At 46.3% G+C, this 231,517-nt stretch overlaps 9 protein-coding genes and 2 long non-coding RNA genes across 18 annotated transcripts; 5 read left to right on the top strand and 6 right to left on the bottom strand.

The window, feature by feature from the left end:
• The first annotated feature begins 2,025 nt into the window (after nt 1-2,025).
• On the top strand, nt 2,026-5,870 carry LOC309519189. Its single transcript, XR_014213737.1, has 3 exons — nt 2,026-3,310; nt 3,480-3,573; nt 5,681-5,870. It is a non-coding gene; the product is annotated as an uncharacterized lncRNA (long non-coding RNA).
• Nucleotides 5,871-37,727: 31,857 nt separating this feature from the next.
• ATP5MF (ATP synthase membrane subunit f) lies at nt 37,728-41,573 on the top strand. Its single transcript, XM_082199974.1, has 4 exons — nt 37,728-37,873; nt 39,146-39,253; nt 40,389-40,505; nt 41,404-41,573. The coding sequence occupies exons 1-4, from the start codon at nt 37,858-37,860 to the stop codon at nt 41,430-41,432; spliced, it is 270 nt and encodes an 89-aa protein (XP_082056100.1). The 5' UTR covers nt 37,728-37,857; the 3' UTR covers nt 41,433-41,573.
• A 2,138-nt stretch (nt 41,574-43,711) lies between these two features.
• CPSF4 (cleavage and polyadenylation specific factor 4) lies at nt 43,712-53,246 on the bottom strand. The gene is made up of 8 exons (XM_082199918.1): nt 53,119-53,246; nt 49,917-49,967; nt 49,168-49,320; nt 47,176-47,271; nt 46,715-46,808; nt 45,573-45,645; nt 45,026-45,196; nt 43,712-44,066 (listed from the first exon to the last, which is right to left on the bottom strand). The coding sequence occupies exons 1-8, from the start codon at nt 53,219-53,221 to the stop codon at nt 43,998-44,000; spliced, it is 810 nt and encodes a 269-aa protein (XP_082056044.1). The 5' UTR covers nt 53,222-53,246; the 3' UTR covers nt 43,712-43,997.
• Nucleotides 53,238-65,554, top strand: PTCD1 (pentatricopeptide repeat domain 1). Of its 2 annotated transcripts, none has more exons than XM_082199729.1 (9): nt 53,238-53,336; nt 55,521-56,039; nt 56,674-56,814; nt 58,875-59,093; nt 60,783-60,884; nt 61,788-62,558; nt 62,962-63,078; nt 63,359-63,541; nt 65,344-65,554. In XM_082199729.1, the coding sequence occupies exons 2-9, from the start codon at nt 55,569-55,571 to the stop codon at nt 65,527-65,529; spliced, it is 2,190 nt and encodes a 729-aa protein (XP_082055855.1). In that variant the 5' UTR covers nt 53,238-53,336; nt 55,521-55,568; the 3' UTR covers nt 65,530-65,554. The 2 variants fall into 2 exon arrangements, with proteins under 2 accessions (XP_082055855.1, XP_082055856.1); XM_082199730.1 differs by lacking the exon at nt 53,238-53,336 and adding an exon at nt 53,664-53,919.
• Nucleotides 65,555-66,585: 1,031 nt separating this feature from the next.
• BUD31 (BUD31 homolog) lies at nt 66,586-70,997 on the bottom strand. Its single transcript, XM_082199961.1, has 5 exons — nt 70,884-70,997; nt 69,736-69,854; nt 68,403-68,525; nt 67,658-67,824; nt 66,586-66,849 (listed from the first exon to the last, which is right to left on the bottom strand). The coding sequence occupies exons 2-5, from the start codon at nt 69,827-69,829 to the stop codon at nt 66,799-66,801; spliced, it is 435 nt and encodes a 144-aa protein (XP_082056087.1). The 5' UTR covers nt 69,830-69,854; nt 70,884-70,997; the 3' UTR covers nt 66,586-66,798.
• Nucleotides 70,998-71,234: 237 nt separating this feature from the next.
• Nucleotides 71,235-87,898, top strand: PDAP1 (PDGFA associated protein 1). The gene is made up of 6 exons (XM_082199948.1): nt 71,235-71,391; nt 78,059-78,150; nt 79,276-79,392; nt 81,082-81,203; nt 83,439-83,590; nt 86,994-87,898. The coding sequence occupies exons 1-6, from the start codon at nt 71,379-71,381 to the stop codon at nt 87,050-87,052; spliced, it is 555 nt and encodes a 184-aa protein (XP_082056074.1). The 5' UTR covers nt 71,235-71,378; the 3' UTR covers nt 87,053-87,898.
• Nucleotides 87,899-88,925: 1,027 nt separating this feature from the next.
• On the bottom strand, nt 88,926-113,034 carry ARPC1B (actin related protein 2/3 complex subunit 1B). 7 transcript variants are annotated; one of them, XM_082199864.1, is made up of 11 exons: nt 112,122-112,172; nt 111,140-111,217; nt 100,411-100,485; nt 98,486-98,590; nt 97,464-97,686; nt 96,982-97,089; nt 96,585-96,791; nt 95,027-95,102; nt 93,797-93,996; nt 91,458-91,548; nt 88,926-89,214 (listed from the first exon to the last, which is right to left on the bottom strand). In XM_082199864.1, exons 3-11 carry the CDS (start codon nt 100,472-100,474, stop codon nt 89,176-89,178), a joined length of 1,113 nt encoding a protein of 370 aa, XP_082055990.1. In that variant the 5' UTR covers nt 100,475-100,485; nt 111,140-111,217; nt 112,122-112,172; the 3' UTR covers nt 88,926-89,175. The 7 variants fall into 7 exon arrangements, with proteins under 7 accessions (XP_082055990.1, XP_082055992.1, XP_082055988.1 ...); XM_082199866.1 differs by lacking the exons at nt 111,140-111,217; nt 112,122-112,172 and adding an exon at nt 112,900-113,034; XM_082199862.1 differs by lacking the exon at nt 111,140-111,217 and having other exon boundaries at nt 112,122-112,247.
• Nucleotides 113,035-115,411: 2,377 nt separating this feature from the next.
• ARPC1A (actin related protein 2/3 complex subunit 1A) lies at nt 115,412-132,252 on the bottom strand. Its single transcript, XM_082199861.1, has 10 exons — nt 132,097-132,252; nt 127,392-127,496; nt 126,699-126,803; nt 122,454-122,676; nt 121,666-121,773; nt 120,555-120,767; nt 119,977-120,052; nt 118,783-118,976; nt 117,612-117,702; nt 115,412-115,807 (listed from the first exon to the last, which is right to left on the bottom strand). Exons 2-10 carry the CDS (start codon nt 127,453-127,455, stop codon nt 115,769-115,771), a joined length of 1,113 nt encoding a protein of 370 aa, XP_082055987.1. The 5' UTR covers nt 127,456-127,496; nt 132,097-132,252; the 3' UTR covers nt 115,412-115,768.
• Nucleotides 132,253-136,007: 3,755 nt separating this feature from the next.
• MYH16 (myosin heavy chain 16) lies at nt 136,008-198,535 on the bottom strand. Its single transcript, XM_082199605.1, has 44 exons — nt 198,483-198,535; nt 196,605-196,886; nt 194,739-194,882; nt 192,925-193,081; nt 191,417-191,444; nt 190,144-190,240; nt 188,993-189,085; nt 187,726-187,789; nt 186,812-186,910; nt 185,858-185,961; nt 182,971-183,109; nt 181,541-181,809; nt 180,037-180,207; nt 178,786-178,965; nt 177,928-178,054; nt 176,912-176,973; nt 175,160-175,247; nt 173,817-173,934; nt 171,807-171,927; nt 170,918-171,054; nt 168,878-168,959; nt 164,721-164,894; nt 163,624-163,851; nt 163,208-163,312; nt 162,553-162,639; nt 161,575-161,720; nt 159,879-159,969; nt 159,702-159,758; nt 156,947-157,033; nt 156,607-156,852; nt 156,382-156,499; nt 154,124-154,251; nt 152,038-152,234; nt 150,941-151,073; nt 150,001-150,217; nt 148,518-148,654; nt 146,391-146,494; nt 144,880-145,072; nt 143,391-143,594; nt 142,139-142,264; nt 141,413-141,583; nt 139,928-140,128; nt 138,183-138,415; nt 136,008-136,398 (listed from the first exon to the last, which is right to left on the bottom strand). Exons 2-43 carry the CDS (start codon nt 196,812-196,814, stop codon nt 138,209-138,211), a joined length of 5,847 nt encoding a protein of 1,948 aa, XP_082055731.1. The 5' UTR covers nt 196,815-196,886; nt 198,483-198,535; the 3' UTR covers nt 136,008-136,398; nt 138,183-138,208.
• A 6,848-nt stretch (nt 198,536-205,383) lies between these two features.
• On the bottom strand, nt 205,384-206,705 carry LOC309519197. The gene is made up of 3 exons (XR_014213745.1): nt 206,499-206,705; nt 205,651-205,767; nt 205,384-205,562 (listed from the first exon to the last, which is right to left on the bottom strand). It is a non-coding gene; the product is annotated as an uncharacterized lncRNA (long non-coding RNA).
• KPNA7 (karyopherin subunit alpha 7) lies at nt 206,361-225,323 on the top strand. Its single transcript, XM_082199785.1, has 10 exons — nt 206,361-206,478; nt 206,884-207,009; nt 210,509-210,594; nt 212,052-212,320; nt 213,698-213,780; nt 215,208-215,471; nt 218,398-218,631; nt 221,365-221,547; nt 222,430-222,579; nt 225,115-225,323. Exons 1-10 carry the CDS (start codon nt 206,413-206,415, stop codon nt 225,199-225,201), a joined length of 1,548 nt encoding a protein of 515 aa, XP_082055911.1. The 5' UTR covers nt 206,361-206,412; the 3' UTR covers nt 225,202-225,323.
• Nucleotides 225,324-231,517: the final 6,194 nt, after the last annotated feature.

A 231,517-nucleotide genomic window follows, 5' to 3' on the forward strand; every position in this document is an offset into this window, starting at 1 on the left:
CCGCCCCCAAACTTTCCCCCCAAGGAGGCTGAAAGTTCTCTGCAGACAACTCTCGGCCCAGCATGTACCAAGCCAGGAAGCAGAGAGGAACTGGACTGATTTCAGCAGCTGGCTATGGAGGGCATCTGGCTGTTCCAAGAAGCAGAGTTCTCTGTCCATGGTACTGGCTTCAGAGCCAGCTGATGATGGAAATATCACCCAAGCAAATATGCAACGGGAGAAGCACAGGGGGCTTCTCCAGATGACCTGCTTAGTGAGGAGTCATCCTGATTTCCGGTCACAAAGGTTATGTGGAGGATGTGGTCTTCACTGGGCATTTGTTCTGATTTGTTTGCAGGGATGTTACATGGCAATAATCACTCGCCCTGATTTGTTTATATGTTTTCCAATTAATCATTCGTTCACCCCATGCTTTTCAGCGTATATCCCTGTTGCTTTCATAACTGCAAATAACCTGCTTTTTTAATTTAAAAAAATGGATGTGTTGCACCATGATGATAGAGCACTTCTGGACCCTTTGCTGTCACTTGAGGCTCAGGTGACTTCCGTGGCACAGAGTGCCTTCCGTCAGCTTTGGCTGGTGGCCCAGCTACACCCCTATCTGGACAAAGATAGCCCAACTTCTGTTGTCTATGCTCTGGTAGCATTTAGGTTAGATTGCGGGTGGTGCTGTGGGTTAAACCACAGAGCCTAGGGCTTGCCGATCAGAAGGTTGGCGGTTCGAATCCCCACGACGGGGGTGAGCTCCCGTTGCTCGGTCCCTGCTCCTGCCAACCTAGCAGTTCGAAAGCACCTCAAAGTGCAAGTAGATAAATAGGTACCGCTCCGGCGGGAAGGTAAAAGGCGTTTCCGTGCGCTGCTCTGGTTCACCAGAAGCGGCTTAGTCATGCTGGCCACATGACCTGGAAGCTGTATGCCGGCTCCCTCGGCCAATAAAGCGAGATGAGCACCGCAACCCCAGAGTCGGACACGACTGGACCTAATGGTCAGGGGTCCCTTTACCTTTACCTTATTGCAACATGTTATATGTGGGGCTGCCTCTGAAGAAGGTTCAGAAATTTCAGCTGGTGCAGAATTCAGTGGACTAGTTGCTCTACTCTAGATCCTTTTCACATGTACCACTGGCAAGCCAGGGGTCTCCCAACTTATATTTGTGCAGCTGGTTCTTCCTGCCTGAGTGTAGAATCTTACATTTGTCCCTATTGAAATTAATTCTGTTAGTTTGGCCCCTGTTCTTCAACCTGATAAGGTCATATTGAGTCCCGATTCTGTCTTCAGTGGCATTGGCTACCCCTCCCAGTTTAGTGAGTAAATTTGATGAGTAAATTTCTTTGTCCAAGTCGCTCATAAACATGTTGAATAACAACAGGCCCAGGACAGAACCCTGTGGCTTGTCACTTTTTTTCCAGGATAACAAGGAACCATTAGTGAGCATTCTTTGGTTTCGGTCAGCCAGCCAGCTACAAATCCACCTAACAGTTTCCTCATCCAGCCCACATTTTATCAACTTCTCTGCAAGAATATCATGGGGGACTTTGTCAAAAGCCTTACTGAAATCGATATACACTATGTCCATAGCATTCCCCTGATACAGCAAGCTTGTAACTCTATCAAAGAGAGAAAGAGAGAGAGATTTGTCTGGCATGACTTGTTTTTGAGAAAGCCAGGCTGCCTCTTAGTAATCACAACATCCTTTTCTAAGTGCTCACAGAGTGACTGTCTAATCATCTTTTCTAGGACCTTTCCTGGTATCGACGTCAGACTGACCGGTCAGTAGTTCCCTGGGTCTCATATTTTTCCTTGACAGATATATTTCAAATCTTTATTTTCTGAACAGCTCTTGTTTCTAAGTCTATTGCGTTTTTGACATATAACATTCAGTTTTGTAATTATAAATATATTTAAATTATATCTTTTCCTGATATCCTAGCTGGCATCACTTGTTTGCCAACTGCTTGGAAGTTGTGCGGTGTGGGATCAGCCAGCTAAATAGCTGAAAAGGGAACCCCTAATAAATATTGAAAGTCACACGGGGTGGGATGGGACACAATATTTGCAAGTGGGATCTGCACATGCCCTCTCTTAGGACACTCCATTTCATTTGGTGTTATGTACTGAGTTGAATAGGATCCAAAAGGCAGCAGTCTGATTGGTCCTAGAACAATAGGATTCAGAATGCAGCAGTCTGATTGGTCCTAGAACAATAGGGTCCAGAATGCAGCAGTCTGATTGGTCCACAGGAGCCACCCAATCCAGCTCCAGGTGGAAGTGAATCCGCAACCTGATTGGCCTACAGGTGAATCCAGGAATTAGCCAATCATGTGGGGCCCATTGTGTAAGTAATGTATATAAAGCAGACATTCTGGGGGAACTTTCATTCCTCCTCACCACTATGAGCTGAATAAAGAGCATGAAATCCACTCTGGACTCTGGGTATATTTCATCCTCCTCCTTGTTTTCCCCATTCCAAGAGTCATTCAGCTTTCCACGATCAGTGAGCATGCTCTGTCTCCGTTGGGCTGTGTCTGAGGTTTGTAGAGACCCCGTCTGCACGGTACATTTAAAGCACTATCATACCACTTTAAACAGTCCTGGCTTTCCCCAAAGGATCCTGGGAATGGTAGTTTGTGAAGGGAACTGAGAGCTGTTAGGAGGACCCTCGTCCCTTCCCTGGGCTACAATTCTCAGAGTCGTTTAACAATAAATCCCTCTTCCCAGTGAACTCTGGGATTTGCAGTTCTGTGAGGGGAATAACAACTCTCAACACCCTTGGATTGAGTATAATACACAGCAGCAATTGATATTTAGAGGAAACCATGGAAGGGAAGTCAATGGTTAACATACTGTTTATTATTAATATGTGAACAATTGTATTGTTGGGAAATTATAAATATTAAAAAAGAAAAGAAATCACACACACACACACGGCTCTCAACACCTTTTACAGATCCCAGGAGAAAGGCGTAACTGTTTTAAAGTGCTATGATACCGCTTCAAATGTACAGTGCAGATGGGGACTAAAGTAAGATTCAGTTATGGTGAGAACAACATCTTGTCCTTAGCCTCAGGCAACAAAATGTCTTGGGCTGGCCCTGACCACGTTCACTTCCGAGCATCAGACACAGAGGGAACGATAGTCAATTTGACTCTGGGGATTATAGTACTCCAGACTGACCAGCCTCCAATTTTTTTATTTATTTTTAAAAATCAGAATATCTGCACCGGAAATCCAGCTCAGAGACAAACCAATCATGCAGACCATCTGCTTGGTCCAGACAGATAATGCCACTTTCATTGTTCCCATAAGCTGGTAAGCAGCTTTTTTTAACAAGACGAAACCTTTAGGCTGGGAAATTTTGATGTAGGAGGCCTGCATATCCTGTTCCGGCTGGCTAGATGTTGATTTACGCATTATACAGAGCTGAGACTGCTGAATTATGAAATAAGCCATTTTATATTTTGCGTATGTGCGTTTTCAGGGGCAGTGGGCGGACACGAAGTGTTGTGTTTTTCGGATCAGAACAGATCGGCTTTTACAATACCGGACAGCAAAGAATGACTCGAGCGAATTAGGTCAGTTCAATGCCATCATTATTTATTTTATTATAATAACATTTATGAGTCACCTCCCACAAAATATTAGGGCACTGTGCAGCAACATACAAAAAACCCCTCCAAAACGATACAGAACAATCATTGAATTGACCTGCTGCTCAAAGGACCTTTTAGACAATGGCACAGCCCATCCTATACTTTTAAACCACATTGGAAGCACACACGCCCCACAAGAATCCTGGGAACTGTAGTTTGTTAAGGGTGCTGGAAAGCGTAGCTCTGTGACAGGTATATTACAGTTCCCAGAATTCTTTGGGGGAAGCTATGCAGTTTCAAACGATGGGTGGGTGTAGCATATAAACACGTGAAGATGCTCCCAGAATCACATGCTTAACACAAAATCCAGCCAGCCCTCAGGGCAGTGGGTGTTAGAGGACTCTGTGCAGGAGATAGGCCTGGAAGAGTGCCAGCCTAGTGTTGTCTTCGCCTGCCTCTTGTTGGAAGTGCAACAGCAGGGATCATTCAGTTTGTAACCTAAGGGGTTAAATCTGTTCTCAGTGTTAGTCTATTACCCAAGCCTTGTGTGTCATGGCGTTGCTTAGCAACCTGCCAAAGTGGCATGATATTTGCTGAGGTAGCATGGGCTCTGATTGGCTGTGTAGTTCTGAGAAGATTTTTGTAGCTCTATGATGTGTAGAATGTTTCCCTGCTATGTACAAGGCCCAAAGGAAGAAAGACAAAGCCTGTCTCCTCAAATTATATAGGTTTTTTTCTAGTTTTGCTCAGTAATGTGTTATCAGGATTTTTCTCACTGGACTCTGCCTGCATTATGTAAACTGGGTTTGCTAACATGTTCAAGGGGCATGTTCTGTGTAGGAGAGGCATTCCAGCCAGATGGGCAGTGTATAAATAATAAAATTATTTTCTGAGCAGTTATGTACCGAGACTCTTCATGGCTGCCAAAGGAAGCTCTGGCGGTCCTTTGGCATCTGTGGGCACCATGTTGGGAACCCCTGGGGGAAGAGATGGCAATGTGTTCAAGGTCAACCAGTGAGCTCAACGGCCAAGCAGGGATACCCAAATCTCTCCACTCCCAGCCCAGAATTAGAATAACTACGCCACACTGGCTTTCATCGGTCACCAGCTTTATTGAGCGCAGTGCAGGGGTAGTTTTGATGAAGCCCGTTGATTTCCGTGCTGAATGGCGACCTCTCGTTTTCCCTCCACCCATCAGAGATTCCTCTTGTCTATCAGCAGGAAGCAATCCGGTTTTAATTTCCCAGTAGGATTGTGGTGACGAGAGATAATTTTGGAGCCAATAAAGTCCTAAGAATCTACAGGCGTTTCAACAAGGCTTGTCCCTGCCAGGAATCCCAAGCCCTTCCTGTGCCCTTGGCAGGGCGCCAGAGTCCAGGCAGCAAGCCCAGGCCTTCTAACAAAGAGTGGGAAGTTCTTTAGGCATTTAAACTGAGCTTCTTTAGATGCAGGTTTGCACTTCAATCAAAAGGGACGCGGGTGGTGCTGTGAGTTAAACCACAGAGCCTAGGACTTGCTGATCAGAAGGTCGGTGGTTCGAATCCCCGCGACTGGATGAGCTCCTGTTGCTCAGTCCCTGGTCCTGCCAACCTAGCAGTTCGAAAGCACGTCAAGTGCAAGTAGATAAATAGGTACCGCTCCGGCGGGAAGGTAAACGGTGTTTCCGTGCACTGCTCTGGTTCACCAGAAGCGGCTTAGTCATGCTGGCCACATGACCCGGAAGCTGTACACCGGCTCCCTCGGCCAATAAAGCGAGATGAGCGCCACAACCCCAGAGTCGGCCACGACTGGACCTAATGGTCAGGGGTACCTTTACATTTACCTTTGCACTTCGATCACAATGCCAGCAGCAATGTAAGGGCATCAGATTCCATAAGTGTGTGCATAAGAAGCTTTCACCAACCTACTGCCTTTCAGATATTTTGGACTACAATTCCCATCAGCCTCCAGCTGAAGGGAGTTGTCCAAAACTTCTAGAGGACAGCAGGTTAGCAATGGCTGGTGTGCAGGATTGCATAGGAAGATGACTTATCTAAATCAAACTATAGCTCTGTTTAGTTCAGGATTTTCTTCACTGGTTGCTTTCCAGGGGTTTCATACCAGAATGTGCAATTCATCCAGCCCAGACACTGGGGTCCAGCGCCGAGGGCCTTCTGGCGGTTCCCTCGGTGCAAGAAGTGAGGTTACAGGGAAACAGGGAGAGGGCCTTCTTGGTGGTGGCGCCTGCCCTGTGGAACGCCCTCCCAGCAGATGTCAAGGCAATAAACAACTATTTTTCTTTTAAAAGACAACTGAAGGCAGCCCTGTTTAGGGAAGTTTTTAATGTCTGATGCTGTATTGTTTTTGATATTCTGTTGGAAGCTGCCCAAAGTGGCTGGGGAAACCCAGCCAGATGGGTGGGGTATAAATAATAAATTATTATATTATTATTATAATTCATTCATTCTCTCCCCGATTCTCATTTTTCCAGGCTTAACCTCAGGCCTCCACATTTCTGCATCCGTGTGTGCTAAATATTTTTCAAATGGTCCATAGCTCAGTGGTAGAACATCTGTCTCCCAGGTTCATTCCCTCGCATCTTCAGGTAGGAGTGGGGGAGATTCCTGCACAAAACCCTGTAGAAACAGTGAGCTAATCATAGGATCATAGAGTTGGTAAGGGACCCTGAGGATCATCTAGTCCAACCCCCTGCAATGCTGGAATATGCAGCTGTCCCATGCAAGGATCGAACCTGCAACCTTGGCATTATCAGCACCATGCCGTAACCAGCTGAGCTATCCATGCACTAATGGTCTGATTCAGCATAAAGCAAGCTTCGTATGTCCCCATCACAAAATTTGGACAATTGCAAATTTTTAAAGGTGGCTGCATTTTGGTGTGCATATCGTTTGAGAAAGTGCAGGTGAGGTTGACCCTCATTGAAAGCTGAACCAACCCAATGCACCCTCTATCCCTAGCGGGGAGGGGGGGAGCAGGGTCAGGAGGAAATGCCAGCTTTGCCAGGCACCTGTTGAAGTATCCAACGACCCTTGGATATGCAAAACTGGAGCAGGTGAACATTTCCTGGCATGGAGATTTTGGAATTGGGGGCTGCTAAAGGCACAGACGCGGGTGGCGCTGTGCGTTAAACCACAGAGCCTAGGACTTGCCAATCAGAAGGTCGGCGGTTCAAATCCCCGCGATGGGGTGAGCTCCCATTGCTCGGTCCCTGCTCCTGCCAACCTAGCAGCTCGAAAGCATATCTACAGTGGTGCTCCGCAAGATGAATGCCTCGCAAGATGGAAAACCCGCTAGACGAAAGGGTTTTCCGTTTTGGAGGTGCTTCGCAAAACGAATTTCCTATGAGCTTGCTTCGCAAGACAAGAATGTCTTGCGAGTTCCTGCGGGGTTTTTTCCCTCCCCCCCTTTTTTCCCAAGCCGCTAAGCCGCTTATCAGCTGATCCTAAGCCGCTAAGCCGCTTAACAGCTGATCCGCTAAGCCGCTAAGCCGCTTATCAGCTGATCCGCTAAGCCCGCTAAGCCGCTAATAGCGCTAATCCGCTAATCCGCTAATGGGCTTGCTTCGCAAGACGAAAAAACCGCAAGACGAAGAGACTCGCGGAACGGATTCTTTTCGTCTTGCGAGGCACCACTGTAAGTGCAAGTAGATAAATAGCTACCGCTCCAGCGGGAAGGTAAACAGTGTTTCTGTGCTGCTCTGGTTCGCCAGAAGTGGCTTAGTCATGCTGGTCACATGACCCGGAAGCTGTACGCCGGCTCCCTCAGCCTATAGAGCGAGATGAGCGCCGCAACCCCAGAGTCGGCCACGACTTGACCTAATGATCAGGGGTCCCTTTACCTTTACCTTAAAGGCACAGAGGGCAGTCGGGAGAATAGGCAAAGCAGGACGAGATGGGCAGAAAAGCCTGACGTAATGCAAGGCAGCTTTCAGTGAACTCAGAATGCTCCATCGCTCCTTGGCCTCTTTCCTATTCCCTTCCACACCCACAGGAAACTGGCGCGTTCTCAGAGCATCTGTTTCTAGCCATGTCTTTGCTTTAGGGACTATCAAAAAATGCTGAGTCTACGGAAGGCCTCACTCTCAGAGCCTCTTTCCAAAGCGCCTTTCATGCTACATTACCCTGCCTTGAAGCTGGTTCCAATAAGGTCCGGAAGGAGGTGTGACGAGGGAGGGGCTTTGCATCACATGGACAACAGCCTGACTTCCAGAGCCCAAATGGAGAGGGCAGGGGCGTCACCTGTCTGAACAATTTAACTGCTGCCTGCTCATCTTGCCAAATAAGGAGGCATCTGATGAACATTTTGACGTGGTGAGGAAACCTTGCCTTTCTTACAGAATGCCTGCGACCATTAATTCCCAAGTCTGCAGGGAAATCTCAAATTGTCGTATAACGGCCAATCAAGCACTGGAAAATACATGATTCTGTTACAAAATTCTGGGTGCTCCCCCCCTCTCTCTGCCAAGGGGTAGCAAGATTCCTGGGGGTTCCAGGCACTTCCTCCAGGTCTGTGTTCCTTTGGAGAATTGAGACACCATGGAGACAGCCATAGCTTTAAGAAATAGGATTTAGTCACAGATCTACACCTGACTGCATATCTTACAGCATGGTTATTTCAAGAGGGGCTCGTCCCCCACCCTGGAGTCCAAGGCATCTCTCCCAGCCAGCCAGCCTGCAGCCAACCTGCCCAAGATGGATCCCAGCCTTTTTTCCCCTTCCCCCTTCTTCTTCTTCCCAGCACACCCTGCTCTAAGGACTCTCTTTTCCTGTCACTTTTAACCCACCCCCGTCACTATGGCAACCTCTGTCTGCCCAGGCCAAAGAGTTCTCTTAGATGGGCTATCAGCCCCTTTTGTCATGTTAACACCTCTATCCCAGGTGAGGCACTGGCTTGGAAAGGAAGCCTAACCTGTACTTTTCCACTAACCTCCAGTCTTCCCTTCAATACTCCAAATAATCAAAATCCTACCATTTATTAATTTCTAGGGTTTAGGGCTCCCCAAATCATTCATTCATTCATTTATTCATTTATTCATTTTTTTCCAGCCTTCCTTTCTTCCTTGTTGCACAGGAAATCAACCTTACTTTAAGCTGTTCAATTGTATGAAGGTGTTTGTTGTTATTTTGATTTTCATCAAATAATTGTTTATTTAAAGTTATTTAAAGAATTTACCGTACGTCCCACCTTTTCCCCAAAGGATAGCTCAGTCAGGAGAGCACAAGACTCTTAATCGTAGGGTCCTGGGTTCAAGCCCCACGTTGGGCAAAGGATTCCTGCGTTGCTGGGGGTTGGACTAGATGACCCTCGTGGTCCCTTCCAACTCTAAAATTTGCTTCTAAACTGGGATTCAAGGCAGGAAACAACTTTTTAAAAGACATCATAATAAACCACAAAATAAACACAAGCTAGTTATAAACAGGGCAGCAGCGGTACTGAGAGACTGGCATGGAAAGAAGACAGATACTGGATCTCATCATACCTGCTTCCAATGCAGCCACAAATTCTGGAGTGAACTAGAGAACAATCTCCACTGCAACCAGCGCTTTTCCATTACTCTCCTGTACAAAATTCCCTCTTTCTCTCAAGCCACTTCATAATGAAGCACTCCACCCGCTGCTGTTCTTACTTTACGGGAGGGAACTTGTATCTGAAGGAGTGTCTCCACCCCCATCGTTCATCCTGAACACTGAAGTCCAGCTCCGAGGGCCTTCTGGTAGTCCCCTCACTGCAAAAAGTGAGGTTACAGGGAACCAGGCAAAGGGCCTTCTCGGTAGTGGCACCCACCCTGTGGAACACCCTCCCATCAGATGTCAAGGAAATAAACATCTATCTGACTTTTAGAAGACATCTGTAGGCCACCCTATTTAGGGAAGTTTTTAATGTTTGATGCATTACTGTACAGTATTTTAATATTTTGTTGGAAGCTGCCTAGAGTGGCTGGGGAAGCCCAGATGGGCGGGGTATAAATAATATATTATTATTATTATTATTATTATTATTATTATTATTATTATTATTAAACAGCCCCCTCAACCTTTTCCACCGGTAACAGTGGCATCTGGGACACAGCCTCAGTGTGTGAGAGAGCGGTCATTCTGGGTGGGCTTCATTCCCTGCCAAACCGGTTGCAAGAAAAGTTAGGAAGCGATCATCGTTTTGTAGCATGCGTGGGCCTGAATGTGGAGTCACAGAGGCCAAGTAGCTGGAATCCAGTTTTCTCTTGGAGAGAGGCCCTGCTGATGGACCAAACCCAAATGTAGCCATAGCTATGAAGGACGGTACAAAGAGCATAAACAGCCCTGCTGTCCTAGAAGTCAGGCTCCAACTGAAAGGGCGGAACACACGCATTATTTTCCCTCTGCTCTCTGCTTCCCACTTTGTGGGAGACAGACACACAATGGGGTTCGTCAGTTTAGTTTCTTTGGTCTACCGTTTAGGGTTATCGAGACAAACACAGCAGGGAAGTGGAAAGCCACAGTATTTAGGCACACAAATTGTGACTTAAAAAATAATAATAATAGTACCACAAAATCCAGAAATGGTCAGAAATAGTTAAAAATGAAGGCTTATTGGATCTGCTGTCCAGAATGTCTGGAGAGCACCTGGTTAAAGGTAGCTGACTTAGATATTCCACAAGTTTTTTATTTAAATGTTTTGATAGCACATCTTGAGGATTCAGTGGGTGGAAAGAAATATACAAGTTTCTCAGGCCTCAAAAATACTTTTCTTCCCCCATCACTTGAAGTCCAAATTACATGAAGGAAATGGACTTTTAATTATTCATTCTCTTGGCAGGATCTATTAAGAAATAATAAGATCAAATGGAAACTCCAATGCCTTTAAAAATATCTGCCTGTAATTGATGAAGGCTCTGAGAGGAGAGGTGGGGGAAAGGCAGCTCTGAAATTCAATTACAGATCACAAGTTAATGAGCAGAAAGATGTCCGTTATTCAGCCATGTCAATTAATAAAGTGGGGGCACAGACAATCAACTGCTGTCCTCTTGGCTTTCGATTGAGGAAGGTTCAGTTCAGGGCTGTTGTCAGGACTCCAAGGTATAGACTGTGTATACATAGCCCCATATAGTTGTACCTCAGAAGTCGAACGTAATCCGTTCCAGCAGTCCGTTTGACTTCCAAAATGTTCGGAAACCAAGGAAGCTCCTGCAGCCAATCGGAAGCCACGCTGGACATTTGGGTTCCAAAGAACGTTCGCAAACTGGAACACTCACTTCCGGGTTTGCTGCATTCAGGAGCCAAAACGATACGATACAATAAACTTTATTGTCATTGTCCCATACAGAACAACGAAATTGAAAATCTACATCAGACATTCAGAAACCAACAAGCCTGCTATCCCAGCTATCCCAGCCTAGTTAGCCCCCTAAAAACTCTGATACCCCATAATTAAATACACTATACTCCCATAGAGACTACCTTACACTGCGCTTAAAACCAAAATCGCATTTGAATAGAAACTGTTTTTCAGGCTGCTTGTCTTTATAACCCTGTACCTTCTTCCAGAAGGCAGAAGCTGAAAGAGATCATCTCCAGGGTGTGTACTATCCTGCACTATCTCTGCAGCTTTCTTATGGCACCTGGAAGCATAGATTTGATCCAAGGTGGGAAGAGTGCAACCAATTATTCTCTCCGCAGTCTTTACAACCCTGGACAACATTGTTTTTCCCCTGACAGTGCAGCTCCCAAACCACACACAGAGATGATAAGTTAATACACTCAACTCGCAAGGCGTTTGGGTTCCAAGGTACGACTGTACGTTTAAAGCACATGACACCTCCTAAAGAATCCTTGGAACTGCATTGACAGAGGCATCATGCCTCTGAATACCAGTGGCTGGGATACCCAGGTGGGCGGAAGAGCTGTTGAGCTCACGTCCAGCTTGCAGGCTTCTCTCAGGCATCTGGTAGGCAACTGTGAGAACAGGATGCTGGGCTAGACAGGCCATGGGCCTGATCCAGCAAGCTCCTCTTACATTCTTATGTTAACACTAATTCACACTTCCTAAAACGCTGGTTGGACTAGTTGGACACAAAGGAACAGGGAGAGGAAGCAGCTGGGGAACCACCATCGGAAGAAGGCTCAGAGCCAGGGCGTGGTGGTGGGACAACGATGAGTGGTCAGAGGGAGAAGACTGGGGGGGGTGTCAGAAGCTGAAGAGGTAGCAGGGCTTGGTGAGATGGAGGAGTCTGTGGCAGAGAGCAGTCCAGAATCAGGGGCAGAAGCTGAAGCAGGAGAGTGAGATGAGGGAGGCCGAGAGGCCGAGATGAGTCTGGCAGGGGAAGAGGCATCGGTGTCTCACCCCTCCTGCTGCAAAAAGTTTCCCTTCCCTCTGATTTCCCAGTACAGTGGTACCTCGGGTTACAGACGCTTCAGGTTACAGACTCCGCTAACCCAGAAATAGTACCTCAGGTTAAGAACTTTGCTTCATAATTAGAACAGAAATCGCGTGGCAGCAGTGGGAGGCCCCATTAGCTAAAGTGGTACCTCAGGTTAAGAACAGTTTCAGGTTAAGAACGGACCTCCAGAATGAATTAAGTTCTTAACCAGAGGTACCACTGTACCAGAAGAGGCGTAGAAAGGGCGGAGGAGAGATTGGCAATGTCATAATATGTGCTCCATCCTCTCTTGCCTGTGAAACCTTCCGTGAATGTTTCCTGCCTTTGTGCTTCTGACAGTTATCCCCCATGTTGAGACGAGCCCCCTGGCCACTTTGCCATCAAATGCTCACTTTAGATCCCTCCTGGTCTCTGGCAGGTTTCTGAAGGCTTTGCTGAGACCAGCAACGCCTGGAGGCAGAAGCGGAAGAAAGGCTGCCTTTCGAGTCGAGAGTCTGCTTCGATTTCCGAAGGCATGTCACATCCTCTGGATGGTTTCAGCCTGTCATAGCCAATAGGAACTCTGACAAAACATCTCTTTTCCTTGGCAGTGGCAGACAATGAATATATACCGTCTTTGCAGGGTGGCTGTGTGTCCTACTTTACAGAGGACAGGCTTGTATTTGAAGGTGTACCCTATTCGATGAGCTTTCTGGTACAGGTACAGAGTAAAAATAAAGGACCTTGACCTGGGTGTGCAGCAGAGGCCTTGAAGTTGCCCATCAACACCTGGACAGTAGACTGAGCAGGCAAACAGCTCACCTGGTCACAGTCCTTCCTACTGTGGCTGCCATAGGTCCCATGGCACCAACTGGGGCTGGCAGGCAGATCTGTCAGAGAAGAGGATCCAGGAGTTGCTGTTGTTCCTTTCAGTTGGCAAACAATACATAGTTATTACTCCCTCTGCCTTTGCATTGTGTTTCCTTTGCTCTGCAATGAGCGGGGTGGAATAACGTAATGACAATGCGAAAATTCAGCACCATGGACAGCAGGGAAAATTATGTCATTTTCAGTGGAAGGTGAACTGCAGCAGAAGAGAAACGCTGCTGAGTGTGCAACGTACAGGGAGAAACTATGCCTTCTTGTATCTCTGTCCCACCCATTGCAATGTATTTCGACAACACTTTCAAAACCACAAGAAGTCCATTTTAAAAAATGGAATTGTTGCAATGGGGCGACAGACCCCTTTTGTCCACTTTAAATGCAGACACGTAATGTTTGCGCTTGAATCCCTCCTGCAAAATAGTCTGGAGGCACCCACAGCTGCATTCTACAAGGAAAGATGCATTTGCATCTGGTTGCTAATGGAGATCCACACAATATAAAGTGCTTGTGTAACCTTCTCTGTGGGTAAGGTATTGTCCAGAGCGCCTGCCAAGCTGTGCCAGCCATATCCTTTGTTGGGGAAATTGCAGGCCAATGGCTGTAGATGGGGAACTGTTGTGTCCACATTAGGATCTAATGGTCAGGAGATGTGCAGAATTTAGCAATGCACCACTACACACAGCACAATGCAAAAGTTAAATTGTGTGTGTGGCATTGGCAAGACAGAAAACATTTATCCCTTGCAAAAAGGCACAATTTATTTATTGTGTTATTATTTCATTACATTTGCATGCTGTTTGATTGTAAAAAAACCAACCAACCTTCAAAGCGGTTTAGAAAAAGAACAGCACAATAACACTGTCAGTAAAAGGAGTTAAACAGAGCTATTTAAAACATTCAAAGAATAATTAAAATCAAAAACAAGCTAAAACATATGTCATCATTCTACATATCTGGGGAGGCTGGCCTAAACAAACATGTTTTTAGCAGATGTCAAAAAATTCTTTTGACACGTGCCAGATTCTCCTTCCTCACTCATCCCACTTAGCGGAGGCAGCTGAGACGGTGATATTTGCAAACCTGATTACATTTCAGAGTAGGGGAACTTGACTCCGTCATGTACCTGGCAGCTGGCAGACCATGCATGCCCTCGATGCTCCTCAAACCGAAAAGCCAGGCTGGAAGCGAACGGAGTCTCTTTGTCAGAAAGAGTCTTTCTTGTGCAGGCGGGGGTGGGCAGGTGAAGATGGAGGGCAAAGACGACATTTTTTCCATTACGAAGGCCAGGTCAGTCCCAGCTGGTATCTGCTGGCAAGGCTCCCTTAATGAAAAAGCGTAAACAACATGTGTGAGGTAGCAAACAGCTGCAACATTCCAGTGATGCGTTCTGGGTTTCCTGATAGAACAACAGCAAGTGCCGTTTGGTTCTTGGAAGGAGAAGACACCTCCCCACACATACTTTTGTGTTTCTTTTTTAAAAATCATTTTTCTTTTTTCTGTCAAATCTTTTTTTTATTAAGTTTTACACTGCCAATTTACATTCAAACATTAAACATCATCATTTAGAATTCCCTGAATCCTTCAACTCCCCTCCACCCTTCCATGGTTACCACTAGCAATCTTTTTTCAACTGCTTCTCTTATTTTCTCTATTTTTCTTAACTAATCCATTTTTACCATAATTTTTAGTACATTACAAGCATGACTCAAATCCTGCCAAAGTTTTTAGTTGTTTACGGTGTTCTCTTCGATACATTGTAATTTCCCCCCATTCCTTCTTAAAGTTCTTCTCTTCCTGGTTTCTGATTTTCCCTTTCAATTTCACCATTTCAGCACAGTCCATTCTTTTTTATTATTTTTAATTACGTCTTCCCCTTAAATACACACACACACACACACACACACACACACACACACACAGTAAAGAAAGTTCAAAATATTAAAACAAAACACACACACACAATATTTATTTAATGGTTTCCTGAGCATCAACCTCAAAGAGAATCACAATATATCTGTTGTAATAATATTCACTGTGATGTTCAGTAGATTAACCTAAAGAGATTCTTCACAGATCTCCATGGGTTGACGGAGAACTTAAAATGCAACTGGATCTGTTAACATATGAAATAAAGCCAAACCAAACTATGCCATAGCCATCATTTTAACCTTTCATAGTCTTAAACCTTTCTGTTAACTTTTCAGCTGAAACAATTTGCCAGAGGTTTGTGTACTACCTGGGCAATGTTAATCCTAGACCAGTTTTCCAGTGCTTACATCTTCTTCTTTCAAATTGTATTATTTTATATTTATCATCATGCATATTGCATCTCCAACCATAATACAGCTTGTATCTGATTGAACAAGAAGCTTCAGCAAACAGGAAACAGAATGAAAACAAATTATTACCCTGCTTATAACTAATTGAGCTGTACGTATCGTGTGCAGCCCTGCTTCTGTTCTGCTGCAGTTCATCTCCTAGCAAAACCTACATTATTTGTTGCACCATCTACTATGGCAAAATTACGTAAGCTACTTAATTGACTGTGTGAATTACATAAGTTGCGTTGCTATTACATTTGTTGTTGTTTAGTTGTTTAGTCGTGTCCGACTCTTCGTGACCCCATGGACCAGAGCACGCCAGGAACTCCTGTCTTCCACTGCCTCCCGCAGTTTGGTCAGACTCATGTTTGTAGCTTCGAGAACAGTGTCCAACCATCTCGTCCTCTGTCGTCCCCTTCTCCTTGTGCCCTCCATCTTTCCCAACATCAGGGTCTTTTCCAGGGAGTCTTCTCTTCTCATGAGGTGGCCAAAGTATTGGAGCCTCAGCTTCAGGATCTGTCCTTCCAGTGAGCACTCAGGGCTGATTTCCTTCAGAATGGATAGGTTTGATCTTCTTGCAGTCCATGGGACTCTTAAGAGTCTCCTCCACCATACCGGTAATTCAAAAGCATTAATTCTTTGGCGATCAGCCTTCTTTATGGTCCAGCTCTCACTTCCATACATCACTACTGGGAAAACCATAGCTTTAACTATACGGACCTTTGTCGGCAAGGCTATGACTTTACTCCACCCTATTCATTTTGATGCAAAGGAAACAGTGCAAATTGGGGCAGAGCGAGGTAGGCGACAAACTACCCTAATTTCGTATGTCGTCTCCCCCACTCCACCCCAATCTGCACTGTGTTTCCTTTGCATCAAGACTTGGGTTGAATCCCATGTCTTGCATCCCTTCCAGACTTGGGACAGATAAGTGAACATCAGCAATATCCATTTCTGCTTTCGTCTGATTTCTCTGACATCCTAAGATGTAACAGCTTTGTCCCTGAAAAGCAACTGTGAATTGAATGATCCAGTGGTTGCTGCTACTGGTGCAAAGGAAGAGACGAGCCAGAGGCTGTGGGGCATTTTGATGTGCTGCTGATCACGGGAGCCCAATGGGCTGCAGTACAGCTTCATGACACATGCCTCCAACATAATACCGCTGTTCCTTAGCCCTCAAGCATCTTCCTCCCAAGGCAACTGGCTGCCTCATTCCACCTCAGGGTTCTGCACAGCTGTAGCTTGGAGCACTTCTTCAGAGCAATCTTGGTTTTTTTTTCTTTCAGAGCTCCTGAGCAGTGGAAAGCAAACTGTTCTGCCTAGTGCCTTTCTCCAGAGGAGTCGAGTCAGGATGAGTCACTCAGAACCCACCGCCCTTTCCCCAGAGGTACACACATGCAGATGAGGCCCTGACAAGCTCAGCTGCTGTTTTTATTGACACTCCGAGACAAAAGCATCAATCATGAAGCTGGCAGAAAGTGGGTTCCAAAGAACCGAGGCACCTCAGCACACTCCAGCCACTCCAGAAGAGCACGGAAATGCTGCAAAAACAATGATCTCTGAGCGTCTTGTCAGTGTAAAGGGATTGACGAAGGTGTCTACAGCCGTCATTGTGGCATCAACTCAGTGAATGCAGCGCCACTCATCAGGTGCCTCCATCAATGCATAGAGAAACATGGCCCTTCGTTGGCCTCCTTTTGGGGACAACATCCACATGAGGCAAAATGGCACACAAAAATCTACAGAGGAGAAATTTGCACTAAAATGATGGTGAATTTTCAGGAGGACTTTAAAAAAAAAACTACTGAAAACAATTCAAACAAAAATAGACAGACCTGAACTGTCTTGGAAAAATGAGGAACTTACAATTAAATTGACAGTGGGGAGCAGAAATGAGGGAGAGAAGAAACAAGGATATACAGTGGTACCTCGGGTTAAGAACTTAATTTGTTCTGGAGGTCCGTTCTTAACCTGAAACTGTTCTTAACCTGAGGTACCACTTTAGCTAATGGGGCCTCCCGCTCCCGCCGCCGCGCGATTTCTGTTCTCACCCTGAAGCAAAGTTCTTAACCCGAGGTACTATTTCTGGGTTAGCGGAGTCTGTAACCTGAAGCGTCTGTAACCTGAAGCGTCTGTAACCCGAGGTACCACTGTATACACGAATGGAATTACATGTGGGTCATAGACTATTGGTCCACCTAGTTCTGTATTGTCTATGCCATGGGTTCCCAAACTTATTTGGCCTACTGCCCCCTTTTCAGAAAAAATAATTACTCAGTGCCTCCTGGAAATCTACCTTCTTTAAGTGAAAGGGCAGGGCCGGTGCCACAGTCCGCCTGCCATTGGCCAAATAGGCAGGCAAGCTGTGATGCCCTTCTTGGACCTGGGTGAAGCCAGTATCACCCACTTTGGGAAACACTGCTCTGTGCTGACCTGCAGTAACTCTCAAGGGATACCAAGAACTGGACTTGGGATATTCTACATGCAAGGTCTATGATCTGCACTGAGCTGGAGCCTTTCCTCAAAGGCTCAACTCCGGGCCAAGGTTCAAACCAGATGTTGCCTAACTACAACTCCCATCATCCCTCACTGCTGGCCATGGTGAGTGGATGTGTCTAACAACATCTGGAGGGCTGCAGGTTCTCCACCTCTGACATAGATGTCCCAGAGGGAGTTCCTGCCATTTTCGAAGCCCTTTAGGCTCGTTGGAGATGTTTGCATGCCAGTGCTGCTGACTTCTGTTGTTCTCTTTGCTTTGCCTCCTGGCGAATGTGCCAAGCTTCTCTCAGCTCTCCTGGCAAGGCAGAGAAGGATTGGCAGGTCCCACATGTGTGACTCTGAGTCACCCGACGTTACTGATCTCCATTGTTGCAAATGACTCGGAGCTGCCTACAGACAAATCGCTCAGGATCGTAGAACAAAGAACAGGAGCCCGCAAGGCTTCGGAGTTCTTCTCGCATTGCTATCGTTACCAGCAACAGCTAATGATAATTAAGTCAATCTCAGAGCTTCACCTCCTACAACCTGAGGAGTTGCATAATGAGAATGATAGGAGCTGGAAGCAGAATGAGAGAAGCGTGCTGGAATGAGTGCAGTAAGGGTGGGGGGAATCTGTAGCCCTCCAGATGTGATTTGGACTCCAAATCCCAACAGCCCCAGCTGGCATGGTGATGTACTTTAACACCATTTAGAGAGCCATGAATTCCCCACGCTGGGGCCTCAAATCATTGCGATGAATTTGTTTTATTTTCGGGCTATTTATTAGCTTATTTGTTTTTCGTTTTTCTTTTTAAAAAATATTTTATTTTGACAAAGTAATAATCATACATAAATAAGAATAAAAATGTGCACCCCATCATCGAGACCATTCCATTGTAACTTTCCAACCTCCCAAATTTTCAACACCTCTTGTGATGGTTTGACCCCTTTCCATTTTAACAGTACAAATTCTACAAATGCCCTCCATATCTCCTCAAAATCATTCCTCCTGCATATTCTCCATCTTATCTTAATGGCTCATGTTAATTTATCATTAATAACTACAGTGGTACCTCAGGTTAAGAACTTAATTCGTTCTGGAGGTCCATTCTTAACCTGAAACTGCTCTTAACCTGAGGTACCACTTTAGCTAATGGGACCTCCCACTGTTGCTGCGCCGCCGCCGCCATGCGATTTCTGTTCTCATCCTGAAGCAAAGTTCTTAACCCGAGGTACTATTTCTGGGTTAGTGGAGTCTGTAACCTGAAGCATCTGTAGCCCGAGGTACCACTGATATCCCACACCTCTTTATACCATTCTTCCATTTTATATTCTTCTTGCCCTTTCCACTTCCTAGCTATCATAATTCATGCAGCTGTCAATAAATATATGAGCCAGTCCTTCATAGCCTGCGAACCTTCTACCCCATTGTAAATGGGTAATAATGCTACCTCTGGACTTTGGGTCAGCTTTAACTCAGTGATTTCTGTTATCTCTTTAAACACCCTTTGCCAGGAAACAAAAATGTACATGCTTACACCCCCATCACATGTGAACATAATTCCTGGTTTCCTGGCATCCTTATTAGCTTATTTAAAGGTCTGCCCTGCTTTTTCTGCAACAGAACCCAGAGTAGCTAGCTGCGAAAATAATTTAGAACAGTCAGAATAACCACACAGAAGCCATTTAAAAGCAACATAATAAGAACAACTGGCTGGGTCAGGCCGGAGGCTTCAGCATCCTACTGCCTCTGACAGTGGAGGGAGAACGTAGACATTTTGGCTAGTAGCCATTTTGGCTAGTAGCCTCCATGGAAATGCCTATTGATGCAATGTCACCTAAGGACAATCATCCAGCCGCCATAACATCGTGCTCTGTGGGCTTATCCTCACTTACCTTTCTTTTCAAAGCATGGTCCATGGTTTAAAGCTCTGTGTCTGGGCACCCGTTCTTTCACCCTGAGCATCCCGCCAAAAACCCCGTTCTTTACAGCTCAATCGGAGCAAACATCAATCTGCGGGAAACCCAAATTGACGTTTGCTCCAATTCAGATTTGAAGAGCGGGTGGCTGGGGCAACCCAGCCAAATGGGCAGGGAATAAATAATAAAATCATCATCATCATTTTTGTGGGGAAAGCTAAGGGGGAAAAGAAAAGAAAAAAAGCTCTAACACAGAGCGTTAAAATGGACCACTGCCTGGAAAGAGCAGGGCAAAAAGTAAGTATGGATGAGCCCTATGTATTAATCAACAGACTGATAGGTCCCAACAGCAAATTCAGTTTATATTTTCCAGTCACCAGGGGCTGGAAACCTCAATCCCAGGGGCCAAACATGGCCCTTGAGACCTCTTTGTCTGGGCTTCAGGGTTCGCCTCAGGGTGCACCCCTCTCCCCTGGCCACAGTCCTCACCAGCACTGCTCTGTGCCATTGTCAGATGGTTTTGCCTAGTTATAATGCAACCCTGAACACAATAATGACTTTTGCTTGATGGAAATGATGTGGGTATGGGTGTGTAAAGAGAGAGAGAGAGAGACTTGGTTTCTGTGTAGCTGGAGTGTGCCCTATTGTACAAATCACACCAATTGCCCCACACACTTTTGCATTTGCCCCCCCCCCCTCCACTGGCCTGCAGCCCCTGGAAGTTTGCCCACAGGAGAATGTGGCCCCTGGGCTGAAAATGGTCTCTCACACGCACCTGCCAGAGGTTGTCTATCGTTCAAAGAGCAAAGGAGGCGACCGGGTCTTTCTTTGAAAGAGTGTTATTGACGTTGTGCTGCTTACCCGACTGTACAGGGTGCAATTGAACTCTTGGAGTGGGTAATTATGTGCTGTGTCCTTCAGAGCGGTTGCTCCTCTGCCCTGGGGTGTGTGAGGCTGTAGCCAAGTATTATAGGGAAATGATGGGCTGTTGTTAAACTCCCACTCTCAATCTTATACAGTACAAAGCATTCACCATGTGCTGTTACTGCTTCAGCGTGTTCAGAGAGAAGGACGCATTTCTGCTGTGTTGTTGTTAATTTCATTTCTATATCGCTTTTTTAAGGGAAAAAATCTCAGAGTGGTTTACAACGCCTTAAAACAGGCATCCCCAATCTGCGGCCCTCCAGATGTTTTGGCCTACAACTCCCATGATCCCTAGCGAACAGGACCCGTGGTCAGGGATGATGGGAATTGTAGTCTCAAAAACATCTGGAGGGCCGAAAGTTGGGGATGCCTGCCTTAAAACACCCAAAAATAAATAAATAAATTCCAGAATAAAACATTACTGAAGAAAGTATAAAGGATACATCCAGAGCAACATCATTCACAGGAAGCTGAAATATTACCTCAGAGTTTTCAAAATGAAACATTATAAAAGAGCTCAACTACAACAGAATGAATGTTTAACGCAGCAAAGTGAACCCAGAAAATAAACTGAAACTTTCCCAAAGAAAACATTGCTAAAGAAGCCGAGTATAAAATGCACATTGAAACAGCATAATTGACAAGAGAATAAAATGTTACCATAAGCAAGGAACATATATGCTGCTGTTGCCGCCATTCCTGCCAATGGTGGTTCAGGGCAGGAAGAGGCTGTGGAAGCCCAGGCTCCATGACCTGGGTCTGCAAAAATGGTCTCTGGCCTCCTTGGCAGCCTCAGTTTTTGTAGCTGGAGTCGGTCAGGGCCCTGACTCTGAGGCTGGAGGAGGGGTAGGGGGGAGACCTGCAAGGAAGGGAGCATGTCGTCTGGGACTCACAAGCCAGTTATACCCCCATCCTGGTTTAGTAGTGGAATAGGAGAACTGAAAAAAATGCCAATATATTTCATATCTGGCAACCAATGCACCCCCTTTGGTTTCAGATAGTACATAGGTGAAGGTAAAGGGACCCCTGACCATTAGGTCCAGTCGTGGCCGACTCTGGGGTTGTGGCGTTCATCTCACTTTATTGGCCAAGGGAGCCGGCGTACAGCTTCCGGGTCATGTGGCCAGCATGACTAAGCCTCTTCTGGCGAACCAGAGCAGCGCACGGAAATGCCATTTACCTTCCCGCCAGAGCAGTACCTATTTATCTACTTGCACTTTGACGTGCTTTCGAACTGCTAGGTTGGCAGGAGCAGGGACCGAGCAACGGGAGCTCACCCCGTTGCAGGGATTCGAACCGCCGACCTTCTGATCAGCAAGTCCTAGGCTCTGTGGTTTAACCCACAGTGCCACCTGCATCCCTTTAGTACATGCGTAGGTAGACACATCTAAAAAGCCTGGGATACCAATTTTCATGACCCTCTGGCAGCTGTGGTAGCTCATTTACCAGAAGTAATTGTCAGGGAACTGACATCAGAGCAGAGGGGGGAGGCGAGGCTTCCCGATTCTGCAGAAGAGGGAACGAGTAAGGGTAGAGAGAGAACGTCATCTGGGGAAGAAAGTCCAGGTGACACCAGGAAGAAGGGAGAGGGAGAGAGCATCTCGGAGGTGAGGCTCCGAGACTCTAGCAGTGAAGTCAGTGAAGAGGGTGGAGGACCACCACTGGGCACGCCCACTCTGCGCAGGAGGCTTCCGCGCAGAGAGGCGAGGCGAAGGTTGTCCGTTAAGGAATTCTTATGCTGGAGGAAATTTAGGAGACGCCCACTCACGGATTCGTCGAGCGACTGAACAGCAGCACCCAAGCTGCTCAGTCAGGGAAAGACACAACCGCCCCTAAGCAGTTTGGAACAGCTAGAGGTTTACACACAAGCAACCCCAATTCCCGTGACAGTAATGTATTTAGCAATAACTCTGGAAGTGCCTACTCGATTCTGACCAAACTAAGCCTCCTAGGGCAAAATATACATGGCGGACTCCCCTTCCTTGTAGGTTTTTGTTCGGAGGCTGGATGGCCATCTGTCAAGGATGCTTCAGTTGAGGTTCCTGCACTGCAAGGGGGTTGGACTAGATGACTCTTGGGGTACCTTCCAACTGTACGATTCTGTGATTCTATGCTCAGCCCAATTCCTTTAGGGCACACAACTCTACCTTCCCTCTTGCAAGAACACGACTCTCTCTTAGCCCACTTCTCATAGGTGAGTCACAGCAGTGAGTTAAAACTCTCATCCATCCCTCCTATATCCTGAAGGGAGAAACCTTAGGATTGTTTCCACTGTTACGAGATAAAAATACAAGCTGCAGCTCTCGTTGTCAGCTTTGTGGATGCCATGCCTGTGTGGTATCGCTTTCAGATAATGCCTGGATGGTGGTGTGTGACATTCGAGTGAAAAACGCGGCAGGCATCCTGCTTGGGGGTGTTACTGTTTTGTCGTTTTCGTGTTAACTATTTACTTGTTCTTTTACCTTGCGCTTTAGTCTGTGAACCTCCCTGAGGTCTTGTGATGATGGGCAGTATGCAAATTTAATAAATGCACAAAACAGAAAACAAATATTCAATGCAGGGTGAGAGTGGGGACAGGGAACGTTATCGCCAAGGTCTCCTTCCTTTATGGAAACAGACAGCAAACTCTCTAGGGCAGGGTGGGGAACCTGTCAACCTCTGGATGGTGATGGTGATGATGATGATGATACTCTGCCCATCCAGCTTGGTTGCCCCAGCCACTCTGGGTGGTTTCCAACAGAATGTAAAAAGCACACCCACAATAAAACGTAGAACATTAATAATAACAGTCTGAACCAATGCAAAGAAAAGTCACAATAACTTTAAAATAAACAACTTACATCAAATAAAGCAATATTCAATCATGCATGAGAATCTAATAGTAAACAGTAAAATTAAATATCAAGAAATAGTAATTAATCAGGTTACACTTATAAAAAATTACTAAACTACAGTGGATGCTTGGGTTGCGAATGTGATCCGTGCGGGATGCATGTTCGCAACCCACAGCGTTCGCAACACGCGTCTGTGCACGTGCGGGTTGTGTTTTGGCGCTTCTGTGCATGCGCAAAGCATGATTTAGTGCTTCTGTGCATGCGCGACCGCCGAAACCCCGAAGTAACCCCTTCCAGTACTTCTGGGTTTCGGTGGTCCATAACCCCAAAAAAATGCAACCTGAAGCGGCTGTAACCCGAGGTATGACTGTACAATCAAAAAAAGTAACGTCAAGCCACAATGCGTAAAATACCGCAGAACATACAAAAAACATGTATAAGGATCAAATTGAGAAACAAGGACACAACACACACATACCTGAAATCCTCACAGAAAGCGGGCTTATAGCACTCAACCCAGAGAAGTTTGAATGCTTATTTACATTCCATGACATGGATGGATTGTGCCCAAGGCTGTCACAAGACAGCCGTAGTGTTGGCTTAGGATCTAGTGATTCCAGGGCCAGCCCAGCCCCTCCTTTCCCCTGGAATGTCCCATTTTGGGATACCTCTGTCCGCTTGTTAGGTGGGCAGAAAGGAGAGTGCACTAGGGGAAGATTGCTCTGTTACAATACTATACACACTTCACCTGTAGTCTGTATTACATTAGTTCTGATCCAGTGGTCCTCAAACTTCTTTCTCTGGACCACACTCAGAATGAAAATTTGCTCACGCCAATTTTAAAAAAAAATACATTGGGAAAAAAAAGGAACAACTCCTAACAGTGCTTGATTTATAACATAGAACACAACTACTTTTTAATATGATTGTGTGACAGCCAGAAAGTTTAAAACAATGCAGGTACATAAGAACGTGAATCACCCCCAAAATATACCATAATTCCAAACGAGCCTCTGACACATGTACCTTAAGTGGCTATACAAACTCAATGAGAGGCGTGAGCTTGCTTTTGCCAGGTAATCTCATTTATATTAGACCTATTTTGAGACAAACAATCAACTCCTCATCAACACAAAGAAATTTGCTACTGGTGTTGAATCAAACAAATTATGCGCCGCATTCTGTTCGAATAGGATTGTCCTCAGTACCACTTGATGCTCTTGCTAGCATTTTGAAAAGATATCTATCCATATTCTGCAATAAAAAAATATTCTGATACTGTACTATACTACACTGAAATGTTTAAATGTTTCTTTGATTGCCCTTGAACATTCCTGCCACGCTTGCCATCCTCATCTGCCAGCATATTTTTCAACATTTCCAATGCAAAATTGAGGAGCGCATCTTCCCATGACACACTCCTTGGTTAGTCACGTGACACATGCCTCGCTCTCATCCCAAAAAAAGCACTGGGGGGGGGGAGATCTCATGCGGCCCTGAGAAAAGCACTTTTTCGGGGCTAGAGCATAGCCCAAGAGCACATAAGATCGCAACACCCAAAATGGCCACCAAGTTATCGCGAGAAAAAACAGGGTGTCTCCTTTTTTCTGGGACATCTTGGAAGGTATGGACCACTGTGGCAGGCCACACCCTTTGAGAACCACCCCTCTCGTCCTTTGTTTATGAAGACCATTGTCAGTCAATCCGATGGATTTGCTGAAAGCCGTTGGTCATCACAAAACCACAAACCATCAAGTTTAGAGATACATTGCTGGTCCTGAGCATATCGGACCTCATTATGCTCAATGATTTTTAAAAACCTGATCCATCCGGCTGGTAGAGCAAACATAGAAACCGTATATATAACAAATTTATCCCTATCCCAGCACGTAACAGATTCTCTCCATCCTGTACGAAAAGGAACCTGTCTGAAGCCCCTCTTCCAAAAACCTGTCTCCCAGGGGAATTATGCAGGAAACAACACATCGTGGACAATACCTTTCGCTTCTCTCTGGGCCTCCCAAGTGACAATTTACAGGAATTCTGCTGCAGCTCTCCTCTAAATATACTCTGGGCATTTTGGAATCTCTGAGCGGAAAATGCTTTCCTCATTGCACCAACAGATAATTCAAAGCCCACTGGTTGCGCTCCGCCATTAGCCTGTCTGAACGGAGGGTGCGACCTCAGCTGCACCCATCCTGCTCAACGTGGTGGCACACTGCAGCAGAAGGGGAACAGTGTGGGGCTAGCTGCCTTTCACAAAAGCTTGTCCTCTATTCTCGATTTCCTCCTGAAGAAAATCCATTAATAACCTTCTAATAACCCTGCAGGACGCAGGTGGCAGGTGGTGCTGTGGGTTAAACTACAGAGCCTAGGGCTTGCCGATCAGAAGGTCGGCGGTTCAAATCCCCGTGACGGGATGAGCTCCCATTGCTCAGTCCCGGCTCCTGCCAACCTAGCAGTTCAAAAGCACGTCAAAGTGCAAGTAGATAAATAGGTACCGCTCCGGCGGGAAGGTAAATGGCGTTTCCGTGCGCTGCTCTGGTTCACCAGAAGTGGCTTAGTCATGCTGGCCACATGACCCAGAAGCTGTAAGCCGGCTCCTTCAGCCAATAAAGCGAGATGAGCACCGCAACCCCAGAGTCGGCCACAACTGGACCTAATGGTCAGGGGTCCCTTTACCTTTAATAACCCTGCAACTTCACTTCTCGCAGTGAGGGGAAATACTGGAGTTGTCACAAGCTTGCAAACTGGCCAGGCCAGTCATCTTCTGTACAAGGAATGTGGGGGTCAGTATCTTGTCCTTTTCATCTCAAGCAGTAAAATATTTTGGGTCTGGTCAAGCGTCTCCTTCCTCCCCGATGTTCATCGCTGTTGAAATAATGTTAACTGGGGACCTGCTGTTGGTGAAGTCTCTCCGTTGAGCTTCCCAGTGGCTTCTGAAGTTGGGAATTTCTTGCCGACATGTGCCTGCAGGGCAGCAGATGGGAAGGGGGCAAAACAGAGGGGAGGGAAGAGAGAAAGTGAGTGCAAGGGAAGGATGGGAAAGGGCCCAATGGTGAATGATTAGGGATTAAAATAGCTCTCGCCTTGGCTGCCATTGAATATGAAGCTCCTGGAATGATACAGCAGATGTTTAAAACAGATTGAAATGTCACAGTCTGCATGGAGGGTGGAACACAGTGTTATCAAAGTCTTCCCTCCTCTCTAATCAGACTGTTCCATTTGCCCGACTCACGGAGCGATGAGGATGGCACTTGCGAAGGCCCCAAGTTGAGGAGAGCAAAGCTCGCGGGGTCAGGATGTTGGAGAACGGTGATGAAAACAGGGAAGGAATTGGAAATTGCTGCAATCTGTGTGTTTCTCTGTGGTCAGGAATTGAAATCAGCCACCCAGCACAATCCATATATATTCCCATTGGTGTGCGTGTGTGTTTTAAGCTTGGAAATAATATGCAGTTGATGACTTTTTAATCGTTACTATTGGATTTCCTTTACATTGATAGGAAGGCAAAGTGTGTAAATAGTTGCATAACTTGCACAGTGGCCAGAGAAACAAATAGCATAGTATTTGGCAGAAACCAAACCGCAAGGGAATGCAAGCAGTGCTGATATTGATGAATTGGATGATATTGGAAAGGAAATCACTGCCTTCTTACTGTCAGGCTCCCATTCTAGAAAACAACAATGGCAACACTTATTTCAGAGTAAGGAAGATATCTTTATTCAGGCCAAAAGCAGTACAGCCTCAGTAGCAAGCACATATTCCCAAGTCAAGGACACATGGGGAAGGCTACATCTGGCGCCCCAGACCTGAGCTTCCCCATCCCAGATATAAAGTAAACGTAAAGGGACCCCTGACCATTAGGTCCAGTCGTGACTGACTCTGGGGTTGCGGCGCTCATCTTGCTTTATTGGCTGAGGGAGCCGGTGTACAGCTTCCAGGTCATGTGGCCAGCATGACTAAGCTGCTTCTGGCGAACCAGAGCAGCGCACGGAAACGCCGTTTACCTTCCCGCTGGAGCGGTACCTATTTATCTACTTGCACTTTGACGTGCTTTTGAACTGCTAGGTTGGCAGGAGCAGGGACCAAGCAACGGGAGCTCACCCCGTCGCGGGGATTCAAACCCTTGACCATCTGATCAGCAAGTTAACCCACAGTAGATTGTCACTATTACACATATAAAGTTTTTTTTTATTTTTTAAAATAAACTGTGTAGAAAGACCAGCCATTGTGGAAATTGGAGGCATGTACATGAAACTGAAAACAAAATCCGAAAAGCCTGTTGGTAAGGCTTCAGATGTGATAATGCACAGGGATTATCTTGTTCATGCTGCTCTCTTTTTGTGTGGGTCATTCGTAACAGGTGAAGTGGGCCAGAGCATGCTGCTGATCCCCAGCAATGATTGCCCTGCCCTCTCTCATAAGAAAACGGGAAGAAAGTGTTTATCGGAGGATGAGAATTAACTTCAAGGGGTATATGACTGGGAACAGCTCATGCTGTGAAGCCCTTTCAGATGCTTGAGAGTGAGGCATCCATGAAAAACGTTAAGAATATGTATATATTACTCATGATGGGTGCACGACCCAGCCAAAGTGAAGCAATTTTAAGCCCTGCTGATTGCAGCAGGAGATGAGATTTCAGCACCTGCTTAACTTCATAAAAAACTGAACTGAAAAGTGCTTTCTTTTGCAGCATCGTTTGGACTCGTTTCAAAACGTGGCAAGTGGGAAGATTTTGCAGAGCAGAATTCTCACATTCAGGGTCCCATTCTTTCTTTCAGGATAGTCCATTCCTCTTCCCTGTGTTATAATCTGCCTCATATAACCAACATGTTTAAGTCTAATTAATGCATGAAGGGGTTAACACCATGCCAGGCGTAGCTAGGTCACTCCCCCTTACCTTGGGAGGAAGGTAGTCAGGCCTTTGTTCCCCTCTCAGTCTACCGGAAAAGCTCTGCATGTGAAGAGGTTCTGAGCTGGCTACTGCAGCTCAGACCTTATCGTTTCTTACAAGCCATTCTTGCATTCCTGTACCAATTATTTAGGAACTTTCACCACTGTAACTAAATCAAATTTTACTGCTTGTGATTTCTGACTGATGTATGGAAAAGCACATGAACCTGTCCTTTGGAGAGTTTGTAAGTAAACCATTTTAAACTTACCAAATGTGTGGTCTTTCCTATGCAAGGGGATGCGGGCCATATTTTATAGGACTAACAGCTAGAATGACCAAGTTTAAAAACTGAAAACTGGGAGATCTCATCCTGGAGTTCCCATGTCTGCTGTGGCCCTAAGCTAATAACTGAAATAAAGATCAGAAGAACTAGTTATACCCTGCCCCGCAAGACCAGTGGAAATTGTGGATTGTATCCAACAATCCGGTTGTTGGATGGATGGCGGCAAACAGATTGAGATTGAATCCTGACAAGACAGAAGTACTGTTTCTGGGGGACAGGAGGCGGGCAGGTGTGGAGGATTACCTGGTCCTGAATGGGGTAACTGTGCCCCTGAAGGACCAGGTGCGCAGCCTGGGAGTCATTTTGGACTCACAGCTGTCCATGGAGGCACAGGTTAAATCCATGTCCAGGGCAGCTGTGTACCAGCTCCATCTGGTACACAGGCTGAGACCCTATCTGCCTGTGGACTGCCTCGCCAGAGTGGTGCATGCTCTGGTTATCTCCCGCTTGGACTACTGCAATGCGCTCTACGTGGGGCTACCTTTGAAGGTGACCCGGAAACTACAACGAATCCAGAATGCAGCAGCCAGACTGGTGACTGGGAGCGGCCGCCGAGACCATATAACACCGGTCTTGAAAGACCTACATTGGCTCCCAGTATGTTTCCGAGCACAATTCAAAGTGTTGGTGCTGACCTTTAAAGCCCTAAACGGCCTCAGTCCAGTATACCTGAAGGAACGTCTCCACCTCCATCGTTCCGCCCGGACACTGAGGTCCAGCGCCGAGGGCCTTCTGGCGGTTCCCTCACTGCGAGAAGCCAAGTTACAAGGAACCAGGCAGAGGGCCTTCTCGGTAGTGGCGCCCTCCCTGTGGAACGCCCTCCCACCAGATGTCAAAGAGAACAACAACTACCAGATTTTTAGAAGACATCTGAAGGCAGCCCTGTTTAGGGAAGCTTTTAATGTTTGATGTATCACAGTATTTTAATATTCTTTTGGAAGCTGCCCAGAGTGGCTGGGGAAACCCAGCCAGATGGGCGGGGTATAAAAAATAAATTATTATTATTATTATTATTATTATTATTACTCATAGTAGACCCACTAAAATTAATGTACTTGAGTTATGATCCACTCATTTCAATGAGAAGGACTAGCATTGTGTTTTCAAGATACCAAAGTGTCACAGATGTGGTCAGATGTAGCAAGGCCTAGTTTAGAAAAAGATTTCTCTTTTTTTCTTTAGCAACCTCTTGACTGATGGAGACGTTTCCTTGGCAGTGGCGCTGAGCTTCGGCTTTCTCAAAGGTAGCTTCCCAGCAAAACATCTGGATGCGATGCTCCGTCCAAGAGGCCTGATATGAAACAGGGTTTCGGATTGCATCCCCAGAGAGGCTGTCCGCTGGGGAAAGGCTAGCCTGGATGGGGCGTGTCCGAGATGCTAGATGGGAAAGGGCAATCCAGGAGCGAGAAGCAGATTTGGCAGAGTCAAGGCTAGCTCTGTCCTGGCTTCCAAAGGCTGACCACCCTCGCTGCCGTACAAATTCCGCTGCAATCCTAGCAGTTTCTAATCAATGCATGCAGTAGTTCTTATGTATGAACAGCCAGCCCACAACATTTTCTTCCCTGAGGCACAGCAGCAAATGTATCTTCCTCCTTCCAGTTCAAGGAGAGTAGAACTCAAGGCCAGTCAAGCTATTCTGGCACCTGAGCCAGAAAAATTATTCAGGTACCTCCCCCCCCATCCTTGCAGTAGTATTAGTAGTAACAGATGTTTCATTACTGAGCCACACCCCTTTCTAACAACCCATTTGCCTGCTGAGATAATTCGGGAAGTTTTCCAGTGTGTTAACAAACCCTCTAAGTGCCCCTATTTTCCAGGGACAGTCCCAGATTTACAGAAGCCATCCTAGTCTCTAATTTTATCCCAGAATATCCCGCTTTTCCTTAGGACACCCCTATTTTCATTGGAGAAATGTTGGAGGGTATGGAGTTATTTGACCCCTGAGCCAAGGAGATAAGTAACTATACAGCCTTTAGAAGACATCTGAAGGCAGCCCTGTATAGGGAGGTTTTTTAATGTTTAATGTTTTATAAGGTTTTTTTATATGTTGGAAGCTGCTGGGGCAACCCAGTCAGATGGACAGGGTATAAATAACAAAATTATTATTACAGTCGTACCTTGGAAGTCGAACGGAATCCATTCCAGAAGTTCGTTCAACTTTCAAAACGTTCAGAAACCAAGGCGCAGCTTCCCATTGGCTGAAGGGAGCTCCTGCAGCCAATCAGAAGCCGTGGAAGCCCCATCAGACGTTCGGGTTCCAAAGAATGTTTGCAAACTGGAACACTCACTTCTGGGTTTGCGGCATTCAGGAGCCAAAACTTTCGACTCGCAAGGCGTTCGGGATCCAAGGTAAAACTGTGTTATGGAACAGGGCATCCTTATTTTCATTGCAGAAAAGCCACTGTGGCTCGTGACATCTGAGTCGTATGGCTAGGAGGGGCATATTTTAAAGAAAGTTGAATGGCAGGAGTAAGTGCCATGTTTTGGAATACACTGAAAGCAAATATGGGTCCCTTCAGGAAAACTTCATTTACTAATGGAACCTGCTGAGAAAGGAGCACTCCGTAAGGCTTCCGCCTCCATCATTAGCCTTTGCTTGGCTTGCTGCTTTTTGTACACTTCCCTCAGGCTACTAATATGCGCCACAAGGGATAGCTCATTGTCAGACAAGGAGCAGCTACCAGCGCTGGAGTGAGGGGAAGGCTGTGGGTTTTTAGAAACAAAGACGCCCCCCCTTTCACCAAACAGAATTTGCTAAAAATAGCAGCTCCTCGAGAACAGGCCTGCCTGAAAATAGCTGTTTTCTCAGGGAGCAGAGATTGCTTCTTCTGAAAGGAGTTGCTATTAATGTAGAACTGTCCCTCAGGCCATCTTCTGAAGAAAAAGACAGAGGTGGGGGTAAACTTGCTGTGTACACTAAATTCCACGAAAAGCCATGTTCAAATATGGACACCTCTCAGTTGTCAAGCTGTCCAGTAACCTCTCTAGAGATGACTTGTTCATGGTAGCCATTAAAAAAATCCTAGTTTCATCAGGAAGCATTTCCTGCATCTTAAGCAACAGAGGACCAGAATTCTCACGCATACCCTGTGACGTCTGACAGCCCACAACAAATTGGTGATGGCTAAGCCAGTAGCTTTCAAGCTTTTCTGCCTTCAGAGAAACCCTGTTCCACTGAGTATCAACTTGTCTACTAAGAAACCTCCATCTGCAGGTCTTTACTGGGGGATATGATGTTCTAAGGCAGTGGTTCCCAAAATCTGACCTGCCATGGGTTACTAGAAAATTGCTGAGGTTCTTGGCAAACCACAATTTTTTCCTGCCTCTTGCAGCAACTGCAATTCACTGTGTTAGGCACTGTATGATTTTTAATTGTCTTTTCACAGACATGCCACAGGCCTTCTTAATGAAGAAATCCCTATTCTAGGGAGCACAAAATCTCCCGTGGGGTCCAGCCCTTCGGATCTCACCATTGGCCTGCTTGAATGGAAGCTTTGGCTTAGAGTGGCCCCAGTGTTTTCTGGAAGTTTCATACTGCGGGGGGGGGGGGTTAAAATAGCAGGAATTTTTTCCTTCATGGAATTTTGACCACTATTGCTTGTTTGGAAACAATTGTGTGGTGTGAATGTACATTAAGCCAACTGAGAGGTGTTGTTGTCTATTTATTTATTTATTTATTTATTTATTTATTTTTATTGGTGGGGGACCCCTCAAAAGAATAAAAAATAACATTACATGTAAAACAGTTAAAGACAACTATTGAAAACATTTCAAAAATAAAATAAAATTAGTGATAAACTAAACACAGATGAGAACAGACATCGGCACTCTACATATTTGGATAGGCTTCTCTAAACAAAAATGTTTTTTAGCAGGCACTCAAAACAGTGCAGTAAAGGTACCCGCCTGGTGTCAATAGGCAGGGAGTTCCAAAGGGCGACCACACTAAATGGTTGATTTCTTACAAATGTGGAACAAGCATTATATGGCACCTGTAACAGTGCTAGTTCTTGTTGTTTATGTTGTTGTTCCTACTACTCCTATTATTGTCTTATTAACACACCACCCTTTCTTAAACAGATTACAGGGTAGTACACAACATGAAAACTGTGATACAGCCATTATAATTTTTTAAAAAAACAGTTAGTTATAACACCTAAACTATCAGCAAGACCCAGAATCTTTAACTGGTTGGTTTATTGTTTCTAATTGCAGGAAATATTGCAATACTTGCCTTCCTCCGCCACGTAGCACAGCCTCCTTCGGATGTAAATTTATTTAGTGACCTATCCCTTTGCAGCAACCTCTAGCTCAATTTTAAGAAATAAGTAAATAGTAAAAAGATCCATATTTCGCAAGCCTTTCCAGAGCCTCTTAGCAGCTGGAGAAACTGAACAGCTTTTTCTGAACAGGCTGTTTTTTTCTAAGCAAGGCTGACACCTGCTGGGCTGCTCTGAAATGGCTATTTGTCAAATAGTGCAGATTCACTCACTATTAGGTCCCTGTATGACCCTAAATTTCTTTATGTGTGAATTATCAAGCATGGCTCTGCGCTCAGAATGGCCAGATCTTGGCCCTGAGGAGGATATACGTGTGCCAAGAGAACAAGATCATGCATTCAGGATGGTTGCATCAGAATGTAAAGGGAGCCTTCTGGATTAAGCCAATGGTCCATTTAGTCCAGCATCCGTTTCTCACAAGGGCCAACTAGATGCCTCAATGAGAAGCCACAATGGGATCTGACCTGTGGTTTCCAGCAACTGGTGTTTAAGAGCATTGCTGCCACCAACTGTGGAGGCAGACCATAATCACCATGGCTAGTAGCCATAAAGAAGGCTGATTGCCGAAGAATTGATGCTTTGAATTATGGTGTTGGAGGAGACTCTTGAGAGTCCCATGGACTGCAAGGAGATCAAACCTATCCATTCTGAAGGAAATCAGCCCTGAGTGCTCCCTGGAAGGACAGATCCTGAAGCTGAGGCTCCAATACTTTGGCCACCTCATGAGAAGAGAAGACTCCCTGGAAAAGACCCTGATGTTGGGAAAGATTGAGGGCACAAGGAGAAGGGGACGACAGAGGACGAGATGGTTGGACAGTGTTCTCGAAGCTACAAACATGAGTTTGACCAAACTGCGGGAGGCAGTGGAAGACAGGAGTGCCTGGCGTGCTCTGGTCCATGGGGTCACAAAGAGTCAGACACGACTAAACGACTAAACAACAACCACAACAAGTAGTCACCAAAAGCCCTGGAGGAAAGGAAACTCAGGAAAGGTGCAGTCAGTAGAACCCTCCCCACAATCCCGCTTAGACCTCCAGCGAGGCCAAGTTATGAGGGGCGCTCATTAAAGATTTCCCATGATGTACTTCCTGTGGACTGAGACTTCTCCCATTGCTTTATGCAGATGTGGAGACCTCGTCTGTAGAAGTCAGCAGGTTGCGTCAGAAGCCACGGCTTGACCCCAGAAATCAGCATTTCATCGTCTGGAAAAAGCTTGCCCTTCAGAAAGAACTTTATGGTTGGAAAGAGGTGGAAGTTCGATGGTGCGAGGTTGGGAGAATAAGGGGGGTGAGGAAGGATTTCATAGCCGCAGGACCATGCTTCCGTCTGTGCAACATGTGAGTTGTGAACCGGGGCATTATCCTGCAGGAGGCAGACACCTTTGTTCATCACACCACACCTCTCGATTCTGATGGCCTTCCGCAGCAGTGAAGCGTAGTATGTCCCTGAAACTGTGGTACCCATTGCCAGGAAATCCATCATCAGTACTCCATGCTGGTCCCAGAAGACCGTGAGCAGGACCTTGCCCACTGATGGTTGGACACGTGCCTACTTTGGAGGTGGTAAGGCAGAATGCGTCCATTGTTTGGATGGACCCATGTTTCTTCCTGAGTAACTAGTCTGGCGAAGAAGTCATCAAGGTTTTTGTGACACTTGGCCAAAAGAGCCAGTGAGCATGGGACTCGTTCCTGCTTCTGGAAAGGCATCAGCAGCCGGGGAACCCACTGTACGGACACTGTTGCAACAGGGTCCTCTCTGTATCCACAGGCAGGCAAAAGAGAGAAAACCCCGAACTGAGATAAGCCCCAAGCTCATATCCCCTTTCACTAGGGCAGTTCATAAAAAACTTTTTTTAAAAAATGCCTGCTCCAAAGGTCTTATTTTTAACTGGGGATTATATAGCTATACAGTGGTACCTTGGGTTAAGTACTTAATTCGTTCTGGAGGTCCGTTCTTAACCTGAAACTGTTCTTAACCTGAAGCACCGCTTTAGCTAATGGGGCCTCCTGCTGCTGCCGTGCCGCTGGTTCACGATTTCTGTTCTCAACCTGTAGCAAAGTTCTTAAACTGAGGTACTATTTCTGGGTTAGCGGAGTCTGTAACCTGAAGTGTCTGTAACCTGAAGCGTATGTAACCCGAGGTACTACTGTATCTAAAATTTCATGCATATCAGTTAATGTCTTGACCCTCCTCCACGAAAATAGCTGTTTACTTGGCCGTTTTCCTATGTCGTGAAGGCTGAAATTTCAATTCAGTGGAGCAGGGTCAAGATATTAACTGATACGCATGAAATTTCAGATACATATAGCTATATAATCCCTAGTGTAGTAATATAAGAGCTTTGGAGCAGGCATTTTCAAAAAAAATTTTTTTACGAACTGCCCTACCTTTCACGCTCCCCACTCCCTCGTGCCAAACATAGATTAGGTACATGTGAGACAGGTGAGTCATACCTGATTCAGTGATGACATGAGGCAACAAGATTTTGTGCTCATCTTTGGCTTTTCCATCCCCGCCTGACGGGGTGATTTACAAAATACAATCACAAACTCACAGACTAATTTTTACAGGAATCATAAAGACATTAGCAAGAGCAAAAGGATTTAACAAACAAAAGATGGAAATGGTTTATTGAATATTTACAAACAAACTGTAAATGGATAAGAACATTGGCAGGATTGTTGTAATAACTGTTTTATAAGAGTACACATTTAAAGTAGATGAATAAATGATTAAGTTAATTTGGAATATGCAGAAAAAATATATATAAAAAACAAATTTTAGGAACTGCAGAAAGAGGGGGAAGGAAGTCGAGTTTCAGAATGTTAAAATGATTGTAAAATTATTGAAAGGTATACAATTGAAAATCATAAATAAAAATTTTATATATATAAATAATAACAAACAAACAAAAGATGGTTGCATAGATTTCAAGTGTAAGCTGCAAACTGTTTTGAAAGCTTTAAGACGATCAGTTGTTACAAAGCACTTAATATAAAAATGTTGCAAAACAAACTGTTACATGTCTTTATAGTTGCAAGGGGTTTGACTCATGGGGATACATTTTATATCAAGATGCATTTTATTTCAAGGCCTCACAGTGGAGAGAAAAGAAACATGGCTATACCCTTTATTAGTTCAATATGCCTTTATGTAATTGAGGGAGCATTTATTTTCTTATCACCTCCTTGAATTTGTCTAGTCCTCTTTGAAAGCCACTCAAGTTGGTGGCCACCTCCTCATTGCCTCCTGTGGCAGTGAGTTCCATAGTTTAACTGTGTGCTGTATGAAGAAGTGCTTTATCTGTCTTGAATCCAACATTCAGGATGCCCATGAGTTCTGGAGAAAAACATGCTGTAGCCTCTTTCTCTATGCCATGCATATTTTTGCAAACCTCTATTATCCTCTTACTCGCCTTTTCTCTAAACCGAAAAGCCCCAAATGCTGTGACCTTTGCTCGTAAGAGAATTGCTACATCCCCTTCATCGTTCTGGATTACTTTAAATATCAATTTTTAAATGTTAACATCCTGCCTTTCAATCTGTTCATCAGGGTTGAACAAAAAAAAACCCAACATCCAAGACTAATAAAAACAATAAAAATAAAAGCAGAAGCCAGCGTTTATACAGAACAAATCAATCAGCAATAAAATAACGGAATTGTCTAATCATTAGAAGATTATGTTTCAAAATCATTTCTCTTTAAAAGGTATGCCTTTGTATTCTTTTTCTCTTTTTTTGGAGGTGAGGTGCCTTTGTATTGCTTTTATATTTTGGATTAGTGGTTGTTTTAGAATGCATCGTGTTGTATGCAACAACAGCAGCAAGAATACTCATCGCAAAGTATTGGAAGACACAAGACCTACCCACCTTGGAAGAATGGCAGATGAAAGTGATGGAATACATGACATTGGCTGAGATGACTGGCAGAATCCGTGATCAGGAAAGAGAGACTGCAGAAGAAGAATGGAAGAAATTTAAAATTTATCTAAAGGACTATTATAAACTTGATGAATGTTAAAATGTCAAGGTTTTTAGGAAGAAAGGGTTACAGTGATATAAGATTGGAGTAAAGAGAAGATTAACAGGACAGAGGTTTGAAAGAAATATATATAAGTTGCTAAATAACTTTGGACATGGGGATGCAGAAAGGGGAGGTATGGGGGAGTCCGAGAAAAGAAGGTTTGAAAAAATATTGTGAAATATTATATATGTTTGTGTGTCCTTTTATGTGTTTGTTTGTTTGTTAAAAAACTTGTAAAACTAATAAAAATTCTTTAAAAAAAAATAGAATGCATCGTGTTACGATGTTTGCAGTTTTATGCTACACAACTTGAGAGATTTATATTAAAAGGAGAAATATAGAACAGCAATATTATTTTAATATATTCTCCCATCCTTTGCTGTAATTTGCCGCACTAAGGGTGGCTTTTGAAAGGTTAAAACACAACAAAAGTCAGCAGAAATTAAGCAACCAGTAACGAAAAATAGTTGTCAAAACCTTTATTTGTGTGGGGGATCAGTTTCAAAAGCAAATTTCATTAATTCATTGTGGCCTTGACAAACATTTCGTCTAAGTCATTTATTAAGAGAGTATTTTCTATGCAAGAGCTTATTGTTTCTGGGCGTGTTTTGTTGTTGTTTTGCTTTTGTGTGTGTTTTTCTTTGACTGGGGTATTTTTCAGCTGAAAAGCCGTTCTGGCTGGAAAGAAAAAAAGCGGAATATGAAAGCCCTATGGCTGTTTACTCAGGAAGCAAATCCCACTGCCTTCAGTGGATCTCGCCCCTCAAGTGCGCGCGCTCTAAGGATGGTCGCCAAAGACACCCGTGAGGAGAACGTCCCGCTCTTATCCAATCCCTTGGCTTCTCTTTCCCGCCCAAACTAGCTCCGCCCAGCCCCTCCCCTCCCCTCCCCTCGCCAGGCCCGCCCCTTACACCGCCCAAGGAGAGGGCGACCTTCTTTTCCCACGAGCCCCCGCGCGCGCAACCTTCTCCCGGCAGCCCTTGCGAGCCGAGCGGAGGAGCAGGGAGGCGTTGCGGCAGCTTCAAGATGGCGGACCGACCCGGTAAGCGCTTTTTGAGGGAGGGAGACGCCAAGGTGACCTGGCTCCTGTCAGGGCTAGGGTGGTGTTGGGATTAACTTGCTCCCATTTCCCGGAGAAGAAGCGCCCCGCTGTTCTGTGGAAGGAGAAAGACGCGCCTTCTGAGAAAGAGACGCCCTTCTCAATGTAGCCCTGGGTACAAGCGCCAGGCCGCTGCTCTTCATTGCTGAGGTTCGCCCTTAAGGCCCCCGTTTCTCACCCCAACCTTCCTCTTTGTTGCCTCCCAACAGCTTTTCCTTTGCATTTGTGTGTCAGTGTCAGGCAGAAGTTCGGCAGACAAAGCTTCGAACGCCCTTTCCCCCCCACCCCTTAAGAATAACCTAATGCAAGCACGTTCAACTCCCAAGAGACTGCTATCTACTCCCAATATTTAAAAAATCTGGCAGCTTTTTAATACTGGGACTGTAAAACCCATTGTCATTGGAGGAAGGAGGAGCGTGCGTGGGGTGGGTGGAAAGAGGAGTTGATCTTTTTAGGGGGAGGGTTGCCCAGAGATGTTGAGCTTTTGGGGGGGGGGAGTTGTTGAGTGTTTTTTTAAGGAGGAATAAATAAAATTCCTTCCAGTAGCACCTTAAAGACCAACTAAGTTAGTTCTTGGTATAAGAACTAACTTAGTTGGTCTTTAAGGTGCTACTGGAAGGAATTTTTTTATTTTGACTATGGCAGACCAACATGGCTACCTATCTGTAACTTTTTAAGGAGGGTTACAGGAAATCGCTGACAGTCACACGCAGCGATAAAGCCACCTATCGGCTGCCCACCTTCTTCCCCCACCCCACTGGCTTGGAGAAAATAAATGTCAACGCGACGCCCACGGAAATAGGTCCTGTAGATCACGGCCGGCCGGTTGGAGATGTCTGATCTAACGGATCAATGCCCACCTAGGCCAGCATCCTGTTCTCACAGTGGCCAACCAGATGCCTCTATTGGGGAACCTGCAAGCAGGACCTGAGCACAGAAACAACTCTCCCTCCCTGCAGTTTCCAGTAACTGGTATTGGGAAGTATTTATAGCCTCCAACCGAAGAGGCTGTGCCATAGCTGTGATGGCTAAAAGCCACCAATAGCTTTCTTCTCCATGAATTTGCCTATTCATCTTTTGAAGATGTCGGAAGTCGGTGGTCGCCTCCGAGGGGAGGTGTGGGGGAGAACCTTATGTTACCACTTGTTCCTCCTCCTTGGAATAGGGATGGGTAAGTCATAGCAGATACCCACCCTCACATTCTTTTTTTCTTAGTTCCAGTAAAAGATATGAGGCTGCTGGATGTAAAAGTGGGGCAGTTGCCAAACTGGTTAGCAACTCGAGATTACACCCCAGCTGGGCTTGTTACGAGTATCCGGGGAGGTGAGTGTCTGGGAAACATCTGATGTGGAGCATATGTTTGTGGCAGGAATTGTATGCATGTGATTGTCTTGCTGAATATTTAATCTGTTCAACACCAACATTTTGTGTGCAGATAACCAGGGTTTCAGAAGTCTCCTATTAGGTTTATGCCAATAGTGTTATACCTGAGAAACACTGGCAGGATTCAGTGTACAACAGATCACACTGTCCATTGAAATACTCTTTAATTTGCCAATGAAATAAAGGCTTCATGGGGTTTGAAAATCTAGTTGTGATCCACCTTCAGATTTTTAATCCTACTTGATGCATTCACAGTGTGATCCAAATACATACTTGGGAGTATATTTCTATTGAATTTGGTAGCATAAGAGTAAAAATACATAGGATTGAGCCACAAGTCTCCTCAGTCTTGCAGCCAGATCCTTTGCATTTCTACTCTTGACTAACTTCCACTGAGCTCATTGGCACACTCAAATAAATGCACCCAGAACTACAACCCTGAACAGGCAGTTTTTGGCCTTCCTTCCTACTTATTTAAAGGACTTGTACACCACCCTTCAGTTTAAAACAAACAAAAAACAAGCATATACTAAATCAACAGGAGTGGCATAAAAACATACAGAGGCAGTGGCTGCTTATGAATAAAAAACCAGAGGGCTGTTACCCCATGTAGAGCTGGCAGTAGTTCTACAACATCTCAAGCAGGTTTTTATTTCCGAGCCCAGCTACTTGGACAGGAAGGCATTGAACACAAGGCCTCTTGCAAAACATTTGTTCTTCTCCAGAGCTGCAGCTTTAACCTGGGTTCTCAATCCCTTTCCCTCTGTTCTTAAGCATATGTCTTAATGTAGCCATTTTAAAGTGTTTAGATAAACTAAATGGTACAGCCTTGTAAAATCCTGATTTTTGATAAATTTCCTACTTGGGCTATAAGCCTAAGTACACTAGCTAGAAAGGTAGGTCTCATTGAGGCCACTGAGTTCAATGGAACTAAACAACAGGATGCAAAAGTAGTGATCTTGGGCTGAAGACTTCATTTCCTTATTCTGTTAGCTTTTTAGTGTAGCTGTCACTTATCACTACTAGGTGTTCCTCTGCTATCTGTATGGCTAAGACTACACTCCTTTTTCACTAGGCTATGACAGATTTGTCAAAAAGTACATTGATGTGAAGAAACCAGGCATTGGTGGCCTCGCCATGATGCTAACTGCCTATGTGGTTCTCAGCTACGCGTGGAGCTTCGACCATATAAGTGAGTAAAACTTTCATTGTGTATACCTAAAAAGCAGCAGTAAATACAGTACAGTCGCATCTTTCGCACATTTATCTTGCACGATTTCAACTTTACGTGATAAATGCATGCAAAGCAGAGATCTTTTAACCTCCCTCCCTTGCTTACTGGGCAAGCCCAGCTCAGCAGGCAGGCTCTGGGGGTGCTCTTGCAAGATACTGTGGGGCCGTCCCAGGTTCCCGCAAGAACTTGCATGACCACCCTTAGGCTTCCAGAGCCAACATGATGTGATGGCCTTGCTTGGACGACAAGGCCCACTCAGTGCTATGGCTCTGGAAATGTAAGGACACTAATGGGTGGTTCAAGTATAGCAGTTTTTGCATTTATGTACCTTCCCTGCGTAAGATGCGATTGTATTGCAAGTCCTCTGAGAGAATTCCTAATGCTTTTAGGGAAAGGCATGTGTGCTGTTGATTTTCTGTTCGTGCTTCATGCCCCGACCTATGGTGGATTGCATCAGTTGCACTCTCTCTCTCTTCCTTTTGGAACTACTAAAGTTTCTTGGGATACCTAAATTAAACTTACATGGCCAAAGTATAGCTCTGAGTACTTGTCCTGGAGAAATGGGGAGGTTGTGTTCATGGGAAATTTGTAAATTTCCCAGATGCATATAGCTGCTTACTGTTGGGAACCTGAATGTTTAATTGGATGCCATGTTGTTGTCAGGCGTTAGGTAAAACCCATTTTCCCCAGGTATTTGGTTAATGATCGTATACAGTATGTCATTGTTTAGCTTTGTCATGGTAATTAGAAGCTGTTTTGAACACACATGGAAATATGGGATAAACCTTTTAAATGAAGGATGCACTTCCATATACTAATATCCAAAAGACTGCAACTGTTTGTTTTGGCTATTCAGAGCATGATCGCTGGAGGAAGTATCACTGAAGCTTGATGGACCAGAAGAATACAAGCTGCCATACTGCGACTCGTAGTGAGTTTGCTTCAACTGAATGCAGATTGGCTCTTACCTTCTAGACTCAACAGTGTATTCTGTGACCAATAATAAAATATCTACTTTCCTTGTGACTGATGGAACTAATTTGATCACTGCAAGGTAACAAACAAACTGATCCCACAGCGGGCACGGAGGGGGGGTTTACATTAAGTTGGTGCTTGAAGGGATTGGTGACCACAGCCCATGAGTGAATACCGTATTTTTCGTACTATTGGACGCACCGGTCCATAGGACGCACCTAGATTTGGGGGGGGGGGGGGAATAAAGGCAAAAAAAAATTATTCCCCCCCCCAGGCGCGGGGCTGGGGCGGGGGAAGCCCGAGCTTCCCCTCCCCCAGAACGGGACCCAGAGCCATGCCGAAGCTGCGCGCAGCTTTGGCATCGCTCTGGGAGCTTGCGGGGCTGGGGGAGGAGGAAGCCCTCCGCCAGCCTCCAAACCATGTCGGGAGACAGCGGGATGGCGCGCTGCGCCCCTGCCACTGTCCCGAGTTTGCGGGGCTGGTGACGGGGAGGAGCAGGCTTCTCCCCCCGCCAGTCTTCTAGCCAAGTCAGGGGACAGCGGGAAGGGCACGCTGCGCCCCTGCCACTGTCTCCCGAGTTTGCAGGGCTGGTGACGGGGAGGAGCAGGCTTCTCCCCCCGCCAGTCTTCTAGCCAAGTCGGGGGACAGCGGGAAGGGCACGCTGCGCCCCTGCCGCTGTCTCCCCAGTTTGCGGGGCTGGCGACGGGGAGGAGCAGGCTTCTCCCCCCGCCAGCCTTCTAGCCAAGTCGGGGGACAGTGGGAAGGGCACGCTGCGCCCCTGCCGCTGTCTCCCCAGTTTGCGGGGCTGGCGACGGGGAGGAGCAGGCTTCTCCCCCCACCAGCCTTCTAACCAAGTCGGGGGACAGCGGGAAGGGCGCGCTGCGCCCCTGCCGCTGGCTCCCGAGTTTGCGGGGCTGGCGACGGGGAGGAGCAGGCTCCCCCCCGCCAGCCTTCTAACCAAGTCGGGGGACAGCGGGAAGGGCGCGCTGCGCCTCTCCCGCTGTCCCCCGAGCTTGTGGGGCTCTCCTAAAGTCTGGAGAGCGAGAGGGGTCGGTGCGCACCGACCCCTCTCGCTCTCCAGGCTTCAGCGAAAGCCTGCATTCGCACCATAGGACGCACACACATTTCCCCTTCATTTTTGGGGGGGGAAAAGTGCGTCCTATAGTGCGAAAAATACGGTAATTGCCTGAAGTTGTAAGGAGAAGGCGTAAAGAGCATTAGACATAGTCAGTGCTATTAACAAAATCTAGAGACTATAGGACATCCTTAGAACTTACTCAAGTCTGCAGAGTAATTTAGTTCAGGTGACTGAAGCTGTGTGCATTTTAGAGGTAGGCTCAGTCTGGCCCTAGCAACAAAACCAAAGTGAAATAGTATAGCTTCTTTCCTTTGGTTTCTCTAATAAGGGACATTTAATGCTCTTGTTTTGCAGCAGGAAGATTCCTTAGTAACTCCTTAGTAAAATTGAAACCACTGTTCCTGCTATATAATTGCTCAATCTACACGATAACATTATGCACTTGGCAGTTTTTAAAAATCAATATCCTGATTTATGTTGTGATGCAGGACCTCAGTTAGTTCTTCCCAAGCATGTGCTCCTTTTCTGTCCCCCAAAGTCACACTAAATAAATTAACATCAAAGTATCTCCCTTTAAAATAGGAAATAAATGCTTAAAGATAGTTTGGGCAACTTTTGATAATGTGCCAGAATTGTATGACAAATTTCAGAAAGTGCAGATTCTACCATCAAAAATCGAGTATAGTTCTGTGGTAGGATTGTGGAAAGGTGCTTATGAAAAGGTACATATAATCTTCATGTAACATGAGTTTAAACACACACGTGTCCCTCTACTTCCAACTATGAATGCATAATAAACTTAAATACCTTTGCTTTTCAACTCTGACTAATCAGTTAAAGAGACATGAGCTGTGTAGCTTTGTGACTTCATCTTGGCTAGAGAGGCAAGGACATTCTGCTGGACTTCAACATAACGCCAACTCCTCCCCCCTCCCCGTGACATACCAATAACCCTTGGACCAAACACTTTACAGGGAAGGCACTGATGTAGATTTTAAGCATGTGCAGAACACAGCACAGCTGTGCAACTCATGACATCTCATGAGCTAATTCCCACCTTCTACCCATAGCCAAGGACTGCTGAAAAAATGAAAGACTTCCAAGCCAAGGATACTGGAACAAGGAGTGCCTATTCCAAATATTCTATTTCAGAAGAAGGCTTGTGTATTAAGCTTTTCTTCAGCCTGCTTCCCAGCTGGGCAGTCTGAATAAAGGCAGGCACCACTTATGTTCTAAGACGTAAAAGAAATGAAATACAAAAAAAGAGGTGGTGGGTAAGCAGTCCTCAGTAGGCTGTCCTTTTCCTTTAGTCACTGGGGGAAAAAGATGGCTCAACAAGTTCAAGGTTGTTTCAGGCAAAACTCAGCCCTCATATTTAAAAAGGTGCTGCTGCTGGCTCACTGTCCGCTAAGGAATGCCAAATGTCCTTTGGTGCATCTGTTGGCATAATGTCCTTTTTCACCACACTGGAGAGAAGACAAAATAAAAATAAAAATGAAGCTATTAAAATGCAGGAAGTTAAAAGCTTCAAATAAAAACATTAGCATGAATGCAAATGATAAGCACGAAACCTATCTTCCTAAAGTACTCCCAAGGTTGGAAGTCAATAGTTTATATATGACTGAAACTTTGAAGTGGTGCCTTTCCCAGTGGTGCTGCTTTTGGAAGTGGTTGGTATCCCTGTTGAAAGCAGTGACAACAGAGTAAGATGCCAAATGTTAAACAGCACCAAATTTAATCTATGGCTGTAAGTAATGTTCATTTGCAACCTCAGCTTGAATTTGGTACTGTTCAAAGCCACATCAGGTGACAAGTGGGCATGCCTTGGTCCAATCAGCCTGGCAAGGCAAATTAGGACCATCGGCTAGAGATTTGTCATTGTTAAAATAGATAGAGGAGAATTCTTTACCCATCCTGTCACACACACTTTGGGAGACAGATAATTTTGTATCTGGGTAAGTTTTTTACTTGAGTTTTGCATATATGTACCTTCCCTGCGTAAGATGCCTTCCATTGCAACAACTTCCAGAGGTGTACCCATATTAACAAAGGTGTTTTCACAAAGGTGTAAGCAGGTACCCAAGACAGAGATGAGTTTCCTTATTCAATACCTATCCCTTGCTTTGCTGCTTCATACTCTTACATATTCCTTTTTAGATTATCCCTGCAATTAAAGGACTGTCTTATTAAACATTACAATAGAGTGCTTGGAGGTTTTAGATGCTTATATGCAATAATGCAAAGTAGTGCAAGTCCCTAAATCCCACTATTTTTCAAAGTTGGTTGAGACAGCACTCTCCGCTTGGATGTATGAAAATAAAATGCAACTATGTTTATTTCACTTTCAAAACTTAGGATTTGGGATGCAGAGTTTTAAGATTCCCCAGACAATCCTTTCCCCTACAACCTGTAGGCTTCAGCTTACCTTGTAACAGGTGACCTGTTCCAATGGCCGAGGACCCCTGTTCCCCATGCTGTTGTTTTGAGACTGCATAACTCCAATGACCTGTGGGGTCCTCTGTTGGTTGGGAGAAGAGTTCTGACTCGTTAATTGGATGAGGGATGATGACCTCTGTAGTGGTGGATTGTTATTTTGCTGAGAGGGGGAAAAGCAGCCCACACATTGATCAATTCAGAAAAAAAGTACCATAGCCCTGAACCATGATTGAAATGCAACTACCCCCAAGTATGTTTCTTTTTGCCAAGGCTTCTACAAATGCAGTGTGTAATATCCAACCTTCAGACAGCAAGAAATTCCCACAGTACCTGACTAGAGAATAGAACACCAATGGTGTATAAAAATATATACCCTTCAAATAAAAAAAGAAGTTCCTCACAATGGTACTTTGCGATTTCTATTCTCTGAAGGATATAAACTGTATGCTTGGTGTTCAACTATTTCAACAACCTTAACTCTCTTGCATTCAGAAGATGCCGCAGAAGTCTGTAGATGTAACTGGGGTACTGCATACCTTTTGTTGTGGCTGTGTTGGTGGAGGCAGTGGTGGTTGCTCTGTGGTTCCCATGGGAAGTTCAAATCGAGGGCTAATTTAAAAAGAAAGTGTACATAAGGAAACATACAAAGATTAAATTGACCCTCAAACCACTGACATCTCCCCCTTACAGCTTCAGAGTTCATACCTGTCCTGAGCAACAGAAAATAATTCCTATCCATGTTACATTTTGCTGCTTGAATACAGAAACTACAGCAATGAGAAAGTATTTTCTACATACAGTGCTAGTACAGGAAGGAGAAACAAATTCTCCCCAACCAAACCATTCAGAGGCTAGTAACCAACAACCAGAGCAGCTTGAGGAAGAGCCCACCCTCAAGGCTAAAGAAGCATGAGGTACTTTCTCCTCCAGCCAAATTTTTGGGAACAAGCCATACCCCATGCTGCTAGGGAAAGTCAAAACTCTGGGATACTGTCAACCTGACAATATCTTCCCGTTTTCAAGTATGATAGCAAAACACCCTGAGCAAAACCTGAACTCTGTGCAACCCTGCCTTACTGGGAAGCCACAAGCCTCAGTAGGTTAAGAAATATATTTGTGAAATGCAATAATCATTTCCCAAGACCATTTCACTTCCATGTGTTTTCTGACAGTGAAGGAGGGCCTCATCCTACACTGGATCTCCTCCCAGCTGCTCCAGAAGGCAGGGCCAAGCTTTGAGACCTTCAAGTGTCTAAGAGGCCCTTCCCATATGGATCGCATCTTAGCTCCAGAAAGCAGGGCATTGACGGGGCTCTGCAGAACTTTCTTTCCTCAACCTTTCCTAACTTTCTGGCTTCTAAATCTCCCATGTCTTTCTTACTACTATGGAGCTTATTCAGAAATGGGTTTAAAACGTTTTCTTCAACCCGAAAAAGAAGAGTCCAGCACTTTCTCATCACTCATTTGAGGAATATTCTGACCATAGAACCAGCCTAAAAGATTTCCAGGATACATCTGAATGGCAGAGGGCATGGTGGATGAGCCTGTGACACTTGTGAACGAGCCTGGGGCAACTTTCAAAGAAATAAATATATACCAGTGTATGATATAGAAGTTATGATGTATAAGGTTAAAGGGGAAACATAAAACAGCAGAAATAATCCTGGAGCATACTCACTGCATGAATTTGCAAGTGGGGCCCTCTGGACAGAAGCCCACCAGATAATTCACACATATAACACGTCGGGTATGTCTGTGCCTACAGAGGGGGCCTGCAATAAGAGATTTTATGGTTATATCTGTTACATGCAAACACAGGAAACATTCAGGATACACAAGGCTTGCTGTATACACACAAAGCCGAGCCAACCAAGGCTACCTGTGATTTCTGACCATTCAAGCTGCAAGGATTGTGCATTTTCAGAGACTTTCTCACTATCCCAAATAGAAATTTCCTAGAAATGAAGACAAATTCTTAAGCAGCCAACTCTCATGCCAGACATCAGGGATAGGACTCTCCCAAGGTGCAAGGTGTTGCAGCTTGACATTATGGTTGCAAAGCAAATCTATGTTGGAAGTCAACACAGATGCAGGCTAGCAAGCTACACAGCCATCGGCAGAAATATGAGGTATACATACCGTGTTTACAAAAACCTCTGTCATACCAAGGGCAATCTTTGATCTTAGATTCTGGGTCAATGTGCAAAAATGGGCATTCCTTGTTGCTGCATTCCCCTGCAGTAGACAAACACTCACTTTACTGGACCAACCAAGAGAGAAAGAGCATTGTGCATCAGCATCAGGATAAAACAGTTTTCCCAGAACAATGTTACAGCATCAGAAAAAACTTGAATGCATATCTTTTGCTATTCACAAGAATCTTGGCTTTCTTCTGGTAGTGTAAACCTTCTCTAGCCAGATAAATATTCTAAAAAGTTAAGCATAAAGAGTCATATTCAGAATGAAGACAATTTAAGGTTTTTACTTATACTAAATCACCTCCTGCCAACCTAGCAGTTCGAAAGCATGTCAAAGTGCAAGTAGATAAATAGATACCGCTCGGGCGGGAAGGTAAACAGCGTTTCCGTGCACTGCTCTGGTTCGCCAGAAGCGGCTTAGTCATGCTGGCCACATGACCCGGAAGCTGTACAGCGGCTCCCTCGGCCAATAAAGCAAGATGAGTGCCACAACCCCAGAGTTGGCCACGACTAGACCTAATGGTCAGTGGTCCCTTTACCTTTACTAAATCACCACAAAGTTGGTGTCACTTAGATATTTTTTCACTTCAAGTGCAACCCAAAACAAATAAGGCATATAAAAATTATGAAATTCACAGTACGTTATGGACAGCACAGCACATCATGAAACAATGATAACAACTAAAAGTGCAAATTTTCAAACAGAACTACTCAATGTATGACCATATGCCCACACTCAAGGGTTATACACACATTTGATTATTTTGTCCTAGAAACACTTGGGAAGAGAAATTCTAAATTGCACCAGACAGCATAATAAAGTACAGAATTTAATGTCCACTGCAAGTAAGTTTAGCTCAAAAACCAGCTCCTATTGGAGAGAACTGCAAGGTAACTTATCTCATTCCCTTGTGTTACTGCCAATCCTAATACATGGCCCCAAAATGTGTAAAGCAGTATGATTTCACATGACCCAAACCACAACTCAAGGCTGATGTGTCTATGGAGACCTAGGACAGTACAGTATAGCAACCAAAATATGGAATTACAAATATAGTAAGAATTTACTTCTAAACCACTGGTTCTTGCCCAGGTGACGGAACCAACCTTTAAATAAAAAACAATAGAAAAGCTATTGCTCAATAGGACAGGCCCACTAACCATTGGTTAGCAATGAACTGCCAGTTAGAAAGATTGCTCTGATTGAACAGTAGAGCAAAGCTTTTATAGAATTCTACACACATAGCCATACATCATAAAACATCAAAGGATGTAAAATGTCAGGCTCCACTGTGTTAGCAACTTCCCCTCATTCAGCTTTAGCACTTATCACACAGTTGCCTTGACAACCAGGCCTTCAGAAAGGAACTATGACATTCCATTCCCACATGGCCTAGGAAAGCTTCAAGGAGATGCTAGTTTAACACTCCAGTGCTAACTTAAAACTGTCCTAGCAAAACATTCTGACTAGCTGGGAAAAAATATTCCAGGGTCAGATAAGCATGGAATGCAGTGATTCAGTGGTTTACACAATGTGGGAGATACGCATGAGTGTTACACAATGCAGGAACACCAGAATCGAATTATTCATTGGTACATTCTATATAGAGAATAAGTGCTATTGGATAAATAGATAAAACAGCTACAGCAAAATCTGTATCAAGAATCTAATATCAAAATTTATACATCACAAAGTTGCAAATTTCTGTCATCAGTGGGTGGTGTTAGGCAAGCATCTCCTCGTGAAATTGTAATACAGTATTGACCTTACTTTATGGAGTTATTGTAAGGATTGCTGAGACAATATATGTGAAGTGCCCTCAACATTTTAAAGTGCTTCATAAATGTCTATTTGTATTGAGTGACTTCCTCTGTACAAGGCAAGCCTTCACAGTACCAGTAAAGCTCACACAGATACCATATTTCCTCTTACCATATTTTGAGTAAAAATAACACTCTGGCATCTTAGTCATGTCATATTCATGCAAGAATTCACACTGGTCACCCTTCTTGCACAGCCCTCGTAGCCAGTGTTTGCAAACCACTGTCTTTTCGCCACTGATGTGCCGGAAGGGACACATTCCTCCTATTGTGCAGAAAACAAGAGATAAAAGAAATGCTCTTTAACACACACCCCATCTGAATTATGGGTAGAAAGCATCAAGGCAGGTCTTACATTTTTCCTTTAGGTCAAAGAAACATGTTTGGCTCACAGAGCATATTTGTTCATAGATAATATATGCAGAACTAACATGGTAGAAACAACTTCTCCCCTCATAGTCTTCTAGGCAGATAGGATGACTAAGAGATGTCAAAATGAAAGGAGGGTCCATGAATAGAAAATCATGTCTTCTCAAAAAATCATAAGAGTTTGGAAACCACGAGATCCTAATGTATTACTTTTATTCTGATACCTGTTTGTAAGTCAATGGGGTCAAAAAAGTAGCTTTGTTGTACCAGGGACTGATAGTCTGCTTGGAGGCCCTTTAGTTCTACAAAGTTTTGTACATCTTATGTCCACATACCTAACAAGACTTCCTTGTTTCTCTGTCAAGTGCTACATACACTGATGCAGTATATAAACAATAAAGACTAACTACTGATTCACAATAAAGGACTGTGGTTTATTAATTGGCTTTGCTTCATCTTTTTCTAGCACAGCAATTTGCAGGTGTGGCTTACCTTTTCCACAGGCCGCTTTTAAAAAAAAGTCACAGACAGCTGCACCCGATTCTGTGGAAAAAGAGATTCACAATGAAGCTCCCTATATCCCACACCTCTGTAGTTTCAACAGTTGCATTAAAATGAAGACTGCTATACAAATTAATCACTCAAGTCTTCAGATGGAAATTTACCCAGTATCATCTAATGAATTTATGGCTGAGCACACATTTCATATTCTTTTTTTAAAGTCCATATTCAGACTGTCACAGCACTGACAGGAACTGCTGGGGCAACATACACAGTGTTCCTGAGCCTCTCATAGCTATGTAACAAGTAGGAGTCCAGAAAATGTTTTCCTAGCATTTCTTCCCTTATCCTGAGAATGTTTTGGATAACTTGAAAGCCCACATGCACCATGAAGAGAAGTTTGTACTAAGCTGGCTTCCTATTTTGTTCACCCAAAGCTTGCCTGTTTTGAATTCTCTAAAGTGTTATATGAATGCTAGCCATTATTATTATGCTTCCTACTGTGGCTTTGGGGGCAAGTAAATAAGTTGTTATTTTTGAAGGCATTTTTTGGTGCAATTTTATGGAAAGTTTACAGCTGTTGACTATTTGACTTCTCAAATATCGTTTCAATCCTACAAAGCTGCATCTTTGCTTTTACTCGCTAGTCTACCACCATCATCAATTTATCAGTCAACAGGCCAAAATTAAAACCATACAATGCATCCTTTTATTAAGTACAGAGTAAAACACAAAGTATGACATAAGTGTGATTGATGGAGGGCACTATCAACAGCAACTAGTCATTTATTGATTGATTAAAAGATTTATATACAGCTATAGCATTAAAATAGTAAAGTGGTTTATATAATTTATATACATAATAACACACAAAAATTAGAATCGGAGACTCATCCACTAATTATGGAAATATATAGTCTTAATTGCCTACGTAAGCCTGGTGGAACATTCTCAGCTGGTGTTTAAAAGTTGAAACAGAAAGCACCTGCTGAAGCTCTACTGGCAGAGTATTTCACAAGACCAATGACACTAAAGACCATAATTTGAAGGCAGTAAAGGTCCTGTGTGAGTGCCTGGAGGCGGTTGGAGGTTGGATGGCGACTAACAGATTGAGGTTGAATCCTGACAAGACAGAAGTACTGTTTTGGGGGACAGGAGGCGGGCAGGTGTGGAGGATTCCCTGGTCCTGAATGGGGTAACTGTGCCCCTGAAGGACCAGGTGCGCAGCCTGGGAGTCATTTTGGACTCACAGCTGTCCATGGAGGCACAGGTCAAATCTGTATCCAGGGCAGCTGTTTACCAGCTCCATCTGGTACGCAGGCTGAGACCCTATCTGCCTGCAGACTGCCTCGCCAGAGTGGTGCATGCTCTGGTTATCTCCCGCTTGGATTACTGCAATGCGCTCTACGTGGGGCTACCTTTGAAGGTGACCCGGAAACTACAACTAATCCAGAACGCGGCAGCTAGACTGGTGACTGGGAGCGGCCGCAGAGACCACATAACACCGGTCTTGAAAGACCTACATTGGCTCCCAGTACGTTTCCGAGCACAATTCAAAGTGTTGGTGCTGACCTTTAAAGCCCTAAACGGCCTTGGTCCAGTATATCTGAAGGAGCGTCTCCACCCCCATCGTTCTACCCGGAGACTGAGGTCCAGCACCGAGGGCCTTCTGGCAGTTCCCTCACTGCGAGAACCCAAGTTACAGGGAACCAGGCAGAGGGCCTTCTCGGTAGTGGCACCTTCCCTGTGGAACACCCTCCCACCAGATGTCAAAGAGAACAACAACTACCAGGCTTTTAGAAGACATCTGAAGGCAGCCCTGTTTCGGGAAGCTTTTAATGTTTGATGTATTATAGTATTTTAATATTCTTTTGGAAGCTGCCCAGAGTGGCTGGGGAAGCCCAGCCAGATGGGTGGGGTATAAATAAATTATTATTATTATTATTATTATTATTATTATTATTATTATTATTATGTCAATGTCAAATGAGCCTCACCAACTCAAGGGTAGGGCAGGCAGCTAACAACACTCCTGCAGATGATCAGAAGGAATGAGCTGGGATATAAGTGCTCAGGCAGGCCTGAAGGCACTCTGGACCTCAGTTCTTCAGGGCTTTGTAAATGTACACAAGGACAATGAACCTGGCTCAGTAGTAGATGGGCAGCCAGCACAGATTTTTTAAATAATGATGTTGCATGTTGTTGGCCAGGTGGTCCTGTCAGCTGTCTGGCCATTCTATTCTGCATCAGCTGGAGCTTCTGGACAGACCCCTCAAAAATACACTGCAGTAATCCAGTCTTGAGAGTACCGTCACATAGTTATGATGGCTACATGGAACCTCTGGAATCAAGAGTCAGCGTATCCCAGAGTTCTTTTCTACAGAACAATAGGAAGAGAAAGCTGTTGCCTTCATGCGCTACTGGAGGGTTTTCCAGTGGAATCTGGGTGGCTGCTATGGGAAGCAAGAAACCAGACTACAACAGGGCTATTGCTACATTAGGGTTATAAGTAGGTTCAATTTCCCCCCTTTTAAATAAATTTGATTCATATTTTAATCCATCCGTCTTCTCTTCAGTGACTCACAGGGCAAACCTACACGGCCTTCCTCAAAAATAAGCCCTGCCAAATTCAACAGGACCTACCCCTTAAAGTAGAAGTTTCTTCTGGGGAGGGGGGTTATTCCAAAATGTGTTTTTGTGGCATCGTAAACCACCGGCTCCCGGCCTCTTGAGCGAGATGAGCGCGCAACCCTAGAATCGGTCACGACTGGCCTGTACGGGCAGGGGTACCTTTACCTTTTAAACCACACAACTGATACAATTTATTGAGATAACACTTAAATCCCACTGAGACTCTGAAAGAAGCTTAAAAAACAAAACAAAACCCCTCAAAACCCAGGTGCAGCAGCAAAAATTACACGACATCCGAATGGAACGAGGATTGCTCTGTCTCCCTTCCGTGACGTGTCCTGCAAGTTAGCACCTCCCTCGAAGGCCCCTATTCAGTATATTGGGAATAATAATAATAATAATAATAATAATAATAATAATAATAATAATAATGTGCCTCTGCTTCCCTCTCCCTCCCATCTTCAATTCCACCGCGCAGAGCAGATGGGGGGGTGGGGTCTGGGTCTGCCTCTTCCTGCGCGGCCCTCCCTGACCTCCCTCCCTCCGCCGCCCCCTCGCGTACTGTCCATGCCCGGGAAGGGCAGCGGCTGCGCCCCGAGCTGCTGCTCCACCGCGATCTCCAGGTCGAACTTGATGTGATCCACGCTGGCGATAAGTTCCTGCATGGCGGCGGCGGCGGCGGCGGCGGCGGCGACTGTGCGTTCGAGGAAAGCAAACTGGGCAAGGAAGCGAAGTATCTCCGCTCCCCTCGAGGCGCTTCGGCTCTGAGGGAAAACTGAGGTAAAACCAAAAGGGCGGGGCGAGTGAGGAACCTAACGCTTGTGTGCGCGCGCGAGTATGAGGGACACCAGCTCCCTCCAATCCGAACGCGACGGGCCTTCGCGAGGGATGCTGGGAGCTGCGGGGCTTGCGCGCGCGCACCCGCACGGCCCGCCTCCGCTCTCCGGCTCAGCCAATAGGACTAGGCCCCGCCCCTTCAGTTGGGTTGGGCGAGGTTAAAGTCCCTCGCGCCGCCTCGCGGTGCGTGTCTCTCTCGCTTTCCTCTTTCCGGCCCCCGCCGCCTCCCCTCGCTTAAAGAGTCGGAAGCATTGTTTTATGGGGAGGGAAGAAGAAGAAGGCGGAGGAAGAGCGTCAACCAATCGGCTCTCGCGCCGAGGTGGGCCTATCGCCTCAGCCCGAACGAGAAGCTCCGCCTACCACTTTCGGAGGCCGAGTCGTGCGGGGAAGTCGGGAGTCGCGAGCGGGAGTTCTGGCCTCGCGCGTGGCGGGTGAGTGGCGGCCCGTGTGCGCGTGCGCGCAATATAATGGGGAAGAGGAGGAGGTGGTCGTGGCGCCTCATGGAGGCTCCTTCTGCCTCGGTCGTGTAAGAGGGTCCCAGAGTCGGCCTCAGCCAGCGCAGCACATTGGCCAGGGGTGACGGGAATTGGAGTCCAGCAAAACTCATGGAGGGCCTCAGCTTTCCCATCCGAACCTCTTGAGAAGAGTAGTAGTAGTAATAATAATAATAATAGTTTTATGATTTTTATTTTATTTCTTTACCGCCTTATGATTTTAAGAAAAATCTCAAAGCGCTTTACAGCATATTACATCAATAAAACATAAATAAAACAATCTGAAGAAAGTCAAATAAAGAGTATACAGTCAAATAAACATAACCTAAAATATTATCTTAAAGATCATACTTATAGTCCGAACATTTGACTGGGTTGCCCCCATATAAAACATAGTAAAACATAAAATACTGTATTTAAAACCTCCCCAATACAGGGCTGCCTTCAGAGGTCTTCTAAAGGCTGTGTAGTTCTTCATTTCCTTGACATCTGATGGAAGACACCACTGCCTAGAAGTATCGAATGGGGGGCTTCTTCCCTCAGCCCTGAGAAGCTTCGTTCATTTGTTTTGTAAAATTTACGTAGCGCCTGATTGTAAAAAAAAATGACAACACCCTTGGAGCGGTTTACAAAAAGAGAAAACAGTAAAATGGAGGGGGGTAATGCAACCCTACTTTCAAAGTTTAAATGCTAGAACTAGAATTCCTGACGTTTTGCCCCCGGCGCCATTTTTTACACCCAAAAACAAGGACATGTCAGGAATTTTCCTGACATATGGCAAGCTTATTTCTAAGCACCTGGGTAGGCTTCTCTAAACAGGAATATTCTTTTCAGCAGGCGATGAAAAGAGCACAATGAAGACGCCTGCTTGATCTCCATAGGCAAGGAGTTCCTAAGTGCAGGTACTGCCACACTAAAATATCAAGTTGTTACAGATATGGAATGGGTATTATGGTGGAACCTGCAGTATTGCCAATTCCACCCGTCAAAAGAGTCAAGAGGATGCATTTAAAATAAGAAGCTTTGTTTGAAATGTTTCCACACAACCTTTCACCAAAACAGATTTCAGAGCAGCATATAATAGTATAGGTAAAGTGTTGAATGCAGTTGAGTTTTACTCAAAACAGACCCATTTAAATTAATGGGCCTCGGTTTATTTATTTATTTTTTTACAATCAATATAATGCAAAGTACGGATTGAAAAATCAACCTAAAAGCAGGAGCAAGCTAACATGCAAAATACAATAAACTCAAAATTATAAATTACTTAAAGTGTCTAACTAAGGCTGCAGTCCTGTACCTATGGCTAACTTACCCGTTGAACTCAAGAGGCCCATTGGGAACCTGTGGTCCTCCAGACGTTACTGGACTGCAAACTCCCAACATTCCTAGCAGTAGGCCTTGCTGGCTGATGGGAGTTTGGAGTCCAACAACATCTAGGGAGCCCCAGGCTCTCCATCTCTGATGTGATACAACAATTTGATCGGTGCTGTGTTTACTTTTTATGATCTTGTTTTAATTTTGATGTATCATTGTTTTAATGTTTAACAGAAGCCACTGCAGGCTTGTTTATTTTTTATTTTTGAAAAAATTAAGGATATAGATATATAAATGTTTTGGATTTGGATTCTAGGAGATGGCCGTCTAATTGGAGAACCAGGTGACAAAAGCGGGTACCACAATGGCTTTGCAGCTGATATACCGTTGCTTCCCTGCAGGACTTTTCACTGTGAGAGGTTCTTTCTATCCTTGGCTGTGTTCTACTTCCAGATTGAGGTCCATTTCAAAGAAACATTTGGCAGGGCCTAGAAATGCACATCATCTCAGATTTCTGGCCTTGAGACCTTTTAGTTCATCCCCAGTGGTCTACAAGTTACACAGGAGAGATCCGAAAGAGACACTCTCTGCCACCACCCCTGAAGCAGCCAGCAATGAAGAAGAGAAATTTGATGACGACGAAGGCTTTGGGTTGTTGTCTCAAAAATTTTCTTCTAGACAATTTTTTCACAAAGCTTCTGAAGAATTTCACGATTTGCAACTCAAAAGCCAAGTGGAGGAAGAGGAAGAATTGGAACCAAAACCCAGACAATGTCCCAGGAACACTCCGTATTGGTATTTCTTGAAGTGCAAGGCATTGATAAAAGAAGGCAAGGTCATTATCTCAGCTGTCTTCATTGCAAGAGTATTGAATAGACTTGCATAGCTAGTGAAAGGCCATTGCCCAGTGCTAGAATAGAGCACCTGCCAGGGACTCTGGGATGCCACTGCTAGTCAGTGTAGTAGACAATATTGGGCTGGATCAGGGTTAAGGAGCCTTCAGTCCGCAGTCCTAATATTGGCCAAGCCCATACCCAACACCATATCATTGACATCAGCAAAACCCTGTGCACAGTGCTTTGCAAGCCTCAACGAGCAGCTGATCCTCAGGGCTTGTGAAGCAAGGTGTCAAACCATACTGACAAAAATGGGTCCTCCAATGCCACTGTGATGCCCACCTGTCACACATGGCCCGTAGAGGTGGGGTCAGTAGACAAGGCTTCTGCCTGCACCTCCCAATTCCTGAGCTAGATGAGCAGTGTGATCTTGTGCAGCCGTCTTCAACCTATTCCGACCTGGAACCTGCCCATGTTTAATCCAAAGATACACATTAAAATGCCAATGGGGACTGTTCCCGTGGAAGGGTTGCCCATAAGGGAATTTGGTCTTTGGGCTGAGAAAGGTTCCTCAGGCCCTGCCGTAGCAACAATTCCTGCTGTGTCCTCACAGTTGTCCTCTCTTAACTGTAGCTGGCAGAGGCTTTGAACCTGTTTGAGGTACAAATGCTGAAGGAGGAACGTGTTTGGCCAGAAGAAAGCAACTACACTGTCCTGATCGGTGGTTGTGGCAGAGCTGGCTATGTGAAGAAGGCATTCAAGCTCTATAACGATGTAAGTACTCAGGTTTCGTTCACATAAGGAAGAGAGCTGCTGTCAAAAAACCAAGCTGGGGTAGTTTTTGTAAAACCACCCAGTGTGGCTGGTGCTGATGGGCGTAGGCATCCGATGCCATCTGGAGGTCTCTCTCCAGGTTCCCCATCTCTGAACTAGGGAACTCTTGTTGCCAGAGAAGAAATGGAAGACAAATGTTCCTGCAAAGTGCTTTTGAGAAGGTTTTGGTTTGTTTTTTTAAAATATATTTATTAAATTTTCACAAATTATAAAATCAAACACAATACAAACAAACACAAAGACAAACAAGTATAATTTCAAATCCTTATTCTCTTAAAACCTACTTCACCGACCTCCTCATACCTCCCCTTTCTGCATTCCAATTTCAAATATTTAGTTCAGCAAATCCTCACCCTTAATTTAATCTAATTGTAATCCTTTCTTTTCCTTTAGCCTAATCTTTACAGCTGTAATCCGCTTACTTCTATAGCCGCAACATTTTAACACCCATTAATTTTACAGTAGGGACGCGGGTGGCGCTGTGGGTTAAAGCCCCAGCGCCTAGGGCTTGCCGATCGAAAGGTCGGCAGTTCGAATCCCCGCGGCGGGGTGCGCTCCCGTCGTTCGGTCCCAGCGCCTGCCAACCTAGCAGTTCGAAAGCACCCCCGGGTGCAAGTAGATAAATAGGTACCGCTTACCAGCGGGAAGGTAAACGGCGTTCCGTGTGCTGCGCTGGCTCGCCAGATGCAGCTTTGTCACGCTGGCCACGTGACCCGGAAGTGTTTCCGGACAGCGCTGGCCCCCGGCCAATAGATGTGAGATGGGCGCACAAACCCCAGAGTCTGTCAAGACTGGCCCGTTCGGGCAGGGGTACCTTTACCTTTACTAATTTTACAATGTCTCTTAAGATAGATCTTAAATTTCTTCCAATCTTCTTCCGCCGTCTCTTTTCCCTGATCTCGGATTCTGCCAGTCATTTCAGCTAGTCCCATGTAATCTATCACCTTCATCTGCCATTCTTCCAGAGTGGGTAGATCTTGTGTCTTCCAATACTTTGCGATGAGTATTCTTGCTGCTGTTGTAGCATACATAAAAAAAGTTCTATCTTTCTTTGACACCAATTGGCCAACAATGTCCAAGAGAAAGGCTTCTGGTTTCTTAAGCTATTGAGAAGGTTTTGGGGCATCTTTCATTCAGGTGGAGAAAGGTGCATCCATCTCACCTGCTGCTTTTGAGCTGTGTCGTGTCATCCCTCCACCACACCCCTTGTGGCCCTGTGGATGTTGTTGGACTCCAACTCCCATCAGTCCCAGCCAGCATGACAAGTATGATAAGGAATGATGGGAGTTGGAGTCCAGCAACAGAGGGAGAGTCACAGGTTCCCCAGCCTTGTTCTAGTGAGCTAAGTCAAAAGCAGATCTCGCCTTCCATTTGTTCATTCAACAGGCATCCCATTAGCCAGCATCCTGGTATGTGTTTTTGTGCAAAGTTTCTAAACTGACAAGAAAACGCAAATTCATGGCCTACGATGCATCAAATTAAAAAAAAATCAGCAAGTTTGCCTGGGATTTCCCTCTGATTCTTTGCAGTAGGAATCACATAGCCATGTGGAATTTTCATTTAATTTTAATTCTATAGCACGATGAACGGCATAAGGCCGAGGAAACACAAGGACTGTGAAGGTATTCGCAGTGACTCTTGCAATTAGTTAATATGACGGGTGGGCCGACATACCTTGCAGAGTTTATTACTTTATTTTCTTAATTTAAATCCCCATCATCGAATCCCCCTTACATCCTCCCATCTTAATAGCGACTCTGGCATCGATTGCTTGGAAGTATGGCTCTCAGCGCTTCCTGCTGGAAGTCTGTGACACCTGCAATATTTTCTTTAAAAGTTTTCCATTCAATATACAAGTCCTCTCTTGTCTAATTGGGATTTGCATAATTGACTCCTGTGCATTACGATACTTTCGCAGAGTATCTGTTCTATTCCTGATACCGCATAATTGTTTGAGTATTTTTATGAAGCGTATCTATTGCTGTTTTCTGGGGAGGCAGATGAAGAAGCGAGCCTTGACTCCAAATGACGCCACGTACACAGCCCTGTTTAACGCCTGTGCAGAGTCACCCTGGAAGGACTCAGGCCTGCAACATGCACTTAAGCTACGGCAGCAACTACTGAACAAAAACATTGAGCTCAACATAGTCACGTACCATTCTCTGTTGAAAGTGTGTTCCCGCTGTGCAGATCTCCGGTTGTGCTTTGACATATTGAAGGTAAAGAAGCTTCTGGTATAAAATTTGGGTTGTTTTAATCTGTGTGTGTGGTTTTCTATGCAAGTTCCTTTTGGAACTGTGTAGCAGAAAGTGGCATATATTATACTCAAGGAAATAAACTGCATGAGCTTGTAGTAAAGGCCCACTCAACGCTTTCAAACAAACAACATGGGGTGGGGAGACTGCAAAATGTAAACAGTGCACAGGATTGTGAAATGTTGCAGGGTGTGGGAATGAGAGTGTTGGCTTAAGACAAAGTTGTTATTTTGTTTCCAGGTTTTCAGAATGCTTTCCAAATACTTAAAATGATTTGCATAGAATCATAGAATTGTAGAGCTGGAAGGGACCCAAGGGCCATCTAGTTCAATCTCTTGCAATGCGGGAATCACAGCTGAATAATCCCTGGCAGGTGGCCATCTAACCTCTGCTTAAAAACCTCCAATGAAAGGAGTACTGTCCATTCTACCATCAAACAGCTGAAATATGCTTAGTCAGAATCTCATTTTTTGGTCATTTGAATCCATTGGTCCGGGTCCTACCCTCTGGAGCAGCAGAGAAAGCTCCACCATCCATTTGACAGCCCTTGAAATAGATAGCTATTTTATCTCCTCTCAGTTTCCTCATTACCATACTAAACATACCCAAGTCCCTCAACCGTTCCTCATGGGGCTTGCTTTCCAGGTCCTTGACAATATTGGTTACCCTCCTCTGCACATGTTCCACCATCAATATCCTTCTTAAACTGTGGTGCCCAGAACTGGACACAGTACTCCAGGAGGGGTCTGACCCAAGCAGAATAGCATGATACTGTTATTTCCTGTGTATTAGCTTTTTTTTTTGCTGGTGCATCACACTGTTGACTCCTGTTAAACTTGTGGTCTGCTAAAACTCCTAGATCCTTTTCACATGTACAACTGGCAAGCCAGGTGTCTCCCATCTTATATTTGTGCATCTGGTTATTTGTGCCTAAGTGCAGAATCTTATGTGTATCTCTGTTGAAATCTATTTTGTTAGTTTTGGGCCAGTTCTCCAATCTATTAGAATCAGGATTCAAGGTGACTTTATCGTCTGAGGTATTAGCTAACCCTCCTGGTTTGGTGTCATCTGCAAACCATCATTTTAACCAAGAGACGCTATCTGAACATTAGTTTTTGTAACAAATTTCTGATTTCCCATAAAATTCCACCCCCACTCCTCACAAATTGTTAAATCGGCAGAGATTCTGTTGCTTTTAGTGGGTTCCTTTTTTGTAAACAGGTCCATCTCCTGCTGATTTTTGGTCTGGTTTGGAACAGAGAGGCATCTAAATCCAGCTAAAAACTCCTGTTTGCCAACAAGTTAGAATGTGGAATAATGAAAGTATTGTTTCTAATCTTAAAGATAATTAGACAGTGCATGACATTTAGTTTCTTGCAGCACAAGGTTGAAATTAGCTTTCTCAGCTGACATCAGCAATAGTATTTGTGAACCCAGTATTGATGGACATTTGTACCTTGGTTAATTTAATCTGAAAGTGTCACTTTTGGCCTTCTTAGACTTTCCTGAATCTTTTTATTATTATTATCTGAGAGAGAGAGAGAGATGTTTTCCATTTGAGCTACAAAAGAGCAAATGTTTCATTAGAGATTTCTATTGTGGAATAAGTGTGAAATTACTGTATTCACCCCCCCCCCTTTTTTTTTAATTAAGGAAATCGTCCACAAAGGCCATACGGTCACCACAGAGACTTTCAACTTCCTGCTCATGGGGTGCATAAAAGACAAAGAGAATGGGTTTCGCTATGCCTTGCAGGTCCGTATGTTCCTTTCCTCTTTACAGCCGAACAAACCAACAAAGAGCTTAAAGCTTGCATTCACTCTGACCGGTTTTCTTAAGCGATTGATTCTTCTGGTTGTGATCCTTAAATTTCCATGTCTCTTATAGAACTAGGGAGCTATATACATCGTAGATTAATTTTATTGCTAAATTTGTATCCCACCCATCCTCCCAAAGGAACCCACGGCAGTAGACAGTAAAATGTTAAAACCATATAATTTAAAATCAAATAAAAACCATATTTAAAACAATTAAACACCATCTCATTTTTTTTGAAAGCATCACGCTAATGATTGTGAAGTTGTGCTGTCAGTTCTGAGTTGCTTTTTAAAAAGACGAGAGAGAATGTGTTCCTCTTTCGTTAATCACCATTATGTCATTTGCAGTTACTTAGTATGATTGTTAAAACATTTGCCTTCAGAACACAACATGTACCTTGGAGGTGGGCAGGAGATAGGATCCAGCCTGCAGACCTGATTCTGAGCTACCCCCGCAGGCTACTTTGTTTATTGCTCACAGTTTGTTTGGAGCTAAACAAACCACGGGCCCCATTTCAGACATAACCCAGTGCCAGGAATCATGGTCTATTTCTCCTGCGTGCTGTGAGGGAGGAGCAACATGGATGAGATTGGTGCTTTCACAGTATACACTGTTTTACGGTGATGTGCAAACTGAGCTACTAAGTGGCTTTGGAGACAACTGCTGTCTTCCAGGCTCCAATCCCAAGAAGCAAATTCCTCTGAATACTGAGGCTTACTGCCGAGTGAACACATTTAGGATCAACTTGTCTGTTTCCCATTAGTGCAAGAACTGTAATTATATGGATCACCTGGGGTACATTTCTCTTTTCTCTGCCCTGACTTTCCTTTCCAAAAACAGGTTTGGCAGCAGATGCTTAAACTGAACTTAAAACCCGACAGTTACAGCTACAACTTGATGCTCGGTGCTGCCAGAGACTGCGGCCTTGGTGACCCCCGTGTAGCTTCCAATTTGTTGCTAGGAACTTTCGAGGAAAGCCCAGCTATCCTGAGACTGGAAGCTGGTAAGCAACACCGGAAGGCGAAGGGTCGGCGAGGAAAGGAAGTAGATGCTGGAGCTGCAATGCAGTTCGATGTGGAGATGTTGGAAAAATGTGTGTTCCTGGAGGACAGAAAACCTGAGCAGCAAGTCTATAGCCAAAAAAGCAAAAGCAAAAATGACGATAGTGCAAAGGCAGAGACTGGCGATATCTCTACTTTGCCAGATTCTGCTGCACCCAGGGACTTGGGGATCTCTGATAAAAAACAGGTGGCTCCAGATGTGGCAGAAGCAAACAGTCTGTGTTTTTCCGAAGCCTCCTTCAACTTCCCCAACTTGTTGGACTTGCAGCCGCCCAACGAAAATGTGATCTCCTTAGGGACGGTGGCAACCCCCTCCGATAGACTGGCACTCATTGGGGACATGGAGGGTTTCTTAAAGAGAATGAAGGAAGATGGTGCCGCGTCCAGTATCAAAACTTTCACACTGCTAGCTGAGCTGGTGCAGCCCAACAGCCAGTCAGAGTCTTCCTTGTTGACGGTGATGGAGGAGCACAACGTGAAACCAGATATAACTTTTTTTAATACCTTGGTGAGGAAGAAGAGCAAAGGAGGAGATCTGGAAGGAGCAAAGGTAAGATCACGGGCATATGAGTGTGTGTGGGTCAGGGATGGACAGTCTTCAGGCTTGCAGGAACTACTGTTTTTTTACCAAAACCTGATACATTTTCTGCCCACCCACTGGTGTAGGCCATAACCTTTTGGAGAACAGTGATGACTAAGAAGTACAGCCACTTTGCATGCAAAAAGTCCCAGGATCAATCCCTAGCATTTCCAGGTAGGGCTGGGACAGAACCTTGTCTGAAATCCGGTCGGTGTAGTAGCCAGTATTGAGCTTAATTGGCCAATGGTCTGACTGAATGTAAGGCAGCTTCCAATGTTCAATTAGTTTCATTTGTACACATTGCATCTCCTCTCAGCATGAACCTGAACAGGTAATCTAGATAGCTGTTCTCACATGCCTTTGTATATTACAGAGCCTGCTGCCCCTAGTGCTGAAGGAGGGACTTTCTCCCAATCTACAGACGTTTTGCAACTTGGCAATAGCCTGCCGCAAAAAAGAGGATGGACTGCAGTTACTCTCAGACATGAAGGTACAGAAAACTCAAGCTTTTGAGGCTGTTTTGCAGGCAGCAGACCTGGTGGTTATGATGGCTACATGTTAGTGAGGAGTTCTGTTAACATAAGGGGATTTTGTCTTTCAGCCGTCCCACTAGCTCCTGTAAGTGGCCATTGCAATCAGTTGTATAGTGTACAAATCCCCATCTCCCCGGCTTTGGGAGCAGTAATCTTGTTATACTGTGAGACTCCTAGATGTGTGTGTAAGGACTTCAGAATTACCTTTGTCTGACAGTTTGGGGCTGTGTTTTTCAGCGTTCTGGAATGAACCCCAATGTACAGATCTATGGTGCGCTTGTAACTGCAGCTGTGAAGAGACTGGACTACGCCTACCTCACAGAGATCCTTGCAGATATGAGTAGAAACCGTGTTCCTCCAAATGAAGTTGTCCTACGCCAGCTGGAGTTTGCAGCCCAGTATCCTCCTAACTTTGATAGGGTGAGGTAACCTTTTGTTTTTTGCAGAAGCTGATTTATACTCGAGAGAATTAAGACCACATATTATATGCACAGTTCTTTGAACACCCTTGCAGTTCTGTGTCCTCTGCACATTTACCCAGATTGCACCCAGTTAAGTGTGCATCAGCCTTCTCCCAAAATATTCCTTTCCAGATATTTGCAATCAAACTCTCATCAGCCCCAGCCAGCATACTGTATTTTTCGCACCATAGGACGCACCGGACAATAGGACGCACCTTGTTTTAGAGGGGGGAGAACAAGAAAAAAAAAATTTCTCCCTCTCTGCCCAGCGCCCCTTCAGCAAAGCGGCAGGAGGCGCTGGGCAGAGAGGGGGAGAATTTCCCCCCTCTTGTTTTCCCCCTCTAAAACAAGGTGCCGTTTAAGGTGCGTTCAGACGCCTTCAGGCGGCTACCTTGGAAGCCTGGAGAGCGAGAGGGGTCGGTGGAAGCCCACCACCAGCCCCAAAGAGCAGGTCGGGGAGCAGCGCAAAGGCGCGCGGCTATAGAGGCTCCTGCCATAGCTGCATGTCATCTCTCCAGCAGGGAGAGGGTCACGGGGGGCTTCTTTAGCCCCACGCACACTCTCCCGGCTGGAGAGATGGTGTGCGGCTAAAGAGGCTGCTGCAATAGCTGCGTGTCACCTCTCCAGCCGGGAGAGGGTAAGCGGGGCTTCTTTAGCCCCGAGCGCGCTCTCCCGGCTGGAGAGGCTCCTGCCATAGCCGCGTGCCAACTCTCCAGCCGGCAGAGGGTCGCGGGGCTATGCTGTCTTCGCTCTATAGGATGCACACACATTCCCCCTTCATTTTTGAAAGGGAAAAAGTGCGTCCTATGGTGCGAAAAATACGGTAATTTAGTAGTCAGGGATAATGGTTGGGCACCAGGTTGAGGAAGAAAAATGTATAGGATTGCTAAGTGACCGCAAGTATACTGTATCTAAAGAAAGGCCATTATACCAGCATCTACTTAATTGGATAAAGGTCTTCTCCATACAAGTTCTGAAGTGTGTCTTGCAGCAATGGTGTAGTGGTTAAGAGCGGTAGTCTCGTAATCTGGGGAACCGGGTTCGCGTCTCCGCTCCTCCACATGCAGCTGCTGGGTGACCTTGGGCCAGTCACACTTCTCTGAAGCCTCTCAGCCCCACTCACCTCACAGAGTGTTTGTTGTGGGGGAGGAAGGGAAAGGAGAATGTTAGCCGCTTTGAGACTCCTTAAAGGGAGTGAAAGGCAGGATATCAAATCCAAACTCTTCTTCTTCTTCTTCTTCATTGCATGTTTTAATTCAACACTGATACTGTGTGTTTTCTGCAGAAATGTTTATACACCATTGGGTTGTATTCAGTGATATTCCTACGCATTGAAATCTATGGAGATGACTTGTTCACTAATTTTAATGGGTATGGGCAACATTAGCTACAGCCCTCTAATTTGTTTAATGCTATGAATTACTGCTCTAGGGCTATTTGATGAAACGTGAGAAATCCAATAGTTTCCAGTTTATCTCACCTGTGCTCTTTAAGAGACCACCAAACACAACTGGTAGCAGCCAGACCTGGTAAAACATTTCTAGATCCCATTGATTCCAGCAGAAGAGAGTTTAAGCACTTACTTCCCTCTACAGAAACTTTTTAATACCAGCACACTCCTCCACAACATCCAAATAAAAGCAGCAAAGGATTATGTAAGCTCCTGGCAAGTCTAAGAAGCAGTTTCTCACTTCTTAGAGTAGAACTAATCTTCTCTTGCTATTACAGAGTGTTAATTCTCTCCTCCTTTTCCTCTTGCAGTACAAAACAAAGGACTATTACCTGGAGAAAATCAATGGCTTTCGATCCTACTACTTCCGCTGGCTGAAGTGGATGGAGGCAGAAGAAACACCACACCCTTGGGCAAAATACAGAACTCCTAAGCAGCCAGAAAACAAACATAATACAGAAGATGCAGAAAACTACAGCAGCCAGAGGAGGTGGTAGAAAAATAAAACCAATGCTAATACTCCATAGTAGTGTTGGAAAGTTCCTTTTGCCTTCATTTTGTGCCAGCATTCTTGTCCACATGGGCTTTAGAATTTTTTTTACAAAAAAGGGAGTGAATATTGCTACTCAGACACAAGCCCTGCTATGTTCAGTGGGATTTACTGCCAATGAGGTTTTTATTGCAGTTGTGGGGAACCTTTAGCTCTTCAGATATTGAACTTCAACTGCCATCATCCCTGGCTAATAGTGGAATATTTGGAATGCCAAAGGTTTTCCCTTCCTGATTTATAGGGTTGCGACAAAAATGAAGACCTCACACATTGCAGTATGAACTGTTGTAATAAAGGTCCCTCTTGATAAAGTTATTTTTTTGTATTTTCTGCTCTTAATGAGACTTAGGGCTTTTTCCCTTTAGTTCCAGAAGGGTGCCCACCCCCCATTTTCATGCAAGTATGGAATTTTATATTGGATGCAAAATTTTGTTTCCTTACGTTACATTGGTTTTCATTATTAAAACACAAGTTTATAGGGTGTGAGATTTTAAATATAAGCCTGAAGGCATAGGCAATTCCTATAAAAGTCTTGGTGCACAGGTAACGGAAAGCTTGAGTTTTATTGGGTATTTGAGAATGAGGGGGATTGTACCTCCTCTAACAAGCAGCAGTTTAGCAAACTTACACAGGTCCTTTATCCCACTTTATTGCTAATTGGCAGGCCTCCTGGGGAAGTATAACATATTTAAAGCCACCCTTACTTCCTCTCCCACCCAATATAAGTAAGGTGATGTAAGTAGTTATTTATATATATATTGCCCTTGTCTCCATGCATAAGAAATAAGCCCTCCATTGTTTCATTTCTTTAATGGATTGATGCATAATCTGAATTAACTCATGTCTACCAATCCAATATTACTAAGCATAATTATTAAACAACTTTATCCCCAGGTTTCCAAATTATCCCTGGAAAAAGGAGGGTCCAGTTTCATTTATGTTCTTTATTATGAAAGCAAATTCATAAAGGTAACAGTAGCAGCACAGAATTAAACAAACCACCTTGAGGCAATAGGCAAGACTTTATTTTAAAATAAAGTAGTTATACAAGACATTAATACTACTGCATTTACAATTCAGGTTGTTGGAGATCCACTCACCGCCGGGTCTTACGACAAACAAATTATGGTTCTTATTAACAGTCATTGACGATGAACCAGCCATTTAAGAACTCCTCAAAAGGGAAGGGTAACTTTTAAAAAGGGGAAAGGGGATTTCATCCAGAGCAGCCTCTGCACCCGCAGTGAGTGCACTCAATTATTCTTCCCTGTAGAATGAAATCAGCATGTTAGTCACAGCAGACCCCTGAGCACACAGTAGAGCAAGAAAAAAAGGAAATTTTGCTGGTTAGGAAAACTTACAGGATTGCAACAAATGAGAATAGATACACTGTTTCCTACTGCCTTTCATACTACTGTTGCAGGGTGGAGCATTTATTACAAGAACCAAATTTTTAAAAAGATAGTCTCTCAAAACTGCAAGTACAGTCTTATAACTTGCTTGTTTTTAAAAGACCTTTAAGATATCAGAGTGCTAGAAAAGCCAGGAAATGAGACTGCAAATCTTTTTACAGCCTCTCTTTGATTTACAGAAGTTTGAGTAAGAGACACACACTGATACGATGGGTGGTCAGTTTTGAAGCAACATTTTTGGTGGAACCGCAAGAGATGGTGGTGGTTAATTATTATTATTTCTATACCGCCCTATACTCAGAGGTCTCAGAGCGGTTCACAGAAAAGATCAGTGTAAAAAATTAATAATAATTCAATCAATCTGTATACCCATAGATCTCCGAGCGGCTCACAACTTAACAGGATGAGGTTGTTCATCCAGTCCTACTAAGTTGAATGGCAAACTGTCCCCAAGGAGAAAGTTCAGAGACAGACAAGGTCTCTAGCAAGAGGAGTAACAAACACTTGCCTTTCACATGGTTTGGATTTCCAGGGGTCACACTGCTACTTATTTGCATGAACCAGGTTTGGGGGGGGGGAGGATGCACAAAAAGGCAAAAGAAATGGGACACAGAAAGAATTGTTGTAATGACCTAGGGGGCTTATTGAAAACAACATTCTTACCACTTCCAGCTTGCTTTTGGGCACTCTGCAGATGCAGTTGGTTCCAAAGTTGGTATCTCGGGTCTGGATGCAGCGCAAACAGCAGAGGTTTTCATAACCTTGTTTCTTCCACTTTGCAATTAAGTTTTTGTCTGCATATCCTTCTTTAATGCAATACTCGTACAGCTCTGTGCAGGAGAGAGGATGGGATAATTAGAAAGCTCAGTAGTGGCAAACAAAAATGACTGTACCCTTTGGCAGAATTTGCTCACACCTACATTCTAAAAGGGACGCGGGTGGTGCTGTGGGTTAAATCACAGAGCCTAGGACATGCCGATCAGAAGGTCGGTGGTTCAAATCCCCGCAATGGGGTGAGCTCCCGTTGCTCGGTCCCTGCTCCTGCCAACCTAGCAGTTTGAAAGCACGTCAAAGTGCAAGTAGATAAATAGGTACCGCTCTGGCGGGAAGGTAAACGGCGTTTCTGTGTGCTGCTCTGGTTCGCCAGAAGCGGCTTAGTCATGCTGGCCACATGACCCGGAAGCTGTCTGCGGACAAACGCCGGCTCCCTCGACCTATAGAGCAAGATGAGCATGCAACCCCAGAGTCGGTCACGAGTGGACCTAATGGTCAGGGGTCCCTTTACCTTTACCTTACATTCTAAAAAGGTTAGTATTTCTTTTTTCATTTGACAGACCGGCTCAAGCAGATTTCACAGCCATACTGAACAAAACATTTTCCCCTAAAAGATCAAAGACAGCTGTGTTACCTCTACTGATGGCTTTTCTCTTATAGAAGAGATCAAAAATGTAACGTGTTTTCTGGTGGTGAATTCTGAAGATAGGCCAGAGAGATTCTACTTTCCTTTTCCCTTCATGCGGTTCAGTCTCAGCTGAAGAAAAGTGGGGGAAAGGGCAGAAAACATGTTAATTTTGCCAACTAATTCAAATGTTCATTACGTCTCCATTATTTCATGTTGCTAAAAACAAGGAAGAAAACCTATAATATTCTGATAAATAGGATGTGAGAATTTATTGGAGAATATATACTATAGTTTTCTATTCTCATGTAGTTTTGCAAGCTGAACCAACAAATGTTTTCAGACATCACATTTAACCTGCAGTATCTAAAGGTGATTTGTACTTGGATCACTACCCATGCAGTAATTTTCTAAGTTCTTAGCCAGAACTGTTCCCATTCCCGATACCATTTTAATTGATGCAAGATTAACAAAGATGAATCATCTCTGTGAACGTGAGTGCTACCTTTTAAGTCCAAAGTCCAATCTAGAACAGAATTCAAGGAATGTAAACTCTCTGTTTCTGTCTTTTGGTTTTTATTTTCAGTCGTAAGTGTAGGGGGGAAAAATCTGTTCCTTTCAACTGGTCTTTTTTTCCCTTCCTTTTAAAAGGGAACTCCCAAAGGTAGGTACAATTCCCAGGGTTTTACAAGCATTTCTGGTAAGCACAATTTCTTTGCCAAATTATATGTACAACTGAGAAGACTAGGTGCTAACTAATAATTAGCATAAAAACTTCCAGCCTTGGCAGGTTTATATTTGACACCTCGAAACTGCTGGCCTGTGAGGCTTTGTAAATTCCACTTCTGACCTTCAATACTCTGGTCTTTCCCATCAAAAGCCTTATCTCCTTTTTCTTCTGTTTGCTTAATTATTGGCTGAAGGACACTGAAAAGGCTTCTGATATCCACCATTAAGCCAATATCAGCTGTTAAGTATACCATAATTTAAAGTATAAAAAAACAACCAAATGAACTACCTGTCCTCTTTTCAAAGCCATACAAAGAGAGGGGAATATGGAAAAAAAGGAAAGCAGTAAATATCTCTTGCTTAAACTGCACAGTTCTTACTGCACAGTCAAAACACCATTAATAACTGCAGAGTGCCAAATAAATGCACCTTATCACAACACTATCTTTCTGAGATCTCTATTTTAACTGGAGATGTCCTGGACTGAACTTGGGATCTGTGTACAAACCGCCATGGGCTTCCTATACTGAATGTGCCAAAAAGGCCAGCCAGCTCATATACTGTTCCATTACACAATTCATGCTCGCAGCCAAATTAGTACTCTGCTACTCACCTTCTCTCATTTTTTGATCTAGTTCATCTAAGGTTGGTTCAATCAATTCCCAGCCATCTGGAGGTGGTTTTCTACTCCTCTTCACCTTGGGCATCTTGTCAGCACAGAGGGAGGGAAATCTGGAAAAAATAAGGGAGTAATAAAATGTGTACCACTATAAATTAGAGTACTCTGGATAATATGTTCCTTTTACATATTTTTGAACCAGGTGTCTGAATACCCTAAGTTCTCTCCCATAGCATTAACAACCAAAAGACCCCCCCCCCATTTCCCTTGGGTTATCTGAACATATACTCTGTTTCTTTATTAATATGTTATTATTGATTGTTATTAAATTTATATACATATTGCCCTTCATCTGAAGATCACAGGGCACTTTATAAGAAAACAAAATGCATAACAACAACAATGCCCCCAGAAACATTTAAAAGGCCATAGATTGGCCTTTTAGCACCAGGGCAGGTCAACCTGGAAGGAGGCACCGCTTAATGTATCGGTGCCCGAATCTATTGTTTCATGCAGCCATGGGGAACCTGTGGCTCTCTGGATGCTGCTGCTGGACGCCAACTCCCAGGGCCAGATTTACGTATAAGCTAAACAAGCTTAGGGCCCCACTCTCTAGGGGGCCCCCAAAAATTTAAAGGGGGAAAAACTGGATGTACATTTCCAAAATATAAGATATAAAACAAATAAAATGGCTTTAGATACCTATTAGGTCCATAAATTACCATATAGCTTATATTCAACACAAAAAACAGCGACGATTTGTTGTTGACAAAGCCAGCTGGACATATAAAGGGCCCCATCACCTTCAGGAGCTTAGAGCCTCATCAAACCTAAATCCGGCCCTGCCAACCCCCCTCATCCCTGCTGGCCACGGTGGCGGGGGCTAGTTAAGAGTTGGGAATTCAGAAACACCCAGAGAGCAAGAGGTTCCCCAAGCCTGCTTTAATGGCTGCAGAGCAGGCAGAAATCCAACAGGTGAAACCTTTGCCCGGCAAGATGCCCTCATCATAAATTCCTGCCTGCCACACGCCACTGGAGGCCCTTAGCCAAAAAAAGGGCGCCGGCCAGAAAGAGAACTCGTCAAATGAAGGGCCTGCGACCCCCACCCTCCCCTAGAGAGCCCCCAAAGGAAAAGCTCCTACGCTTCTAGAGACTTGTTTCTTCCGCCTCTTCGATCTCTCCGTCGCCTCGCGATGACGTCCCCGCGACGAGAAAGGCCCTTCCCTCGCGTCTGCGTCACGATAAGGTGCTTCCCTCTGCGGTTGTCTTCGCTGACGCCTGTCTAGAAGTCACCCCGCGGATGGCGGCCGGAGCCTCGGGGCGAGGCAGGCGGACCGCACGAAGCCTCTCGGCGGACGCGGAGTGCGCTTTGTAATTTCGAGCTTTCCGTCAGGCGGTGCCGAGGACAACCGCCGCTTCCCGACGCCGGCATCCCGCCGGCCAGGCCCCCAAGGCAGCGCGTGTCCGCCCGCTCTCTCGCGCACGAAACGTGTATCGGAGTGGGGGGGGGACCATAGACTTGAGGAGCGCAGGGCCGGCTCCACTTCCGCTTCCGGGTCGCGACAAAAGCTCGGGGCGAAGTGAGGAGGGGGAGGAAAGAGTCGCTTGTAGCCGGAGCCGCCGCCATCGTCCTCGCTATGCCCAAAGGAGGTGAGCCCGGCCGGGGGAGGGGAGGCCCGGGGGTCGGCCGCGGCCTTGTGGCCTGGCCCTCTGGGGTGAAGGAGGAGGCGGGAGCGGGGAGCCCCCTGCCATCTTGGGCTCCCCTCTGGGCCGGCTGGAGGGGGGGGGAAACTTGGGGTCTCTTGTTCTCCCTCCCTGGGGACCCTCTGAGGGGTTTGAGCGTCTTGTTGTTAGCCGCTCTGAGCCCGGCTTCGGCTGGGGAGGGCGGGATATAAATAAAAATTATTATTATTATTATTATTATTATTATTATTAAGACCTGGAGGGAGGGGGCGCCTCTTAGGGGTGGGGGGGTCGTGAGGCAGGAGGCTTCTCTTCTCCCTCCCTCCAAGTTGTTCCTTTGCCTTCCTTTTCGTGCGCCTTGGAAACCCTTCTTGTTCTGCTTTTGGACAAGGCCTGGTCCGGGTATTTTTTTAACTAAAAATAAAAAATACGTGTTTTGTTATAGAACGGTCTGCGCTGCTGTTTTCTAATCGTCAACCTAACGACTCATGGTGCTTTTTTTGATGATCCACGTGAGCTGCCTCCCGAAGGGGCTTGCGGTGAAAGGCAGCTTAGAAATGCCGGGAAGAAAACGATGGGGAGTGGAAAGTTGGCGTGGGGTGAATGCATTCAGTGGGCTCTGTCCTGATGATACTCTTTCCCCGCAACTTTTCACCAAATCACGACATCTGGAAACCTTCCCTAACAGTAGCTATAAGGTACCAGGCTGCCTTAGATTCCCCGCTGCGGTTTGAGCATCAGGCAGTTGCATCAGGCAAAGTGGGGGCATGCGTACAAAAAGAAAGGGGGGGAGACTCTGATATGCCTTCCACGTGGGAAGGAGGCTGAGGGCTGATTCAGGCACTTGGCTTGCACAAGTAGAAGGGAAAGGGGGTGTGGAACTGCCCCTGAACTTTTCCCATTAAATCACATAGTCTCCTAAATCTCAAATGTTGAGAATCCAGGTGGTTCTTTTCTATATGGCCTTCTGGAAGGCACCTGCCTGGCCAGTGCTGTTAGCAGTAGGGTGCCTGATTAAACGGTAATTTGAGCTTAAAGGGCAAGGACTGTGGCTTGGCAGTAGAGCACCTGCTTTGAAAACAGAAGGTCTCTGGTTCATTTCTCAGGTTAGGGCTGGGAATATTGGTGTAGGCAACACTGAGCTCAGGCTGAGTCTGGCTCAGTATATGGCTGCTTTCTTTGTTCATGTCTTATAGAAAGGACCAAACTTCACTGAACCAGCTTTCACTGAGCCTTACCGCAGAATGTTCCAGGTTCAATCCCTGGCATTTCCCAAAGTTGTTGTTCTTCTTGCTCCCTGCCATCTCCCAAAGTGGTTGTTGTGTTGTTGTAGTTGTATTTATTAAATCTGTTAGTCAATTTATCTTGCCCAAGGTAACCCAAAGCAACTTGCAGCCAAACAAACAAACAAAACCCCACATAGATACATTAAAACAGTGTGTGTTTGTGTTACATTAAAAAAAATCCCACACACTTGTAAAAGGTCACAGATAGTTAAAGGCCAAAGGCTTAATTATTTTTAAAAAGTTTCTGCCTGACATCTAAAGATAGCTAAAGAAAGTGCCAGATGAGCTTTCCTGGGGAGAGCATTCTACAAATGGGAAGTCGCCTCGGATAAAGCCCGTTCTTGTGTTGCTGCCCTCCAGATCTCTCATGGAAGATAGACGAGCCCCCTGTCTGCAAGCCTAGAGACCTGCTGCCAGTCAGTGTAGATAATAGTGAGGTCAATGGTCTGACTTGGTACAGTGGTACCTCAGGTTACAGACGCTTCAGGTTACAGACTCCGCTAACCCAGAAATAGTGCTTCAGGTTAAGAACTTTGCTTCAGGATGAGAACAGAAATCGCGCGGCGGCAGCAGGAGGCCTCAGTAGCTAACGTGGTACCTCAGATTAAGAACAGAACGAATTAACCCGAGGTACCACTCCAATACTTTGGCCACCTCATGAGAAGAGAGGACTCCCTGGAAAAGACCCTGATGTTGGGAAAGATGGAGGGCACAAGGAGAAGGGGACGACAGAGAATGAGATGGTTGGATGGTGTTCTTGAATCTACTAGCATGAGTTTGATTAAACTGCGGGAAGCAGTGGAGGACAGAAGTGCCTGGCGTGCTCTGGTCCATGGGGTCACGAAGAGTCGGACACGACTAAACAACAACAACAACAACAACCACTGTATAAGGTAGCTTCCTGTGTTTGATCCAGTAGTGCAGTGTTTCCCAAACGTTTTTGGGCAACGGCACACCTGTTTACCGGAAAAAAATCTCGCGGCACACCACCATTAAAGCCCCGCCCCGTGACGTCAGCGCGCAGCGTCACGCCGGGAGGGACACACAAAAGTGAACGTTTTTTCCCTTCCCCTTGCCGGGGTGGGAGGAGGCAGCAGAGCGAGGGACTGAGGGACGGCGGCAGCTGAGGCGGCGGCGGCTGTTGTGGTGGTGGCGGCGATAGCAGGCGGAGGAGGAGCCGTCGCCGGGAGTTGCTGCTGCTGCTGTTGCTGCTGCTGCCCGGACATGCCGGCCTCCTCCTCCTCCGCTGTCTCGCGCTCCTCCCTTTTGCGCGCGCTGCCCCGCCGCTCGGCACCACCACCGCGGAGCCGCCCCCGGCTCGACCCGGATCCTCGCCGCCCGACTCGCCCGCCTCCCTCCCACGGCACACCAGCCGATGTCTCACGGCACACTAGTGTGCCGCGGAACACCGGTTGGGAAACACTGCAGTAGTGCTGCTCTTCCGAGTTTTTCTGATCATTTACCTGCAACCTTGTGTAATATACTCCATAAACACTTTCCAAAAGCCTCTGTATGGAATTGCAGGCTGAAAGCTAACAGCAAGACTTTTAAAAAAGGAAACCCTCTGGAAAGTCCTCACCTAGAGAGAGGAGTGGAGGTCAAGCTAGGAGCCCCTGAGAGGTTGAGGGGGTTGAGTCTAATCAGTATATAAATATAGTCCTTTTGAGAAGAGCTCAAAGCAGGCTGCACATAATAGATTTGCCCTTACAACAGAGCTGGGGAACCTCCATTATTTAGACTACAACTCCCACCATCCCTTTCCATTGACCAAGTTGGCTGGATTGATGCGAGTTCTCCAGTGACATCTGGAGAACCACAGGTCCCCCAACCCAACCTTTTGAGTAAGCCTGTGTTGTTTTCCCCAGGAGAAGAACAGACTGAACAAGGGAAGCCAGTGGACACTTGGCTAGATTAGGGGCTTGTTTTGTACTGGAGGCTACCAGCTCATGCCTTTCATTCTTCACCACCACCAGCAGCAGCAGCAGCTGAGGAAGGAAACAGAAGCAGTCATCTTGCTTTGATGAGTGCTGATGCTAATTTGTGTGTGTGTGTGTGTGTGTGTCAGTTTCGGTGAATTGATGCAGAGCTTATTGTACGTCATTTCTGAATGAAGGTTATCATGGCTATTGTGCATTTAGCTAAATTGGTTGGTTAAAAACGACAGCGTCCCTAATTCTTCAGAAGGGAAAGGTGTATATATGAAGTTGAAAATTCTGCCCGTCTGAAGCGGTGGCACAGAGCCAGGAGGAGGAGACTGCAATAGACAGAGAAAAGAAACTGATAGCTTGGCTTTCGCCAGACCTTTTTTAGTGAAGATGGAGGCATGACTGAGCTTGTTGCTGCCTCTCCCCCCCCCCCCCCCGGTGGAGAGGCTGCCTTGCCGCTCCATATTCAGCGCATGACTGGTTGCTTGCATGAACAGGAGAGGAAGAACGAGCAAGTCCTGAAGCTGCACCACACCCAGTTTGAACTATTTCCAAGGGATTCTGCCAGGATGTCTTTCCTGAATGCTAGCTTTTCCATAATCAGGGTTTCCTAGTGGTGGCTCTTGGATACTCTTCCTCGCTGGATCTACAAAAGGGGCACGATGAGGTTTGCCACTGAAGCATGATGACATCCTGAAAGAAATGGAAGCTGCAGTACCCAGTGCTCTCTCAGTGTAGCAGATCTGGCCAATAGTACAAGAGCAAAGCATAGTTCAAAAAACGACAAGGCAGGAGATGGCTAGGCTACAAACACTGAGCATTTATGGCTGGGGTGCTGGATTTTGAAACAACAGAAATGTTTCAGGAATTGCTCTGTTGGGTTGGACCAAAGGTCCAGTCTTCTGTTTTTCATAGGGTACTTTCCAGACTTCCCATGGAAGTTTACCACTAGGGCATGAAAGCCACACGCCCCCTTCTTGTTTGTTCCTGGTTCCCTGGTATTCTGTGTTAAATTGCTTCTGAACATGGAGGATCTATTCAGCTAAGAACCGTTGCTTGACCTAAGTTCTTTGCATTTGATCATTTTCAAAGCCACATAGCATCTTGCAGTAGCAACTTCCATGTGCGTTGGAGGATGCAGCTCCCAAATGTGGGTTTGTTTGTGTGGTTTTTTTAAAAGCAACTTAAGTGTCAGGGTTGTGTGACAGACAAACTAGCTTGCATTAACCAGTTAGCAGTAAGAGGTTTTGTGTGGCCAGTTGGAATTAAATTAATGAAGCTTCACCCAATGCGACAGATGTCTTTCTCTGGGTCAGGAATAGTCAACATGGTTCCAGATGCTGTAGGACTGCATCTCTCTCCATTGCTGGCCATGCTGGCTGGACAGCTCCACCTCCAAACAAAAAAGATAGTGGCAGAGAGGAGGTGTTTATTTCCCCTAACCTTACATTTTTAGATTGACCTCCTTGTCTTGCTCCCGCCCCTCTCAGCTCTCTTTGCAATTGTTTTAGTTTTGGCTTTGTGTCTTTCTGCCCTGAGACCTTCAAGTGAAGGGGGGCATTGCCTGTAAATGCGGTAAGTGAATGATAGAGCAACACAACTGACACAGCAGCTTTGAGCTACGAGGGAATGAAAACAGTGACTGCTCATCCTTGTTCAGTATGTGGCACATAAGCAGCCTGTTTTCCCCCATTTTTTTTTGTTTTAGATCCAGTTCCCACTGTTTGTCTGTTGTATGCAGATTTGCTCACATGAGTACAATCTTGAATTCTACCTTGCATTAGAATTCCCAGTTTCATATGGGTCTACAAATAATAATATACAAATAATATCAAATAATATAGAGTAGGCACAGGGAACTTGTGACCATCCAGATGTTGTTGGGATCCAGCTGCTGCCATGCTGGCTGGGCTGACGGGAATAGTAGTCTAACAACATCGGAAGAGGCCCCTATTCTCCTTCCAAAGCTACAGTTCCCAGCATTCTCTGGGAAGAGGGATTGACAGTTAAACCATCCCAGAAGCTGTATTTTGTCTGAAGGGAATAGAGGTCTTCTAACATCTCTCAGCAGCTTTAACAAACTACAGCTCCCAGGATTCTTTGGGGGAAGCTGTGACTGTTCCAAGTGGTATGACACAGCTTTAAAGGTGGCGTTGCACATGCAGCCTGACTGTATGGAACAGCTGTGGGATTTGTAGTTGGCCTGCAGCCCAGGGCATGAGTCAGGCAGTGAGGGGAAGACAGGAAGGCTGTGACTCCCAATCCTACAGGAAGGCTGTGGGCAAGCCAAGTGGGAGGCTGTCATGGTTTAGAATTCCATGCTGAGCAATGGTTTGAGCGGTGATATGTCCAGGATGAGATGGAAAGGACCCCTTTGACTCCCTGCTGGGAAGAATGATGAGGTTTGGAGGGATGATAGAAGGTTTTAAAGAACCAGGAGTGCTGGGACTTGCCAATTGAAAAGTTCTCCAGCCATTCTTTGGTTTGAGCTTTCTCTCCCCTCAAGCCAGCCTTCCTCGTACAGTCATGCCTCTTGTTATGTTTGCTCCATGATACGTTTTTTCAGGTTGCGTCCCGCGGTGACCCGGAAGTACCGGAAAGGGTTACTTCCGGGTTTCGCCACTCGCGCATGCGCAGACACGCAAAATGACATTATGCACAGAAGCGGCAAATCGCAACCCGCGCATGCGCAGAGTCAGGTTATGTTCCTTTCGGGTTGCGAACGGGGCTCTGGAATGGATCCCGTTCGCAACCAGAGGTACCACTGTATTGCAGGACTTCTGCCAAGTTACCAGTCACTATGAATATATATGTACATGCCTCTGTCCTTTCATCAGCCCCAGCCAACATGGCCAATAGCCCGGGATGATGGGAGTTGCAGTCCAACATTTGGAGGGCACCAGATTGAGGAAAGCTGCCACCTGTGGTTGTATGTGGTTTTTATCCCCTGGATGCTAAATGAAGGAACCACTGGTTCCCTCATCCTTCATGCTCCATAGGAAGTCATGTTTTTATATATGTTGGAAGCCACCCAGTCAGATGGGCAGGGTACGATGATGATGATGATGATTGACTGCTGGGACATTCTAGGGCAACTTTCCCAGCCTAGTGCGTTCCAAACATTGCTGGACTCCAACTCCCATCATCCACATCCATTAGTCATGCTGGCTGGTGCTGATGAAGAATTGGAGTCTACCTGTTTCGTTGCAACTGGGCAGAAGGGGCAGGACACTGGACTGCCTAGGCATTTTGGTCCGGTCTTGCTTGGTTGACTGCAACAAGCCAAGAGCAAGGAGACGAGGACAACAGTGGCTGTCTGAAGTTGTTTTATTATTTATTATTTTATTGTTTGCTGTATGTTAAATTTGCATACTGCCCTATACCAGGAGGTCTCAAATCCCTAAACTGGCTATTTCCTTGCAGGTAGGAAAGGAGGCCACAAAGGCCGGGCACGGCAGTACACAAGCCCCGAGGAGATTGACGCTCAGCTCCAAGCAGAGAAACAGAAGGCCAAGGTAAGTGTGTGTCTGCTGCTGTTTTCACAGAGCCGGGGTAACGATAGCAAGCACGAGTTGAACTGTGAGATGGGAAGTCACCTGGTTCACCTTTTCCTTTGACACAGGCACATGAGTTCTTCTCTCAGCCTCCCATCTGCAAAAAAGGGGATTTAGAAAAAGGAATTATACATTTTTCATATTGAGAGTGTCACGGGCGATCAAAGTCCCGGCTGGGGACATCGGGACTGGGGGCAAGATGGCGAGGTGGGAGCAGGAACAGGGGTCAGGAAGTCAAGGGTCTGAGGATCAAGGAGTCAAGGAGCCAAACGCAGAAAGGCAGGGAATGTGTTGCTGTGGCAAAGATCCTAAGGGAAACGCTGAGCTTTTTTCCCTTCCTGGATCTTGCCACCAGGTGCTGTGAGTTACCAATTGGCCTCACCTGTGCAGCCGCACCTTGCCTCTTCAGAACAAACTTAGGAAGGCCCCAGTCCTGCAGAGTCCTACTGGCCACAGGGCCTGGCTCCTGCACACACTCCTGACAGAGAGAAGACCTTAATGTTGGGCAAAGGCTTGCAACAAATTTATTAGCATTGACCTTTACCTTTACTGCAAGGAGATGCTGAGGATAGGTACTTCGTTCATCATTGTAATAACCCCTTGCAGCAGTACAGCACACCAGAATCGAGTGTCTGTCTCCAGCTCACCCTGTGAGCTTTGTGGCTGAGTGGGAATTTGAACCGATGTTTCCTCAGACCAGCTTTCTCACTACGACAACACACTAGCTCTCAAATGCTTAATTATTGCTTACAGAATCCAATGAATCTGGGCCACGTCCGTCATTTGCCTGGCCTCCTTTGCACGTGTCCATACCTCTGGGACAGAACATGATGTAAAAAAATAAAATAGACGTATTAGATCTGTAGTCCACTATCCTTTGTAAGGAGTTGTAAGGGCAGCATAAATGGATCCCCCCGTTTCATCCTCACAACAGCCCTGACAGGTAGGTTAGGTTTAGAGGGGGTGGTTGGTCCAGATCATCCCGTGAGCTTCATGGATGAAGAGCAGTTCGAGGAGCAGTCCTACTCGCACTGTAACTTCTACTCTGTGGTCGCCCAGCACTGATAATGCTTTTCGCTTCCACAGGAGGAGGAGGAAGCAGAGGAAGGCGGCGATGGGGCAACAGGAGAACCCAAAAAGAAGGAGAAATCGCTAGATTCAGACGAGAGTGAAGAGGAGGAGGAGGACGATGAAGACTACCAGGTACTAACGAGATGTTTCATGGAAGGATGCTCAGTTCGTGTTAATCCTTGAAATTCAGGTCATTTCTCATCCAGCTGATTGCTGCCAAGTTCTTCACCCTGGAGGGCTGGTTTTCTTCCAGACGAGCTCTTACAGGGCTGAATGTGGCCCTCTAGATATTTCTGTGTGGCCCTGAGGACTCCCCCAGAGCCATGCCCCCTCCCCTTTGCCAACCCTGGGACATGCCCTCAAACTGCGACAAGAGAAAGGGAGAGGTGTATAGAAAACTCATGAGTTGTGTTTTGCTGAAATAGGACCTACTGTACAAAGCTGAGAAACCGCATCCATTTCCCCGCCTGCGGCCCCCTGGAAGATTCCCGTAAGAGAGAATTTGGGCTGAAAGAGTTCCCCCACCCCTGTCTCTCTTGGGATGCACTGATAACATAGCAGGAAGCAGGGGCAGCAGAGAGGGAAGGGATAGGGCCCATTCCCTGAGAGCTCACCACCCTAGTTCAGATAACCATCTGCTGCAGTGGGCTTGGGCAAACTTTGAGAAGGCTGTTGTAGGGGAAACATGGGTTGGCTCTTGCAGCCCAACTCCCCAAGGGCCTCTGAATCCCCTAAGTCAGAGGGTTTCAACCTTTTTGAGTCCACAGCTCCCTTGACCAACTGCATTCTTTCTGCGGCTCCCCTGTGGGGCTCAGGAGCCAGTTATGTCGCCCCTTGCCTGCAGCCTCTCACCCTTTTTCGAACACCCTCCCATGGGGAGTGTTCCCTCAGCCTCCTCTCCTCTACTTGGGAGTCCTCCAGGCAGCCGATGCTGTTGCCCCTGGTCTCAGCTGCCCCCCAAAGAGAGGTACCTCCTCACACTGCCCACAGAGGCCTGGGACTTGTCTGTCCATTCCCAACAGGCAGACTAGCTGGCTGGCCTGCTTGCTTGCTTACTCTGAGGCCGCATCAGCTCCTGGCAACCAGCACCCCCTGACCAGCACCAGAGGCACCATTCTCCTACGGAGCTTGTGGCTAGGGCTTTTGCAACAAGAGCTGCACAAGCCTTCAGGAGGCAGAGACGTGAGAGAGCTTTGGAGGAGGGAGGGAAGGACAGACAGACAGAGGCCAGTGTTGCCCACGGCACCCATGACCATCATTCAAGGCGCCCCAGGGTATCATAGCACACTGGTTGAAAACCACTGCCCAAAGTCCATGATCAGTCAGAGAAGAATGGATGGAGGCAGGAACTAGTAAAAACAAAGCAAGGGAGATCTTCATTTTCATGTTGCAACAGCCACCCCTCCCCAACTTTGCAAGGAGGTGAGGACCCCGAACAAAAGTGTGTAACAGCTTTTAGAGATTTTAGAAATTGTCCAACCCCTTGGGCAAAGCATCTCCACCCCCATTGTTCTGCCCAGACACAGGTCCAGTGGCGAGGGCCTTCTTGGTGGTGGCACCGGTCCTGTGGAACGCCCACCCACCAGATGTGAAAGAGCTTTGTATTTGAATATTCTGTTGGGAGCCGCCCAGAGTGGCTGGGGAAACCCAACCACATGGGCGGGGAATAAATTTATATATATATATATATATATATATATATATATATATATATATATATATATATATATTATCAGCCGCCATAAGCTTTTACATGTTGTTTGTTCCACCTACCTGAAGTTGCCGCTGCTCACGTTCCACTCTCGTCTTCTTTCATTCCAGCCAAAGCACAAAGGCGTGGAAGGCATGATAGACATAGAGAATCCCAACCGCGTTGCACAGACAGCCAAAAAAGTAACTCAGATAGATATGGAGAGCCCCAGGGAATTGTCGCGGAGAGAACGGTAAGGTGTTTTCCTCCCCTCTGGCGTGTGGGATTCTCCGAGAAGTGTTGCTCGGGGCGTGTAGAAGTCTGGGAGCCTGTGGTTCCCTGCTCCCTATTTTGGGAACCCACAGACTGTCAAGGAGCAATAATGGGCCTGTCCTTGAGCAAAGGGAGGATAACTTGTGTTTTAGCAGAGGCTGCCAGAGGGGTGCTGAGTCGGGAATACAGTGGCCTGCAAAAGACAAGACACTGGAGAGACTGGGGAGCAAGAGTAAGGCACTAGATGCTGTCCCAATTATTTGACTTGCTCTTCAGGGGCAAAACCCAGGGGCGCTGGCTTCCCAGGGCAAGCACCTCCCCGTGCAGAAAGAAGTCTGCAGAGTCGCTGTATGATGGTCTTTTACTAGAACTGCTGCTCCGGGGGGGGGGGGTCCACCAACCCTGTGGACACATCTGGAAACCTGAGAAACCATCATGGGCAGCAATTACAGTGGTACCTCAGGTTAAGAACTTAATTCGTTCCAGAGGTCCGTTCTTAACCTGAAACTGTTCTTAACCTGAAGCACCACTTTAGCTAATGGGGCCTCCTGCTGCCGCCGCCGCCCCGCGATTTCTGTTCTCATCCTGAAGCAAAGTTCTTAACCTGAGGTACTATTTCTGGGTTAGCGGAGTCTGTAACCTGAAGTGTCTGTAACCTGAAGCGTCTGTAACCCAAGGTACCACTGTACCCACCTACCCAAGTGCCCTGCAACCCCAGATGCAAACTCTACAGCAAACTTGGCCCTCCTTCCCCAGCAATTAGGCTTTAAAAAAATCTGGGTTTTTGAAGCTTAAACATCTTCCTGGAAACCGCAACTGGAGAGAAACGGCCAGCCCACTTGCAAAAAGGGAGGCAATAGAAGAGTTTTTTCAGGCATAATTGTGTGGCACGGGAAGACATTTGGTGGTGGTGGGGATTACTGGTGTCCCCCATCAAATCCCCCCCCCCCACGTGCACCACAATTAGGCTTGAAAGATTCTTTACGTTGAAGCTTCTTTCAAACCTCATTTCCGTGCAAGCAGGGTGGCAGCCGGGGAACGTGGGATTAACCTTTCTCCCGCTGTGGATAGTCCCACCCCGTCATGCCCACCTCCAATTCATTTTGGTTTGGAAAAGCAGCAAGGCCAATTGCAGAGGGGCTGGGGGTACCAAAGGTGTCTGTGGCAACCTGCACACAAGAGACCGAAGCTGTGATTTCTGCATGCAGAGGAGGAGCTGTACCCTCTCTCTAGTGTTGAAATCCACAGAGTAGTCTCTGCTCTGAATGCTATTCAGGTGGGGAAGCAGGGCAGGTAGAGGGACATAAAAGTGTAAGCCATCTGCTGCCATCTGCCTTATTGCAGATTGGAGGGTAAACCATATGCGGAACAAGTCTGCCCCTGCGGCTTGATGGAGGTAGAAACTGTCTCTCGTGCCTTATTACACTGCCGTTTCTATGGGGATATATGCTCGGTATTTATTACCCCTGCTATGCAAAAACCTCCAAATGAATCCAAAACTTCAATGTCTAAAATCCCTGGTAGAGGAAAAGGATCCTGAGATCACGGTAAGGGTAGCCAAATTCTGTGTGATTGCCATAAAACTTAGGGAACAAGCTGTGCTATCATCATGATTAAGGTTTTAAATGATAATTTCAGGTTATATGTTAGTGACTTAAGTTTTAATTTATATATATTTTTAACTGATGCTGTATCTGTATTGTCCCTGTTACACCTAATTGCAAATTCAAATGTATCCCTATTGTGTTTTATGACTTCCTTTATATTGTATGTGGGCTGGAACTGGTCTGGGACCGAAATAATAAAATTCAATTCAAAAGTGTAAGAGCCCTGCTGGGTGAGCTTCAAAGGTCCACTTAGTGCAGCATCCTGTATCTCCCAGGGGCCAAGCCAGATGCCTCCGGGAAGACCAGCAGCAGGACATAAAGGCAGGTGCCTCCCTAGCAAATGGTACCCGGTGGCCTCTGATAATGGCAGCAGCATAATGCAAACGGATGGGATGTTGTCACATCCTCAAGTTTAACTGTGGTTCTGTTTTAGGGATATTCCGGGTGCAGGCAAAAGCCTCCTCGGGCAGGTTTCCAGCTCTCCTTTTGGCCCTCCATCGCCTCCTTTAAGCTGTCCTTATGTCCATGTGGGAAGGAGTGCCTTCTGAACTCTGATTAAAACCTCCTTCGCTGCATTGTCCCCCCCCCCGCCCTTTTGCTCAAAACAGAGAAGAGATTGAGAAACAGAAGGCAAAAGAGAGGTATATGAAGATGCACCTTGCCGGGAAGACAGAGCAGGCCAAGGCAGACCTCGCCCGACTAGCCATCATCCGGAAACAGAGGGAAGAGGCGGCCAAAAAGAAAGAGGAAGAAAGGAAAGGTAAGGAAGACTTTGAGCCGAAGATGGCCCAAACCTCAGGGGTTCAAATTGGCTGCCTCAAGGCTGTTCCCCCCCCCCAACCACACCCACCTGCTAGAGAGGCAGCTGCCAGTACACCGCGTGGACCTTAAAAGGTGCCCCCAATTGTGCACTGGCAAGGGAGAGAAAGCTCAACTCTCCCTCCCCTCAGCCCAAGCCTCTGGCCTCTGAATCACTGCGCACAGAGCTTTGCATGCCCTGTGTTGTGCTCTGAAGTCCCGCCTTCTCCTGGTGCCATTTTGCCATCAGGTGAGTGCCTCTGCCCATCTAGGATCAGGCCCACAGACCCCAAAAAGTAACCCACCACCTCTTTGATATAGAGCCCCTTCCTGGCAGGAACTTAGGGAGCTGCCTTTTGCAGGATGCAACCACTGGGCATCTAGCTCCCTATTTACATTGACCGGTGATGGCTCCCTCGATTCAGGCTTTTCCTAGCCTGCTGCCCAGGTACAAGGCGGCTGTGAAGTTTACAGAGAATTGACATTCTTTTCATGTCCCGAAGGAGCCGTTTAAACGTCAAGCTTCGTGAACTATTAGTATTTTACACAAAATCATTGCAAAATTATTGCACAGTAACTACTTTTGCGGAGGGGGCTGTTGTTATGTTGGGAGTAAAATGTTAAGACTTGAAGTTGTGTCTGAGCCACTCTCATGTGTGAAGCAACTCTGTGCCCAACTAACTCTATTCATCTCACCTCCTTCAAGAGGGGGCCATAAAGTCCTTGCATACACCCAAACCTCAACTTTCAGGTTAGCCCCTGCCCACAACCGCTACCCGCCAGAGTGGACAATATTAGAGCCTGATGGGCCGTCTCAGCGTGAGGCATTTTTCATATGCTCGTGTATTGAGCAGAAATAAGCTGTGTATTTTGGTGGGACCAGCTTTGCTGAACAGGATCCCCTGTAATCTAGTTGGCTGCTTGACGAAAAGCAGTGTTTCTCGGCTTGCAGATCAGGGTGTGGGATCAAAAGCCAAGAAAGCTGGTCTCAGTGGATCCCCTTACTTCATTACTACTGACCCTTGGATATGACCTGATTGGTAGTTGCAGGAAAAAGTAGTATTTTAATCACCAGTGCTGGCCTGGTATTTTTTTGCCCCAGCTTTCTCAGTCTGGGGCAGCAGAGGAAGGGGGGCGGGAATCTGTAAAGACTGCTGAGGTTGTCTGCCTTACTTCTAGTTCATGAGGTGGTGAGGGTTTCTTCCTATTTTTTCCTGCTCCTCCAGAAATGTGGGCCTGTTCTTTGCAGCTGTGGGAGCATCCGTAACCCTATTGCAACCTCCCCCCCCCCCCGGTTTTCTACTTTTTAAAAAGGCCTTGCATCACTCAGCAGCCTCCTGACACTCCCCTGGAATGTCCATCTGGGTAACTGCTGGGTTTTATATCTTCACTAATGGATCTGCTTTCCTCCCCCACCCCAATCGCTTCAATGACCCAATTTCTGTGCTTCCACACACCCCAATCTTACCGTATTTTTCGCTCTATTGGACGCACCGGACCACAGGACGCACCTAGTTTTTAGAGGGGGAAATCAAGGGGGAAAAAATTATTCCCCCCCCCCAGCCCCAAAGAGCAACGGACAGGCTGCGCGCTTCCTCTTTAGCCTTGAGCAGCATCTTTAGCCTTGTACAACGGGATGGATCATGCCCGCTGTCCACCGGGGCTGGACTAGATGACTCCTGGGGTGCCCATCCAACCCTGCAATTCTGTAACCTCGGAAGTTGTTGGGGGTCTCCACCACTGGAGGCTTTTAAGCAGTGGTTGGGGGACCATCTGCCTGGCGTTCTTTAGCTGTGATTCCTACATTGTGAGGGGGCTGGGCTAGATGACCCTCGGGTTGCCCTCCCAACTCTACAGTCCTACACTTTTGCGGCAGGAGATCTACAGCCACTTCACACAATGCCCACTCCCAATTTTCATTGGAGAGACATGTGGCTTCACTGTCTAGGTAGGTACCCCCCTACCTGCCACTCTTCCCTCACCCCACTTAAGCCGAGCGAATTCCTGCCCAGAGAAGCTCCCAGGTGAGGCAAGGGTTAAGATCTACCTCTGGTAAATGGCTTTGTGTCCTCCCTCTTTCCCTTTTCTCTTCTTCTTCTATGCTAGTTCCTTCTCTTGTGTTTTGTTTAATCTGATTTTATTGTATACTAAAATAAAAGCTGCAAAGTTTCCTTTTTTATAATATCCCCCCAAAAAAACTAAAACGTTAATCTACATAAAAACACTGATCCAGAGGAAAATAAGGGGGTGGAGAAAGGACAAAAAAAGAAAGAGGTAGAGGTAGAGAGATTTTTTAAAAGTTGGCTTCTTTAGCCTTGTGCAGCCTCCTGCGGCTGGAGAGGCGTGCTAGGCAAAAGAGGAAGCCCGGGCAGCGAACGGGATGGATCGCGCTCACTGCCCGGGCTTCCTCTTTAGCCTTGCGGCCTTGCGTAGCCTCCCGCGGCTGGAGAGATTGCACAAGGCTTTTCTAGAGGAGGGAGAAGGGACTGACTGGCTGTGTCAGTCCCTTCTCCCTCCTGGGGAAAAGCCCGCAAGAGCCGCGCGAAGCTTGTGTGTGGCTCTTGGGGGCTTTTCCTGCTTGCCTCCGCCCCTGCATTCGCCCCATAGGACGCACAGACTTTCCCCCTTAGTTTTTAAGACGGAAAAACTGCGTCCTATGGTGCGAAAAATACTGTATTTATTTTTTATTGAAGATCATTGGTGCTGCTTCCATATTTTGTTAATTCCACCCCCAGCATTGAGATGGGTGCAACTTTCTCCACAATATCTCACTTGTACACAGTACTACGGACATGTGCAAAGCCTCTATGGTTGTAAAGAGGCTGTGGGTCACTGGGAGGAACGCAGCTGCCATTCCACATTTGTTTTCCAAAAACACAGAGAGAGAGAGACCAAAAAAGAAAAGAAATACACACTGGGGGGGAAAGATGGGACTAATTCTGGAATGAGCGTTCTCTGGAGACCCCTGCCTTTAGGTGCCCCCTTCCCTTTGCCTTCCCTCCCACCCAATATCCAAGCCTTGGCCAGCAGCGGGATCCTGCTTGAGAGAAGTCCCAAAGAGAGGAAATTGATGGCGTCCGTAAGGTGAAGGAAGCAGCCAAGAAGTGGGGCTTCAAGGAATGCCACCTTAAAGAGTCTAGGCTTGGGGGGAGGCGAGAGAGGTTTTTTGGTGGGGGAGAAGGAGTTGTAGCCGGTTTGGCAGGTTTCAGCAGCACCTGATTCTAGGCCAAAGGAGCAGGGGGGGGTGTTATGCAGAACTGTAGAAAGAGGACCCAAAGGGGTCACATGGTCCAAGCTCCTGCGAGGCAATGCCTGGTTAGCTTTTATAAACCTGCTTCTCTCTCTCCGTCTTTTTCACCCACCAGCTAAAGATGAAGCATCCTCAGCAGGCAAAAGACTGCAGTCCCTGTCCCTTAACAAGTAAGCGCCAGCCACAAGAAAGGAGGGAAACTTCCCAAGAACTGTGCCTGGCTGGCGCCTGCTGGGCACTCTTTGAGGGTTCACACACAGAGGGGGCGACGCCGCAGCGTGAAGAGCACGGCCGTGACCGGCGTCCTCTTCCCTCCTAAGAGACACTTGGCAGCAGCGTGTTCGTCTTCATCTGGGCACAGAATTCCATGGTGGGGAGGGGTGGGCGGGCAGGGTGGGAATCAGTGGGGTGGGTGGGCAAGCTATTATAATCCTTTGAACGCGGGAGTCGCCAGGGCAGCGATTCTCCCGCACAGCCGCTTCAGGAGGGGGTGCTATAAACCGAACGATTTTGCTGTCTTTCAAATTCGAGATTACCTATCCAGGGGAGCAGGAAAAAGCTGGAGCGATAATGGAGGGGGCGGGGGAAGATACGGCTTCAGCGAGGCCAAAAGAGAGAGGGGAGTGGGATTGGTAGTCTTGGCATGCAGGCGCATATCCAAAATGCTGGCGCTGGTGCGTGTTTGCGATAGGCACTCGTCTGAAAAACGGCCTGCGGGGTTGGAATGTGGAGCAGCAAAGAAATAAAAACGCATTTGGATCTGGACCGTGTGGCTGTTTTGGTCTTTTTATTTCCACTTTCTACCCTTCTCTCTCCCCATTTTTATTTGTATTTTTTTTAAAAGAAGCCATCCTTGATTTCTTCCCTTCTCCTCTGATAGTGACTTTTTAACTGCAAAAACAAAACACATCCCTGCAAAACCAGATAACACTTTTCTTGATTGTGCAACATGTTGGAACAGGTGCAAATTGGAAGCAAAACTTGTATATTTGGCTGAATAAAGTTTAAATTATCGTAAAACGCCTTCCGTGCCTTGTCTTCTGTAGAAGCAACTGTGGCTGGCCTGCCCTGCTGGCGCTGAGGAATGAGTTCCAAAGCCTTCAGTGAAGCGGGACATGGGCCTGCAGAAGCCACTGGGGCTCATGCAAGCTGGGACTGGTGGGAACGAAGGAGCCAACTCTGTCTCCCACTCTTTGCCTAGTCTATTCGAATTGGGCCAGCGCTGCTTCAAACTATGGCAGTGGTCTAGGTCTGAGAAACCCTCTCCATAAAAACATATCTGCAGACAGAAAACTACCCCAGGAAAGAGATGGGGTTGTTCTACTTGGGAGTGAACCCAGTGAAATTATTGGACCTGTTGAGTCCAATTTCAGTGGGTCCACTCTTGAGTAGTATTGGCTATCAAGTCAGTGGTGCCATACTAGCCCTCCTGAAAACACAAAGACCAACAACAACAAGTTCTTAACTATATTCATAGCAGGAAGCCATCTAGGGAGGCAGCTGCACCTTTGGATGACAAGGGAGTCAAAGGCATGGCAAGGGAAGAGGAGACTGCTGCAGCAAAGCTGAATGAATTATTGGCATCTGTCTTTACAAAGAAAAGATGAGGCAGATCCCAGTGGCCTGGGGAACAAGGGCAGATAGTGGCATTGAGAGATAATATTCTAGGCCCAACGGGGGTGGGGGGTGAAGATAAGTGATCAGTCACCGGGTTTAGATGGCAGCCACTTGAGAGTTCTTAAGAAATTCAAATGCGAAACTGTTGAGCTAACAAAAATAGGCAGTTTGTCCTTCATCTCAACCTCCATACATGAGGACTGGAAAGCAGTAAATGTAACACACAATTTTAAAAAGGGGATCCAGGGACAATCTTGGAAATTACAGGCTGGTTAGTTTAATGTCTGTCCCCAGAAAACGGGTGGAAATCATTGCTAAAGATAAAATAACCATTCAATAGGATTTACTTTTAATCAGTTGGAAATGGTTAGGGTTGTGCTGATGGTCTCTCCTGGTGGTAGGAGAGGGGGAGATGGAAGTTTTGCTATGCTAACTGTGACCAGCATCTCTTTATTGAACACTGTTAACAGTTATCAACCTGTTTTCCACTGGCGACACAGAAAATCTGCCCAACTTGTAGTTGGTGGGATTGTCATTTTAGGTATGTGGGATTGCAGGAACGAAGCAGGTTGTATCGGGTAAGGAAGCAAAAGCTGGTAGTCGGGGGTCTTCTGCCCTGCCCACCCCAGACTCCAGTGAGGCGGAAGCGCTGCTGAGATGAATAATTCTTCAGTCCTTTTCTACTTGATCCGCAGGCCCTTCATAGCAGACTCCAAGCTCTGAAATGAAAACGTAGGTTTGTCAGAAGAAAAATGGCATTCTGGCTGAGGAAAACCTAAAAAGTCGTTAAAGGATTGTCAAAACACCCAGAAATGGGCCAAACAGAGCCACTGAAACACCTGCTCCAGGAAAATATTCACAAGGTATTGCTCAGGACCGACCATGCCCAGGAGAAAGGCCTCTGGTTTCTTCAAGAAGGTATATTTAAATACCTTTTTCATTTCATTATATATCATCTCCCAGAAAGCCTTAATCCTTGGGCACGTCCACCAAAGGTGAAAGAATGTACCTTCAGTTTCTTTACATTTCCAACATTTATTATCGGGCAAGTGATAGATTTTTGCAAGCTTGACTGGTGTCATGTACCACCTGTAAATCATTTTCATAATATTCTCTCTTAGGGCATTACATGCCGTAAATTTCTTACCTGTGGTCCACAACTGTTCCCAGTCAGCAAACATAATGTTATGTCCAACATCTTGTGCCCATTTAATCATAGCAGATTTCACCGTTTCATCCTGAGTATTCCATTTCAACAGCAAGTTATACATCTTTGACAAAATCTTAGTTTTAGGTTCTAGCAGTTCTGTTTCTAATTTTGATTTTTCCACCTGGAAGCCAATTTTCTTGTCCAAATTATATGCCTCCATTATCTGATAATAATGAAGCCAGTCTCACACTTTATCTTTTAATTTCTCAAAACTCTGCAGTTTCAATTTGTCTCCTTCTTGTTCCAAAATTTCCCAATATTTCGGCCATTTGGCCTCCATATTGAGCTTTTTCTGAGCCTTTGCTTCCATCGGTGACAACCACCTTGGGGTTTTATTTTCAAGTAAGTCCTTATATCTTATCCAAACATTTAACAATGCTTTCCTAACAATATGGTTTTTAAATGCTTTATGTGCTTTAACCTTGTCATACCACAAATATGCATGCCACCCAAAAACATTATTGAAACCTTCTAAATCCAAAATGTCTGTGTTCTCAAGAAGCAGCCATTCTTTCAGCCAGCAGAATGTTGCTGATTCATAATAAAGTTTAAGGTCTGGCAGGGCAAATCCACCTCTGTCCTTTGCATCAGTTAATATTTTAAATTTTATCCTGGGCTTCTTGCCCTGCCAGACAAATCTAGAAATGTCTCTCTGCCACTTCTTGAAACAGTCCATTTTGTCCAAGATTTGCAATGATTGAAACAAAAATAACATTCTTGGCAATACATTCATCTTTATAACAGCAATCCTACAGGGTGTATTCAAGCCCTGGGGACGTGCCGAAAATAATAGCTTGATCCCAGGGGTGATATATCACGTTGCAATGGGAGCATACATTGTGTATGTCTCATGGCTTCAGATTGCAGGAAGTGTATTTCTTAAAGACTTTGCCAAATTAAAAAAGAAGCAATCCCAAAGGAAGGTAAAGAGTTGGGCATGGGTCCATTTAATTAAACCTCTTAAGGGCTGTTTCCAGAGAGCAGGGGTGGGAAACCTCAGGTGCAGGAGCTGAATGCATCCCTTTGTGGACCTTGAGACTTTCTCCCCAAGCCCCAGGGGTCATCTAGCCCAACCCCCTGCAATGCAGGAATTTCAACCCAAGCATCCGTGACAGGTGGCTATCCAACCTCTGCTTAAAAACTCCAGAGTCCACCACCACTTGAGGGAGCCCGTTCCCACTGTCAAGCAGCTCTTACTCTCAGAAAGTTATTCCTGACCATGGGTAAGCAAACTAAGGCCCGGGGGCCAGATCCAGCCCAATCGCCTTCTAAATCCGGCCTGCAGACAGTCTGGGAAACAGCGTGTTTTGACATGAGAAGAATGTGTCCTTTTATTTAAAATGCATCTCTGGGTTACTTGTTTGGCCTGCCTGGTGTTTTTACATGAGTAGAATGTGTCCTTTTATTTAAAATGCATCTCTGGGTTATTTTGGGGCATAGGAAATCGTTCATTTTATTTTATTTTTCAAAATATAGTCCGGTCCCCCACAAGGTCTGAGGGACACAAGGTCTGAGCTGCATGTGGCCCTGAGAAGGTTGCCCAGAAGGCAATGTGGCCCCTCAGGCTTAAGAAACAATTTCCCATCCTTGCCATTAGGAGGTGATGCTTTTTGTAGTGACCATCCAAAGTCTTCCTCTGGTGCAACTCCTTAGTGAGCATCTTCACATACTAAATGCAAATGGTGTGACCACTAGTCTATTAGGGCAAAAACTGCATCTTCCCCACCCCCCACCCAGCCTTTTTTTGCTTACCTTGATGTCCCATAGGCTCATTCCTCCGTCCATTCCTGTGGTGCAGAACTTGGAGCAGCTGCCTTTCCCACCAGCAATCACAGATATTTGGCTGAAAGGGAAGACAAGACAACTGTGGGTGTTAATTGCCAAACTAGGACTGCTCAAAGCAGAGGGGAAATTGTACGGGACTACAGAGAATGATTGCCAACCTAGCAGTTCAAAAGCACGCCCAAAAGTGCAAGTAGATAAATAGGTACCGCTCCGGTGGGAAGGTAAACGGCGTTTCCGTGTGCTGCTCTGGTTTTGGTGTTCGGTTGCACCAGAAGCAGCTTAGTCATGCTGGCCAAATGACCCAGAAAAACTGTCTGCGGACAAACGCCAGCACCCTTGGCCTGTAAAGCGAGATGAGCATCGCAACCCCAGAGTCGTCTGCAACTGGACTTAACTGTCAGGGGTCCTTTACCTTTTTTTTACAGAGGATGAAGGGTTTTCAGACCAAAGGCAGGGGATAGTTCTAAGGGTGGGGCCTTTTCCACCATAGCACGCCCCCATTAGGAAATTCTACCCCCAAAGAGGTGAACATGAAAACTTGCTTTGAATCGAGTCACATCTTTTGTCTCTCCAGGGACTCAAGACATGGATTTCCCCCTGCCCTACTTGGGAGATGCCAAGGATTGGGGCCTTCCTTCTGCATGCAAAGAGGATTTTTTACCACTGAACCACAGCTCAGCTCAGCCAAGATAGTGACCTGGATGAGGTAGGATCTTTTCCCGAGTTACGGGCCTGGCTTACATCAGGAAATTCAGAAATTTGGCTAACAATACAGTCATACCTTGGTTCTTCAACACCTTGTGACTCGAACATTTTGGCCCCCAAATACCGCAAACCCAGAAGTGAGTGTTCCAGTTTTTTTGAAGCCGAATGTCCAATGCAGCTGACACTGCTTCCAATTGGGTGCAGGAAGCTTCTGCAGCCAATCGGAAGCCGCACCTTGGCTGTCAAACATTTTCGGAAGTCGAGCGGACTTCCGGAACGGATTCCGTTCGAGAACCAAGGTACGACTGTATAGTGGGAAGGTGCATTTTTTTATTGCCTACAAAGTTTTGAGCAGGCAGCTGAAAGTTGAAACAGAAAGCACCTGCCAATTCTACTGGCAGAAAGTTCCACAGGACTGGGCCAATGACCCTGAAGGATCTTAGTTTCTTGTTGTCAGGTGAGCCTCGCCAACTTGGGGAACCAACTAACGACGCTCCTGCAGGCATTTTCAGTGATGGAGCTGGGATGTCGGGGTTCAGGTGGTCCCTGGGGTTCCCTGGACCTCAGTTCTTCAGGGCTTTGTAAATTAATACAAGGACCTTGAACCTGGCTTGGTAGTAAATGGGTAGCCAGGTGTCACATGCTGCTGGGCCAAATGTCCCCTCCAGCAGTCTGGCTGACGCATTTGCACCAGCTGGAGCTTATGCACCAGGTCCAAGGTCAGCCCCACATTACAGTAATCCAGCCTCAAGTTTGCCAGTGCATGGACTAAGGTGGTCAGGCTATCCCTGTCCAGGAACAGCAGTAGCTGGCGAACCAGACAAAGCTGGTAAAAGGCACTGCTAGCCATAGAGGAGTGCCCTCTGGTGTCAAAGATGTATCTTGGAGCACCTCCAATACACGCACTTGCTCCTTCTAGACTCCATCTAGAGCAGGTAAATTGCCTGCCTCCCAAACATGCAATCTACCCAACCTCTGTCCTCCCAGGATTCAAGCAGTTTATGTCTAGTGGCGGACCAACATTTTGGGGGCCCTGAAGCTTGAAGAGTCATGGGGCCCCCTTGGCAACCAGCAACAAGGTCTGGTTACCTTCTTGAATGGGGTTGTTCCATGACAGATCACCACACCTTTACAACACCTGAGCTACCAACTCCAAAACTTTGGGGTTGTTGAAACGTAGACAACAAAACATGAATCAATTGGAGATGTGCGACTCAAATTTGGTTTAGTTGCCCTAGAATTTTGCAGCCATGTGGCTCCAGGACGAGAGGCCCTGAAGTTTGGGCTTCGTTCTTTCATACCAGATCTGCCCCATTGCCTGGTGAATTCAGAGAGGATCTCAACAAGAACTGGGGAAAGATGACCCTTCCATTGAACGTACGGAGCTGCCTTATACCCAGCCAGTCCATGTATCCCAGTGTCATTTGACTGGTCACGGCTTTCCGAAGTCTCAGAACAGGGGAGCTGGGGCAGTCTTTTCCCTGCAGCTGCTGGCGGGTCTCTTAGATCAGGCTGGATCTGGCCTTGCACGCCTGCGGCTGCGGTTCTGCAATGTTATCTTGTTTAATTTGCAGAGGGGCAGAGCCCACGGGAGAACTTACCTGATGCTGTTCTTGTGGAGGGTGTCCAGAGTGGCGTTGCTGGTGGTGTCAGAGCTGGCTTTCTTATCCAGGTTCTGGAAGCGCTCACGAGCCGTGAGGCCACGCTGGGTGCCCTGCTTGGGGAGGTCCAGCTTCCCCCCGAAACTCAGCGAGCCCTGCTGCTCGTCATAGGTGAACAGCATCGGACAGCAGTCGTGGCCCTGGGGGGAGGCAAGCAGGGGTCAGGGCCTTGGAGGCTTTTCATCAGCAACGTCCACTCCCAAGGGTCCAAAGCGCTCTCAATATTCCTCCCACAACAGGCCTGTAGGGTAGGCCACTAATAAAAATATATGATAATTATGAGATTACAGTGGTACCTCGGGTTACAGATGCTTCAGGTTACAGACGCTTCAGGTTACAGACTCTGCTAATCCAGAAATAGTACCTCGGGTTAAGAACTTTGCTTCAGGATGAGAACAGAAATCGTGTGGTGGCAGCAGGAGGCCCCATTAACTAAAGTGGAACCTCAGGTTAAGAACAGTTTCAGGTTAAGAACAGATCTCCAGAACGTATTAAGTTCTTAACCCGAGATACCACTGTATCTATGTACATGCCACTTTGCAAGGAACAGAATAGAGCAAGTCCCTGGCCCCAAGGGGCTTACAATCTGGATAACACCGCAAGGGGGAGCAACAGAAGACAGGGAAGGAAATTGAGCCCGAGGATAAACAGAGGTGAAATCTGCAGAATGACTATGAAGGGTTCCAAATGCACCAGGCATGGCTGACAATATTTTGAAGTTAAGTGAACGGACAAACATTATTACCATCTAAAGAGGCCAGGGCAGCAGCATTAAGAGAATTCAAGTCAAGAGTCTAAAATTGCCCAACTGCACCACTAGAGGTCATAATACTGTCACTACAAAGATTAGTGGATGCGCTTGTGTGTTGGCTGTAAGCAGTGCTTTTTTTCTGGGGGTACGCAGAGGTATGCATACCCTTAAACATTTTGTGAATCTAAGTTTGGCCTCATTGAGGGGCAGTATTTCAATAGGAGTTGGAAAATGAAAGTACCCCTAAACATTTTATTAGAAAAAAAGCACTGGTTAGAAGAATGCAATTGCCCACTTGCGGACTGTAATGACACGGTCCAGGCAGGACTATACCACATACCATTGCTCCACATAGGAATGGGGCCCGAATCTTCACTGGGCAAATAAACACTTGGAAAGAGTTATGGTACATGACTTACCGCGGCCACCAGGCTGTTCTCAGTGATGAACGTCACAGCCAGGAGAGGCAGAGTTTCCGTGGACAGGCAGGCCACACTGAAGGGAAGGACGAGGCAAGGGTGGTTAGCACAGATTAGCTGCTTTACAGCCCCTTAGTGGCTAGGCCTATCATAAAATTCAGCCCATGTTCTGGGTTCCCACTCCCTATCGTTGGGAGATGAGGCTGTGGGTTTGGAGGAGGGACAGAAGAGGAAATTGACCTTGGAGCCAACCCCTGGCATGCCTAGAAGTTTTGGCGTAAGAGGCAATTGTTCTGTCAGCACCTCTCCAACCTGAACAGGCCAAGCTGCCCTCCTCTTACTCGGAGGACAACAACCCAGAAATCCCAGTGGAGCAATGCTTTCCCTCAGTCCACTGGAGTCAATGACTGCTGAAGCAGACTAAGGACCCTCTAACTGAAGAGACTTCTCTCCCTAGAGGAAGAGGGAACCACGCTGATGGACAGTCTGTGGCTGAAGCAACGTTTGAGCTTTTCTCAACCACTGTTTGAGCTCTCTGAGGCGCTGTCCAGGGTCCTGCCTCCACCCTGAACCTCTACCTTGTTTGAACCATCACATTTCCATTGGGGGCAGATCCACACCACTGATTTAAGACCCATTCAATGTGCATGACCTCACCTTAGGAGTTTTCCCCCTCCCACAGCTACCATTCCCATTTTGCCCACAATACACTGGACCCAGGAGGTGGTTTCTCACTCTACCGCCCATACAGGAAAGATACATCTCCCCAGCAGAGAAGGTAACCATTTCAGTGACTCAATGAAGTCACCATTTTTTTCTCTTTTGGCGGCCAAAAAGATCAGAAAGAAGAAAATGGACGATATAGCACTGAGCTATAAGGGAGACGCAGAGATCTAAATAGAGACTTTGTATGTGTTTGTTTTTGGTTCAGATTTGTCAAGGTCAATGGCTAGTACAATGAAGTTATTTGGATGTGGAGATGACCTTTAAAGCCCTAAACGGCCTCGGCCCAGTATACCTGAAGGAGCGTCTCCACCCCCATCGTTCTGCCCGGACATCGTGGTCCAGCTCCGAGGGCCTTCTGGTGGTTCCCTCACTGTGAGAAACCAAGGTACAGGGAACCAGGCAGAGGGCCTTCTTGGTAGTGGCACCCGCCCTGTGGAACCCCCTCCCACCAGATGTCAAAGAGAAAAACAACTACCAGAGTTTTAGAAGACATCTGAAGGCAGCCCTGTTTAGGGAAGCTTTTAATGTTTAACAGACTATTTTATTTTAATATTCTGTTGGAAGCCGCCCAGAGTGGCTGGGGAAACCCAGCCAGATGGGCAGGGTACAAATAATAAATTATTATTACCATTCCCAGCACACTTAGTAAGCTACAGAGCCCAGAACTCTTTGTGGGAAGTCGTGTGTGTTTACACAGGGGCTGAACGAGCATGGAGCGGATCTGCTCAGAGTCTCGGGATCAACTCATCCCAAGGAAGCAAAGTCCCTGCAGCCAGCTGGGCCAGGCCGGTTCATGGGAAACTCTGAACCCCCACCCAATAGCCCAACTTACGCCATCTTCTTGTTGGCATCCGCAAGGCAGATGGTGCTGTCGTGGCTCACCCATGCCACGCGGCTGCCACTCCCAGAGAAGCAGATGCTGTGGACCCAGCCGCAGCTGCTGCCCGACTCAAACATGAGCTCTCCAAACGGCATCTTGGATCCCCAGGGGGTCGGCGAGGGCCGCTCCTCAACCTCTTTGATGTAAGCAGAGAAAATCCTACAGGGCAGGAGGGAGAGGAGAGGTGGGAGGGAGGGTGAAAGCATGTTACTGGAGGGCCTATCAAAGCTAGACAAGGAGCAGATCCGGTCAAGGCCTGGAAGGGAGGCTGTCCAACAGCCCCCCCCCCCACCGCCCCAAACACATTCTGAAGTCATACGTTGGATGCAATCCAGGATATTTGCCTCACCTGCATTTGAAATCGCAGGATCCAGCCGCCAAGAGAACGTTGTTAGGGTGCCAGTCAAGGCTAAGGATTGTCGATCGAATGGGCTTCTTGATATGTTTACAAACCCACCTAGGAGAGGCAGCAAATATGAGGGACAAGACAGTAATCATAGCAAGCAAGTAAGCAAGCCTTTCTTATTGAAAAACAAAAATAAGTGAAGCAGCAGCTGAGGCTTTGAGCAGTTCACACTCAATGCAGGAAGGGGTCCAACGCAGGCAAAGCTCGATTGGGTCAGGGCCACCAAATTCCATATATATATCCATTTATAATGGATTGAGATTCCTGCCTTGCAGGGGAGCTTGGGCTAGATTACCCTCCCTCCTAACTCTACAATTCTATGATTCTATTCTTCTTCAGATGGGTGGGGTATAAATAATAATTTATTTATTATTATTGTTGTTGTTGTTGTTGTTATTCCTCCTCTGCTCCTTGGCAAGACTCACCAGTCATTCTCTTGCTCAAAGTAGCAGATGGAGATGAGCCTCGAGCCGCTGCCGACCGCAAACTTGTTCTCTTTGGGAGACCACTTCACGCAGCGAGCAGCACGGTTGATCCGCAGAATGACCAGCGTCGGCTTCCACACGTTGCCCTTCAGGGTCCACACGTAAGCGTTGCGGTCTGTCCCACAGGTCACGATGCGGTTGCTGTCGGGGGCCCAGTCAATGCCTGCAAAGGACACAATAGATCAGAGGACCAGAAGGCAGGCCTCGATTACAAGGGTTGCTGAATTTAGAATCATAGAATCATAGAGTTGGAAGAGACCACAAGGGCCATCGAGTCCAACCCCCTGCCAAGCAGGAAACACCATCAGAGCACTCCTGACATATGGTTGTCAAGCCTCTGCTTAGAGACCTCCAAAGAAGGAGACGCCACCACACTCCTTGGCAGCAAATTCCACTGTCCAACAGCTCTTACTGTCAGGAAGTTCTTCCTAATGTTTAGGTGGAATCTTCTTTCTTGTAGTTTGGATCCATTGCTCCGTGTCCACTTCTCTGGAGCAGCAGAAAACAACCTTTCTCCCTCCTCTATGTGACATCCTTTTATATATTAGAACATCACCCCTTAACCTCCTCTTCTCCAGGCTAAACATGCCCAGCTCCCTTAGCCGTTCCTCATAAGGCATCGTTTCCAGGCCTTTGACCATTTTGGTTGCCCTCCTCTGGACACGTTCCAGTTTGTCAATGTCCATCTTGAACTGTGGTGCCCAGAACTGGACACAGTACTCCAGGTGAGGTCTGACCAGAGCAGAATACAGTGGCACTATTACTTCCCTTGATCTAGATGCTATACTCCTATGCATTTAACGGCGGATTCATCAACAAATAAACAGTGTTTTGTTTTTTAAAAAAGGCAATGGCACAGTTAAGTAATGTTAGGCATAATAGCCTTACAGGGGTTATGGTTCTTTAGAAAGGTTGTGTGTGTGCCGTTTCGCACACCAGAAGAGGAATTGAAAGGTCCTCACCTGTCACCTGCCCATTGTGCTCCTTCAGCTCATGGACTTTGTTCCATTTTGTCCCATCTTTCTTGTAGATGTGAACTTCGTGGTTGTTGGGACAGATGGCAAGCTCTGCGGAACAGAAGGCGGGGAAGAGTTTGTGCACATGTTGCGTATTTTGAGTTCTGCCAAGCTTTCGGAGGCTGAGGGCACATTTGGGAGTTGTGGGGGTATGCCCAGAACACCAGTCACAAATGGTCAGGAAGGACTTTTGCCCTGAGCTGTTAGGTCCCTTCCAGCTCTTCCAAAGTTATTTAGCTCCTGACGCTGCTACAAAACATGTGGTTCTGATTTGCAAATGGGCCATGATTTCAAGGGATGCATCTGCTCATGTGAACTAGCCCTAGGAAAAGGTAGAGAGCAACATCTTCACTTGAGTACTCTACAGCCTCTTCCCAAGTACCCGAGAGCCTCGTTTCTCTTCCCACCTCCCCATATCTGGAAAGGAGAGGCTGCGTAACACACCACACGTTTAAAGCACATGGCTCCCCCCCCCCCAAGAATTGTGGGAACTGTCATTTGATGGTGCTGGTAATCGTGTCTCGGGAAAGGTTAAGCTTTGGTTCCCGGGAATCTCTAGGGAGGAAGCCATGTGGTTTAAATATGCTTCAAGTGTTGTTATGTTTATATTCCTGGGGACAATCATGCAAATTGCAGCAGTTCTTTCAAAACCCCACAGCTGGGGAGCAGGAAGTCCTGCTGGCCGCAATCTGCCAGGGCGTTCTGCTGACCCGCAAACAATGGCTGTATTCTCTCTCGCCCCCACCATCCCACATCTATTCATGCAATGGGCAATCGCTCACATTCTCTTCTCTTGCAGTTGCTCTCAACCGAGGACTAGATTTGCTGCAAGAACCAGCAATCCAGGTAGTTCCCAATTAGCAGGTCAATTCTGTGTCCAGGGCAGCTGTCTTCCAGCTCCATCTAATATGCGGCCTGAGACCCCACCTGCCCGTGTACTGTCTAGCCAAAGTGGTGCATGCTCTGGTTATCTCCCACTTGGACTACTGCAATGCGCTCTACGTGGGGCTACCTTTGAAGGTGACCTGGAAGCTACAACTAATCCAGAATGCGGCAGCCAGACTGGTGACTGGGAGCGGCAGCCGAGAACACATAACACCAGTACCGAAAGATCTACATTGGCTCCCAGCACGTTTCCGAGCACAATTCAAAGTGTTGGTGCTGACCTTTAAAACGGCCTCGGCCCAGTATACCTGAAGGAGCGTCTCCAGCCCCAGCGTTCAACCCGGACACTGAGGTATAGCTCCAAAGGGCCTTCTGGGGGTTCCCTCACTACGAGAAGCGAAGTTACAGGGAACCAGGCAGAGGGCCTTCTCAGTAGTGGTGCCCACCCTGTGGAACGCCCTCCCATCAGATGTCAAAGAAATAAACAACTATCTGACTTTTAGAAGACATCGGAAGGCAGCCCTGTTTAGGGAAGTTTTTAATGTTAGATGTTTTATCGTGTTCTTAATATTCTGTTGGGAGCCGCCCAGAGTGGCTTGGGAAACCCAGTCAGATGGGCAGGGTATAAATAATAAATTGTTGTTGCTGTTGTTATAATTATTAACACTCGCTCCCCCTGCAGCAGGAGGGTGTAACCCCTGTGGTCCTCCACCGGCTGTTGGGACTCGCAACAACCATCAGCCTCAATGGTCAGCAGTTAAAGGATGTTTCTGGAAACAACTGGGGACATTTTGTTCTGACGGGCTTTTCCAGCTGGATGAATGAGTCTCTGACATAGTTACCCGTTTCGTGTTGTTTTCAACTTATTTTTCCTGGTTTCAGTGCTTCTGGTTTTTTGCTATTTTTACAATGCATTGCCTTGAGACGCTTGTGTGGAAAGTGATTACTAAAATTAAACAGTCATAATGCAAAAGGAAAGGGCTTACGGGTTCTGTCCTTGTTCCAGGCATGACAGCTGATTGGCTCCAGCAGGAAACTCTGATAAGCCATGGCTTCTCAACCTGTACAGAAAAAAAACAGTTAATTTTTCCTAAGTAACATATTTCAAAATAATTAAGGTTGGCTGCAAGTCTTGTGACCCCTTACCTGGGACCAAATCCCTTTGAGCTCAAAAGGGCTTAATTCTGCATAAGTCCTTTTGAGCTCAAAGCTTATAACAGGTATAAGATTGCACTGTAAATGTATTTATTTCTTATCCCGCCCTTCCTCCAAGAACCTAAGGCAACATAAATGGTCTCCTCTCTACCATCCCTATCCTTTACCCCCTAACAACCATGTAGGTCTGCCTGTTTACTAGGAGGAATCTGGACCAAACTGCTGGTGAGTTTTCATGACAATTAAAAAAAATAAAACCGCATCTTGCTGTACATATGTCAAGAACCGGATTTAAGAATGGAAAAATGAGAAATGGAAATTTCCTTACATTCCTAGTGGCGAGAGGACTTAAGTCCACTTTAATTGCACGGACCTAAATTTCCCACTACTGTATGTTCCTGAGTCCTTCCTGCTTAAATCCTGGCAGACTGGTACCCTTCGGCCTTTGGCTCAGAACGACTATTGAAAGGGAACAAGGCGGTTCTGATAACCTTTCAAAACAGGAAGCTGGCTTGAAAGAAAGAACAGATTTGAAGGGGCTCCCTCAACGTCAGCTCGTTAACTTTCACTCAGCCAGTTCCTACGGCTTGACCAAGTCAGACTGGCCACCAGGGCAATCAAGGACAGCAATTCATTTCCTTTGGTGATTGTATTAAATAAGCCATATTGGCAGGAGCAGCTACGGTCTAGCATCAGCCTTCCCTAACCTGCTGCTCTCCAGATGTTTTGGATCACAGCTTTCATCATATGCAGTCCACCACGGGCAAGTGCAAGGGAGAAGAAGAGGAAGAAGAAGAGTTTGGATTTGATATCCCGCTTTATCACTACCCTAAGGAGTCTCAAAGCGGCTCACAATCTCCTTTCCTTTCCTCCCCCACAACAAACACTCTTTGAGGTGAGTGAGGCTGAGAGACTTCAAAGAAGTGTGACTAGCCCAAGGTGCATGTGGAGGAGTGGGGAATCAAACCCAGTTCACCAGATTACGAGTCCACCACTCTTAACCACTACACCACACTGGCTCTCAAGGGAGGTGGAAGGTTGTAGAATCATAGAATTGTAGAGCTGGAAGGGACCCCAGGGTCATCCAGTCCAACCCCCTGCAATGCAGGGTTCTCAGCAAAAACATCCCTGACAGTTGGCCATAAACTCCTGCTTAAAAACCTCCAAGGAAGGAGAGTCCACCACCTCCCAAGGGAGACCGTTCCACTGCTGAACAGCTCTTACTACCAGAAAGTTCTTCCTGGTGTTTAGCCGGAATTTCCTTTCTTGTAGCTTGAAGCCATGGGTTCGAGTCCTACCCTCCAGCCTTGTGAAAGGCTGCCTCTCACCGACTGCAACCACAGTGCACTTGTATGTTTGTTTACTCAGGAGTAAACCCTCGCTATCTGCAGTAGGACTTACGGTCCTGTAAAGTACATGTAGGATTACAGCCCGTGTAGTCCTGCTCAGAACGACTTCCGCCCACGAGAATCCTTAGCGTGTGTGTATAATTAGAGAAGGAAGGCGGAAAGAGGAAACAGCTGCATCTTGATGAAGAGCAATTTGACAAACGCCATATAAGGCTAGAAACAGACCCGGCAGGAAGCATCAAAAGTGGAATCATAAGAGACAATTCTGTGGGTGGTGTAACACCAGGTCTGGGCTCTTCGGCTGGGTTCTGTTCAGTCTTGCTTTGTTCTAGCAAGAGGTTGTCTGACTGTGGCCAGAGGAATGGCGTAAGCTCCAACCAGGTGGTTCACGGAAAGGTTGTGGAAGGGAAAGGAGTCATAAACCTCCTTCATCAGCCCTCGTGGGAAGGAATGGCGCAGAATTTGCCTGCAGTTCATGTTTATAGACAACCTTCACTAATTCACACTTTCCAAAACAACAGATGAACTGAAACACCACCCTTCCTTCGAAATTCACACCTCTCCAAATTTTGCAATGCACATCCAAGTAATGTCTACAAAAATGCATACAGTTAATGAACATAATGGTGAACATACAAAAATGCATTGTATTAGGGGAAATTGCTTTGCAAAAATGCAGGTTTTGGGGGGAGGAAATGGACTAAAATGCTGGTGAATTTTCATGAGCACTTTTTTAAAGAAGAAGAAGAAGAAGAGGAGGAGGAGGAGGAGGAGGAGGAGGAGGAGGAGGAGGAGGAGGAGGAGGAGGAACAGACTGACATGAAAATGTGGAGAACTGAAGAATGGGAAAGCAAGAAACTGAAATTGGCGTATTTGCCAATCCCTGCTTGTGGATGTTTCACAAAGTGCTGGCCACTGGTGAGTGTGGCAAAAGTCGATGTGGCCAGAAACCCCTACCCATCTCTCCTTTGGGCAAGCAAGAGGGATTTTTCCACAGTTCAATGACACATTCTAATCAGCTGAAATCACCAGAGACTGCTGCTGCTGGCAGAGCCAAGTGTGGTTGGTGGTGTCTTTCAGGTGTGCCTTCCTGCCTGTCCTTCCCACATGAGCCCACTAGAGGGCAGCTGGCCAAAGGCCCCCTCACACCTGAACTCAGGTGTGAGCTTAGTTGTTCTGCCTCCACCTGGGCTCAAGCTTGCATGTTTGTAAATTAAGCAAATATTGCAAATACACTTTAATAAATCGCCAGTGGAGCGAGAGTTTTGCTTGAGTTTTTAAAGCTGATAGAGAATTCAGAGTTTCTTCTTCTTTTCTTTATTTTTGTTTCTATGTTTAAAAAATGCTTAGTATTTGATGCTGACTTCTGTATATTGTTGAATATTTCTCTGTATTTCATAAAAATAGCTTTTTTAAAAAAAAAGTCTCAATTGCTCTCCTTCATCTATAGGAGACGCTGCCCTGTAAAACTGTGCCCAGAAGTTCTCCTCTACACAAAACAGTGACAAAAGCAGCAACCACTTCTGGAAAAAAAGGAATAATCTTTACACAACTTTATACAAGGCATGGTTTGTCTGTCTCCAGTGGGAATTATGACCAACATCTTCCAGGCAGTGAAGTAATCATAGCTGCCAGACAACGAAACATATAGGGTACAAAATATGATGAAATCTCAACCGTACCCAATCCTAGAGGCTTGTTTGTGTGTAGGTGGAAAGCAGATTTATAGGGAAGGATTCCAACTTCCATCAGCCTTAGCTAGCACATCCAATAAACAGGAAAAGGCTGTGACTCAGCGGTAAAGCAGGTCTCTAGCAGAATGATCCACCCTCAGATGAGTCTCTCCATTGTATCTCTGCATGAGTTGCTGGAGATTCCGATGGACTTGGCTGAGTGTTAGTAGCTGTAAGGAGCAGGGAGCTGCAAGCTGGCTGAGTTCCCCCAGTGTCAGCCAAATCCCTGCTGGCTTGGATATGCAAAAAGCATGAGTTGCTGATCTCCTTCCAACCAGCCTCCACTGGGGGCAAGTAATTCTCTTACCTTGCTTGGAGGTTTCTAAGCAGAGGTTGGGTGGCCATCTGTCATGGATGCTTTAGTTGAGATTCCTGCATTGCAGGGCGTTGAACTAAGGGTCCCTTCCAACTCTACAATTCTATGATCGTCTGATTAATTAGACTGACAACATAATTGACTGCCCTCTAGGAGACTCCTACAGCGTCTCTTCATGAATCACAGTTCTGGTGGACCCATCTCCCTCCAGTTGAGAGAGAAATACCCAGATCAATAACTGACTCAGAAATATACACACACACACACATACCTCGGGTTACAGATCCTTCAGGTTGCACGTTTTCAGGTTGCACACCGCGCCGAACCCGGAGGTACCAGAATGGGTTGCTTCGGCGCTTGCATGCTTCAGCTTGCGCATGTGCAGAAGCACTAAATCGCGCTTTGCGCATGCACGCCAAATCGCAACCCGCGTGTGCGCAGACACGCGAACGTGCCTCCTGCATGGATCGGTTAAGTACTTAATTCGTTCCAGAGGTCCGTTCTTAACCTGAAACTGTTCTTAACCTGAAGCACCAGTTTAGCTAACGGGGCCTCCTGCTGCCACCGGAGCATGATTTCTGTTCTCATCCTGAAGCAAAGTTCTTAACCAGAGGTACTATTTCTGGGTAAGCGAGTCTAACCTGAAGCGTATGTAACCTGAGGTGTGTGTGTGTGTGTGTGTGTGTGTAAAAACAGGCTTCTCTGAAGGCAGGAACTTTCTCCCTTTTGGTTTAATAGAGGACTGCCAACTTTAATGCTGAAAAAACCAGCATACCTCACCTATCAGAAATTTGTGCAACCTTAGTTCTCTCTGGAAGCAGAACCCAATTGGGCCAGAGTGCCCCCTAGAGGGAAAAATGTCTCCTGTAGCCCCCCCTTTTTTTTTGCCCCGAAGCATGAAAATTAATCACTTTTTGCCTTTTTTATTCCAGCACACATGCTATTTTTTGCCACATCTCTGCTTGTGATAGAGTTGAGTCAGCGTCTAGCTTTTCCCTACAGAGCTTGTTCACTACAAAAGCACTCAAATGCGTTGGCACTGAGAACAGAACTTGCACATGGGCACCCAACGCCATGCATTTCCCCATAACTCATTTTTAAAAGAAAGCATGAAAAGGCTACGCTGGCCACATATTCCAAGTCAAGATGAGCTGGTTGTACATCAAGATAGGAGCAAATAATTGGGCCTAGGGGAGCCAAGTGCTGCCTTGTATAATGTTGGACTTCCATCTCTCCTAGCCAGCATGGTCAATAGCCAAGGCTGATGGGAGTTGTAGTTCAACGTCTAGAGCAGAGCTTTCCAAACTGTGTGTCACGATACGTTAAGTGTGTTCGGCTGCAGTTTGTAGATATGTCGCACAAACGCTCCCCATGCTCCTCCCGGGGCTGGAAAGGGCTCCGTTTAGCCTCCGGTTTGCTAGTAAAACTGAATGACTATGTTGTAAAATGATGTCTAAAAAGTGTGTCACCAACATGAAAAGTATGGAAAGTTCTGGTCTGGAAGACACCACACCTTGACCCCTATGACAGCCCAATTTCCTGCACCCCAAAGAGTCAGTTGAGTTGCCTTCCCTTAAAACGAACCTTTCGTAGAGCTTGTGACATTATATTAAATGCTCTAATGTGCAAATCCCAGATCCTTAATCTCCGCTAGGCTGTGTACACACTAGATACTTTTAAAGCACATTCAAAATGCATTCCTTCCTGCAAAGAATTCTGGGCACTGTAGTTTACCCCGCAGAGTTACCATTCCCAGCAACTCCTTAGCAGACTACAGAGCCCAGAATTCTCTGAAGGAAAGAATGTCTTTTGAATACGCTTTTAAAGTTATAGCATGCACCCGGCAAGCAACAGCAAATATTAAAACAAAAGAATCTCATGGCATCTTAAAGGCTTGCCATAGCCAGTAGATCTACCAAAATTAATAGATATGCCTCATTCATTTCAACAGGTCTACTCTGAGTAGGGCTTAGCTGGGTAAAACCCTAATTTATTTTTTCTTTTTTTCACCAGGGTGGGGGGGGGGGACTTCTGTAGACTAAAATCAACGGCAATACATGAATTACATTACATTTGATGGCTTTGATGACGTGGGCCTCTGCCGCCACCAATATTTTGTTTTTAAAGTGCCACATAGCTTTCTGCTGAGCTACTCCTTCCTTTTTTTACTTTTTAAACCCACAGTGCTGAACACACACATTTTTTTTAAGTACCTTGCACGTTGAGGAAGTGACCCAGCCGCAGCTGAAACACATCAGTCCTTGCTTAGAAATGTAATAATGCCTCTCAGCGAGAAAGTTACAGATAGGTAGCCGTGTTGGTCTGCCAGAGTCAAAATAAAAAAATTCCTTCCAGTAGCACCTTAAAGACCAACTAAGTTAGTTCTTGGTATGAGCTTTCGTGTGCATGCACACTTCTTCAGATACACGAAAGCTCATAGCAAGAACTAACTTAGTTGGTCTTTAAGGTGCTACTGGAAGGAATTTTTTTATTTTCTCAGCAAGAAACTGAGCCTGACTTCTCATCCTAATTCAAAGCAACCTTAAACAGGATTGTTTTAAAACACTGGAAGCTGCCTTATCCTAATTCAGACCATTGGTTCCTCCCATAATAATAATAATATTTTTTTATTTATACCCTGCCCATCTGGCTGGGTTTCCCCAGTATCTGGGTTTCCCCAGGTTTCCTAGTGTTGTCTGCACGGACTGGCAGCAGCTCTCCAGGATTAAATACAGGAAATATTTCTCAGCCCCACCTGGAGATGATGGGGAAGGGGAAGAAAACCTGCGTGCAAAGCAGATACTCTTCTCCAGATTTTTGTAGGGAATAGACACAAAACGTCAAAAGGCATCCAACACACACACAGAAAAACCCAGGTCTTGCTCGTGGGCATTCACAAGACTTTTCTTTTTCAGAGGGGAGACTATAAATATATAAGTGAGGAGCCGGCTTGTAAAACAAGAAAATCCTGAAAATATATATATATTAAAAATATATATATATTAAAAAAGGGGTTGCTGCAAACTGTAACACTGTTAGGGGTATACCACAGTGCCCAGAATTCTCTGAGGGAGAAAATGTGCTTGGAATGTGTTTTAAATGTACAGTGTGTATGTCTAATTTATGTTTCTTTTCTAAGTTTTTCTTTTTTAATGATACTTGTTTAAAAGGTCAATAAAGGACTCTATTTTCAAAAAAAAAAAAAAAGTGCTAATTTCTCCCTGCAAACGAGAGCAGCATTTTGCCTCATATCTCAGCTTCTGAAAACATGCTAGAAACTAACTTTTTTTAAGAAAAAACGAAAACTGGAAATGGGGAGATTGGTAGGGGGAGCGCAATTGCTTCCTCTTTGCTGCGCGAAAAGCAGCGTTGATTTCAGGGAGAAGCAAAGGGAGGGGAAAAACGCCACCAACACCCAGTTTAATAAAAAGTTCTCCCGCTAGGGCGCAGCTCTCTCTCCGAGGGGCGCACCTTGGAGGGGAGCAGTTTTCTTACACATTTTGCCCTCGCTTTATATTTTGACTTCTGTCGTTTCTGCGAGGCTTTTGAAAACCGAAGTCAGCCAAACATAACGATGAAAAACTGAGGCGGGGAGAGGGCGGGAGGAGTTTGCCTCGCCCGGGGCGCAAAAATATCCTGGTGGCGCCGAGAGAAGGGAGTCGGGGAAGCGGGGAAGCGGGGCCGGGGCGGCCTGGAGCCCCGCCAGAAGCAGCAGTAGCAGCAGCAGCTCCCTCCGTCGAAGGAGAAGGAGCCGCCGCCGCCACGTCGTGCGGGCATCTTGAGGGAGCCACTTACCTCGACGGCACCCGGCCAAAGCAGCCTGGCCTCTCCTGGCTCCGGGAAAAGGAGGCCCCGTCCGGCCGTCCGGCAGCCTGCTTCACGGACTCTGAGGCGTCGACGCGAACCGGCAGCCGCGCTTTTTTCCTCCCCTCCTCCTCCGCTCTCTCCGACTTCCCCTTTTCTCCTCAGCTCGAGAGGGAAGGGGGGGGGGAGGAGAGAAAATGTGGCCGCCACTTCCTTGCGTGGGTGTGGGGGGGGGGCCCTGCAGAGAGCGAAGAAAGAGGAGGGAGAGAGAGAGAAAAAAACGCGCCTTTTCCCTTCCAGAGACGAGAGGAGAAAAAGCCCGCAGGCCCGAAGCTCCCGCTTTGCGAAAAATAAATCCCAAGTTTTGCCTGAGAGAGGAGGAGGAGAGCATGGCTTTTAAGCTCTTTAAGCCAGTGTTTCTCAAACTTGGGTTCCTGTTGTTGGACTACAATTCCCATCATCCCTAACTAGTAGGACCAGCGGTCAGGGATGGTGGGAGTTGTAGTCCAAGGACACCTGGGGACCCAAGTTTGAGAAGCACTCACGCTGTTAATTTACAGGGAAATTAATTTCTAACAGGGAAAATTAGATATATTAAGGATCAAAAGTTTATTGATGACTGGGGGAAATTTGTGGGCTATCTGGAGAACAAATGTTTAGTAAACACAACGCTAGTGGGATTTAAAGAGGCACTGTAAAGCACTAATAAGTATTGCTTATTGGAAATAATGGGGACGCGGGTGGCGCTGTGGGCTAAAGCCTCAGCGCCTAGGGCTTGCCGATCGAAAGGTCGGCGGTTCGAATCCCCGCGGCGGGGTGCGCTCCCGTTGCTCGGTCCCAGCGCCTGCCAACCTAGCAGTTCGAAAGCACCCCCGGGGGCAAGTAGATAAATAGGTACCGCTTACCAGCGGGAAGGTAAACGGCGTTCCGTGTGCGGCTCTGGCTCGCCAGAGCAGCGTTGTCACGCTGGCCACGTGACTCGGAAGTGTCTTCGGACAGCGCTGGCCCCCGGCCAATAGATGTGAGATGGGCGCACAAACCCCAGAGTCTGGCAAGACTGGCCCGTTCGGGCAGGGGTACCTTTACCTTTACCTTTATTGGAAATAATGCATGAAGGAAGGCATAAATGGCAGTATGAACGATTGGAATGTGTTACAAAGAAACAAATATGAATGAATGTCAATGACGTTGTAGGAAGTCCAAAATGTATGAGATGTACTAAATACGGATAGAATGTATATACAATGGAATATTAATAAAATTTTAAAATGCAAAAAAAAAAAAAGAGAGAGAAGCACTTACGCTGCGTTCCTCAACCTGTGGTTCCCCCAGATGTTGGACTACAACTCCCATCATCCCTGAGCTCTGGCCTTGCTAGGTAGGGGTGGTGGGAGTTGTAGTTCAACAACATCTGGGGACCCACAGGTTGAGAAAGGCTGGCTTAAGCTCTTTGAAGAGTCCACACGCCTACAGCTGAAAGCACACGGTTTCCGCCAAAGAATTACCAGGAATTGTAGTTAAATGGGTGCTGGGAATTGTTGCTCAGCGCAGGAGGCAAACTACAGTTCCCAGGATTTGTTGGGCCCAGGGGTCGGGTGGAGAGAGGTTTGCATTTTTTTAATTGATCTCTTACAACAGATGTGCCGCTTGACCATAGAAAACCTCAAAGCAGATTACAAATAAATAAATACGAAGCCGTAAAATGATCACTGCAATCAATAATTGCATAACGCAGAAAGTTAAAACCGCAATAGAATAGAGCAAAATGAATTGAAACGCATACAGACTTTCTAACCGTCTGGGTAGGCTTGTCTAAATAAGAACATCTTCCGCAGGCATTGAAAGTACCGTATGTGCTTCAAATGTGCAATGTACTGTGTACATTCTGTGTACTTTAAATGTGCACATTTACTCTGCCCTCCCACCCACTGGTTTGGGATGTGGTGTACACATGGCTCAGATATCTAGCCTGTTTCTTCTTAGGGAAATACTGTGACTGGTTTCTCCGCAAAACCAGGTTCAATCCAAATTGAGACGAAGGATAACCTTGCTACAGTTAATTTTAAATTATTTTTTAGTCTGCTGCATTGTACACAGCCTAAGGCTGCATACACACCTTAGAGTTAAAGCACACACACACACCCCAAGATTACTGAGAACTATAGTTTACCTCTCACGGCGCTGTAGATCCCAGCACCTGGAAACTAGAGTCCCCTTTCAATGTATGGTAATGTACACAACCTAAACATCATAAAGGAATTGGCTGGCTGCTTACACATTGCTATGGCAGCCAGGAGGATATTGGTTATTTGGTGGGAGAGGAAAGAGATGGGGACTCTGTGGAACATGGTCTCCTTCAGTCATGGGCTCCTTCAGTCATGGGCTCAGGGAAACTGGGTTGCGCATCTCCAAATTGAGTTGGCCTCAGATGTGAATCGCAGTCGCTCTGGAATCTGCTCCCTACAGCAACTACTTTGTATTTTTGATAAGGCCAGTGTGACGTTAACATATATGAGAGAGTGCTGGAGGGGAAATAGTTAAATAGGTTGCACAGACAGGACCCAGGGGTGGAGTCAGTGGGTCTATAAAACTAGTTCTGGGAGGAGTTCGTTGGGAGTTGAGGGTGGGTAGTTGGTTGGATTGTGTGGGTTGGCTGGTTGGGAAAGGCAGTTGGTAATAGACAGTTAGGGCAGTTGGTCCTTGAGTGTGGGGGAGAGGTAGCAGAGATAGAGAGAGGAACATAAGACTAAGAAAGTAAAGAGGAACACCGTTTGGAATGCTGTAAAAGTTTTGTTTTATGTCTGAAATAAAATACAGTCTTCTTTATGAATTGAAAAGCTGACTAAGACTGAAGTGATTTTACCAGGGAGGACCTGGTTGGTGGCAGCAGATTAGTGGTGTACGGGTCAATAGTCCGTGAAATGACCGGGGGCTCCGTACGAACGCCACAGCCAGTCCTGCCCAGATTCCCCATACAAGTTTTATCTCAGGTGATATACTGCGCAACAACAACCCAACAGAGCCAACGACTAGGCTGACCGCTTACACATCCCCCCGAAAAGGAGGCACAATTTTGTACAAAATGGGCATGTACTAATTTACAGGTGTGTGGATGCAAATTTAGAAATAATTGGTATACTCTGAATGGAGAAAATAATTGCAGCCCATTGCAAGACCAGATAAGCCCTTCAAACAGAGAGGCGGGGAATGTTATATCTGGGGGCCATCTATCTAGCCTTTGGGAGACACCCCGGGACACCCTGTTCATTGACCCTGCCTCACACCCTCCTTGAGTATATATGCCCAGCTGGAATGTATCTTTTAATTATGACAATAAACTAGCCATCTGTGCACCCACCTTTGCCTCAGGCCCCACCCACCACAGGCACATTGCCCAGAAGGAGTGCGGGTTTCAGGCTGAGAAAGATTCCCACTTCTGGAAGACACCATCAAAAAGAGAGCTGTATGCACACATTCTATTCTTTAGATAGAATCATAGGATTGTAGATTTGGAGAAGACCACAGGGCTCATCTAGTCCAAATGTACTACAGTGGTACCTCGGGTTCCATATGCTTCAGGTTACAGACTCTGCTAACCCAGAAATAGTACCTCGGGTTAAGAACTTTGCTTCAGGATGAGAACGGAAATCGTGCAGCGGCGGCACAGCAGGCCCCATTGGCTAAAGTGGTGCTTCAGGTTAAGAACACTTTCAGGTTAAGAACAGACCTCCAGAACGAATTAAGTTCTTAACCCGAGGTACCACTGTACTGGCAAGCCAGATCCCACCCCCCATCTTATATTTGTGCAGCTGGTTCTTCCTGCCTAAGTGCAGTACATTTGTCCCTATGGAAATTCATTTTGTTAGTTTGAGCCCCATTCTCCAATCTGTTTAAGGTCACCTTGAAGCCCGGTTCTGTCCTCTGCAGCCTGGGTCACCCCTCCCAGCTTGGTGTCATCTGCAAATTTGGTGAGGATCCCCTCCAATTCCTTCACCCAAGCTGTTTAAAAAGACAACTGAACCACAAAATATTTTGTGATAAAAACGACAAATGGGGCAACCCCCCTGGCCCTCCAAGACAATGCTCCCCTCCTCCGCCACCACAAACATTTTCTCCGATGCTTGTTGGCACAAATTCCATTTCTCTCTGCAGTTTTACCTAAGACTGCAGCCCCTATAACCACCATTTACCAGGCAGGAAGTCCAATTCATGCAACACAGTGAGGTCTTCCTTCCAACTGAAAGAAATCACACAGGAAGGCCAAGCTACTTAAAGCATTAATTTGAAAGAAAGCTCTCAGCTACCGAAAGAAGTTACATTACTGTTTCATGCGAACTCACCTCCCCGTAAACTAGCAAAATAAATGCCAAAGGTCTTCTCTGCAGGGCACTTTCTCTCTCCACCCTGCCAGCTGCTGCTGTTCACTTCCTCCTCTGAGTTGGCCAATAGGCAGGACCTGCCCACCTCCTCCCCCCATCCCAAACCACCACTCCCTAGTCCACAGTAAAACCATTGAACAAGCGGAAACTGCTGCAGTTGCTAAACTTTGATGCAGCTCTAGGCTATGTGACAAGCACACAATATACTCTGATTCGGAGCCTCACGAAAAACTGCAGGGATCTTAAGCAATTATGGCGTTGCAGTAATCCCCTTTGCCAGAGTTGGAAAAAAGCTTAAGAAAAGAGCACTCAAAACGATCAAGGGCATGGAGCAATTTTGCTATGATTACAGGATTTAGGACATTTTCATCATGAGAAAACAAAAGAAGACAGAGTAGAAGTTTATAAAATTGTGCATAGAATTGTAGGTTTGGAGAAGACCACAAGGGTCCTCTAAGTCCAGGCTTCCTCAACCTCAGCCCTCCAGATGTTTTGAGACTACAATTCCCATCATCCCTGACCACTGGCCCTGCTAGCTAGGGATCATGGGAGTTGTAAGCCAAAAGCATCTGGAGGGCTGAGGTTGAGGAAGCCTGCTCTAGTCCAACCCTCTGCAATGCAGGAATCTCAGCTTTAGCATCCATGATAGATGGCTATCCAACCTCTGCTTAAAAACCTCCAAGGAAGGAGAGCCAATCACCTCCTGAGGGAGTCCATTCCAATGTTGAATAGCTCTTACCGTCCAAAGTTATTCCTGATTGTGGCGTTTGCCTCCTAGGATGGGTCAAGGAAAGGGTTAAAATGGGTGTGATGTGATTGGCCAGTGAGAATGCAAGGGGGGAGTAAATGATAGAGTGGGAGGTTTTGAAAAGTCAGTTGAGGTTTGGGAGTTGGGGTTTGGGAGTTGGGAGTTGAGGCTTGGGTGTTGGAGAAGGAAGAGGGTGGAATAGGCAGTGGGTTGGTCGAGTTGTATTGTGAGAGAGTGAGAGGAATTGTTAGGTTGAGGCAGACAGATAGATGGATTAATCAGTTTGGAGTTGTTAGGAACCAAGTGTAAGAAACTGACAAGAGAAAAATAAACCGAAACCATACGCTTATTCCTGCATTTAAAAATAAAATTTATTATTTATGTTAACAACTGTCTGGACTCCGTGTGTCCCCGTGAGATGCGGGGCGGTGGCAGCGAAGAAAGCAACCGCAGTGGTGGCACAGGGTCAATAGACCGTGAAACGTCCGGGAGCCCTGTGTGATCTCCACACTGATGTTTAGTTGAAATCTCCTTTTTTGTAACTTGAAGACATTGGTTCAAGTCCCACCCTCCAGAACAGGAGAAAACAAGCTTGCTCCATCTCCCATGTGACCAGCCCTTGAGATATCTGAAGATGGTTATCGTATCTCCTCTCTGCTTCCCTTTTCCAGGCTAAACGAGCCCAACTCCCTCATCCGTTCCTCCTAAGACTTGGTTTCCAGACTCGATTAGCTGGGTTGCCCTCCTCTGCACACATTCCAGCTTGTCAATATCCTTCTTAAATAGTGGCAACCAGAACTGTACACCGTACTCAAGGTGTGGTCTGCTCCAGGCAGAAGCATAGTACCATTAATTCTGGACACCTGACTTCTGTTGATGCAGCATGGAATAGCTTTGAGATGTTTTCTACCAGTTTAGGGTTTTTTGTGCCCCTGTTTATATATATTTTAATTTTAATTTTTGCAAACCTTGGGGTTCCCCCAAGCATATTGATACCTCCCCCTCTTCTTTCTCAGTAGCTGTGTAGCCATGTAGCCATTATAACTCAGCACCTGAGTTCACTATTATATGACTGGCAGTTCACCATGTGGAGATTGCAGCTTTACTTTAAGCTGAATTGGGAAACTTCATGGCTTCTCCAACCTGTTTCCATTCCTCCAGTCTTTTCATGAGCCCTGCTGTGTGAAGAGTCAAAAGAGCTGCTTCGTCTCTCATTTTTGTCAGAGCTAAGCACCAGATCCTGCCGTCCTTGGGTGCCTGACAAGGCTCACCAGTGAGAGTGGTCCTGCCTCCCCCATTTTTGCTGCAGGGCCTAGCTTCCATTTCAGAATTTCCCCCAATGCCCCAGAACAGTGCTACACTAGGTTTTGTGGGAAATTACAAGGGCAACCACAATCTACTTGGAGCACTACTGCTCCAAGGCCCGTAAGTAGAGGCGGCCCACCAGAAGGCAGTTTGCACACAGCCCCTTCAACTGTAGAGGTGATTAGCTGTGCCTTTAAGAATACAGGAAGCTGCCTTCTACAATGTCAGATCAATCTAGCTCAGTAAGGTCAACGCTGACTAGTAGCAGCTCTCCAGAATTTCAAGAGTTTTCTCCAAACCCTTACCTGGAGATGCCAAGGACTGAGCTGGGGGCTTATGCAATGCAGAGAAGATGCTCTATCACTGAGCAAAGTGAAGGTATCACTGAGCAAATGTAAACCGAAAGTGATGTAACTAACATATGGAGATAAGTAGGTAGAGGTTTCATGGCACAGCACTATCTAGGCCATATTATTACACCATAAGCTAATCGCTCTTTCCCAACATTGGATCCAGCTCCTTACACCGGTCTTGAAAGACCTACATTGGCTCCCAGTACGTTTTCGAGCACAATTCAAAGTGCTGGTGTTGACCTTTAAAGCCCTAAACGGCTTCGGCCCAGTATACCTGAAGGAGCGTCTCCACCCCCATCATTCAGCCCAGACACTGAGGTCCAGCTCCAAGGGCCTTCTGGCGGTTCCCTCATTACGAGAAGCGAAGCTACAGGGAACCAGGCAGAGGGCCTTTTCGGTGGTGGCGCCCGCCCTGTGGAATGCCCTCCCATTGGATGTCAAGGTGATGGACAACTACCTGACATTCAGAAGACATCTTAAGGCGGCCCTATTCAGAGTGGCTGGGGAAACTCAGCCAGATGGGCGGGGTACAAATAATAAATTATTATTATTATTATTATTATTATTATTATTATTATTATTATTATTATTATTATTATTATTATTACATCCCTGGCCATCAGCCATGTTAGCTTGGGGTGATGGGAGCTGAATTGGGACAGCAGACTGGGGGAGGATTTTTTAGACCCCCTTTCTCTGTGCTATCTTCCTGCACTCCACACACCCGTTGACATTTTGAAAGATGGGAAAAACAAGGGACCGTTATGCGTTTCATGTCACATAGTTCATGCCATTCTGAATCTCTTCCACTGGATTATATGTACACAGGAATTTCACAGAGAACATTTGGAGTTTGTTTAAAATTTTATTTTCTAGCAGACATGTTTACACAAAATTCCCCTTTTAAGTTAGTGATTTTCATACTTCCTGCAATAAACTATTTTAAGGAGCAGCTTTGGCAAAGAATGGAATGAAACAACCAATAATAATAATAAAAACAAAGCCAAATATATACCACAATCACAGCTGATTTTCAAACCAACACATTTCACCAAAATTGGGGGATGAAAAGGAAAAGGAAAAAAAATCCACCATGTCGTCATTTTCTCAGTGCTTCAAAAAGTGACCTATCTTCACCATCCCTTTTCAAGTCTGTGCAGGTGCCAGAACGAGTTGTCTTGCTAGAGAACAGAGAGCCAGATTTACATGATCCGCAGCCCCTGGATCGAGGACTCTAATGTCTAGAAAGAGAGAGAGAGAGAAACCATTAGCCATGGCTGCTGGGGGGAAGCTGCAGTTCCATGGGAGTGCAGAACAGAATCCTGAGCACAAAATTCAGCTGCGACACTCTGCTGTTATTAAAAAGCAAGGAGGTCAGAATTTCCTAGTCCCTATGAGTAAGAAAATGTGCCCAAAGGCATGCAGGCAATACCTGCTGAAATTTCAGAACCCATAAAAGGGGGGCAAGAGGGAGAGAATATGAGTAAGATTTTTCTGTGGTTATCAATAGCAAGGGGGCTTCAACGCCTAGCTAGCTCTTTGCCCCTCTACAATTTTGGGGCAAAATGCAAAAAACCCAGAATGTGAGAATTCAGCCTTTCGTGGTGCACAAGTTACTGGGAAGTTTTTTTGTGCAGCCCTGACAACAGCTGCAGTCCTAACCCCACTTTCTTGGGTGTAACTCCCACTGCATTCAAAGGGACTTACTTCTGAGTAGACATGGTTAGGATAGCACCTTACTACTGCTATTATGATTATTTTATTATGCTGTCTTTTTAAGACATGTTTTTAATGTTGTACACTACCCTGGGATCTTTTCATAAAGGGCAGTACATAAACCAAATAAATAAAATAAATTTTAAAATAAAAATTCATATGAATTGATGCAAACAGTCACGTCTAATCATCTAAATGAGTCTGCTCAGAGCAGTTGGAGACAACCCAAAAGTGGCAAATGTCTGCCATTCAACATAGGAGTCAGTATGCAGTTTAACATGGTCATGGCTTGAGGACTATGGCTGTGCAAAGCCATGGCAGGAAATATTAGCCTCCATTCCCCCAACTTCAAGTCTTCCTGTCTAGATCCTGGAATCTCAGGAGAAGCCGATGAGACAGAGACACCTACTGGGCAGTGAAAGGAAATGACAGGAAGGTTGCACATGCAAAGCAAAATTCATTTAAACTTCCCCCTCCCCCTCGAATTCAGCACTCTGTTGCAAGCACAGGAAACGAGAGAAGAAACACCATTCGCTGTTTTGTACACTTTCCCCCGTGCATGCAGCGCAGCTTTCAGTGACCTTGTGATCCTCCAGCAGCCTGCTGTGTAGGGACACCAGAGGACCTACATGGGAAGCTGTCTTAATACTGTTTGTCCATCCACTCTGACCGGCAAAGACTCTGCAGAGTATTGGGCAAACGTGTTCCACATCACTTGCTGTAAGAGATGCCAGGGACTGAACCTGGGACTTTCTGCAGGCAAACAATACTGTGGCATGCACAGTTCTTCCAGTTAGAACAGGACATTGGCCTTATCCAGTAGGTTCTTCTATTAAGAACAACTTAAGGAAGTTCATAGTAGGAGTTACATGTCCTTTTTTTGCCTCCTCCCCCTGCAGCCAGTTGTGCCCCTGAAAAACCTCTCTTTGGGGTTGGGGGCCTTCTTGAACAATGTGAAACAGAAGAATCATCCAAAACTGAGTGGATGGGAAACTTTTCTTCTATTCATTTCCTTAAATTGATTTCTTTGGATCCAAGGCTTCGCCCCGAGTCCTAGCCACAGCTGGATTGCAAAAAGCCAAGCAGAGAGGAGATGGAAGACACACAAAGCACTACCAAAATTCTTAAAAGGGACAGAAATAACCCCGTTTAACAAAATTAGTCTTGAATAGCACCATCTGCCAAATAAGCCATTTGGGGACAATGCCCTCAAAGTTTGACAACAGTATCCCGTAGTCCCTATTGCTAAAACAATTAACCCTAGTGCTGGCCTACAAGATATTAACAGCAGGGTGCTAATTTGGTGTGGGCAGTGTTGTCAAAACAGACCTTGAAGTCCCAGATGGTCATTGCTCCATCAATACCAGTGGTGCAGAACTTGCGGCAATCTCGTTTGTCCACCTCATAAATAGACACTTGGCTGAAAGGAGAAAAGAGACAGCTTTAATCTCTGAAGGAGGAAACAGGCTTATTCCAATACACTTAGCCCTGGACATTTTGCACTGTATTAAGAAACAGAGCGCAAATCATTTTTCCCCATCCTGTCACGGTGATTGAGTATAACCTTACTGAGCCAGAATGGAGTAGGCAGAATGCATGCAACCTGATAAAAGGATTTCCTCCAGCAGTAACTGCAAAATTACCTGCAGCCACATTCATGTTAGAGCTATTGATTCAAATATTTATACCCATTTTCTATATGAAAAAACGGCAGCTAACCAAGCTATATTTATATAAATGTCCAAAACACTAAAACACATTAATAAATAAAAGCAACAATACAAAGGAGAAACAGAAGCCAATTATATTTTAAAAGCAGCATCCAGGAAAAAAACTTGCTGGAATAAAAATGGTCTTTGCTACCCATGGGTTGTGGAGCTCCGATTTTATTGTGGGTTTCACACTTTGCTACTTGCAATGACACACTTGTGGAGAAATAAAGTATCACAAGGTAGCATCTTCTGTTGCTCACTAAATGTAAAGAGGCAATATACCTCTGAGAATCAGGTGAGGTAGAGAAGCTACTGGGGAAAGGATGACTTTCAAAGACTATGGAGAATAAAGCTATCAATGGCTACTAGGCTATGTTCTACCTACAGTGCTGGAGGCAGCATGCCTCTGAATACCAGGAGCTGGTTCACACATGTGGGGAGAGTGCTGTTGCTTGTAGGCTTCCCCTAAGGCATCTGATTGGCCACTGTGAAAAGAGGAATGCTGGACTACCATGGGCGTTTCAGCTGATCTAGCAGCGTTCATCACCTTCTGACATGTGCATCTTGACCTGGAACTTAACATTCTCATGGGGGCTCCTTTCTACTTCAGGAATGGCCAAGTTATCTGAAGTGGGGAAGAGCACAGTCCAAGGCTCCTCATGCTACCTGGCAGCGCAGGAAGGAGGGGAGCTGCAATGCTTCTTCCTGTGATGCTGGAATAATACAAGTAACAGACTCTACAAGTTTCAAGGCCAGGTAGGCTGCAGCTTGAGCCCTGTGCCACCTACGTGATGCTGTTCTGATGCAGCGTCTCCAGAGCAGTGTTGCGATCCTCCGTAGTGGCTCTCTTGTCCATGTTGCGGAAACGTTCCATGGCCGAAATATTGCGTTGTATGCTCTGCTTAGGAATGTCCAGCTTGGAGACAAAGGTGAGGGTACCACGGTCGTCACAGTTGAAGAGCATCGGGCAGCAATCATGGCCCTGTAACAAATCAGCAGAATGTGTCTAGCTGCTGCTCCAAACCGACTACCAATTACTTGCTTGGGCTTGGCCACCTTCTTTTAAAAAGCTTAAGTCTTCAAGCTAAGGGCAGCTTCAAAGGTTACAACTTTCCTACACAGAAATGACTTCCATGAAGAACACCCCCACCTCAAACAACAACAACAACAACAACAAACCTTCCTGCAGTTCACCAGTGCAGTGTAGAGGTCAGACTAGGACTAGGGGAGACCCAGTTTCAAATCCTCATTTAGCCATGAAGCTCACTTAGTGTCTCTGTGCGAGTCATTGTCTCTTAGCACAACTTACTCCACAGGGCTGCTGGGAGGATGAAGTGGGTGGGAAACAGCAACATACACCACCTCGAGCTCTTTAAAGGAAAGGCAGAATATAAATAAATCTACCATGTGTTCTTGAAAGCTGTTTGCCCATTATGTATTCGGACAACGCTTAAGATGCCGTAACCAAATTTTGCATGAAAGTTCTGGTGACCTAGGAGCAGGTTTTTGTCTATGTTTGAATACAAACTGGATACCATTTTCAATCAACATGGTGGGCTGAACGTTTCAAAACTACACTGATTTTAGCCACTGATTCTTTTAGAATGAGAAATGCCACACACAAGGCTGCTAGTGGAATGATAAATAAACCAACACACGTGTATGCACTTCACTGAGGATGCTGTGAAGCTGTAATTGTTCAAGGTTGCTTAACAAATGGGCTCAACATGTGAATGTGACAAAAATCGAAATGCTTGTTCATTGCACACAAACATATCTACAACACACATAGTGCCTGAGATAATCTGAAGCTGCTTTAGATTAGGCAATACTGTATCTGCACAATAATCAGTATGCAATCAAGACATCAAGGCTTTTGAACAGGGCGACTAGTAAGAAGCATCAACAAGGTAACATTAAGTCTTTGCAATGACAGTTGTCCCTAAAAAAACTGATGCAAGTCAAAGACAGAAGGCACTTACAGCAGCAACCACACTGTTCTCCGAGACAAACGACACACTCAGCAATGGGAGGAATTCTGTTTTCAATTGCGAGATCCTAAACCCAAGAAGATCACTTGTTAATGATGCATCACACAGAAATCTCATAAAAAGTACCCCTCTTACCAGCTGGTTAGGACAGAATCTGGCATTATTACCCAGTTTCATGACTGCCTTGGCTCATTTGGCTAGGTAATTTTGATACCATTTGTTAAAGTATGAACCAGACAAATTAGTTCTGATATTAGGCTGTACATTCATCCCAGTCCCTACTTGTCGTGAATTACAACCAGGATACCAGCTGCCCATGGTCGGGATGGGGAATCTGTAGCCCACAGTTGTTGCTGGACTCCAACTCCCATCAGCCCCAGCCAGCATGGCCAAACATCATGGATGATGGAGCTACAGCATAGCAAATGTGGAGGGCCAAAAGTTCCCCATCCCTGGCCTAGAAATATGCTGAGCAAATATACATCAACACACCACTACTACATTTAAGTAGGAAGATTATGATCACCATGTCAAGGAAACTCACCCTAAGATTCTGCTACATTACTTACATCATGTTTTTGGAGGCATCTGCAACCGACACAGTGCTATCATGGCTGACCCAGGCCAAGCGGTTGCCACTGGCGGAAAAACTGACGCTGTGGACCCAACCACCACTTCCTGCACCACCAAATTCAGCCATCAGCTGCCCAAAGGGCATTTTGGATCCCCAGGGTGTGCTGGCCGGTTTCTCATCCACTTCCTTAATGTAAGCTGAAAACACTCTGCAAACAAAGAGGCAGAAGAGGAAATTAGGAGGGGGGTGGGACTCAAGCCGACCTTTGTGCAGAAATGAAATTTCTAATTTCATAGGCAACTCAAGTATCAAAGTCAGCAAACTAGCCTCACGTAAAGCTCTACCAATGTAGTTAACAGCAGTTTATGTGAACATTTAACATACTGCAGTGTTTAGTTTAATTTATATTTCTTATTAATAGCTATATAAATGAGGTATGTCTACCAAGATAATTAGAGGCCAAGTAGAGAGGCAGAGTGCAAGCTGTGGGCCACAGGAAGGCTGACATGTGACACTAAACCAGGCAGACTTCCTAACCCAGGGGCTGTAGTGCCAAAGAGAAAACTGCAGAAGAGGAGCCAGCTTGTGGATGGGGTGTGGTGCTATGGTTGCAGTTCCACCTCCACAGGTCCCATTGTTCCATTTTGGTATGGGAGCGATCAACATGTAAACTGATACAATCCCAATCTGGATTATGGACATCAACTACATAAACTCAACATGGCTGACACTCACCAATCCTTTCACACCTGGAAGTGAATTCAGAAAATTCAAAAAAGCCATGTGCGACAGTTCCCACTTTGAGCATGAACTCCTATTGTTTACATCTGCAGCACAGAATTGCTCTGGACATCGCAAGAGCAGTACTTGTCAAAGTAGGCTGACTTGATGGCTGCCATGTCGGCGAACTGTTTGCCATATACTGGAATACTTATTATCCAAACTCTTCCCCCAAATTTGGTCACCTTTTCGCTGCTGCCTCTTGCTGCAGTCTTCCCATCTGCTGCTTGCAGAGCCATTGGACATGCAGGGTGTTAAAGAACTGGTGCTAATCAGTTTGAGCATTCACCCAAATCCACATCCAAAAATGCTTTGCATTCTCTCACCTGCATTTGAAGTCACAGGATCCAGCTGCAAGCAAAACATTGTTGGGGTGCCAATCTAGGCTAAGGACAGTGGAGCGAATGGGCTTCTTAATGTGCTTGCTCACCCACCTGGAGGGGGGGGGGGAGAAAAATCAGTAAGAAACTTGTAATCGTTGCTTCAGCACCAAAACAGCTGTGCAAAAATTTACCGTATTTTCCCGTGTATAACATGCCCCCTATTTTTTGGGACTCCAAATAAAAAAAATCCCCCATATGCACTATCCATGTATAAGATGACCCCCAATTTTAAACTTGAAAAAAATAGGGGGAAATATAGTCTTATACACGGAAATATACAGTATTTTTTCCACAAATAATGGGCCTTTTAAAGAAGAGCAACTGTTCTGTTGAAGTATTTAAACTTATTCAAGACAGATGTTTTACAGATAACTTGTTAGCTACAGCTGCAAAAGTAACATTAGCAAGGTATTTGAAACTCTTGCCATACTGAAAGCAGCAGAACTCATTTACATTCTCAAGTCAAAGCAACAAAATTGTTTCCATTCTCAAGCATGTAATGAAAGGCTTTGAGCACACAGAGCTACCCTGCAATTTTCTGGCTTGTTGCCATAATGAGATAGACTCAAAATGGTTTCACACCCTTTAAAATAATGTAGAGAAAAAGATTTAGACACTGAAGCCTCAGAATTTAAGACCTCACTGACAACCAACCAACTATATTTTAATCTTGTCACTGCTGAAGCAAGCTGAGGAATGAGAAGAGAAGCAATCTGCATTAGGCAACTCACCAGTCATTTTCAGACTCAAAGTAGCACACAGATATGAGTCGAGCTCCACTTCCAACAGCAAATTTGTTCTCCAAAGGAGACCACTTCACAAAGGTGGCTGCTCGGTTGATCCTCAGAATCACCAGTGTTGGCTTCCACACTCCGTCCTTCTGACTCCAGACGTAAGCGTTACGGTCAGCACCACAAGTGACAATGCGGTCGCTCTTGGGGGCCCAGTCAATGCCTGCAAGTTTGAATACAGTTTTGTTTCTTTGATGCCACATCTTATTAATCACACACTGCAATCCTACCACCTCCTAGTCATTACATTTTTATTCTGCATTTCTTCCATGATAGAACTCCAGGTGGCATCCAGACACTTCCGAGTCCTGCTTAGTTTTAGCAAAGTTGCTGAATCAGGTCCCTTTAGGGTGTCCTCAAACTAGGAGCTAATAATCCACTACTTTAAGTCACCATTTTAAGATCAGTACAGCCTCTGTCTTCAAATCCATCCATGGTTAAGTTGGTGTTGTTGCTTTATATATTTAAGTTTATAGGATCGCATGCCTGGGTTTATGCGATCCAAGGCTAAATTGGAGGCTGAGTCACATAAAAACAGAATGAACAAAGCGCCATGTTTCTTGCTTTGCCAATATCAAATATTTAACCAGAAGAACACCTTTCATATACTGTAGATTTCCAAGTCCATCCTACCTTGGAAGTCATGGACAGAAACAATTATGGAAGCATAAAAACCCCACTCAAACTGAACAGAATTACAGTGGTACCTCGGGTTAAGTACTTAATTCATTCCGGAGGTCTGTTCTTAACCTGAAGCACCACTTTAGCTAATGGGGCCTCCTGCTGCCGCCGCGCTGCCAGAGACCAGTTTCTGTTCTTATCCTGAAGCAAAGTTCTTAACCTGAAGCACTATTTCTGGGTTAGCGGAGTCTGTAACCTGAAGCGTATTTAACCTGAGGTACCACTGTAAAGCAAATGTACGGTTAACATACAGCTAAAGTCCTTATTCTTCCACTAGCTAAAATCCAACTTCAAATAGGTCAGCTTCACAATGTTGCCAAAAGTCACAGTGGCTATGACTTTAGTGAGTCTATAAGGAAAAGGTGTTTTGTAGCTATCAAGTTGCCACTCAGTAATTTCTCTAAGCACATACTGTATTGCTGTTGAATGGCTGGAACTGTTAAGAGAGCACCCATGATCCATTTTTATCATGACGGGACATTTAAGCAAGAAGTGGGAAAGCTTCAAATTTATGGCAATGACAACTTGCTCCAGAAGAAAGGATATGAATAGAACCCTCAAATTCCTGGACAGTATAAACAATCCTGAAATGAACTGGCAACTAACGGGCCTGAAATAACCATCTTACAAACTCCTCTGTTTCTCCTAATCATGTAAGCAAATCCCAATAAAAGGTTTTACTGGGAAATATCTCAGACTGGAGACTTTCTCAGAGTTGAAGGTAGTTTGAAAAAGGATTCCTGGTTGCAATGTGTACAGTAGATTCATCTCTACAAAACAGCTTTATGTATTCAACACACTGGCCCACTTTGCATGTAACATGAAGTCAAACGAAGGCTTATTGTGCTCCCAGAGAGGGGATTGCAAGCACTTTGCTGATGCGCCAATCTAAGTCATATTAGTGGCCCAGACAAGCGAGAAGCCAAGGACAAACCTTGGCTACAGCTTGTGGCTTGTCTGGAAAGAGCTAAACCATGAGCCTGAATAGAGACAACATGAAAAGATACGCCCTCTCCTCTTTGGCAGCCTGCATATTTACTCGTTCATGCTAAGCCATGGTTTGGTTTAGGATTACACGCTAACAAGGACACTGCAAAGGGTGTTTAAGAAAGGGCAAAAGGAGTCTGTATGAGAGCGATGCCTCTCTCAAACCACTGTCTATAAAGAAATAGCTGGGCCTTTATCAAAGCAAAATTTAGACAACTCCTGCCTCTGGGTTCCAAGAACCACTTCTTTGATTCAAAAACGCAAGTTATTGTAGCATCCAGTTCTCCCCCTGCAAATTCAGAGCTTCTAGGAGGAGCTTGGTCTCAGCAAAGTACTGTGGGTGCAGTACCTGAACAGTTACAACTTTATTCATGGGCTTTCAAAAATGTTTTACAATGTTTGATTTTCAACTACATATGACCAATGCAAACAGGGTTTCAGATGACAATGTAAATATGCATACTCCTGATATGATGGTAGCTAATTCTCAAATTAGTTTCCAATGCTACAGCTTTAAAGAACCAACAATAAATATTGCTAGTGTAAGATAGTAAGTCATATGAAAATGTTTCTGAGCAGGAATGAAGATGAATTATTTGCAATCCTTTGGGGAAAGGGCCAAGGCTCAGGGGAGGAGTAAATGTTTTTCTTGCTGACGTTCCCAAGCTTAATCCACAGGTACAGCAGAAAAACCCTTGCTTGAGACCACTGAGCAGTTGCTAATCACCACAGATTGACATGGACTGACAGTTTTAATCAGTAAAAGGCCGCTTTCTGTGTTCCAGTGTCCCTGTCTGCACAGTTCACCTAATATACCATTTTTTACTGGATCCTACCTGCCTTTAGAACTCAAACTGCATCCATTTCTAAGTGCATGCCTGCTATTGCTGTCTGAGCCTTCTAACAACAGATTACCGTATATCAAATGAGAGAATTATATTTATATCTTCCTTAGGATACTAATAGTGAATTCATTCTCCAAGTGGAGATCTTTACTACGTAGACAAACTGGCAGCATCTATGCACAAGACAGAGGAATCAACAGGTTCACGGGAACACCAAGCTTTGCAGACATACAGACATACAAACACACACACAGAACCCAATGTGGACTGAGTACGCTCGGTGGGCAAAGAAGTTATGTTTGCAAATGTGGTGTGCATTCGCCCCCCCCCCCCAAGTCACTGTGCTTTAGAACCTGAGCTTTCCAGTAAGCAAAAATATTTCCTCGTTTTTTATTAGAAAGAGAATCCCAAAATAAAAGTCAGGTATAGCTAGTGCAATGGTGCTCTGGGTGATGGAACAAATCCATCTGTCTCAGCAAGATGCTATTTCAGATCTAAAGATAGCCATTTAAATGTGAGTCCTGTACAGCTCTCCCACATCTTCCTGCAGTATAAACTAAGCCAATACTCCAAAGCCAAAAGCTCCAAAACGGTTCCTTGTGATAAATTATTACAGTGCAGAGCTCCTTCACCAACGCTATATTTGTATCAGCCTCTTTATACCTACTGTGCCAAATCGTTCCCTTCAAGAAGCTCAGGGTTGCTTATGTGGGCATATACCATTTTTGTGTCACAATAATCCTTGGAGGGAGGTTAGGCTATGTTACAATATGCAGAATCGTGGCACAACAAAGATGTACAAAAACTGCATGAAATGCATTAACAGTGCATGCCAATGAAAGCCAGGTTGTTTTAAAACACAAATTTAAACTCAGATATCACAGAATATTAAGGTTTCATGTACAGTAAACAGACATCTTTTAATTGCTTGTTTTGTATTACCTTTTTACTTATGAGTTTTCCTTGAATGCTAAGGAGGGTTAAGGAGGCAGCAGTGTTGGATTCTCTTGCTGCTAAAATGGCTTCCTAGAGAACAAGAGTTACTATAACCCAATGCTACAGTAGTGCTCATCATTTACTGTCTGATACCACTGCTTCCAGGCAGGCTTGCTGTTATAGGAATCTGCTGGCCAGCAAGAGCGTTTGATGCACCTGAAAGAGCATCAGAGGTAGAATGGAAGCCCAGCCTCCAATTCAAATATCCCTCAGGGAGAAGCGAGTGTCTAGATAAACAGGCAGGGATAGAGTCTAATGTGAAAAATGACAGTAGCTACGGAAGTGAACATCTGCATTCTAGGTATGCAAGGTATTCTTCCATAGCATCTTAAGTATTTACAAAATATACATGCTGCTTTTCAACTTCCATTCACAAAGTGGTGCACACAAGAAATTTAAAATAGTTCATACGAACAACTAAAACAAAATATTACTTTGGAATGGGACACAAATCCATGAAAACAACTCCCAGTCCCCAGGCAAAACCCTTTTTGACAGCAATTGATAGGTGTTTCTAAGAGAATCACCTGGATGGACACAGCTAAAATCACATCATGGCAACTGTATTGTTTTATTCAAAATGAGAAGAAGCAATTAAACAGGTTGACTTCCTCACTAGATGCGCCTGACTCTTGGAATATTCAAAGGTCAAAGCTGCAGCTGAAAATTCTCTTACCTGTGATGTGTCCATTGTGCTCTTTGAGCTCATGAGCTTTCACCCACTGATTCCCACTCTTCTTATAGATGTGAACTTCATGATTATTAGGGCTAATGGCAATCTCTGCCAAGAGGATGAATTGATTAGTATAAGAAATATTTCTATTTTTAAGTAAGAAAGATTGAAAATAATAATCATAGCATATTCAGGAAACTTGTGAGGAGTCTTTCCAACAAAAACTGCACTGAAAATAGGGAAAATCTAAAACAATGGCACAGAAGCAGAACTCATAAAATAGTAGAAGCAGAAATATAACCCAGTCACAGGCAAACACAGGCCACCAAATGCCTGTGATAAAAGGAAGAGTACTTTAAGGGCTCAACTACATGGAGGGGGAAATGACTCAGGGGCTGGACGTTGCAGATGGTGAAAAGATTAAACAACCTTATTCACTGCTTTTATGGGGAAATGCTCCCCCCCCTCCAAAAAAGCCTGCCATTGTGATTAAATTACAGGACACTCGTTTTGTTTAGCCCCAATATTAGTGGGCCAAATGAAGAGAATCCAGAATCTTAGTACAGAACCTCAGATATTGGCAACATTAGTTTTTTTTCAGTAAAGAGTAGTCCAGCTATGTGTATTCTGCAGCCAAGCTTTTCTGCACCAGTTTATTGTCAGATATGAAGTCACATGAATTAAGACAATACTCACGAGTTCGGTCCCTGTTCCAGGCGTGACAGGTTATTGGCTCTAGTAAGAACTGGTGTAGAGACATTCTGAACAAGGAATGATCTTAAAGCGTCAAGAGGGATGAAGCTGAAAGGAATAAGCAGAAATGTTTTAAATTTGATGTTGCCCACTTTTGTATTCATCCAATACTAAATGCTGCTAAGACAGGAATGTGACCCTTCAGATGTTGCTGGACTCCAACTGCCATCTGAAGAAGTGTGCATGCACAAAAAAGCTCAAACCAGTAACAAACTTAGTTGGTCTCTAAGGTGCTACTGGAAGGAATTTTGTTTGTTTGTTTTGACTACGGCAGACCAACGTGGATACCTACCTGTAACTACATCATTTATGATGGGAGACATAGGTCAACAACATCTGGCTAGCTCTATTACACCCTCACTTGTGCACGTGGTCACTGAGTTTCTAAGTGAACTTAATTCCATCCAAGCTTAAGACAACAGTATAAGAAACTCACAAGACCACACACATTTACAGGACCTGCCAACTTTTAAATGGGAAACTTCTATTGGCATTATTACTCAGTATGAAGAAGCTTAAGTTAGGAGACAAAAGACCTGCCTCAAGATGACAATTTACAATGTCATGAGTAGGGCAGAAAACTACCGTAAGTGTAGCTTCATAGCCAGCATATTCCACTGAGTGACTGCATCTTAAAAGGTAAGAAAACTGAATCATCTTACTGTGTATGTCAAATCGATGACTCCTATAGCTTGGAATGTGCACAGAAACCACAGCATAATGGGTGCAACAGTTAAGTCATCTAAAATTATCAAAATTTGCAGCTCCCCACCCCCAGCAACCTACACTTCTGCACAACTACATCACTATTCTCCCAAGGGTTACCCACACTTTGAGGAACCACTTTTCCATCATATGCATTGAAGGAAAACACTAATGCTATCATCCACATCCACGCCCACTGGCTGCTAGACAAAAGTGCCGAGCAAAGTAAAAATCCAGGCAAAGACAAAAACAAATGAAAGCAAAGAGAAACTCAATTATAAATCAACTTTTAAAAAGAAAAAAGGCCCTAACAGTTCATCACCTGCAATGGAATCACAGAAGCACCAAAATACCAAACCAAAATATACTGCTTTTAAAGCTACTGTAATTATTTCCAGTTAAAGATATAGTTTTTCCAAATCACCTTAGTGTTGGTTGGAAATTGCTGGGTGATTTGGACATTCAGCTGATCCCTCCTTTTTCTTACCTTTGGGGGGAAAGTCACCAGAGCAAACTAACTGCAGTGAAGCAACAAAGGGGAACATAAAGTTCAGTTTACCTGCATTCCCCTTTTTGATGCTAATACCAGATAAATACACCCTGTTTAGTTTGTTAGTCATGGTGCAGCTATAGCAGCAAAACCGGACGCCTTCATCTGCCCCACCTGCAATTAAACATGTACCTCCTATATCAGTCTCTACAGCCACGGCAGGTGCTGTAACTCTCCAATGGTTTGACTTCACCCCTGAAAGTGCCCTCCTCCATTGTCTCTGCAGACAGATGCCACCAACAAAACCTGAGGCCAATCTCTAGGCAACTCACAATCAATCAAGCTAGGGGCATAAAAAATATTGAAAGCAAAAAAATATTGAAAACCACCACAATGAAAATTTAAACAGTTGGCTGGATATACAAAGCATAAAACACCAGCTTCCTGGGGTGGAGGAAGAAACTTATTTGCAACCCAGAATGGCAGTAACATAAAGCCTTGACCCAAGTGGATGAAACTCCAGCAAATGTTTGGGTGAAGAGGAAGGTGTTAATCTGGTGTCAAAAAGATGTCAGTGTCACCACCTGGGACAGAATGCAAAAGGCAAAAGAATGCAAAAGATGGTGATAACCAAAAAAGTACTCTCCCTTGGTGCCACACAGATGTGTTGCTTTCCACATCTCACAAATCTCACCTCCACCAACATTATGATATTTTTAAAATCCTAGCTCATCTCACCACAATACCAGCAATCCAAATCAGGATTTTTATATTACTTCCCAATGAAGTTGGGCTTCAGCTGGGAAGAAATGCCACTGGGGGAGGTGGGAGCTTAGGGGTTTTTATTTGGAGTGGAAATTGATGTGGAAGCATTTCTGAATATGGTAAACATGCATAACATTGACAACAGTTGAAGTGTAAGGTACAAATCAGCTCACTAAAAATTCCGTCACAGTAAGAATCTACCGTATTTTTCATCCCATAGGACGCTCCGTCCCATAGGACACAGCTAGGTTTTTTTTGAGGGGGGGGAATAAAGGAAATTTCCCCCCCTTTATTTCCCCCCAAAAACCAGGTCGGGGAAACCAAACCAGGTTGAGGAACAGCGGGATGGTGGCGCTGCACCTCCCTGCTGTCCCCCAAGCTTGTGGGGCTGGCCGATGTCTGCCCGGCGCGCGGGGCGCTCTGTGCCTCGTGCACTGGGTGGCAGGCTGCTATCCGCAGCGTGGGGAGCCCTGTGGGGAACTCCTGCAGGGCTCCCCATGCTGCGGATGTCTGCCCGGCGCGAGGGGCGCTCTGCTTCAGGGTGCTCTTCGCGCCGGGCGGCAGGCTGCTATCCGCAGCGTGGGGAGCCCTGCGGGGAACTCCTGCAGGGCTCCCCAAGCTGCGGATGTCTGCCCGGCGCGAGGGGCGCTCTGCTTCAGGGTGCCCCTCGCGCCAGGCGGCAGGCTGCTATCTGCAGCGTGGGGAGCCCTGCAGGGAAGGGCAGATTTCCCCTTCATTTTTGGAGGGGAAAAAGTGCGTCCTATAGGGCGAAAAATACGGTATTCCAGATCGCTTTGTTTCATAAATTTATACTCTACTTGATTCTCAAAGTAGATTACAAAAAGAATAGAATAATAAAATTACTGATAAATACAGCTATGTAAAACATTCAAAAAAATCAAAGTCAGTGATAAACTAAAAAGAGACTAAAACACACATTAACATTCTACGTGTCTTTTAGCAAGTGCAGAAAAGAGTCCAGTGAAGGTGACTTGCCTGTTCTCAATAGGCTGGGAGTTCGAAAGTGTGGGCGCTTCTACACTTAAAAGCATCAAATTCTTACAAATGCGGAACAGGTATTATGTGACACCTGTAAGAGTGTCAGTTCCATCGACACTTTGATTTAAAGCTTGGCAAATATTAAGCTGACTCCATTAGTGCCTTTTAGTTCTACAAAAATTTGGAAGCCAAAACCCATTCCTCTTAAGGCTACCTAGATTTCTTCTCAAACAGGAAATAAAGGGAGAAGTCCTATGTCTTCTTACTAAGACTATTCAACTCTCCCAATCACAACAATGAACACAATCCCTGCATTATATAATCATAATAATAATAATTTATTATTTATACCCCACCCATCTGGCTGGGCTTCCCCAGCCACTCTGGGCGGCTTCCAAAAGAATATTAGAATACTATAATACATCAAACATCAAAAGCTTCCCGAAACAGGGCTGCCTTCAGATGTTTTCTAAAAGCCTGGTAGTTGTTGTTCTCTTTGACATCTGGTGGGAGGGTGTTCCACAGGGAAGGTGCCACTACCGAGAAGGCCCTCTGCCTGGTTCCCTGTAACTTGGCTTCTCGCAGTGAGGGAACTGCCAGAAGGCCCTCGGTGTCCGGGTAGAATGATGGGGGTGGAACAAAGGCTGCCCTCCACCTCTGGCACCCTCATCGACAGGGCTGCCATAAAGGGGAGATGCAATGTGCCTGTGCTCAGAGATGCCTTGCAGTTCCCCAGGTGACGCCTCCCTCCATGTACGCCCTACCTGTTGCAGATATGGCCATTTACTAGGAAAAAGAACAATGACAAATCAATACATAGTGAATTTCTCTCTCAGTTGCCCGTAAGGGCAGACTGGCAGAATGAGAGCCCAGCCTTATTACCTAGTAGGCAGAGGCCAAACAACACCAGGGATGAGAGCAGGAAATGCTACCTGAATCATCCTGGCACTAGAGGGGCAAAGTGTTATTTCCAAAGTGTTATTTTCGTCATACTAGACTTGGATGTGACTTTTTCTGTGAGACAATTTCGTAAGCTGCTTCGAGTGTGGCTATGAAGCAAACCCTGTCATATTCAGTGCTGCTTATTCCCAGACATATTTGCAGAAGATCGCAAGCTTTATGCTATCACAGCACTGTTTTGATGTGAACAGGGCTCTGGCCTGCTTCGCGTATTTTGAGATAAATATGCCGTGTTTTGCCGCTTAAGATTATTCCAATATTTTGCATTCTGGGTTGCCTTCTGTCTGCTGTCAGCCGCTTCAGGGCAGGGGCTGTAAATGAAATGAATTAAGGGTTTGCTGTGAAGGAGGGGGGAAACGGGGGGGGCAGAGAACGAATATACACCTTGCAGTGAGGTCAATGGAAAAAGCAGCAGGAAATGCATAAGATTTCAATGCAATAAAATAAACATGATAAATACATACAGGTTCATTTACTAATTAATTAATTTATTATTATTATTAATGCAGCATTGTTTTAATGGACGCATAATAGCCTGGCAACCCCCTTACCCCAATTATTGTTCCCATAATGGGGTGGGGAGAGGGGCCTAGGGGGTTATCTTTCCCCACCCCCACCCCAATTTCCCCACAGCCCAGAGGAGGCGCTTCACTCACCCCCCCCCTTTAATTAGGATGGAGGGAGGAGGGAAACCAAAGGAAATTAACCCCTTCTTCCCCTTTCACTCACCGTCCGGGCCTGAGGAAAGCGGCGGGGGTGCGGGGGCCGGGGGCGGCTCGCGGACTCTGGCCAGTCAACGCGACTCCGCTCCGAGCGGCGCTCTCTGAGGGAATGCGAGGAAGGCGCGGCCGCCAAGCAAGGGCCCGGCTCCGTCACAGGCCCGGCCCCCGCGCGCCTGCGCAACGCACTCCCGGAGCGCCTCTCTCGCAAGGCGCATGCGTGACCAACGGTCGACGGAGCCGCCTCGCTCGCTCACGGCGCCTGCGCCGACTGTTGGGTTCGGACAAGGTTGGAAGCCCGGGCTGCATTCGCTTACTGCGCCTGCGCTGAGGCGCTGCCGTGGGAAAGAGGCAACCAAGCAAGTCAAGCAAGCAAGCAAGCAAGCCGACTACCTTGAAGAGGCGGGTCTTTCACTGCGACTGCGCAGATAAGAGTAGGTGGTTCGGAAAGCGCTTCCTCGTAGTGCGCTTGCGCAGGCAGGTGCCATATTACACCCGCTTCGCACGTGGAAGAGCTCGATTGTCTAGCGTGGCAGCATCGACGCTGTGGAACTCCCTGCCTCTTGATATCAGAGCCTTCACTGTATTTTTTTCGGTGCCTGCTGAAAACATTCTTGTTTAGATAAGCCTATCTAGTAGTTCAGAAAGTTTGTAGGTGTTTTAATTTGTTTTTACTCTGTTTTATTGTTTTACTATGTTTTATTTATACTGTAAACCTCCCAGAGTGGCTGGGAAAACCCAGATGGGCGGGGTAGAAATATTATTATTATTATTATTATTATTATTATTATTATTATTATTATTATTATTTACACTTTGTACATTTTGAAATATGGTTGTAAACTTTTTAGTAATAATTTTATACTTCTTTTTCTGTAAAACACTGAGTCCCCCACAACAAATTGTGACATAAATAAAAGAAAAAGGCAGAGGGGAGAGATTTTGCTAAAGTGCAGAAAAGGAATGGGGGGGTTGACAAAGAGGCTGGTTGGCTCAGTCCCAGTTGGGTGCAAAATGGGTGGTGTGGCTGCCTGAAGGAGAGGAATGTATCTCATCTCATTTCTCATACGTGCCATGTATAATCTAGTTGAGATTCCTGCATTGCAGAGGTTGGACTAGATGACCCTTGGGTCAATTCCCGATAATCTCATGCCCACTTTTCTGGGGGCCTCATTGAACACGGCATGACATAGGATGAACCTTTGCATTCAGTTCCGTGGGACTTTGGAATAAACCTGCAAAGGGGCTGTGTTGCAAGGCTGAGATCTTGTTGATCGATCCAGTCTCTTGATCAAGGATATCTTAATGGTGTCCTTGACCAGATGGCCACCTGACCCCCTGCTTAAGCACAGGAGGAGCCAAGGCAGACTGTTCTACTGTTGAACTGCTCTGACAGTTCAGAAGTTTCTCCTACTTCCCTGCAATCCATTGGCTCTAGTCGTGTTTCTCATAGAACTCTGGACATTTCGCAGGGAAACCAAAATGCTTGTTTACAAAGCTATTGTACTACCAACCTTATGCTTGTGAAACATGGACCACTTATAAATGCTATCTCCAGCTCCTCAAAAAATTCCATCAACGGTGTCTCCCAAAAAATGTACACATCACTTGGGAAGACAGGCGAACTAATACCAGTGTACTGGAAGAAGCAGAGATCACCAGTGTTGAAGCAATGATTCTGCAACATCAACTTCATTGGACTGGTCATGTGCGGATGCCTGATTATCGTCTTCCAAAGCAACTACTCTATTCCAAACTTAAAAATGGAAAGTGTGATGCTGGTGGTCAACAAAAGAGGTTTAAAGACAAGGCAAATTTTTAAAAATATAGTATAAACACCAACAATTGGGAAACACTTGCCTGCGAGAACAGCCTTTACCAAAGGTGTCACAGGCTTTGAAGACACTCGAACTCAAGACGCAAGGGAGAAACTGTTGGGAATGCCATTCCACCCTTTGCTGCACACATGGGATTGTTGCGTGTCACGTCTGTTTACATTCCAGCACAGATTGCTGGCGTGAGCAGAACTTCCACTCTGTATTGCTTTTGTTTTTAGTCTCCGAGAAAACGGCAAGGAGAGATGACATGTTTCTTTGTCCTAATTTATGTATAATAAATGCATAGTTTAGTATGTGTCTACAGCCTCAAGCCTCTTCTGTTGTGCAGTTTACATTGCTGAGTAAAGTGTGCTCAAGTCTGCAAGCTTGAGTCGCTGATGCATGTTGAAGCAGAGGTTGATGAATTTCTGCAGCGGCAAGGCTGAGCGTGCTAAGAGGAAGGCACGCTTGGCAAATCCACATCGTGATGAACTTCCGCCCAGAAATCAATGTCCCCACTGTGGATGGACATGTGGATCCAGAATTAGCCTCTACTGTCACATTGTTAGAATCAAGACACCTTACTTGGCTACGAGTGATTGGTAAAGTAAGAGTTTTCAGATCTTATACACACTTGCTTGGGAGCAAGCACAACTAAATTTCAGAGCTTACTCCTGCATATAGAATTGTGCTGTCTTACATAGATTTCATTGGGTGCAAGAACTACTGAATTTAATAAAAGCCTTTGTTTTTAGTGCCCACCCCTGCTCCTAAGCAAGTGCACATAAGGATGACCATCTTTAATTCTCCAGATAAATCTGCAAAATTGGGCATCAATAGTACACTTGGTGAGAACATGAATGACTGCCCTGTTTCTGCATTGATTTGTGGCAGGAGGGTTGTTTTTTTAAGGTTTTTACAGATTAAAAGCTTTGCAACTAGGGCAGCTAAAAAATGCATGAATGGAACACAGTGCCATGTGAATACAGTATTATTTTTCAAGAGGTATTTTGTTGGTGGGGAAAATGAAACACTTTGGAGCTGTATTTGAGTCTCTACCCACCCCAAGCAGGAATATATAATGCAGTAAATCTTAGCTGGCCAGAAATATTTTATGGTAATCTCTCAACTTTCCCACTTAACTTTGTTTCTCTAAGAACAGGGGAGAGGTTGCTGGAATGAAGTGTGGAAAAGATAAATGGTGACATGGATTGGTTGGATGCAGAGAAATGGTGGGGGGATCCAGCTGGGGAACCCCCAGAGGAAGAAAAATCAGAGCCCTGGGAATGGCGGTGGGATTCCCAGGAAGAGGAAGAAGGACTGGGAGGAGGAGGTGTAGGAAGCTGAAGAGGTAACAGGGCCTAGTGAGCAAGGAGAGTGTGATGCTATATATAGCATCAGGGGGAAAGAACCCCCAAAACAACTTACCCCCGGCAAATCACCCTAATTTGGATAGCATTTCCCCTCCCAGAAAATGTTCTCATGCTCGGAAAACCCACATAACTGTATTTATCTCACATTGACTTCTTTCTGAATAGGCATGTGAAGCAGGTACAGTGGTACCTTGGTTTTCAAACGCCGCAGAAGCCGACGTTTTGGTTTTCGAACACCGAAAACCCGGAAGTAAATGCTTCCATTTTCAAACGTGCCCTGGAAGTCGAACGGCTTCCACACGTGTACACGTTATTTTCCCCCTGTTTTCTGCATACCACCCTTTGCGCCTTGGTTTTCGAACGTTCCAGAAGTCAAACGGTCTTCCGGAACAGACTACACTCGAAAAACCAAGGTTCCACTGTATGGGGAACCTCTGGCCTTCCAGATCTTTCTGAGCAAGAACTCCCTTCATCCCTGACTTGCTGGGCTGATGGTAGTTGTAGTTCCACAGCGTCTGGAGGGCCAGAGGTTCCCCTTATCTGTAGTATTTTTAAATACTTTATTTAAGTATTTGATGCACCCTTTATTTTGTATCATAAGCTGCCCTGGGCGTTTATTTAAAGGGCGGGATACAAATCAAGAAAAGCAAACAGTTCCTCTCTTCAAAATCGTTGCTAAACCAACATATCCATGCACAGTCGTGGAAAGAAAGAAAAAGAGCTCACCAAGGTTGTTTTCTATGGGATTAAGCTTTATTAAGACTATGCATTCAGGACTATTTTGCAGGAGACAGCTGAGGCCTGGCCTTCGTAACATTTTCCGTCCTTGACATGAAAATGCAAGCAGGGTGCACGGAGAACAGACTTGTTCCAACTCAGAAAACATATCAATATAACCTTCTTGGTAAAGAAAATACGCTCCGGGAGAAGGGATGGGGTTTCAAGCTCCTGTATATGGCGGATGCTTTGATAACCCCCATTTCTCCCCATTCTCTTCACTTGCAACTTCCCCTCTGTCTTTTTCTCTGCGGGTGTCTTTTCCATTGCCTTAAGCTGCTCCAGTCCTCTCTAGGGAAGCCGTCCTGCAAGAGGCAGCTGCATGGAGACGCTTTGTCAATCCGCCTGCAAAGTTAAGCACAGTTGGGACAACGTCAGTTGCAAAAGGATATGGAGGGAGAGCAGAAGGGCAAACACAGAAGGGGCAAACAAACAAGAGCCAGTGGAATAGGGGGTTGGACTAGATGACCCCTGTGGTCCCTTCCAACTCCACAATTCTTTGGAGAATGAATACAGAAAAAGATCCTGATTCATGGAGAGTCACATACCCTCCAAGTGTCCCTATTTTCCAGGGACATCCCTGATTTAGAGAAATCAACCCAGTTTCTGATTTGATCCCGGAAAGTCCAGCTTTTGCTTAGGATGCCCCTATGTTCATTGGAGAAACGTTGGAGGGTATGGAGTTATCTGACACCCCCCCCCCGAGCCATCTGAAAGCAATCCTTCTTAGGGAAGTTTTAAAAAAATGTTTAATGTTTTATTGTGTTTTTATATACGTTAGAAGCTGCCCGGAGTGGCTGGCGCAACTCAATAAGATGTGTGGGGCATAAATAGTAAAATAATAATAATAGTAATAATAATAAATTTTATTTATACCCTACCCTCCCCGGCCAGAGCTGGGCTCAGGGCGGCTAACACCAATAAAATTTCAGAAAAATATAATAAGAAAAAGAGAAAATCAATTTAAAATACAGGTTAAAATGCAATTTAAAATGCAACCTCGTTTTAAAAGTCAAAACCGTAAGGGGAGGGAAACATAAGGGTCAGACTAAGTCCAAACCAAAGGCCAGGTGGAACAGCTCTGCCTCGCAGGCCCTGCGGGAAAATGTCAAGTCCCGCAGGGCCCTAGTCTCTTGTGACATTCCATTATGGAATGGGACGTCCCTATTTTCATCGGAGAAATGTTGGAGGGTAATGTAGTCAAAGCAGAGCAATGCCCTTTCAAAATGTGTTGGGGAGGGGAGGAGTTTATTGGTTTGTTTTTGTTTTTATGATGTGTTTTGTGTTGTTATATTGTGATTTGATGTTGCAGCTGCCCTGAGACCTGCGGGTATAGGGCGGGATACAAATTTTATTATTATTATTATTATTATTATTATTATTATTATTATTATTAATCCAATTGGCCACGGAGAGAACAGGATGCTGGACTAGATAAGCCTCTTCTTGTGCTCCTAATTCTCTTCCTGCTCAGCTGATCTGTGCAGATCATCTGAGAAGGAGTTGAACTGAGCACGCAAGCCCATGTAAGACTGGGGGTGAGAGAAGGTGGGATGGGGTCACACCTATTTCTGCCACACCCACCACTTCCACAGAGGATTAGCCAAGAAGGACCTTGAGCCCCGTCCCCCCAAAAAAGTAGCCAGCCCTAGTGTTGTGTACTAAGCTTGGATCCTAGATCAATAGGCAAGTAGGATCCTAGAATGCAACAACTGATTGGCTTGCAGGAAAAGACCAATCAGGCTCCAGGAGGAAGCTAATCAGCCTATTAGGCTGGTGGGATCCTAGAATGCAACAACCGATTGGCTTGCAGGAAAAGACCAATCAGGCTCCAGGAGGAAGCTAATCAGCCTATTAGGCTGGTAGGATCATAGAATGCAACGACTGATTGACCTTCAGGAAAAGACCAATCAGGCTCCAGGAGGGAAGCAGAATCAGCCAATCAGATGGGACTCGTTGTGTAAATAATGTTTATAAAAGCTTGAGGTTTGGGGGGGCAATTCAATCACTGTTTTACAAGCCGCAATAAAGAGCATGAAATCACTACAGGACCCCGAGTATATTTCACCAAGGTTAAAGGGAGCCCCTCCAAGATCACTTAAAAACCAGGGCAGAAATAGCACACCTACCAGCTGCAGGTTCAAAGAGACGGGAGCTATTCCTCAGCCGTTGACTTGGAGGAGCTGGAGGACTTAGCCACCTGGATTATTTCTACGGAGGTGAATGCTTTCCCTGCTGAGACTCTGTGCCTCGTGCGTAGTTTGTTCAGGGCCGATTCGGCCATCCCAGCCCTCTCTTCAGCATCATCCAACTCATGCACAGTCTTCCGGTACCTCGCCAGACTCTGGTTAGCCTGTTCTTCCTATAGGGAGTTGAAGTGGGGGGGAAAGAGTTTGGTTGTTTTGTACTGGGCGCCTTGAGAAACAGTTTTCGGCCTGCATGCCTGCGTTTAACTGTTTCCCCAAACCTCTCGTAGCAGGAACACATCCGATCCACGCCATATATCTTTGCACATTTCTACCACTTTCACATTCGTAGCTGTTGGGAGTGTTGCGAGTATCAACTCTGTGTTAAGTGGAAATGCTGACTCGCAAGGTGTGAGGTATGAGTCAGCCTCACAAGCGACGGGGAGATGGCTAATAGGTTTAAAGCAGTGTTTCCCAAACTTGGGTCGCCAGCTGTTTTGGGACTACAACTCCCATCATCCCTAGCTAGCAGGACCAATGGTCAGGGATGATGGGAATTGTAGTGTGAATTTAGGATGATGTAGACTGCAACTGGAATAAAAGCTTTACATGGAACAAGGGGTGACTCCAGAGTGCTTCACGGGGTTGCTATCCATCGGTAACAATATTCCACTGGTTGTACCACTTTTAACAGTCATCCTAGGTGCCAACTCCTTGAGGCCCTGGGTGCCCAAGCACCCACAAAGTTCCCCATGAAGGGGCCAGGCACCCACAAATTTCAGTGCCAGGGCCATGCACGCTGAATGGCACCCACGGTCTTGGGCACCCAAAGTTGCGGGGCCAAGCTGGAACTCCTGACAGTTGTGGCTCCCCCCCCCCAATCATGGGAACTGTAGTTTACACCCACACAGAGCTGCAGTTCCCAGGATTCTGGGAGGGGGGGAGACTTGTGTTTTAAATGTGCTTTAAAATGCGTGTTGTGGATGTGACCGAAGCCGAAATGCATTGTTCCTAGAGTACACTGGGATCCCTGATGTTAAGCAGAGTGAGGTGGCAGATGGCGGCAAGTGGCAGCGACGTCACAGCTGCACATCATGCGCCCTTTAAGCAAGCCTGATGGCCCTCTCAAATAAAAGGGCTTCTTTTATTCCTTATGCGTTGATTTTTATCGCATTCCAATTTGAATTCCGTGGAATTTAGACTGCAGTGCAATAGAGCAGAACACAAGAAACGAAAGGAGCAATTAAAAATACCGTATTTTTCGCTCTTTAAGATGCACCAAACCACAAGACGCACCTAGTTTTTGGAGGAGGAAAACGAAAAAAAATATTCTGAATCTCAGAAGCCAGAACAGCAAGAGGGATCACCGTGCAGTGAGGGCAGCAATCCCTCTTGCTGTTCTGGCTTCTGGGATAGCTGCGCAGCCTGCATTCGCTCCATAAGACGCACACACATTTCCCCTTACTTTTTAGGAGGGAAAAAGTGAGTCTTATAGAGCAAAAAATGTGCCAATGTTCAATGCAACAAGATGTTCCACCTCCCACCTTCAGACACAAATCCACAGGTCACAAGCCACCTGCGGACCACAGTTTGGAAGCCCCTGTTCTATATGTGATTCCCCACCCCCTAGTCAATGTGGGAGGCAGGGGAAGAGAGGAATAATGCTCAAGGCCACCCCTGGTACATACAGCTTCCTCGATCTGCCTCTTGTAGGTCTTCATCTTGCTCTGCAGCTTCTCCACCAGCTCCTGCAAGCGCTGGTTGGTCTTGTGGTCCTCCTCCGTTTGGAAGACCAGCTCCTTCAGGCGACGCTCGTTCTTGTGCACGATTTTCATCGTCTCCACGTGGCGCTTCTGCTCCGAGTCCAGCTCTGTTTCCAGCTCCTTGATCTGGATGGGGGAGATGGAGGCCGTGGAAATGTAGAAAGCTACCTTAAACCGAGTCAGATCCTTGGTAGCTCTCGCTCTGGACTGTCTACACCATGGGTAGGCAAACTAAGGCCTGGGGGCCGAATCCGGCCCAATCGCCTTCTAAATCTGGCCCGCGGACAGTTTGGGAATCAGCGTGTTTTTACAATGCTTTTATTTAAAATTCCTCTCTGGCTTATTTGTGGGGCCTGGCTGGTGTTTTTACATGAGTAGAATGTGTGCTTTTATTTAAAAATGCATCTCTGGGTTATTTCTGGGGCCTGGCTGGTGTTTTTACATAAGTAGAATGTGTGCTTTTATTTAAATTGCATCTCTGGGTTATTTGTGGGGCATAGGAATTCATTTATTCCCCCCCCCCAAATATAGTCCGGCCCCTCACAAGGTCTGAGGGACAGTGGACCAGCCCCCTGCTGAAAAGGTTTGCTGAGCCCTGGTCTACACTGACTGGCAGCAGCTGTCCAGGGTTTTGGGCAAGGGGCTGAACCTGGAACTGCCAGCGTGCAAAAAGGATTTCCTCCCACAGGGCTACAGCCCTTTCCAAAGGACCTAAGACAATGTCTTATACTGAATTCACTGGGTGACCGTGAGTTCTAGCATTATATGAAAGAGAAAGAAAGAGAGAGAGAAACTTCTCTCTGTCCAATTCCTGCACATCATTCGATGCACCTCTATGATTTCCCTGAGGGGCAGATGGGACTTGTCAGCCTGGGAAGGCAGCCCATCTAGGAGAAGGAAAACTCTGATCCTAAACCCCTGCTGCCTTGCAGGACATATTCAGGAGGAGAAGCAGCTAAGGAGTAACCCCACACAAATCCAGACTGGAGTCCCTAAGACAGTTGGATGGTGCGTTGGATGGCTCCTTCTGGCAACTCTTGCAGCCAAGCTGTTTCCAAACATCTTGCTCTGCTTTCCTTTGGACCACACCAGCCAGGTCTTGTCATGTGAGAAGCCCAGGACTTCCATACACCTTGCCCTGGCTTGTGCCCCAGGGAAGTCGCTTTGGTGCTGCTAACACAGCAATTTGACTCCACCCCTGGAAGCACACTCCATTGTCTCTTGAGACGGATGCCGATTTAAAAAAAAGTAATGATTTCTCCTCTTAACTGCCTTTTCTGCAGCCCTTAGGGTTCTCTGCTCCCGGCAGGTCTGGGGTTAATCTGAAGTTTCAGCACCTCTCTGTGCATCTTTGGTCTGGAAACATATTTTGGGGACGAGGTCAGAGGCAAGGGGGAAGCGTCCTCCTACCTTGGTCTCCAGCTTCATGATGGTTCGCTTCCCTCCTTTCAGGGCCATTTGCTCAGCTTCCTCCATCTTGACTTGCAGGTCTTTTATGGTGACCTCATGGTTCTTCTTAATCCTCTCCAGGTGCATGGAGTGATCTTGCTCCTGGCGCAGCTCCTCTGCCATGCGGGTCGCCTGGAAGGGGTGGGGAGGGTAAGAAGTAAGTATTAGAATCACCAAGAGCAGCAAGCGTCAGAACTCGGCTCCCTCTCATGTATTCAGAGCAGCCCAACAGAAGGAAGGGGAATGTTGAGTGATACTCAGGGCTATGGAACGCAAGTAGCTGGCCTCAACCTGTTTATTGAGCGTGCATCCTGATATCTTTGTGGGAAAGTGAGGCAATGCTATCTACTGTATTTTATTGTCTCTGTGTACTTTCCCCATCACTTTCCTAACTGCAAATAGCCTGGTTTTTGTTTTGTTTTTTAAATTGTTGTACCAGAGCACTTTAATCCAATTTAATTGTGCAAACCTTAATTTTCGGTGCACAGTCCCTTCTGCAAAATAGTGATAGCCTGGAGTTGACCGAGGTGTGATTAAAAAATAAACAAACATGAATGAAGAGTATGAGATTCCTCATCCTTTAACCTCACATTAGTGATACACAAAGGATCAGCCCTTTCTATTTGCCACCAAAAAATAATAGGCTATAATTATCACTGAGCCTTATTCGGCAGGGATGCAACTCACATCAGCGACTGCCTTCTTTGCTTTCTCGTCCGCCGTTCGGAACTCGCTGATGAGCTCCTCGTGATCATTAGTGATGCGCTGGAGGTCAGATTCCAGTTTCCTCTTGATCACCAGCAGGCTTTGGTTCTGCAGAGGGAAAATAAGAGTTTGGGGTAAGCAATTGCGTACGTCGTCGCAGAAATGCAGAGCCAGACTGCCTGTTCTAATGCCTGAATGCTTCTTTTTTATTGCATGCTTTGAGACAGTTGCCTGTGATGATGGCTGGTGCCACTGGGCCTGATAGGACAGAAAGCAAGGAGAACAACAACAGGCAGCACCAAAACCAGTGACAGGCAGAGCCAGCTTAGTCTAGTTTTGTCCCTGCCTCCCTGCTGAGTTCTGCAAGGGGCTATAATGCGACTAAGGAGGAAAGTCAACAGGGAGTGCCACCATCTGGACTGGCGGCAAGTAAGAAGGCAGATGGACAGTATCGCAGGCAGTAAATCACACCATTCAAGCTTGGAGTTAACTCTTTATTTGCCAAAACATTATCTTCACAGACTTGGCGGAGAGTGCGGCCTAACAAGCAAAGCAGCTCCTTCCCGTTAGGTCTTAGACATAAATCAGTTGCCAAGACTGAAAGTCCCCACCTCCCCACAGCTGTCCCCTCATCTCCAGGGTTTTTTCCAAAACAATTTGAGACTGTTCCTGTATGCGGCTAATTTCTCCTCCACCCTCTTCATGCCTCTGCTGGTTCTGGGAGACCAGCAGGGAGGGGAACTTTTCACAGCAGGAGGGAGAGACACCCACGACTCTTCACCACCTGGGCTCACCTCTGCCTCTTGACCTCCCTCCTCTCATGCTTCTGCCTCTGATTCTGGACTTCTATCTGCCACAGACTCTCCCATCTCACTAAGCCCTGTTACTTCTTCAGCTTCTGACACATCCTCTTCCCAGTCTGACTACTCGGCGGCATCCCACCACCACTGCCCAGGCTCTGAGGCTCCCTCCCTTCTGGGTTCCCCAGCCAGCTCCTCCCATCATTCCTCTGCGTCCAGCCAGTCGATGACTTCTAGGGGCTGGCTAAGGGCGGTCAGACTAGTGAAGCAGCACTGCCTCATTTGCCCTAATGAACCGCTCTCCATTGACCAGTCTAAGCAGGGCATGCGTCTGCTTAGTTCCACCAATGGGTTCAACATGCTGCACATCAAACTGCCCAGCTAGTCAGCCAACCCACACCCAAGACAGGCAGGTGACTATCCTCTGTCCCCACCTGGACGTTGAGTTCATTGTGCCTCTCGGAGACCTCCACCAACTCCTGCTCGAGCAGTTTGCGGGAGCGCTCGCTGCCCTCCAGGCCGGTGCGAACTTCCTCCAGCTCCGTTTGGAGAAGGCTGAGGCGGCGCTCCTGGAGGTTGTACTGTTCCCGGAGCTCTTCATGCTGGCGGGCATCCTCGTCCATCTGAATCTGGAGGTCCTGCAGGTGGAAAAGTAGCCAGTGGAGTCAGGCTGGGGACCACCCCAGATCCACAAGATGGGTTGCACATACAGCACTGCACCTAATATTAGTCACATTCATTAAGGTCCAGCTCCGAGGGCCTTCTGGTGGTTCCCTCACTGTGAGAAGTGAAATTACAGGCAACCAGGCAGAGGGCCTTCTCAGTAGTGGCACCCGCCCTGTGGAACACCCTCCCATCAGATGTCAAGGAGATAAATAACTATACACCTTTTAGAAGACATCTGAAGGCAGCCCTGTGTCTGAAAGTCTTTAATGTTTGATGTCTTATTGTGTTTTTATGCCCAGAGTGGCTGGGGCAACCCAGTCAGATGGGTGGGTTACAAATAATGAAATCAGCAACATCGTTTGGTGTGGCTAACTCAGTTCCACTCATTTCAATGGGTCTACTCTCAGAACTTGGATAGCTACAACCTGTACCTAGGAAGCTGCCTTAGGCTGAGTCAAGCTGTTGGCCTATCAAACTCCATCTCATCTACACTGGTTGTAGACCAGGGGTCTGCAACCCGCGGCTCCGGAGCCGCATGTGGCTCTTTTACACCTTTGCCGCGGCTCTGGGGCGGATACTAGCGAGGGGAGGAGGTGATTTGTGCATCCCGACACTCCCCACTGTGGCGGGCGCTGTACTGGCTGTGACGTCGCATGGGGGCGGTGCGTGCATCAGTCACGCACCGTCCCGACGTCACCTTCCCGCCCACTGTCAGATCAGAGGGCAGCGGCGCGCATGCAGGTCTATGACTGCGAAGAGGAAGATGACATCCCTGTTTTGGACCCCCGGTAGGCCAGCCACGGATAAAGGCATGTTATATTTGTTTTAAATGTCGCAATGGTTTTGCGGCTCCCAGTTTTTTTTTCTTTGGAAACGGGGCCAAGTGGCTCTTTTTGTCCTAAAGGTTGCAGACCCCTGTTGTAGACCAGTCTGCCCACACCCCAATCTGAACTCTGCCAAACTGTACATAATCTGCCCTGAAAAGAGCCATTGCTCAGTGTAGGGTGTGGGAAAGAAAGGCATTTCGGTTCACATTTTGACTGAGCAAGAGCCTTGGCTCAGCGGTAGAACAAGCAAGAAGACCACAGAAGGTCTTGAGATCAACCTTGCCAGCTCTGTCTGAGGAGAACAAGCAACCCGGGGGTTTCTCCAACTTGTGTTAAGCTGCAAAGCTTTTCCTCAGAAGACCATCCCCTCCAGGCAACGGTTTCTCTTCTGCCTGGCTTCTCCCTCCCTTCCTCATGATCTTTTTCTCACCTTGATCTGTTGCTGGAGTTTCTTCAGTGTCTTGACCAGCTCGCTGTTGTTCCTGTTGGCGTGGTCCAGCTGGATCTCCATCTCGTTCAGGTCGGTCTCCATCTTCTTTTTCAGACGGAGCGCCTCAGCCCGGCCTTTCGCCTCCAGTTCCAGGCTGGATTGAAGAGCCTCAATGGCCCGCTGGTGGTTTTTCCTGCCGGGGAGAACAAAGGCATCCATTTGTCTCAATCCACCCCCCTTAGTTTTTTATTTATACTTTTCAAATTTATACCTTTCATTAGTTTCACAATCAATTTAACGTTTCAAAATTTGACGTCCTCCCCCCTCTTTCTGCGGTTCCTTAAATTTATTTTTTAATATCTTCTGCATACCCAAATTCATTTAACTTGCTCATTTAATTATCTACTGTAAATATATACTTTTATATAACGGCACGTTATTACAATAATCCTGCTAATGTTTTTATCTGTTTACAATTTATCTGTAAATATTCAATAAACCATTTCCATTCTTTTATTTAAAAAAATGTTTGTTATCTGGATTTATTATTCTTCCAGTAAGTTTCGCCATTTCTGCATGTTCCATAAGTTTTTATATCCATTCTTACTTCTTCTAGTGTCTCAATCCCTCTCAGTCATGAAGCTCAGTTGGGGATCTTACACTAGTCTGTCTGTCTGTTTGTTTGTCTGTCTGTCTCTCTCTCTCTCTCTCTCCCCCCCCCCCGCTTTCTTCCTCTCTCTCTCTCTCTCTCTCTGCCTAAGCCTACCTCACTGGATTGTCATGAGGATAACATTTGTGCTGTGCCAAAAAATTATCCTGCATTTCGTCATTGTACATTACTGAATAAAGAAATGCCGTCTGAAAATTATCAAAGAGGATTGAAATGGTCATTGAAAATCTCATGGATGGGATACAGGTTTTTGATGCAGTTACCTTGCCAAGTCTCCTTCCTTTCATTTTTCACCTCCTCACCTAGCATTCTGCCCTCCACAGCCTCCCCAGGTGCCTGCACTCCCATAAAAGGCCAGAGGAAGTTGTCGTGAACTCCCCATTTGGGCTTTTTCGAATCGGTCAGGGAATGCTGGCAGCGGTGGAGGCTGCAGAAATGTTTACTAGAAAGAAAACCACACACACACACCCCATCAGCCACTTTTCTAGACCAAGGAAAGCTCAAAATCCCACAACCACTGATATCCCAAATAAGTTAACAAGTGTTCCAAACAGAACAGCTATAAAAGGAGAAGTGATGCTCACTGGGTGGCAGTGTGGAGCAGTGGCTAGAGTGCTGGACTAGGGACAGAGGGACCAGGGTTCAAATCCCCACTCAGCACATTGGGTGACTTTGGGCTAGCCACCGTCTCTGCCTCAACTACCTCGCAGGGTGGTTGTGAGGATTAAAACAAAGATTAAAAAGGGGAGAACCTCATCTCTCTCAAATGCTTCTTTTTTTTTGTTGTTCCCAGTTTTAACCTTCCGCTTCCTGCCTCTCGCCCGCGTTCTGCGCTCCATACCTTGTGGCTTCAAACTCCTCCTCCTTTTCATGAATCCTCCTGTCAATGTCTGCCTTGACTTGCGCCAGTTCAAGCTGGATGCGGATCAGCTTGCTCTCTTCCACCTGTCGGCAGAAACAAGGAGACGTGTGGATGACGTGTTGGTGCTGACCTTTAAAGCCCTAAACGGCCTTGGTCCAGTATACCTGAAGGAGCGTCTCCACCCCCATCGTTCTGCCCGGACGCTGAGGTCCAGCACCGAGGGCCTTCTGGCGGTTCCCTCACTGCAAGAAGCCAAGCTACAGGGAACCAGGCAGAGGGCCTTCTCGGTAGTGGCGCCCTCCCTGTGGAACGCCCTCCCACCAGATGTCAAAGAGAACAACAACTACCAGACTTTTAGAAGACATCTGAAGGCAGCCCTGTTTAGGGAAGCTTTTAATGTTTGATGTATCATAGTATTTTAATATTCTTTTGGAAGCCGCCCAGAGTGGCTGGGGAAACCCAGCCAGATGGGAGGGGTATAAATAATAAATTATTATTATTATTATTATTATTATTATTATTATTACAGGCTCTTTAAAGGTGAAAACAGCTATTGACTCCTTTAGTAGGGACCGATCAGCTACGGGTTTCTGAGCGATGTGGGGCAAAGGACTTGGAACCCCCTTCAAGCTCGGCAAAGGAGCATAACTCCCAACACTTTACCTTAGACGCTCAGGTGCCAATCAAGCTTATTCTTATTTTCTTTTTCATGTACCATTATTATTTTCTCTCTACCTCATAGCACGGGCTTCCTCAACCTCAGCCCTCCAGATGTTTTTGGCCTACAACTCCCATGATCCCTAGCTAGTGGGACCAGTGGTCAGGGATGATGGGAACTGTAGTCTCAAAACATCTGGCGGGCCAAGGTTGAGGAAGCCTGTCATAGCATATCCAAATCTTAAAGGTAAAGTTAAAGGGACCCCTGACCATTAGGTCCAGTCGTGGCCGACTCTGGGGTTGCACGCTCATATCGCTTTATTGGCTGAGGGAGCCGGTGTACAGCTTCCGGGTCATGTGGCCAGCATGACTAAGCCGCTTCTGGTGAACCAGAGCAGCACATGGAAACGCCATTTACCTTCCCGCCAGAGTGGTACCTATTTATCTACTTACACTTCGACGTGCTTTCGAACTGCTAGGTTGGCAGGAGCAGGGACTGAGCAACGGGAGCTCACCCCGTCACGGGGATTCGAACCGCCAACCTTCTGATCAGCAAGTCCTAGGCTCTGTGGTTTAACCCACAGCGCCACCCGCGTCCCGAATCTTAGGATCAGTCAAAGGCTACTAGCCCGGCTTATGGCTATTCTCTGCCACCTTGGTCAGAGGCAATGATGTTTCTGAATATCAGATGCTGGGAATTGCAGCTGTGCAGAGTATTGTCATGCTCAGATCCTGCTTCCAGGCTTCTCATAGGCCCCTGGTGGGCCACCCGAGTGCAACAGCAACTCTCCCTCTTGCAGTTTCCTGCAACTGGCCTTCAGAAGCACCACTTCCTCTGACTGAGCAGGAGACCAATGGAATATGGATGACGATGCTCTTTGCAGGGCTGGAAATGCTGAAAAAATGAGGCTGCTTGTGTTTTTCGTGTTGGCGTTCATCTGTCTCAAGACACAACAGAGTGTGCCAAAGTGACCTCCCCGGGGTGCAATCCTGGGCAGGTCCTGCATGGAGGTCCTGGGCTGCCCACATGACAAGCTGCACCCACCCACCCTTGACCTCACTGATGTGGTCCAAAGGAAAGCAGAGCAAGGCGTTTGGCCCCAGCTTGGCTGCAGGAGTTGCTGGAAGGAGGTGTACAAGGCGCCATCCAACCGTCTTGGGGACTCCACTCTGGATTTGTGCAGGTTTCACTCCTTAGCCTTTTCTTCTCCTGTAGATATCCCGTAAGGCCATGGAGGTTTAGGATCAGAGTTTTCCTTCTCCTAGACAGGCTGCCTTCCCAGGTCGACAAGCCCCATCTGCCCCTCAGTTCCCTCTACAGCACATGCAGAAACTGCCTTCTTGACCCCTGGACCCTCTACTGGTCTTGTCTGCTCAATACTCCAGAGCCTGTCTTCACATGCAGGGGAAGTCCTACTAATGCTTAATAAGTAAACAAGGAATCATTACCTCCAGGGTCGATTCCGCTTCTTCCAGGGCCACCTGCAGCTCGTCCTTCTCTAGCTCCAGTTTCTTCTTCATCTTCTGCAGCTCATGGACACTCCTTCCTCCTTCGCCCAGCTGGTCAATCAGATCTTTAATCTCCTCTGAGGGGGGAAAAAGCACACACACAAATCTTTTCAATGCTTCCGTTGCAAACGGGGGGGGAATGTACCAATCTCTCCATTTTCGTTCCACCGCACTTCTCATTCTTCCGCACCAATTTGTGATTTAAAAACAACTCATGAAAACCCATCAACGTTTGAGTGCGAATCTCTCCTAAGAAGCAATTTTTGCATGTAGTTTTGCCTAACAGGCACACATTTGTATGTGGTTTCCTCCAATGAAATACATTTCGTATGTTTATTTTCACTTATGTGACGCTGTGGGTTAAACCACAGAGCCTAGGACTTGCCGATCAGAAGGTCGGCGGTTCAAATCTCCGCTACGGGGTGAGCTTCCATTGCTCGGTCCCTGCTCCTGACAACCTTGCAGTTCGAAAGCATGTCAAAGTGCAAGTAGATAAATAGGCACCGCTCCGGCAGGAAGGTAAACAGCGTTTCCGTGCGCTGCTCTGTTCGCCAGAAGCGGCTTAGTCATGCTGGCCACATGACCCGGAAGCTGTATGCCGGCTCCCTCGGCCAATAAAGCGAGATGAGCGCCGCCACCCCAGAGTGGACCTCATGGTCAGGGGTCCCTTTACCTTTACACACTTTATTCTAGGATAGAGGTCAGCAACCTGCGGCCCAAGAGCCACAAGCAGCCCATGGGGGTCGTTTAAATGCCCCCCGAGCCACCCCCGAAACAAGCCACCTGCTCGGCGATTCCCTGCACGCTGCGCTGAACTGGCACAGTGCAGAGCGGAGACTCGCTTCTGCAGCACTTCTGTGGGTGCAGACATGATATGGCCCACGGAGCGATCTCCCAGGAGTGAACCGGCCCAGGCGAGGTACACCTTGCCCGAGGTACACCTTGCCGACGCCTGCTCTAGGATATGCATTTTTGGAGATGAATAGGAAGAGCTTGGATTTGATATCCCGCTTTATCACTACCCGAAGGAGTCTCAAAGCGACTAACATTCTCCTTTCCCTTCCTCCCCAACAACAAACACTCTGAGGTGAGTGGGGCTGAGAGACTTCAGAGAAGTGTGACTGGCCCAAGGTCACCCAGCAGCTGCATGTGGAGGAGCGGGGACGCGAACCTGGTTCACCAGATTACGAGTCCACCGCTCTTAACCACTACACCACACTGGCTCTCATGTGTTACTTTGCTTAAGAACTGCAAGGCAAAATTCATGGAAGCGCAAATTTTGAAGAAGGGCTGTATTTCTATCTGTGTTTTGTATTTCAGAAAGTGATAATTAGATCAGTTTGCCTGCCGATTGGAACTGAACCATAGCTTGTCTCCACCCTATTTCCTAACACAAAGAATCCACAGCCCCGGAAACACTTGCCCTGGAGAGTCTTGTTATCCTTCTTCACAGATTCCAAGTGCTCCAAGGATTCCTCATAGGCTGTCTTGAGCTTGAAGTTTTCCGTCATGTACATGCGGCACTCCTTCTGGGAGTTGTCCACCTCCAACTGCAGCTCCTCACACTTCTGGTGCCACTCCGCAAGCATCTTGTCAAAGGCTCTCTGCTTCTTGTCCAGGGCTGCGCAGGCTGCATTGGCCTGGGGGGAGAAAGTCAAGCAGGGCATTTAATAATACAGTGGTACCTATGGTTGCGAACAGGATCCGTTCCGGAGGCCCATTTGCAACATGAGCAGAACGCAACCCGTGCCTGCACATGCGCGGGTCACGATTCACCACTTCTGCGCATGCGCGTGACATCATTTTGCGCGTCTGCTCATGCGCAACTGGCGAAACCTGGAAGTAACCCTTTCCGGTACTTCCGGGTCGTCGCGGGACGCAACCTGAAAACGTTCAACCTGAAGCAAACATAAAATGAGGTATGACAATAATAATAATAATAATAATAATAATAATAATAATAATAATAAATGATTTATTATTTATACCCCGCCTATCTGGCTGGGTTTTCCCAGCTACTCTGGGCGGCTTCCAACAAAAGATTAAAAATAGAAGAAGAAGAAGAGTTTGGATTTGATATCCCGCCTTTCACTCCCTTTAAGGAGTCTCAAAGCGGCTAACATTCTCCTTTCCCTTCCTCCCCCACAACAAACTCTCTGTGAGGTGAGTGGGGCTGAGAGACTTCACAGAAGTGTGACTGGCCCAAGGTCACCCAGCAGCTGCATGTGGAGGAGCGGGGAATCGAACCCGGTTCACCAGATTAGGAGTCTACTGCTCTTAACCACTACACCACACTGGCTCTCGCCAGTGAAAACATCAGTCATTTAAAACGTCCCTAAACATATTATTTGTGAATCGGGTACCTTCTCAAGATCCAGAGTGAGGTCTTCCACTTCCATCTGCAGCCTCTGCTTGTTCTTCTCCATGCTGGCCACCCGGGCTTGAGCCGTTTCAGCCGTCTCCTCTGCCTCCTGCAGCCGGGCAGTCAACTTTCTCCTGGAAGAAGCACCGCGACACGAGAAGGCAAGTCAGCATTGCATCGGTTGTGGGTTTAATACCGTAGGTGGCGGCATCATCCTTCCAGAGTGACATTGCTGCATCCCTTCCTGGCTCTCAGACAGACCCATAACTGGAGATGTGCTTCTATGCACTTCCCCTGACCCCTCTACAGGGATGAGGATGGAGATATCTGGATCTGACTGTAAAGGCGGCGCCAGGTGAACTAATCTGGGGTGGCCATTCCACAGCAGAGAAGGCTGCAACGCAATTGCATTGGGCGCACTCGCTCCAAGCCGATTTCCAGACTAAATTCAAAGTGCCTGTCTTAAAGGCCTCCATGCGGGGATGGGAGACCTTCTGGTACCTTGGATGTTCCTGGATTACAACTCCCATCAGCCCTAACCAGGTTGACAGGGGCAGACGACTGTTGGGAGTTCCAGCAACATGTGGACAGCACATTGGCTATTCCCAAAGATAGACAGGTAAAGGTAAAGGGACCCCTGACCATTAGGTCCAGTCGTGGCCGACTCTGGAGTTGTGGCGCTCATCTCGCTTTATTGGCCGAGGGAGACGGCGTACAGCTTCCGGGTAATGTGGCCAGCATGACTAAGCCACTTCTGGCGAACCAGAGCAGTGCATGGAAACGCCGTTTACCTTCCCGCCGGAGTGGTACCTATTTATCTACTTGCACTTGGCGTGCTTTTGAACTGCTAGGTGGGCAGGAGCAGGGACCGAGCAATGGGAGCTCACCCCGTCGCGGGGATTCGAACCACCTACCTTCTGATCGGCAAGTCCTAGGCTCTGTGGTTTAACCCACAGTGCCGCCCACTGTGCCTAATGTACAAAAGTATAATTTACATGTACTGTTCTACCCACTTGTCTCTGGCCCTGACCAACACTAGCATATGACCCTCAGAAGGTTGACCAGGAGCCCCCTCCCTCTCCCCAAAATCAGGCTCACTTAGTCTCTTCCAGCTCCTCTGTCCTCTGAATAGCATCCGTTTCATATTTGGTCCTCCACGTGGTGACTTCAGTGTTGAGCTTGGAGACCAAGCGTTGCAGCTCTGCTTTGCCGCCTTGCTCTTCCTCCAGCTGCTCTTTGATCAGGTCCAGGTCATGTTTGGTGTTGGCCAGACTTACCACAGCGGCGCTCCGGGCCTACAGACACCAAAGCCATAGCTGCTTAGTACGGTTTCCCGTTTAGTTCCTCTACTTAAAATTTCTACCCTGCCCTTCAGCCCTACGTGGCTCGACCCTGGTAAGCCCAGGTGATCAGAGTGTATTGAGAGGTCCATAGGTACACTCTTCACACCAGGAGTGGCTCAACTGTGACCCTCCAGATGTTGGGCTACAATTTACATCAATGTTTCTCAAACATGGGCCTCCAGCTGTTTTGGGACTACAATTCCCATCATCCCTGACCACTGGTCCTGCTAGACACCCTCAGAAGGTGGTGGACTCTCATTCATTGCTAGACTCCCTCAGTCCTGCTAGACACCCTCAGAAGGTGGTGGACTCTCATTCATTGCTAGACTCCCTCAGTCCTGCTAGACACCCTCAGAAGGTGGTAGACTCTTATTCACTGCTAGACACCCTCAGAAGGTGGTAGACTCTTATTCACTGCTAGACACCCTCAGAAGGTGGTAGACTCTTATTCACTGCTAGACACCCTCAGAAGGTGGTGGACTCTCATTCATTGTTAGACTCCCTCAGAAGGTGGTGGACTCTCATTCATTGCTAGACTCCCTCAGTCCTGCTAGACACCTTGAGAAGGTGGTAGACTCTTATTCACTGCTAGACACCCTCAGAAGGTGGTGGACTCTCATTCACTGCTAGACTCCCTCAGAAGGTGGTAGACTCTCGTTCATTTCTAGACTCCCTCAGAAAGTGGTGGACTCTCATTCATTGCTAGACTCCCTCAGAAGGTGGTAGACTCTAGACTCCCTCAGTCCTGCTAGAAGGTGGTGGACTCTCATTCATTCATTGGTAGACTCCCTCAGAAGGTGGTGGACTCTCATTCACTGCTACACTCCCTCAGTCCTGCTAGACACCCTCAGAAGGTGGTGGACTCTTATTCATTGCTAGACTCCCTCAGTCCTGCTAGACACCCTCAGAAGGTTGTAGACTCTCATTCACTGCTAGACACCCTCAGAAGGTGGTGGACTCTCATTCATTGTTAGACTCCCTCAGAAGGCAGTGGACTCCCATTCACTGGAGGTTTATAAGCAGAGGTTGGATGGCCACCTGCCATGGATACTCAGTACATGAGATTCCTGCCTTGCAGAGGGTTGAGCTAGATGACCCTCAAGGTCCCTTCCAACTCTACAATTCTATGATTCTATGCAAAGCACCCTCCTTCTCAGTGAACCAGAATGTGATGCACTGCTATGAGAAAAAGCAAAATGCTGACACTGGTAGCATACTGGCAATCTTTTGTTTTGTTTTAAAGGAAAAATGGTAGTCCATTATAATTATGAAGACACGTCAGGTCTGGGCCAGAGGGAGCTGTCAGGAGCCAGGAAATAAGACCAATCAAGATTAGGACGTCAACCAGAAGGTTGGACTGGAGAACTAAACAGGGATCAGGGCCACAGAGCAAGCCCAGAAGCACAAGGCTTGCCACAGCTCAGATAATTATTGGTGCTCAGACAAAGTGCCATTGAGTCAGGAAGTCTTCTTATACTCCGTTCTGCCCAGGAAGAGCCAATGGCCAGCCTGGGCGGAGTCAGTCTGGAAGGTTCTACACTGCGAAGCTGCAGTGACGTTTCTCGCCACATGGGGCTGGAGGGTTTGATTGGAGAAGAGCCAGAGTGCCACCCTCCGCGGCAAAGGCCCTACCCTTTAAGGCAGGAATAAGGAACAATAGCGAACCAGCTGAGATCTCCAGCATGCTGCAGTTATGGAGTCCACCACATGGGGCAGCATTCCTGACAGAAGTTTCTTATACTGAGAGGCTGCGCTTCCACCACTCATCCCAAGGGGGCGCTGGTCAGCAGTTCTGGATGAGTCATGCATGTTTTTCAATACAATTATTCACCCATCTTTACCTTGGACTCTTCGTCCAGCTGCCTCTTGAAGTCGTCCACCTGGGAGGTGAGGGACGTCTTGACGCGGAGAATCTGGTTCAGCCTCGTCTGGCTCTCCTCGTGCTCCCGACTCAGCTCGCTGTTCTCAGCTGTAGCAGAGAGTAGGGTTGACGTCACATGGTTGTGTGGTGTCACACGACTGGTGGTGGGTGGTCTGGTCACCTGTCAAACCCCTTTGTTCCGGGGTTCCTAAGTGCATTGCTGGCCCTAAGCACCACGCTTGGAGAGACGTCAATCACAGGGTTGACGAGGGGAGAAAGACGCTGCATTTTGCTTGCTTGATTTGGCTGTGCCAGATGGGAACATGCGTGTACACAACAAAGCCACTTCCAACCTAGGGAGGACGTGGTGTTGCTGCGGGCTTCACGCCCCCAACACATGTGTGGGGGCTGGCTCTCAGAGATTAGGGGAATCCTCAGCCACGTCATCCCCTTGCCAGCCAATCGGCTGGCCCAGGGGGTGTGGCCTGCGCTATTTAAGGCAGGCGCAGCCAGGGATCTCCCTCTTTTGCCGCTCAGCTGCTCCGGTTTCCCTACTGACCTTGCTATGGACCTTGGTTGGTCGCCATTAAGGGGCCTGATAGGAATTTTTCCACTTGGCAAATTGGCTCCAGCCACTTGGTTTTTCGCCTACCTCATAGCAAATCGTCACAACTTCCTTGGCATTGGCGGTTAGGCATTGGGATGGGTATTGTTATGTAGATGGAAGTGGGGGAGGAAGTGCCATCACCTGCCCCGCATATTTAAGGGGAGTCCAATAAAGGATTCCGGGGGGCGTGGCCCTGTCCGAAGCCAAAGGAGGTGAGGGCCTAAGGCACGCCCCCAAGTGGTGACCCAGGGGGAGCTCCTAGTTGATGTGCATCAGCAGGACTCTCCCTGCTGGTGTTAACCCTTCCCGGTTCTTCAAGCAAACAGGCTGAAGCCGGATAGTCGATTAGTCAATACTGCTCATCATCTGTAACCAATAAAGTTGTGGCCAATTTTAGTCCATTAACCTAAAATAACGGTGTTGTGTGTCTTTATTCCTACTGGGGGGAGGTGGGAACTCGCCACGCAAAACAGCAGACCTTAACACCTCCTTGTCAGCGATTGAGCAGGTTAAATCCTGCTGCGTCGGCTGTGCCTTCCAGTTCCTTTCTGGGAACAGGTGTGCACAGCCAAAGAAAGCCCGTAAAAAAGAATGAAAGCCAGCAAAAGAGCTTTCAAGCAGCCCTGCACTCCTCTGGAGGTTCCAACAGTGGATGTGGGCTGCTTGAAAGCCCTTTTGCAAAGAGCTTTAAAGCAGCTTTGTGCTGGTGTTTCAGCCTCTGGTTTTCAGAGGCTGGGAGAGCAGCTCTGGGCTGTTTGATAGCCCTTCAATTTTAGCAAGATTCCAATGCCTCCTGATTCAAGAAGGGAGTTGCACTGGAATCCACAGTTAAAACAAAAGGGGGAAAGCTTTCCCTTATAGCAGAGGTTTCCACACAACCTGGGGACAGCTCAGTCAGTAGAGCATGAGACTCTCAATCTCAGTGTCTTGAGTTCAAGCCCCAGGTTGGGCAAAATATTTCTGCACTGCAGGGAGTTGGACTAGATAACCCTTGTGTTCCCTTCCAAGTCTATGATTCTATGAATATCTATTAAACCCCTTCCTGAATCAGGAAAGGGATTGCTTGGAATGCTGACAAACTGAGCATGATTTTATTCCAGTTCATCAGCTGATGAGCGAGGGTTAAATCCTGGCATCACTTGAAAGGCATGGTTTGGGGGAAACGGACCAATGGGGCAGCCTTTCCCCACACCTGACATGTAAGAAGCCTGAGAATGAAGGAAAAGGAAGGGAGATAAAGGAGAAAGGTCTGCTGCAGTGCTAAGCAGCATATGAAAACCAAGGACTAGCTAAACAGTCCAGGCTTCCACAAACTCGGCCCTCCAGATGTTTTTGGCCTACAACTCCCATGATCCCTAGCTAGCAGGACCAGTGGTCAGGGATGATGGGAATTGTAGTCTCAAAAACATTTGGAGGGCCGAGTTTGAGGAAGCCTGGACTAGTAAGTTAAAATGTAATAAATGTGATATAAACATGTGACACCAGAGGGTGCTGTAGAGCAATGTAATGCAAAATTGCATTGAGAGCTATATAACAATTTAAAAGCGTTTTTACAATCAGTATAGATCCAGCCCAAGAATGAGTTGGACGAAATGTTGCAGGCAACCGAATCAGTCCAGAAAGATCCTGACCTTGGAGCCTGCTCCTGATCGCATTAATTTCCGCTTGGTTCTTCTCCATCTCGGCCAGCCTTGCGTTGGCTTCAGACAGGTTGTCTTCCAGCTTGCGGACATGAGCGTCAGCATTCATCTGCAGAAGAGGTGGAGTGGATGGTATATAAAGCAAAGAGGTGCTCACATCCTTCTTACCTTTTCAAGAGCACCCAAGTCTCTGCGAACAGGAGAAACTGACCCTACCTTGGACTTCTGGATGGTCTCCATGCTGGCGCTGAGGTCTTCAATCTCGGCCTTCATGACCTGCTTGTCTTTCTCCAGCTTGGACTTTACCCTCTGCAGGTTCTCAAGGTGCTCGGTCATCTCCGCCATGGCGTCCGTGTGCTTCTTGCGGAGGGTGGAAGCCGTGGCCTCACTCTGCAAGGCAGCCTCCTCCAGCTCCCGGCGGAGCTTCAGCAGCTCGGCCTCCCGCTTGCGGTTCTGCTCGATCTGGAGGCAGGAAGGCATAGAGGGAGCGGGTGACCACACTGACCTTCATCTGCGTAATGGGTTGAATGGCTCCTCTGTCTTGGCTCCTGCATACCTGAGAGGTGGTCGCCCCGCCAGCCTCTTCCAGCCTGTCGCTGAGCTCTTCCAGTTCCCGGGAGATGTCGCTGCGCTGCTTCTCAACCTGAAGGAAGTTTGGGAAAGAACACATCTTAATACTGGTTTGTTCATGTAATTTTGCACTTCCAACATGCCTTGATGACCCCTGGAATAATAATAATAATAATAATAATAATAATAATACAGTCTTACCTCTACTTATGTATCCCTCTGGATATGGAATCTTTGGGTTACTCCCCGTGCGCATGTGCAGAAGCGCTCAATTGCGCCACGTGCATGTGCAGAAGCGCACCTCTATTTACGTGATTTTCGGAGTGTGAACGGACCCCCGGAACGAATTAAGTTCATATCCGGAGGGTCCACTGTAATAGTAAACGTACTAACTAATGCATCAATTAAAAGGACAAACTAAGACCCCATCTGGGTGCCACAATTTAAGGATATTGACAAGCTGAAACGTGTGCAGAGGAGGGCAAGCAAAATGATCAAGGGTCTGGAAACTATGAGGAACAGTTGAAGAAGCTTGGTAGCGTGGTACGTTTAGCCTGGACAAGATGAGACCTCAGAGATATGAGAGCCACCTTCAAATATATGAAGATGGAGCAAGTTTGTTCTTCCCTGCTCTGGACCTAAACCAATGGCTTCAAGTGACAAGAAAGGCGATTTCGACTAAACGTCAGGAATAACTTTCTGAAGTAAGAGCTGTTGAGCAGTGGAATGGGCTCCCTCAGGAGGTGGTGGACTCTCCTTCCTTGGAGATTTTTAAGCAGAGATTTGGATGGCCATCTGCCATGGATGCTTTAGTCATGTCAGACTAACCTGATCTCGTTTTTTGACAGAATTACAAGCCTGGTAGATGAAGGGAACGCAGTGGATGTAGCCTACCTTGATTTCAGCAAGGCATTTGACAAGGTGCCCCATGATATTCTTGTAAAGAAGCTGGTAAAATGCGGTCTTGACTATGCTACCACTCAGTGGATTTGTAACTGGCTGACTGACCGAACCCAAAGGGTGCTCATCAATGGTTCCTCTTCATCCTGGAGAAGAGTGACTAGTGGGGTGCCACAGGGTTCTGTCTTGGGCCCGGTCTTATTCAACATCTTTATCAACGACTTGGATGATGGACTCAAGGGCATCCTGATCAAATTTGCAGATGACACCAAACTGGGAGGGGTGGCTAACACCCCAGAGGACAGGATCACACTTCAAAATGACCTTGACAGATTAGAGAACTGGGCCAAAACAAACAAGATGAATTTTAACAGGGAGAAATGTAAAGTATTACACTTGGGCAAAAAAAATGAGAGGCACAAATACAAGATGGGTGACACCTGGCTTGAGAGCAGTACATGTGAAAAGGATCTAGGAGTCTTGGTTGACCACAAACTTGACATGAGACAACAGTGTGACGCGGCAGCTAAAAAAGCCAATGCAATTCTGGGCTGCATCAATAGGAGTATAGCATCTAGATCAAGGGAAGTAATAGTGCCACTGTATTCTGCTCTGGTCAGACCACACCTGGAGTACTGTGTCCAGTTCTGGGCACCACAATTCAAGAAGGACACTGACAAACTGGAACGTGTCCAGAGGAGGGCAACCAAAATGGTCAAAGGCCTGGAAACGATGCCTTATGAGGAACGGCTAAGGGAGCTGGGCATGTTTAGCCTGGAGAAGAGGAGGTTAAGGGGTGATATGATAGCCATGTTCAAATATATAAAAGGATGTCACATAGAGGAGGGAGAAAGGTTGTTTTCTGCTGCTCCGGAGAAGCGGACACGGAACAATGGATCCAAACTACAAGAAAGAAGATTCCACCTAAACATTAGGAAGAACTTCCTGACAGTAAGAGCTGTTCGACAGTGGAATTTGCTGCCAAGGAGTGTGGTGGAGTCTCCTACTTTGGAGGTCTTTAAGCAGAGGCTTGACAACCATATGTCAGGAGTGCTCTGATGGTGTTTCCTGCTTGGCAGGGGGTTGGACTCGATGGCCCTTGTGGTCTCTTCCAACTCTATGATTCTATGATTCTATGAGATTCCTGCATTGGACCAAATGATCCTCAGAGTTGCTCTCAACTCTATAATTCTGAAAATATTAAACTCTACATTACCCCACCTAGGCATCTTTAATGGGCTGATATATCCTGTTTTGTTCTTTAGCTGATTTCAAACAAAACTCTTCCAGAGTTGCCCATTTGAAACTTCTTCTTCTTTTTTGTTTTTACAAGTACAGTGCTACCTCGGGTTAAGTACTTAATTCGTTCCGGAGGCCCGTTCTTAACCTGAAACTGTTCTTAGCCTGAAGCACCACTTTAGCTAATGGGGCCTCCTGCTGCTGCTGCGCCACTGGAGCACAATTTCTGTTCTCATCCTGAAGCAAAGTTCTTAACCTGAGGTAATATTTCTGGGTTAGCGGAGTCTGTAACCTGAAGCGTATGTAACCCAAGGTACCACTGTACCTGATTGTAATTACACTAAATGAGACCCAGTGCAATCTGCTGGATTGAATGTCGGGCTTAGGAGATCTGGGTTCAGGTCCCAGTTGGCCCGTGAACTTCCTGGGGGCCTTCGGATTACTATCTAGCTTCTGGCTTCAGTTGTCCAGTCTGTAAAATGGAGATTGCAATGGCCGACCTTACAGGCTTGTTGTGAGGGCAAGCATTGAAGCGTTTAACAACAGTGTGCACAACTGATTCGTGTCATTGGCTGTTGAAAAGGGGGTTTAAAAAAAGTTACCTTTGCCCTTATAGAACGTTCTGCTTCAAGTTCTTCCTCCAGCTCTTCAATCCGGGCCTAGGAGAAAGACATGCGAGGATCATGAGGCTTGGAGAAGTATTTAGGCAAAGAGTAAAAGCAGAAACGCTACCAAAGAAGGCTGTTCTTTTTGCCTCCCTCAGCCTCTTTCTCTTCTACCTGGTGCTCCTTCAGTTTCCTCTGGAGTGTGGAGTTCAGGGATTGCTCATCTTCCACTTTGCCAGTGATAGAGTTGATTTCCATGTCTCGCCTGCAAGGGAAGATGTGGTGTAGTGGTTAAGAGCCGTGGACTCGTAATCTGGTGAACCGGGTTCGCTTCCCCGCTCCTCCACATGCAGCTGCTGGGTGACCTTGGGCTAGTCACACTTCTTTGAAGTCTCTCAGCCCCACTCACCTCACAGAGTGTTTGTTGTGGGGGAGGAAGGGAAAAGGAGATTGTTAGCTACTTTGAGACTCCTTAGGGTAGTGATAAAGCGGGATATCAAATCCAGACTCTTCATACAGAAGGAATCCTATCACCTTGGCCATGTATACCTGGGACAGGGGACCTGTGGCTCTCCAGATATTGTTTGCCTCCAACTCCCATCAGCCTTGGACATGACCCAAGTAACAATATCTGGAAGGCAACAACTTCCCTATTCCAGATACATGGCAAGGGAGAGGGCCTTCTCTGTTGTGGCTCCCTGTTTGTGGGACACTCTCCCCAGGAAGGTCCGCCTGGCACCTTCACGGATATCTTTTCACTGCCAGGAAAAAGCTTACCTTAGCTCAGTCAGTAGAGCATGAGACTCTTAATGCCAGGGTTGTGGGTTTGAGTCCCACGTTGGGCAGAAGATTTCAGCATTGCAGGGGGTTGGACTAGATGACTGTTGTGGTCCCTTCCAACTCTACAATTCTATTATTCCTCAAGGACTAAAATGGTGCTCTCTCTTTTTGCTGTTGGGGTACTTGCCAAACCTTCCTGTCGCTGATACAGTGAGGTGTTCTTTTGTACATCTTGATGTGGATTCAGGTTTGCGTTTAACAAATCAATATTATAATGTATTTATGCTTATGTTTTCAAATATGTTGTAAATCGCTAGGAGACATCTGTGTAACAAGCCATTAGCAAGCTGTGGCTCTCCGGGTGTGGTTGGACTCCAATTGCCACAAACCCCAGGGATTATGGGAGTTGGAGTCTAGGAAAACTTAGTATGGCAACAGTTTTTAGTGCCTTCAAGTTTTTCTTAGCACATCTTGGTGATATATTGAATGTGTCTTCCCTCCAGATTCTGTCAGACTCAGATTCCCATCAGCCCCTGCATGACTAATAGTTAAGGGAGATGGGAATTGGAGTTCAAGAACACCAGGATGCTACCTTGATGGCTGCCCCAGATATATGGGTAGCCCTAAACGGCCTTGGCTCAGTATACCTGAAGGAGCGTCTTCACCCCCATCGTCCGGCCCGGACACTGAGGTCCAGCACCGAGGGCCTTCTGGTGGTTCCCTCCCTGTGAGAAGTGAGGTTACAGGGAACCAGGCAGAGGGCCTTCTTGGTGGTGGCGCCCGCCCTGTGGAACGCCCTCCCACCTGATGTCAAAGAGAAGAACAACTATCTGACTTTTAGTAGACATCCCCTGTTTAGGGAAGTTTTTAATGTTTGATCGTGTTTTTAATATTCTATTGGAAGGCGCGCAGAGTGGTTGGGGAAACCCAGCCAGATGGGCAGGTATAAATAATAAAATTATTATTATTATTATTATTATTATTATTATTATTATTAGTTTATCTGCTGGCCAGCCCACAGTTCACTCCTACTTTAATTCCCAAACGCCTTCCTTGCAGTGTCGCATGCCTGATCCACCCCCTCACTCACTTCTTGACCACCTCCTCCAAATCAAGCTTTGCCCTTTCCATCTCGTTGAGGTTCTCAATGGTCATCTTCAAGTCACCCTCAGCCTTGCGGCGGGCCTTCTCCACCTCAGCACGAATCTTCTTCTCCTGCTCCCAGTTGTCCTCCAGCTGGTTGAAGAAATCAACCCAAAAGTGAATTACAAAGGGAAGCAAAGCAAAGAAGATGATGGGAAGGAACCACCGAGGCGGAACACACGGCACTCCTTTGTCGCAACGGAAAGGAGACGCACCACAGGGAGGCAGTGTGGGGTAGTGGAGTGCAAGACTAGGACCTTGGGAGATGAGGGTCCAAACCCTCACTCAGCCCTGAAGCTCCAAGGGGGACCGTGTGGGCCAGTGTCATGGACCAGCTGGATGCAGAAGGATGGTGGGAAGAACCAACTGGGGAAACCCCAGGGGCTCAGAGCCCGGGGATTGGTGGTGGGACGACAAGGAGTAGTCAGAGGGAGAAGAGAGAGAAGCCTGGGAAGAGGAGGTGTCAGAGGCTGAAGAGGCCACAGGGTTTGGTGAGCAGGGAGATTCTGTGGCAGAGAGCAGTCCAGAAGCAGAGGTAGAAGCAGAGGCTGAAGAGGAGGGGGGGCAAGAGGCAGAGATTAACCAGGTCGCTAAAGAAGCCAGGAAGTCTCCCCCTCCTGCTGTGACCAGCTCTCTCTGCCCTCACCGGTCTCCCAGAACACGAAGAGGAATGAAGAGGGCGCAACAATCTCTTTTGCTTGCCCCGAATCTACTGTATGTTATTGGGGCTCCTGGAGGTCACAAGCCCCTCCCTCTGCACGTACACACACACATCTGCGCTTTTGCTAATGCCACATGGTTTCCAATTACATATCCATTCTGCATAGGGCGGGACAGTGTAGAATCTTGAGGCGTTATTTGATGACAAGTGCCGTAGCCCAATGGCAGATCAAGACAGCACCCCAGTCAACCAAGCGGTACTGACCTCGTGTATCTGGGTGCTAAGTTTGCTGTTGTTTTTGGTGAGATGATTCACTTTGTCCTCCTCAGCCTGAAGGTCGTCCAGAGTTTTCTAAGGAGAGATGGAGAACAAGGGAAACTTGTTATGGCCAAAGGGAACTAAAGATAAGCTGGGGGGGGGGTTCCTCTTTGAGACCAGGCCATCTGATCTGATCTGGCCATCCAAGAATTTTTTCTGGCTCTAGAAATTTTGACAGAAGTCACACACACATACAACCCCCCCCACACCCCCCCCAATAGACACAGCACAAGTGTTGGCAGCATCCTGATAGGGATTCACACAAATTGGTCCCTTTCATTTCTCTCAGTTGCTCATTTTTCCAGTCTTGAATTTCTGCAGGAATTTGCAGTTTCATTTAAAATAATAATAATAATAATAATCAGGAAAATTCATCTGCATTTTAAGTGACAATTCTTCCTAATAAACACCTGCAACAAACTACACTTCCCAGAATTCTTTGGAGGAAGCCATGCCTGTCAAAATGGTATAGCAATGCTTTAAATGTACAATGCAGACGTGGCACAAGGTCTCCTGAGAGAGATTTCCTCAGAAAGGCAGGCTATATTTATCTTTTTTCTGTTTTGTCTTTATGGTACAGCTTGCGACTGGGCTTTCTTACCTGGTGCAACTCCTCCAGAGCCCGCTTCTCCTTCTGGAGTTTGGTGACAGCGTCTTCCCGTGCCGAAAGGTCCGTGGTCAGGGTCCTGACTCTGTGGTCCAAAGCCTGCAGGGGAGAAGGGAGACCTATTAATGTAGGCCCAACCACAACTCAGTTTGTTTAGCCATTGCAAAATCCAAGACCAGGTGCCAACCGAAAGAGGGAACCTGCCATTTTATCAGGATCCCACAAGACTGAAACTCAAATCTCTGGCACTGAACTTTATCCACTCTCCTCCTTTGGATGTTTTAGGCAGAAATTATTAACTGTTGAAAAGCCACAGGTTCCCCCCAACCCAACAGCAACCGAAGAGTCTGCATCGAGAAAAGATGTCCAAGATAGATTTCCTGCTTGGCCCAGGTTCAAGGAAGACTTACCTGTTTCTCTTTCTCTGTCTTGGCGAGGGTGGTTTCCAGGCCCTCAAGGTCCATCTTGAGATCATTGAGCTCTCCCTCCAGTTTGCGCTTGTTGGCGCCCAGAGACGCAGCTGCACCTTCTTCCTCCTCCAAGCGCTCTTTCATATCTGAGACCTGACTCTCCAGGTCCATCTTGGATTTCATCATTTGGGTCAGGCGTTCCTCAGCATCCATCAGATTCTCTTGCTCCTGAAAGGGGGACAGGCAAATGGTGACCCAAGGACCATTTCTTCCCGGATGCTACTGCCACATCCCTCCAATGAAGCTGAACGTTGGAAGATTCAGTGTTCAACTCCCACAGGAGGCGGTCATCAATTTGGGTGGCTTTAAAAGAGGATTTAGATAAATTCATGAAGGAGAGGGCTATCAGTGGTTACCAGCCATGATGGCTATGCAGGGCCACCACAGCTGGACCAGAGGCGTAGCAAGGTCAGGTGGTACCCGGGGCGAAAACATTTTTGTCACGATACAATAATCTTTATTGTCATTGTCCCATACAGAACAACAAAATTGAAAATCTACGTCAGACATTCAGAAACCAACAAGCCTGCTATCCCAGCTATCCCAGCCTAGTTAGCCCCCTAAAAAGTCTGATACCCAATAATTAAATTCAATATACTCCCATAGAGACTACCTTAAAGGTAAAGGGACCCCTGACCATTAGGTCCAGTCGTGACCAACTCTGGGGTTGCGCGCTCATCTCGCTCTATAGGCCGAGGGAGCCGGCGTTTGTCCGCAGACAGCTTCCGGGTCATGTGGCCAGCATGACTAAGCCGCTTCTGTCGAACCAGAGCAGCACACAGAAATGCAATTTACCTTCCCACTGGAGCGGTACCTATTTATCTACTTGCACTTTGATGTGCTTTCCAACTGCTTACTTGAGTTCAAAGTCACGTTCCAGCCAAGCATAAACACTAAATGAGGATGTGGTGCAAGACAGATAGGAGGCTTGGCCCGGGAAGAGTTCCAAGGGCCAGCTAGAGAGGCTTGGAGGCCGTGTTGGTCCCACAAGCCAGAGCTTTCTCACCCCTGCCCTGCAAAGTGTTTTGGTGACTCACGGCCTGCAGCTGGATGGTCAAGTCATTCTTCTCCTGGCTGAGGGTGTTTGTCTTTTCTTCCAGCTCTTTGACCCGGTCCATCAGCTCCTGCGTCTTGGACATGGCACTTCTCAGCTCCTCCTCCTTTGCTTTCATCTCCTCCTCTTGCCGGGCCACATTCAGCAGAGGTTTGACCTATGGGGAAGGGGACCCGGAGCCACAAAGTGAGCATTGGGGGGGGGCAGGCAGGTTGCCCATCCCTGCCTTGCCACAATAACTCAGCAAATCAAAATTCTTAGATCCAGGCTTGCTCTTCCACAAATGGTCAAGTTCCTTCCTGTTGCAGAAAGATATTTTATCCAGCAGAGGGTCCTTCTGATGGGGAGGGGGTGTGGAGAGAGAGAAAGGTGAACTTTGCCAGTTCCTCCCCTAACCAACATCACCCCCTACTTTGTTCCATGGGATCTTCTGGAACAGATGTGAGAGAGATGTAGGCATTGCCAAAGAGGCATTTTTTAATGATTTGGAACACAATGAACATTCAGATGAAGCCTTAATATTTTATTAAATAGCCCAAAGAAGCTACAAAGCACTGTTATTCTCTTATTCAGTCTTTGGTTTCTGGGGACTTTGTCAACAACAGGTGTGAAGCCTGGAGATGGTATTGGAGGGGTAACTGGTGCACAGAACTTCCGAAGTCCAGCCTGTGCAGCAGTTCTCCCTAACAAATGTGTTTCGGGGGCTTCTGTTGTTAACGGAGAAATCTGAGGGCTCCCTTGGACAAAAAAAACAAGGACACCAGCCAGGAATACCAGAGCAAAACAGAAGCCAGTAGGCTTGGTCTTTATTGAAGACTGTCCCCACAGGACCCTCACCTGCCACAAGGTGGAACAAGATGGAAGCTCCGAACAAAAGAGAACCCAAACTTTTATTAGTTGCTAATCCCCATGTTACACCCCCCCAAACTATATCACTAATACATCATGGTTACATCATGAAAGGGGAGGTCTGGTGGCAGTAATCTGAGCATCCTGGACCCTGCCCCATGGTTCTCCTTGCCCTCCACCAAACACCCATCAAGTGTAACAAAAGAGGTACCGTATTTTTCGCCCCATAAGACGCACTTTTTCCCCTCCAAAAATGAAGGGGAAATCGGGGTGCGTCTTATGGGGCGAATGCCTGCAAGCCTCGCGCGCCCGGCAGGAAGTCCCATCGGGTGCGCGAGGCTTGGGGCGGCAGCCTGTCGCCCGAAGCACGCCCCAAGCTTCTAGGTGCGCGCGAGCAGTCCGCTGCCGCCCCAAGCCTCGCGCACCCGGTGGGACCTCCTGCCGGGTGCGCGAGGCTTGGGGCGCCAGCGGACCAAGCTTCTAGGTGCGCGCGAGCAGTCTGCTGCCGCCCCAAGCCTCGCGCACCCGGTGGGACCTCCTGCCGGGTGCGCGAGGCTTGGGGCGGCAGTGGACTGCTTGCCGGCACGCAGAAGCTTGGGGCGCGCTGAGCTCCGCACGCCCCAAGCTTCTAGGTGCGCGCAAGCAGTCCGCTGCCGCCCCAAGCCTCGCGCACCCGGTGGGACCTCCTGCCGGGTGCACGAGGCTTGGGGCGGCAGCGGACTGCTTGCCGGCACGCAGAAGCTTGGGGCGCGCTGACCTCAGCTCGCCCCAAGCTTCTGGATTAGCGCAGGGGTCCGCTAGCCCTGGGAGAGGCGCCCGGCTCTCCCACGCTAGCGGAGACCTTGCCAGCACGCAGAAGCTTGGGGCGCACTGAGCTCCGCACGCCCCAAGCTCCTGGTGTAGTGCAGCGCACCTGGGGGGGAAATAATTTTTTTTCCCTTTATTTCCCCCCAAAAAATCTAGGTGCGTCTTATGGGCCGGTGCGTCTTATGGGCCGAAAAATACGGTATTTACATTTCCCTGTTTCCCAGCCAAGTTAATCACACCCTTTTGTCTTCATCTGGGTTTGTTATTTCTGGAATGGCTACCTGTCCGGCACTCAGGTATCAGGATGCCAGGGACTATCACTCAGGCAGAGGGGCTGCTGAGGAGCTGAGCTCACATGTCTATATGAATTTCTGAAGTTTTCCCAGTGAGTCAGTACATAGATACATTTATCAGTGAATTCTTACATTTGGTATGGTGCAGCAAAGGCCCTTTGAATAGATAGGAAGAAACCGTGATGAAGTGTTTTGTGGGGACAAGTCACAAAAGTCACAAAGTGATTGTGCTGATTGTGGTAGTGGGCTGCATGTGCATGATATCTGCTGGAGGGGCAACCCCCCCCTCCAACCTATACATAAATTCCTGCAACACTATACTGTACATCCATTCCAACCAAAGTAACTGACGCTGTTACATAAGCCGTAGCTGGTGTTTGGGTAGCACATCCATTGCCCACCAGGGTGAAAGACTAACCAATATTGGCAGGAAGTTAACAGAAACAACTCCCTTATTCCAGGTGCTTTATTCCAGCCTTATCTTAAAAGATTAACATCCTCACACAGCGCCAACTCAATAGAACAAGGCGTGAGAAACTACGAGGTTATGGCATAAACAGAATGAGTCACTTAATGGCCCAGACATGAAGGATTTCTAAGTATTATGGGGGCATGTGAGCAGCAAAGCCACTTCCGGGCCTGCCCCAGGAGGTGGGGTTGCGGGCATCACGCCCTTCCCCACGTGAGCGGGGGCTGGGTCTCAGCCCCCGCGAGAGCAGGGGAATCCCGTCCAGCCACGCCTCCCGGCCAGCCAATCGGCTGGCTGGAGGGGGCGTGGCTTGCCCTATTTAGGGCCGGAGCGGAGGGGGCTCGCCCTCTCTTCTCCGGCTAGCCCCGAGTTTCCCCACCCTCCCTCACTTTAGTTGGGCTTTAGGTAGGTCTGACTTTGCTATGGGCTTCGGCCTGTCGCCGCAAGGGGCATGGTAGGAATTTTTCCCAATTGGCAATTTCCTGCCTTTTGGTTTTTCGCCTACCTCGTAGCAACTCGTCACAACTCCTCGGCATTGGCGGTAGGCATTGGTAAGAAGGGGTTAAGAGGATGTGTAGGGGGGGAGGAACGCCATCACCTCCCCCCAGTGAACGAAGGGTGGTCCGTTAAAGGACTCCGGGGGGCGTGGCCCTGTCCAAAGCCTATGGAGGTGTGGGCCAAAGGCACGCCCCAGAGCGGTGATCCGGGGGAGCTCCTAGTCGACGTGCCTCGGCGGGAGACTCCCCCGATCAGTGTTAACCCTTCACCGTGTCTCCAGCAAATGGGCTGGAGCCGGATAGTCGTTAGGACCAATGCCTAAGCCAATGCCTCTCATTCCTGAATTCAATAAAGTTGTAGCCTAATTCGCCCAATTAACCTTAATTATGGTGTCTCGTGTGTTTATTTATCCTGGTGGGGGGCGGGAACTCGCCACGCAAACAGTGGGCACCATCCCAAGCTCCTTGAGATAACAAGAATCTCCCTCAATATAACACTACAGCGCCGGGGGGGGGGGATTAAGCGGGGGGGGGGGTGGGAATAGCCTTCCTTCCAATTCCACCAGCATTTTGCTCACAGGATCTCTAGATCCAAGCCATTCTAGGTTTTTCAGGTTGGATTTTAACTACTTACGGTGAGCTGCTTTGGGGTCTCTCTGCTGAAAAACCACATACCTGTTTATTTTTAAATATAGAAACGAACGAAAGGAAACCCCTTATTTTGGTTAATTAATGAAATTTATAAACTGCTTAATGGAAATAAATCTCTAAGGCATTTTCATGAAGCAGTGCAATTTTTTTAAAAAAAATACATTTTGCACTTCACATGGCTCCCGTGTTGTACTGCAAAACCCCAGCTTCTTTTCAGGGTGTTCCTTCAGGTGGGAAACGGCAGTGGCGTAGCGTGGGTTGTCAGCGCCCGGGGCAAGGCAAGTAATTTGCGCCCCCTAACCTGTGGATTTGCGCCCCCTAACGCTAACCCCCAGATGTTGCGCCCGGTGCGGCCGGGCCCCCCTGCACCCCCCACGCTACGCCACTGGGAAACGGCTCCTTCCCTTTTTCCTTGTCAATAATTAACCGAAACTCACAATGGGACTCCTTAGCATCAAACAAAGGGGCTGATAAATTCTCCTCCTGCTTCCTTGTTTTCCAGAATTGCCCTGGTCACCAAGCCAGCTCCTCCCCTCCTGGACCCACAATGCTGAGCTGGGTTGCTTGGCCTCACCTTGTTATACAGCTTCCACCAGCCCCAGTACCGCATCTGCAAGAACTTGCGCACATTCCTCTGGATAAGCATCAGGCCCAGCCTGCAATGGAAAGGAAAAACTGGTTGCGGAGTCCATCATCACCTGGAGGGACCTAGGTTCCCTGCCCCTTGATTTAACCCAACCAGCAGATTCTTACCACCCCCCACCTACAATGGGACTACATTATTAGATGGGCGGAGCCACCCAACTGTCCATCACCTGACACCATCACGAGATCTGCAGGCGACCTCAAAAAGACTCCCTCTCACTGCCCATCAGGGCCAATCAGCTGATTGGTGCTGCCTATACAGGGGCTGCTCACAGTACCTATCAGCTGATCGCTGCCGAGAGCAGCCCATTAGTGGGGAACTCCCTAGCGATGCTGAGCTAAGCCACTTCTTTACCTGCCATCACATATGGCAGAGGTTCTCAACCTGTGGGTCCCCAGATGTTGTTGGACTACAACTCTCATCATCCCTGGCCACTGGTCATGCTAGCTAGGAATGATGGGAGTTGTAGTCCAACAACATCTGGGGACCCACAGTGGGACATATGGGACAGTGCCTGAAGTGGGGGCCAGTTGCAGGTCAGTGGTAACTTACATGGCGTCAGTGACATTAACTCTTTATTCAAAGAAACAAAGCTCAGGAGACCAGGCCTAGTGAGAACAGCAACTCTTCCCGGTAGGTCTTGCCCCAATGAGGCAATTGCGAGGACTGAAGGTCCCCTCCTTCCCACCGCTCCCTACGGTGCCTACTCCCCTGGGTCTTTTCCAAGCTTTCTGAGACTCTGCCAAAAGTCTGCCTCTGCTCTGCCCTCTGCATACCTCTTCTGGTCCTGGGAGACCGGGCGGGAGGGCCATTTGTAACAGCAGGAGGGGGGAGACCCATTGCCTTCTTCAGCAGACATCTCATCTCTGCCTCTTGCCCCTCTCCAGCTTCCGCTTCTGATTCTGGACTGCTGTCTGTCCCAGCCTCTTCCTGCTCACTAAACCCTGTTACCTCTTCAGCTTCCGACATCTCCTGCTCCCTCTTCTGCCTCTGACCGCTCATCATCGTCCCGCCATCAATCCCTGGGCTCTGAGCCTTCTTCCCTTTGGGGGTTCCCCAGCTGGTGCCCCCCCAACATTCCTCTGCATCCAGCCAGAGGCAGGGGTGTGTGTGTTGGAGGGCAATGGCTTTGCCATACCTAATTAGGACCCTCGCCAAGCACAATTAGGCCTGCAGGCTGGGGGTTCCCCATCTCCCAATTAAAACTGGGGGTTCCCAATCCCCTGATTTGAACTGGGGTGGGGTTTCCTGGCTCACAGAGCCCCTTCACTGGCACCACATTGAACTGTGCTAGCCAGGCCCAGCACCACAAGCTACAAGGGTTTCTCCCAAGGAGCAAAGGGCTGATACAGAGGGCAAGGGAAGCACTACCAGAGTGGAGCATGCTCTAGTTATCTCCCGCTTGGACTACTGCAATGCGCTCTACGTGGGGCTACCTTTGAAGGTGACCCGGAAACTGCAATTAATCCAGAATGCGGCAGCTAGACTGGTGACTGGGAGCAGCCGCTGAGACCACATAACACCAGTCCTGAAAGACCTACATTGGCTCCTAGTACGTTTCTGAGCACAATTCAAAGTGTTGGTGCTGACCTTTAAAGCCCTAAACGGCCTCGGCCCAGTATACCTGAAGGAGCATCTCCACCCCCATCGTTCTGCCTGGACGCTGAGGTCCAGTGCTGAAGGCCTTCTGGCGGTTCCCTCACTGCGAGAAGCAAAGCTACAGGGAACCAGGCAGAGGCCTTCTCGGTAGTGGCACCCGCCCTGTGGAACACCCTCCCACCAGATGTCAAAGAGATAAACAACTACCTGACATTTAGAAGACACCTGAAGGCAGCCCTGTTTGATGTATTTTTAATCTTTGTTGGAAGCTGCCCAGAGTGGCTGGGGAAACCCAGCCAGATGGGCGGGGTACAAATAATAAATTATTATTATTATTATTATTAATTATTATTATTATTATTACTATACCTCCTGTCTAGCATCTTCTTGAACTCAATCCTCATGAGGAAGCCCCGGCCCCGGCATTGCAGCATGGTCATGATCTTTGCCAAACGGTCATCTCGCATGTCTTCCAGCTTGGCCAAGATTCCAGCACGGAAGAAGACCTTTGAAAGCAAGGAGCAGCACGCCCATCAAGACACTGGCAGGAGAATGATCGCACAGCCAGCTCACCCTGCAAAGCTCTGTTTCACATATGATTCTCGAAGGATACAGAGACCACTTCTTCTACAAGAAGCCGTGGGGGGTGGGGGACATCTCCCTTCAAAGGGAACAGTAAGGCTGCTAGAACAGTGATTGCTGCTAGGTGGAAGTCACAAACTATACCCATAAAGGAGGACTGGATTTGTAAACTAAATGAATATTTAATTTTGGCAAAATTAACTGCTATAATAAGAAATCAGTCGAATCAAAAATTTAAAAAAGGAGTGGAAATGTTTTGATGAAAATATGGCAAAATATTGCTCAAAAAATGATATGCTAATATGCCTAGATTAAAATGTGAAGTGCTGGATGGAAGAAAAAGTAATAATGAAAGACAATAAGAATATACAGATGATCTGAGAAGATGGTATGATTATTGTAAATTGTATAATGTGGAGGAAATCGAGTGGGAGCGGAGGGGAGTGGGAGGAAGGAGAAAAGAATAACATAATGGATTGAGGAAATATAAATGTAAATTTATGAGGGGATGGAGAGCAAATGGTTTTGGCTTTGGTATATCTGTGTTGTAATGTAATATGTGAAAACCAAGAAAGAAAGAAAGAAAGAAAGAAAGAAAGGAAGGAAGGAAGGAAGGAAGGAAGGAAGGAAGGAAGGAAGGAAGGAAACAGTAAGGCCAGACTGAAGCCTGCCGTACCTTCGTGTGCCCAATTTTGTACTCATTCTCTCCCAGGTCCAGAGATCCCAGGAGAAGTTCTGAGGCCTTCTTGTTGTCCACAAATCCCTGAGGAATCACATTGGGGTTCAGCACCTGGTACCTGACAAGAGAAAGACACAAGCAGCCACTGAGAACTTTCAAGAACCACAATCTGGTGGCTGGTGGACCACAGTACAGCTAAGCAAAGTGATGGGGGAGAGTAATAGCCAGTAAGGCAACACAGATGGGCACCAGCCTTGCTCTGCCAGCTTCCCAACTCAGCCAATCACGGGAGCTAATCGAGAGAGGAGGGATAAGGCGTGGAGTGCATCACGGCGGGACATGGGATGAATTCTGCTGCCATGCATCTCACCACACTGAGTTCCCCCAGCCCCCTCTTCTCTTTCGGGCTAAGTTCTGCTGGGTTCGGATGCCTGGAGAGCCACAACGCCTCTCCTTCTGGCAGGACCAAGCCAGCAGGAAATCACACGGAGCAAAAACAGCATCAACACAGGAGCGTCAGGCCAAATGAGCACAGCAGCTCATCTCCGGTAAGACTTGCTCCTATGTAGCAGCTGGAGACTGAAGGTCCCCCACAGACGCCTAAGTCCCCATCTTTCCAGGGGTTTTTTCCCCAAGCAGCCAGAGACTGCGCCTGCACATATCACCAATCTCTCCTCCACCCTCTTCAGGCCTCTTCTGAGGTTTGAGAGACTTTCTGCAGGCATTGTCTTTTCCGCCTGCCTTGCCCCACCCTCCAGCCCCAGACCATGACAGCTGGGAAGGGAGTAGCTCAGGGATAGCTTTTAAAGATAATTTTATGGGCTGTGTGTCCTGGTTTCTCAATCTGATCCTTTTGTGTGGTTTTGTATGTTTTTGTGGTATTTTATGCATTGTGATTTGCTGTTATTTTATTGATTATAAATTAGTAACTCTTTATTGTACTTGGTAAGTATAAACTGTTTAATTATTATTTCCTGATGCTTAATTTTACTCTTTGCTTTTGGATTCTAAAGGATTGTCGAATATTGCTTTATTTGATATAAGTTGCTTATTTTAAAGTTACTGCGACTTTTCATATACAGTGGTACCTCGGGTTAAGTACTTAATTCATTCTGGAGGTCCGTTCTTAACCTGAAACTGTTCTTAACCTGAAGCACCACTTTAGCTAATGGGGCCTCCCGCTGCCGCTGGAGCACAATTTCTGTTCTCATCCTGAAGCAAAGTTCTTAACCCGAGGTAATATTTCTGGGTTAGTGGAGTCTGTAACCTGAAGCAAATGTAACCCGAGGTATCTGTAGTATCTGATTGTTACTGTTAATGTTTGATGTTGTTGCTGTTGTTTGTTGTTGTTGTTTGTTGGAAGCCAGCCAGAGTGTCTGGGGCAACCCAGACAGATGGGCGGTGTATAAATATAAAAGCATTATGATGATGATGATGATTATTATTATTCTGGTTCTGGGAGACCAGGACAGAGGGGAGCTTGTTGCAGCAGGAGGAGGAGACACTTGTGACTCTTCACCAGCCTGACTCATCTCTGCCCCTTGGCCTCCCTCCTCTCCCGCTTCAGCTTCTGCCTCTGTTTCTGGCCTTCTCTCTGCCACAGACTCTCCCTGCTCACTAAGGCCTGTTACATCATCAGCTTCCAACACCTCCTCCCAAGCTTCTCTCTCTTCTCCCTCTGACCGCTCCTCTTCGTTCCACCACCCCTCCCCTGGCTCTGAACCTTTCCCCCCTGGGGGTTCACCAGCTGGTTCCTCCCACCATTCCTCTGCGTCCAATCAGTCCATGACACCTGCACCCCCTTAGCAGCTACTACTGAGAAGTGGGTGCAACAAACACTTCATCTGTAGCTCTGCTGGGGCTGGAGGAGAATTTTGATCAGTCTGGTTGTTCATCATCTAACTTGCAGTTCCAGCCAACATGGCCAATGACTCATCAATACCAGGAGAGTGACAGACATTCCATCCCCATCCTAAAAATGCATGGCCTATTGATGATTATATTCACCTTTGCTTGAACTCAGGGTACTGCAACCTGTTGGGGAAACCTTTCCGGCAAATACGGATACCTTCCAAAACGCCGTTACAGGCCAGCTGGTGCAAAATCAGGTGCGCATCCACCACACCTGCAAAAGACAGAGTGCGACGTTTCCATTTCACGGCTGCAAGAGCAAAAACTGCTGCGGAACTGTTGCTTGGAACGGGACTGGCTCAGTCAGGGCTGAGTGAATTAGGGTGCTACCTTGAAAACTAAAGAAGAGGCGCTCAAGCAAATGGTGGCGCGCTGGAGGGAAAGGGTCTAGAATCAGAGCCTCCGCGAGCCAGTCTTTTGGATGCTTTGCTTCCCATGGCAATTCACCAAGCCAAGTGGACGATGCTCCATGGAACAAGATGTTTCAGCCTGAATGCAGTCAACTGACCCCCCCTCCCAAGTCAACTGGGACAACACTGAGGGAAAAATAATGTCTCCTCTTCTGCCCAAATGGTTGTTTAGAATTTGGGATGCTGCTGATATGTATAAGTTAACTTAACTTATTCATAACAGCAGCACCCCAAATTCTAAACAACCATTATATCTGTGCAAGAAAGGGCCATGTGTCTGATAGGAATGGACAGCTGGAAAGAAAAAAATGGAAGAAGATGCATGACCTTATTCATTATTTTAGTAACTGCTTGTTTGTTTTCTCGGGCTTTCCTAGAACATTAGGACTGGACTTCTTCTTGCCCTGTTAGACTGTGGGATTGGTTTAAAATGCATTTTACTTTTGTAAACTGCTTGGTGACATTCCTTGGAACACAAGCAGTACAGAAGTACGATCAAATAAACGAATTAAAAGAATTATCTGGCCTAGAACCGATGACTTCCCTCCTCCTCTTTCATTTGTTATTTACGGAGTGCTGAATGGTTATTTAACCAGCCCTCCCTATATACCTATGGGACACGGGTGGCGTTGTGGATTAAACCACTGAGCCTTGGGCTTGCCGATCAGAAGGTCGGCGGTTTGAATCCCTGCGATGGGGTGAGCTCCCATTGCTCGGTCCCTGCTCCTGCCAACCTAGCAGTTCGAAAGCGCACCAGTGCAAGTAGATGAATAGGTACTGCTCCAGTGGGAAGGTAAATGGTGTTTCCATGCGCTGCTCTGGTTCGCCAGAAGCGGCTTAGTCATGCTGGCCACATGACCCAGAAGCTCTATGCCGGCTCCATCAGCCAGTAAAGCAAGATGAGTGCTGCAACCCCAGAGTTGGTCACGACTGGACCTAATGGTCAGGGGTCCCTTTACCTTTTACCTTATATACCTTTTTTATATTTACAAATTTTAAAAGGGAAAGAAGAACAGCAAAGCTCCGTACCAGACTGCTTGAACTCATTTGGAACGATGCAGCGGACGAAATGAGGGGCTGTGCTGTGCAAGGTGGTCATCAGCTTGTTCAGCTGCTCCTGAAACAGGAAGAGGAAATGAAACAGGAGGGTAGTCAGGCAGGGGGAGAATATTGCATTCATTTCATAAAATTTATATACTGCTTGATTGCAAAGAAGAAGAAGGCAGCACCTCAAGGTGGTTTACACACAAAAAAGTAAAATCATTGGTGAAAACTGTTAAAAACAACTATATAAAACATTCAGAAATAGTAAAATCAGATTAAGGCACGCATCAGCATTCTACATATCCAGGCAGACTTGTCTGAGAAAAAATGTGTTTAGCAGGTGCAGAAAAGTGTACAGTGAAGGCACGTGCCTGAGATCAATAGGCAGGGAGTTCCATAGGCTGATGCTGCCACATGAAGCAATCAGTTTCTTACAAATGCTAAACAGGTATCCTGTGAAATCTGTCGCAGTGCCAGCTTTGTGCCAGACAGAAGCAGCCGAGTGGGCATGGTGCCAGGCGATCTCGCAGGTAAACCGGTCCCAAGTTGTTAAGGGCTTGGTTGTTGTGGGCACCTGTCTTTCTCGAGAGATAATGGAGTGTGCCTCCAGGGGTGAAGTCAAACTGCTACGTTAGCAGCACCAAAGTAACCTCTCTGGGGCACAAACCTGGGCAGTGTGCATGGTGGTCCTGGGCTGACCAGATGACAAGATGGGGGGATCTCAGCCTGGCTGATGTGGTCCAAAGGATAGCAGAGCAAGACATTTAGCACCAGCTCAGCTGCAGGAGTTGATGGAAGGAGGCGTACAAGGAGACATCCAACCATCTTAGAGTCTCCACTCTGGATTTGTGTAGGGTTGACTCCTTAGCCTTTTCTTCCCCTGAAGATATCTCACAAGGCAGCAGAGGGCTGCCACTGATACACTAATGGTAATACCTTGAACTTGGCCTGGCAGGGATGCCTTCGTTTTTCCTGCCAGCAATCCTGAAGGCCCATCAGAGCCAAACATCCTTGCTCCACGACTGTAGGTCACCACACCAGTTGCTGGGTTTCTGGCTGCTTCCCAACACACACACACACACACACACACACACACACACCACAGAAGCAAAAGAAGTGCCACGTGGCTATTCACTAATGCCGATGACAGAAGTGGAGTTCCCTTACCACGTGAGAATTTAGTTAATGAATTTTGGAAACAGATTGGTATAGAAATATCGGGAATTGTGGGTAGGAAGGTGGGAATAGCTAAATTAACGGTTCTTATTAGTCTGAGTAGCACCGAGTTACAAACAAAAGAGGAATGTAAATGGGTAAAATTGATGGTAACAGCAGCCAGACAGGTTATAGCGAGTAACTGGAAAAATGCAGAAGGGTTAGGGGTGAACCAATGGAGGAAAAAACTGAATAATATTATAATTTTAGAATATCTAACTGTGAAGATACACAGAATGAAAGGGTTTAAGGTCAGTGAGAAAGAGGAGGATTGGTTTGAGAAGAAATTGAATTCTTTGGGTAGGTTTGAACAATTTGGGGCAATTAAAATGTTAAAAGTTAAATAAACCTTTGGATGGAGGAGTGTTAACGTATATAAAATTGTACATATGGTTGATTTGAATATGATATTAATGATTATGTATACCCAATGTACCAGCTGCCTGGGGGGTTTCGCTGTTTGTGTTTTGGTTGTTGGTAAAAAATAAAATTTTAAACATTCTCTTGCCAGGTGAGACTTACCCTATAGAAGTTGGAGACAGTCATAAAGGAGGATCCCCTTTTCTGCTTCTTGGTTGTTCCAGCTGAGGAAAACATGGAACTGAAGATGATTCAAGTGTATATGGAAATAAATTCATGTATACACAAAACCTAGGGTGCTTCCCTATTTTCACCTCAGAGGCTGGGGGGTTACCAAGGCGACTGTTTCGGCATAGCTGCACCTTGGAAGTCAAACGGAATCCGTTCCAGATTTGTTCGAAAACCAAATCGTGGCTTCTGATTGGCTGCAGGAAGTTCCTGCAGCCAGCCAGAAGCGGTGGAAGCCCCATCAAACGTTCGGGTTCCAAAAGAACGTTCACAAACCGGAACAATCACTTCTGGGTTTTGATCGTTCAGGAGCCAAAACGTCCGGGTTCCAGGGCATTTGGGATCCAAGATACGACTGTAGTCGCCAAAACAATGTTTCTGGTGGGGTTTTGGTAATGTGAATTTGCAACAACAACATTCATAGGCAGACAGATTTCCAAGTTGACAGAATCATAGAATTGTAGAGTTGGAAGGGACTAAGTGGGTCATTTAGGCTCACCCCTGGCCGTGCAAGAATCTTTTGCCCAATGTGGTCTTGAACCCACAACCCTAAAATTAAGAGTCTTGTGCTCTATTGACTGAACTGTCTGTCAAGGAAGGACAGGGGCCACATAGCTCAGCAGCGCAACAACCCTATGAGGGAGGTTAGCCTTAGAGACAGTCAGGTATTAAGCTTCATGGCAGAGTGGGGACTAGAACTCCTTTCTCTCAGGTCTGAATCCAGTACTCTAACCACTTCGCCACACTGCCTGATGGACGTGGCAGTCCACAATATCTGAAGTACACCAGGTATAGTGGACGGAACACTGTACCGGGGAGACTTTGGTCAAGTCACGCTGTCTCAGCTTAACCTTACCTGGTGGGGTTGTTGTGAGCAGGAAATAGGACAACCTATCTGGAGTTGTTTGCTGGGTTTGGGATAGGAAATGCAAGCAAAGAGATCCACGCACCTGCGGCCTCCTCTTCTTTGAAGAGCGTGCAGAGCAGCGCCATCCCGGACTTCTGGAACAAGCCCACCACCGTTTCATTCAGGGGGTCCTTGTTCTTCTCCAGCCACCCGGTGATATTGTAACCCACCTGGAGCAAGAAAGTGTTAGAATTCCTGCTCCGTGACTGCAGTCATGGGATTGTTGTCTTTCACATGACGTGGTATGTTTTGACTCCACAGAGTGGGAAGTGACGGAGACAGGATGTTTGTGTTACTGTGAAGTGGGACTATTGTCCTTTGTTCTTCTTCTCTTTGCTGTCTGATGCTAGGGGGAGAGGGAGCCATGTTGCAGTGCTCCGTGTGTATTTATATGTAAATAAAGTAGATTAGCCAAAATGCTGAGTTACTGAGGTCTGTCACGCGCATGATGCGCAAACTCTGTGGATCCCTAAGTGTGCCAGTGTCGGTTGGCATCGGTCGCTGTGATGTTCGGGCTGAAGAAAGCTTATGAAGCTCCCGAACAATCGACCAGGATGGAGGGAACATGCCAGTCGGGCATGTGTCTCTGCCAGGGTCCTACTCAAGTGTAGGCTCCTGACAACAAGGAGAGGAAAAATTGGGCATGGTGGCACTCAGGCATTACATGACCACAACACCTAGCTCTCTTTTCCAAAATCTGGTGCCCTCAGGATGTTGCTTGGATACAAGCCTCATTTCAGACATGTGGTTTACATACTTATGTGTTTGCCTTGTACAGTAATGAAAATTTATTCTATATTTGAGACCTTAGAATTCTTATAACAGTATACTAATTTAATTCAATAACAACAACAACAACAACAACAACAACAACAACAACAACAACAACAACAATACTCACGGTGCCAGCATAATGCACCAGCTCAAAGTGGGCTTCAGCCCCTTTGCCTTTGCCTCCTTTGGGCTTCAGGAAGTTGGGGGACTTCCCCAGATGATTGTCGTAGAGAGCAGCCTTGAAGGTAGCGTCAGTTGCCTTGGGGAACACACACTGCTCTTCAAGGATGGAGAAGATGCCCATGGGCTGGAGAGGAGGAGGACCCAGTAAGAAAACACACACACACACACACTAGCCCTGGACTTAAATAAGTCCTCCTTGGTGTCTGCAAAGTCAGCAGTGAAAACAAATACATTTAATAAATAATATAAATATAAATATAAATATAAATATAAATATAAATATAAATATAAATATAAATATAAATATAAATATAAATATAAATATAAATAATATAAATATAAATAATATAAATATAAATAATATAAATATAAATATAAATATAAATATAAATATAAATATAAATATAAATATAAATATAAATATAAATATAAATAATTTATACCCCGCCCATCGGCTGGGTTTCCCCAGCCACTCTGGGTGGCTCCCAACAGAATAAAAACAGAATAAAACATCAAACATTAAAAACTTCCCTAAACAGGGGAAGTCCCCCAACAGGGTTGCCTTCAGATGTCTTCTAAAAGTCAGATAGTTCTTTATTTCCTTGACATCTGAGGGGAGGGCGTTCCACAGGGCAGGTGCCACTACCGAGAAGGCCCTCTGCCTGGATCCCTGTAACCTCACAAGTCGCAGTGAGGGAACCGCCAGAAGGCCCTCGGAGCTGGACCTCAGTGTCCGGGCAGAGTAGGGATTCATCATGAATGCACAAAAAAATAAGGACATGTGGAGGGAGCGATGAATATTAAGAATCTGTGCAGATAGTACTATCTCAGCAGGCTAAGCCGCAGGGTTGAGGTGAAACAGAAAGAACTGCTTTGCCTTGCTGCCATGTGCCTTGCTCCACCTGAATCTGGCGAAGGAGCATCGCCATCAGTGCCCATTTGGGGCAAGATCGTGCCAATTTGGGGTGAGATCTCATCCAAAATGGCCGCCATCTTGCCTCAAATTGGCGCTGGTGGCAGTGGCACTTCTCAGTCGCTGGTGGAGGCAACGGGGCAGGTGAGGCCTCCACGGGTGTGCTGCCTGAGGGGGCGAGTTCTGCCACCTGAGCCAGCGGCCTCACTTGCCTCACGGCTGGGCCGGCTCTGCCAAGCCACCAGAGGCCGGCCATGCTTCAGGCTGGCGAGAGAGGCTCACCTTTTCCAGGAGCTCAATGCAAGCCTGCAGATCCAGACCAAAGTCGATGAAGACCCAGTCGATCCCTTCTCGCTTGTACTCCTCCTGCTCCAGCACAAACATGTGGTGGTTGAAGAACTGCTGCAGCTTCTCGTTGGTGAAGTTGATGCAGAGTTGCTCAAAGCTGTTGAACTGCAAAGGGAATAGAAACGAGGGCCTGCGTCAGGGGCTGCTGGCGAGTGTGTGCCATGGGAAAGGGGGCTGGAGTCTGACATGGCAGAGGGGGGCAATGAATTGCAGGGAACTTCACCAGCCAGGAGGGACGTGGGTGGCGCTGTGGGTTAAACCACAGAGCCTAGGACTTGCCGATCAGAAGGTCAGCGGTTTGAATCCCCGTGACGGGGTGAGCTCCCGTTGCTCGGTCCCTGCTCCTGGCCAACCTAGCAGTTCGAAAGCACATCAAAGTGCAAGTAGATAAATAGGTACTGATCCGGTGGGAAGGTAAAAGGCATTGTGAGGACTTGGAGAGGCAAGCAACTGATCTCTGCAGTGGGTCACTATGGGTACATCTCCATGTAAACACTGACAGTCTGGAAGGGGTTTTTAATCTATCTATCTGGAATTGATATACTGATATACTTTTAATTTCTAAGTGTCGTACATTATTTTTTTTAAGGATTCAAAGGATAAGAACCATGGAAATTCATCCTAGAAACAGTAAACAATCTCACAATCCATGCTGAAACAGCATCTATCTATCTGGAATTGATATACTGATATACTTTTAATTTCTAAGTGTCGTACTTTTTTTTTTTTAAGGATTCAAAGGATAAGAACCATGGAAATTCATCCTAGAAACAGTAAACAATCTCACAATCCATGCTGAAACAGGAAAGCCTTAGGTGCTATCTGCACTGTAACATTTAAAGCAGTACCATACCACTTTAAACAGTTGTGGCGTCCCCGGAAATAATCCTGGGAAGCTTAGTTAGCTAAGGGCACTGAGAGTGGCTGGGAGGCCCCTATTCGCTTTGCAGAGCTGCTGTTTCACATTCAATCCATGGGAACCCTGGGAATTGTAGCTCTGGGTGGAGAACTGGGCATTTTCTGAACATTGGCTGGAGGACTACACTGTAAAATTCAGGGACGAGCCAATTTAGAAGGATGGCTCTATGTTTTGGTTCTCTTCTGAATGTGCACATTTGACAGATATGGCTTTAGATATGGGTCTGAGCTGGTGAAAGGCAGTTCCCTGCATTCCTAAAACCCCATAGCGTGCCAGGAAAACCCCAAGGTCTGCAAAAGTACCCAAAAAATATATTTAAAGGACAAAAGCGGCACAAGGAATGCCACGAATAGGTTGGGATGGAAAAACAAGAAGACCAGGGTGGGAAGAGCAGTGGAATGGAGTATCCTGACAGTAGGGGTAGCTGGAAAACTGAATAGGAGATATCTAAACTGCAACGTTTTGTTGCAGACCCCACCTGCAACCCTCCCACTAGAGCTGTTCCTAGTTTCCTTGTACCTCAAAGATTTCAAAGCCAGCGATATCCAGCACTCCGATAAAGAACTGCCTTTGCATCTTGGTGTCCAGGGTCTTGTTGATCCTGACGACTAGCCACTTGAACATCTTGTCGTAGACGGCTTTGCCCAGGGCACCGACGGAGTTGTGGCACTGGTCCATGTTCTGCCCCTTCTGCACAAACTCGTTGCCCACTTTCACCCGGGGCCGGGTGATGCCCTTCTGGAGTTCCCCGGAGTTGAGAGCCATGAGGTGGGCAACTTTGTCGGCCACTGCCGAAAGACCAAAGGCACAGATTAATCAGAAGGGAAGCAAACTGCTGGCCATGACAAAGGCCCCCGTTTCCTCAGACAGGGAAACCACAACCATTTCTGCAAGTTCTGCTAGGCCGCTGTTGCAGAAAGGACAACACAAGCATAGTCAGTGCCTGCCTGCGCAGAAGTAAGTCCAATATGGCTAAGGGCTTGTTCATACTTCCGCTTCCCCCACCCCTAGATAGCACGGGTCCAAGCGGCTTTGTCTTTGCCCCATTGCTTTCCCCCAGAAAATCCACTCTTTAGTGCTAAATCGGAGCAAACAACAATCCACAGAAAACCCAAGTGCTGTTCGTTCGGATTCAGCACTAAACTGTGGGCTTTCCTGGGGGGAGAGGCAGAGCAAACGGAAATGTGAATAAGCCATCAACCACATGTTTAATTAGGGCTTTAAACTACATTTTTAAAAATTATATTTTATTAAGTTTCAATATTTTTAACATCCACAATCCAACAATTCCCCCCCCTCATATTTTATCACCTTCCCACCCCATTTTCCGCTTGTTGTTGTTGTTTCTCCACTTCTGCTTCTCCCTATCTTATGCCTGTTAAAATCATAACCACAATACTATAATCTACAGCGGTACCTAGGTTTTTGAACATCTCCATTGACGAACATTTCAGTTTCTGAACGCCGTAAACACTTTGGTTTTTGAACACGCCTCAGAAGTCGAACATGCCACGCGGCTTCCGCTGAGTGCAAGATCCTGAGGCCTAGCTGTCGGCTATTGAATTTTCGGTTTTTGAACGTTTCAAAACTCGAATGGTCTTCCGGAATGGATTACGTTAAAAAACAGAGGTACCACTGTAATTACTTATGTGGCTCATAGCTCAAATCCAAAGTAGTCCAAAAAAGGCTTCCATTCTTCCACAAAACACTCAGATTCTCTTAATTTTGCCAGTTCTGCATAGTCCATTATTTTACATAATGTCAACACTTTGAGTTGCAAAACAGTGAATTCCTTTGAATTCGAGATTTGACCGGCATCCCTTATTTAGTTGGGGAGGGTGTGGCACTTGAGATGTTGTTGAACTCAAATTCCCATCAGCTCGGCCAGGGACGATGGGAGTTGTAGCCCCACAACAACTGGTTCCTGCTGCTCCTCCCCGCTCTGTTACCTTCAGCGGTGTCAACTTCTGCCTGCTCCTCTCTTGGCTTCTGCTTGAATTTCATGTTGCCGAAGTGCATTATGCCTCCAGTCAGCTTATAAACGCTTATCTTCTCTTCTTGAGTGAAGCCTAGGACATCAAAGGCCACCTGGAAGAGAGGAATCATTATCATTTCCAAACCTTGTGTACCGTTTCTCAATAGGTGGAGTGACAATAGGTGTCACTCCACAACTCCCCACTCCAATTTAGATATTACAACCAGAGGTTCAATCACCACCACCATCGAAACTGAAATAATTAAGCCTAAAACCCCTCAACTCCTGGAGGCATGTTGAAAAGAAACATTCTCGTTTGCTTCTGGAAAAATAAATAGGTAGAGAACAGTACAAGAGCTGTAGCTTCGTTCTAGAGCAGAGGTTCTCAACCTGTGGGTCTCCAGATGTTGTTGGACTACAACTCCCATCATCCCTGAGCTCTGGCCTTGCTAGCTAGGGGTGATGGGAGCTGTAGTCCAACAACATCTGGGGACCCACAGGTTGAGAAAGGCTGTTCTAGAGCATCTCTTCTATATGCAAAAGATCCCAGGTTTCATCCCTGGCATTCCAAGGTAGGCCTGGCAAAGACTCCTGCCCGAGAACCTGGATCAGTGTAGACCACTGGTCTTTGACTGGTGGCTCAGTCAAGACCCTCAAATAATGGCATCCTGATCTAAGGTGGTCTGCAGCAGCAACAATAGGAGACAAAGGGAGGAGGAGGGGGGAAATAATAAGGCCCCCCATGCATGCTTGGGTTAAAGGTAGGTTGTGAGTCTAAAAAGGTTGGATACTGTGGGTGTAAGCAATGCCCAGGTATGTGGACCAGTGATTGTTAAGTATAATTGCTTAATTGACACTGAAATGGAGAATGCCCATCTGTATTGCTGAAAGGGTTTAACTGGAAGATTCCATTGAAGCTAAGGAAGAGCAAAAAGGGCTCTCTGAGCTCCTTTGTGGGCTGATAATCAACTGTTGCTGTTCTCTGCTCGCTAACACGTGAGTGTTTAACTTTAGATCAGGTGATTAAGGTATTGAATTGCAAATCTCCACTTTGAAAGATAGTTGCTGTTAGTTTTTGTTCCCAGGCTCTGCGGGAGTAAGATGCCTTTCCAGGAGCTCAATAGTCTTGGGGCTGGAATGGAGGCTAACAGAGCCTATGTGTGTGTGTGTGTGTGTGTGTGTGTGTGTGTGTGTGTGAGAGAGAGAGAGAGAGAGAGAGAGAGAGAGAGAGAGAGAGCTATGTTTGTCAACTCTGATTATATGTTATTTTATTCCTAAGAAGATGCTGAGCCTATGATTGGGTAAGAATATGTTTTATGGAATGATTTGGGTGTAGCTTTGGTGCTTTTGTTCTGTTTTGAAGAAAGTTCCGCAAGGAAAGTTTCTGAATAATATCTAACAGGTCTGGAAAATGCTTCATTCCAAAAAGAGAGAGCCAGTTTTTATCCATCTGGTTGCTACAAGCTGCACAATATTAACATCTGCAATAGTAATCTGATTCAGTACGAGACAGTTTCCTATGTGGACTTGATTACACTCCCCTCCCCTGCCCTCTCATTTCCTTAACATATCTGAGCGAGGCTAAAGACTGCCAAGCTGTGCTTATAGCCCTTAGGCTGCCATCTTTTGCTGCAGTTTCCCTCCTACACCCAAAATACAACAGGTGCTGATTTGGGAAATGATTTACAACGAGCTTAAGAAAATGTTCAAATGCTCCTTCCCTAAAAAAAACCCTGAAGCCTTCCTGCTAGGAATTATGGGAAATGAAACCCCCCCCAAAAAAATACAGAGAGTCCTTACGTATGTTACAGTCACTGCCAGAATTCTAATCACAAAAGGTTGGAAGGGAGAGGATACCCCATCTAAAACAGACTGGCAAAATAAAATAAGAGAGTATGCCGAACTGGCGAGATTATCAGCAAGGCTAAGAGATGTTACAGCCATATTTTTTTTCCAGATAGTGGGTTATATACAGAGTTTATGTAAAAGAACATTGTCAAAATGTCAATTCGTTGGCAGGTTTTGACTGAGCTTCGGTGTGTCAATAGGGTAACTGTATAAAATAAAATTTATGGTATGTCAAATAATATGGAGAAAATAAAGTTTAAGTGCGTATTTAAGGAATTTACCGGTAATTCGGGAATGCAAGGGGAAGATTGGTGGTCTTGAAAAATTTAATCACAAATGGATGTGCAAAGCGTGCCTTAGTTAAAGAATGAAGAACCGTTTATTTTTTATTTCTCATTTTGTCTATAATATAGTAATAGTAATTTATTAATTGTACCCCACCCATCTGGCTGGGTTTCCCCAGCCACTCTGGGCGGCTTCCAACAAAGATTAAAAATACATTAAAATGCCACACATTAAAAACTTCCCTGAACAAGGCTGCCTTCAGATGTCTTCTAAATGTCAGGTAGTTGTTTATTTCCTTGACATCCGATGGGAGGGCGTTCCACAGGGCGGGTGCCACTACCGAGAAGGCCCTCTGCCTGGTTCCCTGTAGCTTTGCTTCTCACAGTGAGGGAACCACCAGAAGGCCCTCAGAGCCGGACCTCAGTGTCCGGGCTGAACAATGGGGGTGGAGACGCTCCTTCAGGTATACTGGGCCAAGGCCATTTAAAGCTTTAAAGGTCAGCACCAACACTTTGAATTGTGCTCAGAAACTTACTGGGAGCCAATGTAGGTCTTTCAGGACTGGTGTTATATGGTCTCGGTGGCCACACCCCAGTCACCAGTCTAGCTGCTGCAATAATATCTAATGTATTGTACACTTCTGTTATAAAGTTTTCAATCAATAAAACACTCAAAAGTGGGGGCGGGGGGTGGACAATTTGCAACAGGTGCTGCCTTTGCAAACTTACATCTGTGAGAAGCAGTTCCTCTCCGTCGTCCATGTTGTCAACAACTGTGACTCCTTGGCTTGTCCAGTGGTACTCCTTGGGGTCCGGCACACAAAGCAAGGATGCTGTCACATAAAAGAAATGTTTGGATGCAGAAACTGCAGTCCTTTTTTAAGAACTCTGCTGAATCAGCCCCGATAGTTCAGCATTCTGATCTTGCTAGGGATAGAAGGACCTGCCCATCTCACTTGCCTCGGCTTCTCATTTTCCCCCTTCTCAAATTTGGGCTTTGCTTCATGCTAAAATCCAGTTCTTCAAAGCATCTTCCCATGAAGATTTCATCCAGACCATCTAGTATAAAAGCATCCTAATGGTGTAAGCCAGTGCTTTCTCCCCCCAAAAAATGTTTAGGGGTACTCTCATTTTGACTCAAGAAAATCACCATTTTATAGTTCAAATCGGGGAAAATAAATACAGTAAATGTACAAAAGTAAAAAATGTTTAGGGGTATGCGTCCCCCCAGAAAAATAGCACTGGTGTAATCCATACCCATGGCTTCTCAGGAGCAAGTCCCACCATTTAAAAAGGGGCTTGCTCCTAGGTAAGGAAGAAGGGGTCTGTCAATTTCACTTCTCTCCATTTCTCATTTTTTCCCACCTTAAATTCAGTTCTCCACATTTCTGCAGCTATAGGCCATTTTATTTTCTTTAAAAATCCTGATTTCTCTTACTAACACATTGATTTTTATGTATGCTTTCCACTAACCAATGCATTTTTATAAACATTGTTTCATTGGAGAACTGGATTACAAAATTCCGAAAAGGGAGAATCTGGAAGGATGGCTGTGTTTCAGTTCACAAATTGTTTTAGAATGTGCGAATGATAGATTTGGCATTAAATGGAAACTGAATTTGTCCCTCAGCCCCAGTTCTTGCAGCCCCCCCCCCTGCCAATACACAGGGGAAAGTTTCATACAAACAAGATCTGGCTTCTTATTGGAGAGGAGCTGGTAGAAGATGTGATAGCCCCTTTCAGCGGGTTGCTGAGAGATGACCCGAGATTTCTCTAGGAGATCTGAAAAACAAAGTATAGCCAGGTTTAAGCTGATACTGTAGACCAGGCATGTCCAAAGTCCAGTTCGGGGGCCTAATCTGGCCCTCTGGTCGGTTTAATCTGGCCCCTGTGGCAGTTTATTTCCTGGGGCAAAATCCGAAAAAACCCTCAACAACTTCAATCCTAAAAAAAGCTCAACAACGTTAATCCTAGAAAAAGGTCAGTTGGCCCTTTGGCCAGCCCTCACGGCCCTTCACTTCCTCAAATCTGGCCCTCTTTGGAAAAAGTTTGGACACCACTGTTGTAGACGGTCTCCAAACACTTCAGAAGTCAGCTCTGTTGCTCTGATATGACTTAACTGAACTGCAATGCCACGCACAAGCAACATTAAATTCTGACTCCAGGGAATCAAAATCTTGGACCAAGAAAAACTAAATGAAGCAACTATGAGCTGAGCAGACCTGCGTCATTTAATCTGTAACGTCCTGTTAGCACTGTCACCAAGTTTATTTTTTTAAAAAATCTGGTCAATTACTCAAATTATTTTCCATTAATACATTAAACAACAACAACAACAACAATTTTTATTTATACCCCACCCATCTGGCTAGGTTTCCCCAGCCACTCTGGGCAGCTTCCAACAAAATATTAACATACAATAATTCATCAAATATTAAAAGCTTCCCTAAACAGGGCAATTGATTAAATATGTGTACATTTGCTTATGTCCAATCAACTTTTTATTTTAGACACAAACTGCCTGAGTAAACAGGTTACTGCAAAATTCCACCTAAAATGGATTTCGGGGTTGAGATTAGCCGAACTTGGATACTTACAACTCTCAATGTCAGCTCCAGCCAGTTTTCCTGTGCTGCCAAAGTGGATTCGGATGAATTTACCCTGGGATGAAGAACAAGAGGCAAATCAGTTAATGGAGATGGCAATATCTTTACCCAGGAAAGATTAAACAGTACAAGTGCATGGTCTTTTCAGTGGTGGTGCCTTCCTTGTGGAATGCCTTTTTAATGGAGACCTGCCAAGCCCCAACACTATGTCAGCTTCCTGAACCTGGTGCCCTCTGGACATTTTGGGCTGTAACTGCCATCAGTCCCAGCCAGCAAACGGTGAAATAATTGTTATTGTTATGTACTGAAGTTCTCGCCCTGGGCCACCAGGGGGATACTGTAGATAGTTATGCAAATGAAGGATCGAAAGTGACGTTCAGTGATTGGATAGTTTGTATGCAAATGAAGGATCGAAAGTGACGTTCAGTGATTGGCTAGTTACAGAAAATGGTTACTGTTGCATTCTAGTGGAGCTCTATATAAGCATGCTGACTGAGCTCCTCAGTTCAGTTCTGTTCCAGCTTACAAATAAAGAGCTGCTTTGGAAGAATCGCTGTGTCGTCTGATATGTTCGCCCAGTTATCACCTCATAAAGTGATACAATCACCTTCAGTGTAGACAACTGAGAGTCAACAAGTGTTGGTCGTTAGTTGAAGTGAAGACCAAGCAAGTGATGTGTATGCATGTATGAATCAGTGCATCTTCTTCTTCTTCTTTGGTGATCCCTTGTAGCCGAGTAAGATTGTCTTCCATAAACACGGTGTTAACAGTGAGTCCATAAGTGACTGGAGGCCAATTCTGGATCCACACATCCTTCCACAGTGGGTACATAGGTTTCCGGGCGGGAGTTGATCACAGTGTGGATTTGCCAAGCATGCCTTCTTCTTAGCACGTTTCTCCCTTGTATCCTGAGTTTGAGCGTCTTCAAAGCCCATGATACCTTTGGTAAAGGCTGTTCTCTAATTGGAGCACTTGCAGGCAAGTGTTTCCCAATTGTTGGTGTTTATACTACATTTTTTTTAGATTTGCCTTGAAACAGTCTTTAAACCTCTTTTGTTGACCACCAGCATTACGCTGTCCATTATTAAGTTCGGAATAGAGTAATTGCTTTCGAAGACGATAATCAGGCATCCACACAACATGACCAGTCCAACGAAGTTGACGTTGAAGAATCATTGCTTTGACACAGGTGATCTTGAATCAGTGCATAATAAGGAGGGGACAAGGGTTCAAAATATTTTCAGATTCTCATACTTACAAAGCGGGAAGAATTGTTGTTCCTCGTTGTTTTGGCGTTTCCAAAGGCTTCCAGTACAGGGTTAGCCTGGATGATTTGATCTTCCAGGGACCCCTGACCGAGACAAACAAAAATGTGTAAATCACCTTGAAATGGTGGTTTAAAAGGACGAATCAATTGTAGTAACAACAGCAACACAGTTTTATCATGGGGGATTTCTCAACGATTAACATATTATTCCAGACAATGCCTGCATTTCAGCTGGAACAAGACAACCATTACTCTCCAGAATGTAATTTTTATTTACAACAACATAAAGTTTACGGCTTGCTATATGCTAAAAGAAAACTACATGAAGATGTTCATTACGCCAAGCATTACGCCAAGATGGTACATTACGCCAAGCAAGCTGGCGAAAATGTATAAAACCAGCTCTAATTTTTGCTGGAGATGTAAAAAAATCGGAGGGAACAATGTACCACATGTGGTAGAAATGTAAAAAGACAAAAAGCTTTGGGGAAACTATCTATAATGAGCTTTAAAAAAATGTTCAAATTAACTTAACATCAAAAAGCCGGAAGCCTTTTTGTTAGGTATTATTGCTGCAGATATACCAAAAGAATTAAGAAAGATATTTATGTATGCAACTACTGCAGCGAGAATGTTAATAGCTAGATGGTGGAAGGGAGATAAAATCCAACTAAATTGGAATGGCAGGTGAAGTTTTTTGAATATGTAGAATTGGCAAAGATGACAGGGAAAATCAGGAATCAAACAAACCAAGAGTTTAACAAAGAATAGGATTTATTTAAATCATATTTAAAAGAACATTGTTCTCAGATAAAATCTTTGACATGTTTTGAATAACTTCTGCAATGAAATACTCTGCCAAGTATATGGACAATTAACTATAAGTTTAAAAATATGCAAATATGCAGTCAACAAGGTAATGATGGACCCATTTTGAGGACGACGGAAGTCACAATTATATGGAAGAATCTTATTTTCTATGTAAAAAAATTCTTTGTATGTGAGGTGATTTGTTTTCTTTTTTGTTGTTTCGCAGTGGAGGGATTTAATATCTAAAATCAATAAAGATTAAAATTTGAAAAAGAAAGAGAAAAAAAAGACAACAGTCCCCAGTTCATTCTACTAAAAGAAAAACCTCTTACCTTCGAATCGGTAGAGGCCTTGCCAGTACCACCGATGTTGGCAAAGTACTGAATAACTTTCTTTGTATTTTCAGTCTTGCCAGCTCCGGATTCTCCACTACGTGTGAAAGAGGAGATAAAGGAGGAGAAATCAGGACCACAAAGTTGAAAAGTATCCATCAATTTTATTTTTTTTAACTCCAACCCCCTGCTGCGAGAGAAGGTCATTCACACATGAGGTAGACCTGGTTTCTGGAGGGGGAAAGGGAAGAGGCATATGCAGATACTTAATTTTCACTCCATCTCTCCAGTATAAGTCTCTGAATGTGGCCCTCAGACCAACTGCTAAGAACCTCTGTGACAGCCCTGCTTTGTGTGTCCCCAGTGTCTGAGGTCTAGTGAAAGGGGCAGGATCTTTTTGGTGCTGGCACCAAAGCTGTGGGACTCTCTCCCTAGGGAAGTCTTCCTTGCTCCTTCCTTGCTGTCTTTCAGATGCCAACATCAGAAGACTCCCATCCAATAGGTGTCTAAGAAGATGAATTACTCCTGGTTGGAATTCTTTTTTTATTTTATTTATTTAACATAATTGTTGCAAAATATAAGCAAAATATTGCAAATACATACATACATATATATTTCAAATAAGCACATATATATGAAAAAGGAACAAAAGAGAGAAAAGAAGAAAAAAAGAAAGAGAAAAAAAGAAGAAGAAAAGTTGGAAGAATTTCTTCCAAGTTTATTCTACAAATATCTCAAGATGAAAATAATAATAAAATTTCATTGATTGACTTCCATCGCTTACACTGCACTTCCTATATTTAAGCAAGATTGTATCTGTTATTCCATATTGTTCCCATACAATCTCACACAAATATTCTAATCAATAAGTTTTCTAAATCTTTCATAAATCTATTCTAAACACAACCAATACCTTACATTTAATCCTTGTCTGGTTGAAATTCTAGCTGCATCCTTTTTATTAATTCAGGGTTATTTTAAGATCCTGGCTGGAACTAGACACATCAAAGAAGCGCTTCAGTTTAAAGCGCTGTAAATTTAAAACAGGGAAAACAGGCCGAGAAAAACGGGACTCCACATCGCCTTCTGGTGGCACAATGTTATATCGCATATATAGTACGTATAAATCGCTTTTTCTTTACCAGCTGAGTCCAGTGCATTAATGTCGCTTCCTTTTTCGTACTCTGTGTAAGCAGCCTTGCAGATTTTAAACCCAAGGTGACTTATAAATATTTTAAGCAGCAATAAAAAAATAATAAATGTATACACTTACGTGATCAGCATAGACTGGTTTTCACGCTCTGTGGGAGGAAGAAGAACAACACATCACGCCAAGCGGGTCTTAAAAGTCCTAGGGGGCTGATTTACAGCTCTACAGTCACGTCAGTCATGTCTTCCCACAAATTTTAACATTTGGATTTTTCGAAGGTGACAATGAGGGCAGGAGGACCCAACCCCCCTTGCCACTATCCTGAAGCAAGATTCATCTGGTGGTTCCATGGAATGAGGGCGAGTACCATCTTTCCCTCACAAAGCAAAATGTATTGGGTCAACCTCTGCAGCAGACTTTTCCCCAAACTGGTGCCCTCTGGATGTTAGGTAAAGGTAAAGGGACCCCTGACCATTAGGTCTAGTTGTGACCGACTCTGAAGTTGCCACGCTCATCTCGCTTTATTGGCCGAGGGAGCCGGCGTACAGCTTCCGGGTCATGTGGCTAGCATGACTAAGCCGCTTCTGGCGAACCAGAGCAGCGCACGGAAACGCCGTTTACCTTCCTACCGGAGTGGTACCTATTTATCTACTTGCACTTTGACGTGCTTTCGAACTGCTAGGTTGGCAGGAGCAGGGACCGAGCAATGGGAGCTCACCCCATCGCGGGGATTCGAACCACCAACCTTCTGATCGGCAAGTCCTAGGCTCTGTGGTTTAACCCACAGTGCCACCTGCGTCCCATCTGAATGTTGCTGGACTACAATTCCCATCATCCCAAACCATTGGCCATGCCAACTGTGGCTGATGGAAGTTGAAGTTCAACACATCCAGGCACTCACATGTTGTGGACGGTTGACCTACAGTCTCCCTCGTCTACAGGAACACCGGAAGCTGCCCTAGACTGAGTCAAACCATTGTTCCATTGAGCTCAGTATTGTCTACAGTGTCAAGATTTCTCGAACTTGGGTCTCCAGCTGTTGTTGTTTTTGGACTACAGTTCCCATCATCCCCGACCATTGGTCCTGCTAGCTAGGGATGATGGGAGTTGTAGTCCAACAACAACTGGAGACCCAAGTTTGGGAAAGTCTACAATGACCATCTTGGCAGTGGCTCTCCAATATTTCAGGCATGAAGCTTTTCCCAGTCCTACCTGGAGATGCCAGGATTTGAGACTGGGACTTCCTGCATGCCAGACACATCCTCTACCACTGAGCTTTGTCTACTTGAGGTCACTGTCTATGCAACTCTGCAGGGATGTGCCATGTGACCACAGTTCCCCAAAGCAATGGAGGGGTGCAAGGAGGTCCTAGTGGTTTCAAGGCTGGTCAGCTCAACTAGGACAATATCTTGGACCAGTGCTGGAACATAGGAAGCTGCCTTATGCTGAGTGAGACCATCAACCTATCTAGCTGAGTGTTGTCTACACTGACTGGCCGCTGCTCTCTAAAGGTCCTTCCCAGCTCTAACGGAAGGAAGAACCCAGGACATTTTGCCTGCAGTGGATGTGATCTGCCTCTGAGCTTGTGAGCAGAGGTACCAGGGAGGCTGGAGGTCCTTCTCTGTACTCACCCATGAGCATGTCATGGTAGGCGTTGTCAGAGATGGAGAAGAGGTGAGGGGGCATCTCTGTGCGCTTCCTGCCCTTATACATCTGGGCCACTCGGGATCCGTAGATGGGCAGCCACTTATAAGGGTTGATGGTGACACAGAAGAGGCCAGAGTAGGTCTGGAAAGAACACAAAACAGTGATTGTATTTTAATATTTTGTTGGAAGCCGCCCAGAGTAGCTGGGGAAACCCAGCCAGATGGCGGGGGTATAAATAAATAAATAAATAATAATAATAATAATAATAATAATAATAATAATAATAATAATAATAATAATTACTACTACTACTACTACTATTTCAATTCTAATCCATAACTTCCCTTCTTCTCTTTCAACGGTTTGTTTTGCATACCACACATTTTACATGAACTAAACCATTCAGTAATCCATTGTTACATCCATCAAAACTTATTTACACTGTTGAATTTATCTTAATGCTATTAGCGTTTTTTAAACGAACACAATTTTCACCCGTATATTCAGTAAATATTTTCCAGTCTTCTTTAAACGTACATTCTTCTTGATCTCTTCTTCTATATGTTAAATCTGCAAGCTGCGCCTATTCCATCAATTTCAATTTATATCCTGCCCTTTATCAAAAGATCTTAGGGCAGTGCACCACATTAAGAACATAACTTACGCAGCAGAATAATAAAAAACATAATACGCAATAAAATAAACATAATAACAGTCCCCACACATTTAACAGGTCATGGATTATGTAATGGCTAAAGGCCTCCGTAAAGAGGAATGTTTTTGCCTGGCGCCTAAAGACATGTAGTGATGGCAGCAGGCGAGCCTCTCTGGGGAGAGCGTTCCACAGTTGGGGAGCCACCACAGAAAAGGCCCATTCTTGTGTTGTCGCTCTCTGTCTTCAATCTTCTGTTTGTTTAATCCAAGGTGAGGGCCAACACATCTTTCCTACTGTTGCAGGAAACCCCCTCCCCAATCATTCAGTTTGTACAAACTTGACACACACACTCACACATACATACACTACATACGCTACGCTTCTGTTATAAATTCATAGAAAATCAACCATACATCGGATCTGCGCCGTTCCACTTTTATTTTACTCCATGAAGGAAGGACTACAAAATGGGGAAGGTTTGATACAGGGCAGCCATAATCCCTTGAGCATACCAGCATATACACAGGAGGTCCTGCCCAGTTGCTATGCCAACCCTGATGGTCCTAGACAGAAGACCATCAAGGTCACAAAGAACTTGCATATAGGAGTGGATTCAGCACGGACTGGAACAAAGGACAATGATCAGCTCTTCCCTCTGGGGGCAGGAAACTGCAAACTCTGCTTTGTCACCTGGAAAGTACTCATGGGGAAGGGGGAAAGGAGGAACCAGCCAGGTGACAAGATACTCAGGTTACCTCCACAACTCCCTCAACCCCTCCTTTTTGTGATGTAGTTGTGACATTGTTCTGATGTAGTCTTAGGGGTGTAGTTTGGGGGATTAGTAACTAATAAAAGTTGGGGTCTTCTTTTGTTCTGGGCTTCCATTTTGCTTCATCTTGTTGTTGGTGGGAGTCCTGTCGCGACAGTTTCCAATAAAGGCCAAGCCTACAGGCTGCTGTTTTGCTCCAAATTGTCCTGGTTGGTGTCTTTGTTTTTTTGCCCAAGGGAGCCCTCGGATTCCTCTGTTAAAAGTACCTCATGCAGCTTGACTTCCAAATCTGGCCCTAGGAGCTAACTGACTCTCTAGTCTACTGCCTGCAGCACCTGCTTGTCTCAGATGCCCTCACCCATCTTCTCACTTACATAGATCCTCATCAGGACATAACGTTGGCGCAGGTTGTCTAAGACACTGGCTTCGTTCAGGAAGGTCATGTTGGCCATGTCATTGACCTGGTAGAATTTGGGTGGGTTCATCTGCTGGACATCATCCTTCTTAACGGTGACCGTCTGTGGGTGGAGAAGTCATGGTTTAGCGAAAGCCTTGAGGCACAGCACCCAAAATTTCCAAAACATGGTGATGTATATGTTCCTTTACTTAATGATGAGCTCCGGGGACCCAACAGCAAATTTGGAACAGGTCCTACAATGATATTTACATGCCCTTTTTGCAGGGTCTTAAATCAATGGTGGAAGTGTGAACGTACAGTGGTACCTCTGGTTACAAACTTAATTTGTTCTGGAGGTCCGTTCTTAAGCTGAAACCATTCTTATCCTGAGGCGCACTTTCACTAATGGGGTCTCCCGCTGCGCCTGTGCCTCCAGCGCACGATTTCCGTTCACACCCTGGGGCAAAGGTCACAACCAGGAGCAGCTACTTCCGGGTTAGCGGCGCTCGTAACCAGAAGCGTTCGTAACCAGAGGTACCACTGTACAGTGATGGTTAAGCCATCAAACAAACGGAGCAGAAAAACCCACCATCAGAGAATAAAATCAATCAATCGTCAGTTAGAAAAACTCTCTCAAGTAAGACCCAAACTACTGCAAACTGGTTTTGAAGGCATCCTAACAAAACTGGCCCCATAGAAACCAGGAGCTCATAATCTAATCCTTTGCTTTTGACACTCCTGACTGAGTTGCAATTTCAGGCTCATCCATACTGTTGTTTTGCATGGACAATTGGCTTCATGTACCTCCATTCATTCTCTCTTGCCCTTACGACATTCTCCTTCAAACCAATGCCTCTCTTTCCACTTCCAGATTTTCACGGGCCAGGGATATAGTACAGTGGTACCTCAGGTTAAGTACTTAATTCGTTCCGGAGGTCCGTACTTAACCTGAAACTGTTCTTAACCTGAAGCACCACTTTAGCTAATGGGGCCTCCTGCTGCTGCCACGCCGCAGGAGCACGATTTCTGTTCTCATCCTGAAGCAAAGTCCTTAACCCGAGGTAATATTTCTGGGTTAGCGTAGTCTGTAACCTGAAGTGTCTGTAACCTGAAGTGTATGTAACCCAAGGTACTACTGTACTTCGAAACGTCCAGGGATCCTTTACTTTTACTTCAAAAAGGTGAGGGCATGAGAAAATCCGGACTGAAGGAGAAGAGCAGGCAGTGATTTGGAGGTGAATTAGTGCAGGGACAGGAAGCTTACATTCCACCTTAAACAACAGTATGGATCGGCTACCAGGCTGTGGTCGCACCATACACTTAAAGCACTTGGCTTCCCCCAAAGAATCCTGGGACTCAGCTACATTTTTAAAGATAAAGCGTTTTATACACTGTGGCACCAGATGGCGCTGTGGAGTCCCGTTTTTCACCAACAGGATTTCCCTGTATGACGTTTGCAACGCATTTAGCTTAATCGCTTCTTTGATGCATCTAGATCCAGCCCTGGAAACTGTAGTTTGTCCCTTATAGGGCTCAATTCCTAGCACCTTTCACAAACTACAGTTCCCAGGATTCTGGGGGGAGCCATACGCTTTTAATGGATGGCATTCAGAACTCCAAAGTCTTGTTTGTGGTTGTTGTGTGTGTGTTTTTACATAAATAACCAACTTCTTCATGCAAAAAGGGGTTGCATCTCCTTATCTGCCCAGCCACCCCATCACTTCCCTACAGCTGATGTTCCTTCTCCAGTTCCAAAAGCATTGCCAGGTGTTCATTCCGGCTAAGGAGCAGATCAAAGACTTTGCAAGACCCAGAAATCATCCCTCCTGTCCCACCAAGTCACCTGATTGGTCACCGTCTTCACAGTGACTTGGGTATCCGTCTCGGACTGGATCTCTCCAGCGACAAATCCCTCCTTTTCATCCTTGACCCAGACAGACTTCTTGATATCGTACGGTTTGCTTATGGCCTCGATCCTCTCTTTCTCGCTAGGAGCCAGAAATGGCATAGGATCCACATCATCCCCGCATTCTCCTTTGTATCCGCCAGGCATCTTGGCTCGGGGTTAGGCACAAGGCAGGAGCAGGAAGGAAGAAGAAGAGGCTTGGAAGAGTGTTGTGGGCTCCTGGGTAGGGAAAAATAAAAAGCAGCACACTTGTCTCAAGGTTAAAATAAATAAATAGGGGGAATCGGTGGAGGAAGATTGGAAGAAATTTAAAGACTATTTACAGAAACATTGTAAAATTAATGAATGTTAGAATGATGTTGGAATGAATCTATGTGATTTTAGCAAAAATGTATCAAAGATTTAAGAAAAATAGACTGTTAATTGGTGAAAAAAGGGAAAGTAAACTTATATTAAGATCAAGATAAATTTTCAGGATAAAATTTTTGAAGAGAGGGAAAGGATTTGCTGAAATGGATAATTGACTTAGAATACAAAAAAGGGAGGTGTGAGGAGGTCAGGGAAACAAGCAAATGAAAGATAAGTTCTGGGAAGGCTCAATTTGTTGTTGTTTTTTAATTGTTTCTATTTTTCTGTTTTTTTATTGTGATGTGTTGTTTTGCTATTGTTTAATTTGGTGTTTTTTCTTTTGCCTTTTTGTAAACTTAAAACCTTAATAAATACTATTTTTAAATAAATAAATAAATAAATAATAGGGGATCTATTAAATTTCTTCTATGTTTTCTTTCCTTTTTTAAAATTTCTTTTTATTAAGTTTCATATACAATAGAAATAAATGAAAAAAATATAAGTAAAAGGTAAGTAAATAAATAAGCGAATAGGTTGCAAATGTCCAACTATAGCATAATAATCTTATCCGTTTCCATTCCAATTATTATTCTTCACATTTGTTTCTTTATAACTTTAAAAACTTAGATCCCACTTCTTCCCCCTCCCGACCTCCATCCCTCCCACTTTCAGGCTTCTTAATATCCATAATTAATTTCTCCTGCAGCTTATACTTGATTCTGATTTACACATCGTAAGATTTATACCAAACCTGCTATAGTCTTTAAGTTTCTATGGTTCCCTTCAATGTAAGTCATAAATTTGTTCCAGTCGTTCATAAACTTTGCATTCATTTTAGATAATAGTCTATGTTTTCTTTCCAACCAGCAGAGGGTTGGTCCATTGATCCATTTGTTGGCTCTACCTCTCACTCTCTCTAGCGCCACCTGCTGTTGGTCTCCCAGCCTTCCACCCTACCAGTCCCAAAGGGAACCAGCTGCCACTGGCTCTCAACGCTTAAGCGACAGTGTGGTTTATTTATATACCGCTTTGGGGCGCAAAGGTCCCTGAAGCGGTAAACAGCATGTTGCCAAACAAGAAATAAGACAGCCGAAGTAGAACAAACGCAATCGATTAATCAAAACAAGAGCCAAAAAATAAAATAGCAAAACCACCAAACACCTACCCAAGCGTTACTGAATAATAATAATAATAATAATAATAATAATAATAATAATAAATTATTTTTTATACCCCGCTCATCTGGCTGGGTTTCCCCAGCCACTCTGGGCGGCTTTCAACAGAATATTAAAATCCAATAGTCTATTAAATAATACTAGTTAATACCAATGTTAAGAATACTAGTTAACCCTATGGAGAGAGAATTAGAATAAGGCTTCATGCTTTAGTTTCTTGCGTGTACCGCAATCCAGACTGTACCACAATTCCCTCCCGCCTCCTGCCAGGAATGGCCCCAGGAGTACCTACCGGAGAACAGGACACAGAGACACCCCTGATTAGCAAGAGACTGGCTGGTCTCTTTTATACCCAAACAACGGGAGTCTTGAAGATATCACTTTCTCCCTATGAGTACCGGCGACTTTGCTTAAGAGAAGCCGATTGGCCCAGGATCAGATCCCTCAGGAGAGATCAAGTGTTGCCTCAGTTTCTTAGGGATTTCTTCTTCCTTCTCTTCTTCCTTATAGGGTGTCTTATAAACAGGGCTTTGTGGCTCGAGGGACCGGAGGAGAGGCCGAAATAGAAGCCCTGCCTTGCAGATTTCTCTCATTAAAAGCACCGTCTGAGCCGAGGCTCCGTTGCGCCAGGTGAAGGGAGAGACTTGGGTCAGCTAGCGGTGAGAAGAAGCCAGAGTGAAAGCAGATTCAGACAATGGGTGGCTCATGTCAAGTGCAGTGAGGAGAGACCGAAAAGAGAGATCAATGCATAATATGCATACAGTGGTACCTCGGGTTACAGACACTTCAGGTTACAGACTCCACTAACCCAGAAATAGTACCTCGGGTTAAGAACTTTGCTTCAGGATGAGAACTACTGCAAACTGGTTTTGAAGGCATCCTAATCATGCTCCAGTGGCGCGGCAGCAGCAGGAGGCCCCATTAGCTAAAGTGGTGCTTCAGGTTAAGAACAGTTTCAGGTTAAGAACAGACCTCTGGAACGAATTATGTACTTAACCTGAGGTACCACTGTATATAGTCCAGTGCTTGGACTGAAATCATTTGGTTTATCCTTTTATTTCCTAAAATTTATACACTGCTTGATTGGTTTTCTTATAATTATTTTCAAAACAACGGTTAAAATAAACAACACGGAATAAAGATAAAAAATTGAAAATGTAAACAAAGAATTATATATACATATATATTTATTTGTAACCTAATATATTTTGTATAAATAAATTTGGAGCCCATTTATACAAAATATAGTAGGTTAAATCAATTTGTGTGTGTGTGTGTGTGTGTGTGTGTGTGTGTGTGTGTGTGTGTGTGTTGAGATAATAATATATTACATCTCTTGATGTAAACCCCAACACCCTCAAAGCAGTTTACAAAAAGATAAAATGATAAAATCAAGAAAAACGTAAACAATAATTTAAAACATACAAAAAGCTGAAACACTAGAATAGGTTAAGATTCACATCAACTTTCTAAGCATTTGGATAGGCTCGTCTAAACAGGAATCATTTTAGCAGGTGCCGAAAGGGGATGATTTTAGTGGTTCCGATATAGCCTGCTATGTTTAAAGTCATTCTATTTGCATGAAAAGATTCATACAGCAATATTTTATATTGAACATTTAAAAGTTGAACCCCGGGGAGAGGTGGAGAACCTGTGGTCCTCTGGACGTTCCTGAACTACAACTCCCAGGTGTCATCAGCAACAGATTTAGGGTGCTGCAGGCAGTTCCCCTGAACAGGGCGCCGAACTGAGGGGGCCGCAAAACCATACAGCTCCATAATTGAGAAGATGCAATTGGGGGCACCAAATTTTGGCCTCGCCCAAGGCGCCAAATCACTAAAGACTACCGAAGTCTCGTCATTGGTCTCATCATTGGCTAAGTGAGCCGGGGCTGATGAGAGCTGAAGTCCAAGAACATCTAGAGGACCACAGGTTCCCCATCCTTGGCCTGGAGGGCTTGTCAGTTATCCTCTGTCTTTGGGTCCATCACTCAGAAAACACTGGGTAACCTTTGCTCCTCCAGCCGCGTTTTGAACGGCTAAATGCGCTCTACTGTGTTAGGCTGCAGGGACAGGGTCGTGGAGAAGCTACAACGGTGCTGTTGTACCTGGCTCCTTGCCCTCGCTTCCCTGATGTTACTCTGCCAAGTGCCCTGCACCTTGTTGCTGCTATATAAATAAACATTAGGGCTGTCGACAGGCTGAAAGCATCGTCTTCAATCAATTATGTGAGTGTTAGTTACATGTGCCTAAATGTGCAAATGAGCAAAAACAACAATTCTGTGCATCCACAAAGCAATGGACTGTGACCAGGATGAGGAAAAAAGGCTCCCTTCTGGGTTTATCTATAGCTCCATTTCCCCCCAGAAAAAGCTGAAGTTCAGCACTGAAACAGAACAAATGACAAATGGGATTTCCATGGATTGTCGTTTGTTCCGATTGAGCACTAACGAGTGGGTTTTTCAAGGCAAAGGCAAAACCACTTACATCATGGGTAGGCAAACTAAGGCCCAGGGGGCCAGATCCGGCCTAATCGTTTTCTAAATCCGGCCTGCGGACGGTCCGGGAATCAGGGTGTTTTTACATGAGTAGAATGTGTCCTTTTATTTAAAATGCATCTCTGGGTTATTTGTGGGGCATAGAAATTTGTTCACTCCCCCCCCAAAAAATATAGTCTGCCCCCCCCAGGTCTGAGGGCAGTGGACCAGTCCCCTGCTGAAAAGGTTTGCTGACCCCTGACTTAGATCCATGCCTGAAAAGCATGGGGCAAACAAAAACTGCTTGGGTTGGGACAAGCAGAAGGGTGGATTAACTTTCCTTTCACGGAGGCAGCAACTAATTAGTAGCCCAAATTGACAGGAGAAGGTGCTTCTTCCTTTACCAAAAGACCAGGAGGGAAAGTCTGGGAGCGGGTCTCGTGCAGTTCTTTTAAGAGAGAGGGGGGGTGCCTGTTTAGACTCTGAGATTTTATTAGTCACAACACAAAATGCAGGAGTGCTGACTCACCCCTTTGGCCGGGCATCTTAATCCCCAGCTGTTGCATGGAACTGGAATACTCCCTTTGGTATCCTCACCGTGGCAGAGGCTGGATATTGGTCCAAAGAAGGGCAGAACTTTCTCTTGGGCTTCTATTTACAGAAGCAGCCCGGGGTTTCTCCATCAGGGAAAAGGCCTGCAATCCTCCCTCCCTCTTCAAAGAATCATAGGGAGTTGGTAGACCCCCTGCAATGCAGAAATTCTGCCCACAGTCGTCCCTGGGTGGGCTCAAACCACCAACCTTCTGGTTGACAGCCAGACATACTGACCCATTGCGCCACAGGATGCAGGGTTTCCTGGCGGTCGCCCCTCAAAAGCCCACCCATTGGCTTGAGACCAAGTCATCGAGCATCTCCCTCACTGCAGATCCAAAAATCCAAAATACTGCCAGCATGCTTGCAGCTTGGGTGTTTACCTGGTAATTAGGGATCAGGGGATAAATTAGGCTCCATTCAGATTTAAAGGCCACCCAACCTGGGTCACACTATCCAAACCAATTCGAGGACTGAAAGGCAACTATCCTTTGAAATCCACACAGCTCTGAATTTTCCAGCGTAGTTGTCATGTGCCCCAGAATGTACGTTGCGGAGCAAAGTGTGCATAAAGGTAAAGGTAAAGGGACCTCTGACCATTAGGTCCAGTCATGACCAACTCTGGGATTGTGGTGCTTATCTCGCTTTATTGGCCGAGGGAGCCGGTGTACAGCTTCTGGGTCATGTGGCCAGCATGACTAAGCTGCTTCTGGCGAACCAGAGCAGTGCACAGAAACGCTGTTTACCTTCCCGCCAGAGCGGTACCTATTTATCTACTTGCACTTTGACATGCTTTCGAACTGCTAGGTTGGCAGGAGCAGGGACCGAGCAACGGGAGCTCACCCCGTCACGGGGATTCGAACCGCCGACCTTCTGATTGGCAAGTCCTAGGCTCTGTGGTTTAACCCACAGCGCCACCCGTGTGTGCATAGAAGCACATGAAGTGTGCATAGAAGCACATGAATTGGTGAAAACAGTGCAGAAGGTTGCATTATATTATAGGAAGCTGCTTTTGTAGAAATGGGTATGTTAGCTAGAGAAATTCACACTACAATGTGAATGAATTTTCATGAGGATTTTTTCTTTTTCTTTTAATGCAAGCTGATGTGGAAATATAGAAAACAAAACTTAAGGTTGGAAAACTCAGAAACTGAAATTGTCTGATTTGCCCATGCCTTTCCCTTTTTTTCACTGCCTGTAGTCACCCCTTCTCCTCAAATCCTGCTCCTGACCCTACCCTGACTCCATGAAAAATAAATAAATCTAGGGTTGCCAGAGGCTCCTTCAAATGGCTCCTGCGCCTTTAATAGCTGGGCTGAAATGGGGATCTCAGGAGGTCTAGCAAAAAAGAACAAGGCCGTTGCACCTTTAATAGTAGGGCAGAAGAGGGGATCTCAGCTGGTATAGCCAGCCCACTGAACTGCAGTTGCAGAAGACATGCATGTTGTTGTTTAGTCGTGTCCGACTCTTCGTGCATGCCAGGCACTCCTGTCTTCCACTGCCTCCCGCAGTTTGGTCAAACTCATGCTGGTAACTTCAAGAACACTGTCCAACCATCTCGTCCTCTGTCATCCCCTTCTCCTTGTGCCCTCCATCTTTCCCAACATCAGGGTCTTTTCCAGGGAGTCTTCTCTTCTCATGAGGTGGCCAAAGTATTGGAGCCTCAGCTTCAGGATCTGTCCTTCCAGTGAGCACTCAGGGCTGATTTCCTTCAGAATGGATAGGTTTGATCTTCTTGCAGTCCATGGGACTCTCAAGAGTCTCCTCCAGCACCATAATTCAAAAGCATCAATTCTTCGGCGATCAGCCTTCTTTATGGTCCAGCTCTCACTTCCATACATAACTAGTGGGAAAACCATAGCTTTAACTATACGGAACTACATCTTGCCAAACCATCTTCCCTGACCTTCCCTCTGCTACACAGCTTTATTAAAGGGACAAAAGCCCCAGCTGGGTCACTGGCAGAGCTGCATGCTCTGGTACCCGGAAGCGGAGAGCAGGTGGGGTTGTGGTGTGCCGCCCGTGGGGCGTGGCGCCGGTGCAGTGGGGGGTGGCCGCAATGGTACCCCCCTCCCCGATGGTGCCAGGAGCAGTGCGCTCCCCCGCCCCCCCTTTCCTCTGCCGATGTCCTGGGTTTTCCCCCCACCTGGCCACTCAAACAGGGCTGTTTCAAACACTTTTAAAAAACCATTGTGGAACAAATCTGGGCTGGATGGATGGACCAATGGCCTGTAGTGGTCTCCCTGGTGCCCCCTTGACTTTGGCCTGCCCTTCTCTCCTCTCAGGTGCCAGCAGCTCCAACGCTGATGACTATTTGAAACCAGGTGGGCCATTAAAGACAGAAGCACCTAACAGACTCCATGGGAACATAGAACGGACGTCTGCTGTGTAAGAATTGGAAGGTGCAATCTTCCTAGGAATTGTGCCAGCCTTCTCGCCGTTGTGGTTATTACTCTGTATTCATATATACAGGAGGAGAGATGGGCGATTGCTGTCACTGTAAGTCTTCACAGAATGGATGGAAATGTCTAAGAAATGGGAGTAGGAACCTGATTAACATGTTAAGGTCAGGTGTGCAATGAATAAGGTTTGGTAATATATAGGAGGTCCTCCTGCATGAGTTCATAGGACGAATTCCTGACTAGTAGGACTCAGAAGTTTACATTAGTAAGTTTTTCTGTATGGGTACAGAGAGATGGTTTTCTGTTATATGATTATATATTGTTTTTAACAGATGATAGCTAATTTTTGTAAGCGTGAGCCAAGTGGAGATAAAGGATTTTGACATTGGCACAGGCAATGATTTGAGGGGCAGAAGACTGTTTTTAGTTTATGCAACTGGAGAAAATTGGGTGACTTGGCTTTTTTATTGCACTTTTAAAGCAAAATTATTTGTAGTTTTAGGCTGAACTCATGCAGAAAGGATGTTGCATAATCAAACAGGCCACCAGAGAAGACTCCTAAGCCAAAATGCATTTGGAATTTCAATTATCCAAATAATGTTTTGAACATCTTATGCTGACATTTGGCATCTAAAACATATGACTGAAGAACTATAGGGACATTTTGCATGTTGAACAGACGTTTTCTTTTATTCAGATCATTGCATGTTGTGGAGACATTGTCAGGATAGATGATGACGAGTTTCTGGATTTAACTATTTCAGTTGTTGCATTGCAGAGACTTCATATTTGGCATTTAGTTATCTGGATTTCTGGATTCTTCTCTCTTCCTGTCATTTTTTTTGTTTTGTTATAAGGTTCCTTTTTACAGTCTTGAGTTCTATTTTTTAAAAAGAGTCCTTAAAATTCATCAGTGTTTTATTTATTATTTATTTCATAAAATGTATTCACTGCTTGATTGGAAAAACAAAAACAAAGCGGTTTACAAAATCTAAAACAGTAAATTCAAGAAAAACTTACAAAACTTACAAAACTTCTTTAAAACATACGAAAGATAAAATGCTAAAACATATTAAAATTACCTTGACATGCTAAGCATCTGGGTAGGTTGGTCTAAACAGGAATTACCATATTTTTCTGTATATAAGACTAGGTTTTTTCCTTAAAATGTCAAAACTTTTGAGGCGTCTTATACACAGATACATCTCCCCCCATTTTCTTAAATCGGAGTCCCCCAAAATAGGGAGCGTCTTATACATGAGGGTGTCTTATACATGGGAGCGTCTTATAGACGGAAAAATACGGCATTTTAGCAGGCACCAAAAAGGGTATAGTGAAGACGCCTGCTTGATCTCAAGGGCAAGGAGTTCCAAAGTTTAGGTGCTGCTACACTAAATTATCAGGTTCTTACAATTGCCATACGGGTATTATGTAGTACCCGTAGCTATGCCCAGTCTGACAATTTTAGTGCTATTTTCTCCCAGCATACACACTTTTGCATGCAATTCTTCCCCCCCCCCCCTCTTTTTCCCCTATTATGTTTCTACTGTGATTTTATTGGTGTTCGCTGCCATGAGCCTGGCTCTGGTCAGGGAGGGCGGGGTATAAATAAAATTTAATCTAAATTAAAAGCAAAAAAGGGAGAGAAAGTAGGGTTGCAATATTTCAAAAAATGAAAACCAGGACACCCTGAAAGTTGTTGTTTTGTCGAGCTTTTTGTAGATAAACCCCAAAGTTCTTGAGCTTTTCTTTTACAAAAACCCAAACAACCCCAAACCCGCGATTGTTTGACTGACTTGCCTAAGATCCAGGACAAAGTGCCACCTTCTGGAAATTCTTCCCGGATGCCAATTCTGCCTTTGAAATCCCGGTGATGTCTGGGAAAATCCAGCCATATGACAGCCTGAAAGAAAGAACGAAAATACATAGTCCTCTCTCAAGGGTAATTCCCTTATCATGCACAGAAAGTGGTGGACCCTTTCAGCTCTTACCTGAGAGCTTCCATTTCTTCTCCCAGTCTCTCCCCCTGGGATGAAGATGATGATGATGATGATATTTATACCCCGCCCATCTGGCTAAGTTTCCCCAGTCACTCTGGGTCGCTCCAACTGAATATTAAAAGCACAATAAAACATCAAACATTAAAAACTTCCCTAAACAGAGCTGCCTTCAGACGTCTTCTAAAAGTCAGATAATTGTTTATTTCCTTGACATCTGATAGGAGGGTGCCACCACCGAGAAGGTCCTCTGCCTGGTTCTCTGTAACTTGGCTTCTCGCAGGGAGGGAACCGCCAGAAGGCCCTCTGGGCTGGACCTCAGTGTCCAACGATGGGGGTGGAGACGCTCCTTCAGGTATACTGGGCCGAGGCCATTTAAGGCTTTCAAGGTCAGCACCAACACTTTGAATTGTGCTTGGAAACATACTGGGAACCAATGTAGGTCTTTCAGGACCGGTGTTATATGATCTTGGTGGCCACTCCCAGTCCAGCTGCTGAATTCTGGATAAGTTGTAGTTTCCGGGTCACCTTGAAAGGTAGCCCCACATAGAGCGCATTGCAGTAGGTCATCCATTCCCCGCCTCTCGCCCTGCCTTCCACCAAACATCCACCACCTTCCTGTGTTATTCTAGCACAAAATCAGATTTAATTCTGCCAGCAACGGTCTGGAACACCCAGAACAAAATCTGACACTGGTTCCTTAGGTGCCAGGCAGCCCCGTCGGCCGTTTTGTGTCTCCTGAAGACAGCTGTGAAGATGCCAGTCACCAGTGAGCAAGAGAAGAGGATGCAGAAATTCAAAAACAGAGGCAAAAACCTTCTAGTAAGTATGGGGAATCTTACCAGGACTGAGAAACGAGTCTCTAGCTAGGCTGGCTGATGGGTCAGAAAGCAGCAGGGCATGTGCAGTAAGGGGAGCAGACCAGAAATGCAGACTTATGCTTTGCGCATGGAATTTGCAGACTGGGAATCTCCATATAATTGAGGCAGTAGGAACTGCAACAGAATGTTGCAGCATAGTGCTCAAGTTGGTGCTAGAATTACTGTTAGGGGCTTGATTCCCCCCTCCCTCTTCAAAACAGTTGGAGGCCCCTCCCTAGATTAGACTGCTGAGATGAAGGCCCTACAATGTGTACACCTAAGACTTGGCCCTGTCATCACGGCCACCCCAAGACTGTAACACTTATTTTTGTTTTTTTTAGCAATACTTGACTGTCTCCCTTTCTAGGAAATGCGAAGGCAAAGAGTGGAAACGGAAGTTGAACTTCGCAAGGCGAGGAAGGACCTGCAGATCTTGAAGCGGAGGAACATCAGTGTCAGCACAGAAGATGACCTCACACCAGAGAAGAACCAGGTATGCACACAGAATCATGGAATTGTAGAGTTGGAAGGGACCCTGAGGGCCATCTAGTCCAACCCCCTGAAATGCAGGAATCTCAGCTAAAGCATCCATGACAGATGGCCATCCAACCTCTGCTTAAAAACTTCCAAGGAAGGAGAGGCCACCACCTCCCAATAGAGTCCATTTCACTCTCAAACAGCTCTTACTGTCAGAAAGTTTTTCTGTATGTTTCATTGGAATCTTGTTTCTTGTCACTTGAAGCCATGGGTTCGAGTCCTACCCTCCAGAGCAAGAGAAAAAAGCTTGCTCCATCTTCCATGTGACAGCCCTTGAGATATCTGAAGATGGCTATCCTATCTCCTCTCAACTGAGAGGAAGTATATTCTGGGAGGAGTGGCTAACATGTGGCACAGCAGATATAGTTGGACTCAAACTCCCATCAGCCTCAGCCAGCATGGCCAAGGATGATGGGAGTCATAGTCCAACACATCTGGACTGGAAGGCCACTGGTTAGCCTAACTGCTCTATAGCAGCAGCCTTCAGAATTTCCAGATGTGACCCCCGACCCCCCTGGTCTAAATAGGTAATAGGCAGGGACGCGGACTTATAAAAAATATTGGGGGGGGGGCCCGGGAAAGCTCATGAATAATAAATAAGCTCATGAATATGCAAATAAAGTGGCACCGCCTCCTCGTGAGCGAATAGGGGAGAGCGTGCTGCACCTATTAATCAGCTCCGGAACAGCTGATATGCGGGAAACGTGGGGCTAGCCGGAGAAGAGAGGGCGAGCCCCCTCCGCTCCGGCCCTAAACCGCTGAAACCGCCAGGAGGAAGGAAATTCCCCCCGGCAGTGCCTTGGCAGTGGCGGTGGTGCTGCGAAGCAGCGAGGCAGGAGCCCCGCGCCCCCGGGGATTCCCTAATCTCGCGGGGGACGGCCGGGGCTCTCCGACTAGGGCGCGCGGCTGGCTGGCTGGCTGGCGAGGGAGCAGGTGGGGAGGAGGCGGGGGACGGCGGCGGCGCTCTGCTGGAAGGGCGCCCGAGATTATTGGGGGGGCTGAGCCCCCCCAATTTTTTTTGAGGGGGCTCGAGCCCCCTCAGGCCCCATGGAGTCGGCGCCTATGGTAATAGGAGACCCACTACCGTATATTTGTATGGTGATGGGGCTGCTGCTGCAACCCACTTTAATGATAATAATAATTTTATTATTTATACCCTGCCCATCTGGCTGGGTTTATGCAACCACTTTAGATCAGGATGCCACCCAGTTGTTGTTGTCGTTCCTGGCCAGAGCAACCAAAATGATCAAGGGGGTGGAGCCAATTCCCTTACCAGAAAAGCTTGTAGCAGTTGTGACTGATCCTTCTAGAGAAAAGGCAAGTCAGAAGCACCTCGACAGAAGTTTATGGTAAGGTAAAGGACCTCTGCATGGTCAAGTCCAGTCAAAGGCGACTATGGGGTTGCGGCGCTCATCTCGCTTTCAGGCCAAGGGAGCTGGCGTTTGTCCGCAGACAGCTTTCCGGCTCATGTGGCCATCGCGACTAAACTGCTTCTGGTGCAACAGGACACCATGACGGAAACCAGAGGCACAGAAATGCCGTTTACCTTCCCGTCGCAGCGGTACCTATTTATCTACTTGCACTTTGACGTGCTTTCGAATTGCTAGGTTGGCAGGAGCTGGGACAGAGCAACGGGAGCTCACCCTGTTGCGGGGATTCGAACCACCAACCTTACGATCAGCAAGCCCAAGAGGCTCAGTGATTTAGACCACAGCGCCACCCACGTCCTGAAAGCGAGATGAGTGCCGCAACCCCAAAGTCTTTAGAAGTTTATGGAACCATACATGGCATGGAGAAAGTTGACTGAGGAAGTTTTTCTCTCCCTCGTAACTTTAGAATTGGTGAGCCTCCGAAAAAGCTGGAGGACTGAGAACAGATAAAAGGTGGGACTTCTTCATGCAGCTCACGGTTGAATTATGGAACTCGCTGTCAAAGTTGTGATCCTGTGATCAAGTATTGCTGGGTGGGGCCCCTCAGGCAGGGAGCAACAATTAGTCCCCAAAGTGGGAGCATGTTAAGGGGGCTGGCTGGTTGCCAGCATCCCCCAGCCCCTATAAATCTCCGCATTAATGGGAGAGAACACACTGTGTTTTAGACTTGCTGTTTGCTGTTCTGTAGCTGGTACCATCTCCTGCCAACCTAGCAGTTCAAAAGCACGTCAAAGTGGAAGTACTGTAGATAAATAGGTACCGCTCCGGTGGGAAGGTAAACGGAGTTTCCGTGTGCTGCTGTGGTTTGCCAGAAGTGGCTTAGTCATGCTGGCCACATGACCCGGAAGCTGAACGCCGGCTCCCTCGGCCAGTAAAGCGAGATTAGCGCTGCAACCCCAGAGTCGGTCACGACTGGACCTAATGGTCAGGGGTCCCTTTACCTTTACCTTTAGCCAGCGGCGTAGCATGGGTTGTCAGCACCCAGGGCAAGGCAAGTAATTTGCGCCCCCTAACCCGGGGCAAGGCAAGTAATTTGACCCCCTAACCCGGGGCAAGGCAAGTAATTTGCACCCCCTAACCTGCCGCCGCTGCCAGCTGCTTCTTGCTGCTGCCTGGGCTGGTCTGGTGTCGTTCTCTCCCGTGCTCAGCGCTACACTGGGCAGCCGCTGCACTGTCCCTCCCCCAGATAGTCCCTCGCTCTCTCTCCGCACCGCACGGCTGGCACCCACCCCCTCCACAGTGGGCGGCGACCCAGCGGCTCGGATCGGATTCGCACAGCCAGCACTGCAGTGAGAGAGAGTGAGTGAGCCAGGTAGGGGCAGAGAGCTGCGAGTGCGAGCGCGCCCCCCCCCAGATGTTGCACCCGGTGCAGCTGCCCCCCCTGCACCCCCCACGCTACGCCACTGCCTTTAGCTGATACCAGAGAAGAAGCCAATAGAGCCTGGTAACCCATTTTGGTGCCTGTGTGTGATTGATAAGTAGCTTGGAGGGAGAACTCAGGAAAGAAACCACCTCCTTGACACTTAGATGGCTTTATAAGAGGATTGGGCAAATCCCTGGAGGAGAAGGTTGTCCATGACAGCTAGTTACAACAGATTCCAACCTACCCAAGTTACCATGGCCAGTGTGGTGTAGTGGTTAAGAGCGGTAGTCTCGTAATCTGGGGAAACGGGTGCAATTCCCCGCTCCTCCACATGCAGCTGCTGGGTGACCTTGGGCCAGTCACACTTCTCTGAAGTCTCTCAGCCCCACTCACCTCACAGAGTGTTTGTTGTGGGGGAGGAAGGGAAAGGAGAATGTGAGCCGCTTTGAGACTCCTTTGGGTAGTGATAAAGCAGGATATCACTCTTCTTCTTCTTCTATGCCCCAAGTGACCATGTCTTTCTTGCTGGCTTTCCATTGAGTCATCTGGTTGGCTACTTTGAGAACAAGATTCTAATCCCCATCCACAGGAAACTGATTCAGTAGGTTGGTCTTGTGGTCTCTGTCATGCCTGATTCATAATTCCCTTCTTCCCTAACCCAGGTTGCTCAAATTCCTTTGGAGGAAATAGTTGAGGCACTGAAATCAGACGATCAACATCTTCTTCTCAAGGCAACCATGTCCATCAGGTATGTGAAGGCAAAGCTGATTCTTCTAACACCGCTTTCCCAATTCCAGTGCCCTTTGGAATATTGTTGGGACTACACCTCCCAGCCAACAAGGCATGATGGGAGTTGTGGTCCAGCAACATCTGGAGGGCCACAAGTGAGCTGCCACTGTTTTAAGCTCTTCCCTGGTGCCTCTGCTGGGATTGCTAAGCCTTCTGAAATATCTTGGATGGCAAAGCAGGGCAAAGGTTTCCTTGCCACAGCTGCAGAGCCCCAGTCTGTTCTGCTACCCAGCAGAACCGAACGAAGCTTACAGGTGAGCTGAGATGTAATAAGGGAGAGATGGAAGGAAGTAGAAATCGCAAAGGAAGGCTTCCAGATTACCTTAGAAGATTGGAGAACAGAGCCCCAACTAACAAAATGAATTTTGATAGAGACAAATGTCAGGTTCTGCACTTAAGTAGGAAGAAGCAGATGCACAAATGTAAGATGGGGGACACCTGACTTGCCAGTAGTACATGTGAAAAGGGTCTGGGGGTCTTAGTAGACGCCAAGCTTAACATGAGTCAACGGTGTGATGCAGCAGCAAAAAAAGTTAATACTATTCTAGGCTGAATCACCAGAAGTATAGAGTCCAACTCAAAAGAAGTCATAGTGCTGCTCTATTCTGCCTTGGTCAGACCACACCTGGAGTCCTGTGTCCAGTTCTGGGAGCCACAATTTGGGAAGGATGTTAACAAGCTGCAGAGGAGGGTGATCAAGATGATTAAGGGTCTGGAAACCAAGCCTTAGGAGGAGCAGTTGAGATAGTTGGGCATGTTTAGCTTGGATAGGAGGAGACTATATTTAGACGGTTGTCACACGGAAGACGGAGCAAGCTTGTTTTATCCTGTTCTGGCAGGTAGGATCTGGACCAACAGAATCAAGGGAAATTGCCTCACTGCACTTGAAGCCGCCAATGTATATTTTTTTCTGCAACAGTGTGCAGCCACAGCTTGAACTCCTATATATGTAGACTTTGTATTCACTGGCCTTTGAATCTGTCGTGGTTCTACTGGCATTGCAAAATCTGGAGCAGTAGAAGTTAACTAGGAGTTCCCTGGTAACTCTCTGGGTGAGCAACGAAAGTTTCTGACTCTGAGTAGTTTACCAATAGCTACAACTGAAAAGCTTTCCTGTCTCCCCCTCCCCAAATTAAATTGCTGCAGAAACAATGAAAGGGAAAACCAGAAGTGGAATTTAGTGTGGAAGGATTGATGGACTTCTTTTTGGTGCTGATTACAAATTACTGGGCTGAGCTTGTGTTGGCCTTACGGAGGCACTCTGTTCAGCCAGCTACTATTTTGCTCATGGTTCTGGTTGCCGGATATTGGGACTTCAGGTTTGTTTGTTTTTAAAAAGTGTGTCCTGCAAGCCTGAAGTCAGCCGACCTGTGCTAAATAGTAGATTAAGGCTCTCATCCTTCTCCCCATCCACAGGAAACTACTCTCTCAACATAAGAACCCTCCCATTGACCAAGTCGTTGAAACTGGAGTCATTCCTAAACTTGTGGACTTTTTGTATCATCACGACGCTCCAAGCTTGCAGCTAGAGGCTGCTTGGGCGCTCACTAACATTGCTTCTGGGACACCTGAACAGACCAGAGCGGTAGTGGAGGCCAATGCCGTGCAAGGCTTGATAGTCATCTTGTCTTCTCCAAAGATGCATATCTGTGAGCAGGCTGTGTGGGCCTTGGGGAACATAGCAGGTAAGTGGCGGTGCTTTTGGATTTCCAAGATGGCAGCCAATGAACTGCTGGGTCTTGGTCAGTGAGAGCCAAACTGTCAACATTTGGGGGAGCCAACAAGTAGACCATCAACATGCCAGGCTAGTTCAGTCATAAAAGCAGGCAATCCCAGTTCAAGGGGTGCTTGCCCATGCTGGAACCCAGTTCTCTTGTGACTGGTTCCCAACACAGGGTGCCCAGAACATTCTAGGGTCCACACTTAACTTCACGTGGAGACTTCTTGGTCCATCCTGCCTGGTCAGCAGAAAACCTTACGGCTTTCCCAGGGGCACAATGAAGTGAAGTAGGGGAGGGTTGCGATTCTTGTTATTTATTCGATTTGTATACCTCAGGTTGCAGGGTGGTGGTTCACAACCTAAAAATACAAAATGAGAACACACAATAGATAACACAATAAAAACAAACCAAGAATGCCCCTTCCACAAACACATTTAAAAGGCCATAAGGTAAAGGCAAAGGGACCCCTGACCATTAGGTCCAGTCGTGGCCGACTCTGGGGTTGCGGCGCTCATCTCGCTTTACTGGCCAAAGGAGCCGGCGGACATCTTCTGGGTCATGTGGCCAGCATGACTAAGCCGCTTCTGGCGAACCAGAGCAGCGCACAGAAACGCCGTTTACCTTCCCGCTGGAGCGGTACCTATTTATCTACTTGCACTTTGACGTGCTTTCGAACTGCTAGGTTGGCAGGAGCAGGGACCGAACAACAGGAGCTCACCCCATCACGGGGATTCGAACTGCCAACCTTCTGATCAGCAAGTCCTAGGCTCTGTGGTTTAACCCACAGCACCGCCAGTGTCCCTAAAAGGCCATAGAATGTCCCATATTGGGGGGAGGATTGTGTTCATTTAAAAATAGTGGTAGCATTATAATAAATTCAACAGTGTAAATAAGTTTTGATGGATGTAATAAGGTGAAAAAGGTAAAGGACCCCCGGATGGTTAAGTCCAGTCAAAGGCGACTATGGGGTTGCGGCGCTCATTTCACTTTCAGGCCGAGGGAGCCGGTGTTTGTCCACAGGGACTGAGCAGTGGGAGCTCGCTCTGTCGTGGGGATTTGAACTACCGACCTTCCGATCAGCAAACCCAGGAGGTGCATGGTGGATTGTTGAATGGTATAGTTCATGCAAAATATGCAGGGATGTATGGTATGCAAAATGAACCACTGAAAGAGAAGAAGCGAAGTCATTGGTTTAAAGTTGTTTAAATGAATATTTGAAATATCATTTAGAAAATTAAATTATATAAGCCGCCACGGATAGTTCAGGGAGAGATGACCGTGTTTCACTATTTTCACCCACCCGGAGAGTAACTACCATTTCCAATGCTTTATCCTACGTAGGTGACGGCCCACAGTATAGAGATGTGCTGATCAGCTTCAATGTAATCCCTCCACTCCTGTCCTTGGTGACACCTTGCACTCCGGTATGTTTCTGCTTCCGCCTGGTTAGATAGATAGATAGATAGATAGATAGATAGATAGATAGATAGATAAATAGATAGATATGGTTCTCTGGAGCTGAGAAGACAGGTTAATCCATGGGAGGCAAAGTAAGGCCTGGGGGCCAGATCCAGCCCAATCACCTTCTAAATCCGGCCTGCGGATGGTCCAGGAATCAGCGTGTTTTTACATGACTAGAATGTGTCCTTTTATTTAAAATGCATCTCTTGGTTATTTGTGGGGCATAGGAATTCATTCTCCTCCCCCCCCCCAAAAAAATATAGTACCTCGGGTTAAGAACTTTGCTTCAGGATGAGAACAGAAATCGCGCGGTTGAAGCAGGAGGCCCCATTAGCTAAAGTGGTACCTCAGGTTAAGAACAGTTTCAGGTTAAGAACAGACCTCCAGAACGAATTAAGTTCTTAACCCTAGGTTTCACTGTAGTTGTTGTTTTAGAAATTTAGCCTTTTGAAGCATACCATATTTTTTCATGTATAACTTGCATGCCCCCATTGTATAAGACACCCCCTATTAGGGGTGGCCCAGAGTTGTTGAGCTCTTTTGGGGGGGGGGTTGCAGAATGTCGCTCACTAGCCTGACCTACACTGACAACCGCACACGTCGCGAAAGCAACCGATTGTCTGCCCCCTCACTGGCAGAAGATGCCAATTGCCCACCTAATTGCAAATTAACACCAACCCTGGCCACAGCCACCCAAAACACGCCCAATAGCTGCTGGCAATCTCCAGCTCATGACAGAAACCAATACCACGTCCCCACTATGCACTATCCATGTATAATACGACTCCCAATTTTTATCATAATTATTTTATTAAAAAACACACCTCAACTTATACACGGAAAAGTACGGTACAGTGGTTCCTCTGGATGCGAACGGGATCCCTTCCGGAGCCCCGTTCACATCCTGAAGTGAACGCAGCCCACTTCCGTGGATGCATGTGACATCATTTTGAGCGTCTGTGCATGCGCAAGTGATGAAACCCAGAAGTAATATGCTCCGTTACTTCCGGGTCGCTGCGGAGCACAACCCAAAGGGCTTAACCTGAAGTGACTTCAACCCGAGATATGATTGTATGTCTGTAAATTGCCTTCGGACGTACATGTGGAAGGCAATCTGTGAATGTAATAATTTCCCCACCACCCTACTCCAAAATTCAGGGGCTGGCTGTTCTCTGGAAGTGATGTTTCTCTCAGCAAGCATAGCTTATCCATAGCTGTCAATGTTTCCTTTTTTTAAGGGAAATTCCCTTATTTCGAATAGGATTCCTCGCAAGAAAAGGGAAAAGTTGACAGCTACGAGCTTATCCATGGCCCTAGAGTCTTTGGAAGTTCTGCTTCCCCACTCTGGTTTCAGCTAATGGTTTCCTTGGACATAATTCTGGTTTTCCAGGTTGGGTTCCTGCGCAACATCACATGGACTCTGTCCAACCTCTGCAGAGGCAAAAACCCGTATCCTCCCATGGGAGCTGTGCAGCAGGTGCTCCCCATGCTCATGAACCTTCTGCAGTATGACGATGAGGGCATCCTTGCGGACGCCAGCTGGGCTTTCTCTTACCTGACGGACGGCTCCAATGATCGCATCCATGTGGTGGTGGAGGTTGGGGTGCTGCCGCGGCTGGTGCAGCTCCTGGCCTATGCAGACCTGCCAGTCCTGGTAAGTAAAGGTGAAAAAAGGTAAGGTAAAGGACCCCCGGAGGGAAGCAGATGGTGCTGTGGGTTAAACCACAGAGCCTAGGACTTGCCGATCAGAAGATCAGCGGTTTGAATCCCCCTGACGTGGTGAGCTCCCGTTGCTCAGTCCCTGCTCCTGCCAACCTAGCAGTTTGAAAGTACCGTATTTTTTGCACCATAACACTCACTTTTTTCCTCCTAGAAAGTAAGGGGAAATGTCTGTGCATGTTATGGAGGGAATGCCTACGGGTGGCATGCCTACGGATTTTCCTCCTCTAAAAACTACGTGCGTGTTATGGTCGGGTGCCTGTTATAGAGCGAAAAATACGGGTACGTCAAAGTGCAAGTAGATAAATAGGCACCGCTCAGGCAGGAAGGTAAATGGCGTTTCCGTGTGCTGCTCTGGTTCGCCAGAAGCGGCTTAGTCATGCTGGCCACAGGACCCGAAAGCTGTATGCCGGCTCCCTCGGCCAATAAAGCGAGATGAGCGCCGCAACCCCAGAGTTGGTCACGACAGGACCTAATGGTCATGGGTCCCTTTACCTTTTTAAAGGACCCCTGGACGGTTAAGTCCAGTCAAAGGCAACTATGGGGTTGCGGCACTCATCTCGCTTTACAGGCCAAAGGAGCCAGTGTTTGTCCACAGACGGCTTTCCAGGTCCTGTGGCCAGCATGACTAAACCGCTTCTGGCGTAACGAGACACCGTGATGGAAACCAGAGCGCACGAAAATGCTGTTTACCTTCCCGCCGCAGCGGCAACTGTTTATCTACTTGCACTGGCGTGCTTTCGAACTTCTAGGTTGGCAGGAGCTGAGACCGAACAACGGGAGCTCACCCCATTGTGGGGATTCAAACCACCGACCTTCTGATCAGCAAGCACAAGATACTCAGTGGTTTAGACCACAGTGCCACCCGCGTAAGAGGCACTTAGGGAAAGCAGTGCCACATAGTCTTGCCGGCTACTGCTAAATATATTTCTCCCTTTCCCTCGATGGCACAGGTCATCTGTTGGGATGGGCCAAAAATTCAGTTCAGTTCACATCCCAACAACACGAGAACAGAAACACAGCCTTGCTTCGAAACCTGCACTTCTCTGAATTTTACAATGCAGGTCTCTGGCCAGGTAACGAGTACAATAATGCAAATATTGGGGTATTAAGATGCAAATACTTCTTATGATAATACATTGCCGTGTTTCTGATGCTTGGCTCGCCAGCTGTTGCTGGGCTACAACTCCAATCATCCCGAGCTAGCAGGACCCAGTGGTCAGGGATGATGGGAGTTGTAGTCCAACAACACCTGGTGGCACAAGTTGAGAAACGCTGTATTGTTTTGTATGCATAACACACAAAATATATTACATTGGGGAAAATAGCCTGCAAAAGCATGTCAATCGAGAGAACTTAGCACTAAGATGTGGGTGAATTTTTTAATATTTTTATATACATTTTTATTGGTTTTTTTACATATCATTTTCAACAATCCTTTAACACACCTTCTTATTTTATACAATATTTTAGACTTCCATCAACAACCTCTGATGATTTTCCATTCTTTATCACTTATTCTTCATTTCTTAATTTCTCTATTAGTCTTTTCTTTCTTTCTTTCTTTCTTTCTTTCTTTCTTTCTTTCTTTTTTTTTGCATTTTAAAAGATTTTATTGGTATTCCCATATATATACAATATATCCGTATTTGGTACATCTCATACTTTTGGACTTCCTACAACGTCCTTGACATTCATTCGTATTTGTTTCTTTGTAACACATTCCAATCGTTCATACTGCCATTAATACCACCCTTCATACATTGTTTCCAATAAGCAGTACTTATTAGTGCTTTACAGTGCCTCTTTAAATCCTACTAGCGTTGTACTTACTAAACATTTGTTCTCCAGATAATCCGAAAACTTTCCCCAGTCATCTATAAATTTTTGGTCCTTAATATATCTAATTTTCCCTGTTAATTTGTCTAACTCCACATATTCCGTCAATTTTAATCTCCACTCTGCTATCGTTGGGCCTTCTTCCTGCTTCCACTTCTGCGCCACCACAATTCTAGCTGCTGTTACCGCATACTGGAAGATTTTACAATCCTTTCTTTTGATGTCTTTTCCCACCATGCCTAATAAAAAAGCTTCGGGCTTCTTTACAAAGGTGTAGCTTAATATCTTTTTCATTTCATTATAAATTTCTCTATTAGTCTCAATTATCATTAACTGATAATTCTCTTCATAGTCTTTCTTGCAATATTTCAAATAGTCCTCCTTACAGAACTTCCTACTAGCGTAATCTGTTCATCACAATTGCTTTTCAAATAATTCATATATTTGTGGGTGAATTTTTTAAGGAAAAATAATTCACAAATAGGGATGTGGGTGGCGCTGTGGGTAAAACCTCAGTGCCTAGGACTTGCCGATCGTATGGTCGGTGGTTTGAATCCCTGCGGCAGGGTGAGCTCCCGTCTTCCGGTCCCAGCTCCTGCCCACCTAGCAGTTCGAAAGCACCCCTAAGTGCAAGTAGATAAATAGGTACCGCTTTATAGCGGGAAGGTAAACGGCGTTTCTGTGTGCTGCACTGGTGCTGGCTCGCCAGCTGCAGCTTCGTCACGCTGGTCACGTGACCCAGAAGTGTCTTCGGACGGCGCCGGCTCACGGCCTCTAGAGCAAGATGAGCACGCAACCCTAGAGTCGGACACGACTGGCCCGCACGGGCAGGGGTACCTTTACCTTGACCTAATTCACAAATGTATGTGGAGAAGATTGGAAAAATGAGAGCTTGAGAGGAACTCGCATGCACAAATCCATCCAACCATCCCTGTATTTGAGAGTTATGCTCAGAATACTGGTGGCGTTTCCAGCACCCCTGGTTAATCTATACTTTTTCTGCACCTTGTTTTTTGTTTCAGACTCCAGCTCTCCGCACTCTGGGCAACATCGTCACTGGCACAGACGAGCAGACACAGATGGCCATCGACGCTGGTGTGCTGTCTGTCTTGCCACACCTCCTGCACCACCCTAAGCCATCCATACAGAAGGAGGCAGCCTGGGCTTTGAGCAACATTGCTGCAGGGCCCAGCAGCCAGATACAGCAGCTCATCACTTGCGGCCTTCTGCCTCCCCTGGTGGAGCTGCTGGAGAAGGTAACGTTTCGCATTATCCTGGGTTCCCTTGCTCAGGCTGGGGAACGCTGCTGGCAATTGCTAAATGTTGGTGGAAGGGTGTGTTAAGACAAGAGGCAAGACACAGCGATAACAGCAAGAACCTTTCTTGAACTGCCTAACTGGGAAATAGGGGCAAAACAACTGCTTATACAGTGGTACCTCCGCTTTGGGTTACAAACCCTTCAGGTTACAAACTCCGCTAACCCAGAAGTAGTAACCAGGGTTGCAAACTTTGCCCCAGGATGAGAACGGAAATCGCGTGCCGGCAGCACAACGGCAGCGGGAGGCCCCATTAGCGAAGGTGCACCTCAGGTTAAAAACAGTTTCGGGCTAAGAACGGACCTACGGAATGAATTACAGTGGTGCCTCGCAAGACGAAAAGAATCCGTTCTGTGATTCTCTTCGTCTAGCGGTTTTTTCGTCTTGCGAAGCAAGCCCATTGACAGATTAGCGGATTAGCGCTATTAGCGCTATTAGCGGCTTTTAGCGGCTTATCTGCTGATCGGATCAGCTGATAAGCGGCTTAGCGGCTTAGAAAAGGGGGGGGGAGGGAAAAAACCAGCAGGAACTCGCAAGACATTGTCGTCTTGCGAAGCAAGCCCATAGGAATTTTGTTTTGCAAAGCACCTCCAAAACGGAAAACTCTTTCATCTAGCGAGTTTTCCGTCTTGCGAGGCATTCGTCTTGCGGGGCACCACTGTACCGTATTTTTTGCGCCATAAGATACACCTTACCATAAGACGCACCTAGTTTTTAGAGGAGGAAAGGGGGAAAGCCCCGTTTTTTGAGGATCAGCTCAAAGTCGTGCAGTTTCTTTTGCAAAGGGGGAAAATCCTGTTTTTATGGGGTTCAACTCACAGTTCTGCAGCTTTTTTAGGAAAGGAAAGGGAACCATTTCTACAGTTTCCAGACAGATAATCTAATCAGCCAGTCACATGTCGCTGGGGAAACAAACAGTCTCCGTCTGCAGAAAATTCAACAATGGAGGCCTGGGCAAGGGGCCGGAAAGGGAGCCAGTGATCGACCGCACATTCACTCCATAAGACGCACAGACATTTCCCCTTACTTTTTAGGAGGAAAAAGGTGTGTCTTATGGAGCGGAAAATACGGTAAGTTCGTAACCCAAGGTACCACTGTATACATTCCTGAATGCCTGGGACACTCCCACTCCCCCCGTGATTGGCTGTCTAAACTTCTAAGCTGCGAATCACAACTCAGAGTTCAAGGGCCAATGGCAGAGGCCCCAGTCTTGAAATGTTCTGTGATTGGACATCATGTATCGAATCAGAACACAGGAGCTCAGAATCCTTAGTCCAGACTCAAGCTCAGACAAACACAGACCACTGAATACGTAACACCGAGTACACACAGAAAAGGGTTGCCCTTCCTGAGAATCTGCATTCCCCTCCACCTTAAATGAAAGAAGAATGTCCTTATGGTATCATAGATGTTTAGGGGAATGTGAAAATCTCTGGAACTGGAGGGTGCTTCTGCAATACTCTTGGCCCCTGCCCATGACATGACTGCCAAACCCATGCAAGTTTTTAAATATTAGACAGGTGACATCTGTTGCACTGTTTTCGATGGCTGCTCTGCTAAAAGTTTTTCTGATTAGGCAAGGCTATCCAGGCAGGCTGTTTAATTATGTACGGATCTTGCTTTTAAAAAACAACAGTCAACCCTATCTATTTTGATACTTTAACAAGCAAATGTAATAAATTATGTTGACTTTATTTGAATTTTTATGAATATTATACATTGTATGTAAACTGCTTAGTGCAGATGTGGGGAACCTTTGGCCTTCCAGGTGTTGCTGAACTACAAATTGAAAGAAGCCTGGCTAGTGACCAGGGATGATGGGAGTTGTAGTTCATAGAATCATGGAACTGTAGAGTTGGAAGGGACCCCAGGGTCATCCAGTCCAACCCCCTGCAATGCAGGAATCTCAGCTAAAGCATCAATGACAGATGTCCATCCAACCTCTGCTTAAAAACCTCCAAGGAAGGAGAGTCCACAACTTCCCAAAGGAGATGGTTCCACTGTTGAACAGTTCAACATCTAGAGCACCGTTTCTCAAACTTAGGTCTCCCCAGCTGTTTTTTTGGACTACAACTCCTATCATCCCTAGCTATCAGGACCAGTGGTCAGGGATGATGGGAATTGTAGTCCAAAAAAACAGCTGGAGGCCCAAGTTTGGGAAACACTGATCTAGAGGGCCAAAGGTTTCCAAATCTGATTAGGCAGTATATAAGTCTTGCTAAACAAAAATAAATGCACGTTTCGTATAAAGCAAGTCATGCCTTATTTATAGTAAGTGGTTTCTGCTTTCGTTGGTGCAGGATAGGTGAGAGTCCTGCTATCAGCTGTTGCATGCTGAGCGCTGTTCACTGTTAAATTACAGTGGTACCTCTGGTTAAGAACTTAATCTGTTCTAGAGGTCCGTTCTTGACCTGAAACTGTTCTTAACCTGAAGCACCACTTTAGCTAATGGGGCCTCCCGCTGCCGCTGCACTGCCACCGCCCCGCGATTTCTGTTCTCATCCTGAAGCAAAGTTCTTAACCCAAGGTACTATTTCTGGGTTAGCGGGGTCTGTAACCTGAAGCGTCTGTAACCTGAAGCATCTGTAACCCGAGGTACCACTGTACTAGAACCGGCTGATCTGCAGCCTTCTTGTATTCACTTGCCTGCGTATCCTTCCCCACCTTCAACAGGGAGACATCAGGGCCCAAAGGGAGGCTGTGTGGGCGGTTGCCAACTTCACCACTGGAGGGACGGAGCAGCAGGTGGAGGAAATGGTCCAGGCAGGCGTCCTTAAACCTCTGCTGAACTTGCTGGCTATCAAAGATGCCAAAATTATCCTCGTCGTCTTGGACAGCATCTCTAGTTTCTTCCTGGTAAGTGTGCATGTTTTATCGCTGCTTCTTTGGTAGGCTTCCTGGGAGAACTGATATTGGGGGCGGAGGGGGGGGGCAGACAGATGTCTGGAGCAGGTCAGCAATAACTCACCAGGTGTCCGTGCAGTTAACTCTTTATTCAAAGAAACCAAACAGCTCAGGCCTAGTAAGCCCAGCAACCCTTCCCAGTAGTACATCTTGCCCCAGTGAGGCAGAACAGAAGGTCTCCACATTCCCACACCTCTCTAAATCTACTTCTCTGGTTTTCCCTCAAGCAATCTGTTGCTTCTTCATCTTGCCTGTTTTGCTTGGCTGTCGTCTTACCTCTTCAGGTTCTTGGAGACCGGGGGCCGGGGAGGGGAGCTTGTTGTAGCAGGAGGAAAGTCAGCCACGACTCTTCCCCAACCTGACTCATCTCTTTCTCTCGGCCTCCTTCTGCTTCTGCCTCTGATTCTGGACTGCTCTCTGCCACAGAGTCTCCCTGCTCACTAAGCCCCGTTACTTCTTCAGCTTCCAACACCTCCTCTTCCCAGGCTTCTCCTTCTTCTCCCTCTGACCGCTCCTCATTGTCCCACCACCTCTCCTCTGGCTCTGAGCCTTCTTCCCTTGAAGGTTCACCAGTTGGTTCCTCCCACCGTTCCTCCACATCCAACCAGTCCAGAACAACTGAGCAGCATTCTAACCTGGAATCAATGCTGTTGCAGGAAGTACACAGTTTTTCCTCTTTGGCACAGGATTGCAGGCAGATCAGTAGCCTTGCATCCAAGTTCAGCCCCTCGCATCTCCTGGCAGGGCTTTCCACCTGGAAAAATAGGGGGTCTGCTGCCAATCAGTGTAGACAATACTGAACTAGATGGACCCTGCATTGTATCCCAATATTAGGCTGCTGAGAAGCTGGGTGCAACGCAGAAGCTCTGCCTTTTGGTGGAAGAGCTTGGGGGCCTGGAGAAGATCGAAGCCCTCCAGACTCACGAGAATACCTTTGTCTACCGAGCTGCCCTGGGCCTCATTGAGAAATATTTTCCCGACAACGTAAGTAGCTGCTGGCATTGGTCTCCCTGCACATTTTGGACGGTCCAGCATCTGAGCAGAGAGAGTTGAGGACACTGCAGCTGGGTAATTCCTGCCTCCGCCCTAAAGATTTTATTTACTTAATGGAAACATAGCAAAGCCCAAAAATAACCTTACACAAAAGGAAGGGGAGAAATTAGTGAAAACTAGAAATATCAGAAGGGACGCGGGTGGCGCTGTGGGTTAAACCACAGAGCCTAGGACTTGCTGATCAGAAGGTTGGCGGTTCGAATTCCCGCAATGGGGTGAGCTCCCGCTGCTCGGTCCCAGCTCCTGCCAACCTAGAAGTTTGAAAGCACCTCAAAGTGCAAGTAGATAAATAGGTACCACTCCAGCGGGAAGGTAAACGGCGTTTCCATGTGCTGCTCTGGATCGCCAGAAGCGGCTTAGTCATGCTGGCCACATGACCCGGAAGCTGTATGCCGGCTCCCTCGGCCAATAAAGCAAGATGAGCACCGCAACCCCAGAGTCGGCCACAACTGGACCTAATGGTCAGGGTTTTTTTTATTGCATTTACCTAGAGATATCAGAATTACGTAATCGTATTCCCTTCCATCCTAGGCATGTCATAATGGAGTGAATCGGGAACAGTTGGGCAGTGAGCATTTTTATGCAGCTTTCCCCCAATAAAATGCAACAACAACAACAATAATACAATTTTATTTGTACCCCGCCCTCCCTGGCCAGAGCCGGGCTCAGGGCGGCTAACATCATAAAGCCTTGTCTTTACATGCCAATCTGGCTGGGATAGTACAAGAGGTTGCCAGCGCAGAGAAAAAAGCGAGCCTTGTTTTTCATAATGCAACTGTGACATTTTCTCTCCCTCCTGTTGTTAGAGCCTGTCACCAAGAACTTAGCACGAAACAGGCTTGCAGCTCCACAGCAGAACTCAGTCAGAGAACTTCTTTTCGTTCCAAACGCAAACATGCACACATTTTCCCATAGGTAAAGGTAAAGGGACCCCTGACCGTTAGGTCCAGTCGTGGCAGACTCTGGGGTTGCGGCGCTCATCTCTCTTTACTGGCTGAGGGAGTCGGCGTACAGCTTCCGGGTCATGTGGCCAGCATGACTAAGCCACTTCTGGTGAACCAGAGCAGCGCATGGAAACGCCGTTTACCTTCCCGCTGGAGCGGTACCTATTTATCTACTTGCACTTTGATGTGCTTTCGAACTGCTAGGTTGGCAGGAGCAGGGACCGAGCAACGGGAGCTCACCCCGTCGCAGGGATTCAAACTGCCGACTTTCTGATTGGCAAGTCCTAGGCTCTGTGGTTTAACCCACAGCGCCACCCGCGTCCCCACACATTTCCCCATAGGCTCTATTTAAAAGTTCCCCAGTTAACCAGACAGCAGGATTTAAAGGATCCCCCTTGAAGCTGACATATCTAAGTTTGAAGAATAGTTCCCACCCACGAGAGAAGGCGTTGGCCTCCTCACCGCAAACCAAAGTCCACCTCTTGCTTCAAAACAATTGTTTAAATTTGTGCACTCGAGACAGCCAGCCAGTGACAAGCGGCACAATTCATTGGCTAAGATTTCTTCAGTTGGGTGACGTCAGGAAAAGGGGCTGCGGGGCAACAGGATAGCATCTGCTTGGCCTGTAGAAGGTTTTTCTGGGTTCAGTTCCAAATGGCATCTCCAGGTAGGACTAGGAAAGATACCTTGCCTGCAATCTTGGATAAATGCTGCCGGCCAGTGTTGACAGAACTAAAGTACCGTCTTTTTCGCTCTATAGGACGCACTTTTTCCCCTCCAAAAATTAAGGGGAAATGTGTGTGCGTCCTATGGAGTGAATGCAGGCTCCTTGGCTTCAGCGATAGCAACGCGAACCCTCCGAAGCGCCAAGGGAGCGCTCCCTCCGCGCTCCGGAGGCTACGCATTGCTTTCGCTGAAGCCTGGAGAGCGAGAGGGGTTGGTGCACACCGACCCCTCTCGCTCTCCAGGCTTCAGGGATAGCCGCCTGAAGCCTTTGGAGTGCAGCGGGAACTCGCGCTGCGCTCCGAAGGCTTCAGGTTCCTTTTGCTGAAGTCAGGAGAGCAAGACTCTCCCGGCTTCAGCAGAGAGGGAGAGCTACGCAGCGCCCCTTCAGCCAAGTGGGAGGAGAAATGGAAGGGGCTTCGTTTCTCCTGCCGCTTCGCTGAAGGGGTGCTGAGCAGAGAGGGGGAGATTTTTTTTTCTTGTTCTCCCCCTCTAAAACATGGTGCGTCCTGTGGTCGGGTGCGTCCTATAGAGCGAAAAATACGATAGGTGGATCAGAGTTTTGACTATCTAAGACAGCATTCCTGCAAACTACAGAATAGTTCTCTCTTCTCCCCGATTCCTGGGCAGTATATTTCTGTGAAGACTGCTAGAGAGTTATTGGGTAGCATAACAAACTGGGATTTTTGGAATGGGGGACTTGGCAGTTGCAGAATCTATTGCAGGTTTGAAGAGGCCGTGCAGTTCAATGATTGTCCCCTCTTCTCTTTCTCCTCCAACTTGACCTCTTCATCATCAGCAAGCTGAAAACTCGGTTTCAGAAACAGGCGAAGGAACAGCCCCTTCACCTTTCTTGACTGACATGCAAGACTGCTTTAAATTCTGACTGGGAGACCCAGCCCACAACACACTTTCTTGACTTGGTGAAAGGCACCACGTTTGACTCGGCTATTTAAAAGCACCACCAGGGGAATGGGGTTCATTTGTAATGAATAAATACTGCTTTTGTAATGAATGAATAATGTAAAAATAAATCCTGCATTTGTACAAATCTGCATCTCAAGCCAGCTCTTTCAGGGAGAGTAGTCTTAGATTTGCCTGCTATATTTTTAATTGCAAAAAAGTCAAAACAAAAACCGGAATTGTTGTACCAGGTCAGCAGAGCACTCTAATTCACTTTAATTGTGCAAAACTAAATTTCTGGTCTGCGCTTGAACCTCTCCTGCAAAATGCTGACATTCTCCAGGTTGCACATCTTTCCCCTGTGCAACAAGCAGAAAACAGATCTCCACATCCCATCTCTCAACCTCTTCCTCAAAGCTTGTTGCTTTCCTGCAAAACACCTACTTACGCAAGTGACGAGTGGCCAAACCACTTGTGAAAGATGTGTCACTTGTTCAACAGTTCTCATTTCTGCTGTAGCAAGAATCCCAAAACAACAAGTAGCAGGCTTCTGCCGAATGTTTGTTCCACACGTGCAATATGTTTTCACAATATTCAGTATACAGAAAAAAGGGGGGGAATGAGAATAAGAACACAACACAGAGCAGAGATGCTGAAGCTAATAAAATACAGGGACAGTCATTATGTTATCATTGTAGCCTGATATTCTGAGGGAACTGGGCGATTATGTTGTGATTTATCCACAGAAGAAATAGGAACGCACCAAACTGCCAAAAAAAATAGTTAGCACGCTTGCTTTGTCTTCTGGCTACCTTTAATTTAGGTGAATGTGTTTCTAACAGGGCTGCCTGCCAAACCTTTGCATATCAGAATTCTATTATTATTATTAGCAGCAATAATAATTTGTTAGCTTCTTTATTTTGCAAACAAAAAACAAATAAGGGTGTTTAAATGCATTCCAAAATTTCGCAACCTTATTTTAAAAGTAACTTCAGTGAACCGGTTAGCCGACCCACTGAATGAAATTTGTGCTTTAAAAAGAGGCAGACCCAAAGGAGCAGAAATAGATTCCCAGCTCACCCTGGGTGTTTACTATCATTAGAAACAAACCAGACCCTGCGGGGAATAGCTGAGTTTCGCTTTACAACATCACGGGACAGGCTGCTCTTTGAGGGTGTTTCCCAGGCCTGAGGAGGCAACTGAAGCTACCTGTGGCCGTCTTACCAGTGTCCTGGCAATCCTTCCTGCAAGAAGTACAGTGGTACCTCGGGTTAAGTACTTAATTCGTTCTGGAGGTCCGTACTTAATCTGAAACTGTTCTTAACCTGAAGCACCACTTTAGCTAATGGGGCCTCCTGCTGCCACCGCACAATTTCTGTTCTCATCCTGAAGCAAAGTTCTTAACCTGAAGCACTATTTCTGGATTAGTGGAGTCTGTAACCTGAAGCGTATGTACCCTGAAGCGTATGTAACCCGAGGTACCACTGTATTTGTGGTTGTTCTCTGGGGAAGACCAGTGCTGTGATCATGTCATGTTTGTAGGCTTCCCGTAATGGGAATCTGGCTGATCTCTCTGAGAACAGAATAATAATAATAATAATAATAATAATAATAATAATAATAATAATAATAATAATAAATTTTTATTTATATCCCGCCCTCTCTGGCCAGAACCGGGCTCAGAGCAGCTAACATCAAAATATATAATACATTAAGACATACAATCCAGCAATCGTCTGAAATACAGCTTAAAATTGGATTACAGTGGTACCTTGGGTTACAGATGCTTCAGGTTACAAACAATTCAGGTTACAGACTCCGCTAACGCAGAAATAGTACCTCAGGTTAAGAACATTGCTTCAGGATGAGAACAGAAATCACACAGCGGCTGCAGCGGGAGGCCCCATTAGCTAAAGTGGTGCTTCAGGTTAAGAACAGTTTCAGGTTAAGAACAGACCTCCAGAACGAATTAAGTTCTTAACCCTAGGTACCACTGTAAAATCAAAGTAAAATCAGATGGCTACCAGCAAATTATAACTAACTATAGGGGTTGGAACCTTAAGTACTCACCAGGATAGTGGACTAGATGGGCCATAGGCCTTGTCTTATATTCTTTTTGGCCTCTTTGGGCTTTGCCCACAACCTCCTCAAAAAAAATTCACAAGCACTTGAGGGGTTGTACGCCAAGGTGTGCCCTACAGGTGGTGGCAAAATCTGGTTTGGGCCATATGTTAATGGAAACCAATCCAAATCACACATTCGAAAACAATATATGAACTGAAACGAAACTATCCTTCGAAATCTGGACTTACCCCAAGTTTGTGATGCAATTCTCTGGCCAAATGATGTGTGCACAAATGTGTGCGTTTGAGGAAAATGTGTGTGCAAATGCATATATTAGTGAATGTTGCATACAAAATTGCATTACATTAGGGTTATGCTTTACAAAAACATGCCTCTTAGACAAAATTGCATACCAGAAATGTGTATATTAGGATAAATTCACTCTAAAGTGCTGGCAAATGTTCAAGAGCGCTTAAAAAAAAAAAAGCAATCTGGTGGGGAAATATGCAGAACTGAATTTACGATGGGAAAAATGAGAAAGAGATTGACAGGCTGACTCATCCCTTGTCATCCTGACCATATTCCTGGTTCCGGATTTACTATTCCAACCCATGGCTAATAGCCAAGTAGTGTGAAGGGAGCCAGTGGAGAAAATCAGCTGAGTGTCGCAAGCAAGCTTCTTCCCAGACCAGATGATGTGTAATGCCTCTCCTTTGTGAAACGGGAAGTTTGAGGAAACTCTGGTCTTGCAATTGTGGTCGGCGCACAGAAACCTAAATTCTCACCTCCTGTGCAAAGAAGAACTTGCAGAAACTCCACTCCTAGTCCTAGACTGCATCGTAAAATCATTTAGCCACTTTACGGTCACATCCACATCATGCATTTAAAGTATTCTAATGCTCCTGCCAACCTAGCAGTTCGAAAGCACGTCCAAGTGCAAGTAGATAAATAGGTACCACTCTGGCAGGAAGGTGAATGGCGCTTCTGTGCGCTGCTCTGGTTCGCCAGAAGCGGCTTAGTCCTGCTGGCCACATGACCCGGAAGCTGTACGCCAGCTCCCTCGGCCAGTAAAGCGAGATGGGCGCTGCAACCCCAGAGTCGGCCATGACTGGACCTAATGGTCAGGGGTTCCTTTACCTTAATACCAAATGAACAGTCATGGCTTCCACTCAAAATCCTGGGAATTATAGCTTGTTCAGGGTGCTGGGAATTGTAGCTCTACGAAGGAGTCTCAGCACCCTACACTGGGATTCGCAGGATTCTTTGGAGGAACTCATTACTGTTGAATGATTTAAGAGGACTTCACATGTGTGATGTGGATGTGATAGTGGGGTAGGGAGAGGGGCGAAATCCCATTCAGTTTGCATTTGAAGGCAAACCCACCAAATTTGCACCACCTGTAATGCAAAAACTGAAACACAGCAATCCTTCAAAATTCACCCTAATATGAATTTTGCAAAACGGTTTTCCAGCCAATAAGTATGTACAGAAATGCATGTGCTAGAGCAGCGATTCTCAACCTGTGGGTCCCCAGATGTTGTTGGACTACAACTCCCATCATCCTTGAGCTCTGGCCTTGCTAGCTAGGGGTGATGGGCGTTGTAGTCCAACAACATCTGGACACCCACTGGTTGAGAAAGGCTGTGCTAGAGCATGGGTAGGCAAACTAAGGTCCAGGGGCTGGATCCAGCCGAATCACCTTCTAAATCCAGCCTGTGGACGGTCCAGGAATCAGTGTGTTTTTACTTGAGTAGAACGTGTCCTTTTATTTAAAATGCATCTCTGGGTTATTTGTGGGGCATAGGAATTAGTTCATCCCCCCCACAAATAACCCAGAGGTCTGAGGGACAGTGGACCGGCCCCCTGCTGAAAAAGTTTGCTGACCCCTGTGCTAGAGGAATGCATGGAAATAGGTTCATATATGAGTAAAAGTAACATTAAAAAGTACGTTGTGTTAGTGGGAATCGCTTTGGGAAAATGTGTGTATCAGGCAAAATTGCGTACAGTAGTACCTCTGGTTAAGAACTTAATTAATTCCGGAGGTCCATTCTTAACCTGAAACTGTTCTTAACCTGAGGTACCACTTTAGCTAATGGGGCCTCCCGCTGCCGCCGTACTGCTGCTGCGCGATTTCTGTTCTCATCCTGAAGCAAAGTTCTTAACCTGAGGTACTATTTCTGGGTTAGTGGAGTCTGTAACCTGAAGCGTCTGTAACCTGAAGCGTCTGTAACCCAAGGAACCACTGTACAAAGATATGTCCATTACCAGAAATTTGCACTGAAACGCTGGCGAATTTCACGAGGACCTTAAAAATAAACAAAATTGCAAACTGATGTGGAAATATGGAGAACTAAATTTAAGATTGGGAAAATGAGAAACGGAGAGAACCTGAGATTGGCATGTTCTCTTCTCCCATGCATGGCTCCCCGTCCATGGTTTATAGGTGGGGCACAGGGGTCGTGTGAGGGGTCATATCCTCTGCCTACCTAAATTAGCCCAAATGATGCACCACAGAGCTGAAGCATCACACCCATCCCTCAAAGCTGCTTTTCAGGTTACGCTGAGATTCCTCCCTGCCTTCCACTCATCCTCTTGTCATCTCTCTGGCTAATTATATTTTAATCACCTTGCTCCCAAAAAAACACCTGGAGGGCATTTGACTCCAACGTAGTCACCATGATGAACTGCACACGAGTTTGCCAGGTTTCCCAACTGGGTTGCTGAACGCCATCAATATCGCTGGCGCGATCCTTGGACCAGCCATCCCTGGTGGGATGTTTTGTACTCCGACTCCCATCAGCCCTGTCCATTGGCCATGCTAGCAGAGGCTGATGGGAGTTGGAGTCCCAAACATTGGGAAGGCACAAGGCTGGGTAAAGCTGCCCTATTAGGTTGATGCAGGGTATATATGGCTATGATGATGCATGTATTTGTGAGTGAGGGAGAGGCTGGAGTCAAGAAGTATGTCTGCATTTTAGTGCATTAGTGAGGTAGCTAAAAGTCTCTCTCTGAGCTCTTGTGAAAGCAAAAATTCAACAGGTGAAGCTGCCAGCCTTGATTCTTCATCAGAAAGGCTTCAGATGGAACAGTGGGAATGGATGTGGCCTAAAGGATTAAAATTTACATTGTGTTATGACCTAATTTTCTCTTTTCTTTTTGTTTCTCTCTCTCTCTCCCCCCCCCTTTGCTCCTGTTTCTTTTTAGGTTAGATTTTTATTTTTTTTATAAAAATATTCATTTTTCTTTTTCATTCATTACATACATCTCATATTCCTAACATTTACTATGCATTCCTTCCTCCCTCCCCTCCTAGGCTCCCCCCAACTTCCGCTTCTGGTCTGTTTCTCCTTTCACCCACTTTGCTACCTTCCAAAAGAAAAAAAAACTACTAATAATATATTTCTACAATAACAAACCTAGAAACATTTTTTTAAAAAATGGATACATCATATTATTTCTCTATCTCCCACACATTTTCTAATACTAATAATGTGAATGTTTATTTAAATCCTGCCATCAAGTCTATAGACTTTCTTTGTTTCTGCAAGTATAATATAAATGGTTCCCATTCTTTTTCAAAGTCACTGTTGTCTTTTTCTCTTAGTCTGTCTGTCATTTTTGCCAGTTCTGCATAGTTCATCAGCTTCACTTGCCATTGTTCTTTTAGGTTAGATTTTTAAAGCATTTTAAAATGCTGGGGAACACAGCCTGATGGGTGGAATAATAATAATAATAATAATAATAATAATAATAATAATAATAATAATAATAATGGTCTATCTATTGTAAAAAGAGACTTGGTCTTGGGTATAAACTTTTCCACATATTTTGATAAGTTATAAATAAAAATTTAAATGTCTTGTCGTCAGAAAAGCTTCACCTGTTGGATTTATAACTCGTGACCCGTTGTTGAATACAGAGGGATGGGGGAGGCGGCTATCATAAATGCAATCTCTGTGGTTTTGGCGAACGGACGGATCCCACCCTGACACCTTGTTTGCCTGGAGAAGAGGAGGTTAAGGGGTGATATGATAGCCATGTTCAAATATATAAAAGGATGTCACATAGAGGAGGGAGAAAGGCTGTTTTCTGCTGCTCCAGAGAAGCGGACACGGAGCAATGGATCCAAACTACAAGAAAGAAGATTCCACCTAAACATTAGGGAGAACTTCCTGACAGTAAGAGCTGTTTGACAGTGGAATTTGCTGCCAAGGAGTGTGGTGGAGTCTCCTGCT

This window comes from Podarcis vaucheri (genome assembly GCF_965113315.1).
Source record: "Podarcis vaucheri genome assembly, chromosome: 14".
NCBI lineage: Eukaryota > Metazoa > Chordata > Lepidosauria > Squamata > Lacertidae > Podarcis > Podarcis vaucheri.

Coding starts and splice junctions, on each gene's coding strand:
- ATP5MF (XM_082199974.1), top strand. Junction 39,254..40,388: donor TGTTACGAGTATCCGGGGAG/GTGAGTGTCTGG, acceptor CTTTTTCACTAG/GCTATGACAGATTTGTCAAA. Junction 40,506..41,403: donor GTGGAGCTTCGACCATATAA/GTGAGTAAAACT, acceptor TTGGCTATTCAG/AGCATGATCGCTGGAGGAAG.
- CPSF4 (XM_082199918.1), bottom strand. CDS start 53,221: ATGCAGGAACTTATCGCCAGCGTGGATCACATCAAGTTCGACCTGGAG. Junction 47,272..49,167: donor TTATTTTTACTCAAAATATG/GTAAGAGGAAAT, acceptor TGTCTACTGCAG/GGGAATGCAGCAACAAGGAA. Junction 45,197..45,572: donor CAACACAGCCACAACAAAAG/GTATGCAGTACC, acceptor TCCCCCTCTCAG/CAAAATAACAATCCACCACT.
- PTCD1 (XM_082199729.1), top strand. CDS start 55,569: ATGGCTTTGCAGCTGATATACCGTTGCTTCCCTGCAGGACTTTTCACT. Junction 60,885..61,787: donor GGTTTCGCTATGCCTTGCAG/GTCCGTATGTTC, acceptor TTCCAAAAACAG/GTTTGGCAGCAGATGCTTAA. Junction 62,559..62,961: donor GAGATCTGGAAGGAGCAAAG/GTAAGATCACGG, acceptor TGTATATTACAG/AGCCTGCTGCCCCTAGTGCT.
- BUD31 (XM_082199961.1), bottom strand. CDS start 69,829: ATGCCCAAGGTGAAGAGGAGTAGAAAACCACCTCCAGATGGCTGGGAA. Junction 68,526..69,735: donor AGATCAAAAAATGAGAGAAG/GTGAGTAGCAGA, acceptor ACTTTTCTTCAG/CTGAGACTGAACCGCATGAA. Junction 66,850..67,657: donor CCAAAAGCAAGCTGGAAGTG/GTAAGAATGTTG, acceptor TTCATTCTACAG/GGAAGAATAATTGAGTGCAC.
- PDAP1 (XM_082199948.1), top strand. Junction 78,151..79,275: donor CAGAGAAACAGAAGGCCAAG/GTAAGTGTGTGT, acceptor TCGCTTCCACAG/GAGGAGGAGGAAGCAGAGGA. Junction 81,204..83,438: donor GAATTGTCGCGGAGAGAACG/GTAAGGTGTTTT, acceptor TGCTCAAAACAG/AGAAGAGATTGAGAAACAGA.
- ARPC1B (XM_082199866.1), bottom strand. CDS start 100,474: ATGGCTTATCAGAGTTTCCTGCTGGAGCCAATCAGCTGTCATGCCTGG. Junction 97,687..98,485: donor GCACAATGGGCAGGTGACAG/GTGAGGACCTTT, acceptor TGTCCTTTGCAG/GCATTGACTGGGCCCCCGAC. Junction 93,997..95,026: donor AGAACAGCCTGGTGGCCGCG/GTAAGTCATGTA, acceptor GCCTCCCCCCAG/GGCCACGACTGCTGTCCGAT.
- ARPC1A (XM_082199861.1), bottom strand. CDS start 127,455: ATGTCTCTACACCAGTTCTTACTAGAGCCAATAACCTGTCACGCCTGG. Junction 126,804..127,391: donor CTGGAACAGGGACCGAACTC/GTGAGTATTGTC, acceptor TCCTCTTGGCAG/AGATTGCCATTAGCCCTAAT. Junction 117,703..118,782: donor CTGCATCAGAACAGCATCAC/GTAGGTGGCACA, acceptor TTCTCCTTTCAG/CCAAGTGTCTATTTATGAGG.
- MYH16 (XM_082199605.1), bottom strand. CDS start 196,814: ATGCCTGGCGGATACAAAGGAGAATGCGGGGATGATGTGGATCCTATG. Junction 189,086..190,143: donor AGGCCTCTACCGATTCGAAG/GTAAGAGGTTTT, acceptor TGTCTCGGTCAG/GGGTCCCTGGAAGATCAAAT. Junction 187,790..188,992: donor ACAACAATTCTTCCCGCTTT/GTAAGTATGAGA, acceptor TCTTCATCCCAG/GGTAAATTCATCCGAATCCA.
- KPNA7 (XM_082199785.1), top strand. CDS start 206,413: ATGCCAGTCACCAGTGAGCAAGAGAAGAGGATGCAGAAATTCAAAAAC. Junction 215,472..218,397: donor ATGCAGACCTGCCAGTCCTG/GTAAGTAAAGGT, acceptor TTTTTGTTTCAG/ACTCCAGCTCTCCGCACTCT. Junction 221,548..222,429: donor GCATCTCTAGTTTCTTCCTG/GTAAGTGTGCAT, acceptor TCCCAATATTAG/GCTGCTGAGAAGCTGGGTGC.